The sequence below is a fragment of the Danio aesculapii genome, chromosome 1 (assembly GCF_903798145.1).
Source record: "Danio aesculapii chromosome 1, fDanAes4.1, whole genome shotgun sequence".
Taxonomy (NCBI): domain Eukaryota; kingdom Metazoa; phylum Chordata; class Actinopteri; order Cypriniformes; family Danionidae; genus Danio; species Danio aesculapii.
The window spans coordinates 1106483-1338167 of record NC_079435.1 but is presented as its reverse complement, the minus strand read 5'-3'; the positions used below and the strand labels follow the sequence as shown (position 1 = coordinate 1338167).

At 37.2% G+C, this 231685-nt stretch overlaps 8 protein-coding genes, 2 long non-coding RNA genes and 1 pseudogene across 12 annotated transcripts in view; 6 read left to right on the top strand and 5 right to left on the bottom strand.

The window, feature by feature from the left end:
- The window catches only part of LOC130222217 (glutathione hydrolase 1 proenzyme-like), a 13460-nt gene extending 9032 nt beyond the window's left edge, over positions 1 to 4428 (top strand). Inside the window, exons 9-14 of the mRNA XM_056454854.1 lie at positions 138 to 283; positions 2586 to 2791; positions 3189 to 3289; positions 3381 to 3499; positions 3700 to 3807; positions 3904 to 4428. Coding sequence (XP_056310829.1) covers positions 138 to 283; positions 2586 to 2791; positions 3189 to 3289; positions 3381 to 3499; positions 3700 to 3807; positions 3904 to 4047 — 824 coding nt within the window. The 3' untranslated portion in view covers positions 4048 to 4428. The remainder of the gene's footprint in view (positions 1 to 137; positions 284 to 2585; positions 2792 to 3188; positions 3290 to 3380; positions 3500 to 3699; positions 3808 to 3903) is intronic.
- Positions 4429 to 8022: 3594 nt separating this feature from the next.
- Positions 8023 to 48145, top strand: LOC130229009 (glutathione hydrolase 1 proenzyme-like). Its single transcript, XM_056457981.1, has 24 exons — positions 8023 to 8033; positions 8102 to 8245; positions 8988 to 9118; positions 16053 to 16142; positions 16615 to 16804; positions 17213 to 17373; positions 17472 to 17624; positions 17695 to 17717; positions 18731 to 18838; positions 18926 to 19060; positions 21175 to 21195; positions 22350 to 22381; positions 27313 to 27501; positions 29727 to 29857; positions 32786 to 32875; positions 33008 to 33197; positions 33390 to 33550; positions 34654 to 34809; positions 36308 to 36444; positions 43977 to 44146; positions 47211 to 47314; positions 47406 to 47527; positions 47748 to 47855; positions 47945 to 48145. The coding sequence occupies exons 1-24, from the start codon at positions 8023 to 8025 to the stop codon at positions 48143 to 48145; spliced, it is 2958 nt and encodes a 985-aa protein (XP_056313956.1).
- On the bottom strand, positions 39026 to 42721 carry LOC130222591 (uncharacterized). 2 transcript variants are annotated; one of them, XR_008836515.1, is made up of 6 exons: positions 42557 to 42721; positions 41686 to 41776; positions 41426 to 41472; positions 40095 to 40157; positions 39894 to 39960; positions 39026 to 39365 (listed from the first exon to the last, which is right to left on the bottom strand). It is a non-coding gene; the product is annotated as an uncharacterized LOC130222591 (long non-coding RNA). The 2 variants fall into 2 exon arrangements; XR_008836516.1 differs by having other exon boundaries at positions 41729 to 41776.
- A 4632-nt stretch (positions 48146 to 52777) lies between the features above and the next one.
- On the top strand, positions 52778 to 67715 carry LOC130222215 (glutathione hydrolase 1 proenzyme-like). The gene is given in 16 exon segments (XM_056454851.1): positions 52778 to 52861; positions 53300 to 53407; positions 57243 to 57320; positions 57483 to 57686; positions 59075 to 59205; positions 60707 to 60796; positions 60923 to 61112; positions 61291 to 61451; positions 61535 to 61699; positions 63537 to 63682; positions 65535 to 65704; positions 65984 to 66099; positions 66191 to 66246; positions 66249 to 66305; positions 66475 to 66582; positions 66670 to 67715. Coding segments are annotated over 15 exon segments (1935 nt in total). The 5' UTR covers positions 52778 to 52861; positions 53300 to 53333; the 3' UTR covers positions 66859 to 67715.
- Positions 67716 to 68470: 755 nt separating this feature from the next.
- LOC130222089 (protein NLRC3-like) lies at positions 68471 to 105334 on the top strand. The gene is made up of 9 exons (XM_056454719.1): positions 68471 to 68713; positions 69907 to 70083; positions 96987 to 97100; positions 97306 to 97419; positions 98866 to 100734; positions 100849 to 101022; positions 102970 to 103143; positions 103329 to 103375; positions 103521 to 105334. Exons 2-9 carry the CDS (start codon positions 69932 to 69934, stop codon positions 104048 to 104050), a joined length of 3174 nt encoding a protein of 1057 aa, XP_056310694.1. The 5' UTR covers positions 68471 to 68713; positions 69907 to 69931; the 3' UTR covers positions 104051 to 105334.
- Positions 105335 to 109249: 3915 nt separating this feature from the next.
- On the top strand, positions 109250 to 113238 carry LOC130222192 (protein NLRC3-like; annotated as a pseudogene).
- Positions 113239 to 115264: 2026 nt separating this feature from the next.
- Positions 115265 to 120519, bottom strand: LOC130222602 (uncharacterized). The gene is made up of 4 exons (XR_008836519.1): positions 120446 to 120519; positions 119591 to 119967; positions 118257 to 118538; positions 115265 to 115586 (listed from the first exon to the last, which is right to left on the bottom strand). It is a non-coding gene; the product is annotated as an uncharacterized LOC130222602 (long non-coding RNA).
- A 6418-nt stretch (positions 120520 to 126937) lies between these two features.
- Positions 126938 to 129704, bottom strand: LOC130222353 (uncharacterized). The gene is made up of 2 exons (XM_056454941.1): positions 129620 to 129704; positions 126938 to 128107 (listed from the first exon to the last, which is right to left on the bottom strand). The coding sequence occupies exons 1-2, from the start codon at positions 129629 to 129631 to the stop codon at positions 127139 to 127141; spliced, it is 981 nt and encodes a 326-aa protein (XP_056310916.1). The 5' UTR covers positions 129632 to 129704; the 3' UTR covers positions 126938 to 127138.
- Positions 129705 to 138471: 8767 nt separating this feature from the next.
- Positions 138472 to 147237, bottom strand: LOC130222424 (uncharacterized). Its single transcript, XM_056454999.1, has 2 exons — positions 147149 to 147237; positions 138472 to 139534 (listed from the first exon to the last, which is right to left on the bottom strand). Exons 1-2 carry the CDS (start codon positions 147158 to 147160, stop codon positions 138896 to 138898), a joined length of 651 nt encoding a protein of 216 aa, XP_056310974.1. The 5' UTR covers positions 147161 to 147237; the 3' UTR covers positions 138472 to 138895.
- Positions 147238 to 148976: 1739 nt separating this feature from the next.
- On the bottom strand, positions 148977 to 187160 carry LOC130222024 (uncharacterized). Of its 2 annotated transcripts, none has more exons than XM_056454637.1 (31): positions 187081 to 187160; positions 183481 to 183558; positions 182541 to 182701; positions 179690 to 179805; positions 178513 to 178569; positions 176173 to 176186; positions 175848 to 175994; positions 175676 to 175767; positions 172914 to 173022; positions 171827 to 171918; positions 171644 to 171729; positions 171085 to 171212; positions 169920 to 169982; positions 168344 to 168427; positions 168146 to 168250; positions 167836 to 167986; positions 166549 to 166598; positions 159876 to 160036; positions 158695 to 158810; positions 158375 to 158434; positions 157130 to 157143; positions 155884 to 156015; positions 155698 to 155798; positions 153794 to 153902; positions 152993 to 153084; positions 152808 to 152923; positions 152325 to 152476; positions 151293 to 151373; positions 151095 to 151202; positions 150555 to 150674; positions 148977 to 150397 (listed from the first exon to the last, which is right to left on the bottom strand). In XM_056454637.1, exons 2-31 carry the CDS (start codon positions 183499 to 183501, stop codon positions 149687 to 149689), a joined length of 3549 nt encoding a protein of 1182 aa, XP_056310612.1. In that variant the 5' UTR covers positions 183502 to 183558; positions 187081 to 187160; the 3' UTR covers positions 148977 to 149686. The 2 variants fall into 2 exon arrangements, with proteins under 2 accessions (XP_056310612.1, XP_056310621.1); XM_056454646.1 differs by having other exon boundaries at positions 166549 to 166595.
- A 3453-nt stretch (positions 187161 to 190613) lies between these two features.
- Positions 190614 to 204444, top strand: LOC130222240 (deoxynucleoside triphosphate triphosphohydrolase SAMHD1-like). The gene is made up of 15 exons (XM_056454867.1): positions 190614 to 190830; positions 192503 to 192597; positions 193019 to 193179; positions 193911 to 194026; positions 195686 to 195757; positions 196014 to 196045; positions 196612 to 196752; positions 197050 to 197150; positions 198100 to 198208; positions 199523 to 199614; positions 199750 to 199862; positions 201867 to 202003; positions 202079 to 202171; positions 202844 to 202948; positions 204271 to 204444. Exons 1-15 carry the CDS (start codon positions 190728 to 190730, stop codon positions 204430 to 204432), a joined length of 1632 nt encoding a protein of 543 aa, XP_056310842.1. The 5' UTR covers positions 190614 to 190727; the 3' UTR covers positions 204433 to 204444.
- Positions 204445 to 231685: the final 27241 nt, after the last annotated feature.

Below are 231685 nucleotides of genomic sequence, written 5' to 3'. Positions count from 1 at the left end.
GTACAGTACATTAACTGTATGAGGCTTTGATAAGGGCAAAACTAAGAACAAACAAATCATTGAGACTAAAAGCTTTAGTTTTCTGTTTTAAATATACAAATATGATTCATTTCAGGCAATTGAACATTTGATTTCAGATTCTCCAGGTTTCAACCTCTCCAGTAAAAGTGTGTCCACAATAGAGAATATGACTTTGACCTATCATCGCATGATAGAGGCTTTCCACTTTGCAAATTTTCAGAAGGGTAAACTGGCAGACCCACGCTATGAAGACGTCACTGAGGTGAGTTTAAAGGCTGCCTAGTGTGCCCCTTTTTTAAGATTAGTTTCAGATTAGTTTTAAGTTGCAGAAGATTAGTTTTAAAGAGCACCTATGGTGCAGACAGACATATGTGCATGTATGGTGTATAGACCGTCATATTGAGGTGATATAAACACACCCAGTCCTTTATTTTCAATTTAACAATATAAAAACGGTGCAACTTTATGTAGGAGTGCGGTCCCCCCGCCTACCGAATTGATTGACAGCTGTGTGTATTAACATGTCCCGGCAGTCACGTGTATAATCATATCAACAAGACCAGACGTGCACAAAGCAAGCAGGAATAAAAGGTGTGTTCAGTTCGCTAGGATCATCAATCATCATCAAATGTGATCAAGAGTGAGTTTCACAAGTTTAACATGTTTTAAAACAGAGCATGTGTGTAATGAAGTACAGCGATTTAGCTTAGCTTTACTTCATCAGCACAGCCGCGTGTCAGAACAATTATAAAGGAAGACGCTTCAATTCCGGGTTGTGGACGTTAAATCAGGTTTATTTTGTACATTAATATAAGAGATATTTATACAGCAGTGGAGATTAACCTGTATCCTCTGTGTGTGTGTGTGTGTGTGTGTGTGTGTGTGTGTGTGTGTGTGTGTGTGTGTGCGCGTGCGCGTGCGCGTGTGCGTGTGCGCGCGCGCTTTTGTAACAACATTGTGTGTGACTCATCGATGCAACTGCACAACAAATACTCATTGGTAAAGTTCTTACTGTAGTAATTCTCACAAACGCTACGTGAGCTCTGCTTCCTTTATGTCTGTCTGTTGTCTGACGCAGCCGAGGGAGGAGATTAAGGCACACAGAAAGGCACGTAGAAACGGTGGGCGGGGAGGACTAGCCTTAAAGGCGCAGTACAATAAAACAGCCCCCTAGTGCAAAACTGTATAAAATAGAATCTTGCAAAAGGTATAATAAATAATCTGATGGGTGTTTTGAGCGGAAACTTTACAGACACACTCTGGAGACACAAAACACTTATATTAAATCTGAAAAAAGGGCTAACCTAGGTGCTCTTTAAGTTTGGGTTCAATTCAATACACAGTTCAGATTATTTTATTATAATGTGTTAAAGAGTGTTATGTTGGGGGCGTGTCCACAGCTCACTGTTTTAGGGGTGTGTTGCTTCACATGAAAATTAGTTTCGACATGACAAGGGGGTGGAGCCAAGAGCTCTCCCGCTCTGTGTTTGGCAGCAGACAGAGAGAAGCAACATGAGTGAGAGGATCAGCATTCAGCCGTACATATACAACTCGGACACAGACCAAGCAGAGACTACACAATCATTTGTCTTTGTATAGTTTTACAGCCAACTGTGTGCTAGTTTAAAGTTCTGAGCTTGTACACCGAGACTAATAACCACGCACACTGAATTAACTTTGACTGAGGCTATAACCAAAGGTCTGTCACACTAGATGTGCCGCTCAGTGTCGCAACACAGCACACCAGACACACACATTTGCATGTTATTCAAAATGAAATTATTCAGATGGTGCTCTGTGGCATGGCAGAAATATGAACAATATGAGTCATGGCTGGGCGCTATGGACAGCCGCCGACTTGCGGTGCCAGTGTGTGTACCCTGATAGAAACCTATGTCTCACTCCTACGTCAAGTAGCGGTCGATCTGAAAACCAATTTGTCCACCGTTTTTATGTTGTTAAATTGAAAAAAAGGACTGGGTGTGTTTATATCACCCCAATATGATGGTCTATACACTATACTTACACACATGTCTGTCCAAACAGCTTGAAAAGTAGATTTTTCACCATAGGTGCCCTTTAACTCTACTTCTGGATTCCTTGGACTGGTATAATAACTATCAGGTTCTTTTACTTGCAAAAATTAGGTTGCTGTTGGCAGTGGTGTTAGTGAGGCCAGCAGGGGCTGCTCAACCTGCGGTCTGTATTGGTCCTATGCTATAATGTTAATAGGACTTCCTTTCAGATAAGACGTTAAACCGAGGTCCTGACTCTCTGTGGTCATTAACCATCCCATATCACTTAGTAAAGAGTCGCGATGTAAACCTGGGATCCTGGCCAAATTCCATCCATCGGCCCTTACAGAAATTGGCTGTTTCTAGTTCAAATATGCAAAAAAAAGAAGCATTTTGTAAGCATTTTTTTTTTTTGCTTTAAAGAACAAGACAAAAACTCTAAGAAAAGCATTTATTGCAGTTGAACAGGGGCCCTGCAGACTTTTATTTTCTCAAAGTCTTTCAATGTTCCTAGATTTACATATTTTGCTTATTTTTTTTGTTTTACAGTTGGTCAAAAACATGACTTCAGACAGCTTTGCGGACCACATCAGGAGTAAAATCAAAGATGACATCAAACAGACCAGCTATGATGACCAGGAGGCAGTTGATGAAGGAGGCAGTCATGAGGAAGTTGATGACCAAGGCACATCTCACATCTCTGTCTTCGCTGAGGATGGCAGTGTGGTAGCCGTGACCAGCAGCATCAATGACTAGTGCGTTTATCTTTTAGTTATCTAAAAACACAGAGTTTAATCTGACCTATTGTGCCTATTTACAAGATAAAATAGAATGCGTCTCAGCTGTCTCTAGAGTGTGTAGTGAGTGTGTGTGCGTGCACTTGGGTAGGTTAAATGCAGAGCAAAAATTGGGCACTCTACTTTACCACATGTCATGACTTTCCTTACTTTATTTCCATCAAAAACAGTTAACATGTCTCACCAAATGGTTTCAGGTCTGCTTTAAAATAATAGAGAACTTCCACTAATATTTGTAGATTATATTTCTGAGCAGAGTTCATGTTAAAACCATGGTGAATGTACTTTTGGTGTTTTCCATTATTGTTCTTTTTACATTGTGTGTGTGTGTGTGCGTGTGTGTGTGTTCTCACAGTTTCGGTTCTGGTGTGATGTCAAACACCACAGGCATTCTATTTAATGACCAGATGTCAGATTTCATTGACATGAAAAATAAACATAACAGAATTATACCAGGTAAAGAAAACAAATTGCATTGAATGCTTCATTTGAGCTATAATTCTAAGTACATCTAAATTGTGATGTAATTTTTTTTTTTTTCGACCAGGTAAAAGGCCACTATCATCAATGTGTCCCACAATAATATTTCACAAAGACGACAGCAGACAAGTGAGAATGGTGGTTGGAGCTGAAGGTGCAACAAAAATCACCACATCTGTAGCTCAGGTGATTCAAAACATCTGAAGAGATTTCAATCACTGAAGCATTGCTCAACTTTACACAACACAAAATGGAAAGCAACATTGACCTGTGATTTATAATTCTGAACTTGAAAAACATCTATTTTTTTCCAATGTGCCTTAATAATGTTTTGTTGTGATTTTTAAAAAAATACATTTGTCTTTAACCTGTTTCTCTCATCTCAGGTGATCCTGAACTACCTGATCTTTGGCTATGACCTGAAGAAGGCTGTTGATCAACCCAGAGTTCACATCTCACAAGATCAGACACATGTGGATGATAACTTTAATACGGTAGCGTATCTGCGCTTGAAGTTTGTGATGAAATTTAGGTTCACAATGTTAGAATATTGGTGATTGTATTCATTTCTCTTTGTTTTATGAACGCAGGATGTGATTGATGGTCTGAAGCAGAGGGGACATGTTGTATGTAACAATTTTGAAGATTCAGTGGTTCAAGCGATTGGAAGAGAAGAGAACAAAATCTGTGCTGAATCTGATTTCAGGAAATTTGGCAAACCTGCTGGATACTGACCGCTGCTTCTGTGTTTCTGCATCTGATATAAACCAGGTTTATAAGTGAAATGATCGTCCAGTGACGGCTCCAAAATAGTTTGTTTGGGTGTTTTGGGTATTTTTTTTTCTTTCTTATACTTGTGTTTTTTATTCTTGTTCTTGCACTTTGAATTGCAACTGTGTATGAAATGTGCCTTGCCTTGTTTTATGGATGCTTTTAATGCTCAAATGGCACAGAAAATGGGATTTACTTAAATATGTAATATGTAGGCCCAGCTAATAAGACTGGAGCAGGTAATACATAATTATTATTTCACAAAATATCTACTGTATTTTCACTGTGGTATTCAATCTTCTTTTAGCTTATCTAATGCTGTCACCTTGAGATCTGCTAAAAAATTTCCAGATATTTCTTAGCATGTACTGTATGCTTAAAACGAAAATCCAATAGTTACATTCGGAAAAAACAATCAAGTAAAAAAATAAAGTTTCCTGTTTCCCAAATGATGTTTCACAGATTCAGGAAATGTTGACAGTATGTCTGATAATATTTTTTCTTTTGGACAAAGTCTTATTTGTTTTATTTCGACTAGAATAAAAGCATTTTTTACTTTTTTAAACAACATTTCTAGCTCAATATTATTAGCCCCTTTAAGCTATTTTTTTTCGATAGTCTACAGCAGTGTTTCCCAACCCTGTTCCTGGAGGCACACCAACAGTACATATTTTGTATGTCTCCCTTATCTGACCCATTCGTGTCAGGTATTGGGGTCTTTTCTAATGTTCTGATGAGTTGATTCAGGTGTGTTTGATTAAAGAGAGGTTAAAAATGTGTACTCTTGGTGTGCCTTAGGAACAGGGTTGGGAAACACTGGTCTACAGAATAAACCATCATTATACAATAACTTGCCTAATTACCCTAACCTGCCTAGTTAACCTAATTAACCTAGTTAAGCCTTTAAATGTCACTTAAAGCTGAATACTAGTGTCTTGAAGAATATCTAGTCTAATATTATTTACTGTCATCATGACAGAGAGAAAATAAATCAGTTATTAGAGATGAGTTATTAACACTATTATGATTAGAAATGTGTTGGGGAAATCTGCTCTCTGTTAAACAGAAATTGGGGAAAAAATAAACAGGGGGGCTAATAATTCTGACTTTGACTATATATATTTATACATACACAATTATTAGTGCACTAATGAGTAACCGAGAATCAACTAAAATTACACACACACAAACATATATATGTATTTGTGGCAAAAAGAGAGATAAATAAGAATATTAAGTAAGATTGATAAAACAAAGTCCTATTTAGATTAATTAGATTTTATGCCAAATTCTAATAGCTAATGAAAAGATAAAACTGCTGCGCTATTGAGTGGGCGGGGCTTTCCCCCTCTGATGACACGTACAAAGAGAGAATGTCAATCAAAGTGTTCCTGCAGACTGTTTTAATCAAGTCTGATTAGAACAAACACAATTGATTACTGTTAACCATTAGAGGCTGATATAGACATTCACACACTGCTGACACACACATACTGGGGTTAAACCCGCATAAAAGTCAGTTTTGCATAATAGGTGGCCTTTAAAAAGTGTGCATGTGCACTCACTCAGCAGCCACAAAGTGATGTCACTGTGAGGGGTGTGGTTAGGGGCAGAGTCCACATGTTAAAATGTCTGACAGTCCTAATGGACTATATCCACCAACCAATGACAGACAGACACTGTTGTACATGGTGGTACAAGTAATGTTCCCAAAGGAACAGTTATGCCCCTTAGTAAAAGTTGTACCTTATATGGTCCAGTAAAGACCTCTTATGATACTGTTCTGTACCTTTTATGATGCAATTGAAATGAAGGAACACAATTGCTCTCATACAAACATACATACGTAATCGACAACTCCTTTATTACAATATCTATAAAAATAAATATGACTGTAAATGCAAAGTGATTTTATGAATAATTTCCATATTAAAACATGAATCATAATTTAAAGCATATGTTTAAAAAACTCATAAACATTTATTAAGTTCTATAATACAAAACAACTGGTAAAACTAAACTATCGGTATTGTAAACTAAACATTTAAGGTATTTTTAATAAACATTTGGTAAGCATTTTCTGATAAATACAATTTCATTATTGATATCTGCACTTTTTGGCGTTTGCTTTCCACTACACACGTGAGCTGGCAAAAATCCTGCATATGCAAAGTGTTCATGCAGACATTTTAGTACTGTAAAACTAATCAGACATTGTGCTTCTCGTCACAATACTTTTGCATAATTTATTTTTATTATTTAGTAAATTAAATTAACTTTCAATTGATTATAAAGATACTGTCTGAAAATTGGAGAAAAAAAAGTTTTATATTGTAGATGGGAGAATGTGTTTCTGCAGCATTTCTGTGAAAACTTGTAAAATGTTTTGCAAAAAATAGATCTTTTGATTCATGTTAAAGTATTTTTCGAGCACTTACAAAAAAACATTGTTTAAAAATGTATTTAATGTCTTAAATTTACTGAAAATAAATTGAGGCATTTTGGATGTACACTAGCAAAAAGCCTTTAAATAGTTCTTAAAGGAACACATTTGACACTGTTAAGGTACAAAGTGTCTTGTCGTAGTGGTACCTTCATTGATCAGATTTGTACCTTTCATAAAGCTACAATATAAAAAACGGTGGACCAATTGGAGCAGTTTTCAAACCGACCGCTACTTTACGTAGGAGAGCGGTCCCCCCGCCCACCGAATTGATTGACAGGCGCGTCATCATATCCTCAGTTTGTTGATTCACGTCCGCCATTTTCAGCGTGAGTCGAAGGGATATCACTAAAGGAACACCCTAGCTCTATTTTTAGATGCAAGGCTCATTGGGCTCAACACAAGATCAATATTCTCCACATTATCGCTCTAATCGGAATTATTGGTTGTATCTTTAGGTAGGTTTGCAAACATGTGTACTTCTCATTGAGTCTACCTTATACTTCAGCCGTTTGCAGAAGCTCCCTGTGATCTTAACTAGCATGCGTTTTACAATTCTAAACATAGGTTTCTATCAGGGTACACTCAAGTCGACAGCTGGGCGCCGCGGACCGCTGCAGAAATCTATGTTTAGAATTCTAAAACGTGTGGCGCGACGATTCGGGACACTTCATGTTTCTGCCGCGCCACAGAGAGTGTCTGGTGTGCCGTGTCGCGGCTTCGAGCGGCGCATCCGGTGCCTCAGTCAAAGTTAATTCAGTGTGCGTGGTTATTAGTTTCTGTGTACAAGCTATCAGAAAAAATATATAGCTTAAAGGGGCGAATAATATTGACCTTAAAATGGTGTTTAAAAAATAAAAACTGCTTTTATTCTAGCTGAAATAAAACAAATAAGAAGAAAAAATATTATCAGACATACTGTGAAAATTTCCTGAATCTGTTAATCATTATTTGGGAAATATTAAAAAAAAAAAATTCAAAGGGGGCTAATAACTCTGACTTCAACTGAACATATTTCATTTTGAAAGAAGCTTGTCAAGCTTCTTGTTCACATACCCTTTTAGCAGTGAACTGTTCTTCACAAATGCTGTAATGATTAAAACACAATATATATGTGTGTTTGTTTGTTTGTTTGTTTGCTTGTTTGTTTGTTTTTTGTCAGTTTTTGCAAAAATTTTGAGAACATCATTAAAAACCATATAACTTTGAACAAACATATATTAAAGTTAAAGGAAGAACTTTTATTTATAACCTCAAGAGAACCTTGAGACAATGTTAATGAATTTCTGAAAAAAGCTAGTTGGAGTAATACAGAACCTGCTTGATAGAACACTGGAGACATTGTTGATGTTTTATAATTGCTTTACAGGTTCCTTGAACTGAAGAAAAACAGGTAATGAAGAATGTACACAAACACACGTAGAGGTTCTGAATATAGTATTCAACATCCATGATAACATGAACATAAGACATTTATCAAATTATACCAAGAAACATGTATTTTGAGTAATAAATAAATATCAAATCATATCAAACCAAAAACATAATCACAAACTCTGGTGTTCTTCCTTCAGGTGTGCCTGTATATGCTCCGCTTTGGTGATTGTGATTGCTATGTTTTTGTTAGTGATCAGAAGTCTGAATCCGAAATGCACTGATAATTGCTATCGTAACGCAGCAGTGGCAACAGATGCAGAAACTTGCTCAGATATTGGAAGGTATGATTATAAAGAGCCGCTACATTAATGTTTTCAACATGTGCTGTATGGGATCATTATGTATGGGTGTCTGGCCTTGATGCTAATTTTCCTAACTTATTTCTCATAATCAGAGGTGGATAGTAACTGGGGGCTGAGATTGCTGCAGCACCTCCTTCTGTCTGCTAGTTCAATTAAGAAAATACATGACTAAATTTTAATATATATATATATATATATATATATATATTGTGTGTGTTTTAAATTGTTCACTTTTAGATTGTTTAAAATATTTAGTTTTTTATGATGTCAACTGTGATTTGTAACTTGAAACATTTTTACATTTCTGTCTATATCTTCAAGATGTATTTCAATCATTGTGTTCAAAAACGAGCTTCAAACTAGTTACAGTACAAGTGTCCAAACGGCTATTAAGACACATTATGACACACATTATCTTTGCAGCAGAAATAAAAAAAAGAATGCGTAGATTAGTCTTAAACAGGAGTGAAATGTTACAATTTCTGATTTCCACTGGGCTCAGATGTAACGTTATGAAACAAGGATAATGACAAAAAATATAATTGACAGCTTTTTATTGATCACTAAATTTTTAGGACAACTGGTGTGTCTCTCTGTGTTACAAAGATGAACTAAATGTTAATGTAAATTTGCATCAGCTTTTTGTCATTCTTCCAACCTCTACTTATTGCTAATCTGTGCTAAAGACCCAATTGTTCTCATTCACTTTCTGTGTTTGCAGGGATATCCTGAAGCGTGGAGGTTCAGCAGTGGATGCTGCTATCGCAGCTCTGCTGTGTGTGAGTGTGGTTAACCCACAAAGTATGGGCATTGGAGGTGGAGTGGTGTTCAACATATACAATGCCTCAACAGGTATGAGAGAAACATAACCATAGATTCTTGTTTTAGCTAAAATAAATAAATAACTGAGCATACTATTAATGCTTATCTTTATATGATATGATAAAAGTCTCGAGTTAAAGAAAAATATGACAGCTTCACTGTGTGCAAAGTTGGTTTTCAGTTGATGCTTTTAAAGAAAAGCCATCAATAGTTTCTCTGGAGCACGCTGAGGCATGCTTTATAAAAATTGGTCCAGTGATCCAGTCTGTTGAGATTGGTCGGTTGGGGAAAGAAATACCCATCACAGCTTATTAATATTGTTGAAGCAGCCCAATGCAGGAATGCATTAAAGCAATGCAGTTAAACACCAGCATATACTCTTCTCTTAACCCTAACCCCAAGTAATAACAACGACACACATTCAGTATTAATACACACAGCAGCAAACGTTGAACTATTTTGAAAATTGACTGCCCCACATATTTGTAAGAACAAGAACAACAGGCTTTAGGACTATCAACTGCATTTACTGTAGATTACACCAGCATAAAGCTTACCCAGATATTGATTTTATGATTTTACACAGATTGCCTCCAAGTAGAGAGGCATTGCATACAGTAGTCCAAAAATTCCAGCACAGTAATTGTTGGAGAGGAAAGGAAACTGCTAGGCTCTAGTTCTAATTTTGTTCAGCAAACAATCCTGGGTGTCAGTCAGGACACAATAAATGAGGAGACTGGAGCTTCTTGCCAAAGTGTATTGATATTAGTCTAGAAATAACAACATAAAGAACATTAGGATAAATGAGTACAGTTGAGTAGGTACATGTACACAAAATAATCAGCCTATGCTTAGTTAGGTAAAATAAAGCATACAGGCTGATCCCAAATAACAATTAAAGCTCTAAATAATATAAATCATACAAATAATGATCATACATTAGAGCAGCGATATGTATATACTGAATCCAAGTGTGTTAATAATCAAACAATTTGTCAAACTTTACCACAAATGCAATAATATTGATTAATAATGCAGTATTGAATATTTCAAACATTTATAGGCACTGATGAAGCATTTAACTGTCTCTATAAAGCTTAATGATCACACGATCGGACATGAAGCATGAGGCATTGCATGTCTGGGCATGCCCATAATGATGTAAATGTATACTAATACACTTCAACATGGTTAAAACATACAGAAATAAAGAGAAACTTACTTTATGGTCATGTACTAACACTTGGAAAGCTCAAAACACCAAACGAACATCAGGAGTGACAGGATTAAACTTTAGCTGCATAGCCGTCGATCTCTATGGAAGCCCATTCCCGCCACTGAATAAAAAAAATAAAAATTAAGTGAAAAAAAATACAAATTAAACAATAAATAAAAAATTACAAATTAAAAAACTTAAAAAATAATAATAATAAAGTGAAAAAAAAAACTTAAAAAAATAAATAAATAAATAAAAAATTAAGTCAGAAATCTGAGTTATAAAGTCAGAATTGCCAGTTATAAAGTCAGAATTGTGAGTTATAAAGTCAGAATTGTGAGTTATAAAGTCAGAATTGCGAGTTATAAAGTCAGAATTGTGAGTTATAAAGTCAGAATTGCGAGTTATAAAGTCAGAATTGCGAGTTATTAAGTAAGAATTGCGAGTTATTAAGTCAGAATTGCGAGTTATAAAGTCAGAATTGCGAGTTATTAAGTAAGAATTGCGAGTTATTAAGTCAGAATTGCGAGTTATAAAGTCAGAATTGCGAGTTATTAAGTCAGAATTGTGAGTTATTAAGTCAGAATTCTGAGTTATTAGGTCAGAATTGCGAGTTATAAAGTCAGAATTGCGAGTTATAAAGTCAGAATTGCGAGTTATTAAGTCAGAATTGCGAGTTATAAAGTCAGAATTGCGAGTTATCAAGTAAGAATTGCGAGTTATTAGGTAAGAATTGAGAGTTATAAAGTCAGACATCTGAGTTGTAAAGTCAGAATTGCGAGTTATAAAGTCAGAATTGCCAGTTATAAAGTCAGAATTGGCAGTTATAAAGTCAGCAATTCTGAGTTATAAAGTCAGAAATCTGAGTTATGAAGTCAGAATTGCGAGTTATAAAGTCAGAATTGCGAGTTATAAAGTCAGAATTGCCAGTTATAAAGTCAGAATTGCGAGTTATAAAGTCAGAATTGCCAGTTATAAAGTCAGAATTGGCAGTTATAAAGTCAGAATTGCGAGTTATAAAGTCAGAACTGCGAGTTATAAAGTCAGAACTGCGAGTTATTAAGTCAGAATTGCGAGTTATTAAGTCAGAATTGCGAGTTATAAAGTCAGAATTGCGAGTTATTAAGTCAGAATTGCGAGTTATAAAGTCAGAATTGCGAGTTATCAAGTAAGAATTGCGAGTTATTAGGTAAGAATTGAGAGTTATAAAGTCAGACATCTGAGTTGTAAAGTCAGAATTGCGAGTTATAAAGTCAGAATTGCCAGTTATAAAGTCAGAATTGGCAGTTATAAAGTCAGCAATTCTGAGTTATAAAGTCAGAAATCTGAGTTATGAAGTCAGAATTGCGAGTTATAAAGTCAGAATTGCGAGTTATAAAGTCAGAATTGCCAGTTATAAAGTCAGAATTGGCAGTTATAAAGTCAGAATTGGCAGTTATAAAGTCAGAATTGCGAGTTATAAAGTCAGAACTGCGAGTTATTAAGTCAGAATTGCGAGTTATAAAGTCAGAATTGCGAGTTATTAAGTCAGAATTGCGAGTTATAAAGTCAGAATTGCGAGTTATTAAGTCAGAATTGCGAGTTATAAAGTCAGAATTGCGAGTTATTAAGTCAGAATTGCGAGTTATTAAGTCAGAATTCTTTTTTTTATCTCTGACTCAAATCCATAATGAAAGCAACAGAAAAACAAAACTATAACTATAATATATGAAGGTAAATCAGTTGCAAAACTCGAGAGCTTGCAAATGTAAATGTGAGCACTTGTGATAATAATATTTGTATGTGTATGTTGAAATGTACACTCACAGCTCTGATGTGAACAGCTGAATCCCTCGATTTGCACACACACAACAATCCACACACTTGTGTTTTGAATTGGAAGTTGCAGATTAATAGTTGTGTATTTGTAAAATGTCATTCACAAATACAAAATGACAGACACACGTGTGCACGGCAAATTTGATTGCATCTTTGCTCTACAACCACAGGTCGGCACTCACAACCTCTCAGATTCGTCAGTACAACTACAAATCTCCCGCGCTCTGACTTTTGCTACACATCTCCCGCCATCTCTGTAGCAGAACTCATCTGTCCACTTGCAAATGCAGATGCACGAGCAGCGCGGGGCGGGGGAGGGGCGGGGCAGGTGTAAAGCTGTTTGATTGGCTGATGCCTGACCAATGAACAATGCCAGCAGCCAACAGGACTGAGGTGCAAAATAATAATTTCCCACGATTATTTTATTATTTAGGGTTTATTTCAATTCTTTTCTGAAGAGATTCTTGTTAAAAATCATTAATCTGCGGAAATGTACATACCAGTAAAAGAGCAGCAAAGCCAGTTTATTGGCTAGAGCCAGCCAATGAGATGGGGCGACACAGGGCAGCTCACGTTGTTGGAGGCCTCGAGCAATCAGAGGGTAAGTTATGATTTTTAATAATCATCTATATGTTCAATACTGTTAGCTAAGCTAAGGACTGTGCTAGGTGCTTCTCTAGTTTGTTTTTTATATAAGAAACAGTTATGAGTTATGTAGGAGTTGCTTTCAATCATGTTATATGGTTCTAAAAAAATTCGATTCAACCCACATGAAATAAGAAGTTGTAATAGTATTTATAGTAAATAATATTACATTTTTGAACCATACTAACTATAGTAAACTGTATTATACTGTATATATTGCAGTATCTGCAACTTTGTTAATGAATGCAACAGCACACTAGTATAAACTAGCATGAACTTTAATAAATTGAAGTATATTCACACACACACACACACACACACACACACACACACACACACACACACACACACACACACACACACACACACACACGAACACACACACTCACACACATTAATAGCAATTAAAAATAACACTAGGCGTTTCAGTTTCTCACAGATCATACCGGTTTTTGTTATAATAACCTGCATCATATCTGTCTATCCATCTATCTATTTACATGTTTGTGTAGTGTGTCCTTTATATCACTTTTTTAATTATGAACGTTACTAACTATAGGTTATTTTCAGTTTCCTGTAAGGATGGAGTGACAGGAGAGATGTTTCAAGTCGATGACTAACTCAGAGAAGGTGCATAGCTTGAATAGGATGTTATTTATGCTAAAGATGACATGATGATCTAGCTCATCTACAAACACTTCAAAATGATTCAGATCATTTAAGAGGAAGCCGACCATTTATTTTCTCTTTTTACCTGCCAAGATGACTACAGATTTGAACAAAACACACACTTACCCACACACACACACAACTTTTATTTTGATAATTGTTTATTGTAGTATTTTTACACTTTACTGTAAGGCAGGGGTGTCAAACTCACTTCCTGGAGGGCCGTAACCCTGCATGTTTTTAGTTTCAACCCTGCTTCTACACACTTAAGTGAAAGTTTCAAACAAACCTGAAGGACTCAATTAGTTTGATCAGGTGTGTTTAATTAGGGTTAGAACTAAACTTTGTATAGCTGCAGCCCTCCAGGAACTGAGTTTGACACCTGTGCTGTAAGGGAAATGTTTAACATTAATTTGTCAAATAAAATTTTCAGTGCAAACGTCTAGTTACTTGTATTTAAATATTTCAGGGTTTTTCCTTGTTCATAATGAGATGGAGGTGGTAAATCCAACTTCATCATTACCCATCAAATGTTATCTCCTCTTTAATCCTTTGCTCAAGCCTTTACTAATGGTCAGAATGCAAGCCATTGTGTAAAGCTGGTTGATGCTCGCTGTAATAGAGAGAGATGATGACTGTTCAGCTTATGTTGCTTAACCCTGCAGATGAGATGCTCAAAGTGGACCCTCAGCCGAGCGATGGACACTGTCTCCCTCACCTAGTTGCTCTTCCTTTGAACACACATATCATGTTGAAGGATGCAAGTTGTGGACCTAAATCAGATGTAATGCATGTAGATGTATAAATCAGAAAGAAATGAAACTGCTTTAAAATGTATTAGGTTTTACATATAAATACGTGTTCTTAACAGATTTGTTTCAACTTGATATTTGCATAATAAATGACATTAGAATGTTTAGTTTTAAACAGATAGCTATATTTCAATTTTATCAAATTTAAGCTATATATATATGTTATTTTTTGAAGTATACTTCAATTTATTAAAGTTCATGCTAGTTTATACTAGTGTGCTGTTGCATTCATTAACAAAGTTGCAGATACTGCAATATATACAGTATAATACAGTTTACTATAGTTAGTATGGTTCAAAAATGTAATATTATTTACTATAAATACTATTACAACTTCTTATTTCATGTGGGTTGAATCGAATTTTTTTAGAACCATATAACATGATTGAAAGCAACTCCTACATAACTTATAACTGTTTCTTATATAAAAAACAAACTAGAGAAGCACCTAGCATAGTCCTTAGCTTAGCTAACAGTATTGAACATATAGATGATTATTAAAAATCATAACTTACCCTCTGATTGCTCGAGGCCTCCAACAACGTGAGCTGCCCTGTGTCGCCCCATCTCATTGGCTGGCTCTAGCCAATAAACTGGCTTTGCTGCTCTTTTACTGGTATGTACATTTCCGCAGATTAATGATTTTTAACAAGAATCTCTTCAGAAAAGAATTGAAATAAACCCTAAATAATAAAATAATCGTGGGAAATGATTCTTTTGCACCTCAGTCCTGTTGGCTGCTGGCATTGTTCATTGGTCAGGCATCAGCCAATCAAACAGCTTTACACCTGCCCCGCCCCTCCCCCGCCCCGCGCTGCTCGCGCATCTGCATTTGCAAGTGCACAGATGAGTTCTGCTACAGAGATGGCGGGAGATGTGTAGCAAAAGTCAGAGCGCGGGAGATTTGTAGTTGTACTGACGAATCTGAGAGGTTGTGAGTGCCGACCTGTGGTTGTAGAGCAAAGATGCAATCAAATTTGCCGTGCACACGTGTGTCTGTCATTTTGTATTTGTGAATGACATTTTACAAATACACAACTATTAATCTGCAACTTCCAATTCAAAACACAAGTGTGTGGATTGTTGTGTGTGTGTGCAAATCGAGGGATTCAGCTGTTCACATCAGAGCTGTGAGTGTACATTTCAACATACACATACAAATATTATTATCACAAGTGCTCACATTTACATTTGCAAGCTCTCGAGTTTTGCAACTGATTTACCTTCATAATAATACCTCCTACTGGAAGCATCGGGAAATGCACTCTAAGTTTTCCGAATGCAAGTCTGTTAATAAAATTCTAGCTTTCCTTGGAGCCTTTTCTACAGTAATGGCATATCAAAGCCCCATTTACTGAAGTCATGTAGGCTAGCCATGGCCTCACAGCAAGAACATTGCTGGTTCGCATCCCAGCTGGGTCAGTTGGCATTTCTGTGTGGAGTTTGTACAGTATGTTCTCCCCATGTTGGTGTGGGTTTCAAATTGGCCATAGTGTATGAGTGTGTGTGTGTGTGAATGAGTGTAAATAGTTGTTTCCAAGTACTGGGTTGTAGCTGTGTAAAACATATGCAGGGATAGTTGGCAGTTCATTCTGCTGTGGCGACCTCTGAAATAGAGACTAAGCCGAAGGAAAATGAATGGACAAATGAATCAAAAGAAACCCTTGAATCAAAAGAATAGTCAAAAGTTTTGAAGTCTCATGAAGCAGTGCTTAAAGATCACTAAGCTTGCAACCTATCATTTAATCATCTAATACATCACAGTGTTAAATGAAAATGTAAAGTTTATTGCGTTCATCCACAGGAAAGCTGGAGATAATTAATGCTCGAGAGACTGCCCCAATGAGTGCTACAGCAAACATGCTTGGCAATAAGCCCCAAACAGATTATCCAGGTATGAACCACCATACATAATTACAGATTTAATAAGCACATTAATCCAGACAGAACATGTTGATTATAAAAAGAATCTGTGCATGCAGAAATATGCCAATATTTTAGTCCATCTAATTTACTGTAAATATATATGTAATAATTTGTATATTACTTTCAAAAACATTATGAACTAAGATGCAAATGTTTTATGATTTAATTAATAATACAGTTTGTAAACTAATATTTTCTGTCAATTTGTTGATATATTGTATTAGTTTATGACTCATTTACAAAACAAGTGGATGTAATTGAATTTGCATTATAAACTACAGTCATTCTGGATAAATACACAGATTTTTTAAAAAATTCTGCACAGAAATAACAAAAACATGGCCCTGATGATAATCCAAGTAAACAACAAACTGAATATTTCTTACAATGTATGATGATGAATGATTCGATCTTCTCCTTCGTTTTGTCCTGAATGTCAGGATTATTAATAGCTGTACCAGGAGAACTGCGCGGTTATAAAATGGCACATGACAGGCACGGGAGACTGCCATGGAAAGAGCTGTTTGAGCCCAGTATAGAGCTGGCATGGAAGGGATTTCAGATTGGCGCAGCTCTGGCCAATGCCATCAATGAGACGAAAAAAAAATTTCTGAAAAATACAACATTGTGGTAAGAACAAATATAAATATATATATATGTGTGTGTATATGTATATAAACAAACACAGGGAGAACATGCAATCTCCACACATACCAATTGACCTAGCTGAGGATCGAACTAGCGACCTTCTTGCTGTGAGGCGATAGCACGACCCACTGTGCCACTGCGCCACCCTGTGTGTGTATGTGTGTGCGCGTGTGTGTGTACATGTTTGTACGTGTGTGTGTGTGTGTGTGTATAAAAACGTGTGTGTACCAAGCGAACTAGAGAGTATGGCAGAATAGAAATGGCAAAGATTTTGGCCACAGTTAAACATTACATATGGCCATATGTTTTTGACACTGATACTATCATATGCAAATTATGTCTGCATTTATTACAATCTTTCTTCTGCTTTCATTATTTCTCTTCTTCCAGTGAAGTGTTTTGTGACGCAGACTATAACCTCCCAAAGAAAAATGACTATATAAGATTTTCCCAACTAGCTGCCACCTATAGGAAGATAGCAGAAGAAGGACCGGATGCATTTTACAATGGGTCCCTGACTAAGCACATAGTGGATGATATTAGAGCTGCAGGTTATTTCATCCATACATTTTATTACATATTTGAGATTTTGCTCACATTATTAGTTTAAAGTATGCAATTATGGCTGATGGATTGTTTCTTGAAAAAGGAGGAAATATCACACATAAGGACCTAGAGGATTATGAGGCAGAGTTGACAGAGTATGCACTGAACTTTACAGTGGGGAAATACACATTCTATGCTCCAACTGCTCCATTTGGTGGACCTGTGCTCGCTCTGATAATGAAACTCCTGGGCAACGGTACAAAAGGTAGAAGCAAATTACATTTACTTTGCTATTTTTTTAAGTTCACATTTTTATGTATGTTTAGAGTGTGTTATTGAGTACACAGATGTTACTAAAGACAGTGAGAGACAGCACTCAATCAATGCACTCATTTGAAATGAATATCAGAATGGTTATCAGAGATAGAAACGTTATTTTATGTGTTAGAGATGATGATTTGCTTTTTTTCACACTTAGCTGATGATTGATTATAAGCTTTTTGGCATGCTGTCCAGGGAGAGAGCTGTAGTAGCTAATGAACAGATAGTGATTGCTCTTAAGAGATAACTACTTACTAGGAGCATGTCTATAGTGCTGATTTGGATTAGTCAATTAACTTATGTTGCATGTTTTTGGACGGTGGGAGGAAACCGGGGAACCCGGGGAAAACCCACGTGAGCACGGGGAGAACATGTAAACTCCACACAGACACGTCAGCTGGTTTTGTAAAGCCTGGAACCAGAGAAGTTCTTGCTGTGAGGAAACAGTGCTAACCACTGGGCCACCATGTCACCCATCTCGGAAGAAGGAGGAGGAGTAGGGGTGGATGGGGGATTCTTCAAAACGGCGATGGCGGTGGAATGTAACCCCGGGTATTTGTAGTAGCTTAGGAGTCGTCTGATTGGTGCATTGAGAATTAGATAATGCGGATCCAGCCGCTAGCAATCATAAGCACGTGATCATCTCGAAATTAGTTTATAAATAAACTTCACTTAATGAAAAGAAACAAATTATTTACATTAGCAAAGAAATAGAATAAATGTTGCTTATACAGTGGACACAAACTTGTGTGTGTAATCAAAAAGACTTTATTCAGAATGGTGGTTGGAGCTGAAGGAGGGACGAATATCACCACATCTGTTGTTCAGGTGATACAGATATCTGGAGATTTCAACAATTTCACAACTGATTAACTTTACATGATCAATATATTTACGTTTGATTTATTCTTCAGATAGCTTCAGGAAGCATAATTTTTTGAACAGGCAAATGTGCTTTAACTAAAGAGTTTTTTGTTGTTGTTGTTGTTGTTGTTGTGATTTTTAAATGTATTTGTCTTTAACCTGTTTCTCTCATCTCAGGTGATCCTGAACTACCTGTACTTTGACTATAACCTGACGAAGGCTGTTAATCAACCCAGAGTTCAGATCACAGAAAATGCAACATGTGTGGATGATGACTTCGATGAGGTAGCATTTCTGCACTTCACTACAAGTTTGTGATGCAAATTAGATTCAAATTGTCATAAAATGTTTCTCTTTGTTTTATGAATGCAGGGTGTGATTGATGGTCTAAAGGAGAGGAATCATACTATCATTGTTAGAAATACTGAAGATTCAGTGGTTCAGGCGATTGGACGAGAAGGGGACAAAATCTGTGCTGCATCTGACTTCAGGAAAGATGGCAAACCTGCTGGATACTGACCGCTGCTTCTGTTTATGCTGCAGTTGTCTACCGTGTTTATAAGTGAAACAGCTGTACAGAGACAGCTCCACAATAGTTTGTTTGGGTGTTTTAGGCTGCATTTACACTGCACTGTTCTAGTGACTCAATTCCGATGTTTTTCTCCCATGTGGCACAGATCGGATATGGCCCATGTACGTGTAAGCAGGAACAAATCACAAGGATTCCGATTTACTCAAATCAGATTCAGGCCTTGTTCATATGTGGAAATGTATCCGATATGAATCGGATCTGTCCCCTTGTGTCTGCAGTGTAAGCAGGTAGATCGGATTTTCACCTGTCAATGCGAGTCACGCGTCATTAAAAACCGTAGTAAACGAAGTCAACTCCGATACTTTAACTTCAGAACATTCACGACGACTTAAACAGCTCTAATATTGTCATAAAGCACATGTATTTAAGCATGTTAACGAGAGCGAGAGAGCGCAGTGTCCACCACGTAACCAATATAAACTAATATAAAATATTTTACAGTCTATGATAAAACTAGTGCATACATCACGTGCATAAATCACGCCATTGACATGACATTAAGTTTAAAAAAAGCCTATATATCAAAAAAAAGATGGACAAATAAGAACCTTTCTGTCATAAACTATAGTAAAACAGTTTGTCAAAAGCTACGAACAGATTACATACAGGAATAGAGGAAAAAGCGCTCTTTAATTATCAGCTGTTAGTCAGCGCCCGCTCATTTTTTCGTGGTCATTGTGCCTTTGCCGTGTGCTGTGTAAATGTAGACGATCGCATACGAGTCACTTTTAAAAGATGATGTAAGCAGGTCAGCAAAAAAATCGTATACAGTCACAAAATCGGAATTGACCATCAAGATCTGCAGTGTAAATACAGCCTTAAAAAGGGCCTAAAATGAACACTCGCCAAGTGCCAAATTGCCATGGCAAGCTGGTTAGATATGTTTATATTTTTATTATATCAATTCTGACAGTGCTTAATTAATTAATTAAACTTAAAATGAGCTGAATCAACACAATTCTTGAGATTTCAATGGGACAACTTAATTTTTTTGTGTTAAATCCACATAAATTTGTTAAAGTTGTTGGTAACACTTTATAACAACTACACACTATGAATCATTTACTAAGCATTAGCATCTAGTGAATTCATTATCTGTTAAGCATTAACTCTACATTAATAAACGTCAGTAAGCAGTTTATAACTGCAGCTACACATGCTGTATTCTTGACTTATAACCACATTTATAATGGGCTTAATAATTGTACTTTCATAATTTGGTTGATTTTTCATTACTAAATTAAGTATTGCATTATTTACTAACCATTTGTATTTAAGAGTAGTCAATGGTTTTTAAGATCATTCAGAATGAGTTAATAAATGATTAATAAACTATTGAAATCAATGTTTATATATCTTATTATTCAGATATATATTAATAGTTAACTAATATGTTAATAAATGCTTTATTAACTCAACTTCATGCAGTTTTGTGACCTAATCTAAAGTGAGGACTATTCATGCTTTATAAATCATTTATAAATGACAATTAAAGGTTCAGTGTCAAATGAACAATAATCTTTGCAAACTTATCTAAAAAGTAAAATGACTGTAAAGTTTAAAGATTGCTGAATAACAGGAGTGTCAAAATACGACATCAAATATATAAAACAACAACAATATAATAATTTAACAATATAATAAGATGCAATGTTTAAACTCTACAGTGATTTTATATTAGATCAGGTTGCAAAGGTTTATTTTTTATTTGATGCAGTTTCATTTGTGCATCTTTAAATGAATAGAAATGAATAAAGTCATTTATGTTCTTTTTTCCTGTTTAGAGTTTAACAGAGCCTTTAATTGTCATTTATAAGGGATTTATAAAGCATGAATAGCCCTCATTTTAGATTAGGTCACAAAACTGCATGAAGTTGAGTTAATAAAGCATTTATTAACATATTAGTTAACTATTAGTATATATCTGAATAATAAGATATATAAACGTTAGTTTATAGTTTATTAATCATTTACTAACTCATTCTGAATTATCTTAAAAAACAACCAACTATTCTTAAACTAGTTTGTAAATAATGCAATACCTAATTTAGTAATGAAAAATGAATCATTAACAATGTATGAAAATATGATTATTGAGCACATTATATAGGTGCTTACAAGTCAATAATACAGCAGTAACTGCAGTTACAAAATGCTTACTAACGTTTATTAATGTAGAGTTAATACTTAACAGATAATGAATTCACTTTATACTAATGCTTAACAGATGACTCGTAGTGTGTAGTTATTATAAAGTGTTACCAAAGTGTTAAGGTAACTTAATCGATTTGTGTTGGGTCAACATGAATGAATTGTATTGGAACCCTGCATTTTTTTACAGTGATTATTGTTGATTATTATACAGTGAGTGCACCATGTATTATATCACACACTTTCTATGAATGTTTCTGATTTTCACAGTATTCCAGCTGTTTTCTTTTTTATTTAGCTTTCTAATACAATTTAATCAATTTAAAATCCACTTAAAATGTACAGACCAAGAAAAATACGCTCAAGCCAAAAAGTCTGATAGTTGCACTGCAAAAAAAAAAAAAAAAAATGAATAAAGTTTTCTGTTACCCTAGTCATCAAGTGTTGTTGTTTTTTGTTCAATTTAACATTGACGAACATAGAGAAGTTATCAAATATGCAGTTTTTTACTGCACGTACGAGCAAATGAGAAGAACACAAGAACATAAAAAAGGAGCAATTTCCACAATTATGAGTCTGCATGGAAGGGGAAACTTTTTTTATTGGTTTTATTAAGTGCTCCAGGTGTATTTAAAAATTCTAAAAACAAATAAAGCACATCATATTAACCCTGACAGTACACAAAAATATATATTTCTGGCAACAATCATGCTCTAATCCCTAAATTACATATGATTATTGATGAGTTAATTCATGCATTTGAATTCATAGTTTTTGATCATTAAAGATAAATGTGCTGAAAGTGTTATTCATACTGTTCTATTGTGTGATTAACAATAAGTGTTATCAAGAGTGATTAAACTCAAAGGATGAACCAAAGTAAAATTCATATTTTGAATTGATAAATTACATAAAGCCAGCTAAACTTAGGACTTGGACAGACAAACCTCCTTCAGTAAATGTGATAAAGTTGTTGATGTTGATTATGATGATTGTGATGGTGATTCTAATGATGCACAAGTCACACTAGAGGGAGATGTTTGTTTGAAACAGAAGGCGAACACGATCAGACAGTGTAGGCTACTGTATGTAAAACCTTTATGTTTTATGCTGATTAATTACCTTTATGCACTTTACAGCTACATTTGAATGCTAAAGTGCTGTAAATTGTTTTAGAACTTAATAAGAATAACAAGTAAGGTGCATTAAAACAAAGCACAATATGATGTCAGACCCAACCTCTCAATGGCTATTAAGTAGAAACAATTTGTAATACTCGTTTTAAAAAACATTCATTGACTCTATTCTCATATTTACAGAGTGTTGTGGGAAAGGTGATATATTAGAAATGTTACTTTAAAAAAATAATAAATAAATGTTTTTTGTATAAACCTGTAACGACGCTCAGTGCCACTAGAGGGAGTTTCTGTTTCATTATCTGTTAGTGGAGGTAAAGAAAAGACGCACCTTCAGCAGGTAGAAACGAAACTGAAAGGAGGAAATTAGACTTTTAAATCTTATTTGTTTTCACAGAAACTGTATCAACTGGATTACAGTGGAGAAGCAAAAGTAAGAGAATTAGCATAACTGGCAAGAAATATGTGTGTTTAATGGAGTGCAGAGTCCAGCTGGACAAACTCTACCATCCACACTATAAATTAGATAGACTCAAACGTGTGGGGCAATAAAAGTGTGGGGCTTATTTGGTTTCACTGTAGATCAGTCATATATTTCATCTTAATTTAGTGACATAAATCAAATCGGCGGTGGATCATTTACAGTATACTGCACTTTGCACTTATATATTGCCACACAGTGCATGCTTTAGCTAATCTACAAAGTTTTTCATTTATACAGTTAGCGATTCCCATTTAAATCTACAAAACATATCATGAATTTATTATTTAAAAAATAGCTGACATGCATGCTTTTTCATATAGATTGCCTAGCTGGAGGACACCATTGCTTTTTACACAGGCCATTTATTTATTTTATTTTTGGCTCAGTCGCTTTATTAATCTTGGGTCGCCACAGTGGAATGAACCACCAACTTATCCAGCACATGTTTCATGCAGCCGATGCTCTTCCAGCCGCAACCCATCCCTGGGAAACATCCATACTCTTATTCACACTCATACACTACGGACAATTTAGCCTACCCAAGTCACCTGTACCACATGTGTTTGGACTGTGGGGGAAACCGGAGCACCCGGAGGAAACCCACGTGAACATGGGGAAAACATGCAAACTCCACACAGAAATGACAACTGACCCAGCCGAGGCTCGAACCAGCGACCTTCTTGCTGTGAGGCGACAGCACTCCCTACTACGCCACCGCGTCGCCCCACAGGTCATTTAGAAAAAAAAAACAGCTGTCATGTAAACCCAAGACTACCTGAAGGAGATACAGAGACCACAGAAATATGTCCAGTGTAAAAGCCACTGCTGGATCCCATGTAAACATTTAGTAGATTGTTTAGTGTTATTTTAAATAATCTTAACATCCCCTATTCATGTTTAAGGTTCCGTGCAAAGCTAAAGATGAAACTATTTGTAATTTTCCATTGTATGACCTTATAAATAGTTTTAGCAGATCTGATAATACTAACAGGCTTGAGCAGTCTGTCTTCATCTGATAACTGTCTCATACAAAAACAGATTCACCTCTGGAGAATCACAGAAGTCTAATCATTGTCTTGTTTTTTTTTTTTATCTAGGTTTCAGCTTTGGTTGCAAGATCTCTTGGATTATAGAAACACTGGTAAGTTTGAAGCAATCACTTGTCACTTGCTTATTAACAGGTGTACCTTTAAAATATAATGCAACCTTTAAATGTTGTTAATTATACAGTTACTATTTAGCACAATAAGAGTCAGCAGGGTCAGTTCAGGACAGAGATTAATGTTTCAAAGATACTTAATACAGGATCTAATGATCTAACAAATCCTAAATTTTAGATTATCTTAATGCCTTGTTTTTAAGTATCCATCTGCATTTCCATGTTAATAATATGATTTTTTTTCTTGTTAGAAGGGTGTTGCATTCTGTTATTTATGAATAAATCTCATTTACAATCAGAAATATTGCAGAGAGTTCACTTTTATGTAGAAGAAGAAATACCATTAACATTTTGTGTCTAACAGATTTTATAAGTCCAGTCCAGTCTTGCCTGTAAACATGAGTAGCAGATTTGGATATGAGGCAATTAAGCCTTATGTGAATTTCCCGGGTCCCTTGGATTGCTTTAGAAGGTAACTATCTATCTGCCTGTCTCTCCAATATAATAAAATTAACTGTTTAGAGTTTACAGTGATGTTTAGAATGTTAAACAAATAAATGTTGTGCTGGTCAACTATTTCTTTCTAAAGTAGTTTGCTTGTGTTGTTTCAAATAAATTACTTGTGAATTGATGTGATACTGCAGTCAACTCATGGATCTCTAGTTTTGAATCTTCATCCAGCTGTGTGTCTCTCAGAAATAAATGTACGCAAGCTGTCACTGGAGAGGCAGCCTTTTATAATACTTTTTGGTTTTTAACTAAGTACAGGTTATCCAAAAATGATAATTTACTCACTATTTACATACTTTAAAGAAAGATTAAAAAACTGCAACCATTAAATAATTTTTTTCATACACTCAAAAAAATATACTGTTCAAACTACGTATTTCAAATGAGCTGAAACAACACAATTCTTGAGATTTCATTGGGACAACTTAATTTTTTTATGTTCAATCCACATACAGTTGAAAGCAGAAGTTTCCATACACTTTATAAAAAGGCACATAACCATTTAAAAGAAGTCAGATGTTAATGTGACTAAACTTGTCCTCTTTTAGGGCAGTTAGGATTATCAGATGTGTTTCTGTTCTGCTTAATAGCAGAATAATGAGAGAGATATGTTTTGAGAAATTGTCATAACTTTTCTTGACAGTCAAGTTTACATACAATCAGATTATTCTGCCTCTGAAGAAGCTCAGATGATGATGGTCAAGGTTTTGGAAGTTTCTGATTGGCTAATTGACAACATTTGAGTTAATGTGAGGCACAACTGTAGAATAGTATTGAAGGAAAAGCTCAAACACACTGCTTCATTGTGTGACAACATGGGAAAATCAACAAGCCAGAATCAACAATAAAGCCAGATTATAATTAGCTGAATTACACTGGGAAAAGACTAATGTTTGGAGACATGTCTTGTGGTCTGATGGAGCTAACATTGAACTGTTTGGCCATGATGACCAGTGTTACATTTGGAGGACAAAGGGGAAAGGTTACAAGCCTAGGAACACCATCCCAACTGTGAAGTATGGGGGCGGCAGCATCATGTTGGGGGGCTGTTTTGCTGCAGGAGGGACTGGTCCACTTCACAGCATACATAGATGGCATCATGAAGAAAGAACATCATGTAGAAATACTGAAGCAACATCTCAAGACATCAGCCAGGAAATTAAAACTTGGCCACAAATGGGTCTTCTAAACAGACCACGACCTTAAGCATACTGCCAAATTAGTACAAATGTGCTTTAAGGACAACAGAGTGAATGTTGTGGAGTGGCCAACACAAAGCCCTGAACTCAATCCTATAGAAAATGTGTGGGCAGAGTTGAAAAAGCTTGTGCGAGCAAGAGAACCTACAAATCTGACTCCGTTACACCATTTCTGTCAGGAGGAATGGGCCAAAATTCCTGCAAACTATTGTGAAAAGCCTGTGGAAGGAGACCCAAAACATTTGACCAAAGTTATACAGTTTAAAAGCAAAGCTAAAAAATACCAAGGAAATGTGTGTAAACTTTTGACTGTCTAGAAATGAATAAAACATTCTCTCATTATTCTGGCATTTAGCAAGTGTAAATCATTTAGGTAATCTTAAAAGTTAACGTTTAGTATGATTTACTATCAAAACCATTTTCTTTTATAATGTCTGTTCCTTTTTTAGAGTGTAAATAACTTTTTAAGACTGTAAATATGTTAAAAGCGTTAAGTTAACTTAATCGATTTGTGTTAGGAAAACATGAATGAATTGTGTGGAACCCTGCATTTTTTTTACTGTGTAGAAGAAAACAAACAAACAATAAAGAAGTCAATTGTTTGTAGCTTTCTTCAAAGTATATTGTTTAGTATTCAACAGAATAAAGAAACTCAAACATGTTATAACCACTTGAGGGGGATTAAAGAGTGAGTAAATTAAAATTTTTGGGTGAACTGTCCATAAAGTATTACAAATACTAGTACCCTAAAGTGTATATATCACCTACAAATTACAGTTATATCTTTTAAGAAGAGACGACTCCTGTGACAGCTTTTGTACCTTTATTTCTAAGAGTGTATAACTTCAGATAAGGTAAAAAAAAAACAAGTTTTAACTAAGATTATCATTTTGAGATAATCTTTTCAGAACAATCACAGTTTACATTCCAGTGTAGGAGCAAAGTATTCTCCAAGAATGTTGCTCTGAATGTAATCTTTCATAATTATGAAGAAAACAACAACAACAACAACAAAAAAGTTTACATTTTACTTTTACTTTTATTGTAACTTCTTTTTCTCTTGCTAACAACTTGAGAACATCATTAAATACCACAAAACGTTGAACAAATATTACATTAAAGTTAGCAAAAGAACATTTGTTTGTAATCTCAAGTGGACATTATGTCAGTGGTCTGAGAAATGTTTCTCTGCTAGTTGGAAACTACAGAACCATATTACAGAACCCTGGAGACAGTGTTGATGTTCTATGATTATAAATATTATTAATAAATTAAAGTGTTTTACAGGTTATTTGAACTGGTGGTCATTGGCTGTTCTTTCACCGGTAGTTTCATTTATGAGCTACTAGGAAGCAGACCACAGAGGTAATGAAGATTGTACACAAACACACATAGAGGATTTATTATCCTTAATAACATGATCATATGACATATTTACCAAAAACATTTGAATTTTGTTTGTTTAATAAATCATTATCAAATGACATTACAGATAAAAACATCTCAAACTCTGCTGTTCTTCTTTCAGGTATATATTCATCGCTTTTTTGGTTGCAATGGTTTTGTTTCTCACACCGACTCAAAGATCTGCTGTGATGCACACTCCACGCTCTATACTCATTGGAACACCCACTACACCCAATGTGACAGTCACTGGAAATTGTGACGCTAAAGCAGCAGTGGCAGCAGATTCAGACACTTGCTCAGAGATTGGAAGGTAGGATTCTAGAGAGCCTCTGCGGTAATGTTTTCTAATGGGATTTATTATGTAAGCTTTACAATGCTTCTGCAACCCCAGACTCTGCATATTTAGGAGCTTTATTTTCAGTGTTTTTACAACTGTTGAGTTCCTAATGCTGGTGCAAATGCAAACAGGAAAATGTATTGAGATGGAGTCAGTTCTCTCGGCTGACTGGTCTTGAGGCAAATTTTCTGAACTTCATAAGTTCATAATCGGAGGTGGGTAAAACATAGCCATAGAAACTATGAATGCTGAGATTGCTGCAGCACTGCCTGGTGATAGCTAAAACAGTTAAGATGACACATGACTAAAGTTTTATTTTTTTGTAAATTTTACACCTTTATGAATGAAAGAGTTCATTTCTGTAAAATGTGGTTCATGTCTGTTTGTGTGGTTCGTAATCTGATAATTGTAAAATGTTTTACTTTTCTGTCTATGGGCTCTATTTTAACGATCTAGGCCAGGGATGTCCAAACTCAGTCCTGGAGGGCCGCTGTCCAGGAGAGTTCAGCTCAAACCCTAATTAAACAAACCAGATAATCAAGCTCTTACTACTGTAGATATACTAGAAACTGGCAGGTGTGTTAAAGCAAGTTGGAGATAAACTCTCCAGGACACCGGCCCTCCATGACCGAGTTTGGACTCCCCTGGTCTAGGTGCAAAGTCTGAAGCGCAGGGCACAAAAGCATTAAGGGCATGTCAGAATGCACTTTCGCTATTTTAAAGATGAGAAAACACACTTTGCGCTGTAGAGCATGGTCTAACAGGGTTGAGCTTATTCTCTTAATGAGTTCTGGGTGTGTTGAGAATAAACCAATCAGAGTCTCATCTCCCATTCCCTTTAAGAGTCAGTTGCATCTTGTATAGCGCATTTGCTATTTACATGGCGGACTTTGTAAGTGGAAAAACTGAACACTTCAAGACAGTTAGGAAACATTTAAACAGCATCTACAGCAAGAGGATAATGAGCCTCCTCCATTTGGCCTTTACTTTCACTTTCTCTCTTTCGTGGATAAAGAAACTTTGTTGTACACTCCAATGAAAACATCCATTTGCCTAAACATAATTAATTTCGTTTGTTAAGCGCAAATATTTGTTTCAAAACTTTTTCTAAATTCAGTTCTAAATTCCAGCAAAGGAATAAATGAACAATAATAACGAAGTATGTTACACATATCCAAATTCATATGGTCTAAAACCTGACAGCCGGACAAATCTACTCTTGTTTTTGATAAAACAAATATAAATATGCAGATAATAAATAATACTTATGATTATAATAACATTATACCAAAACAAGTTGTTGTGAATAAACTGAAAAACCCCTGGGATGGAGAAGGCATGGAGGTACTGTTTTTTTATTTATAGAAAAAAATAATTTTTGTAATATTTTTTAATCTTTTTTTTTAAATACTTTAATTCTTTTTTTTTTTTTTTTCTGTAAAGATATTTGTCTATTGCTGCACATCCTGTGTGTAATTAAGTAATGTTTAAGCGAGGTGCACAACTAATGCGCTCTGTGCTGGACTTATATATAATAGCAACGCGCCAACAACACACCACCTTTATAGACCAGAACGCCTATGGGCGCACAAATGAACGCAATTGCATTTGCTATTTAAACAGCGTGGTGCAAAACATCCAAATGACACTTGCTTTAAGCCAAAACTAGCAAATAACATTAACAATAACATTTAAGTCTTGCCTTGCGCCGCATTGCGCTGATATATGATATATCTTCAAGATCTTTATAAGTTATTTTGTTCAAAATGTGTTCAAACTAGTTCCAAATGTCTGCTATTACAGTAAATGGCATGGATGCTATTATTGCTCCACAAACTGAAAATGCACAGTTTAGATTTAAACAGGAAAAGTGAAATGTTATAATTCATCTCATAATCTGGGTTACATTATGATTTACACCAAGGTCACATGTAACATTATGAAATAAGGACAATGATCAAACAAATGGATTTAAAAGCTCTTTATTGGTCACTATCTTTGGGCATAACTAGCATGTGTCTGTGTGTTACAAAGCTGAAAAAATGTAAATGCAAATGTGCATCAGTTTTTTTGGCTTTAAACTTTATTATTATTTTATTATTTATTTTTTATTGGATAACCTACTCTTTCCACCCTTTGTTTATAATTGACCTCTGCAAAAGCCCTAGTTGTTTTCAATCCCTTTTCTATATTTGCAGGGATATCCTTAGCCGCAATGGTTCAGCAGTGGATGCTGCTATCGCTGCTCTGCTGTGTGTGAGTGTGATTAATCCACACAGTATGGGTATCGGAGGTGGAGTGGTGTTCACCATATACAATGCTCTAAACGGTAGGAAGACTTTGAGAAACATAATCAGGCCTCTACTAAACCGGCATCAATTCTTGTTTTAGCTTGTAGAAACAAAAACCTTATCCTATTAAGGCACATGTTTATGGATTACATTTCACATTGATTAAATATTCCTGTGTAACATACGATAATAGAAAAAACTGAGAGAGCTTTGGAGTATGAAGAGTTTTATTCATTTATTCATTTTACTTCGGCTTAGTCCTTTTATTCATCAGCGGTTGCCACAGCGAAATGAACCGCCAACTATTCCAGAATATGTTTTTACACAGTGGATGCCCTTCCAGCCACAACCTATTACTGGAAAACAACCATACACACTCATTCACACTCATACACTACCTCAGTTTATGTCTTTAAAGACACAGCTATTAATCATGCAATCAAGCATTATGGGATGTTGATCTCTGTTCTGTTCACTTCTGATGTTGATAATTCAACTCTACAGTTTAACAAAGTGCCTTTATTGACATGTTAGTAGTTTGAAATAATATAATGAATAAGAAATAATATCTTGAGAAATAAGTGTGTGTAATAGCCTAAAATGTGCTGCAGTATATTACAAGGTTTTTGTAGTGTACAATACAACACCAACCCAGACAATATAACATTGCACACTACTACACATGTGCAGAAAAGACTTTTTAAAATACTTTTTAAGGTTAAAAGTTGTTGGAAGAAAGATCAAGGTCCCATAATGCAATTCAAAAGCAGAAATAAATAATAACATGAATCACAAAATATGGAAAACTTAATTTATGGATATTTTAGAGTGCGATCTTAAACAAGCAAAGCACTTTAGACTAAAAATAAATGTGAATATCACCTCAATTTCTCTGGATAATTTATAATCATAAATCACATTGTAGTGTTAATTTCAGAGCTGAACTAGAACTCTGCATACCAATAGTAATGGTCTAGTTAAGGTGTCCTAACTACACAGCAAGATTCCAGCAACAAACATTTTAATGAGAGCTACATGCAGTTACATGCAGATGGAAAATGTAGTCCTGTGGACGTTTCTGGAGACCACGGAATACGTCCCGGGAGGTATGTATGTTTGCAGTTTTTGTTTCCGCGAATCCACGAGAGGCCCCTGTGTGTGCTTTTTCGCATCTCAAATGTTTCTTGCAAGTGGCGTTTGAGCCCGCGCTGTTCTCGCGTAAACCCACCAGAGGCTGCTGTCGACCGACTAAATGACCATCTCAATGACGATCTAATTTGTACAATTTAGTAGGACTCACCCAATCACCCAATGATGGTTGGGTTTAGGGGTGGGGTTAGGTGCCACGCCTCCTTTTTAAATTCTTACATTTTCATACGACTGAATTTGTACGAATTAGCCACTAAACTGACAAAACGTAAAATACTTATGTTTCCTTGTGAGATCAGGCTGGAATGACTGAATGATTGACTGGGCGACCGGCCAATCAACTGACCCACCCTCCTCCTCCCCTAAACCCAACCAATTTTACCGATTGACCCACTTACTTCCCTAAACCCAACCAACAATTTACAAAAGCCGTGCAGAAAAATAAAAGCCCTTTACCACGTTTACAAATTTTACCACATTATCACCCTGTTATTCACTCGTTCGTTTTATTTTTTGGATTCTGTTTTTGTCTTACCTGATTTCTGGAACTGCTCTTCCTCGGACTCGAACCCGGTCATCATCATCGTGGTCAACTACTAACTGGACAAACTGATTGCGGTGGGAAAGCCCTCCACACGGAGATAAGCAGTCAGCTGGTAAGCGCGAAAAGGAACGCCGTCATACCACCCCGTAGCATTCACTTAAAAAGTTAAATGCAGCCATACGCACCTCCGGCTACATAAATTGAGGTCTCCAGAAACATCCACGAGACTGTTTTCAGAATGAGCCTGGGTTAAGATGGACTGTATTAATTTATAAAATGTGATTTATATTTGTAAAACACAATACACTTATTTGTTAAAAGCACTGGGTTTTTGCTCAAACTGACTATTGCAACCCAGGCTCATTCTGAAAGCGTGCCTCCACGGACGTTTCTGGAGACCGCAAAATACGTCCCGGCGGCACGTTTTTCTGCAGTTTTTGTTTTCGCGAATCCGCCAGAGGTCACTGTGTATGCTTTTCGAGATCTCAAATTTCCCTCGCGAGTGCCATTCACGCCTGCTGTTCTCGCGTAAACCCACCAGAGGCCGCTGTCGACTCACTTTTGGACAGACTTTCTGACTGACTGAGCGAACAATCGGCTGACCCACCCTCCCCCTTCCCCAAACCCAATCAATTTTATCGATTGACCCGCCCACCCGCTTCCCCGAACCCAACCAATCCAAAAAAATAAAAGCCCTCGCCTGACTTTTTTTTTTTCGCTTGTTTGTTTTATATTTTGGATTCTGTTTTTGTCTTGCCTGCTTTCTGGAACCGCTCTTCATCGGACTCAAACCCCCATCTTCATGGTCAACTCCTCTCTGCATCTCAAATCCGCCGATGGACGTGGCGCGCTAACGGGACACACTGGATGCAGTCGGAATGCCGTCCATACGGAGGTCAGCAGTCAGCTGGTAAGCGCGAAAAGGAACGCCATCACACCACCCCGTAGCGCTCATTTAAAGAAATGAAATGCAGCCATACGTACCTCCGCCTATGTAATTCGCTGTCTCCAGAAATGTCCGCAGGGCTACGTTTTCACAATGAGCCTGTGGTGAACTATTGTTTTTGCAAATTTTAAGTTTTAAGTTTAAGCTGTGCGGTAATTTTATTGATGTTACAAGTAGGTTATGGAAAACCTGGGATAAAATAATACTAAGCTGCTTGGACAGCAATGATAGAGGACCGATGGCGATATAATATAGATGGCGATCCAGTAATGATGTAAACCTCACTGTGTTAAATGAAAACGTAACGTTTAATGTCTTTATCCACAGGAACGGTGGAGACAATTAATGCTCGAGAAACTGCCCCAATGAATGCTACAGAGAATATGTTTGTCAATAAAACCTGTAAGAAATATGCAGGTATAAACCACCATAAATGATTACAGCTTTACAACATTTATTAAGCACATTAGTCCACACAGAAGCTGTTGATGAATCCATGTAAACAGCAAACTGAATATTTCTTCCCCTTGTTTTTGTCCTGATCGGCAGGGTTGTACATAGCTGTACCAGGAGAACTGCGTGGTTATGAAATGGCACACGAAAGGCACGGGAAACTGCCATGGAAAGAGCTATTTCAGCCTAGTATAAAGCTGGCATCAGAGGGGTTTAAGATTGGCAAAGCCCTGGCCAGAGCCATCAATGAGAAAAAAGAAAAATATTGTAACTTTACAGCATTGTGGTGAGAATATTGATGTATCACGCAAACATAGAGAAAATAGCAGATAGAAACCACATACATTTTGGCCACAGATAAACATAACAAATGCCCAAAGGTCTTTGGCTCGGATACCATCATAACACTACGTATATGAAAATCATGTCTGCATTTATAATAACATCATCTTGCTTCTGCTCTTTCTCTTCTTTTCAGTGAAGTGTTTTGCGACTCAAACAACACCCTCCTGAAGGAAAATGATACTATAAGATTTCCCAAACTAGCTGAAACCTACAGGAACATATCAGAAGAAGGAGCAGATGCCTTTTACAGTGGGTCCCTGACTGAGGACATAGTGAATACCATCAAAAATAAAGGTTATTTCATGCTTAAATCTTATAACATATTTGAAATTTTGCTGACCTTAAGGGGCACCTATGGTGAAACATCTACTTTTCAAGCTGTTTTTGCAGACATATGTGCATGTATGGTGTATAGACCATCATATTGGGCTTATATAAACACACCCAGTCCTTTTTTTTCAGTTTAACAACATAAAAACGGTGGACCAATTGGAGCGGTTTTCAGATCGACCGCAACTTTATGTAGGAGTGTGGTCCCCCCTCCACCGAATTGATTGACAGCCGCGTATTAACATGTTTCCGTAGTAACGCGTATAATCATATCAACAAGACCAGACGTGCAACCGGGAATAAAAGGTGTGTTCAGTTCGCTAGGATCATCAATCATCATCAAACGTGATCAAGAGTGAGTTTCACATGGTTAAAATGTTTAAAAACAGAGCATGTGTGTAATGAATTACAGCGATTTAGCTTAGCTTTACTTCATCAGCACAGCCGCGTGTCAGAACAATTATCTGATTTATACTGATATCCTGGTTTGTGGACGTTAAATCAGGTTTATTTTGTACATTAACATAACAGATATCCATACAGTAGTGGAGATTAACCTGTATCCTGTCACATATGCGTGCAAAAAGAGTGCAAAGCTAAACTCGTGTGCTGTCACTGTGTGTGCATGTCCGCGCTGTGTGTGTGTGTGCGTGAACTTTGTAACGTCATTGTTTGTGACTCACAACAACTCCACAACAAACACATCAAATACTCATTGGTAAAGTTCTTACTGTAGTATTTGTAGTAGGATCTGCTTCCTTCATGTCTGTCTGTTGTCTGACATAGCCGAGGGCGGAGATTGAGGCATGCTGACAGGCACGTGGAAACTGTGGGCGGGGAGGACTAGCATTAAAGGCACAGTTCACAAAAACAGCAACCAGCTGTTTAGAGCTATAAAATACAAACTACTGAAAGCTCTAATAAATAATCTGATGGGTGTTTTGAGCTGAAACTTTACAGACACCATCAGGAGACACAAAAGACTTATATTAAATCTGGAAAAAGAGGTAAAATAGGTGCTCTTTAAGTATGCAAATCATTCTGACAGTTTGTTTCTGAAAACACAGGAGGAAATATCACACCTGAAGATCTAAAGCATTATAAGGCCGAGCTAAATGAAAGTACATTGAGCTTTAATGTGAGTAATTACACATTTCATGCTCCAACTGCTCCATTTGGTGGACCTGTGCTCGCTCTGATACTCAATATACTCCTGGGAAAGGGCACAGCAGGTAGTTACAAATTACTTTTATTGTATTACATTTTCCTGAGTGATAAAAATATAAGTTTAAATGTTCTTTTACAGTATTTGAAACTGCCCTCACTTTACTCAGTTTTATAAATATAACTTTACTTTTAATACATTCCTGCATTCGTCTTTTCCTGTGAAAAGTGACTCAAAACAGAAACAGGACAGGCTGTGTGTTTATTGATAGGATTGTTGCAATTTGTGCACCTGTGCAGTTCTTTACATAAATACGGTTACATGAAAAATGTCATGGGGTTCAATTGGTTTGGAAAGTTTTCCCTGTGTTTACCCAACACAATCTCACGGCAATTCGTAACTTTTTGAGTTAGTGGCTAATTCGTATGAATTCATAAGATCTAATTCGTACAATTTAGTACGATTTGCTCATCCCCCAATGACGGATGGGGTTAGGGGTGGGGTTAGGTGCCACGCCTCCTTTTTAAAATCGTAGAATTTTGTACGACTGAACTCGTATGAATTCGTACGAATTAGCCACTAAACTGACAAAACGTAAAATACTTTCATTTTCTCGTGAGATCAGGCTGGTTCACCGCAACACACACAGCTGTTGAATTACACTAGTGTAAACAAACACATTATAAAATAATTGTTTTAGAAAATCTTTGATCCTACCAGTCAGGTTTTTTTATGTTATTAAAAATAACATAAAATGAAAATGCTCTACTTTTATCTCGGCACTTAATGATTAATGTTATTATTTTATATATTTTTACTGTTACTTGATACTTTTTAAGTAGTTTGAGGTACATTTTTTGGCTTCTTTGCCCTCCATCTAGATGAGTTTGTGTTTATGTGTTTAAGCGTGTTTCTGCTGCTCATACAGCAACTGAACTCAGTTGTCATCAAGTATTTGAGTCCTAAATGTGGTTGCATTCAAACACATTTTCAGTAATTTACAGAAGTGTCATTCATTTTCCTTCAGCTTAGTCCCTTATTTATCAGAGGTCACCACAGCGGAACGAACCGGCATCTATTCCAGCATATGTTTTATGCAGCGCATACCAATACAGCTGCAATCCAGGACTGGGAAAGACCCATACACACACACACACACTCATACACTTTGGCCAAATTTGCTTATTCAGTTCCATGTGTTTGGACTGTGGGGGAAACCGGAGCACCCAGAGAAAACCCACACCAACACAGAGAGAACATGCGAACTCCATACAGAAACACCAACTGATCCAGCCGGGACTTGAACCAACAACCTTCTTGCTGTGAAGCCACAGTGCTAACCACTGACAAAACAAAAGAAAAAAATTCGGATTAAATCTTATATAAATAACTAATGTAATCACTTTTAAATATGACTGAATGCACTGATACAGTATGTTTAAACTGGGATTTAGATTAAAGGTGTGTGGCTTTGCTACGTGCAAATCATTCAAAAACAAACAAAGCTAGACCTAAAACATTTAATTTCGTTATTTATTTGACTTCAGATTCTCCAGGTTTCAACCTCACAAACAAAAGTATGTCTACCACAGAGAATAAGACTTTGACCTATCATCGCATCATAGAGGCTTTCCGCTTTGCTGATGCCCAGAAAAAAAATCTGTCAGACCCGCTTTCTGGAAACTCCAGTCAGGTAAGTTTCTATTGTTTTCCAATTGATTGTTTCTATGAATATTCATTTTGATTCATTCAATCAACCCACCGGTTCCAGTGTGTTTTTAAAACCTGGCTTGCACTGTGTGATTTCAGCCATAATTTGATAGTTTGAGACCAATTTTGAAATCAATCCTCAAGGATTCCTATAACTGTTGGTTTGGAATATTAAAACAGTGTCAAGAGCTTATATTATATTATATTATATTATATTATATTATATTATATTATATTATATTATATTATTTTATATTATATTATATTATATTATTTTATATTATATTATGGTATTATTATATTATATTATATTATATTATATTATATTATATTATATTATATTATATTATATTATATTATATTATTTTATATTATATTATGGTATTATTATATTATATTATATTATATTATATTATATTATATTATATTATATTATATTATATTATATTATATTACATTATATTACATTATATTATGGTATTATTATATTATATTATATTATATTACATTATATTATATTACATTATATTACATTATATTATATTATATTATGGTATTATTATATTATATTATATTATATTATATTATATTATATTATATTATATTATATTACATTATATTATATTACATTACATTATATTATATTATATTACATTATATTATATTATATTATATTATATTACATTACATTATATTATATTATATTACATTATATTATATTACATTATATTACATTATATTATATTATATTATGGTATTATTATATTATATTATATTATATTATATTATATTATATTACATTATATTATATTATATTATATTATATTATATTATATTATATTACATTACATTATATTATATTATATTATATTACATTATATTATATTATATTATGGTATTATTATATTATATTATATTATATTATATTATATTATATTATATTATATTATATTATATTACATTACATTATATTATATTATATTATATAAAATTATATTTTCTTATATTATATTATATTATATTTTCTTATATTATTTTATATTATATTATTATATTATATTTTATTTTATTATATTATATTATACTGTATTATATTATATTATATTATATTATATTATATTATATTATATTATATTATATTACATTATATTATATTATATTATGGTATTATTATATTATATTATATTATATTATATTATATTATATTACATTACATTATATTATATTATATTATATAAAATTATATTTTCTTATATTATATTATATTATATTTTATTATATTATTTTATATTATATTATTATATTATATTTTATTTTATTATATTATATTATATTATATTATATTATATTACATTACATTACATTACATTATATTATATTATATTTTATTATATTATATTATATTATATTATATTATATTACATTACATTACATTACATTACATTACATTACATTATATTATATTATATTATGGTATTATTATATTATATTATATTATATTATATTATATTATATTATATTATATTACATTATATTATATTATATTATGGTATTATTATATTATATTATATTATATTATATTATATTATATTATATTATATTACATTACATTATATTATATTATATTATATAAAATTATATTTTCTTATATTATATTTTATTATATTATTTTATATTATATTACATTACATTACATTACATTACATTACATTATATTATATTATATTATATTTTATTATATTATATTATATTATATTATATTACATTATATTATATTAAATTATATTTTATTATATTATATTATATTATATTATATTATATTATATTATATTATATTATATTACATGTGCGTTATAGAACTGATCTAGTTCTATCTAGTTCAAGTAGTTCTTAGTTATGGTTTCGGTGCATATCTTCTGTATGTATGCATGCATGGAGCAAGAAATCTCAGAGAAAGAGATAAGAACTTTAACTTTGCCTAATTGTGATGGAAAAAAACAGCAAATTATGACAAGTTGAAAATAATCAGAAAGAAATCAAAATCTTTATAGGAAACAATTGAAAATATGGCTACCCACATCTGAGCACTCTAATAACTCCAGCGAGTTGTGATGTTTGCATTATTGGAGCTGCACATCAAGTGCTTAGAACACTTGATAAACCTGGCAACCCGGGCTGGCCTCTGCACTGTAAACCCGAATTAGTTGACTTTACTAGATTGTTGCGTGGAAACCCGTTGCACGAAATAAGATTAGTTTTTACATTTATTCAACTAAACAGGTTAAGCTGTATTAAAAGAAAATCTTTAGTGGGTGTAGAAGACAAATCAAATTTGGATTAGTAGTCTTTACTAAAAATCATTAGTTCACATTACTAATTTTATAGAGGATATGTTTTGTAAAATGATTATTAAATTGAACGTAACATATATAATAATGTAAAAAAATGCTTTTATGCAATGATAATTGTTATATTTATGTAATCTATTATAATTAAAAATAATGCCACTGAAATTTTACAATTTTAAGCACAAAGAATCAAACAACCTTTCAATTTTTTTTATTTTTGTTAAAGTTTCATTCACATTTCTTTCTGGCATTAGCAATCATTGCTAATAGAACAATTGTGCAAATTTTGCAGTGAATCGAAAAGCAATTTAATTATTTAATGTCTGTAGCTTGGGCTTTAAGTCACTGTAGCCCAACATGAGGAGAAATTTGTTGGATGAAGAGAAAAGTGTTCTTCGTCGACTTGGGGTATAGTAGTCCAAAGAGAATGCACAGCTTTTGACAAGTCTTTGATGCAGTCCATCACAAGTTGTCCCTCAATGATCATCTTAACTGAGGCTTTGTCTGCAATAAGAATAGGATTTCAAGGTGGTGGAATGACTGGATCATCAGAGTCCTACCAACAGAGAGGAACAGTTATGTTTCTCATTACATAATTATCAATAATGTTTAATAAATAACTTTTAATGACAGAGACAAAAGATAATATGTGAATTGGTTTTGACCAATTTACTTTTGCTTCAGTTACACTGCAAAAGGTTTAATGCATTCTACAATGTTAAATTTAGCATTTACTTATTGACCCTCATTCCCAATTTAACTATAAGACTTGTGTATCTTCATCTTTCCCTCAATTTATAGTCACAAAGCCAATTTATCTTTAAATTGAAGTTTGACTTTTAAAACGGGGACACAAAAATCACAGGTATCATTAAAAATAACTTAAACTGTGTTCTGAAGAAACAATCTTGTGGGTTGAATATATTATGACATGTTAGAGAGTTTAACAAGATGTTTTGCTATTCTTAAGTTTCAATGTTTTAAACCAAGTGTGAACGTTTCATAAAATGTAAGGACCATGTATTAATGGAAAGAATGTTTTCAAGGTCCTTTAATAAATCCATTGAGACAATATGTTACTTACAAAGCATGGTTTAAAGAAGTCTGCAGGCTTGTCCTCCAGGAGAATCAAAATCTGTAGGCTCTTGAGTCTGTTAATAAATAAATGAATAAATAAATAAATAATGTTGGACAAACATTGTATTAGACAAACAATATAGTAACACTTGGGAAATTTTCAATAATTTAACTGTTAAAAATAATGCAAATATGGACATGAACCAACCTTGGTTTGCTGTAAAAGCTCTGACAAGAGCTCTCCAACATTCCTCCTCTTTAACTGAAAGATCTCAATTAAACAGACTGTGTTGATCAAACATTTCGGTAACACTTCATAATAACTACACACTATGAATCATTTATTAAGCATTAGCATCTAGTGAATTCATTATCTGTTAAGCATTAACTCTACATTAATAAGCGTTAGTAAGCAGTTTATAACTGCAGCTACAAATAGCGTATTCTTGACTTATAAACACATTTATAATGTGCTTAATAAATGTACTTTCATACTTTGTTAATAATTTATTTTTCATTACTAAATGAAGTATCGCATTATTTACAAACCATTTGTAATTAAGAGTAGTTGAGGGTTTTTAGAATCATTCAGAATGAGTTAGTAATTATTAATAAACTATTGAAATCAATGTTTATATATCGTATCATTCAGGCACGTAGTAATGGTTACTATATATGTTAATAAATGCTTCATTAACTCAACTTCATGCAGTTTTCTGACCAATCTAAAGTGAGGACTATTTATGCTTTATAAATCCCTTATAAATGACAGTTAAAGGCTTAATATCAAATGAACAATAATCTTTGCAATCTTTTCTAAAAAAATAAAATTACTGTAAAGTTTAAACATTGCTGAATAACAGGAGTGTCAAAATACATAAAATTGGATAAAACAACAACAATATAATAATTTAACAATATAATAAGATGCAATGTTTAAACTGTACAGTAATTTCATTTTAGATTAGGTTGCAAAGAATTATTTTTCATTTGATGCAGTTTATATGTGTATCTTCAAATGAATAGGAATGAATAGTGTCATTTATGTTGTTTTTCCTGTTTAGAATATAACTGAGCCTTTAATTGTCATTTATAAGCAATTTATAAAGCATGAATAGTCTTCACTTTTGTTTAGGTCACAAAACTGGATGAAGTTGAGTTAATAAAGCATTTATAAACATACAAAATTAACTAATCGTAAATGCCTGAATAATAAGATATATAAATGTTGATTTCAATAATTTATTAATAATTTACTAACTCATTCTGACTGATCTTAAAAAACAGCCAACTACTCTTAAATAACTGGTTTGTAAATAATGTGATACTTAATTCATCAATGAAAAATGAATAATTAACAAAGTATGAAAAGTACATTTAATAAGCACATTATAAATGTGGTTGTAAGTCAAGAACAAGAAGTTATAAACTGCTTACTAACGTTTATCAACGTAGAGTTAATGCTTGACAAATAAAGAATTCACTATTTGCTAATGCTTAATAAATGATTTATAGTGTGTAGTTATTATAAAGTGTTACCAAATTCCCGCTTGAGGTTCTTTCCCACTGCTGAATTACAAGAACACCTGCAAAACAAGAGAAAAAAACAGAATATTAATATTTCTAAACTAAATCACTAAATACTTCAAATAAATTAAAAATAGGTCAATAATAATAAAGTAAATAATAAGTTGAAGTAATAATAAAGTAAATAATAAAGTGACACAAAATACTGTAAGCAACACTTAACAGTGAGATAAAATAATAATAGAAAAATGTTATTACATTCTTAAACATACCTGATCTACTGTAAAAAGTGCAGGCCAGCGTAGCAGGACCCACCTTATTGCAGGTTAAGACTCCTCCACTTTTTTGCAACGTAAGGTCCATCTTTAAACGGCAAATAAGAAATTTTAGGGAAAAAGTTTAGAAAAAGCTGCAACTATAACTGTAACTGTACTGTGAAAGTAAATCAATTTTGCTAGTGACCTCAACTTCTATACAGTTTAAGCAGTGCTTAATTTGTGATTTGAGAGGTCTCAGAACAGATAGGGGTAACTGATCCGGCATGTTACCCGAGGATGGAGAGGTGTCGCGCATGAAATTGGGGAGCGAGGGGTAATGGTGCAGTGGATGGCGGAGGGGTGTCGCGGACGGCAGTGAAGAGGGTTGGGGAGTCACGGAAGAAAACGAAAGTGAACAGCGGACGGGGGAGAAGGGCGGTTGAGGAGGGGGATCGGTAAAATGACGTGCCGGACCAATGTAAACTCGCCCTTCACAAAAAAAAAATCTGTTTCATGTGAAACTTTTAGCGTTATTAAAGATTTATAATATTTAGCGTTAGCTGCTAGCGTGTGCTCATGCATGGACTCGTGCTACTATTACGAACCAACACGACGTGTAATAATTATCACGTTTTACAGGGAACATGTTTTAAACAGTGAACATACAGAGAAACAGTAGATAACGTTAACGTTATAAACGGTGGCTAGACAGAAAAGGCAAATGTATATAATATTATAACCTAACTGTGAACTGACAGGGAAAATAGCGCTAACTGACATATTCATAGCAGAGACAATATTTTGAGTTCAGCATCAGTGTGGATTTTCAGTTCTCAGTTTTGTCAGAAAAACATATAAACTGATAAAAGCTTCTTTGCACACTTACCGTGTCATGTTGATTTTCAAAAATCCGCGGTAACCCAGCATCCTAAAAGCTCCAGGCACTCACTGAGCGTTTTGCTCACGTCACCTCAGCCAATCAAGGCCCCACCCCTCTCTAACAAACACATAAGGAAGGGAGTTGTCCCTGCTTAACATGATAAGTAAACTAATTTTTTCTTCTGATTAGTGCAAATAGCTAATTTGATTTAGTAATGACACAATTTCTTAAAGAACAATAAATAATTAGTAATGATTGCTTAAAATGTTTTATAAGCACAAAATCCGGGTTTACAGTGTGTTGAGTGTTTCACTCGGTTGTGTTGTCTGTTAAGATTTTTTCCACTTGAGTTCAATGGCTGCCATGTTATTCATGTCCAAGCAGAACCTGCTAATATTGTCGCCACACAAATTAATCATGGATGTTACCACGTAATGAAATAGTGGAATAGTACTTTAGATATGCTAAAGTCATAACCATCGTCAACAGAAATCAAATTAAAGCATATGGAGTATGCCTATTTTAGTTAAAGGACCAGACATGAAGTACACATATCTAAGCGCTTACACACAGTGAACTCCTGGAGACTTGTCAAACACACTGTCACCCTCACCGAAAATCTTTGGTGCATATGCTGTGAAATGTTCGTTTCTTTTTTCGCCATTTGGTATCAAAGTCTAGTGAAACAACTCTCTCCTATCAGTCCTTACTTTATACCCGCATGCAGTAGCTCAGAGGTTGCCTCATGAATGAAATCTTGCTAAATGAAAGTGAAACTTCTGAACCGCAGTTGAAGTAAAAAAACCAAAAAAAAACCCCAACAGTTTCAATTTGTGGAAAGGATTTTGATTCCTCGTGAGAAATTGTACAGGGAAGAAAGCCAGTCAGTAGAGTTTATAGCTACATGTTCAGCAGAGTTTGCACAACCTTTTGTACATAGAATTCCTTAAAATAAAAGTGAAATGACATTTATTACATGTTGATTTCAAAAAGCACCTAAATAATTCATAGTAATAGTAAATAGTTAACCTAAATAGTGCTCAAGCTCCTGGCCTTTTTGTCTATAGTGCTACCCACCCCCACACACGCATCTAACCACCCCACTTCAACTTGATAAATGAAGTCATCACCCTCCCAAACTTAAGGTTGTGCTTAGGCTGTACCAAACTCGTCTTTATTGAATATCAGGCTCTTAAATTAAAATAAACATTTAAAATGATAGTTTACATTCATCAATTTAGAGTGTTGCATGGGCATGTCATTCTTCATTGTATGAAATGCATCTCAATAATACAATTTCTCCATTTTCTTATTTCTGACTAGATTTAATCTTACAGGATGGTGCACAGAGGTTCAGCAGGCTTTAATACTCTCAAAGCCTTTCACTGTTCCTATATTTACATATTTTGTTCAGTTTGTTTCACAGTTTGTCAAAAACATGATCTCAGACAGCTTTGCGGACCACATCAGGAGTCTGATTAAAGATGACCACAAACAAATCAGCTACAGTGTAGAGAAGGACAATGGCACATCTCACCTGTCTGTCCTCGCTGAAGACGGCAGTGCAGTGGCGGTGACCAGCAGCATTAATAACTAGTACGTTATATAAAACTTTTAAAATATTTACACCCAAAACCTTAAAACAGGCTTCAATGTTGATTCTATGATTTTAAGCTATCCGTTTAGTTGTAAGGGTAACACTTTACAATAACAGTACTTAAATATTAATGTACTAATATGCAAATTAGACTCTACTTCATTGTGAACTTTGATGAGTTGAATCATGTGCTAATCAAGAACTTACAGCAGAGTCACGAGTGAATAATGCCTTGCTTAATTACTTCTTACTACATTTTTGTTAATGTTTGTTAATTAATGTAATAGTTAACACTAGTTTAAACCGAATGCAACTAACAAAGACTCATGACGTGTTAACCTATGTTTATGTCATGACTTTACTTGGAGGGGCACATTATCATTAATTTATTCATAACAACTCATAAACATAGAAACTATAGAAAAGTGTTCTGTCTGCATCAAAATGAACAGTTTAAACATAAGTTCATGAGTAGTTACATTTACATTTCTAGAGTTCACACTTAGCTAATGATTGATTATAAAGCGTGTTTGGCATGCTGTCCTGGGAGAGAGCACTGAGCTCATAAGATCCCCGAGACCGGGGCTCCCTCCCATTTGCAAGGCGAGAGGGGAGTTTGAGCTCAGGTAGATCTGGAGAACTCCCCTACTGTAGTAACTAATGAACAGCCAGTGATTGCTCTTAAGAGATAACTACTTACTAGGAGCACGACTATGGTGCTGATTTGGATTAGTCAATTAACTTAACTTGCATGTTTTTGGACGGTGGGAGGAAACCGGGGAACCCGGGGGAAACCCACGTGAGCACGGGGAGAACATGTAAACTCCGCACAGAAACGTCAGCTGGCTTAGTAAGGACTAGAACCAGTGATGTTCTTGCTGTGAGGCAACAGTGCTAACCACTTTGTAAAGCCCACTCACCTGTGTGAGGCACACTCAGTTTGGGCATGTTGTGTGGTGGGGGGAGAAAATAGGGGGTTCTGGTTTTGTTCACAGGGCTTCAGATGATCTCGGAAAGAGACGGGTTTTGAGTTGTGTTTTGAAAGATGCCAGTGGATCTATAGTCTGAGTGGGAACGGGATTGGAAAGATCATTCTACCAGCAAGAAACAGTTAATGTAAAGTATTTGGAAAGTGGCTTATAGCCTCAATGTGGTGGAACCACCATAACTCCTCACTCCTGGGGTGTGTAGACCTTCAGGAGCAGGTGCTGGTAAGAGAGTACAGTGCCAGTGGCTGTCCTGTAAGCAAGCATCAATGATCTGAACTTGATCCGAGCATCGACCGATAACCAAATCAGAGAGATGAAGAGAGGAGTTACATGGGCTCTCATTGAAGACCAGATGAGCTGCAGCATTCTGGAACGTCTGTAGAGGCTTGAGGGTACAGGTAGAAGCAACCCAGGCTCATTCTGAAAACGTACCTCCACGGACGTTTCTGGAGACTGCGAAATACGTCCCGACGGCACGTTTTTCTGCAGTTTTTGTTTTCGCGAATCCGCCAGAGGTCGCTGTGTACGCTTTTTGAGATCTCAAATTTCCCCCGCGAGTGCCATTCGCGCCTGCTGTTCTCACGTAAACCCACCAGAGGTCGCTGTCGACTCACTTTTGGAGAGACTTTCTGACTGACTGAGTGAACGATCGGCTGACCCACCCTCCCCCTTCCCTAAACCCAACCAATTTTATCGATTGACCCGCCCACCCGCTTCCCTAAACCCAACCAACACGTTTCAAAAGCAATCCAAAAAAATAAAAGCCCTCGTCTCAAATCCGCCGACGGACGTGGCGCGCTAACGGGACAAACTGGTTGCAGCCGGAATGCCGTCCATACGCAGGTAAGCGGTCAGCTGGTAAGCGCGAAAAGGAACGGCGTCACACCGCCCCCGTAGCGCTCATTTAAATAAATGAAATACAGCCATACGCATCTCCGCCTACGTAATTCGCTGTCTCCAGAAACATCCGCAGGGCTACGTTTTCACAATGAGCCTGCGTTGGGTAGAAGAGCATTGCAGGAATCTAAAAGTGGTGCAGCATGGGTCAGATGTTTCTGATGTTAAAAAGCACAAACCTGCATGCTTGCGCTGTGAAGTTTAAAATGAGTTAAGGATTATTTTGTGTCTCTCCAAGAAACATGATGGCATACAAATGAACAGGTTATGAGTTCATGTTAGTTACATTTAACTAAAAAAAAAATAATTAATTAACAAGCATGAACAAACAAGTAATTAAGATGGCCATTATTCACACACAAACTCATGTGACTCATGTTGTATTTAAAGTTAATTTTTGATTAGTACCTACTTTAACTCATCATTAGTTCACAATGAGTAATGCTTAATGTACATATTAGTACATCAGTATTATTTATGTGCTGTTATAAAGTGTTTATTCTAAGACATATCTACATAATTGTTGGATAGCCAGAACAGAAGGCTATTCAGTGGGGGAACTTGCCATCTGACACTAATAATGCAAAACGAGTTTAAACTTGTTATGCAGAATCATTTATTGTTGGGTAACTATGTTAACACAGTGTTCCTCTTCTGATTTTCAACAAGCTAAAGTCAGCAGCAGTTTGATTTCAGAATCAAAAACATCTCAGCAAGAACTGTCAGTATGTTTGACATCTGCTACCAAACTCAAATGAAGAGTTTAGATGCAAAAACCTCTTAATGCCATTTAGAATTTTGCATTTTTATCAAGATCCTGTGTATATGTTTAGTAACATCACTTGTATGGCAAAGATTGAGTCATATTTTGGTCTTTAAAGTGAAATATCTCAACATAAATAAAGGAGGCTGAGAAAAAATGTCATTTTTTATGGAAATTTCAGAAGGCACTTAGAGGCTTTTGCATCTGAACTCTTCAAATGGTTTCAGGTCTGCTTTAGAAAATGGAGCATTTCCATTAGAGATTATAGATAATATTTTGAAGTAGAGTTGATGTTAGAACTATGGTAATGTACTTTTTGTTTTTGTTTTATGAAGCATTATTCCTTTGCCATATTTTTCATTGTGTGTGTGTGCGTGCGTGCGTGCGTGCGTGTGTGTGTGTGTGTTTCCACAGTTTTGGCTCTTGTGTGATGTCAGACTCAGGCATTATATTTAATGACCAGATGGCAGATTTTATTGACTCTGACATGAAAAGTGAAGCTAACAAAATTGAACCAGGTGAAGAAAGAACTGCATTTGAGTAGTTTGAGTTACAGTATTACAAGATGGGGCGTGAGTTACTTGATGTTGTTGTTGTTTTCTTGACCAGGTAAAAGGCCACTGTCATCAATGTGTCCAACAATAATATTTGACAAAGACGACAGCAAAAAAAAAGTCAGAATGGTGGTTGGAGGTTCAGGAGGGACGACTATCACCACATCTGTTGCTCAGGTGATACAAATATATCAACAGATGACAACATGCCTATCACCACATTATGAAAAGCAATAACAATGTTGTAATATTTGATTCGTAATTCTAAACATTTTAATAATTTGTGTGTGTGTGTGTGTGTGTGTGTGTGTGTGTGTGTGTGTGTGTGTGTGTGTGTGTGCGTGTAATGTGAAATGTATTAAATGCATTTGTCTTTTATCTGTTTCTTTCATCCCAGGTGATCCTAAACTACCTGATCTTTGGCTATGACCTGCAGAAGGCTGTTGCAGAACCCAGAGTTCAGATTGCAGAAAAGTGGACACATGTGGAGGAGGGATTTGATGAGGTAAACGTTTGTAATGCGAATTAGTTTCACAGTTATGTCAAAAAAATATGATTATACTAATTTTCTTTATGTTGTATTTATGAATGCAGTGTGTGATTGCTGGCTTGGAGAAGAGGAAGCATTGTATTGATTTTGATGCTGCATTATCAAAGGTCCAGGTGGTTGCACGACAAGGAGACAAGATCTGTGCTGTTTCTGACCAGAAGAATGGTGGATTTCAGATGCTGAGCACAGCTTTTGTGTTTCTGCTGTTGTCAACCATATTTTCTCATGAAATAGCAGTCCAATAGCAGCTCCAGAACTGTTTGTTTGGGTGTAGTATAGAGGCTAATAAACAGAGCCTAAAATTAACACTTGCTCAGCACTAAATTACCGGTTGGTTAGTTACACATACACATGATTTATTCTGAGTGTAATAGTCAAATGGCAGAGATTTGTCTGTAATTACAAATATATGTAAAGTGAAGCAAAACATTGTCATATTTTGATGAGTGCAGCTCTTAATAACAGAGTTAATAATTCTTAAAAAATAAAGACAATTAGACGCTTATTTTTATTATTATTAGTAGTAGTAATAGCAATAGTAATAGCAATAGTAATAGCAATAGTAATAGTAGTATTTACTCTCTTTACCCAAATAATCTGCCTCAACTCCAAATCTGTAATGTTTTTTAATGACATATACTTTTGACAATTGAACATGAACCAAAATGCACCAAGCATATCAGAATAGAAGTGAGATAATGCACATAGTGTAATGGCATGTAAAAATATCCACATGGTTCATTTTTACAGATCAAGTCATTGGCAATTGGCAGGTGCGGCAAAATGTTAGTTTTAGGCCCAGCTAAAAAAAGTATGTAGGTAAAACACCATGTATTATATCACAAGTTTTCTATAAAGGTTTCTGCAGTAGTGTTCCAACTGTTTTATTATTATTTAGCTTTTCTATTACTTTCACTTTAAATTTGCTTAAAATTTACAGACCAATAAATATATCCTCAAGGCAAAGTTCATATTTGCGATGCAAAATATATACAGTATATTGCATAACGTTTTCTATAAGCCTTATTGTTGTGTTATTTTGTCAATTTACCATTGGTAAATAAATCCTGAAATGAGTAAATACACTGTTCTTTACTGCAGATTTGAGCAACTAATAACTAAGAAAAAATATAGCAATTTCAGTGATTAAGAGTCTGTGTGGAAGGGGAAACTCTATTTTCATTGGTTTTAACTGTAAATGGTTCATGTGTGTTTAAAAAATTAAATGGTTAATAAAGGATATCATATAAACCCTGACAGTGCTCAAAAATATCTGGCAACAATCATGCTCAGACATTTACTGTATGGTTTATGCTGATTCATTCACTTTACAACTACACGTTAAGACCAAAGTGCTGTAAAAAATAAGAACAAAATAAGCAGAATAACATATAAAGTGCATAAGAGCAAAGCACAATATGATAATAAGTCAGATAATAGCAACCTCTCAAAGGCTAATGAGTAATTAATGGAGAGATTTTTCCAACACATTTCATAGTTCATGATAATAGTTTTAATAACTCATCTCTAATAACTGATTAATTTTCTCTTTGCCATGATGACAGTAAATAATATTAGACTAGATATTCTTCAAGACACTAGTATTCAGCTTAAAGTGACATTTAAAGGCTTAACTAGGGTAATTAGGGTAAAGTTAGGGTAATTAGGCAAGTCATTGTATAACAGTGGTTTGTTCTGGAGACAATCTAAAACTAATATTGTTTAATAATAATATTGACCCAAAAAATGCTTTTTAAAAACAAATAAAACAAATAAGACTTTCCCAAAAGAAAATATATTATTAACAGAAGTACTGCAAATATTCCCTTGCTCCATTAAATATGACGTGGGAAATATTTTAAAAGAATAAATATTGCGCAGGAGGGATAATAATTTTGCCCTCAATTGTATATGTATATATAGTGTTGGGGGGGGGGGGGGGAAGTAATATTAGAACCTTCACTTGTTTAGCGTTATGCATTGAATCCTCTTGGGCGCGAGCACGCGGCGCCTCTCTAACAGACATCTGTAGAGCTGTGGGCTGGGCGACACGTAATACATTTGCAAGGTTTTACAAATTGCGAGTGGAGCCGGTTTCCTCAAGGGCATTAGCTAACCCTTGGTGATTGAGGAAACAACTCGGTTAAGGTGTTGAAACACGCTTGCCGCGCCATTCTCCCGAACACGGAGATACGTGCGCTTATTCACTTTGTCAGTAAAGTTCCCCGCTTAGGTGAGCCCAGCAGAGATTCCTCCGAGGCCCCCAGCACTGACTCAGCGGAGGAGTCACTGGCCCGTTACGTTGTAGGTCTGCCCTCTGGTCAGCCTGCGTTTTGGGTATAGGTGCCTGCTATGGGCAATCCCCACTAGATGATCTCATATGCTTATTCAACCACGTTGCAGTCTTCCCTCTCCGTACATTTATAAGCGTACTCCCCCTTCCCAGGGCTAGTCCATATGCTCTCTTGCCACCATGTCTCCCCACTTGTGTAGCAGGTGGCCTCTGCAGCATCCTCCCTTTCGGGACTGCACGCTTTCGTATTTACATTCTTAGAAATTATCTAGACGCTTTGCGGCTCCCGAAAAATATATCTAAATTTACATTTAGTCATTTAGCAGACGCTTTTATCCAAAGCCACTTACAAATGAGGACAAGGAAGCAATTTATACATCTATAAGAGCAGCAGTGAACAAGTGCTATATACAAGTTTCAGGTGTGTAAAGTCTAAGAAGCAAAGCATTAGTAATGTGTTTTATTTATTTATTTTATTTTATTTTTTGATAGAGTACAGTTAGTGGTATAGCCAGAGAGGCAGTTTCTGATGTTATAGAGTGCGAATCTGCAAGATCGAGCAGTTCTAGAAATGTGCTCAGAGAAGTTTAGTTGGTCATCAATCATTAATCCAAGGCTTTTTACCATTTTGGATGCAGTGATGGTTGCTCCGTCCATCTGGATTGAAAAGTTATGGTGAAGAGTCGGGTTGGCAGAAACTTCAAGCATTTCCGTTTTCGCGAGGTTAAGCTGGAGATGATGATCTTTCATCCAGTGTGAAATGTCTGACAGGCAGGCTGAGATGCAAGCTGGAACCGAGGGATCATCAGGGTGAAAAGAGAGGTATAGCTGGGTGTCATCAGCATAGCAGTGGTAGGAAAATCCATGTTTCTGGATGACTGTTCCTAAAGATGCCGTGTAGATAGAGAAGAGAAGTGGCCCAAGAACAGAGCCCTGAGGTACCCCAGTGTTTAGATGCTGTAGGTTGGACACCTCTCCCCTCCACGACACCCTGAATGACCTGTCAGAGAGGTAAGATCTGAACCATTGAATAACAGTGCCTGCAACGCCCAGTGACTCAAGCGTAGATAGCAGGATCTGGTGGTTTAGAGTGTCAAAAGCAGCTGATAAATCCAGCAAGATCTAAATATCTAAATCTGTAAATCTTCTGTTGACGTGGGAAAAGTAAGTGCCAGGGAATACGTTGGAAGACTGCGCCTCTGGTGATGCAGGTGCGTTCAAGCTTGCCTGGCTAACCTCTCATCAGGGGTGAAGGTAAGGTGCAGTCATTATGGCGTTTTCCAGACATTTCCCCATAGTGGATTCTCCACAACAGCATTGAAGTTCCCCATTCGAAGGGGAATACTCCAGTTACTAAAGTAACCCTCATTCCCTGAGGGGGGGAACGGATATGCTATGTTCCATCGCCATAATGATTACCCCTTAGCTGTGAGTTTAAGTCTCATTAGCTAAAAAAGGATGCTTCAGCTTTGCTCTCACTGTGCTTTTATTGCCAAATTGATTGCAACGAGCATCAGCTGTGCAAGCTGACGCTGCCAACTCATTGGTATTTATTGGCCCGTTTACATACTCTTTCAGATGATTGGCTTTCTGAACGAAATGCCTATAGTGGATCCTCCACAATAGCATTTCCCTTCCCCCTTCAGGGAACGAGGGTTACTTTAGTAACTGGAGTGTTACATGAAGTGAAAAAAAAATCTTCCGCATTTCGTGATGTGTGTGAATGTGTGTTTGCGGTCATTTACTGACAGCCGTGCGTATGGATCTTGTCACAAAATGCGGTGAAAAGTCCTACATGACGGTAATAGTTTGATTGCGGACTTCAATAATGTCACTAATATCTGCATACTCAACATGACTTAATTCCATTTCTGTTTAGTTCAGTTATGACTCGGATTAAGGTGATCAAAAATCACTGTTTACATGGTAGACTCTTAATCAGAGTATTGTTTTAATCATATTAAAATCGTATTAAAGTATTGTTGCCCATGTAAACATGCTCAATGTTCAACTCAACCACACCGTCAGGGCTTGCGAAGCAGCATTTTCTGTATGTTTGTACAACAACAAGTATGCTGTGGCTCACACTTATTGACAGTGGAAGATGATTTATAGTTAGTCGTGTCAGGAATCCGACCACAGATTAGCATGTTGTCCTCACAGAAACAGGCTCTGCCATCACACTGAATCATGTAAGCTGTATATTTAAGTTTCAATGTAATTAATCCTACGCACTTTTGAAAACCCCTGGTTTAGAGGACGTGAGGACACCCTTTACTTTTTACACAGGCCAAAAAAAAAACAACAATATGACAGCTGTCATGTAAACCCAAGACTACATGAAGAAGGTGGTCTAATAGCAGACCACAGAAAACATGTCCAATGTAAAAACCCCTGCTGGATCTTTTATAAACAATGAGTAGATTTAGTTTTATTTAATTTAAAGGATTTTCCTTACTTTGATTCCTGGGTGTTTTCTTGTAAAAACTAAACATGAAACTATTTGTAAAATTGTATGACCTTATAAATAGTTTTAGCAGATCAGACAGTACTAACAGGCTTGGGCAGTTCCTTACAAAAACAGATTCGCCTCTGGAGAATCACAGACGTCTAAAATCCTATTGATTTCAGCTTTGGCTGCAAGATCTCGTGGATTATAAAAACACTGGTAAGTTTGAAGCAATCATTTGTCACTTGCTTATTAACAGGTGCACCTTTAAAATATAATGCAACCTTTAAATGTTAATTACACAGTTACTATTTAGCACAATAAGAGTCAGCAGGGTCAGTTCAGGACAGAGATTAATGTTTCAAAGACACAATGCAGTATCTAATCAAAACAAACAAACAAATCCCAATTTTCAGTTACTCTTAATGTCTTGTTTTTGTAGCCATTTGCATTTTCACATTAATATGACATGTTTTCTTTTTTGTTAGTAGAGTGCTGCATTCTTTTATTTATGAATGGTTCTCCTTTACAATCACAAATAGAGCAGTGAGTAAAATATTATGAGTTTAAAATAGGATGTTTTGTTTTGTGTGTAAGAAATGACAGCCAATATGTTGTTGGTTTAAACATTTACCATTACGTTTTTGTTTCTGACAGATTCTATAAGCCCAGTCCAGTCTTGTCTGTAAACATGAGTAGCAGATTTGGATATCAGGAAATTAAGCCTTATGGGATTTTACCTGGTCTCTTGGATGGTTTTCGAAGGTAAGTCTCTGTCTGTCTGTCTGTCTGTCTGTCTTTCTGTCTGTCTGTCTGTCTGTCTGTCTGTCTTTGTCTCTCTGTCTGTCTGTCTGTCTTTCTGTTTGTCTGTCTGTCTGTCTGTCTGTCTGTCTGTCTGTCTGTCTGTCTGTCTGTCTGTCTGTCTGTGTCTGTCTGTCTGTCTGTCTGTCTGTCTGTCTGTCTTTCTGTCTGTCTGTCTGTCTGTCTGTCTGTCTGTCTTTCTGTCTGTCTGTCTTTCTGTCTGCCTGTCTGTCTGTCTATTTGTTTTTCTGTCTGTCTGTCTGTCTGTCTGTCTGTCTGTCTGTCTGTCTGTCTGTCTCTCTGTCTGTCTGTCTGTCTGTCTGTCTGTCTGTCTGTCTGTCTTTCTGTCTGCCTGTCTATCTGTCTGTCTATTTGTTTTTCTGTCTGTCTGTCTGTCTGTCTGTCTGTCTGTCTGTCTGTCTTTCTGTCTGTCTGTCTTTCTGTCTGCCTGTCTGTCTGTCTATTTGTTTTTTTGTCTGTCTGTCTGTCTGTCTGTCTGTCTGTCTGTCTGTCTTTCTGTCTGTCTGTCTGTCTGTCTGTCTTTGTCTCTCTGTCTGTCTGTCTGTCTGTCTTTCTGTTTGTCTGTCTGTCTGTCTGTCTGTCTGTCTGTCTGTCTGTCTGTCTGTCTTTCTGTCTGTCTGTCTTTCTGTCTGCCTGTCTGTCTGTCTATTTGTTTTTCTGTCTGTCTGTCTGTCTGTCTGTCTGTCTGTCTGTCTGTCTGTCTGTCTCTCTGTCTGTCTGTCTGTCTGTCTGTCTGTCTGTCTGTCTGTCTTTCTGTCTGCCTGTCTATCTGTCTGTCTATTTGTTTTTCTGTCTGTCTGTCTGTCTGTCTGTCTGTCTGTCTTTCTGTCTGTCTGTCTTTCTGTCTGCCGTCTGTCTGTCTATTTGTTTTTTTGTCTGTCTGTCTGTCTGTCTGTCTGTCTGTCTGTCTGTCTTTCTGTCTGTCTGTCTTTCTGTCTGCCTGTCTGTCTGTCTATTTGTTTTTCTGTCTGTCTGTCTGTCTGTCTGTCTGTCTGTCTGTCTGTCTGTCTCTCTGTCTGTCTGTCTTTCTGTCTGTCTTTCTGTCTGTCTGTCTGTCTGTCTCTCTGTCTGTCTTTCTGTCTGTCTGTCTGTCTGTCCGTCCGTCTGTCTGTCCGTCTGTCTGTCTGTTTTTCTGTTTCCACAACAGTTAATGCATTTCTCTCTCTAAACTCTTTTATAACATCATCATTTGCTTATATCATGTCAGTCAAACCTAACTAAACTTGTGAATGCTGAATACTCAGTCTATATAAAGCTAATAGTCCTCATTTCATTACTTGAGTCATTACATTTAAAATTGTTGAACTAGTTGTCAAAATCTGTCAAGAATATATTATTAAAAAAAATTAATCTTTTTTTTTCCTGAAAATGTTTTCTAAATTAAATTCAACAGTGAATCTGTTGAATTATTTACAGACCTGTTTATGTTGTAGGCTCAGTTCCAACATGTGCTGCAATATTGTCTACAGTTGTGCACAGCTCTACACAAAGGAAGTTTATGTTTGTTGTAAATAAGGGTGTGTTTATTCTTTTGCACAATGCTGTGGATACATTAGAATTGCAAAGGGCAAATGCAGTGATGTCTAACTTCACTGTAGTTTTCACATGGTTGTGCTAATAGTATATAGTGCTGTGTTGAGCATTTTCAGGAAGTGTCACCTTTTTTGCATTTGAAAAAAATGTAGAGAGTAAACTGTCATAATGAAAACATGACAAAGCCATTTTAACCATTTCATTGACATCAACACTTGCTTTTGAGGATTGAGCTCTCCATTTTGAGCAACTGATACGCTTTTGCATGTTACCAATCAGGTTTTGCAGTTTATACTAATTGTTTTGAGAAATGCATTACCTGTTGTGCAAATGTAAATAGTGTTGTGAGAAATGCACCAAAGCCACTGAGGAAAACTGTAAACAAATAAAGGTTGTGCTGGTCAACTATTTCTGACCTAAAACAAAAGTAGTTTGTTTTTGTTGTTCCGAAATAAATCATTTGTGAATTCATGTGATACTGCAGTCAACTCATGGATCTCTCTTTTTTTTTATCTTCATCTAGCTGTGTGTCTTTCAGATAGAAATGATAGAAGATAGAATCCAGCTGTCACTGGAGAGGCAGCCTTTTATAAGACACTGTACAGTTTTTAACAAAGGACAGTTCACCCAAAAATTAAAATTAAAATTAATTAAAATCTCCCTCAAGAGGTTATGAACCTATGTGGGTGAAAGCTTTCTTTAGCAGTATCTTCTTTATTGTTTGGCAGAAGGAAGAAACCCACATAGGTTCACAACCACTTGAAGGAGAGTAAATAGTGAGTAAATTTGTATTTTCTGGGTAAACTGTCTCTTTAAGGGTACATACAATATTAGAAAAGTGTACATTTAAGTGAAGTTTCACAAACTAATTTCGAGAGGAGCACGTGATATGATTGAGCACGAGTGGCTTCTCATCTGTATTCAGTAATGATCCAATTAGAGAGATCCTAGTTTACTATAAATGGATCGTTTTCTCCCTACTGCTTTATCTTCGTTTTGGAAGAATCCCACCTTCCACCCCATCTCCTCCTTTTCCAAGGGGGGAGCTCTCGAGACCTACCTGATCTCGGATCTCCTGATATGCTTATTGACCGGGCGGGAGCCCTGGACTCAATTATCTCTGAGCTCGGGGTTCTCTCCTGGGACAGCATGCCAAACCTGCTATAAACGTCAAGCATATCTAAGTGGGAACTCTTGAAACTGTATTTGTTACCTAAAACTTACAGCTATATCTTTTGTGAAGACATGGCCCCCGTAACAGTTTTTGTACCTTAATTTTATTTTTTACTAAGAGTGTATAACTTCAGATGATTAAGATCAAAGAAAAAAAGTTTTAACTAATAATAATAAGAAGAATAACAACATGTGGCATGGTGGCTTAAAGGTTAGCACTCACAGTGGTCACCTCACAGCAGGAAGGTCGCTGGTTCGAGTCCTGGCTGGTTCAGTTGGCATTTCTATGTGGAGTTTGCATGTTCTCCCCGTGTTGGTGTGGGTTTCCTCCGGGTGCTCCGGTTTCCCCCACAGTCCAAACACATGCTCTATAGGGGAATTGATTAACTAAATTGGCTGTAGTGTATGAGTGTGTGTGTGAATGTGAGTGTATATGGGTATTTCCCACTACTGGGTTGCGGCTAGATGGGCAACCGCTGTGTAAAACATATTGGAATAGTTGACGGTTCATTCCGCTGTGGCGACCCCTGATAAATATAAAGACAAAGCTGAAGGAAAATGAATGATAACAACAACTGGTCATCAGAAATTGTAAAACAACAACAACAAAAATAATTTGAGAACAGTAAAGTGAATATCCTTAGTAAAGGACATATATCTGTACTAAATGCTTCACATATTTTGAACATTTTGAGATAATTTTGTCAGAACATTGGCACAAGTTCACATTCCAGTGTACAAGTGAAGTTTTGTCCAAGAACGTTCCTCATGGGATCTTTCATAATTATACAAAAACAAAAAAAAACTTTTACAAATAATGTATAACTTCTTTTTGCTAAAATTTTGAGAACATCATTAAATACCACATAACTTAATATATTAATTTAATAAAAATATTACATTAAAGTTAGCAGAAGAACATTGGTTTATAATCTCAAGTGGACATTATGTCAGTGATCTGAGAAATGTTTCGCTGCTAGTTGGAAACTACAGAACCATATTACAGAACCCTGGAGACAGTGTTGATGTTCTATGATTATAAATATTATTAATAAATTAAAGTGTTTTACAGGTTATTTGAACTGGTGGTCATTGGCTGTTCTTTCACCGGTAGTTTCATTTATGAGCTACTAGGAAGCAGACCACAGAGGTAATGAAGATTGTACACAAACACACATAGAGGATTTATTATCCTTCATAACATGATCATATGACATATTTACCAAAAACTTTTGTATTTTGTTTGTTTAATAAATCATTATCAAATGACATTACAGATAAAACATCTCAAACTCTGCTGTTCTTCTTTCAGGTATATATTCATCGCTTTCTTGGTTGCAATGGTTTTGTTTCTCACACCGACTCAAAGATCTGCTGTGATGCACACTCCACGCTCTATACCTGTTGCGACATCCACTACACGCACTGTGACACCCATTACACCCAATGTCACTGGAAAATGCTATGCTAAAGCAGCAGTGGCAGCAGATTCAGACACTTGCTCAGAGATTGGAAGGTAGGATTCTAGAGAGCCTCTGCAGTAATGTTTTCTAATGGGATTTATTATGTTAGTAGTCTGGGGGTCATCTTCGACAGCACCCTTTCATTCACTGCACATGTTAATAATGTCACCCGATCCGCTTATTTCCACCTTCGAAATATAAATCGTTTACGTCCTTCCCTCACACCTCATTCAGCTGCCATTCTTGTTCATAGTTTAGTCACATCCCTTTTAGATTACTGTAATTCCCTTCTGTTTGGCCTCCCTAAAAAAACTCTTCATAAATTACAGCTGGTACAAAACGCTGCAGCCCGTATTATCACAAAAACCCCCTCTATCTGCCACATCACACCCATTCTACAGCAGCTTCACTGGCTTCCCATATCTTTCAGAATTAATTATAAAATACTTCTTCTCACTTTTAAAGCCATCCACAATCTCGCTCCTCCACACCTTGCTGATCTTGTTCATATCGCCACACCTTCTCGAACACTCAGGTCTTCTTCTTCCATTCACCTCACTGTTCCCTCTGTCCGCCTTTTCACCATGGGAAAGCCTTCAGCCACTCTGCTCCTCAGCTTTGGAATTCACTTCCTCCTGATCTCCGTAATTTAGACTCTCTTTCACAATTTAAATCCAAACTCAAAACACATCTGTTTAGAACGGGTTATTCACTTTAACCCGACAGCATTTAAAAAAAAAAGTTTGTATTGTATTTTATTGATTTTATTGTGTTTTTATTTGAGCTGATTGTTCTAGCTGTTCTGTACGGTGACCTCGAGTGTCATGAAAGGCGCCTTAAATAAAATGCATTATTATTATTATTAATAATAAAGGGACTAAACCGAAAATAAAATAAACGAATGTCCTCATAATCTGGCTCAGCTGTAGATGAAACATTATGATTTCCACCAAAGTCAAGCATAACATTATGAAATAAGGACAATGACCAAACAAATGGATTTAAAAGCTCTTTATTGATCACTATTTTAGGGTATAACCAACACCATCTCACGGCAACTTTTTGATTTGGTAGCTGATTCATACGAATTCGTACGATCTAATTTGTACAATTTAGTATGATTTGCTCATCACCCAATGATGTTTGGGTTTAGGGGTGGGGTTAGGTGCCACGCCTCCTTTTTCAAATCGTACATTTTGTACGACTGAACTCGAATTAGCCACTAAACTGACAATTGTAAAATACTTACGTTTCCTCGTGAGATCAGGCTGGTATACCTGCTGTTTGTTTGTTATAAGGCTGAAAAAATGTAAACGCAAATGTGGATCAGTTTTATTTTGGCTATAAACATTTTTTTGGACAGCCTACTTTTCCAACCCTCTGTTTGTAACTGACCTGTGCAAAAGCCACAGTTGTTTCCAATCACTCTCTGTCTTCACAGGGATATCCTGCAGCGTGGGGGTTCAGCAGTGGATGCTGCTATCGCTGCTCTGCTGTGTGTGAGTGTGGTTAACCCACAGAGTATGGGCATCGGAGGAGGAGTGGTGTTCACCATATACAATGCATCAAACAGTATGAAGACTTTGAGAAACATAATCACTAAACTGGCATCAATTCTTGTTTTAGCTTGAAGAAACAAACACCTAAACACCCTATCAATGCACATGTTTATGGAGCACATTTCACATTGAAAAAATATTATCGTGTAACATATGATAATAGTCTGGGGTTGAAAAAAGTGAGAGAGCTTTAAGGATAAAAAGTTTGTTTCCAGATTATACCTTTGAAGAAAAAGCTATTATTAGTGCACAAAACAGAGAAATCGTTTTTGAATTGCTTTATGGGATGTTGATCTCTGCTCTCTCCAATATTGATGTTGATAATTCAACTCTACTGTTTAACAAAGTGACTTTTATTGACATTTTAGCTGAAATAATAATATTATGTGTAATAAATAATATCTAGAGAAATAAGTCTGTAAAATAACAGCTTACTGTGCTGCAGTTTACTACAAGGTTTCTGTAGTGTAAAATACAACACCAACACACACAATATAGCACTGCAGACTATTACACATGTGCAGAAAATAAATGGGGGGAAATATAAAAATAAAAACATCAATAACAAAATACAGAAAATACCGCTAATTTACCACTATTTTATAAAGTGTGGTCTTGAACAAAGATGATCTCAGTTCAGGTGTTACTAAGTGAGCAACTTGTTCAGAAGCAGCAACATGTTTGATTAAAAGTGAATGTGAATATCTCCTCTGTTTCTCTGGATAATTTGTAATCATAAATCACATTTGAGTGTTAATATAGTGTGAATTAGGACTCTGTATATCATTGTCACCAATAGTAATGGCCTAGTTAACAGATGTCTTAACAACATGGGAGAGATGAGAGATGAACAACATGATGAGAGCTACATGCAGTTACATGCAGATGGACTGTATTTAATGAAATATAATTTAAATTTGTGAAACACAATACGTTTATTGATAAAAGCACTGGGATTTTTTCAAACTGAAATTAGTTTTTTGCTAAGTGGTTTCTGTTTGTTTCCGAGTCAAGTGATAATTTGCAAAGTAGATGTGTTTATGTGCAAAATGCTGGATTTGTTTGTAAAATACTGGCACATTTGTTGTTGTCCTAATCTCTTTACCAAAACATTACAGAGACGGTACCCCCGCTCTCTGAATCTCTGGGCATCATAGTAGGACGTCTACTCTTTCACTATTCTCTTACTCCCATTCCTTTTCATCACACTGTTACTCTTACTATCCATCTACTGTATCTCCATCCCTACAATAGAGACTGCCTCAGAGTGTTGTTTGGTCCATGCTGGTGAACAGCCAGTAGATTTTATACCCTATACAATGCACATTGTATATTACCAATCTTTCATTTTATTGATGTTACGGGTAGGTTATGGATACCCTGGGATAAAATAATACTAAGCTGCTTGGACAGAAATTATCATAGTCTTAGAAAAGATGCTGATCCAGTAAAAGGACCTAAATGACCTCTGTGTGTTAAATGAAAATGAAAAAGTTTAATGTCTTTATCCACAGGAACGGTGGAGACAATTAATGCTCGAGAGACTGCCCCAATGAATGCTTCAGAGAACATGCTTGTCAATAAATACTGTAAGAAATATGCAGGTATAAACCACCATAAATGATTACAGCTTTACAACATTTATTAAGCACATTAGTCCACACAGAAGCTGTTGATGAATCCATGTAAACTGCAAACTGAATATTTCTTGTTTTTGTCCTGATCGGCAGGATTGTTCATAGCTGTGCCAGGAGAACTGCGTGGTTATGAAATGGCACACGAAAGGCACGGGAAACTGCCATGGAAAGAGCTATTTCAGCCTAGTATAAAGCTGGCATCAGAGGGGTTTAAGATTGGCAAAGCCCTGGCCAGAGCCATCAAGGAGAAAAAAGAAGACTACTGTGACTTTACAGCATTGCGGTGAGAATATTGATGTACCACGCAAACATAGAGAAAATGGCAGATAGAAATGGAAAATACTTTAGGCACAGAAAAACATAACAAATGGCCAAAAGTCTTTGGCTCTGATATAACACTACGTGCATATCATGTCTGCTTTATAACATCATCTTGCTTCTGCTCTTTCTCATTTTTTCAGTGAAATGTTTTGCAACTCAAACAATATCTTCTTCAAGAAAAACTATACTATAAGATTTCCTAAACTGGCTGAAACCTACAGGACAATAGCAGAAGATGGAGCAAAAGCTTTTTACAATGGGTCCCTGACTGAGGACATAGTGAATACCATCAGAAATAAAGGTTATTTCATGCTTAAATCTTATAACATATTTGAGATTTTGCTGATTTTGCAAACATTTCTGACAGTTTGTTTCTGAAAACAGGAGGAAATATCACACGTGAAGACCTAAAGAATTATACAGCAGTGTTGACAGAGGATGTATCGAACTTTACAGTGGGGAATTACACATTTTATGCTCCAACTGCTCCATTCGGTGGACCTGTGCTCACTCTGATAATGAAAATACTCCTGGGCAACGGTACAAAAGGTAGTTAGCAAATTTACTTCATTACATTCTCTTGAGTATTGAAAAGAATATGAAAAAAAGTGAAGTTTCATAAACCAAATTTCGAGAGGAGCACGTGATATGATTGAGCACGTCTGGCCACTCATCTGTAATCAGTAACAATCCAATCAGAGCGATCCTAGTTTACTATAAATGGATCATTTTCTCCCTAATGTTTTATCTTCGTTTGGAAGAATCCCCCCTTCCACCCCTTCTCTCCTCCTTTCCTCCCTTTTCAAAAAGGGGGAGCTCTCGAGACCTACCTGATCTCGGATCCCCTGATATGCTTATCGACCGGGCGGGAGCCCTGGGCTCAAAGATCTCCGAGCTCAGGGTTCTCTCCCGGGACAGCATGCCAAACCTGCTTTATACGCCAAGCATATCTAAGTGGGAACTCTTGAAATGTAATTTAAATGTTCTTTTACAGTATTTTAAACTGCCCTTACTTTACTCAGTTTTATATATATTTAACTGTACTTTTAATACATTCAGCTGCATTCAACATTCTTCTCTTCCTGTGAAAAGTGACTGAAAACAGAAACAGGACAGGCTGTGTTTTTATTGATAGCTTGTTGCAATATGTGCAGTTCTTTACATAAATACGGTTACATTAAAAATGTCACAAGGGTTCAATTGGTTTGGAAGGTTTTCCTTGCGTTTACAGCATCACACACACCTGTTGAAATCCTCCAGCAAATCCAAAACAAATTCATTATAAACCATTGTTTCAGAAAATGTTTGATCCTACCAGTCATGTTTTTTTCACTTAAATTGTTACTAAAAATAAATGAAAAATGCAAAATGAAAATTCCTCTGATTTTTCCCCAGCACCTCTTTTTTTAATTATATTTTAACTTTGCCAGCTTTATCTTTAATCTGAGTTCTACATCCTATAAACAAGAGCATACAGACTATCAAGGAGGAGTGAGACTTTATGGAATTTTCATGTAAAATCAATTAGATCAGATGTAAGATGTACTTGAGCAGTCTTCTGTCCAGCAGTGAATAATGTTATTATTTTACTGTTACTTGATCTTTTTTAAGTAGTTTTATTGGGTACATTTTTGGCTTCTCTACCCTTCAACTAGATGTGTTTGTGTGTTTGAACGTGTGTTTGTGCTGCTCATACAGCAACTGAACTCGGTTGTCATCAAGTATTTGAGTTCTTCAAACACATTTTTCAGGGATTTACAGAAGTGACAACCTCATTCATTCATTTATTCATTTTCCTTTAGCTAAGTCTATTATTAATCAGGGGTGGCCACAGCGGAATGACTCGCCAACTTTTCCAGCATATGTTTTACACATCGGATGCCCAGCCAGCTGCAACCCAGTACTGGGAAACACCCATACAGACTCATTCACACACACACACACACACTCATACACTACAGCCAATTTAGTTAATCCAATTCACCTATACTGCACGTGTTTGGACTGTTGGGGAAACAGGAGCACCCGGAGGAAACCCACGCCAACACAGGGAGAATACGCAAACTCCACACAGAAACACCAACTGACCTAGCCGGGACTCGAACCAGTGACCTTATTGCTGTGAGGCAACAGTGCTAACTACTAAGCCATGTGCCGCCCCAGTGACAACCTCATTTTAGCAAGAAAAAACTAAATTCAGATTAAATCTGAAGATTTTTTTTAATTACCAATGTGAAGACTTTTAAATATGACAGAATGCGCTGCAGTATGTTTTTAGTGCAGTATGGAATTTAGATTAAAGATTATTTGGCTTTGCTAAGTGCAATATATTAAAACAAACAAAATTAGACTAAAATATTGAATTTAATAACATATTTGATTTCAGAATCTCCAGGTTTCAATCTCACAAACAAAAGTATGTCCACCACAGAGAATAAGACTTTGACCTATCATCGCATCATAGAGGCTTTCCGATATGCTGATGCCCAGAAAAAAAGTCTGTCAGATCCACTTTATGTAGACATCGCTAAGGTGAGTTCAACTTTACTTATGGATCCTCGGACTGCTATATTAGCTACAGTACCAGGTCACTGTGAGATTAAAGGAGATAGTTTGATCCCTTTAATCACTTTTCCACCAGACTCTGATATTTCAATGCAACCTCACGGCAATTCGCAACTTTTCGACTTAGTGTAGCTAATTTGTATGAATTCATACAATTTAATTCGTGCAATTTAGTATGATTTGCTCATCCCCCAATGACGGTTGGGTTTAGGAGTGGGGTTGGGTGGCACACCTCCTTTTTAAAATCATACTGAACTCGTATGAATTCGTACGAATTAGCCACTAAACTGACAGAACGTAAAATACTTACGTTTCCTCTTGGATATTTACATAGAAATAGTGTTGTTACATACAGTGTATTACAGTTTGAGCCCTTGGCCAATCATGTTTCCTGTCTTTCTCTGATTGTTATTTATTAATAATGTTTACTTATAATGCTTCCTAACACATTTGAACAAAAGATGATACAAACAATGACACACAATATTGACACAATCTGTCAGAGACATCAAACTGACTGAGTCAAATCAGCTTATTGTTGTCACTGTTGGAAAAAATAAACGAATGAATAGAACCCAATCCAGGGACTCAAAACAAGTTTTCCTTTGCTGAGATGTGTTGTTTAATCTTGAGTTATATAGCGCCTTCAAGAAGTCCACGAGTCTGCAAGAGCCTACTGGAGTCTCTAACAGATCTGCAGTCTGCGAGTTTTATCACAAGTCTGAAAGCAAGTGTAAAATGAGTCTGTGATAAAGTGTTTTTAGGAGGAGGGGAGTGACTAGGTGGAGATGGCTAAACAAACCATGTAAATGCCTAGGCTGGTTGGCTGGTTTTAGCTGGTTGACCAGCCTGGTTTTAGGGGAGTTTTGGCCATTTCCAGGCTGGTTTCCAGCTATTTCCAGCCTGGTCTTAGCTGGTCAGGCTGGAAAATGACCAGCTAAATCCAGCTAAAACCAGCTTGACCAGCCTGGTTTAAGCTGGACATAGCTGGTCTAGGCGGGGCTCCCAGCTTGACTAGGCTGGTCAAGCTGGTTTTAGCTGGTCCTCTCCCAGCCTGACCAGCTAAGAACAGGCTGGAAATGGCTGGAAACCAGCCTGGAAGTGGCCAAAACCCCTCTAAAACCAGCCTGGTTGACCAGCTAAAACCAGCCAACCAGCCTAGGCTGGTTTAAGCTGGATTTTTCAGCACGGTAAATTGCCTTTCCCCAGCCCCGATCTCATCAGCATATTAGTAGCATGAAAATAAAGGGTGCAAATGAAGTACTGGAGTCAGAACCTGTCCTGCCACTTGACCAGCTTGGAAGTATCACCCGAAGACAAAGGAAGAGTCGTTAAGACTCTGCCCGTAGCATTTACATCACTTTGGCTCAGCCAGCAGTCAGGAAGACAAAGGTTACAGTTTCGAATGAAGTGATATAATTAAAAACCAACGAAGATAACTTTTCAGTTATATGTAGATTATTGTTCAATTGAAACTAGATTATATACATTTATATTTCCACAACTCAATACTCACATTCTGGGTCCATTGTTATACCAGACATAATATGTCTACATTGTTTTCTCTTGACCAGTTTTAGGCTTTTATATTAAAATAAACATTTAAAATGATAGTTTACATGTATACATTAAGAGTGTTAGGCATGTCATTCTTCATTGTATGAAATTCATCACAATTATACAATTTTTGCATTTTCTTATTTCTGGCTAGATTTGACCTTAGATTTGATCTTGATGCACAGAGGTCCAGCAGGCTTTAATATTCTCAAAGCCTTTCACTGTTCCTATATTTACATATTTTGCTCATTTTGTTTCACAGTTTGTCAAAAACATGATCTCAGACAGCTTTGCAGACCACATCAGGAAATTGATTAAAGATGACATCAAACAAACCAATTACAGTGTAGTGATGGACAAGGGCACATCTCACCTGTCTGTCCTCGCTGAAGACGGCAGTGCAGTGGCGGTGACCAGCAGCATTAACAACTAGTACGTTATATGAAACTCTGAGTTTAAAATATTTACACCCAAAAAAATAAGCTGTCCGCTTAGTTGTAAGGGTGACACTTTAAAATAACAGTACTTAAATATTGATGAACAAATATGTAAGTGAGACGCTACTTCATTGGTTTCAGATTATAGATAATATTTTGAAGTAGAGTTGACGTTAGAACAATGGTAATGTACTTTCTGTTTTTAAAGCATTGTTCCTTTGCAGTTTTTTCAGTGTGTGTGTGTGTGCGTGTGTGTGTGTGTGTGTTTCCACAGTTTTGGTTCTTGTGTGATGTCAGACTCAGGCATTATATTTAATGACCAGATGTCGGATTTCGGTGGCGCTGAGAAAAAAAATGAATCAAAAAACACTAATAACAAAATTGAACCAGGTGAAGAAAGAATTGCATTTTAGTTTCTTTGAGTAACACTATTACAGTATAAGTCACTTGTTTTTTTTGTTTGTTTTGTTTTTTTGACCAGGTAAAAGGCCACTGTCATCAATGTGTCCCACAATAATATTTGAAACAGGCAGCCAAAAGTTAAAATGGTGGTCGGAGGTGCAGGAGGGACCAATATCACCACATCTGTGGCTCAGGTGATACAGATATATCAGCAGATTACTACTATTTAAGCATTACTCAACTTTACACAGAAAGCTTATATCACTGCATAATGAAAAGCAAATCAATATAGTCATATTTGAATCGTTATTCTGAACATTTCAATTATTTCTATGTGTCTATTATCTATTTCTTTCCTCCCAGGTGATCCTAAACTACCTGATCTTTGGCTATGACCTGCTGAAGGCTGTTGCAGAACCCAGAGTTCAGATCCCAGAACATTGTACACAGGTGGAAAAGAGATTTGATAAGGTAAAAGTTTGTAATGCAAATTAGTTTCACAGTGTCAGAAAAGAGACGATTCGACTAATTTTCTTTATGTTGTATTTATGAATGCAGTGTGTGATTGCTGGCTTGAGGAACAAGAATCACTGTATTGATCACAATACTGAATTATCAATGGTCCAGGTGGTTGCACGACAAGGAGACAAGATCTGTGCTGTTTCTGACCCGAGGAATGGTGGATATCAGATGCTGAGCACAGCTTCTGTGTTTCTGCTGCTGTTGTCAACCATATTTTTTTTGTGAAATAGCAGTCCAATAGCAGCTCCAGATCTGTTTGTTTGGGTGTAGTATAGATGCTAATAAACAGGGCCTAAAATTAACACTTGCTAAGCACTAAATTACCGGTTGGTTAGTTACACATACACATGATTTATTCGGAGTGCAATGGTCAAATGGCAGAGATTTGTCTGTAATTACAAATATATGTAAAGCGAAGCAAAACATTGTTATATTTTGATGAGTGCAGCTCTTAATAACAGTTTTCACTAATAATAATACTTAAAAAATAAAGACAAACAATTATGTTTATTATTATTATTATTAGTAGTAGTAGTAGTAGCAGTAGTAGTATTGACTCCAAATCAGTAACGTTTTTCGATGACATATACTTTTGACAATTGAACATGAACCAAAATGCATCAGTCATTTCAAATTAGAAGAAGTGAGATATTGCACATACAGTTTAAAGGCATGTAAAAATATCCACATGGTACATTTTTACAGATCAAATCAGTAGCCATTGGCATGTGCGGCAAAATGTTAGTTTTAGACCCAGCTAATAAAACTGGAGCAGGTAAAACCTTGTGTTACATTGTAAAAAGGTTTTTGATTTTCACAGAAGAATTCCAGCTGTTTTTTCTTTATTATTATTAAGCTGTCTTAATGCTGTTGCTTTAAAATTTGCTTAAAATTTACATACCAATAAATATATACTCAAGGCAAAGTTGATAGGTGCATTGCAAAAAGATATACGGTTGAAGTCAGAGTTATTCGCCCCCTTTGAATTTCTTTTTCTTTTTGAAACTGTATTTCATTGGTTTTAACTGTAAATGGTTCATGTGTGTTAAAATTTAAAGGGTAAATAAAGGATTTCATATAAACCCTGACAGTGCACAAAAATATCTGGCAACAATCATGCTCAAATACAGGAAAACAATTCATTCTCAGACATTTACGTAAAATTTGTTTTTTTTTTATGCTGATTCATTCACTTTACAAATACACATTAAGACCAAAGTGCTGTAAAAAATAAAAACAAAATAAGCAGAATAACAAATAAAGAGCATAACACAAAGCACAATATGAAGAAATGTGTTGGAAAAAATTTATATATATATATATATATATATATATATAATGGAGGTTTAATGGAGAGATTTTTCCAACACATTTCTAATCATATATATGGAGAGGTAATGTCTTTTTCTACTTATTAACCTTTGAGAGGTGGCTATTATCTGACTCATAATAGTTGTATTAACTGATTTATTTTCTCTTTGTCATGATGACAGTAAATAATATTTGACTAGATACTCTTCAAGACACTTCTATACAGCTTAAAGTGACATTTAAAGGCTTAACTAGGTTAATTAGGGTAAAGTTAGGGTAATTAGGCACGTCATTGTATAACAGTGGTTTGTTCTGGAGACAATCCTAAACTAATATTGCAAAATAAACAAAATAAAACAAATAAGACTTTCCCAAAAGAAAATATATTATTAACAGAAAACTGTAAATATTTCATTGCTCCATTGACGTGGGAAATATTTTTAAAACAATAAATATTACGCAGGAGGGATAATAATTTTGCCCTCAATTGTATATGTATATATAGTGTTGGGCAAATAAAGTAATCTATTAGAACCTTCACTTTTTTATCTAAGTTGGTATTTATATGTGTGAGCACTGCAGTGCCGTTGAGCCTGTAATGACGCTCTGCGCCACTAGGGGGAGTTTCTGTTTGTGCTAGTGGAGGTAAAGAAAAGACGGAAAGACGCACCTTCAGCAGGTAGAACCGAAACTGAAAGAAGAAAATAAACAGACGCCATTTCGAGACTTTGGACCTTTCCACTCTGTTTAATCGGTTGTTCATTTTATGGTAAGTTGAAATATATCTGATATACTGTGTGATCATAATAAAGCGCCGTATTAAATATGCCTTTTCTCTTTTTACCCAAAATAATAGCCTGTTAGCCTATATTAGCATGTTTACAAAAAAGCCTCGTTGGCGTTAGCATGTTTAGCCTAACTTATTTTTATATTCAGCTATCTTTGTTGTCTTAATACTGAAAGCAGACCAAAAAGACGTGGTTGTACAAACTTAACAAAAAACTATTCCTTCAGTGTTCACGTCACAAATTTAGGCTTGTCAGACTTGTTTACTGCTTTAGTAAATCGAGTAAACAGAACTGTAGAACAGCAAGTTGAAATGAACTTCAGCTCTAATACCTTAAATAAAAGTAGAGTTTCTGTATAAAAGTTAAGTGTGTTCAATTTAGTTCATGCTATATAGTTTTTAACCCCTTTTTATTAAAAAATGTTTAATCCTTCACCACAGTAATGTGCAGCCTATGTTGACTGAGTGATAGTTTGATAAACCACATCACACTGTTTATCTGTTTGGATTGAGGTAAAACTACTGATAGTCGTTAAAGTAAATGAAGAGCAGAAACATGATGAATGACAGTCGGTGACTCACAATTGTATAAGGAAAGTTCCAATTCTAAACATATGGTTTAAAGATTTTGTGGCTGAACATGTTTATAGATAAATTCACTAATTAGCCAAACTAAGTAGGAAAAATTCAATATTCATGTTATTCACTTGAAGAAGAGGAGAATGTGTGTGTTCAATAAAAGATGTTATGTTAAATACATATATTCAAAGACAAAACAGCAGTATTACTAACATTGAACTGGTTATAAAATTAGTGTAAACTTGATATTTCGGTAGACATTTTCAATTCTAACAATTCTAGGATTTTAAATAAAATGTGTGATGCTTTATAAAACAGTCACTGTACATTATTATTTACACAGAGAAACATTTTTACTTTATTATTTTGGCACTTTGGTCAGTGACAAATGGAAGTTAATTGTGCTTTATACATAGCCTTTACTTACCATTATAATACATGAAAGGTTACTATTATAATGCAATTAAATCCAGATTAAATCTGTACATTGGCTTCATGTATATACTCCCAAACTTAATGTATACTTAATTATGCCTACTACATAATTTATTTGAGTGTTTCTGCTTGGATTGTCTAAAATCAGTGTACTCTTTTAGTAAATGAGAGCAGGTAAACACTAAAATGAGTCTTCAAAATGAGTCCGAAGATGAGGATTCTGCCTGTAAAATGAGTTCAGCATCTCCTGGATCAAGCTATGTGTCTATGAAGAGTGATCGGTCCATGATGATGATGCCTCCTGACCTCAGTGATTCACCAGTGACCTCTGACCTCAGGTAAGACACTGGTCATTTCAACATTGACAGAAGAGTTTGTCTGAAAACTGAAGTCACTTTTCAGAGAGTCAAAAGACCAATTTCAATGAACGCATCTCATGTTCATTTAAATGTTGTTGTTAATAAATATCTGCACTTTTACCTGCTACTTCTTTAAATTCTTAAAAAAAAATTTATTTGAATCCTTTGTCTCTCTATCAGCAGGAAACAGAGACCAGAGTCTCCAGAATACAGCCGTGTGTCTCTGAAAAGTAATCAGTCCAAGGGGAAAAATCCTCCTGACCTCAGTGATGCATTTGAGACCTCTGACCTCAGGTAAGACACTGGAATAAGATATTATTGTGCAGATATGAGATATAAGATATGATTTACAGTGCAATACAGCTGCCTGCACTGAGTGAGGGAAAAATAAAACACATGCACCTCCCTGCATTCATACATACACTACGGACAATTTAGCTCACCCAATTCACATATAGAGCATGTGTTTGGACTTGTGGGGGAAACCGGAGGACCCGGAGGAAACCCACGCCAACACAATGAGAACATGCAAACTCCACACAGAAATGCCAACTGACCCAGCCGAGGCTTAACCAGCGACTTTCTTGCTGTGAGGTGATAGTGCTACCCACTGTGTCACCGTTCTGCCCCTGCAACATTTTGATTGGAACAAATGTATTTTTTCAGGATATTTAATCTTTTAATGGGTACACTTTTTCCTGTTTTCAGTTTTAGCAGTCAAAAGATACCTGAGGTGGTCAGACCTGTCCAGTCTTCTGCATCCAACAATCAGACTCGTATCATTCAGGAAAATACAGAAACACCCCTGCGGAGACAAACACTGGCGACTGGAGACCTGCAGAGAGTTAAAGATCAGCACAAAACCAGCATGAAGAAAAGATATGAGAGTTTATTCGAGGGAATCAAACTCCAAAAGAACCAAACCCTCTTGAACCGGATCTACACCCAGCTGTACATCATAGAGGGAGAGAGTGAAGGAGTGAATGAAGAACATGAGGTTTTACAGATGGAGAAAACAGCCAGAACAAAACACTCACAACACACTCCAATCTACTGCAATGACATCTTTAAAGAGGAGAAAGAGCAAATCAAGACTGTTCTTACTAAAGGCATCGCTGGAATCGGAAAAACCGTCTCTGTGCAGAAGTTCATTCTGGACTGGGCCGAGGGAAAAGCCAATCAGGATGTAGATTTCATGTTTGTGCTTCCATTTCGAGAGCTGAACTTGATCAGAGATCATCAGTACAGTCTTCACAGACTTCTGCTGGACTTTCATCCTGAACTTGAAGATCTGGAGCCCAAGATTTATGAGGAGTGTAAAGTTGTGTTCATCTTTGATGGTCTGGATGAAAGCAGAATCACACTGATGTTTTCAGACGCTCAGAAAGTTTGTGATGTGACTGAGACTTCATCAGTGGCTGTGTTGATGTCAAAGCTGATGAAAGGAGAGCTGCTTCCCTCTGCTCTCATCTGGATCACCTCCAGACCAGCAGCAGCCAATCAGATCCCCTCCAAATACATCAAGCGTCTGACAGAAATTCAGGGATTCACTGAGCCTCAGAAGGAGGAATATTTCAGGAAGAGAATCAGTGAGCAGCATCAAGCCAGCAGAATCATCTCACACATCAGAAGAGCAAGAAGCCTCGACATCATGTGCCACATACCCGTCTTCTGCTGGATCTCATCCACTGTGCTTCAGAATCTCCTGGAAGAAGATCTGAGTGCAGAAATCCCTCAAACTCTGACTGAAATGTACATCCACTTCCTGCTGATTCAGATCAACATGAGGAATCAGAAGTATGAAGAGAGAGATCCAGAGAAACTCCTGCAGTCCAACAGAGAAGTGATTGTCAAACTTGCTGAAGTGGCTTTCAAACAGCTGATGAAGGGCAATGTGATGTTCTATGAGGAGGACCTGATTGAGAGCAGCATAGACGTTTCTGACGCCTCAGTGTATTCTGGGATTTGCACTGAGATCTTTAAGGAGGAATCTGTGATTCATCTGAGGAAAGTCTACAGTTTCATCCATCTGAGCGTTCAGGAGTTTCTCGCTGCTTTTTATGTGTTTTACTACCACATAAGCAACACCACTATAGCATGTTTTGATTCACTGCATAAACTCCATGAAAGAGTAGTTGATGAAGCCTGTGAGAATAAAACTGGCTATCTGGATCTGTTCCTGCGGTTCCTGCTGGGCGTCTCACTGGAGTCCAATCAGAGACTCTTACAGGATCTACTGACACACACAGAGAAGAGCTCAGAGAGCATCAGGAGAAGCACACAGTACATTAAAGAGAAGATCAGAGATGGACATGGACTCTCCACTGAAAGATCCATCAATCTGTTCCTCTGTCTGCTGGAAGTGAAAGATCAGACTCTGTCCAGAGAGATTCAGGAGTTTGTGAAATCAGACAAACAGACAGAGAAGAAACTCTCTCCTGCTCACTGCTCAACAATCGCCTACATGCTTCAGATGTCAGAGGAGAAGCTAGATGAGCTGGAGCTCCAGAAATACAACACATCAGATGAGGGCAGAAGAAGACTGATACCAGCCGTCAGCAACTGCAGAAGAGCTCTGTGAGTGTTAAATCTGACTAACTAAGACTTTTCTGAAAGGAATTTCCGTTGTATTGATAGATCTTGAGTCTTAGGTAAAACTGAATTCTCATATATTTTCTTCTCTTTCAGTCTTGCTGGCTGTAATCTCTCTGTTCAGGATTGTGAAATTGTGTCGTCAGTTCTTCAATCCTCAAACTGTGTCCTGAGAGAGCTGGACCTGAGTAACAATGACCTGCAGGATTCAGGAGTAAAGCTGCTCTCTGATGGACTGAAGAGTCCAAACTGTCAGCTGGAGATACTGAGGTTAATGTTTCATGTTGAGTCATTGTTATTAAAAACTACGGAATCTATACTATATTATAAATTGAACTTTGGTCTGTTTGTGTCTGCAGGTTATCTGGCTGTATGGTGACAGAGGAAGGCTGTGGTTTTGTGTCTTCAGCTCTGAGTTTAAACCCCTCACACCTGAGAGAGCTGGATCTGAGCTACAATCACCCAGGACAATCAGGAGTCCAGCTGCTCCAACACACACTGGAGGATCCACACTACACACTGCAGAAACTCAAGTATGTGGGGCAGTAATGACTCATATGTGTCTGTGTGTGGCTGGGTTTGTGTAAGATTGATCTTATTCAATTCAATTCAAGTTTATTTGCATAGCGCTTTTCACAATAATTGTTGTTCCTAAGCAGCTTTAAAAAAAGTACACATTATTACTACATTAAATCAAAACCTCAAAAGTAAGCAGTTGTGTATAGGGGGACAGTATATAAACATAATTAATCTGCATTTAAATGTTATATAGTGTCCTTCCTAAAAAGTGATGGCCTGTCCACAGCTTTCATTGGCGCTGCATAATTTTTTGAGGCCTCTGGATGGGCTTCATGAGGTGGAAATAGGAAACTAGGGTAGCTGCTGTTCAGAATTTTTCAAGAGTGCGTCTTGAGAGATTATCAGGAAGGATATTCCAGAGTTTAGGGGCCATATATGAGAACGCCAACCTCCTTTAGTAGACTTTACTATTCTGGGCACTGCCAGAAGCTCTGAGTTTTAAGAACTTAAAGGGCTCTTCTTTGATGATCCATGCGCAAAGTCCAAAGCTCAGGGCGCAAGGGCATGTCAGAATCCACTTTTGCTAACAGGGTCACTTGCACTTTGCACTTTTGGTCTAACAGGGTTGAGCTTATTTTTATTATTATTATAGGTGTGTTTTGAGAATAAACCAATCAGAGTCTCATCTCCCATACCCTTTAAGAGTCAGTTGCGTTGCGCCATGGTGCATTTGCTATTTACATGACGGACTTTATAAGTGTAAAAACTGAACGCTTCACTAGTGAGAAATCAGTTAAACAGACCATCTACAGCGCAAGAATGAGAGATAAGCCTCTTCATTCTTTACTTTCACTTTCACTCTTGTGGATAAGGAAACGTGTTGTACGCACAGACATCCATTAGCCTATACATAATTTCGTTTATTAATCTCAAAGATTTGTTTCAAAACTATTTCTAAATTCAGTTCTAATCTCCAGCAAAGGAATAAATGAACAATAATAATGAAGTGTGGTCAAAAAACTGAGTTATATCCAAACACACATGCTATAGGTCTAAAACTTGTTTTTAATTAAACAAATATAAATATATAGATAATAAATAATAATTATGATAATAATAACATACAAAAGCAAATTGTTATGAATAAATTAAAAAAGCCCCCCAAGATAAGGCATGAAAGTATGGTGTTTATATTTATGCAGGCTAGAAAATAATAATTTTTGTAATATTTTAAACCTTTAATTCTTTTTCATATGTAAAGATATTTGTGTATTGCTGTACATCCTGTGTGTATTAAGCAATGTGTAAGTGAGGTGCACAACTGACACGCTCTGCGCTGGATTATAGACCTGCTTTGATCTGGTCTGTTGAACAGTCAATTATAGTTCCTCAAAATAGCAATGCGCCTCAACACGCCTCCTTTTTTAGACCAGAACGCCTATGGGCGCACATATGAGTACAAATGCATTTGCTCTTTAAACCGCATGGTGTAAAATGTCAAAATGACACTTGCTCTGAGCTGAAACTAGCAAACAACAATTGCATTGCGCCTTGCGCCCCATTCCGCTAGGTGTATGATAGAGCCCAAAAAGTGGGTTGGATTGTAGCGAGACGAAGGTTGGTTAGATAAACAGAAGCTAGAGTATTTAGTATATATTATAGAGAATATCTTAATTTAAGTTAATGTACCATCATGACAATGTATGTAAACACTTAGAAGTGTCCTCTGGTGTGAAAACAGTTGCTTACATAGACCTTAACTAACAGGGCTGAGAGCCAAGAATAACAGGACCACCTAAACATATACTTGTCACGTGTAAATAAAGGTACAGAGAAGGATCCAATATGCAAGTGAAAATTTAATAGACACTGTCAAATAAAGCCAACAGGGCTACAAATGGAGGGCGAGGACACTGGGATACTGGGGCAGGAACAGAAGGGCGAAACAAAGTCCAGCAGTCACTCCTCTTAGTCCTGAGCACAGACAGACTCACATAAGCAAACACAACGAACTGACAAGGAGACATAGAAACGTAGCCCAGATATAGGCTCAATAATGAACCTCAGCTGGTGATCAAATCAAACAGCTGAGTGCCGTCATAACATGTGACCAAACAAATACACGTGGACAAACAAACAACACAAACCAACCCAGGCTCATTCTGAGAACGTAGTCCCGGGGACGTTTCTGGAGACCGCGAAATACGTAGCCGGGGGTCCGTGTGGAGGGCTTTCCCGCTGCAACCAGTTTGTCCGGTTAGCTCTTCGTGTACTCGAGGGGCAGAGAGGGGCTGACGACGACGACGACGACGACCGGGTTCGAGTCCGGGGAAGAGCGGTTCCAGGAATCAGGTAAGAAAACAAAGACAAAATCCAAAAAATGAAGCGAACAAGTTCGTCACAGGGTGAGAATGTGGTCAAAATCTGAAAACGAGGTAAAAACCGGACGAGGGCTTCTCTTTTTCTGGACGGCTTTTGTGAACCGTCGTTGGTTGGGTTTGGGGACGGAGGAGGGTGGGTCAGCCGATTGGCCGGTCGCACGGTCAATCATTCCGTCATGAAGACAGGCAGACGGGCGGAAGGTCGTTCGACAGCGGCCTCCAGCGGGTTTACGCGAGAACGGCGCGGGAAAAAGCGCGCACAGCGGCCTCTCGCGGACTCGCGAAAACAAAAACTGCACAAATACGTACCTCCCAGGACGTATTTCGCAGTCTCCAGAAACGTCCCCGGGACTACGTTCTCGGAATGAGCCTGGGTTGACACAAACCCACGTGACAAAACAGATACTCCGGAAAGCGCACAAACCTGCAACCGTGACAATACTTGAAAGTAAAAAAATGTATCCAAGTATGGTCAGAAGTTAAAACAAGAGCACCTAGAGGTGGGGCGGAGAAACTATAAAATGTACACCATAACACAAGACACTTCACAATTGTTCAGGAGAGACTTCAGACTGCTCTGAGGTCTGCTCTGCACTTTCTCAGCTTGATTATGTGTTAATAAAGTCTATTTTCTGGTTTCCAAAACCTCTCGTCTGATTCGTGGTTCATTGATGAAAATGCCAGCAACTATGACAGTCTCAGGTTGTTATTAAATATAAGTAATTAATAACATAATTTAAATGTTTGATTGAACTAATGCTTTAACTTTTATCAATTTTATTTTTGTGTAATTTTCTTTATGTTTGTTTCTGTCTCTGCATAGTTTGGACCAAGGAGGACATTTTAGGATCAAACATGGACTGTCAAAATGTAAATTGGCCTTCACTTTCATACACACACACACACACATTGCATATTAAATGATGCTATAGAAGATGTGATCTGTGCTCTTGTGTGCAGATGCCTGTTTTCTCACTCTGGATCCAAACACAGCACACACTCATCTTGTTCTGTCTAAGGAGAACAGAGAGGCCAGAAATGTGAAAGATTCTCAGCCGTATCCTGATCATCCAGAGAGATTTAAGAACAATGAGCAGGTTCTGTGTAAAGAGACTCTGACTGGACGCTGTTACTGGGAGGTGAAATGGAGCGGCTCTGGTTATACAGCAGTGGCTTATAAAGCGATCGACAGAAAAGGTGGGAGTGACTGTCGGTTTGGACTCAATGAAAAGTCCTGGTGTCTGTACTGCAGTGATAAGAATTACAGTATCTGGCACAATAATAAGAACACTGATGTATCTGGTCCTTCATCTCGTGATAACAGAGTAGGAGTGTATGTGGACGTGCCGTCCGGCTGTCTGTCCTTCTACAGTGTCTCTGACACAAACACACTCACTCACTTACACACATACAACACCACATTCACTGAAGACCTCTATGCTGGATTTGGGATTTATCCTGAATCTTCAGTATCTTTTTGTTAGATTTAACAAACACTTTTGAGGAAAATCTGAGTTTCTATCACGTTTTAAGCTTCTCAGAGCAAAAAAATAAATAAATTAAAAGGTTATTGTTTAACCTGTTATTTATATTTCAATAAAGTTACAATTGTGACACCATTTTGAAGGTTAACATAGCAAAAAGCAGAATTACAAGAGTTACATGATGATCCACTGTGAGATAAAGATTGTCGTATAAATCTGCAGACTGAGATAAAATGCTGCTGTTAAGATTAAGCTGTTACTTTAAGATTAAAGACACAATGCACAGTATGAAGTCACTATTACCATAAATACAATCTAAACTGTTAGATTAGATGTCTCTAAGTGACATTTAATGCATCAACAAGTTTTCCCATTAGAGCACTGAAAGGCAACTTACACAAGTTTAAATAAATGATATGACTGATCAGATTTTATGTTTAACTTGTAATGTTATTTTAAATATTAATTTACTGTGGTTAATTTACTCTTATGTTTATATTTTACTCTATTATATTTTAGTGCTATATTTCTGTCTGAAGGTGAGCACATTGTGAAGCTTTTTCAGGCTTGTTTGTGTTTGTATCAAGAGCGATAATAAAACAGAGATGAATGAAAACCTGCTGCTTGTGTTTGACCAATGACACATCACACTGTCACACTTTTCAGTCTCATGTGTCTTCATAGGAACTGGGTCAACAATCTTAGGGTGCCACAGTATGGATCCCGGGGTATAAACAGAAAGCAAAAGAAAGAGAATTAGCATAGCTGATGTTCATAATAATTGTAATAGGGTATATGAGACATTCAATCATGGGATGTATTATATATACACAACCTGACAAAAGTCCTGTTGTCAATCACAGAAGGTAGATTTCTCTGATAAATCATCTGTTGATCTGCATCCCAATCATCACGCATACTGCAGAAGACCTACTGGAACCCTCATGGAACCAAGATTATCATATAAATCAGTCAAGTTTGGTGAAGGAAACATCATGGTTTGGGGTTACATTCAGTATGGGGGCGTGCGAGAGATTTGTTGAGTGGATGGCAACATCAACAGCCTGATACTTCAGCCTCCACATCAAAGCTCCTAAAAGAAAAGGTGCTCCAAGTTTGGCCAGCCCAGTCACTAGATATGAACATTATTGAGCATGTCTGGGGTAAGATGGAGGAGGCCTTAAAGATAAACACAAAAGATTTTGACACCAAATGATCAACTAGAAGTCAAGTTACTATTTGTTCTTCCTAAAACGTGGATAGGTGACAAGACTTATTTCAGGTTGTGTATGCTTTACTAAAGAGATAAGTCTTTAATCTAGTTTTAAAACAAATATTTTCCAATAAATTAATGACAGATACACACAAACATAACTTGTGCCCTTTAGGGGTGCCTCAGAATATATTTACAATTCATAAATCCCACATTTTGGATTCTGACAAGCTCAAAAAATGGGTAGCAGCAATGCTTTGAAAACAATCTGGTGTGGCTGGCTTCGGCTGCGTCTCTCAGTTTGAAAATAAGAGCCCCACATATGAAGTGCTTCTTCTTGGTAGAGGTTTTATAACTCATAACCTTTATCACAGAATGCTAACAACATGCTGTCGCTAATTCCACCATGCATCTATCAGAGTCCCACTTGTAACCACGATAACCCTGATGTAGTAAAACCTAGCCCCTAGTGGAGATAATATGCAAATGCATTATAAAAGCATTTAACACTACACCACAACATACAGAGTAAGTTAAATATAAACTTGGAAACAATAAGCAAGGAAAATTATCATTTTTGTAATCTCATTTGCAAGCATTGTGGCTTATCAAACTGATCTTGTTTGCAACATATCAGTCTGTATTTTGGCTGTTGATCTCCTTATGATGCGGCAGCTTGTCAGGTTTGGTTAACTTAGAAAGTCACCTAAAGTAAATGCAAATGTTAAAGCAGTGCTAATGAATAGCAGTCTGTTTTGTGTTCTGATTGGCCTGTTATCACCGATGTTTTACATTGACAGAATTCACATGATACAGGAGAATTTCCAGTCATTTCCATATCCTCATCTCTTGTTCAACTATGCGTAGGTATAGGAATATTTCTATATAAGGCACCTTTAAGAATATTTGAAGTATTAAAATGCATTTATAATGCAAATATTGTGAATCTATTATTTGTAATAATTATTTGTAATAATAAATAGACCCCTAAATGGCCAATGTATCCCCTGGGATGCAAGTATTTGGGGACAGATTACAGAAAATGTAGTTATTTTTTATTTGTTTGTAATTTTTATGCATAAACGTTGACTTAAAAAATGAATTCAGATTTTATAAATACTCTACTTTTACCTGAAGTTGAGTAGTTTCTCAGAAAAGGCAGACATACTATTTTAAGCATTGGCTAAACAGAATATATCAACAATGTCACCTGATATAGGCATTCACAACAAATTAGACTCAACCTCTCCTGACAAAATGTAAATATTGACAACAAACTTATCTGCACGTGACACCTTTACTTTGTGTCAGTAGATAATCTCTGTGTTCGTGTATGATCAGTGTATGATCAGTGTATGATCAGTAAAAACTACAAAGCGTGGTGCTTATTTGGTTTTACTGTAGATCATTTTTAATATTTGAAATCGTAGTTAAGGTAAATAAATGGATCCCCAGCTGTGGATTATGCATATAACACTCACATTGCACTTTCATATTGCCAACTAGAGCATACTTGCATAATTTTTCATTGGATATTTTTGTTCTGAACAATAAGAAAAAACTTCAGGTACTAGACTGTCTATTGTATGTATCAGTTTTGAATGCAGCAGTTTCCACTTCAATATACTTCATGTATCAAAAGATTATTATAAATGCAACTGATAAGCATGATCTAGTATGATGCAAATATACAGTGCCCAGCATGATTGAGTTCACCCCGCTTTTAAACTGAATATTTTTCTCCATTTCTCAGTGAATATAGGCGATGTATTAAAACAAAACAGATTTATTAAACAGATATTTTTTTTAAAATAATATTTTACTCGCCAAACATATTGAGAAATTGAAAGATAATACAATTAAATTCAAGCAAAATATAGCAAAAAAACAACCTACGAAAGTTTAACTAAATGTTTCCTTTTTTTCTTTCTTTTTTTTTTTTGTTTCTCTTGATTTTATTGAGTTTTAAATTTGTATTTAATATTTTTCTATAAGATATAAATTTGGCTGTACTAGTTTTTGGACGTTATCGTAAGTAATTTTGTTAGATAAGCTCCAGATTTGGCTTCAGTACTGACTAATCTAATGCACATGCACAAATATAATATTGTAGAGCTTCCTATTAAAATACAAATTTAAAAGAGAGATTTGTGAGGGGTGTACTTATATATGCTGAGCACTGCATGTTAATCATTAGTACAGCCTTTGCTTTTACATAGGCCATTTAGATGAAAACTAGGTGTGGTTCGCATAGAAAACCACGTGACAGACAGCATATAATCAAACAGTACTAACTGGCCAGGGCAGTTTGTCTGCAACTGACCATTATATATTACAGAATACACATCCTCTTGCGGTTCACAGTGCAGAATATGTCTGTGTGATTGTCTCATTTGTTCTTGATCTACAGTAGATGGATTGTTCCAGTACTTTGCATACAGGATCACTTTGGCTATAAAAACACCAGTAAGTATGAGCCTGATTCAGATTATTTCACTTTCTTAATGCCATGTGTACCATTTTGTTAAATAATTAAATATTTAAAAGTTGTTCATGACTCAGTAACTATTCAGTAATAGAAGTGTAATGAGCTGGGTCAGTTCAAGGCAGAGTTTATTGACCCAATGATACTTTATGCAGTATTTAATAATCTAACAAATCATATATATATATATATATATATATATATATATATATATAATAAGGGTGTTGCAGTCTGTTATTTCCATATTACTCTTTTTAACAATCACAATTATGGCATACGTTGTGAAGATGTTGTTCTTTTGTTTAAACATTTACCATTAATAATTGTTTCTGACAGATTCTCTAAACCCAGTCCAGTCTTGTCTGTAAATATGAGGAGCATATTTGCATATGAGGAAATCCAGCCTCATGAAATGTTATCCGGTCCTTTGTACTATGTTATAAGGTATCTATCTGTCCATCTGTTTAACTTTCTGTCTATACAATATATAAACATAAAAATAGTTCTGTGTCTAAAAGTGTAATCGAGAAATATTATCTAAAAGGTGTATCTATTGAGAAGAAACGGCCCCTGTGACAGCTTTCGAACTTTTATTTCTAAAAGTGTACAACTTCAAATGATAAAGGTCAAAGATCAATAAGAATAATAAAAACAACTGGACATCTAAATATGTACAACAACATTAGCAAAAAAAAAGCAAATAGCTGTAAAAGTATGCTTCAATTATTCAGAATATTTTGAGAGATCCTCATCAGAGCATCAGCCAAAGTTCCTATTCCCTTTTGTTTATCAAGAATTATTCTACCGTTAGTATAGACCAGTGTTTCCCAACCTTGTTCCTGAAGGCACACCAGCAGTACACATTTTCAACCTCTCCCTAATCAAACACACCTGAATCCTCTTATCATAACATCAGAAGAGACTCCAACACCTGAAGTTAATGGGTCAGAAAAGGGAGACATCCAAAATATGTACTGTTGGTGTGCCTCCAGGAACAGGGTTGGCAAACACTGGTATAGACCATTTCAATGTGGTGATGTCATTGGCTCATGAACATTTGCTTGTTATCAAACTATTTCATAACTGTAACAAGAGGCAATTCAATCATAAGTTAATGAGCGATCATTAAAAGAACATTTTTTACCAATGCATGGCTCTTTTTAGATTCTCGGAAGCTAAAGAAAATAAAAATGTAAAACGGAAAATACATCGTGACCATTGTTTGTGTTTACATCCCTCAAAATGGTCATTATTCTACCAAATTTTGTCCTGAATGTTATTTTCCACCATCATGAAGACATAAATCTGCAATCAACTTATGACGTTGTTGTTGTTGTTGGTGTTTTTGCAGTGTCTTTGATGCGATATATACAAGCAAGCCAAAAAGGTAATGAAGAATGTAAACAAACACTTCAGAATACATTATATTCAGCATGACGTGGTTTACCATATCATACCTTTTTTTGTGTAATAAATAAATTTCAAATGATATCAAACATCCGAAAATCTTAAACTCAACGTTCTACTTTCAGGTATATATTCATCGGCTTTTTGATTGCAATGGTTGTGTTTCTGACACCAACTCAGAGGTCTGCTGTGACACACACTCCACGCTCTGTAACACCCTCTGGTAAATGTTACGATAAAGCAGCAGTGGCAGCAGATTCAGACACTTGCTCAGATATTGGAAGGTATGATTTTCCACATGTTTCCACATGCAGCCACGTATGGAATTCATAATATGAGCAGTGATACTTCTGCAACCCTCGACTATGGGCTTTATTTTCAGTGTTTTTAGATTTATTTAGAATAGCCGTAGGGAGTATGGGTGAAATTGTTCAAAATATTTATTTTTAATGTGGTCAGATGATCAGATAATTGTATATATTTTTACATTTCTGTCTGTATCTTCAAAATGTGTTCAATGTGTGCTTAAAGTAGTTACAAGTGTTCTGCTATTAAATGATACAGTTTTATAACTGGATGAGTTAAATGTTATAATTCACCTCATAGTCTGGGTTGGCTGTAAGAGATTTAACATTATGATTGCCACTGGGTCAGATGTAACATTACGAAATAAAGATAATTCAGTTCTGGTTGGCACTATGGCCTTGCAGCAAGAAGGTCGCTGGTTTGAGTCCTGGCTGGGTCAGTTGGTGTTTCTGTATGGAGTTTGCATGTTCTCTCCATGTTGGCGTGGGTTTCCTCTGGGTGCTCCGGTTTCCCCCACAGTCCAAACACATGCGCTATAGGGGAATTGATTAACTGAATTGGCCATTGTGGGTGTGTGTGTGTGTGTGTGTGTGAGTGAATGAGTGTGTATGGGTGTTTCCCAGTACTGGTTTGCAGCTGGAAGGGCATCCGCTGCGTAAAACATATGCTGGAATAATTGGCGGTTCATTCCGCTGTTATGAATAAAGGGACTAGGCCGAAGGAAATGAAAGAATGAATAAATGCTGCAGCCAGTGCTACTTTAAACTCCCACTCATCTTTAAAAATCATGATCTCAGTTTTAATATTAATACTAATAATGTTAATAATATTCAAAACATACCAAAGAAATGATCACTACATTATATGGTGCCCCTCATGAGGCTAAAATATCAATAATAATATCAAAACAAATATTCATTCATTCATTTTCTTTTCGGCTTAGTCCCTTTATTAATCAGGGGTCGCCACAGTGGAATGAACCACCAACTTATCCAGCATATGTTTTACAGTCGATGCCCTTCCAGCCGCAACCCATCACTGGGTAATATCCATACACACTCATTCACACACACACACACGCGCACACACACACACACACACACACACACACACACACTCATACACTACAGTCAATTTTAACCTACCCAATTTACCTCTACCATGTTTTTGGACTTGTGGGGGAAAGTGGAGCACCCAAAAGAAACCCACTCCAACACGGGGAGACACACAGGCAAACTCCACACAGAAACACCAACTGACCCAGCTGAGGCTCAAACCAGTGATGTGTCTGTAATATAAGTGCAAATGTGCATCAGTTTCAATGTCTTTGGCTTTTTAAATTCTGATTATAACTTACTTGTGCAAATGCCCCCTCTGTTTTGAATCTGTCTGTCTTTGCAGGGATATCCTGCAGCGTGGAGGTTCAGCAGTGGATGCCGCTATCGCAGCTCTGCTGTGTGTGAGTGTGATTAACCCACAGAGTATGGGCATTGGAGGAGGAGTGGTGTTCACCATATACAGTAATTCATCAGGTATAAAGACTTTGAGAAACCTAAACAGACTTCCACTACAGTGGCATCAACAGCAGTACAAATGATGAAAAGACTTGCACATGTAGAGGTAGACAAAACCTATATATATAATATATATAAAGACAGCCCCCACACCATCACCTCCCAATAGGATTCCCAGTAAACCTCTCTCTGCAAGCAGATGTAATGAGTTTGCTCATTTCTTTACTGACAAGATCAATAACATCAGAAAGGCAATCAGCTCATCCAATCAGCCAAGTTGTGTCGAAGTCAGACTAGCTCAACCACAACTTAAGAAATCAGACATTATGTCAGACATTATGTCCGATTTCAATGCAATGGATCTTCTAAAAGTGGTAAATGCTTCACTTCCCTCAGGGATTTTTTCAAGTTGTTAAACCCCTCTTGAAGAAGAGCAACCTGGATAATACCCTATTGAGCAATTACAGGCCCATCTCAAATCTCCCTTTCATTGGCAAAATCATTGAAGATGATGAAGTTGTTTTTAACCAGGTTAACGAGTTCTTCAACTTCAAGGGGTGTTTAGACAGTTTTCAATCTGGTTTCAGACCACATCACAGTACAGAGAGCGCTCTTATAAAGATAATCAATGACATCCGCCTAAATACAGATTCAGGAAAACTAACAGTGCTGGTACTGCTCGATCTCAGTGCCGCATTTGACACTGTCGATCACAGCATACTTCTGGATAGGCTGGAAAACTGGGTTGGGTTGTCTGGGACGGTCCTCAAATGGTTCAGATCTTACCTTGAAGGGAGAGGTTACTATGTCCGTACAGGTGATCATAGGTGGAGGTGGACACCCATTACATGTGGAGTCCCACAAGGCTCGATTCTGGCACCTCTCCTGTTCAACCTTCACATGCTCCCACTGAGCCAGAACGAACCAAGTCTCTCAAATCAGACTCCAACATTAGGCACATTCAAGTCAAGACTAAAAACACATCTGTTTTGCTGCCTTTACTGAATGAGCACTGTGCTATGTCCAACAGATTGCACTATTATGTCTTTCCTTTCTTTTTCATTTTTTGTAACTTGTTATACATTTTAAAATGTAAATATTTAATATTTAAACACATTTTAATATGTTTTTAATAATATGTTTATGTAAAGCACTTTGAATTACCATTGTGTAATGTAAATGTGCTATATAAATAAACTTGGCTTGCCTTGTATGTCCACATACAGCAATAAATACACACATTTCTGCAGAATGAGCTTAACATGTTATTTTTTCCACTGAATTGTTTTTAATGAAGCAACACAGAAAATTCAGCTGGTTTTAAATTTTAAACAATTCAATCTGATCTGCGTGATCAGCAATGCTCTGAAAGCAGCCATTACTAGTTAGCAACCTAATATTTTATTGATGTTACTGGTAGGCTATGGTTAGGCTACATTAAGTCTAAGCTGCTTTGACAGCAATACTGATGCAGTGCCTGAAAATGATGCTGATTCAGATGCTGACTATGGGTATGACCAAAACCTCACTGTGGTAAATAAAAACGTAAAGTTTATTATGTTCATCCACAGGAAAGGTGGAGACAATTAATGCTCGAGAGACTGCCCCAATGAGTGCTACAGCAGACATGTTTGTCAATGACACTCAAAAAACAAAACCAGGTATGAACCATCATGAGAGCACATTAATCCACACAGAATCTGTTGGATGATAATCCATATAAACAGCAAACTGAATATTTCTTCCAATGTACAGTAAGACCATAAATGACTTGATTTTCTCCTTGTTTTTGTCCTGAATGTCAGGATTATTAATAGCTGTACCAGGAGAACTGCGTGGTTATCAACAGGCACACGACAGGCATGGGAGACTGCCATGGAAAGAGCTGTTTCAGCCCAGTATAAAGCTGGCACGGAAAGGATTTCAGATTGGCAAAGCTCTGGCCAGAGCAATCAATGAGACAGGAGAGAAAATTCTGAACAGTTCAGCATTGTGGTGAGAATATTTATGTACCAAGCAAATGAAAAACAATGACATGGCATAGATTTTGGCCACAGATAATGATGACAAATGGCCAAAAGTCTTTGACTCTGATACTGTAAGGGTCCATCCATTAATGATGGAGCTAACAGCATGGGTGAAGGTTAAATGCATGTAAGCCTTTTAGCGCATGCGAAAAGAAAGATTTGTTTGTTAGAGATTATTTTAATTTGTTTCCAACTCAGAATTTAATCTGACTCCAGTTTCAGGTGATCATTACATTTCAAATGTGTTCCCAATAAGGACCTGCTCACATTCATAAATGAGGAATGAATTTAGAGCATCTCGTATTTTCATATAATGATTCATTGTTTACCCAAAGGTGCTTACAGTCAGTATGCTGGCCAGTTACATCTGCTCACAGACACATCCTCGCCAGTTCTGGTTCTTAGATAGAGGATATAACTGTAAACTAATTTCCTTTAAGTAATATTAGGCCGCCCCATACTTTTGATTTAGCCATTAGATTATATCAAACTAAGCCAGTGATCATACAAATCAAACAATCATTCATTGAGCCTGAATGTATGAACAATCCTGGTCATAGGCTGTGCAAACAGCCTAAACAATCTACTAGATTTAAACTATTTCAGTAGAACATAAAATATATCAAATATAACATTTTATTTGGCGGGTAAAGATTTTCCAGGCCAATTTACATAATTAAACAAAATAAGGCATTTCAGAAATGCACAACATCAATTACCCAAAGATACACTTAACAGTTAGAGATTAATACCTGACCGTGTAGAAGTACGTTGCAGCATACAAGTCCTGATGCAGAGCTCACACACTGCCACAGGGTGTCCTGTCAACAGAGACACTTTTGCACCTTTCCCTTAAATACGCAAATCAAAATAAATCATAAATTCAAGACTATAAAAGCTTCATAAAGACTCTTGCCTGGTCATGAATTGATGTAAAGACCATTTTCCCTTGAGTGGAACTTCTGGCAAAGATCTTATCAAGCCAAAACCCAGATCAACATATACAAGTGAAATTATGAATTATTACAGTAAAAATTGAGACCACTTTATAAATCACGCAGAGACATTTCAAATCACACCAAACATGAATATAGGGCCACAAGATACACCATATTAAAAACTTCAACATTCTGTGTGGAATGTGGGTGAGCTGCTCTGGTGGAGAAGGTAAAGTAAAGGGCAGAGATGATCAAGTTTCCCAGCTGATCTGCTTCTCAGATTAGAAAGTTTATTGTATTATTGTGCATCAATTTTTCTGGAATTACATAGCAGTTCTTGGGGTCTGATATTATAGAGAGATTTAGCCATACTAGCCAATACTACTGTAGCACTATATGCAAATTATGTCTGTGTTTACATTATCTTGTCTTTCTTTTTCCAGTGACGTGTTTTGCGACGTAGACTATAAGCTCCTGAAGGAAAATGACATTATAAGATTTCCCAAACTAGCTGCCACCTATAGGAAGATAGCAGAAGAAGGACCAGATGCGTTTTACAATGGGTCCCTGACTCAGTACATAGTGGATGATATTAGAGCTGCAGGTTATTTCATGCATAAATCTTATTACACATATGAGATTTTGCTGACCTTACTTTAGCAAATCTGTTAACAGTTTGTTTCTGAAAACACAGGAGGAAATATCACACGTGAGGACCTAATTAAATATTATAAGGCAAATTTGACAGAGCCTGCATTGAACTTTACAGTGGGGAAATACACATTCTACGCTCCTACTGCTCCATTCGGTGGACCTGTGCTCACTCTTATAATGAAAACACTCCTGGGCAACGGTACAGAAGGTAGTCACAACTTGTGTTTACTTCATTACATTTTCTTGAGTAAGTATTATTAAGTGGCCTTGCTTGTATACTCGACAAGTATTTGTTTCATAGATTTATCTTGAATTTTTCTGGTAACACTTTCATTTAAGTAAAAATTCAAACCATTTGCTTCTGGCTTATTACCTGCCTAATATTAAGATATGAACTGTTTATTAGCACTTATAAAATATGATCTTATTTTACATTTCTAATTCTATACCCAAAACCTTACTAACTATTAATAAGCAGCTAAAAGCTGAGCTAAAAGTCTTAGTTATTAGGTTGTTGATAGCGTGAATTGCACATTACAATAAAGTTTGGCCTTATCTGCCCTTGCTCAGTTATTTTTTATAGTTACATAAAGTATGTTAATGTTAAATTACTTCTGTACTGTAAAGTTTTCACTGCATTCACCCCTCATCACACCGCAGCGAAGCACATACATAGACCAGAACACCAATAACTAAAGCACCAGCAGCATAGTAGATCTCACCATCATAATCATTGCCATATCCATTTTTATTACCATACTTAATCTCTTAGAGGATTATCATGGCATAAATAGTTTAGAAAACAATCAATAAAACTATAAACAATGTATAAAACACATTTTGATGCAACTATATACCAGCTAATTCTCTATAGAGGATGTTAGGTAAGGGTTACTGCCCTGCATTGTCAGCACCAGCATCTTGAAGGGAGTTTTGGAGCACCTATAACACTTTTATTTAGATTTCCTGGGAATTAAGGAATATAGATTCATGTCACACAGTTGAACATTTGATTTCAGGTTTTTTAGGTTTTGACTTCTCAAGCAAAAGTGTGTCCACAAAAGAAAGCAAGGCTTTGACTTATCATCGCATCATAGAGGCTTTCCGCTTTGCTGATGTTTGGAAGAGTAAACTAGGAGACCCAGTTCATGATGAAAATATCACTAAGGTGAGTTCAAGTCTACTTATGGAGTCCTCTAGCAACTGTTAACTACCTGGTTATTAAAGCTCACCCAAAAATTGACATTTCTTGAGAGGGGTCTGGATGGAGACCTTGTGCAGATGCAAGTTGAGCCGCATCCAATGCTTTTTAGTGCCCACACCTAAGCTCACCCCTAATCCTAACCCTCACAGTGACGTCACTAGCTCCATTGAGTGCATTGTGTCTGAAATTGCATCGCTGAGATATCTCAACTTGCATCATCAGGGCTGCCTCCAGATACTGTTGAATTTCCTCAGCATTTACTTACACCCAAGTTTGTATGGTCTTCTGTTAAAACACGATTTTCTGAAGAATGCTGGGGAAAAACAGCCATTGGCATCTATATGAACAATAAATACATATTCTCCAATTCTCTTCAACAGACTGTCCAAACCATGACCTTGGATGTCTCCGCAGACGAGATCAGGAGTTGGATTAAAGACAACATCAAACAAAACAGCTATGGTGGGAAGGAGGACCTTAACGTAGATTTTGACCACGGCACATCTCACGTATCTGTCATCGATGCAGACGGCAATGCAGTGGCGGTGACCAGCAGCATTAATGATTAGTATGTTATCTGAAAGATCCAGTTAAAACTATTTACAGGCTTCACTGCAGATGACTTTTAGCTGTCCGTTTAGTAATAAAACAAGTCTGCATAGATTTTGGCTAATCAGTATTGAAGAGTGGCCATGTCTTTCAGTAGGGGACTGTTAATACACAAAGCACACAAACACCCTGCCACCTATCACTAATAATATCTAACATGTTGAAAGATGTCAGGCAGAGTAAGTAACTGTTGAGCAACTACTAATGTGGAAATACCTCATAAAGCAAGGTAGAATCTGGCAAGGTAGATTCAGTGGCGATTCTGATAGATTTGCTGATCAATACAACAACTGCATTTTTACAAAACCTGCATGAAATTTGTACTTGATCAGACTGAAGTAGTTAGTGATGCATTGTAGCCAACATACCTTCTGTATGTGTAGATGATCTGCCAAAATGCTAACCAGTTAACGTAATATCTTTGTAACACAGTCCCTCCCCTGCCGTCCAAAGCCATGCCTCCTGAAACATGAACGCGCACCATAAAGACAACAGCAGACAAACCACTAGTTCATGTCATTCACCAGCTAGAAATGTAGTTAGTGTTTGCCCGTCGGTGTGCAGGAATTACACTCATTACTAAGCCATACTTACATGCTATTTCAGAGCGAATATTCAGAGTAGCGATGAACAATATGGAGAGCGCATCACAGGCTGTCATTGTTCAGAAATGACCCATTGTGAATTTAAAACCAACTTGAACTCAGGCTAGGCGAAATAGTGCTATTTACTGATGTTTTGTTGTTAAACTGAATATAAATCTACATTATCGATGCTGTCAAAGGCCCTTATGAAACTGAACTTAGTCACATCAATCTATCGCTGGAAGATTTCCCATGAATAACCCATTCATAACAATTCAATCTACATCAGTTCTGCGTGACTGAAATAGTTTTAAAACAGAACATGACCTGTCTAACAGAAATACTTCAGCCATGGTGTCGTCTTTCCTCCAGCGTGCAAAACTCACTCCAATATTGATTCAGGATTTAAAACGTTTTGATTCAGCGTGATTTTACCGCGACTGTGATTGTCTTGTGTGCACATGAACGTGGGGTGCGCATGTACACATGCATGTGCAAATGGTGGATCTGCGTGAAGAGATGCGCAGTGAATCTACATTTGCTGACAGACAGTTTGGGCTACTTATCGGAATTATGGGAGATGTCGGCTCGACAATATTTAATTGGTTGAGCATTTTTTAGTTTTATGTCTCACCCAGAATATAAAAACACATAAACATATTTAGATCATTTACTTTAATCATTACTATTGGACTGTGAAGAGACTTTCAACCAGCACAACAACACTTCAAGAGTTCACACTTAGCTGATGATTGGTAATAAGCTTGTTTGGCATGTTGTCCCGGGAGAGAGCCCTGAGCTCATGAGATCCTCGAGCCTGGGGCTCCCTTCCATTTGCAGGGGAAAGGGGAGTTTGAGCTCAGGTAGATCTCAAGACCCCCCGCCCCCTCTGCTGCTTAAGGATTGCTAAGGTGGTGTGTTGCTGGAGGAATTTGAATATGGTGCTTATTTGGTTTAGTCAATTTACTTAAGTCTCATGTTTTTGAACTGTGGGAGGAAACCGGGGAAACCCGGAGAAAACCCACGCAAGCACGAGGAGAACATGAACTCCACACGGAAATGCTGTCCGGCCGGGTAGAGATCCGAGCCAGAGGCATTCTTGCTGTGGGGCCACAGTGTTAGCCATTGGGCCGCCGTGCTGCCGTATAGAGGAAAAGAGGAGGAGAGGGGGTGGAAGGGGGGATTGGTCGAGACGAAGATGACCAAAGGTGAGATGCTTGGTTATTTATACCGAGTTAGGAATCATCTGATTGTTAGTTTGTACATTAGCTTGACTCAGGGCCAGCCGTGTCAATCATAAGCACGTGATCCTCTCAAAATTAGTTTATAAATAAACTTCACATGTGTCTGAAGACCATCACCTATCGCAGCTTTACCAACTGCATGGAGCAAGACATAACGAGGAAAGAGAGGTACGAATCTTGTTGTCCGATCTTTGGTGGAAAAAACAGAAAACAAGAACGTCCATTATACACAGAGAAAAATCCAAATACTTTACATGGAAAATAGAATGTTTTTATAGACTGATGAAGAAATGGAGCTATATATAGATATAAGATTGTGGCGGGTTAGAGGGAAAACATTCACACAGAGGGTTGTTGTACAGACTTTTCCCCGGAGGGTGATTTATTTACAGGTAGAGTGTAAGGTGAATAGGGGTGTGAAGGTGCTCTTCTGGCCAGGAAGTGTGCAGGTGCTCGGGGGATAGAGAGTGGGGCCGTGATGGGTTGGGCGGTGGTTCAACAGGTTAGCTGCTTGAGTCCGCTGGGAGAAAGAGAGAGACACAGAGGTTAGCGCTGGAGTCATTGGGAGAAATGAAGCTCACCCTTGGTTGTTCCGACGCTGATGACTCCCAGCTGTGGTTGATCTGCTGTGATGAGAAGGCAGCTGGGATGAATTTGGGACCATGGCGATATTGCATCAGTATACTCGCCACAAAGATATATAGGACTTTTAAACTAGAGTTAAAGTTGTAGTTTTTTGTTTTGTTTTTGTATATATATAAAGCATTGTTTCTTTGTGGTTCTTTTTCATTTTGTCATCTGTATATATATATATATATATATATATATGTGTGTGTGTGTGTGTGTGTGTGTGTTTTCTCACAGTTTTGGTTCTGCTGTGATGTCAGAATGTACAGGCATTATATTTAATAACCAGATGTCGGATTACACTTATATGAAATCTGAAATTAACAAAATTAAACCAGGTAAAGAAAAATTGGCTTCAATGTATTTAAATGAGTTACAGTATTAAGCTAAATCACCTAATGCAAATGTTGTGACATGCTCTTTGTTTTTGGACCAGGTAAAAGGCCACTTTCATCAATGTGTCCCACAATAATACTGGACAAAACAGACAGCAAGAAAGTGAGAATGGTGGTTGGAGGTGCCGGAGGGACCAATATCACCACATCTGTGGCTCAGGTGAGACAGATAAATCAACAGATCACTACTATTTAAGCATTACTCAACTTTACACAGCATGCCTACATCAGCACCAAATGGAAAGCATATTAATATAGTCAAATTTGATTTATTATTCTCTACATGTCGTTAAAATATTATTATATATATTTTTTGGTGGGGGAGATTTTAAAAAGTATTCGTCTATTATCGATTTCTCTCATACCAGGTGATCCTAAACTACCTGTATTTTGACTATGACCTGCTGTGGGCTGTCGCAGAACCCAGAGTTCAGATCACACAAAATTGGACACATGTGGAGGAGGGATTTGATTCGGTAGGATTTTCCACACTTCATGACCAACGCTTGCCATGCAAATTATTCAGTAAATAATTTATTAAAAAATTATTAATATCAGAAAGGTGATGATACTAACAGTCTTTATGCTGTATTTATGAATGCAGTGTGTGATTTCTGGCTTGGAGAAGAGGAATCATACTATTGTTTATGACACCGAATTATCAATGGTCCAGGTGGTTGCACGACAAGGAGACAAGATCTGTGCTGTTTCTGACCCGAGGAATGGTGGATATCAGATGCTGAGCACAGCTTCTGTGTTTCTGCTGCTGTTGTCAGCCATATTTTCTCGTGAAATAGCAGTCCAATAGCAGCTCCAGAATGATTTGTTTGGATTTTGTATAGACACTACTAAACAGGGCCTAAATTTAACACTTGCTAAGCTGCAAAATTGCCATGGCAGGTTGGTTAGTTACAAGTATTTTTTTATTATTATTGTTCACTCCGAATGCAATGGTCAAATGGCACGAATTTCTTTGTACTTACAAATATATGCAAAGCGACGCACAACACTGTTATGTTTCCTAATAACACTGTTTCTAGTAATAATAATTCTTTAAAAATAAAGACAATCAAATAATAATAATATGTACTCTCTTTACCCAAATAATGTGCCTCAACTCCAAATCAGTAATGGTTTTCAATGACATATACTTTTGACAATTGAACAAGAACCAAAAAAAAATTGCGCTAGTCATTTCAAACCAGAACTGAGATAATGCACGTACAGTATAATGGCATGTACAAATATCCACATGGTTCATTTTTACCGATCAAATCAGTGGTCATTGGCATGTACAGCAAAATGTTAGTTTTAGGCCCAGCTAATGAAACTGGAGCAGGTAAAAATAATTTGTTATTGTCATTTTTTTTCAGCTTAGTCCCTTTATTAATCTGGTGTCACCACCGCGGAATGAACCGCCAACTTATCCAGCACATTTTTAAGCAGCGGATGCCCTTCCAGCCGCAACCCATCCCTGGGAAACATCCACACACACTCACTCTCATACACTACGGACAATTTAGATTACCCAATTCACCTGTACTGCATGTGTTTGGACTGTGGGGTAAACGGGAGCACTTGGAGGAAACCCACGTGAACGCAGGGAGAACATGCAAACTCCACACAGAAACACCCACTGACCCAGCCGAGGCTCGAACCAGCGACCTTCTTGCTGTGAGGGTCTACTGTGCCACTGCGTCGCCTATATCACAAAATGTATTTCTAAAAATGTTTCTGATTTTCACAGTAGTATTCCAGCAGTTTTTTATTATTATTATTATTATTTTTATTTAGCTTTCTTAATGCTGTTGCTTTAAAATTTGCTTAAAATTTACAGACCAATTAAAATATCCTCAAGGCAAAGTTGATATGTGTATTGCAATATATATATATATATATATATATATATATATATATATATATATAATAAGTGTTTTGTAATCGTTATCATTGTTTTGTTTTGTCAATTTGCCATTGGTGAATAAATACTGAAATGAGTAAATGCACTGTTCTTTACTGCAGATTTGAGTAACTGATAACCAAGAACATAAAAAAGAGCAATTTCAGTGATTATGAGTCTGAGTGGAAGGGGAAACTCTATTTTCACTGGTTTTAAATGTAAATGGTTCATGTATTAAAAGGTAAATAAAGGATATCATATAAACCCTGACAGTGCACAAAAATATCTGGCAACAATCATGCTCAAATACAAGACATATAAAACAAATCATGCTCAATCAGTGTATTGTATGTAAAATCTGTATGCTTTATGCTAATTCATTCACTTTACAACTACACGTTTGGACCAAAGGGCTGTAAATAAAAAGAACAACACAAGAATAACAGATGAATCGCATAAAACAAAGCACAATATGATAATAAATCAGATAATAGCAACCTCTCAAAGGCTAATAAGTAGAAAAAGACGTTATCTCTCCAAATATATCCCGATTTCATTTAATAGAAAGAAGATTTTTTTTCAACACATTTCTAAACATAATAGTTTTAATATCTCATCTCTAATAACTGATTTATTTTCTCTTTGTCATGATGACAGTAAATAATATTAGACTAGATATTCTTCAAGACACTTCTGTACAGCTTAAAGTGACATTTAAAGGTTTAACTAGGTTAATTGGGGTAAAGTTAGGGTGATTAGGCAAGTCAATGTATAACAGTGGTTTGTTCTGGAGACAGTCTAAAACTAATATTGCTTAATAATAATATTGACCAAAAATGCTTTTTAAAAATAAACAAAGTGAAACAAATAAGACTTTCCCAAAAGAAAATATATTATTAACAGAGATACTGCAAATATTCCCTTGCTCATTAAATATGACGTGGTAAATGTTTTAAAAAGAATAAATATTGCGCAGGAGGGCTAATAATTTTGTCCTCAATTGAATAAGCATATATAGTGTTGGAGAAATAAAGTAATCTTTTAGAACCTTCACTTTAGCCTGTAATGACGCTCTGCGCCACTAGGGGGAGTTTCTGTTTGTGCTAGTGGAGGTAAAGAAAAGACGGAAAGACGCACCTTCAGCAGGTAAAACCGAAACTGATAGAAGGAAATAAACAGACGCCATTTCGAGACTTTAGACCTTTCCACTCTGTTTAATCGGTTGTTCATTTTATGGTAAGTTCAAATATATCTGATATACTGTGTGATCATAATAAAGCGCCGTATTAAATATGCCTATTCTCTTTTTACCCAAATAATAGCCTGTTAGCCTATATTAGCATGTTTACAAAAAAGCCTCGTTGGCGTTAGCATGTTTAGCCTAACTTATTTTTATATTCAGCTATCTTTGTTGTCTTAATACTGAAAGCAGACCAAAAAGACGTGGTTGTACAAACTTAACAAAAAACTATTCCTTCAGTGTTCACGTCACAAATTTAGGCTTGTCAGACTTGTTTACTGCTTTAGTAAATCGAGTAAACAGAACTGTAGAACAGCTAGTTGAGTTGAACTTCAGCTCTAATACCTTAAATAAAAGTAGAGTTTCTGTATAAATGTTAAGTGTGTTCAATTTAGTTCATGCTATATAGTTTTTAGCCCCTTTTTATTAAAAAGTTTTAATCCTTCACCACAGTAATGTGTAGCCTATGTTGACTGAGTGATAGTTTGATAAACCACATCACACTGTTTATCTGTTTGGATTGAGGTAAAACTACTGATAGTCGTTAAAGTAAATGAAGAGCAGAAACATGATGAATGACAGTCGGTGACTCACAATTGTATAAGGAAAGTTCCAATTCTAAACATATGGTTTAAAGATTTTGTGGCTGAACATGTTTATAGATAAATTCACTAATTAGCCAAACTAAGTAGGAAAAATTCAATATTCATGTTATTCACTTGAAGAAGAGGAGAATGTGTGTGTTCAATAAAAGATGTTATGTTAAATACATATATTCAAAGACAAAACTGCAGTATTACTAACATTGAACTGGTTATAAAATTAATGTAAACTTGATATTTCTGTAGACATTTTCAATTCTAACAATTCTAGGATTTTAAATAAAATGTGTGATGCTTTAATAGCTTTACAAAACAGTCACTGTACATTAATATTTACACAGAGAAACATTTTTACTTTATTATTTTGGCACTGTGGTCAGTGCCAAACGGAAGTTAATTGTGCTTTATACAAAAACTTGACTTACTATTATACTACATGAAATGTTACTATTATAATGCAATTAAATCCAGATTAAATCTGTACATTGGCTTCATGTATATACTCCCAAACTTAATTAATACTTAATTATGCCTACTACATAATTTATTTAAGTGTTTCTGCATGGATTGTCTAAAATCAGTGTACTCTTTTAGTAAATGAGAGCAGGTGAACACTAAAATGAGTCTTCAAAATGAGTCCGAAGATGAGGATTCAGCATCTCCTGGATCAAGCTGTGTGTCTATGAAGAGTGATCGGTCCATGATGATGATGCCTCCTGAACTCAGTGATGCACCAGTGACCTCTGACCTCAGGTAAGACACTGGTCATTTCAACATTGACAGAGGAGTTTGTCTGAAAACTAAAGTCACTTTTCACAGAGATTTAAAAGACCAATTTCAATGAACACATCTCATGTTCATTTAAATGTTATTATTAATAAATATCTGCACTTTTACCTGCTACTTCTTTAAATTCTTTAAAAAAAATTTTATTTGAATCCTTTGTCTCTCTATCAGCAGGAGACAGAGATCAGAGTCTCCAGAATACAGCCGTGTGTCTCTGAAAAGTGATCAATCCAAGGAGGGAAATCCTCCTGACCTCAGTGATGCACAAGTGACCTCTGACCTCAGGTAAGACACTGGTCATATCAACATTGACAAAGGAGTTTGTCTAAAAACTAAAGTCACCTTTCACAGAGTCAAAAGACCAATTTCTAATAATGCTAATCTCATGTTTTTTTTAATGTTATTGTTAATAAATATCTGCACTTTTACCTGCTACTTCTTTAAATTCTTTTAAGATTCTTTATATTTTAATCTCTTGTCTCTCTATCAGCAGGAGACAGAGATCAGAGTCTCCAGAATACAGCCGTGTGTCTCTGAAAAGAGATCGATCCAAGGAGAAAAATCCTCCTGACCTCAGTGATGCATTAGGGACCTCTGACCTCAGGTAAGACACTGGGATAAGATATTATTGTGCAGATATGAGATATAAGATATGATTTACAGTGCAGTCCAGCTGCCTGCACTGAGTGAGGGAAAAAGAAAACACATGCACCTCCCTGCATTCATACAGATTACATAAACTCAGAATATTTGTTTTACAGGTGACAAGCCTCATTTAAAAGCAAACGTTCTCATGTCTAAAGTTTGTGTGAGAATTATTTGCTAAGTTACAGTTCGTTTTCTGATGCATTTCATATTGGACTTCACTGAGAGACACCAGAAAGCACAACCTCAACATTTCAGTTTTATTGTGGGTCCACAAACTTAAAAATAAACACTAAACGGTTTATAAAGACGTATAACATCTGAATGACTACATTTGACAGTATATTTGGTTTATTTTTCACTGGCTTGACAAAAAAGACTTCTATCATATGTCATCGAGTAGTGAAGTGAAGAGAGTATTGTCAAGTATAGTTAACCACATGAAAACTATTAGCTTTTGTACAGCAGTGGCACAGTGGTTAGCACTGTGGCCTCCCAGCAAGAAGGTTGCTTGTTCAAGTCCCGGCTGGGTCAGTTGGCATTTCTATGTGGAGTTTGCGTGTTGGCGTGGGTTTCCTCCAGATGCTCCGGTTTCCCCCACAGTCCAAACACATGAGCTATAGGGAAATTGAGTAAGCTAAATTGGCCGTAGATTAAAATGGCTTGGGATTAATCCACTTTATAAATGAATTCTTTGGTGCCTTTAATTTATACAGCAAGTGCTCCAATTATTTTTCTTTTTCACCTAGTGGTGTGTCTGTAAAGGGCAGCAGATCCATGGAGAAACGTTTTAGATTTAATGAACTAGGGGCCTGTGACTACATTAAAATAAACATGTGATTGCTGATATGCTGTAGTGTATGCTGGAATTGCCAGTTCGGGTCCCCATCAGAAAAGTTTGTGGTGCCATGTAAACCCTAATCCCCTGACATAAAAAAAAGAGTACGCAACATGTCATTCATTCATTCATTCATTCATTCATTCATTCATTCATTCATTTTCTGTTCAGCTTTGTTCCTTTCTTAATCTGGGGTCGCACATGTTTTACACAGCGGATGCCCTTTCAGCCACAACCCATCACTGGGCAACACATATACACAATCATTCACACACACACACTATGGACAATTTAGCTTACCCAATTCACCTGTACCGCATGTTTTTGGACTTGTGGGGGAAACCGGAACACCTAGAGGAAACCCGGGGTGACAACGGGGAGAACATGCAAACTCCACACAGAAACACCAACTGACCCAGCCGAGACTCGAACCAGCAACTTTCTTACTGTGAATCGATTGTGCTACCTACTGTGCCACCGTTCTGCCCCTGCAACATTTCTATGGGAACAAATGTATTTTTTCAGGATATTTAACCTTATAATTGGTACAATTTTTCCTGTTTTAAGTTTTAGCAGTCAAAAGATACCTGAGGTGGTCAGATCTGTCCAGTCTTCTGCATCCAACAATCAGACTTGTATAATTCAGGAAAATACAGAAACACCCCTGCAGATACAAACACTGGTGACTGGAGATCTGCAGAGTGTTAAAGATCAGCACAAAACCAGCATGAAGAATAAATATGAGAGATTACTTGAGGGAAACAAACTAAATCAGAATAAAACTCGCCTGAACCGGATCTACACCCAGCTGTACATCATAGAGGGAGAGAGTGAAGGAGTGAATGAAGAACATGAGGTTTTACAGATGGAGAAAACAGCCAGAACAAAACACTCACAACACACTCCAATCTACTGCAATGACATCTTTAAAGAGGAGAAAGAGCAAATCAAGACTGTTCTTACTAAAGGCATCGCTGGAATCGGAAAAACCGTCTCTGTGCAGAAGTTCATTCTGGACTGGGCCGAGGGAAAAGCCAATCAGGATGTAGATTTCATGTTTGTGCTTCCATTTAGAGAGCTGAACTTGATTAGAGATCATCAGTACAGTCTTCACAGACTTCTGCTGGACTTTCATCCTGAACTTGAAGATCTGGAGCCCAAGATTTATGAGGAGTGTAAAGTTGTGTTCATCTTTGATGGTCTGGATGAAAGCAGAATCACACTGATGTTTTCAGACGCTCAGAAAGTTTGTGCTGTGACTGAGACTTCATCAGTGGCTGTGTTGATGTCAAAGCTGATGAAAGGAGAGCTGCTTCCCTCTGCTCTTATCTGGATCACCTCCAGACCAGCAGCAGCCAATCAGATCCCCTCCAAATACATCAAGCGTCTGACAGAAATTCAGGGATTCACTGAGCCTCAGAAGGAGGAATATTTCAGGAAGAGAATCAGTGAGCAGCATCAAGCCAGCAGAATCATCTCACACATCAGAAGAGCAAGAAGCCTCGACATCATGTGCCACATACCCGTCTTCTGCTGGATCTCATCCACTGTGCTTCAGAATCTCCTGGAAGAAGATCTGAGTGCAGAAATCCCTCAAACTCTGACTGAAATGTACATCCACTTCCTGCTGATTCAGATCAACATGAGGAATCAGAAGTATGAAGAGAGAGATCCAGAGAAACTCCTGCAGTCCAACAGAGAAGTGATTGTCAAACTTGCTGAAGTGGCTTTCAAACAGCTGATGAAGGGAAATGTGATGTTCTATGAGGAGGACCTGATTGAGAGCAGCATAGACGTTTCTGACGCCTCAGTGTATTCTGGGATTTGCACTGAGATCTTCAAGGAGGAATCTGTGATTCATCAGAGGAAAGTCTACAGTTTCATCCATCTGAGCATTCAGGAGTTTTTGGCTGCTTTTTATGTGTTTTACTACCACATAAGCAACACCACTATAGCATGTTTTGATTCACTGCATAAACTCCATGAAAGAGTAGTTGATGAAGCCTGTGAGAATAAAACTGGCTATCTGGATCTGTTCCTGCGGTTCCTGCTGGGCGTCTCACTGGAGTCCAATCAGAGACTCTTACAGGATCTACTGACACGCAGAGAGAAGAGCTCAGAGAGCATCAGGAGAAGCACACAGTACATTAAAGAGAAGATCAGAGATGGACATGGACTCTCCACTGAAAGATCCATCAATCTGTTCCTCTGTCTGCTGGAAGTGAAAGATCAGACTCTGTCCAGAGAGATTCAGGAGTTTGTGAAATCAGACAAACAGTCAGAGAAGAAACTCTCTCCTGCTCACTGCTCAACAATCGCCTACATGCTTCAGATGTCAGAGGAGGTGCTGGATGAGCTGGAGCTCCAGAAATACAACACATCAGATGAGGGCAGAAGAAGACTGATACCAGCCGTCAGCAACTGCACAAGAGCTCTGTGAGTGTTTAATCATATATACATTTTATGTGAATGTCAATTACAAAAAAATGCACATATTTTGAAAAAAGAGTCGGAAATAAATGAATTTTCATTTGTTTTGCCCTCTTTCAGTCTTGCTGGCTGTAATCTCACTGCTCAGGATTGTGAAATTGTGTCGTCAGTTCTTCAATCCTCAAACTGTGTCCTGAGAGAGCTGGACCTGAGTAACAATGACCTGCAGGATTCAGGAGTGAAGCTGCTCTCTGATGGACTGAAGAGTCCAAACTGTCAGCTGGAGATACTGAGGTATTACATTTACATTTTGTCGTTTAGCAGACACATTTATCAAGCAATACCCTAATTGACTAATACAAATCGGCAACATAGACATGCTCCTAGTAAGTAGTATTTCTTAGGAGCAATCACTATCTGTTCATTAGCTACTACAGCAGGGCAGTTCTCGAGATCTACCTGAGCTCAATCTCCCCTCTCTCCTTGCAAATAGAAGAGAACCCCAGGCTCAAGGATCTTATGAGCTTAGGGCTCTCTCCCAGGACAGCATGCTAAACAAGCTTTATAATCAATCATCAGCTATGTGTGAATTCTTGAATCAAGTGCTCAAGAAGATCCCAGCCGTTTGAACGAAACCAGTGAGTTAGCATTCCGTTTGGGATTGGGAAGATTGTTCCACCAGTTAGGAACAGTGAATGAAAATGTTTTGGAAAGTGATTTAGAGCCTCTCTGTGATGGTACCATGAGACAATGTTCACTTACTGAAGGAAATATCAGATCTTTTTGATGTCATAAAGTGCAAAACTGTGTGATTGAGCTGTGTTTTGTAATGTACTCTTTAATGGACAGATGGTCATCAAAGATCACCCCAAGATTCCTTAGTGAATTAGATGGGATAATAGTAGATGATCCCAGCTGGATAGAGAAATTATGGGAAGACGAAGTTCAGGTTTCAGGGGGGCAAGAACAGATCAGGGATTAGAGGAAAGAGTGCATGCTGGCCTAGTTGAAAGAAGACAGATCTCTTCTAGGCAGGAGGTTAAAGTATAGCAGAAGGTTTTCACTGCACTCATAATGCCAGGAATCAGAATTGGTCAACCCAGACTCATTCTGAAAATGTAGTCCCGCGGATGTTTCTGGAGACCGCAAATTATGTATCCGGAGGTATGTATGGCTGCATTTTATTTTTTAAGCAAACGCTACAGGGCGGTATGACGCTGTTCCTTTTGGCACTTACCGACTAACCGCTTACCTCCATGTGGAGGGCTTTCCCGCTGCAACCAGTTTGTCCAGTTAGCTTGTCGTGTACGTCAGCGGACTTTAGACGCAGAGAGGAGTTGACCATGACGACAACTGTGTTCGAGTCCAGGGAAGAGCAGTTCCAGAAATCAGGTAAGACAAAAACAGAATCCAAAAAATAAAACGAATGAGTGAATAACAGGTAAAATCCGAAAACGTGAAAATCAGACGAGGGCTTTTCTTTTTCTGGACGCCTTTTGTTAAACGTCGGTTGGGTTTAGGGAAGTAAGCAGGCTTCAGTAAAATCAGTAAAATTGGTTGGGTTTAGGGAAGGAGGAGGGCGAGTCAGTCGATTGGCCGGTCGCTCAATCAATCATTCAGTCATTCAATCGGTCGATAGCGGCCTCTGGTGGGTTTACGCGAAAACACCACGGGCCTGAACGGCACTCGTGAGAGACATTTGAGATGCGTAAAAAAGCGTATACTGTGGCCACTCACGGATTCGCGAAAACAAAAACTGCAAAAATACACACCTCCCGGGACGTATTTTGCAGTCTCCAGAAACGTCCAAGGGACTACATTTTCAGAATGAGCCTGGGTTGGAATTGGTTGTGAACGGAAAGAGACAGTGTAACTCTGGTGTGTTGATGACAGAGAATGCGATTGCATCTAGACTAATTAGGAGGTTGGTGGTGTGATTGTGGGAAGCAGTAAGTCAAAAGTAATGGTAAATTGATCTGAAATGTGCAACAACTGTGACATTTTATGGAGTGCAACATCTTGTGTGTGTATATATAAGATCCAGGTGATTGCCAGATTCATTAGTACCTGTGGTGGTAATCCATCTGAGGTTGAGTGATGTATTGAGAGAATGGAAGTTAATACAATAAGGTTTCTCAAGATGAAGTTTGTATTATTTATAATATATAGATAAAAGATAACGTACAGTCAGCTGTTGATTCTGTGTGTCTGTAGATTATCTGTTTGTCTGTGTTTCTGTAGGTTGTCTGGCTGTATGGTGACAGAGGAAGGCTGTGGTTTTGTGTCTTCAGCTCTGAGTTCAAACCCCTCACACCTGAGAGAGCTGGATCTGAGCTACAATCACCCAGGACAATCAGGAGTCCAGCTGCTCCAACACACACTGGAGGATCCACACTACACACTGCAGAAACTCAAGTAAGTGGGGCAGTAATGACTCATGTGTCTCTGTGTGTATGTGAGTGGGGTTGCCTAAGAAGGACCTTATGGCACTGCCATATCACACAGAGGCTTAAATATAAATGGATAACAATATTAACTTATCAAATATGTTCTGCTAATTTTTATTGTTACATTTTTTACATGTTGTTGCCTCTGTATAGTTTGGACCATGGAGGACTTTCATGTATCACACCTGGACTGAGAAAATGCAAGTTCCCTCTCTCTCTCTCTCGCACACACACACACACACACACACACACACACACACACACACACACACACACACACACACACACACACCTGTGCATATTTAATGATACCATAGATGATGTGGTCTGTGCTCTTGTGTTCAGATGCCCGTTTTCTCACACTGGATCCAAACACAACACACACTCAACTCATCCTGTCTGATGAAAACAAAACAGCAAGATGTGTGACAGATCCTCAGCCGTATCCTGATCATCCAGACAGATTTAAGACCAATGAGCAGGTTCTGTGTAAAGAGACTCTGTCTGGACGCTGTTACTGGGAGGTGAAATGGACCGGCTCTGGTCATATAGGGGTGGCCTATTATGGCATTGACAGGAAAAGTGGGCTTGACTCTTGGTTTGGACTCAATGAAAACTCCTGGAGCCTCTACTGCAGTGATACAAATTACACAGTCTGGTACAATAATAAGAGCACAGATATTATTGCTCCTTCATCTTGTATTAATAGAGTAGGAGTGTATGTGGACGTGCCGTCCGACTGTCTGTCCTTCTACAGTGTCTCTGACACAAACACACTCACACACATACACACATACAACACCACGTTCACTGAACCCCTCTATACAGGATTTAGCATTTATCCTGAATCTTCAGTGACTCTTTGTCAGATTTAACAATAATGGAAGCACATCTCCACCATCTCAAAGGTCATTGTATTATGTTATTTATAGTTCAATAACAAGTTTACAATTGTGACGTTTTAAAAGTTGCAGAATTATAAGTGTGAGCTAATAATAGTTGCGTAATAGTATGTGATGATGCACTGTGAGATATAGTCAGATTGTAATGTATATCTGGAATTTGAAATATAAAGTTGCAGTTAAGAAATAGCTGCAATTTTCAGATTAAATGCACAACATAAAGTGACAACTGCCAGAAATAAATCCACTTATAAAAGTACTTCAAGAGTTCACACGTAGCTGATGATTGATTATAAAGGGTGTTTGGCATGCTGTCCCGGGAGAGAGCCCTGAGCTCAGGAGATCCTCAAGCCTGGGGCTCCCACCCATTTGAGGGGAGTTTGAGCTCAGGTAGGCCTTGAGAACTCCCCCACTTATTATGGTTATTGATGAGTTAGGAATTGCTGCACTGTAAAAAATGTTCCACACAATTCGTTCATGTTGTCTCAACACAAATTAAGTTAACACTTTTAACATATTTATGTGGATTCAACATAAAAAAAATTAAGTTGCCCCAATGAAACCTCAGGAGTTGTGTTGTTTCAGCTGATTTTAAATAAGTAGTTTGAACGAGCACAAAAATTATTATTTTTTGAATGCAGAAATGCCGGCTGGCCCGGTAAGGGCTTGAACCAGTGTCATTCTTGCTGTGAGGCAACAGTGCTAACCACTGGGCTGCCATGCCCCCCTATGTGATGAAAAGCTCTGGTTATTTATAGTGAGTTAGGATTCGTCTGATTGGCGCGATATGTGTAGCTAATGCGGGACCTGCCGTGGTCAATCATAAACATGTGATCCTTTTGAAAATTATACATTTATAAATAAACCTCACAATGTCGTTATTACAAGAACAGACATCATCAAAATCTTACAAGCAATTTGTAAGGATATTAATAGTTATAAACTGAACATAAAGTATTTACATATGAATTTTCAGTTTTAAGACTTTCTGTGCTATGTTTAATAAATGTTCCTATGGAGTAATGAACGTCAGCTCACACAAGTGCAGATAAAAGATGTGACCGGTACTGACTGATTTTCTGTTTTAACTCAGGTATATAATATTACTTTAACTACCTGTTTTTTTGTGAGTCTATTCAAGTAATATGCTTTTGCTATATAATACTTTCTGTTGAGCACATAGCTAGCACATGGAGAGGCTGTTTCAAACTTGTTTGTGTTTATATCAAAAGCAAGAATAAAACAGATCAATGAAAACCTGCTGCTTGTGTAATGACACACATGCATAGAAGAGAGAGAGGACTTCACACAAACACACACACACACACACACACACACACACACACTCTCTCTCTCTGCTCTGCTCAATCCCATGTCTTTCTGATTTCTCCTATCATCAATCAGTCTGTTTTCATTCTCTGCATATTTTTTCTAGTTTCTGCATTGAGTTTTATTTTTTATCCATATATTAGAGGACCGAATTTGTGAAGGAAAGTCCTTATGGAGGAAGGTCCTTACCCCAGGTGGAGGAGTTCAAGTATCTTGGGGTTTTGTTCACGAGTGAGGGAAGGATGGAGAGTGAGATTGACAGGTGGATTGGTGCAGCAGCAGCAGTAATGCAGCCGATGTACCGGTCCGCTGTGGTAAAGAAGGAGCTGAGCCGAAAGGCAAAGCTCTCGATTTACTGGTCAATCTACGTTCCTATTCTAACCTATGGTCATGAGCTGTGGGAGGAGCTCGGAGTAGAACCGCTGATCCTCCACATTAAGAGAGGTGGCTCAGGCATCTGTTCCGGATGCATCCTGGATGACTACCTAGAAAGATGTTCCAGGCATGTCCCACAGGGAGGAGCCCTCTGGGAAGACCCAGGACATGCTGGAGGGTCTATGTCTCTTGGCTGGTCTGGGGGCGCCTCGTGATCCCCCAGAGGAGCTGGAGGAAGTGTCTGGGGAGTAGGAATCTGGGGTTCACTCCAGAGACTGATGCCCCCATGACCTGGCCCTGGGAAAGCGGATGAAAATGAATGAATCAATGAAAGAATGTATGCTAAAGGTCACCTAATGAATTTTAAAGTGCAACTGCTCCCAAGAAATGCACCATTTTTACAACTGTAGATAGAGCGACTGATAGAAAGTAAGATTGAGATATAATAATTGAGAAAGCTTGCTCACTGCAGAGCCAATGGGTGGAGATTGACATCACAGTTGCCGAACATAACTCCACCCATTAGTTCAACAGAAGAATTGATCAGCTCAGGCTCCACCCACAGAGTAGGAACTGGGTATTATTTGATTCTACGATGAGCTGCTTTTGAAGGGTGAAATCATTAAACCTGTGTGTCAATCCTGGGGTCTATTTTAAACACCGTTTTATTTAAACAGCAGGTTTTGGGGTAAGTTCTTTACCTTTTCTTGATTTAACCATGTGGTCATATAAAATGAGTTGCAGGTTGAGTCTTTGGTCATTGTTCTTATTTTGACAGACTTTTTTTGTGTGTGCTAGATTGTGAATTCCTATTTAGCTAACCTTTCTGAATATTCTAATATTCCAGCAGTTTTTACAATAATTTTTGCTATGTTTGATGTTTATTTTGTCAACTTTTCCCCCTCTCCCCCACCTCCTCCAGGTAATATCCCAGACGCTTTTACATTAAGCAGATTCTTTCAAAGCACAATGACTTACAGTGTGATTCTGTCACAAAGGCAACAGAAAAAACAACTTCCCTTAGCATTCACTGTTCCTCTATGTTGACTAAATACTGTTAACTATGGTACAAAGAAATGTCTGTTCACATCAGGAGCTGTATCTATAATTATTATAGCTAATAATCTTATGGTACTTCCTAATTCTTTGAGAATAGTGAAGTCCACACCACAGCTACATTGAATTAACTATAGTTCCCCACTGAGCTTAAACATTTGGAGAATACCAAGCACAAGCACATGCTCAGAATAAACCTTATTGTTTGCTGATGATCTCTAATGTTGTTGTTAATATAGTGTTTCAGTGAGCAGGATTTAAATGGACCGTTTACTTAAATTTAACGTCTCATCATTTACTCACCTTCAAATTGGTCAGAATCAATGAAAGTTTTGTTCATAATTAGAAAGGTTTGAAGTTTCTGTTCCTCAGTTGGAAGTTTAGTTAAGTGTTATAAAAGCGTTGTTAAACTAACCTTGAGAAGAGATATGATTGCTTTATTTGATGGGGATATTTTATTTATTGGTTTAAAGATAATGGATCTTCACAAATTCGATAATGTGGACTTTAACAAGAAGGCAAGCCATTCTGTTCAGGTTGAGCACCATGGCTTCAGACTTGGAGATTGCTCATTCTTTTCTATGCTGCTTCACACTTGACTGCAAACCATCCCAGTGCTCACAGAAAGTCCAAGACCAATGAAGCTGATAGGGCAATTTTATCTGCAAATAGCAGAGATTAAGTCCTGTAATTCTCTCCAGCCCGAAGCGGTGCTTGGAAATGCTGTTCATAAAAATACTGAACAGAACCATTGACAAAGGGCGGCCCTGTCTTACTACAACATGCACTTTGAACAAGTCAGACTTAATGCCGGCAACCCATAACAAGCACCTGCTCTAGTCATAGAGAGACAGGACACCCTTTAGCAAAGCATCCCCAAACTCCTAGTACACTGCCCACAGAACGCCACATGGGACACAACCAAATGCCCTTTCCAGGTCCATAAGGCACATGTAGACTGTTTGGGTGAACTCACACAAAACTTTGAGCACCATAGTAAGGGGATAAAAGTGGTCTGGTGTTTTCTGTGATCCAGACTAATTTTACATTGATTCTCCTGATTCTGAGGCTCTGCTATCAGTCAGACTCTCCTCTCCAGTCCCATGACATAGACTTTCATGTAGAGGCTAATAGGCATGTTGAGGCTTATGAGGCTGATCCCCCTGTGGTTGGAACACACCATTAGGACCCCCTTCTTAAAAAGGGGAACCACTACCTCAGTTGCCCCTCCAGAGGCATTGTATGTGAAATTCAAGACAACCCTACAACATCCAGAGACGTGAGGTTCTCGTGGTAGATCTCATTCACCCCAACGCCTGGCCACTGCTACACTTGCAAACATTAGTGACTTCAGCTTAGGTGATAAGTGAGTCAACCCCAGAAGAAAATTTTCAGTAGGATTGAGGAGAACATATTCCTTCCACCATTTTACATCCCCAATCAAGGTAACAGCCATCCACCTCTACAATAAACAGTGTTGGTGAAGAACTGCTTCTCCATCCTAAGACAGTCCTCTTCCATGGTCTCGTGGACCTCATTCTAGGTCAGCATAGTAAGTAGCCAGCAAGTAGCCACAGCATACTTGGTCTGCCTCTATTCATAAACTGTCTAGGGAGCCCCTTTTGCCAACCACTATAGGACTCCTTCTTCAGCTTGACAGCAACTCTTACTTCCTGTGTCCTTCACTAGGATCATGGGTTGCTGCCATGACAAGTATAAGAGGCCTTAGAGTGGCATATCCTAATGGCCACATTGGAAATGAAGGAAGAAAACATGGTCCTCTCGGACTCAGTGCCTCCCTCCAGATCCAACCAAAGCTCTCCCAGAAGTTGTTGAAAATCCCTCTTAAATATGGTACACCAAGACATGCCTAAACCAGCCTGCCATTTCTCAGCGTGGCAACTCTAGAGTAGGTGAGAGTCCAGCCCTTTTTGAGAACTTGAGTACCAGAGCCCATGGAGGTGCAGCCTACTTCTGCTCCACCTCCTCCGTGGCCTTCAAACACTGACAAATCTGCATTTCGCCATCCCCATACAACTCCTCCTGCAGGTGGAGGGTCAAATGAAAGACGGCCCTCACATTTAAAGCCAAACATTCGCATTGAAGCCCTGACCACAGGTCTGGCTCTAGTGTCCCTGGTTGCACCATAAAGTGCATCGCTTTACTTATAAAGGTTTTTTAGAGAAACAAAAAAATCCCATTGTTTTTAAAACTCATGAGCAATAAAATAAACCTTTCTAACGATCAGTAAATGTGGTCAGTTATCGCTTAAAAGTTTACTGGCATTTAGTACAGTCTCCGAATTCCAGAGGTATGTCTATGAAGAGCATATCAGTTTAATTATAAAGAATCTAAGTGACCTACTAACAAATACACTTTACAAAATGTACAGATGCTCAGGTCAATGGATTTCTGATGCTCTTTATTTGAAATTGTTTATGCAGCAGTGGACTGATCAGACCTGTCATCTATTTCCCACTACATTGGGCAAGAGAACACAGTAACTGTCCAGCAAACACAAACACGAGATTGAAGACATGCAGACAGTCAAAGACAAGCACAAAGCCAGTATGAGGAACAAGTATGATAGATTATATGAAGGAATCAAACTACAAGAGACCGAAACCCAACTGAGCAGAATCTACACACAGCTGTACATCATAGAGGGAGAGAGTGAAGGAGTGAATGAAGAACATGAGGTTTTACAGATGGAGAAAACAGCCAGAACAAAACACTCACAACACACTCCAATCTACTGCAATGACATCTTTAAAGAGGAGAAAGAGCAAATCAAGACTGTTCTTACTAAAGGCATCGCTGGAATCGGAAAAACCATCTCTGTGCAGAAGTTCATTCTGGACTGGGCCGAGGGAAAAGCCAATCAGGATGTAGATTTCATGTTTGTGCTTCCATTTCGAGAGCTGAACTTGATCAGAGATCATCAGTACAGTCTTCACAGACTTCTGCTGGACTTTCATCCTGAACTTGAAGATCTGGAGCCCAAGATTTATGAGGAGTGTAAAGTTGTGTTCATCTTTGATGGTCTGGATGAAAGCAGAATCACACTGATGTTTTCAGACGCTCAGAAAGTTTGTGATGTGACTGAGACTTCATCAGTGGCTGTGTTGATGTCAAAGCTGATGAAAGGAGAGCTGCTTCCCTCTGCTCTCATCTGGATCATGTCCAGACCAGCAGCAGCCAATCAGATCCCCTCCAAATACATCAAGCGTCTGACAGAAATTCAGGGATTCACTGAGCCTCAGAAGGAGGAATATTTCAGGAAGAGAATCAGTGAGCAGCATCAAGCCAGCAGAATCATCTCACACATCAGAAGAGCAAGAAGCCTCCACATCATGTGCCACATACCCGTCTTCTGCTGGATCTCATCCACTGTGCTTCAGAAGCTCCTGGAAGAAGATCTGAGTGCAGAAATCCCTCAAACTCTGACTGAAATGTACATCCACTTCCTGCTGATTCAGATCAACATGAGGAATCAGAAGTATGAAGAGAGAGATCCAGAGAAACTCCTGCAGTCCAACAGAGAAGTGATATTCAAACTTGCTGAAGTGGCTTTCAAACAGCTGATGAAGGGCAATGTGATGTTCTATGAGGAGGACCTGATTGAGAGCGGCATAGATGCAACTCACACCTTAACTTCTGGGATTTGCACTGAAATCTTTAAGGAGGAATCTGTGATTCATCAGAGCAAAGTCTACAGCTTCATCCATCTGAGCGTTCAAGAGTTTCTCGCTGCATTGTTTGCCTTTTACTGTTATTTATGTACAATTATGGAAGAACTAAAAAACTTACTTTTAGTACAATGTTTGCTTGAAGGTGCAGTTGATAAAGCCATTGAGAGTGAGAATGGGCATCTGGATCTGTTCCTGCGGTTCCTGCTGGGCGTCTCACTGGAGTCCAATCAGAGACTCTTACAGGATCTACTGACACACACAGAGAAGAGCTCAGAGAGCATCAGGAGAAGCACACAGTACATTAAAGAGAAGATCAGAGATGGACATGGACTCTCCACTGAAAGATCCATCAATCTGTTCCTCTGTCTGCTGGAAGTGAAAGATCAGACTCTGTCCAGAGAGATTCAGGAGTTTGTGAAATCAGACAAACAGTCAGAGAAGAAACTCTCTCCTGCTCACTGCTCAACAATCGCCTACATGCTTCAGATGTCAGAGGAGGTGCTGGATGAGCTGGAGCTCCAGAAATACCACACATCAGATGAGGGCAGAAGAAGACTGATACCAGCCATCAGCAACTGCAAAAGAGCTTTGTGAGTGTTAACCTTTAGTGTTAAAAATAGTTTGTGAATGAAACTTAATTATGGTTTTTCTCTTTTAGTCTTGCTGGCTGTAATCTCTCTGCTCAGGATTGTGAAATTGTGTCGTCAGTTCTTCAATCCTCAAACTGTGTCCTGAGAGAGCTGGACCTGAGTAACAATGACCTGCAGGATTCAGGAGTGAAGCTGCTCTCTGATGGACTGAAGAGTCCAAACTGTCAACTGGAGATACTCAGGTTTTAAGAAAATATCAAGGATAATGTACAGATGGTCATTATGTTGATGTGTTTCTAGATGATCTGTGTTTGTGTTTCTGCAGGTTGTCTGGCTGTATGGTGACAGAGGAAGGCTGTGGTTTTGTGTCTTCAGCTCTGAGTTTAAATCCCTCACACCTGAGAGAGCTGGATCTGAGCTACAATCACCCAGGACAATCAGGAGTCCAGCTGCTCCAACACAAACAGGAGGATCCACACTATACACTGCAGAAACTCAAGTAAGTGGGGCAGTATGTGCATTATAAGGTTTTACACTACTTTTCAAATACCAGTACTCTTAGTTTTAATCTTAGTTGAATGAAACACACTGCACATGTTGAATATGTTAATTTATCATTACAGTTTAAAGTTACATGTAGCTCATAGTTAGCATAAGAGCAAAATACTTGCTGATTTCTCATTTTAATAATCTTTTGTAAAATTATATCTATTTTATACAATTGTAAAACTATTTTATTGCACATTAAACTTTAGATTAAAAAAAACTGCCTGCATTGCTTGTGTTTTGGTTTTGTTCAGTTTGGACCATGGAGGACATTTCAGGATCACACCTGGACTGAGGAAATGTATGGCCATACACACACACACACACACACACACACACACACACACACACACACACACACACACACACACACACACACACACACAAACACACACTTGTGTATATTTAATGATTTGACTTTTGATGCGATTATTTCTTGTGATCAGATGCAGTTAATCTCACACTGGACTCAAACACAGCACACAATCATCTAATCCTGTCTGATGGAAACAAAACAGCAACACATGTGACAGACCCTCAGCCGTATCCTGATCATCCAGAGAGATTTGAGCAACAGGAGCAGGTTCTGTGTAAAGAGACTCTGACTGGACGCTGTTACTGGGAGGTGAAATGGAGCGGTTCTGGTCATATAGGGGTGGCTAATAAAGCGATCGACAGGAAATGTGGGAGTAACTGTCGGTTTGGACGCAATGAAAATTCTTGGAGTCTGTACTGTTATAACAAGGTTTTCTCTTCCTGGCACGATAACAAGAGCGATGATATTATAGGTCCTTCATTTCATATCAACAGAGTAGGAGTGTATGTGGACGTGCCGTCCGGCTCTCTGTCCTTCTACAGCGTCTCTGACACACACACACTCACACACTTACACACATTCAACACCACATTCACTGAAGACCTCTATGCTGGATTTGTGGTTTATCCTAAATCTTCAATGTCTCTTTTGGAGATTTAACAACCTTTTTGGGGACACCACCTCACAGGGAAACAAATGTCAGCAACTTTCCTAATAGATTATTAATTAACTAATTAACCTGTTAATTAACTTTCTCAAAACTGCAGCTAAAAGCAGATTTAAGCTAAGGCACATTTTAACACATGACTGTGCATAGTGACAATAATGCAGAGTGTAATTTTGTATTTGCGTTGTGACAATATTGAGCGATATGCTTTATATATACTGTAGGAAATGTAAGAATGAGGCTTTGGTCAAGCTACTGGATGTGGAAATGCGACCTCGTCAAACAAACCTTTAAATCCGCTGATAAACATGTGCCAAACCGCTCCCAGATCAGTCCATACACTTGTTTATCCCTTCATTACTAATCAAAATGAAAAGAGTCTGATGGATAAGAGCAACCAAACATGAAAACTTATGATGATGGTTTTCATCATGTATAAGAAAATGAAGGATTTTCTGAATGAATACACACTCACAGGCCACTTTATTAGGTACACCTTTCCAACTGCTCATTAATGCCAATCCAGCCAATCACACTGAAGCAACTCAATGCAGGCATGTAGACATGGTCAAGACGATCTGCTGCAGTTCAAAGCGAGCATCAGAATGGGGAAGAAAGGGGATTTAAGAGACTTTGAACGTGGCATGGTTGTTGCTGCTCTGAGTATTTCAGAAACTGCTGATCTACTGGGATTTTCACGCACAACCATCTCTAGGGTTTACAGAGAATGGTCCGACAAAGAGGAAATATCCAGTGAGCGGCAGTTCTGTGGGCGCAAATGCCTTGTTGATGCCAGAGGTCAGAGGAGAATGGCCAGACCGGTTCCAGCTGATAGAAAGGCAACAGTAACTCAAATAAGCACTCGTTACAACCGAGGTCTGCAGAAGAGCATCTCTGAACACACAACACGTCCAACCTTGAGGCGGATGGGCTACAGCAGCAGAACACCACACCGGGTGCCGCTCCTGTCAGCTAAGAACAGTAAACTGTGGCTACAATTCACACAGGCTCACCAAAACTGGACAATAGAAGATTGGAGAAACGTTGCCTGGTCTGATGAGTCTCCATTTCTGCTGCCACATTCGGATGGTTGGGTCACAATTTGGCCTCAACAACATGAAAGCATGGATCAATCCTGCCTTGTGTCAGCGGTTCAGGCTGCTGGTGGTGGTGTAATGGTGTGGGGGAGATTTTCTTGGCACACTTTGGGCACATTAGTGCCAATTGAGCATCGTGTCAACGCCACAGCCTACCTGAGTATTGTTGCTGACCATGTCCATCCCTTTATGAGCACAGTGTCTCCATCTTCTGATGGCTACTTCCAGCAGGATAACGCACCATGTCATAAAGCGCCAATCATCTCAGACTGGTTTCTTGAACAAGACAATGAGTTCACTGTACTCAAATGGCCTCCAGTCACCAGATTCCAATCCAATAGAGCACCTTTGGGATGTGGTGGAACAGGAGATCATGGATGTGCAGCCAACAAATCTGCAGCAACTGCGTGATGCTATCATGTCAATATGGAGCAAAATCTCTGAGGAATATTTCCAGTACCTTGCTGAATCTATGCCACGAAGGATTCTTTGCCTCTGAAGGCAAAAGGGGGTCCAATGCGGTACTAGTAAGGTGTACCTAATAAAGTGGCCAGTAAGTGTAGATGTCACATATTAATTCTTTTAACCAAACAAGAAACCTTTCAGAAGTAGATAGTTGTGTTTTAATATTATTAGAGAGAACTGAATTGTGTTGAAGATCATCATATTCAGGACAGGATTAACCAACACAATCTCATGGCAATTCGTAACTTTTTGATTTAGTCGCTAATCCGGATGAATTTGTACGATCTAATTCATACAATGTAGTATGATTTGCTCATCACCCAATGACGGTTGGGTTTAGGGGTGGGGTTGAATGCCACGCCTCTTTTTAAAATCGTACAATTTCATACGACTAAAGTTGTACGAATTTGTACAAATTAGCGACTAAACTGACAAAACGTCAAATAATTACATTTTCTTGTGAGATCAGGCTGGATTAAGAGTACATTGGGCTTTTGGCCAAAATCCAACACAAGGGCCCAATAAAGTTCTTTTTTTTTAAGTAAAAAATACTACAAGTTTTCCTATATTACTTTTTGATGTGCTAATTAATTTTATTATTATATGTTAATTATTTATTTCTCACTTTCTACTATTTGGTTTATATTTGATTATTATGTTGTATAAAAGTACTCCTTTAAACATGTAGCACAGTAATCTTCAATGATCTCTTACGAAATCCTGCTTTACAACATTTTCTGTTGTAGTGATGTGGAATTATAGTATTTTCGCCTATTATTTTAAAGGGTTAGAGTTCTCAAAGCATTTATACTGTATAATAGCAAATAACATTGAAACAACACATGTATTTGTACCTTTATCAAGTAAATTGTACAGAAAGCACTACAACTGCTAAAATAAAAAAGTAAAAAATATATAAATATACTTGTGTGCATCCAGCAAGAGAAATCTGAATTATATCCAGCTATATGTAAATGGATTACTAAAGTATCTAATCGTATTAATAAAATTCTCATCAAGTGGGACTTAATAGGTTGCCTTAAATGATTGTTTTAATAGCTGAATGAAGATAGATGTTATTTTAGTTCATCATTGCTGTTTTTATTGTCATTTTTATTGAGGTTAAACCATTTAGAGTAGCTGCCAAACCATTTTAATAAAAGCAAAGAGATGCAGAATTAAAAACACACATCACTGCAGCTGATAATTAAACCATTTACTATTATGATTTAACGTCTTTCTTTAGAGATGCTGAAGATGAATGGATCAGCCGCTTCCATACGCCACTGAACGTCTTGCAGGATCGGATCAGTTTTATATAGCAGAGACTCAAAGAGAGACCAATCTCTTCTGCTAATCTCTGCATTACTGTTTTGCTAAAAGGAGGAGAAATAAAAGAAAAGAGTCAACAATCAGTAATCACAAATTATTATCCTTACCGCTCTGTAAATAATCTTCATTCATATAATCAAATTAGCTGTACAAGTAGAGCTAGTGGATTACTTATGAACTGTAATCAGTGTACAAAATGTCCAGTAATAAAATCTCTTAGATTACACATTTGTGGTGATGTCATCTGACTACTTTTGCATTACATTTAATTTACTTTATTGCACATTTATGGTAATGTAATCGGACTAAATTTGGATTACATTTAGATTACATTTGTTACAAGTTTATGATAATGTAATATTTCCACTTTTTGCATTACATTTTTTATTGTTTATTGTACTTTTATTGCAAGTGTATCGTAATGAATCTGGACAATTTTAGGATTACTTTTAGATTTATTTTATCGCAAATTTATGGTTACGTAATATGACTACTTTGGATTACATTTAGATTACTTGTTACACTTTACTATTACTGTACCTTTGGATTACATTTAGATTACTTGTTACACTTTACTATTACTGTACCTTTGGATTACATTTAGATTACTTTCATTACCAATTTATGGCAACAAATTCTGACAATTTTGGATTACATTTAGATTACTTTTATTGCACATTTATAGTAATGTAATCTGACTTCTTTTGGATTACATTTATTGCAACGTAATCTACTTTTGGATTACATTTAGATTATGTTTGTTTAACATTCATGGTAACATAATATGACTACTTTTTGGATTACATTTAGATTACTTGCCACACTTTCATATTAATGTACATTTGGATTACATTTAGATTACTTTTATTACAAATATACAGTAACAAATTCTGACAGTTTTTGGACTACTTTTAGATGACATTTGTTACACATTTATAGTAATGTAATCTGACTATGTTTGGATTACATTTATTGCAACGTTATATATTTTTGGATTACATTTAGATTATGTTTGTTTAACATTCATGGTAACATAATATGACTACTTTGGATTTCATTTAGATTACTTTTTTGCACATTTATGATAATGTAATATTACTACTTTTTTATCACATTTAGATTACTTGCCACACTTTCATATTAATGTACATTTGGATTACATTTAGATTACTTTTATTACAAATATACAGTAACAAATTCTGACAGTTTTTGGACTACCTTTAGATGACATTTGTTACACATTTATAGTAATGTAATCTGACTACGTTTGGATTACATTTATTGCAACGTAATATATTTTTGGATTACATTTAGATTGCCTTTGTTACACATTTATAGTAATGTAATCTGACTACTTTTGTATTACATTTATTGCAACGTAACCTACTTTTGGATTACATTTAGATTATGTTTGTTACACATTAAGGTAACATAATATGACTACTTTGAATTTCATTTAGATTACTTTTTTGCACATTTATGATTATTTAATATTACTACTTTTTGGATTACATTTAGATTACTTGTTACACTTTCATATTACTCTACATTTGGATTACATTTAGATTACTTCCATTGAAAATTTATGGTAACAAATTCTGACAATTTTTGGACTACATTTAGATTGCTTTTGTAACACATTTAAAGTAATGTAATCTGTCTACTTTTTGACTACATTTGGATTACTTTTGTTACACATTTATGGCACCGTAATCGGACTACTTTTGGATTGCATTTATGGCAACGTAATCTACTTTTGGATTACATTTAGATTATGTTTGTTACACATTCATGGCAAAGTAATATGTCTACTTTGGATTACATTTAAATTATGTTTGTTGCACATTCATGGTAACATAACATGAATACTTTGGATCACATTTAGATAATAGTTTTTGCACTTTTATGGTAACATAATCTGACTACTTTTGGATTACATTTATGGCAACGCAATCTACTTTTGTATTACATTTAGATTATGTTTGTTACACATTTATGGTAATGTAATCTGACTACTTTTATATTACATTTAGATTACGTTTGTTAAACAAATATGGAAACATAATCTGGCTGCATTTTGATTACATTTAGATTACTGTTGTTACACATTCGTGGTAATGTAATCTGACTACTTTTGCATTACATTTGTTTCATATTTATATTAATGTACTTTTGGATTCATTTAGATTACATTTTGTTACACATTTATATTAATGAACTTTTGGATTACATTTAGATTACTGATGTTACACATTCATGGTAATGCAATCTGACTACTTTTGGATTACATATTTATATTAATGTACTTTTGGATTACATTTAGATTACATTTGTTACACGTTTATATTAATGTACTTTTGGATTACATTTAGATTACTTTTGTTACATATTTATATTAATGTACTTTTGGATTACATTTAGATTACATTTGTTACACATTTATATTAATGTACTTTTGGATTACATTTAGATTAATTTTGTTACATATTTATATTAATGTACTTTTGGATTACACTTAGATTACTTTTGTTATATGTTTAGAGTAACATAATCTGACTACTTTTGGATTGCATTTAATATGTTTAACATAAAAATATGTTAAACAGCATTTCAGCACTTGATATATATTTTTTAAATAATAAATATTACTGGGGCCAATAATTCTGATTTCAACTGCACATATAAATGTTATACAATGTTTTGTTTTTCATTACCCTGCTGAAGTTTAAGGTTGAGTCTCTTTGCCAGGGTGTTCTGGTTGATGTTGCACAGCACTTGCACCGCCACAATTCCAGCTTCAATGCTGTATCTCTGAACCATACAGTCCACCACGTCCTGCCGGTCTGCGTTCTCCAGCAACGCTCAAGGAACCGGGGCGATATCTTCCCCCACGCCGTTCCACAGGTGCCACATAAAACGCTTAAAATCTGCACTCACAAGCTGCTCAAGAGCATCCATCAGCAGTTTCTTGGTGTTGTCCATGTTGTGGCGTTAGACTGTAAAATAAATGTAAAATCGTTTGGAAAGGATCAAGTTGAATCAAATTAAATCACAAAGCAGTTTACATAAACTAAACTTTTCAAAATTGGTCACTTTATATTTATTTTTTTGCTGTGTGTGTGTGTGTTTGTGTGTGTTTACAGTGAGCAACACTGTAAATAAATGGCTGATTTTTGTCTTAAATTGCTCATTTGAATCAAATTAACTCACAAAGCAATTCACATAAATACAACTTTTCAACATTTTTTTCTCCCTGTGAATTATCCATTTAGTTTTGTATTTGTTTGTTTGTTTTCTGGTTTTGTTGTAAATACATAGGCAACATAATTAATTACTAAGGGGGAAAAACAGGCCAACATTTAGACAACTGGCTCAGTGGTTAAATAAAAAATATATTTGCAAACCAATTAATTATTGCTTATGATTATAACATTATAATTATACAATGTAAAGGAATTGTTTGTTTGTTTGTTTGTTTGTTTGTTTGTTTCTAATAAAAGTGATGGTAAGTTTCATTTTCACTAAAGTAAAGCAGTAGGAAAATATGTATAGTTTGGAAGTAAAAATAATCTTTTACACAACTGCTTTTTAATTAGGATTATCATTTCCACAACATTTTAATTAATTAATTAATTAATTAATTTAGTTAGTTAGTTAGTTAGTTATGTATTTATTTATTTATTGTTTGTTTGTTTTTTTTATTTGCATTAAATATGTATCTACATGTGCCTCCCTGGTCAAAGCAAAAGTGTTCCCTCACAGAAAAAGGCAAATAATTTTCAATTATTAAACAAGACAAATGTTCAAGAAAGAGAGTTTAATGTCTAGATAGATGTGTGGTGTCGTAAAGCTACAATAAACAAAAAACATCTACATTTAAAAGTGAAAGAAAATTTGGCTTGCAATACTTGATTGAACTGATTTGACTGTTTAGGCATGCAGTGTTATCTTATAAACATGTTATCTGATTATATTTTCCTAACAACTATATGTAGATATGACTGATATTGTATTTTGAATTAATTTGCAAATGAAATAGTTACCTCACCTGTCTGAGTGTCGAGTAGCGTCTGCGCTTCCTTGGAGGTTTAGCTTTCTCTTGTTGTATTTCCAGAAATACTTATTTTTTGTTCTGTTGTCGTTGATGCCCTGAAGGTGTGCACAAATGTCTGTAGAGCTTGCCACAAACAGTAAATACGACTGTCGATTATGTTTCATCAATTATCCTACATCATATTATATGATTACACGAAATCATGGTAACAATTATTTTGAAGTTCATGCAAATAATAAATGTTGAGAAGTATTCAACTAAGTTTGCCAGTTTAAAGGTGATGATCACAGTGGTGCATCGATTAGAATGCATGAGACGAGGTAAATAAATAATGTTGCTTTATTCCACACTGGTGAATAAAGATGTGGTTTCTACAAAAAAGGAATAACAATAAACGATATTAAATCAAAGTTACATTTGTAATACAACATTAAACATAGTACAGTTGGATCAAATATTATACAGGTAAGTAGTTAGGTGCAAATGGATAATTGTATTAAGATACTGACAGCAGCATAATATGGAGTCCAAATTGCTGCTAACTGGGTGTTTATGACACAAACTGGGTCACATGTTGCATAAAAATATAGACAAAGGCTGAAATAATCATACATACTGCCTAACATAATGTAAACAGGTTGAAATCGAACAATATACACACAGCTGGTAACTTATTAACTTCAATAACGACGTGAGTATCAAATTAGCGGCAGCTAATTATTGCTGCGTCATCTCAAATCACGGCGATCACAGAACACCGAATTAATGCTGGTAAACAGCATAAAAACTCTTCTAACATACTCCTTAAGTCTCAGTAAACATACAGTACGTGAACATTTATGTACTCACGGTTTAAAACAGACACAAATCCACCAAACAACGCTGATTAGCAACACACAACTTCTCTGCCCGTGGCTTCACTCCGACTGCATTGTTCTCTCGTGTGCTCGCGTGCACGTCTTTCAAAGGCACATAGGATAAGTAGTCCAGTAGCGACCTCTACAGGACAGGTTGGTGTAATGCTTTATAACAATAAATTATAACTCTGTTTATTGTTATTTATAATCAGTCGTAATAATTTTGTAAATATATCTATAAAAACCCAACAACCTCATACTATATTATAATTAGATAATTATAATAGTGTTATTAATATTTAATTACCTAATTACAAGACACCGTCCCCCAGTATCGACAGCAATAAACATATTGCAAACGAGCTGAATATGTTCTACTGTAGGTTTGACACCTATGACCAGACACCTCACACCCACCCGGACCATCTCCCTACACAGCCATCAACACCACATCAACACAGCCCGGACCATCGCCCTACACAGCCATCAACACCTCCAGCCATCTTCCTCTCCCCCCCTGCTCTTCAGATCAGTGAGGAAAATGTGCGTCAGATCTTCAGTAAACAGAAGAGAAGGAAAGCACCAGGGCCAGATGGTGTCTCACCAGCCTGTCTGAGAACCTGCGCTGACCAGCTGGCTCCCATTTTCTCCCATATCTTCAATAGATCACTGGAACAGCGCAAAGTTCCATCCTGCTTTAAGCGCTCCACCATCATCCCAATCCCGAAGAAGCCAAAGATCACAGGACTCAATGACTACAGACCTGTGGCCTTAACATCTGTGGCCATGAAGTCATTCGAAAGACTGGTGCTAGCATATCTGAAGGACATCACTGGACCCCTGCTGGACCCCCTGCAGTTTGCCTATAGAGCAAACCGGTCTGTGGATGATGCAGTCAACATGGGACTGCATTATACCCTACAACATCTGGACAAACCAGGGAACTACGCAAGGATTCTGTTTGTGGACTTCAGTTCTGCCTTTAACACCATCGTCCCATCACTGCTTGAGTACAAACTGGCCCAGCTCTCTGTTCCTAGCTCTGTCTGTCAATGGATCACCAGCTTTCTGACAGATAGACAGCAGCTAGTCAGAATGGGCAAAATCACATCCGACAGTCGCACCATCAGCACTGGTGCCCCCCAGGGATGTGTTCTTTCTCCACTGCTCTTCTCCCTGTACACCAACGACTGCACTGCAAAAGACCCCTCCATCAAACTCATTAAGTTTGCAGACGACACTACTGTTATCGGCCTCATCCAGAACGGTGACGAGTCTGCATACAGACAGGAGGTGGAGCGGCTGGCGTTATGGTGCAGATACAACAACCTGGAGCTGAACACGCTCAAAACAGTGGAGATGATAGTGGACTTCAGGAGAAACCCCCCTGCACTCCCCCCACTCACCATCATGAACAGCACTGTGGCTGCAGTAGAGTCATTCAGGTTCCTGGGCACCACCATCTCTCAGGATCTGAAGTGGGACATTCATATAGACTCTATTGTGAAGAAAGCCCAGCAGAGACTGTACTTCCTTCGTCAGCTGAGAAAGTTCAACCTGCCACAGGAGCTGCTCGTACAGTTCTACTCAGCTGTCATCCAATCCATCCTCTGCACTTCAATCACCGTCTGGTTCGGCTCAGCTGCCAAAACTGACCTCCGTAGACTACAGCGAATAGTCCGGACTGCTGAACGAATCACTGGCACTACCCTTCCTACACTTCAAGAACTGTACTCTTCCAGAGTGAGTAAAAGGGCTCGCAAAATCACTCTGGACGCCTCACACCCAGCACACTACCTGTTCGAACTGTTACCCTCTGGTCGGCGCTTCAGAGCACCAAGCACAAAAACAGCCAGACACAGGAAAAGTTTCTTTCCTCAGGCTGTCTACCTTATGAACAGTTAAATATTCCCCTACTGTGCAATAAATATGTGCAATACTTTCTCATACGCACTTGTACACAGCACCTTATATCAATATACAATGCAATACTCTCTACATTCGCACTTGTACACAGCACCTTATAACCTGTATATTTATAACAATCTGTACATACAACTCAACATCCAGGTTTCTTCACTAACCGCATCTGTTTAATGTTCATCATTTTTTATTATTATTATTTTATTTTTTTCAGATTATTTTGTGTTGTCACATGTCACTTTATGTACACTGGAAGCTTCTGTAGCCAAAACAAATTCCTTGTGTGTGTAAAGCACACTTGGCAATAAAACCGATTCTGATTCTGATTCTGATTCTGATTCTGAATATGTATTAGTGATGCATTTCGTTTTTCAGTGCACATATTCATATCACATTATACACTGATTTATAAGCATTAATTATGACTGTATTTATAAAGATGCAACATTATGCAATATTTAAAGACTGATTAATAAGTCATCAACTTTCTTCGGTCAAATATATGAATGGTTTTATATTGTTGATAAGAGCCTTATAAATATTTATTGTGGGTCATAATACAGTTACTAACCTTTAGAAATGTACCATTAATGGCTTTACGTAGTACATATTAACACACTATTATAATAATCATTATGTAGCTATAACTGTAATAATAAGGGAGTCTGGTTCGGGGACCACAGGACTTCATCTCTGTTATTCACAGACGATGTTGTTTTGTTGGCTTCATCAAACACGCGGACGTTTCTGGAGACCGCGAAATACGTCCCGGGAGGTACATATTTGTACAGTATTTGTTTAGCGAATCCGCGAGAGGCCGCTGTGTGTGCTTTTTCGCATCTTGAACGCCCCTCGCGAGCGCCGTTTGTGCCCGCGCTGTTCTCACGTAAAGCTGCTGGAAGCCACTATCGAGTGACCGTCTGACCGACTGACTGAATGGTTGACTGGGTGACCGGCCAATCAGCCGACTCCTTCTCCTCCTTCTCTAAACCCAACCGGTTTTACCGATTGACCCGCCCACCTGCTTGCTTCCCTAAACCCAAGCAACGATTTACCAAAGCCATCCAGAAAAAGAAAAGCCCTCATCTGATTTTGACAACGTTTTCGAATTTCACCACATTCTCATCCTGTCATTCACTCATTCACTTTATTTTTTGGATTCTGTTTTTGTCTTACCCCAGATGGAGGAGTTCAAGTAACTTAGGGTTTTGTTTACGAGTGAGGAAAGGATGGAGCGTGAGATTGACTGGCAGATTGGTGCAGCGGCAGCAGTAATGCGGATGATGTATTGGTGCGTTGTGGTAAAGAAGGAGCTGAGTCGAAAGGCAAAGCTCTCGATTTACCGGTCAATCCTACTCTCACCTATGGTCATGAGCTTTGTGTCTGACTGAAAGGACAAGATCTCAGATACAAGCAGCCGAAATGAGTTTCCTTCGCAGGGTGGCAGGGTGCACTCTTATAGATAGGGTGAGGAGCTCTGACACCCAGGAGGAGTTCAGAGTAGAGCCGCTGCTCCTCCACATCGAGAGAAGTCAGCTGTTTCGGATGCCTCCTGGACGCCCACATAGGGAGGTGTTCCAGGCATGTCCCACTGGGAGGAGGCCTCAGGGAAGACCCAGGACATGCTGGAGGGACTATGTCTCTTGGCTGGCCTGTGAACACCTCGGGATCCCTCGAGATCTAGAGGAAGTGTCTGGGGAGAGGGAAGTCTGGAGTTCTCTCCTAAGACTGCTTGCCCCGCGAACCGGCCCTGGAAAAGTGGTAGAAAATTAATTATTGAATGAGTTACATAATAAATATAATATATAATACATAAAAACATATAATAATGTAACTTATATAAAATAATATAGATAATTAATAATAAATTAAAAAAAACATATTATAAAAATTCCTGTATAAGCATGAGCTTCATAGAAAGTGTTACCGAAATCATACATGAATAACAAATTGCTAAAATTGTGTGTAGCTTTAGTGAAAATTACCTTAAGTGAAGTTTCACAAACTAATTTCGAGAGGAGCACGTGATATGATTGACCGCAGCTGGTCTCTCATCTACAATCATTAGTTGGCCAATCAGATTAATTCAAACTCACTAAAACCCAGAAAGCCGACGCCCCATGGCACGTCCTTGGTGACATGCCACGCTCAATAACAGAGAGGGAGGTGCCGGCGCGAACAGTAGCCTATCAAAAACTACTCTCTTATCTTCGTTTTCCGAAGAAGGCCCCCATCCACCCCTTCTCCCACTTTCCTCCTTTACCACAGGGAGCTCTCGAGAACAACCTGATCTCGTACTCCCCTTACATGCTCTGTTGACCAGGCAGGAGCCCTGGACTCAATTATCTCCGAGCTCAGGGTTCTCTCCTGGGACAGCATGCCAAACCTGCTAATAGCATCAAGCAATATCTAAGTGTGAAATCTTGAAAGGGTTTTGTCACAGATTAAAACAGAAGGAAGTGAATGACATGGGAAGCAACGTAAATACCAATTAAAAACTTAGAGAAAAGAAGCATCAATTTTCCTGGGAAGAATACTTATAAGTTATGTTTTTAATAAAGTGTTTATGGCTAGGGGTAAAGGACTTTAAGGCAGCATCCATTTGATAAATGTTATATGCTTTTCCCTCCATTTTTATTTGTAGGATTAGATGTGATGTTTGTGATTTGTTCAGTATGAGCGCACAGAGAAAACAATGCCAAACTCCAATATGTTAAGCAGATCAGATTTATTGCCTCTATCAACACATTACACATACAGAAGTCAAACCTAGGTAAATTACAGCCAAGTACAATGAAAGAAAAAACTTTATTTTAATCTGTGCAAGAGGCTAAAGCATAGAGCTAATCAGTAACAGACGAACAGAAATAATGGTTATTCACTACATTTTACAATAAAACCAAGACCTGTAAAACATCCTACAAAATTAGCTCACAATGGGTCTCATTCACGAATAATTGTGTATGATTTTTGTATTTATACACATAATTGAAATTCTCACGAAAACTTTCTCTACCTAATTCACAACACGTGCGTAGGTATATGAGTTAGATTGAAATTAAATTGAGTTCTGTTTGTGAACTTGGAGTGTTGCACAAAGTTAGTAATTTACATAATACACGCCCAGCTCCATATAAGGGCTTTCTGCAAATTGCCACTTGTCCAAGGAAATATATAAGACGACAAAACATTCTTGTTTACTGTTCATTCCGCCTGTAAATAACATGTCCAATTATATGTAGGGTGTTATGTAAGTATTTTGTACGTGTAGTTGCTTAATTTGCTCTTAATTTTTTTTTGTAGATTTAAAATAAATTTTAGTAGGAAAATTTTGATGAATCATGATTTACTCATACGTACGCACATTTTATGCATAAATTCGACATAGATTAATTCTGAAAATGTACCCCATATACATTTCTGAATATTGCAAATTATGTAGCCAGAGGTACTTATGGCTGCATTTCGTCTGTAAAATGAACTCTACGGGGCAGTACATTCCTTTTCGTGTTTACCAGCTGATCGCTTACCTATATGTGGATAGCTTTCCCGCTGGAACCAGTTTGCCACATACATCGGCGGACATGAGACGTGGAGCAGAGTTGACCCAACGACAGGGTTTGAGTCTGACTCCAGAGAGCAGGTAAAACAAAACAGGAGCCAAAAAATAAAATAAACAATTAAATACAACCCAGGCTCATTCTGAAAATGTAATCCTGTGGACATTTCTGGAGGCCGCAGAATACGTCTCGGGAGGTACGTATTTTTGCAGTTTTTGTTTTCGCGAATCAGTGAGAGGCCGCTTCGTGTGCTTTTTCGTATCTCAAATGTCTCTCCCGAGTGCTGTTCACGCTCACGCTGTTCTCGCAAAAACCCACCAGAGGCCGCTGTTGACCGACTGAATTATTGAATGTTTGACTGGGCGACCGGCCAATCGACTGACCCACCCTCCTCCTCCTTTCCTAAACTCAACCACTTTTAACAATTTTACCAATTGCCTGCCCACTTCCCTTAACCCAACCAACGATTTACAAAGTTGTCCAAAAAAAGAAAAGCCCTCGTCTGATTTTTACCACATTTTCGGATTTTCCCACATTCTCACCCTGTTATTCATTTGTTCACTTTATTTTTTGCATTCTGTTTTTGTCTTACCTGATTTCTGGAATCAATTTTCCATCATACACGACGAGCTAACTGAACAAGCTTGTTGCAGTGGGAAAACCCTCCACACGGAGGTAAGCGACAGCCAGTAAGCGCGAAAAGGAACACTGTCATACTGCCCCGTAGAGTTCGCTTAAAAAATTAAATGCAATTGTGTACCTCCGGATACATAATATGCAGTCTCCAGAAACATCCACGGCACTACGTTTTCAGAATGACGGTATGATTTAAACAATGGTATGAATGTGGTAAAATCTGAAAATGTGGTAAAAATCAGGTGAGGGCGTTTCTTTATCTGGATTGCTTTTGAAAGCATTGTAGGTTGGGTTTAGGGGGGTCAGTCAAACGATCGGTCAGTCAGTCAGTCGGTCAACAACAACCTCTAGTGGATTATGCAAGAACAGCATGTGTGAATGGTGCTCGCAAGAGAAATTTGAGAGCTTTAAAAGCGTTCACAGCGCCCTCTGGTGGATTTACAAAAACTGCAAAAAAAGTAGCTCCTGGGAGGTATTTGGCGCTCTCCAGAAATGTATATAGCGATGCATTTTTAGAATGAGCTTGGGTTGCATAAATTAGTGCGTGGTTAGTAAATGAGAGGCAGTCAGTCCTTTTCCAATTTTATTTCCTCAGATTTGTGTTCCTCTTTTTCACCATCATTCAGACTCTCAGCGACTCTCTCAGCATCTTTAACAGAAGAGCAGTTTTTTCCAAGTGAAAGATCAATTTTTGAATCATGTTCACAACATCTGAGGCTTGCTTTAAGCTTTGTTTTAGGGAAGATCAGGACCTCGTTGGTGTGAAAGGCAAAGCTGACCTGATCCCACACGTAAAACTGATAAAACATAGGTTTTGCCACCAGTATGTCACCGAGTTGTAAGTCCAGTTCTAAGTTGTGTGTTTCACAAATGGCTTGAGCTTTCCAGATAATTCGATGACCATCATAGTCAACAATTGGGCTAGATGTTAGCAATGGGAAATTCTTGAATTTCTCATTAAACTGAGGGCTGTGAACAAGAACAACATACTCAATCTCCTGCCTGAAAATCTTAGTCCCATATACTCTGAGAACAGGCTCTTCACCCTCACATTTCTGCTTCTTGTAGGTCTCCATCAGTTCAGACAGAGGAAACGTGAACCTGAAGTTTCCGTAGCGTGAGATTTCGTTGTTGAACAAAGGAGATGTAGTGAACTGTTTTAAAACTGGCTGCTGAGCTGATTTCGCTTCTTTACTTCTGTTTGGGAATAATCTCTCAAGGTAACGCTCTTCAGCTTCTTGAATATCACAATTATTAATCTTCTGGCTCCACCATGAAAACTGATTTTCATTGTGACCTTTGAATCCCTCAGAGTCCCAGATCTTGTGAAGACTAGTCAAGTTGGTGACATGAGCCACTTCTGTGATGTGGAATTCAACAGAAGTTGGGTAGCCTATGATTTCTTTATTAATGTAACGGGAAATGGGTCTTTCTACTATTTCTTTTCTCGTCCTCAGATCATTTATTAAAATGTGTTCTCCTTCAAAGATCGATTCATACTTGTTTCGAGCGTTTCTTCCTTCTCTGAAGTTTGTCTATGAAGATGATAAACATTTAGTTTAGGTATGTTTTATTTAATTTTCAACAACAACAACAAAAAACAGACAACAATACCACAAATAATTAAAAAAACTACAGGTCATGACGCCATCCCGGACGAGCCCCCACCTCTTCATGAACTGTTATGAACTCTAGGGTAAGCCATAACAGAAAGAAATATTTGGTACAAAATAAAATGAAACAATTAAATGTAAAGTAATAGGTCAATCAACCCCCCCCCCCCCCCCCCCAAAATGAATGTTTGTTTGTTTTTTCGTATGAATAACTTCAGGGATTGACTAGGCCAAAATAACAAACAAACCACATATATTTCTATATAACTAAATAACCATTGCTTTTTTTTTTTGTTTTGTTTTTTCAAATTCTATGAACAATAAGTAATTCAGAGGACAAAAGTTAAAGCACATTTAATGAAAACGATACTGATAATGTCAGTAATAATGACAATATAATCATGCAATAAAGTTCATAGGGCACTTGACATGGTTATGCATTACAGTAAACTGTTTGATCATCTACCAAGATTATAGATATCATTTTGGTAATTCTGCTTGTTCCAATAAACATGTTGAGGTGAATTCTCCAAATCAAAATGAGGTTAAATCAACCAAAAAGATCTTATTTATATATATTAACTAGTTGAAGTCAGAATTATTAGCCCCCCTGTTTATATTTTTCCCCAATTTCTGTTTAACGGAGAGCAGATTTTTTTCAACACATTTTTTTAATCATAATAGTTTTAATAACTCATTTCTAATAACATTTAAAGACTTAACTAGGTTAATTAGTTTAACTGGGCAGGTTATTTTAATTAGGCAAGTTATTGTATAACGATGGTTTGTTTTGTAGACTATCAGGGAAAAAATATATAGCTTAAAGGGGATAATAATGTTGACCTTAAAATGGTGTTTAAAAAATTAAAACAAATAAGACTTTCTCCAGAAGAAAAAATATTAGCAGTCATACTGTGAAAATTTTCTTGCATCATTTTGGGAAATATTTAAAAAATTTAAAAAAAATCTAAAGGGGGGGGCTAATAATTCTGACTTTAACAGTATATACAGTATTAGCAAATTTAAAGCTTATCATCATATTCACAGTTTAAAGGTATAGTCAACCCAAAACAGCATTCTACCATCCATTCACTTGTTTTAAACCATTATGAGTTTCCTTTTTTCTGTTGAACACAAAATAACCATTTACTAATAACTACTGACTTCCATATTATTTGTTTTTATTCAGTTGAAAGTCAATGGTTACAGGGTTTATAACATTCTCAAAATATCATCTCTGGTGTTTAACAGAAAAAAAAAAAGGATTAAACTACTTGAGGGAAAGTAACAGTGAGTATTTTTTAAATTTTGGGTAAACTATCCTTTTAACAGCTTAAAACACAGAAATAATATTCAATAACAGCCAAGAGCAATAAACATAATAAATTCAGCACATTTAGTTTCTATGTCAAATGGAAAGAAATGCCTACTTACTTTTGCTGCCATTTTGTGAGGCTTATGTTACCAAGTAAATGTTTCTGTCTCGTGAGGACTGTGAGTTTACCTGCTGCTTTCTCTCTTTCTGTCCACCACCACACCCATGATCCTTTTCTAGACTAACGAAACTTTGATTACTCAAGCTTATCTTACAGGAAATAATTTAACGAATGACTATTTACTATTCCTGATGAGCAGTAAATGAACAAATGGATTACCAACTAAATGCACAGCTCAGTTCAAAATGAAAATGCTGTTATTATTTACTCACCCTTCACTTGTTCCAAACATTTATGAGTTTGTTGTACACAAATATTGTGAAGTCAGCTGGAAACTGGTAACCATTGACTTCCATAGTAGGAAAAACAAATGCTGTAGAAGTCAGTTGTTACAGGTTTCCAGCATTCTTCAAAATATCTTCTTTAGTGTTCAAGAAAAGAAAGAAACTCATTAAGGTTTGGAACAAGTGTAGTGTGAATAAATGATGGCAGTATTTTTATTTTTTGGTGAACTGTGCTTTTAATTGAAGAAAGAAACTCAAATGTTTAACCATTTGAAGGTGAGTAAAGTTCCATTTTAAAGCGAAATATCCTTTTCTGTAATTTGTTTTAGAACTATGTGGAAATCAAATGACTAAGAATAATTAATGACTTAGTCTGTGAACAAATGTGTTCATGACAATACATAGAAATAAAAATAATATAGTTAACAAATTTAAAGTTTGCAACATCAATCAACAATACAAGCAAATTTTACAGCCATAAATGAGAGCAGACGTTCAATTGCTTCTAGGAATGAGTGTGCTTTTTTAAATAATTGTATGTAATCTATTATATTTGATTATCAATGTATTTTAAGTAGTCTAATTGTCGTTAAAATAAAATTCTTTTTTAGATTTTTATCCTTCGAAACAGGCAACGCAGTGGCGCAGTAGGGAGTGCTGTCGCCTCGCAGCAAAAAAAGTCGCTGGTTTGAGCTTTGGCTGGGTCAGTTGGCATTTCTGTGTGGAGTCTGCATGTTCTCCCTGCGTTCGTGTGGGTTTCCTCCGGGTGCTCCGGTTTCCCCCACAGTCCAAACACATGCGGTACAGCTGAATAGGGTAGGCTAAATTGTCCGGTGTATGAGTGTGAATGAGTGTGTATGGATGTTTCCCAGAGATGGGTTGCAGCTGGAAGAGCATCCGCTGCGTAGAACATGTGCTGGATAAGTTGGTGGTTCATTCCGCTGTGGCGACCCCAGATTAATAAAGGGACTAAGCCGAAAAGAAAATGAATGAATAAATGAATCCTTCGAAACACCCCCCTCGCTCTAAATAATAATTCTCACTCCAACGTGCTCATATGCTGGCAGTGCTGTTGTATGATTGCCAAGTTACTGTCACAACTCTGGATATTTCCAGTATTCAGAGGACTGCTTAACCCTTTAACTACCCAACCAAGAATAAAATGTTTGGATTGCATTTCTTAACTCCTAATGTTGCTAGTTAACGATGCCTTTTTTTCCAAAACATCCGTTAATTTCTAAAATATCAGCCCCTACCAAATGGATATGTTGATATGTCTGTTTATGGTAAACGTACCACATTTAATGCATATACTACAAATAAAAATCTGAATATATGAAGTGTAAGACCAATTTAATTAAAAATATATATTTAAAATAAAACATTTTTGAATACTAAATACTCTTTATTTTTTTAAAGTATGCCATAAATTATTTCAGATTCTCATTTAACACGCTTTTTTTTGTTTTGTTATTTTTTGTAAACCAACAATGCTGTGAACGCCATTTTTTTAAACAGTCATTGTTTAAATTACTTTAACAGTCTTTATTTAAAACAGTAAAAACATGGTCAACTGTTTGGTGGAGCAGCAGTAAAGGGATTTTTTTTCTGCTTACAGTCTATGAGAGTATTCACTGTTTTTATTTCAAACACACTACTTTTGTTTTTGGGGTTGTTTGCGACACTGGATTTGGGTGGGCTGTGGTTTATTGTGCACATGAGAGTAAAGTAATAGTTTTTACGGATAACTTCCTTCATTGTGCTTTTTGTTTCAGTGTGTATTAAGCTTAAGTTTATTCTATGGTTTTTCATTCTCATCTGATTTGAGAATGTAATAATGCTCTGCGCCTCTAGAGGGAGACTGAACCGCTGTTATTTCTAGAACTGAAAGTGAAAGTAAAAGAGGTGCAAAAGTAAGCAACACCAAACATTAAACTCTGGATCTTCTGTAGATAGAATAGTTGCAGCTTTTTTAGACATTTCAGATTAATCTTAAAGTATCTATGTAGTCAAATAAAACTGAACATATTTTTGGTTTTAACTAGGCATCAGTATCCAGAACTGCAAACCATGCTAACAGAAAGCACTTCACCAGTCTGGCAGACAAGTGTCAGGGTTGCTATCATAAGATTTTGTTTTTTAGTAGTTTTGTCGATGCCCTGCTATGTGCATCTGGGGTGTTCAGTAACACTGAAATCATTCAGCAGAGTGATATGAAGCTGTAATGTGTCCAGAAAACCTGCTGGAACTACTTTAGCTGTGCGTTTATCTGACAATAACTGCACGCCTGAGAATGATCATCAGCCAAACAGAATCAAGCATTCAACACTACAAAAGTTGAGAATTTGCATATTTTATATCCAAACATGAACTTGTATGTTCATATATATTGCCATTTATCAGATCTCTTTATGGGATGGCCTTGTGTGAGTTATGGGTATTTGTGTAAAATGAATCTAGCATGCTGAAACCGCTTGTGACAAAATTGACATGTTGGCAGAATTGTACTATTTAAGTTTATTAATTTAAGGCACCACAAAAAACCATGAATTTCCTTCAGCTTAGTCCCTTTATTTATCAGGGGTCACCACAGCAGAACGAACAGCCAACGTGTTTTACAGCCAACTGTGTTTTACACAGTGGATGCCCTTCCAGCCGCAACCCAGTTCTGGTAAACACCCACACACACTCACTCATACACTACGGCCAATTTACTTCATCAGTTCTCCTATAGCGCATGTGTTTGGACTGTGGTGGAAACCGGAGCACCCGGAGGAAACCCACGCCAACATGGGGAAAACCCAGCCGGGACTCAAACCGGTGACCCTCTTGCTGTGAGGGGACAGTGTTATCGACTGAGCCACCATGTGGCCTTTATGAACATACTATAACCATATAAATGTACACACACTACCTACACTTCATAAATTGTAAAAGTACAAATAACAACAGTCCATCATAAAAACATTCAATACTTTAAATTAGAAACACAAATGGATTTTCATACAAACGTGAACATATGAAACATGGTCAAATATTTAATACTTCTAAGTTGTCTACCAGAAGGCCTTGCATATTTAGCAATTTTCAGATTTGCATGGGTAAAATCCTTAGCAGCAATGATATTGCATCATGTGGTAAATATGAGACAAGTAATGTTCGTGCTGCTTTCTGATTGGCTGACACTCTTCTGCCTCCCCTTAGCAACAATAGATTTAAATGGCAACCATAAAAAAAAGTTTCCAAGAAGATAGCTGAGACAGGTTTGTGGTGTGTGTGTGTGGGTGAGAGGGTGAAAGAGAGATGGAGAAAATGCTTATGCTTTGCATTTATTAAAGTGCACCGTTTTATGAACTTTGATTGTCGAATCTCTATTCTGATTCATGTGCTAGTCATTTTTGTTTTTTAAACACTTCTACAATAACCATACCAGTATTGGGTTAACTCTAGAAACTCAGGATTACAAATGACCCTTAGTGAAAATAATATCAGAGTTTTAATAAAAAGAGTTGGAAGTGAATGACACAGAAGGCCTGATAAATCTTTGATCAGGTCAAATAAACAGGGGTTTTCTACTTTACTGTGAAGTTCAGCATACAGGTTAAATGTTATAGTTCAGCCAATGATGAACATTCTGAACAATAATGAACAATAATGTCATTATATCCTCATCCTCCACTTTTTATTCCTACTATAGATCTCAATTGAGCTGTTTTTTCAGCATTCATTCGAAAATCTTGTTCTGTGTGCAACAGAAGAAAGAAGCTTGAGTAAATGAGGAGGCCATTTTCATTTTTGGGTGGATCTTGGCCCAGGTTCAAGCCCACCCTTTGACAAACACTATTTTTTTACTATAGAAGTTATTTAAATATTCAAAAATAGTATGTATGGTGTATAGTGTGTATAGTATAGTGTGTGTGGTAAGTGGCAGAAATCCTTGTTGTTACATATTGGTCAGGACCAGTGGTGTAGTCCTAAAAAAAATAGGTGGTGTACTATTGCACCCCACCCAAATTTCAAATGAAAGCAGGCAAATAAATGACGAAAGTCAATGTTTCTTTGATTCATTAGCTATATATATATATAACTATTAACTTCCATGAAAGGAAAAACAAATACTATGCCAATGTAATTCAATGGTTACAGGTTTCCAGCTTTCTTCAAAATATCTTCTTTTGACAAATCAGTTTAGAATAAGTCAAGGTTGAGTAAATGATGAAAATTTTCATTTTTGGGGGAAAACTATCCATTTAAAAAGAAAAAAAATAATTTGTTTGTTTTAAAGGGCGATGCTAATAGTCTAATCCAATTCAATGATTTATGTTTAGCTAATAGTGCCCCCAGCAGACCCAGAGATTGGCTGAATATATAACGCTGTGGTAAAACCCAACTGTTTAACTCTAAAGGGACTTGTAAAAATAATTAAATACTGTACAAAAAAATCATGTTTCAAGACCGCTATATCAAGAACTGTATGTTGTTAACATAAACTGTACATTTAAAATAAAATTAAATAAATCAGGAAAACAAAAGCAAAGCACACGTTCAAATAAGATTCAAATAAGATACAGTATGTAGCTTATTTATTCATTTTAATATTGAAACTTACTTTCTTTATTGGCTTATTACTTTACATTTAAGAGGTTTCTTTAAACATCAATCAGCCATTATGTTTGATTGTCACATTTGTGCATGCTTGTTTTAAACCAAACTATTAGGAGTCTGTCTTCTGCTGTCACTATTATATACTAGTAGTTTCCCTTTTAAATCGCATATTGTTACGCGTTTAAGTAAGAATTTAAAATAATACACTTAAAAATGTTTGGCTAATATGGTAGGGTTGTAAACTAGCAGTATTCCACTGTATTTCATAGACAGGCACAGGCATTTGAGCTCTGAATGAGACAAATAGGCTCAACGTACCGGTTTACTGTAGTACAAATCATTTTCTATATTCAATAAATTTTTTTTCCATATATTATATAAATAAAACAGCCACTTTATTAATTCAAAACAGCATAAATATGAACATATAAAAATGTACAGGCTATTTTACATATTTCACAATCATAATATAAGTCATAATAGGAAAAGTAAATAATATGATACAACACGTGATGTTTCACTCTGATATGCAGTTAAAATAAGTACGCTGAGTAGTTCTGTCACTGTGATTAATCCTGAGCATGAATGTATGCTATAGTTAATGCCACATGCACTGTAATGTGTTTTATTTTCATAGTTAATTTTGAAATAAACATAGCGAAATGTTCGTTAAGAGCTGCATTTTTGCTGGAGGAAACAGCTGTGATGATGAGGGGAGCGCAGAGGAAACAGTAGATGGGGAAGTGTTTCTGTATATGCAGATATTATAACAATCTTTCGATAAACACACACACCTTGTGCTCTCGCACTGCACAGCTGTGGTTTGCTGATTCAATGTAAATCTAGCTGAAAACGGAGCAGCGGAAGTCTGTCGCCGGTTTCATATCAAAATCAAAGGGGACTGAGGTGATAATATAGTAGTGTGCAGTTCATGAGCTAATCGCAAAACCTTTAGGGGGCTGAATAGAAATATATAGGAGGGCTAAAGCGACGCCCATGCTGTTTTATAATTTTACCTGAGCGTTTCAGCGAGACATCGCTGGGTGGGGGGGGGGGGGGGGGGGGGGGGCGGGGGGGTGGAGCGATTTATACAAAATGCATCAATTGTAACAAATTAAGATGCGAGATAAAAACACATTTGGTATACAGTAAAGGGGACGTGAATACATGTAAATTAGGAAGTCTAATCTGCAAAACAAGTGAGTATACCAAGGGTATTATTATTGATTAATTGAACAATTATTGATCCTCAGAAGTCGTAATACCCAAACAGCTCGTGGAAAAAAGTAGGCATACGGAGTATATGTGCGTATAGCAAGGACTACACCACTGGTCAGGACAACAGAGATGAGGATCTACGTGCAGTTTAATAATCAAGAGTAGTCAGGCAGGCAATGGTCAAACAGGTGCAAACTGGAGCATTAGGGTAATCCAAAGAATGCAACCCAGGCTCATTCTGAAAACATGGTGCAATGGACGTTTCTGGAGACCGCAAAATACGTCCCAGGAGGTACTTTCTTGCAGTTTTTGTTTTCCCGAATCAGTGAGAGGCCGCTGTGTGTGCTTTTTCGTATGTCAAATGTCTCTTGCGAGTGCCGTTCAGGCCCGCGATGTTCTCGCTAAAACCCACCAGAGGTCGCTGTCGACCAACTGAATTACTGAATGATTGATTGGGCGACCGGCCAATCGACTGACCCACCCTCCTCCTTCCCTAAATCCATCCAATTTTACTGGTTGACCCGCCCGCCCACTTATCTCCCTAAACCCAACCGATGGTTCACAAAAGCCGTCCAGAAAAAGAAAAGCCCTCATCTGATTTTTACCACGTTTTCAGATTTTACCACATTCTCACCCTGTTGTTCACTCGTTCATAGTATTTGGATTCTGTTTTTGTCTTACCTGATTTCTGGAACCGCGATTCCCTGGACTCGAACACCGCCGACGTACACAACGAGCTGACTGGACAAACTGGTTGAGGTGGGAAAGCCCTCCACATGGTGCTAAGTGGTCAGCTGGTGAGCACCAAAAGGAACAGCATCATACCATCCCATAATGTTCGCTTAAAAAAATGAAATGCAGCCATACATACCTCCGGCTACATAATTCATAATCCCTAGAAACGTCTACAGGACTACGTTTTTAGAATGAGCCTGTGTTGCAAGAATGTGGTCAAAATAACAGGCAAATGTTTAGGACAGGTGGCATAACATCATAAACAATAAAACAAAGCAAAGGTAAAAAAAGCTAGAGATGGCTGATGAGAAACTGACACCTAGGTCACATGACTATAGTGTTTCAAAGCACCATGTGACTAAAGCAATTCAAAGCAAAGCAAGGTCATTTCAGAAGTGTTTCGAGACCTGGCGAATCTGCGTTTAACTGACAGGGTTGGAAAATCTCAAGTAGCCTATACCATGCATGTCCACAGAGTAACTGTGCTGCAAATGGCCGAGTTTGAATCCCGACTTGTACAAATACTTTTTATAGCTTGATGTATTTTAAATAATGTTACTTTTTATGACCAAAACAAGACACATTTATTCACAAAGTGTTCATTTGGATGTTAGACTAATGTTAAAACCAAACACTTTACAAGAACTGAGCTTTTAAAAACTAACAACTATAGCCGTATCACTCTGGATTCGAACCCACGATAACTAAATCACTTGAAACCTCAACTCTTCAATGTAGAGTTTAATACCTCAATTTAGAGATCTGCTCAGGACTGAAATTTTAATCTCACTCCCGCTCTCGCCAGGTTTTATACCGCACCCGACCGCTCCCGCCGTATATTCAGTCTTTGTTTACCCGCTGACCGACCCAACCCGTTTTCAACCCGACCCAACCATTCCCACTAAATTTAGATCTGGTTTTCAAAATCTCACATAAAAATTAGACACTACCAAGAGAGCGATAACAGATAAAAGTGTAGGTTGTGCAAGGATTGTTGGCTAAATGTCAGTGTGGTTTGCCCCTTTGTGATGAGACATGAGTGCCGCGTGACGTGCAGTGAGGTTTGTGGCTGATGAGGCACTGACTCTTTCAAAGTCAGATTTACAAACATATGCACTCAATATATTTGCCAACTACCGATTGTGTTTCATATATCATAACAGCTTTATTTCTACACACATAGCAGGTACATACTGGGCCATGGAAGAATGAATAGTGATTAAATAGGTTTCCCAAAAACACCCAGCTGGATGTTACAGAGTCCAGTCAGCCTATTACAAGCGACACACAGAGCCCCACTATGGATGTGCGTGCTCTCAAATTCACATTTATGTGTTTTATTGGCATGAAAATTAACTGTACATTCGTATTGCCAAAGTAGTGCAGTGTTGCTGCATACAAACAAGATGGGCAGTAGAGCAAAGCAGTAGTGCTCTCTGTCATTCTCTTTCACACACACACACATACAGCACTACAGCGGATTCGCTTTTTCTCTCGGGAGCGCTATATAGTTAGGCCACCCACTCCCTTTAAATTACACCAGAGTTCCCGACTGCTACCTCATTTTATTTGGAAACTTATTCCCGCGCTGCAAGAAAACTGGTCGGGTCCCGCTGAACAGCCGCGAAAATGCAGACCTCTACCTCAAAATTGTGTAATTTAGTTTTGTTCTGAAGCCGTTGCAGAGCAATACATAAAAAAATATCACTAGGTGTCACTGTAGAGACAAGTTTTAAAATGTTAATGCATCTATTTGCATCTCGAAATGCAGATTTTTTCATCAATTCACAAAGTTGTTTATGTTAATTTTTATTTGTAAGATGAGGTGTGATTTTATGATTGAGAAAATAATGTAAGACACAAAGCTCTCTAAGCAGATCTGATTTATTAAGAATTATCAAAACATCACACAAAAGGTGCTTAGTAAATGACAGCTCAATACAAAGAGAAATCTTTATCTGTGTACATGTATAAAATGCAGACAAATCAATAACAGAAGAACAGAAATAATGCAATTACTCTTAATAACGTAATAATGCAATAATGCAAGCCATGTGTCAGGAAAGCTAAAGCAAAACCTGTTAAACCTCCTGCAAACTTCAGTCCTCTTCCATTTTTATCTCCTCAGATTTTTCTTCTTCTTTTTCTGCTTTATGAACTTCCAAACTCGCGAGGACACTCTTAGCATGTTTGATGGAATAGCAGTTTTCTCCACGTGAAAGTTTAATGTTTGGATCCAGCATACAGCAGCTGAGGCTCTCTTTAAGCTTGCTTTTAGGGAAGGTAAGGCCTTCAGGAGTGTGAAAGACAAAACTTACGTGATCCCACACATAATACTGATGTGAATGCAAAGGTTTTGTCACTGCTGTCTTTCCACTGGTTTCCAGTTTAAGTTTGTGTGTTTCACAAATGGCTTGAGCTTTCCATATGATTCAATGCCCATCATAGTCAACAAATGGGCTGTATCTAAGCGGAAAGAAATCTTTGAATTTCTCATTAAACTGAGGGCTGTGAACAAGAACAACATACTCAATCTCCTGCTTGAAGACTTTGGTCTGATAAACTCTGAGCACCGGCTCTTCACCCTCACAACTCTGCTGCTTGTAGGCCTCCATCAGTTCAGACAGAGGAAACGTGAAGCAGAAGTTTCCGTAACGAGAGAGGTGGCCCTTGAACAAAGGAGATGTGGTAAACCGGTTCAGGAAGGGCAGCTGAACATCTTTCTCATCGTTGCTTCTGTTTGGGAATAATCTCTCAAGGTAACGCTCTTCAGCTTCTCGAATATCCATGTAATTAATCTTCAGGCTCCACCATGAAAACGAATGTTCAAGATCTTTGAATCCCTCAGAGTCCCAGATCTTGAGGAGACTAGTCTTGTTGGTGACGTGAGCCACTTCTGTGATGTGGAATTCTACAGGATTTGGATAAAGTGGGATGTTTTTGTGAATGTAACTGGACATGGGTTTTCCTTCTTTGTCAATCCTCATTTTCAGACTATATATGGGAACATGTTCTCCTTCAAAGATGGATTCATACTTGTTTCGAGCATTCAATCCTTCCCTGAAGTTTGCCTATGAAGATAATGCACATTTAGTTGGAGGTACACTTCTACTCGTTACTCTAAAATAGTAAATTCAAGAGTTCACACTTAGCTAATGATTGATTATAAAGCTTGTTTGGCATGCTGTCCCGGGAGAGAGCATAAGAGCCTCGAGCCCGGGGCTCCCTCCCGTTTGCAAGACGAGAGGGGAGTTTGAGCTCAGGTAGATCTGGAGAACTCCTCTGCTGTAGTAGCTAATGAACAGATAGTGATCGCTCTTAAGAGATAACTACTTACTAGGAGCATGTCTATGTTGCCGATTTGGATTAGTCAATTCACTTAAGTTGCATGTTTTTGGACGGTGGGAGGAAACCGGAGAACCCGCAAACAATAATAGGCACGTAATCCTCTCGACATTAGTTTATAAATAAACTTTACTTAGCTGCTACTATCTAAACCATTGAGACTTAGTAATTGGAGGAGGGTGCAAACCTTTCACAGCAAATCTGGTAACAGTCATTCATTCATTTTTCTTCGGCTTAGTCCCTTATTTATCAGGGGTTGCCACAGCAGAATGAGCCGCCAACTATTCTGGCATATGTTTTATGTAGCTGATGTCCTTCCAGCTGCAACCCAGTACTGGGAAATACCCTATAGCACATGTGTTTGGACTGTGGGGGAAACCGGAGCACCCAGAGGAAACCCACGCCAACACGGGGAGAACATGCAAACTCCACATAGAAAATTCAGCTGACCCAGCCGAGGATTGAACCAGTGACCTTCTTGCTGTGAGGCGATTGTGCTAACCACTGAGCCACCATGTCGCCCCTGGTAACATTCCTGTGGCACTAATCGACTCTCTCTGAGATCATTTCCTCTTTATTACATTTTTATTACACAGTCAGAATGCAAAGACACTGGTTTACAGAGGTTGAAATGAGCATTAAAATATTCTACTCAAGTAAAAGTATTATTGCTTTTATGAAATTTCACTTGCAGTACACACAGGTATAATTATAAGTCTCGAAATATACTCAAGTAAAAGTAAAATTTGCAATTGTGTTAACATGTATAATGTATAATTTAGACTGGCTCATAAAACCTTTATAAACAATACATCCGCTGAAGACAGTTCAGTTTTTTTCACCATTAAACACCAACCACAACCATATTTAAAATGTATAAATCAAAACGGTTCAGTGATCTGTCCTTTCCTAACTAACCACAGGAAAATCTGAGGGGGTTTCTCTTTTATTCTGTTTGCACTACTCACGTCTAGCTTAGCCTGCGATTCTCCGTTTGTTGTCACTATGACAATTTGATCAGCAGTTAATTATACTGCAGTAGTTTCTGAGTTGCTTAATGTTCCTGAAATGTTTCTAGCGTGTTCCTAAAGTTATTTGTTTATTTTATTTGTTTTACTCTGTACGAAATGTTTTACTAGTGATGGGTTGCGGCTGGAAGGGCATCCGCTGCATAAGTTGGCGGTTCATTCCGCTGTGGCGACCCCAGTTTAATAAAGGGACTAAGCCGAAAAGAAAATGAACAAATGATTGTACGGAATATGATTTAAAATGTAACAAAGCACAATACCTTAAGCAAAACAAATTAAAGTAAAAGTAAAATTGCAAATGATGAATCCTTTTCACAACCGTTTAACGGTCATTAGCATCTGAATTCCTTGAAAGTTTTTAATGTTTAAAAAAACACATGAACATCTCTATATATATTTCCGTATATATATATATATATCATCTTTGCTTCAAATTACAAAAAACAAATAATCGCTTGTGCAAGGTGTTTCTAATGCAGCTTCTATGGAGCTGTTATGAAGCGGACAGGAGACAGAGGTAAGGAAACGTTAGGGTGTTTATTAAATGACAACAAGGAGCACATGAAGGATAGCCAGGAGGATCAGGAATGATGTTGGGGTCTTTTCCTCCGTGGCTGGGTAACAGGAATACACGAGGATGGACAGCACACACCAGATACAGCTGACAGAGGATGACACAGACTTGGAAGGACTGGAAGACAGGACGATTCGGGAGGACCAGGAAGACTAGGAGGAATACAAAGAGAACAGGTAAGTAAATCGTTTGTTTTAGCTGAGGATGACTACGCTGAGTGGTCGCTCAGTTGTCCGCTTTCGTCGAGACGAGCCCGGACAATGAGCGACTGGAGTGCTGTGCTTTTATCTGGTGCTCGTGAATGTGATGCAGCTGTGTGCTCATTAGAAGTCAGGTGATGGTGATCTTCGTGAGTGGGGGTCGTGAGAGCCTGACCAATCCATGACAGTACCCCCCTCCCCAGGGCCCGCTCCTGAGGGCCGACACCTCCGACGCCGTGGTGGTCTCCCTCTGCCTCTAGGCGCTGGGAACTCAGGGTGGCTCTCATGAAACTCCACCATGAGACTAGGATCGAGAATATCAGCTCTGGGAACCCATGTCCTTTCTTCGGGGCCGTACCCTTCCCAGTCCACCAGGTACTCCAACTGGCCACCACGACGTCGGGAACGCAAGATCTCCTTCACTGCGTAGACGGCTCCTTCTTCTAGGAGCAGTGGAGGAGGGGGTTCCTCTTCGTGGTCAGGCTCTGTGGAGGGAAGAACAGGATCGTGATAGGGTTTCAGGAGTGATACGTGGAATGTAGGGTGAATACGGTAGTGAGAGGGTAATTGTAGTTTGTAGGTGACGGGGTTAACCTGTTCCACGATGGTGAAGGGACCAACAAATCGGGGACTTAACTTGCGAGAGGGCAGTCGCATGCGTATGTCCCGGGTGGATAGCCACACCTTTTGTCCGGGTGTGTATCTGGGTTCTTCAGACCTTCTCCTATCGGCGGTTACCTTGCTTCGACGGACTGCCCTCTGCAGATGTTGATGAGCCTCGTCCCAGACTCTCTCGCTCTCCCGGAACCAGTGATCCACTGCGGGGACATCAGATGGTTCGCCATCCCAGGGAAAGAGCGGTGGTTGGAAGCCCAGGACGCACTGGAATGGCGTGAGTCCGGTGGAGGGTTGCCGCAGTGAATTTTGGGCATATTCTGCCCAGCCCAAATACTGGCTCCAGGAGTTCTGGTGACCACTGCAGAAGGTCCTCAGGAACCGTCCCACCTCCTGAATCTTCCTCTCTGTCTGCCCGTTGGTTTGGGGATGATATCCAGAAGAGAGGCTGACGGCCACACCTAGGAGCTTGAAGAAGGCTTTCCATAGACGTGAGATGAACTGTGGACCTCTGTCCGACACAATATCTTCTGGAATACCAAATGACCTGAAGACTTGATTAAAGATATTGTCGGCAGTTTCAAAGGCTGTGGGAAGACCTTTCAGAGGGATTAGTTTGACAAACTTTGAGAATCTATCTACTATGACTAGAATACAGGTATTACCTTCTGACGAAGGGAGGTCAGTGATAAAGTCCACTCCTAGGTGTGACCAGGGACGGTTCGGAATCGGCAAGGGATGGAGCTTTCCAGCGGGTAGATGACGTGGGCTCTTGGATTGGGCACAGTCCTTACAGCCCTGAACATATTGCCTCACATCCCTTGCCATGTTTGGCCACCAGAATCGTTGGGATACTAGCGAGAGAGTATTGTTGATCCCTGGATGTCCAGTGCCTAGCGAGGTATGTAAGGAGTGGATCAGATCTACCCGGTGTTCAGGTGGTATGAACTGCCGATGAGGAGGGCATCCCGGCGGAGCAGGGGCTTCCGGAGTGGCAACGACTGGAGGAGCGTTCCAGGTGATCGGACAAATGGAGATGTGTTCGGGAAGAATCTTCGTTGGGAGTTCTTCATGATCGTGATGCTCGTGTAAACGAGAGAGAGCGTCTGCTCTTAGATTCTTGGGTCCTGGACGATAGGAAATGGAGAAATCAAAACGTGAGAAGAAAAGTGACCATCTGGCTTGACGTGGACATAGTCTCTTGGCCTCTTTGATGTATTGGAGGTTTTTGTGGTCTGTGATCACCTGGAACGGATGTTTGGCTCCCTCCAACCAGTGACGCCACTCCTCCAAGGCTAGCTTGATTGCTAGAAGCTCCCTGTCTCCTATGCTGTAATTCTGCTCCGCCGGGCTCAACTTCCGAGAGAAATAGGCACAGGGATGCAGTCGGGGCGGTGTATCATGATGTTGAGATAATACTGCCCCGACGCCGGTGGTGGATGCGTCCACTTCCACCACGAAAGGAAGATTTGGGTCAGGATGAGTCAGGAGTGGGGCCCTTGTGAACTCCTTCTTAAGAAGGCGGAAGGCTGCGGCTGCTTCTTTGGTCCACTCCAGTCCTTTGGGTTTACCCTTGAGGAGATTAGTGAGAGGTGATGTAATCCTGCTGTAGTCCTTGATAAACCGTCTATAAAAGTTAGCAAACCCAAGAAACCTCTGGAGCTCCTTAATGGAAGTGGGTTCTGACCAGGATAGAACAGCCTCAATTTTCTTCCCATCCATACGTATACCGGTTTGGTCAATGATGTATCCCAAGAAATGAATCGACTTCTGGTGGAATGAGCATTTCTCCGCTTTGAGGTAGAGGTGATGTTCTCTCAATGTGTGTAGGACCTCCGCAACGTGTTGGCGATGTTCGGCCTCACTCCGGGAGTAAATGAGGATGTCATCTATGTACACTATTACACAGTGGTGAAGAAACTCCCGGAGGACTTCATGAATGAAGTTTTGGAATACGGAGGGGGCGTTGACCAGACCGTAAGGCATGACCTCATATTCATAGTGGCCAGTAGGGGTCACGAATGCTGTCTTCCATTGGTCCCCCTCACGTATTCTTATCAGATTATACGCGCTGCGGAGGTCCAATTTAGTGAAGACTTTAGCTTCTCGGAGCTGTTCCAAAGCGGCTGGTACCAGAGGAAGGGGATATCGGTATTTTACTGTACCGTTATTTAGGACCCTGTAGTCGATGCATGGACGCAGCCCTCCGTCCTTCTTGGCCACAAAGAAGAAGCTTGAGGCGGCTGGTGATTTTGAGTGACGTATGTACCCCTGACTCAGAGCCTCCCTTATGTAATCTTCCATTGCCTGATTCTCTGGAAGCGAGAGCGGGTAGATCCTACCTCTTGGCAACTGGGCATCTGGAACTAGGTCGATCGCGCAGTCCCATGGCCGATGCGGCGGTAGCTGGGAAGCTCTCTTGGGGCAGAAGACATCATGAAAGGAGCTGTACTCCTTAGGAATGTGGATAGACTGCTTCTCAGGAGGGCTCTCGACCGATGTTGCAAACAAAGAAATGGGGTTCCGACCTTGAAGAGGGAGATTTGGAAAACAGGCAGGTGTACATCCAGATCCCCATTTCTTTATCTCTCCTGTGCCCCAAGAGATGATGGGATCGTGCTTCACCAGCCACGGGCGCCCTAGAATGATGTCCATATTTGCACCCTCCAGAACCAGAAATTGAATCCTCTCTTGATGTAACAACCCCACTTGAAGAAGGATGTCTTCGCATTGTCGATGGATACGGGTCGAAGATCGAGTGCACTGGGTTATCGGTTGTATCTGGTATATATGCGAGGACGCCTCAGTACGGAGGTGGAGTTGACGACAGAGGGATTGGGAGATGAAGTTCCCTGCTGACCCGGAGTCGATGAGGGCTGTGACAAGGAGAGAAATAGAGGCAGTAGTTATTTGTACGGTGGTAGTAAGTGGTTTACATTGTTCAATATTCGTACTGAATACACTCACTGAAGTCCGAATGGGACGAAGGGGACACTCCATACGGGTGTGTCCACTGACACCGCAGTATAGACACAGACCCCGGGTCAGCCTCCTCTGTCGTTCCGCTGATGTCAGTCTTCCAGACTCTATTATCATGGGTTCTGGTTCTGGAGAGGCTGTTGACTCAGGCGATTGGAGGAGTGCAGACGAGGGGGTGATGGTGTCCTGTTGATAGGAACGGAGACGATCGGAACATCGGAGAGAATGTTGGATGAATCTCTCCAGACCCATTGTATCATCTAATGTGGCCAGTTGGATTCGGAGAGTGGGTTCCAAGCCGAGCCGGTACGTGGTCAACAACGATCTCTCATTCCATCCACTTGCAGCTGCTAGAGTGCGAAACCGGAGAGCATATTCCTGTGTAGATAGAGTACCTTGCTTTAGATGATACAGCTGCTCTCCAGCGGCTACTTCCCCATCAGAACGTCCAAACACCTCTTTGAAATACTCCGTGAAGGTAGTGATGGAATTCATGACCGGCCCGGCTTGGTTCCAGATCGTCTCAGCCCATTTAAGTGCAGGTCCAGAGAGTAGAGATACGATGTAGGCGATCTTCGACTTATCTGTGGGATATAGAGAAGGTTGCATTTCGAATATGAGGGAACATTGTAACAGAAAACCATTGCACTCCCCCGCTCCGCCTGAGTAGGGCGCTGGTCGGGCCATGGGACTGGAAGGAAGGGCCGAAGAAGAAACTGTGGAGGCGGAAGTGCTCGGTGCTGGTGGTGCGTTGGAAAGTGGAGCTGGTGGCTGTAGAATCCGCTTCAACTGGTCCACCAGCTCTTGAAGGTGATCGGGGGTGCTCATGTTGTCGTCGTTATGGGTCCGGGCTTCTGTTATGAAGCGGACAGGAGACAGAGGTAAGGAAACGTTAGGGTGTTTATTAAATGACAACAAGGAGCACATGAAGGATAGCCAGGAGGATCAGGAATGATGTTGGGGTCTTTTCCTCCGTGGCTGGGTAACAGGAATACACGAGGATGGACAGCACACACCAGATACAGCTGACAGAGGATGACACAGACTTGGAAGGACTGGAAGACAGGACGATTCGGGAGGACCAGGAAGACTAGGAGGAATACAAAGAGAACAGGTAAGTAAATCGTTTGTTTTAGCTGAGGATGACTACGCTGAGTGGTCGCTCAGTTGTCCGCTTTCGTCGAGACGAGCCCGGACAATGAGCGACTGGAGTGCTGTGCTTTTATCTGGTGCTCGTGAATGTGATGCAGCTGTGTGCTCATTAGAAGTCAGGTGATGGTGATCTTCGTGAGTGGGGGTCGTGAGAGCCTGACCAATCCATGACAGGAGCAGGACAGTAAATAGGACATTACTCTCTCCTCTGGCTGCCGTTATCAGTCTCACACTATTGTTTTCCTTTATCTGAAAGTCATGATACCATCGTGGTGTTTTTCTTTTATTATTTCAGCAAAAAAGATTATAAAAATTCACATTCACTGTGCTCTAAGTTTTTCCCAACTATAACCATTTCCGCAACTGAGAAACCCGGAAATGTGAAAAGAGTCTATACAGAATTAAAGAAACTCTAGTCTAAAAGTGAAAAAACTTACAATATTGTGAGTAGAAGCAATTTACTTTCCACATATCCAGCATTTATCATCTACACAGATGCTTTAAGTCATACCTAAAATGTTAATTGGAATTCTTTAAATATGAATGACTTCTAAACCACCTGAAATCTGACATTTGTGTACATACAGTAAAGCAGTCTAAAGAACAAGAATGAATGCAATACAGTACAAGTATATCCCATTTTCTGGCAACTAAAGCTAATTAAGCAATGATCATATTCACACTATGATTAAACAAGTTTTAAGCAAGTAAATTTTATTAGATACTGACTACATTGTCTCGATTTTTGCCTGGTGGGAGTTTGGTGTCCAATTGTAAGAATTGCCTACTTACTTTAGCTGCCATTGCTTGAGGTTTATGTTATTAAGCAGAGAGAGATGCTCTTCTGTCTTGTGAAGACAAGTCTTCTCTAATTTATTACCAATGTAAACAACAAGAAAGTTCACTGAAGCTCCTTTCGAAAAGTCAGAAAGCAGTTTTATGAGTTTATTCTTGCAGAATATCAGAGTCCAACTGAGTGACTACCAGCAACAGAACTGGGGTTTTATAAGCCACAGGAAGCAGGATATATTCAATAACCAATCAACAAGTCTGTCAGTAGTTTCACTAAAATAGTTCACCATTGTGCAGACAGGATGTTGCATATTAATGAGCTCAATGAAGTGGGTTTTCTAAGCCACAATTTTCAATTTTGTTTCACTGTTTTCTTAGGCCCATGAATACGTCTCATTTTTAAAGGCAGAATGAGATCTAGAAGGAAGTTTTCCATAACAATGCAGACTCATGGTTAAGATCCACTTGGTGCAAAATCCTTGAAGCATGTTTTAGATAGTTGTAACTCATATTTTAATTTCATTTTTTTTTTTGCCTGTTTAAAGGTGATATATAATGAACATTGGGATATAGCTGAATAATAAGAGCTCAGTACATGAAAATTGACATACCGTGAGCTTCAAACACCATTGTTTCCTTGTGCTCATGTCGAATTCTGTAAAAATCTGATTATTGGGATCATTCGGTTACATTGCACAAACGAGCTGCATTTGATTGGCCACAATATTTATTTATTTTCTTTTCGGCTTAGTCCCTTGTTAATCTGGGGTCGCCACAGCGGAATGAACCACCAACTTATCCAGCATATGTTTTACTCAGCAGATGCCTTTCCAGCTGCAACCCATCACTAGGAAACATCTACACACACTCATTCACACTCATACACTACAGACAATTTAGCCTACCCAATTCCCCTATAGCGCATGTCTTTGGACTGTGGGGGAAACCAGAGCACCAGGACGTAACCTAAGACAACACGGGGAGAACATGCAAACTACACACAGAAACACCAACTGACCCAGCCAAGGCTCTTGTGCTACCCACTGCGCCACCGGGCAGCTCTGGCCACAATATGGCCCTGTAAAAATACAATTATATATATATATTAATTTTTTTACATTATTTTCTACATTTTGCACTTCGTATATTTTCTATGTATGCAGGACTCTTATTTTGAAAAGAAGCCTGGCAGTATAGGGCTCTCAGGTAATGCAACAAAACATGGAGCATCTCCTCTCATCTCGTCATGAGAATGCAAAATTACACAGATTATAAATTTATTCTCTGCCACACAAAGAGGCATAAGATCTGTTTAACGGGATCTTTTGTTAGTTTAACATGTATATTGTGAAATTTACCACATATGTTTATAATGGGCGGTTCATTATACTGTTGCAACCTGTGATTAACAAGAGACTAAGCTGAAGAAAAAAATTAATGAATGTTTGAAATAAGTCCAATACATTTTATAAAACCTATCTGTTAATTAAGTTTAATAACAATTTCTGCCTCTGATGTCATGTTAAACCCTCAAAATACAGCAGCATTAGAGCAGAGCTCATTAATATTCATGACCCTTCTAAATAAGGTAAAATTAGTCCTTTCCATTCCAGGGCCAATTGCTTGAGTTATACAGTAAATGGGCCTGTAAACATTTTATGGAGATTTTTTACAATTACATAAGCCACATACCTTCAATGTAGATATCAGAGATATCATTCAATGTAGATATCAGAGTTTAACACTGTTAAACACAAAAAAAAATACTTGCTGGGATGTATGAAGCAAGGAAACACACAAAAATAATTGCTGTTGATGCAATACTCTTTATTTTTGGCTAATTTATGAGAATAACAAACAGAAAATCAATCCTATTTCCCTAAAATGCTAATATTACTAAAATGACATAAGGATGATATAACTAAACTCCCACTTCCAATAGGAAAAGTTCAAAGTGTTCAATAAACTTAATCTCTAAATCACATAGTAATCACTCAGCAAATGCCCACAAAATAAACAAACATTAAATGATACCTCATTCACCTGTATCTATCAATGACCAAACATAAAAACTAAACCCTTCACCACATAAGTCAATCACTAACTGGTGCGCTAAGTACATGCTCAGTACCCAACACTACATTGCTGCTCAGGCAATATCATAAATCCACTATTATGCCCAGATATCCCACTGTTTTTGAGAAGAGCTAAAATATCACATCAGACAAGCTTTGATATTACCAACTCTAAATCAAAAAACATGTATGTCAACATGTATGTTATATATGTAGCATGTCAAGGCTTCCCTTAAATAATTGCATGATATGCCACGTAATTAAGTAAATAACAAGTAAATCTACTAAAATTTCTAAAGAAATCCCTTAAAATGCAAAAGACATTACTTGATTGCAGAGTAAAGCACTCATTAGACATTTTTTTTAATTATAATTAAACATTAGGTTAATGTTTGTGTACACAGCCCTAATTTAAAATGAACAAGGGCAACAGATGGATGGACTTTGAGGCAAGGTTTTACTTTTAAACACGTTTAACAGATTGAGCAGCAGAGTTGTTTCCGCCCCAGGATTGAGGATTTGGATACTCTCTTCCAGACTTTAGTGGGTACATCGATTCTTTGTACTGATTACCCTTAAAGAGTTTCCAGCCACCACTGAGCACCTTACAGGAGCGGACCTCTTTTAAACCACACCTCTCAACAGATGGAATATCCACTGTTGTCTCATACATTGGCTCTTCGAAATTTTCCTTTGCATAAAGCTGGATCTTGAATGGCACACAATGAACAGAATGAGCAGGAAGAGGGGATCCGCCAGAACTGCACACCACAGGACTATGTTGGGATTCAGGCTGTTCGAAGTCATCATCCCAACTGAGTTTACATGACCGGATTGATTTTAAACCCAACAATTTCTTCAAAAATGGAGACTCATGTGGTAGCTCAAAAACTAGGCCTTCAAAATTGTCCTCTTCGTAGAGCTGGATCTTAAGTGATGTCACACGTTTCAGAGAGAGATGAGGACTTTTGTCATCCAATTTACCATACTGCCCTTGACTCAGCTGGCAATATGGTTTTTTGTAGTCATTATCCTGACAGAATTCCCAGACACCATTATGCACCTTACAGGAGCGGACCTCTGTTATACTGCTGCATTTAAAAGAAGGACAGTCTTCTGTGAACACTTGTTTGGTGCCTTCAAAATTTGGCTTGCTGTAAAGCTCAATCACAGGCTTAAAGAGAAGCAGAAGAAAAAGAGTGCATGAGATACAAATTCTTTAAGCAAGTAAAAAAAAGGTGACTTGTGCTTCGCCATTATGCTAACTTATTATTTGGACACATTTGTCATAATCCTGCAGTTACAGTATAATAAATATACCATAAGCTCACCTTGCCATGGCACAACCAAGTAAAGCACTTCTTAGCATCCTGCTCCTCTTCGTCAGAATTCTCTTTGTAGTAAACCCTACCAACATACTCTGTGAATTCATCCGGCAGGAGACTGGATACCTGCAGATACAAATGAAAACAAACATATATTTAGATACTTGTACATTTTACCAGATGTTTCCTTCTACAAGGTTTGCATTGCATTATGCAACAAGCATAACAATGTTTTCAGCACAATGTTTGCTTTCATTTTTATATGAATTTTTAAACAGCATGACACCACTGTTTTATCTTCAGAAAATAGTTGGTGGAATAAATTTGATGTTCAATCACAACTAATGAAAAATGTTTTTAATTCTAACCAGCTATAATCTTCTGAAAATAAACTGCTTTAAATAGTTTTTTATTATTGTATTATTAATTTCGGGCTTGACTATATGTGTGTGTGTGTGTGTGTGCGCGTGTGTGCGTGTGATAAAAAGTACAAATAAACAAGCATAAAATGAAAACGTTATTTAAGCAGAACAGTGGCACAAGTACCTCATATGTCTTCATTTTGAAGGCTTTGTTTAGGTTCCTCTTACTATAGAAATAGACATTCTTGAGGGGGTTTTCAGCTTCCTTGTTACTACTGTCCAGCTGAATCGTCTGTCAGAGATGTACAATATCACAGCAATGTTTTAATACTGATATACAAACATCAATAATGGACAGTAAACTGTTTTAAACGTGACGTACATCAATCCTGAAATCGTTCTTATCCAAGAACACGGTGGGCTGCAGTTTGTTCCATTCGTCAACTGCTTTGTTCCACTTCTCCTAAAGTTTTATTGGGTATTAAAGTCAAACAGCAATAAATTATATGAGAATGAACTGGTTTATTTATAGTGTCATTTATTGTATATTCAGAAAATCTCTTGTTTTGTTTGTTTGCTCTCACAATAATTTTTCATTCCATAACTGTACAATTTAGCCTTTATGGTCTCAATATAAAATAATACCTAAAGTTTAGTCCCAAATTATTTTAATTAGCTTACCACTTCTAAAATAAATCTGTTCAAACTTATGTATTATTCACAGTGATGAATGCTGCATTTCAGAGAAGGGCAGGGAAACGGAGGACAACAATGATATTAAACACAGCATGTTGACAACAAAACGATATGTACAATTTGTATGTTCATAATGATATGTTTTTGTTTGTTTTTTTTTTTTTGTTTTTTTTTACCAACTCAGTTTTATTAATGATTGGTAATATTAATGGCATGTGCTCATCCTACAGAAAGACAGTACTCAGATATAAACATACTGCTAAAGGAACAATATATACACTATATAGATAAATACTCTATATGCTCAATGAACCTGAGGGGAAGAATACAATGAACATCAGCTGAAGTTACTGCACTACTGACAGAGCACTACTAAATGAGACAAAGCAATTTTAAGAAAAACATCAGATGAGAGTTTCTGAGCTCAGTAAACTGAAAGTCTAAGATATGGAATAGCAGCCTGTGAATTTCAAAATAAATTAAATATATGACAAGCATGATTAACAGACTCCGGGGTTTCCTTGGTGTTACCCTAATGCCAAGCAAACAGCTTGGTGCAGTCCAAACATAATGAGTTTTGCACTTTACTGTAGCTAAATTATGTGCACATCTTACAATAATGTCACTAATTTCTAGTCTAATATCTGTTAATTAATGTTACATTATGTCATATCAGCATTTTTTGTTCATTGATAGATCGTGTTTTTTTTTTTTTTACCTTGAATAGTTGTTTGTTTTCATGTTCCGCTTTTGTTATTCTCATCTCTCCAACCCATTTTGGCAGTCGTCGTCTCACAATATCCTGAAGTTTCATCCTGGCATCTTTCATACCATCATCAGTGGAGTACATGATCTCCTCAAAGATGTGATCTGTTAAAATAAGTGATTTTATTGTCTCTCCTCATCTACATGAATGTATCTTTTTATTTTGAACATTCAACCAAGCAGAAATTACAGGAATGTACACTGAGGAAGGTGTTGCATGCAAAACTGTTGCAAACAATTTAATTGTGTTGAATTTAAACAAAAAAAAATAAATGTAATAATGTTCAACTTAATTTGTTTGTTTAAATTCAGCCCAAATAAATTGTTTACAACCACTAAACGTAAAAAAAATTGAGTAAATCCAAGGAATCATCTTTGAATAATTTTTTTCAGTGTAAGAATACTGTATTTACACCATCTGATGTTAAAATCTGACCTGTCAGTTTAGCCAGCTTTGCAGCCATTTCCTCATAAGAAGCCCGTGAAGAGGTTTCAGTTAATGGTGAGATCTTGGTGAGCTTTTTGGCAGCCGCGGAGAGGACTTCTGTGAATCTAATGCACCAATAAAATGTAATTAATCAATTACAAACTTCAGCAATATGGAATAACACAAAAACTCACTTTTCTTCGATAATGTAGACAATCTTGTGCTTGTAGGCATCACTGTACAACGTGTACTTGGTCCTAAACATGTCATAAACATTATCTGCCACCTGTAAGAGAAACAGAAAATCATGAACTAATATGAATAACTCTGAATGACCCATAAAGCAAAATTATAGCAAAATCTTCTTTAAAATCCCTTTTTGACTATTTAGAATATTGTGAAATTTGGAAAAAGTCTGTGTGAAATCAAAATTTACAATGTTTATTTTGTTTGAACACATTGTAATTATTTAGATCAGTGGCTCCCAACGTGGGGGTGATTTCCCAAACCAAGTACAGATTTTTAAACTATTATTCACTCATTTTCCTGAATTATCAGGGCTTTCCACAGCAGACTGAATCGCCAATTATTCTGGCCAATTATTCCAGCCACAAACCAGTACTGGGAAACACCCATACACATTCATTCACACACACACTCATACACTACGGCCAATTTAGTTTATCCAGTTCACCTATAGCGCATGTGTTTGGACTGAGGGGGAAACTGGAGCACACGAAAGAGAAAGACACACACACACACACACACACACACACACACACACACACACACACACACACACACACACACACACACAGACACATACACAGGGAGAACATGCAAACTCCAACAGATATGCCAACTGGCCCAGCCGGGATATGAATCAGCGACCATCTTGCTGTGAGCCCACAGTGCTAACCACTGAGCTACAGTGACGTGTAATAAACTAATAATTCATCAAATAGCTTATTGTGTATAGTAGTAAGAAATGACACCTTGTCTCTGAAGCAGATATGATTTCTCTCGTTCACTTTACAGACTCGAGCAGATTTCAGCAGACGCATATGGTCAAAGCTGTTTGGGATGCCGAGGTGATGACAGTCTCTGAAAAATAATAGGATTCAAGAAGTCAGGCTATCCTAGTCAAACAGCCACTAGTTCAACTCCTGGAGAATAGGGCTACTAGGCGAATCAATCTACCAACAGTGGTACTGAAATTGTATTGATTTTATTCAGATGATAATGGTACTTAAAGCAAAAATTTCTAATGTACGCTAACGTACATTGCTCCCTTTTTCATTAAACTGTAGACGTAACTGGAAACCCTCGTGTTGCTCCTCCGCGGCTTTTCCATCTAAACGCACAGGTTTTTGTGAGCATGTTTGTTGTCTGTGCAACATTTTATAAGTGAAACCCCTGGACCGAACTATGGGAAGTCAAGATGACAACCTGATTATAGAACTAAGGATGATTTAATTATACTGAGGATACTGAGACCATCAGTAGTCCAACATTGTTATTTATCACTATTAATTATACAGTTTGTGGCATCACCAATATCCCACTTGACTGGTTCAAATATTATCTCTCTGGCCGCACTCAGTTCATTCAACTCAAATCATTCACTACTCAGCATTTTACAGTTTCTTCAGGTGTACCCCAGGGCTCAATCTTGGGGCCCTTGCTTTTTCTCATCTATCTTCTTTCACTTGGTAATATTCTCCGTAAAAATAACATACAGTTCCACTGCTATGCGGATGCCCAGCTCTACCTCTCTGGCAAACCCCTTCTTGTTTTCCACCTTCATCCCTTTACAGTCTGCTTAGCAGAAATCAAATCTTGGCTTTCTCTTAACTTCCTCAAATCAACTAGTTAAAAAACTGAGGTTATATATCTTTTGATTTTCACATCAACAACATCACCCAGTCTGCTTACTTCCACCTACGCAGCATTAATCGTCTCCGCCCTTCTCTTACCCCTCATGCCACTGATGTTCTTGTCCATAGCCTTGTCACATCTCGTTTAGATTACTGCAACTCCCTTTTCTTTGGTCTCACTCATAAATCCCTCCGTAAGCTTCAATTGGTCCAGAACTCAGCTGCCCGTATCATCACCAGAAACCCCTCTTCTCATCACATCACCCCTGTCCTGCAGCAGCTTCACTGGTTACCCGTTCATTTTCCAATTGATTTTAAAATCTTGCTGTTAACATTCAAAGCCATCCACAATCTCGCCTCTCCATATTTGTCTGCCCTCATCCACATTTCTGTTCCTTCTCGCACCCTGCAATCTTCCTCCTCCCTCCACTTGTCTGTTCCCTCTACTCGTCTATTGTCTATGGGCAACAGAGCATTTAGCCACTCTGCTCCCCGGCTTTGGAACTCACTACCACCTGCCATCAAAAACATTGACTCCCTCACACTAATCAAATCAAGACTCAAAACCCACTTATTTAAGATGGCTTTTAATACTTAATTAATTTTATCTGCACTATTACTGTGTATATTTTTTATTTCTCTTGTTATTTTATTGCTTTTGTTTATTGTACGGTGTCCTGGAGTTGCCAGAAAGGTGCCTTTAAATAAAATGTATTATTATTAGTTTTTGTTCAGTATAAACAGAAATGTAATTAATAAAAAAAAAAACGTAACTACCAAAAGCTGAGAGTTTTAAGACTTTGAGGAAGAGCATACAGTAGCACAAAGGAGTTTTCTGATCAAGCTGTAATTAATAATTTAGGCCAGACTTGGTTAGGTAATGGTGTTAGGATGAAGGTACACTCAAATTATTTGAATTGTATTGTGTCATTTTAAAATGGACAGTGTAATAAATGTAATCAGTGTAAATGTAATCATGCAAATTAACAAAGTTAATATTCATTTCAAAAAGAAATCCTTACCGTGCAAAATAGTCCCATGTGTGCACGTCAATGCCATTCCATTTGTTTATCACAATCTCATACAGGAAAGCTTTGTCCTCAGTCCTGCACCCACTTGACCACTGGATGAATGAAAATACATTCAGGATCAAATTGCTTGCAACTTGCTGGAAATAGTATGACATGGTAGTTTACAAGATGGTTTACCTCTTGAGCTTCTGTATCAACCCCAACGATTAACTCCTTAATAAAATCGGGATCTATTTCACCACTCAGATTTACATTCTTTAAAATATCCTGTAGTATCAATTTTGATATCTCCGGGGCACAATATAAATCCTGTAAATAACATAAATTAAAAGCATGGTTTGACAAGTGGTAATCTGTATTTCTGAGCAATAATAAAGATGGTTATAGGGACATGAGATGAAAGTGACTCTAACATGCTAACATAATAACATTCATTCATTTTCCTTTACCTTAGTCCCTTTATTCATCAGGGGTCGCCACAGCGGAATGAACCATTACAATTTAAACATGTATTACAAATTTATTATGAAATAAAAAAAATATTAACTACGGACCTGGTACTCGTGTTATTCTATGAACTAAATGTAAGCCAGGTGTTTTCAAATCTGTGCTAGTTTTGCATTGGGCTTACAATAGGTCCACAAATGTTTTCTGCTATTTTCAGACTAATGCAGTTTTGGTTTCAGGTCATGCAATAATGTTTAAATATCAAATGCATTTGTGCTAATATCTTCACTCGTTGGCTGCTGGTTTATAAACAAGGTGACCAGGTGCAATTATGGTGCATTGCTATTTTATGGCACCTGAAATACACTGTGCCGTTGACCAATCAAAACCTGGATTAACATCAATAGTATAATATATATATATATATATATATATATATATATATATATATATATATATATATATATATATAGTTATTTAAAGAGAGTAATATAAGCCTTAAACTGGTACAGAACACCTGCACACTCTGTTTATTACACACAAAGCAACATGTAGCAGCAGACAAGCCTTCCAAAATTTCAAAAGGAAAGGAAAACATTGCTTGTCCTGTAAATGGTCTACTTTAACTTCAATTTTCTTTGCTTGCTAATTCCACTAAACAGCAAATCTGCTATGGTACGAGGAGTGCAACTGGATCTTAAAGGGAATGGGAGATGAGATTCTGATTGTTTTATAGCAAGTTACACACCAAACGCACCCATTACTCAGTAAGAGAACAGAGATAGCTCTTTAAGACAATTCACCAGGCATGCTGACCATTTTTCCCATTGTTAAAGTAACAAAAGTGGATTTAAATAGACCATAATTGCACCTGTGCCATGTGCTTTAACCTTTACCCTACATATAGATTTAAGAGTCACAAAATATATAACATTGTTAAACATGTATATTTGTAGAGAAGCATTTTGGTGCTTACCTGAGCATTTTCACCTAATAAAGGAAACAAATGGGTTTCATGTGAACTTTTATTAATGATCTCATGAAAAAATGTGAAATAAAAGGTACAGTCTGACAGAATCTATTTTCTTTAACACATAGTCAGTTTATTTACTTTCTCATCTTATTGACAGATTCGAATATTTTTCCTTTACATGAACATTAAGATCATATGTGACTCTTGACTACAAAACTAGTCATAAGTGTCAATTTTTGAAAACTGAGATTTATTTATCACATATAATAGCTGAATAATTACGCTTTCCATTGATGTATGGTTTGTAAAGTTTGGACAATATTTGACCAAGATACCAAAATATATATTAAATAGTGAGAAAATCACTTTTTAATGTTGTTCAGATTCCGAAATCACAAATATTTAGCATAGGCTTTACCCTTATAAATAAACTGCATAGTTGCAATCTAAACAACTACATTCTCATCTAAAAAGCCCCAAAAGTACATTATGTTATTTAACAGCAGCAATATTTGTAATGAGTGTATTGATCTGCTGTCACTCTATGTGGGCAGGGTAATACAGAAGGGTGAGGCAGCTGTATGAGTGCTGATATTGCAGAATATCGTATTGCTATCAGCCCGACGGATTTGAGAACCAGACAGAACTGTTGTATAAATATATGTCTTGCAACAATGCAAATGCAACATGATCTAATATCCTAATGAATTTTGGCATAATAGAAAAATCAATGATTTTTCCTTAAACAATGGATTATTTTGCTATTGGCAAAATGTACCCTTACAACACAAAACTTGTCATCCAGGGTCACATATATTCTGTCTAACGAAACCAATGAAATGCAGTAAATGCAATATTACGTTTGGATTTAAAGTTCTTTAAGGCTAAATATGACAGTAATGATGAATAATGGCTGTCAAGGTCACCACGTTTGATTTTCATCATATCTCACAGATCTTCATTCTGATTAGAAAATACAATACAGCCTATAATTTTACCAATCAAACTACAAACATCAGCTTATAATAATAAAATATATTTATATATATATATACACATATATACACATATATATATATACACATATATACACATATATATATACACATATATATATACACATATATACACATATATATATACACATATATACACATATATATATATATATATATATATATATATATATATATATATATATATATATATATATATATAGTTAATTTAATGAGAAGCTGAGGCACTCACCCTGTTCTTCCTGTGCTTTGCGGCAGTATCGCTCATACAGATGAGAGAATGGACCGTGGCCTTAAAGATAAAAAAAAAACTAATCTAAATATCTCGTCATATTTTACCTTACATTGGAGTGTCACTGCAGATTATTTCACATATATAGAAATGTCACAACATTTGTCAAGTAAAGTAAGGTAAATGTGTCTTTATATTCTCACCCCTCCACTAAATTCTTTGGAATATTGCAACATAAAAAAGTAGACTTCTACAGAAATAGTATGTATTATAGTAATGTGTACATTCTCTGCTCAGGTTTGCACATTAACACAGCTCACCTAAATTGTAGCACAATGCAGCAATTTTGACAGACAGGATGTCTTTGTCATCAATGCAGAGATCCGGCTGGTTTTCTTTCAGAAATGTGATCATTAGTCCTGCTAAATGCGCCATCCTTCAACAAACAGATCAATATCCTTTTAAATGAGATCTTTCTCAGAAATGCATGTTATGTTTTCTCATTTAACATTTTTATAATTTGTACTTCATGAAAATGCGTTTATTAGTCTAACAAAGAAGGAACATATTAATCACAACCAGCCAATATTGGGGGAATGTTTGTGCAGATGTTGTTGTTAAAATTTATAGAAACTCTGCCTCACAGAGGTGTAAAAAAGCTGATTTCAGCAAGTTAGCTTGGTCTTTTAAAAAAAAAAAAATTGGGCATGTCAGTAAATTTAAGAGTATTTCATAAACAGTTTCAATGCTAAAACTTGCTCCCAAACATGTGAAACTTTAAAGGTGCCATATAATGAAAATCTGGATATACCTAGGCACAGCTGAAAATAATTTTAAATTCCCAATAAATAATTCATTTTCTTTTCAGCTTAGTCCCTTTATTAATCTGGGGTCGCCATAGCGGAATGAACCGCCAACTTATCCAGCACAAGTTTTACACAGCGGATGCCCTTACAGCTGCAACCCATCTCCGGGAAGCATCCATACACACTCATCCACACACATACACTATGGTCAATTTAGCTTACCCAATTCCCCAATAGTGCATATGTTTGGACTGTGAGGGAAACCAGAGCACTCGGAGAAAACCCACACCAACACGAGGAGAACATGCAAACTCCACAAAGAAATGCCAATTGACCCAGTCGAGACTCGAATCAGCGACTTTCTTGCTGTGAGGCAAAAGCGCTACTCACTGCGCCACCGTGCCGCCCCATAATTAGAAATATAATATTATATCATAACATAATTCTAAATACATTTTAGTCCTTTTTTTTCAAGTATAATTAAAATTTAGCTTGTACTTTATCCACAACACACCTCAGGAGCAGTAATGCAGAAGCAGACTTGCCTACACAGACTTTTTTTAATAAGAAATCTACTATTTGTAATATATCAAGTCATTTTACAAGCGCTCTAAATAGTTTTGCCAGAGAAAGTAAAATGGTTTAAGAGTAAATATTACTATGTACATTAAAAGTAGACAAGACTTTTACCCTACCCAAGTGAGTGTTCGAAGCGTGTATGAGTGGCTCCGGGGTAGACCCGATCTGCTCCTCCAAGCTGTTTGATGTGTCTGAGTCTCTGAAACTGAGGAGTGTCAATGATCTTCACCAGATCACTATCCAGCTCTATCTGACCATAAATGGGATCATTGAAAATCTACAGCACACAAATAAGACATATATTAGTGAACAGAATGGGAATTGGGGTCATTGTGTCCATATGAATGCACAAGTGTACAGAAATATATAGTATTGGCATAGTTTGCACTTGCTTATTATTTAAATTTAGATTAATAATTTTTCCAGTACAACTCTCAGGGAGATTTCGCATTGTAAAAAATATGTAATAATTAAAATGGTGATGCTGCTTTGATTATTGTTAGAAAGCAAGTAGAATATAACTGAGAATATAACATCCTGCTGCTGACCAACAGTGAATATATACTGCTCAAAAAATAAAAATAAAGGGAACACTTAAACAACACAATGTCCAAGTCAATCACACTTCTGTGAACTCAAATGCTGCATCCCAATCAGCATAATATCTGTCCTAAATAGTATTTGAAGATAGAATTAGTGTATACCAAATCATAGTATGCTGAAAAGAGTATGTCTAAGGTTCCCGGATAGTTTATTATTTCTGGTAAAAATTGTAAGAAGCGTCCATACTCTAGCCGCTAATATTGTCCACGGTACATTACGTGCTGGATGTAATTTAGAATGCAGAATTATCCAAAGATCTGAGGAGATTTCTGTGCATGAAAGATTTGTGAATGACAGATTAATCCGCTGCTGTTTCTCCAATAAGGTAGGCAATTAAGTTCAACAGAAATGTGGATCATGTGTGGATGATTGACAGGGCTCAGAACAACATAACGATCTGTTAATGAGGGAGTAGTGTGTCCCAAAGCCTGCATACTCTTCTGTTATACACTCAAAAGTATATACTTTTCAACCACAAAAAAGTACATACATTTAGGGCGCAGTATAAGTATACAAATTGGGATGCAACAAAACTACCCACTTTGGAAGTAACACTGATTGACAATTAATTTTACACGCTGCTGTGCAAATGGAATAGACAACAGGTGGAAATTATAGGCAATTACCAAGACACCCCCAATAAAGGAGTGGTTCTGCAGGTGATGACCACAGACGACTTCTCAGTTCTTATGCGTTGTGGCTGATGTTTTGGTCATTTCTGAATGTTGGTGGTGCTTTTACTCTAGTGGTAGCATGAGACGAACTTTACAACCCATACAAGCGGCTCAGGTAAAAAGATTTGTTCTAACATAGAGTAAATATATATATAGGTCCAACATTAAAAGTCATTTTGAATCTGCAATAACAAATAAATACTAATTTAATTAATTTAAAGAGGGTTTTCACCACAATCCTTTTCCAAACATATTTGACAGATGAGCTGTGATTTAATACCTGATACACTTTACACCTGGTGGCTTTGTCGGGCTGATCTGGAAATTCGTGGTAGCATGAGATGGACTCTACAACCCACACAATCAGTTCAGGTAAATCAAAACTCAGACAAATATGCATGTGTCTAGTCAAACTGTCGGAAACAGACTCCGTGAGGGTGATATGAGGGCCAGATGTCCTCAAGTAGGGTTATGCTTACAGCCTGACACCATGTGTGACATTTGGCATTTGCCAGAGAACACCAAGATTGGCAAATTTGTGTGGGGTGGCATTTCTTTGGAGGGCCACACAGCCCTCCATGTGCTTGCCTAAGGTAGCCTGACCGCCATTAGATACCGAGATGAGATCCTTAGACCCTTTGTGAGACCATACTGCATGCCGGTGTAGTTGACCCTTGGTTCCTACTAATGCAAGACAATGCTAGACCTCAGGTGGCTAGAGTGTGTCAGCAGTTCCTGCAAGATGAAGACATTGATGCTATAAACTGGCCCGCCCGTTCCCCAGAGGTAAATCCAATTGAGCACATCTTGGACATAATGTCATGCTCCATTCACCAAGTCCAGGAGTTGGTTGCTTTACTCCAGGTCTAGAAGGAGATCCCTCAGGAGACCATCTGCCACCTCATGCCCAGGCATTGTAGGAAGGTCAGACAGGCACATAGAGGCCACACACACATCTGCGCTTCATTTTGACTTGTCTTAAGGACATTACATCAAAGTTGGATCAGATTAAATATTGAGTGCGACTCCAAATCCAGACCTCCATGGGTTAATAAATTTGATTTCCATTGATAATTTTTGTGTGATTTTGTTGTCAGCACACTCAACTATGTAAAGGAACAAAGTATTTATTAAAAATATTTAATTCATTCAGATCTTGGATGTGGTGTTTTAGTGTTCCCATTTTTTAAACAGTTTATATATATCAGAATCAGAATCAGAATCGGTTTTATTGCCAAGTGTGCTTCACACACACAAGGAATTGTTTTGGCTACAGAAGCTTCCAGTGTACATAAAGTGACATGTGACAACACAAAATAATCTGAAAAAATAAAATAATAATAATAAAAAATGATGAACATTAAACAGATGCGGTTAGTGAAGAAACCTGGATGTTGAATTGTATGTACAGATTGTTATAAATATACAGGTTACAAGGTGCTGTGTACAAGTGCGAATGTAGAAAGTATTGCATTGTATATTGATATAAGGTGCTGTGTACAAGTGCGTATGAGAAAGTATTGCACATATTTATTGCACAGTAGGGGAATATTTAACTGTTCATAAGGTAGACAGCCTGAGGAAAGAAACTTTTCCTGTGTCTGGCTGTTTTTGTGCTTGGTGCTCTGAAGCGCCGACCAGACGGTAACAGTTCAAACAGGTAGTGTGCTGGGTGTGAGGCGTCCAGAGTGATTTTGCGAGCCCTTTTACTCACTCTGGAAGAGTACAGTTCTTGAAGTGTAGGAAGGGTAGTGCCAGTGATTCGTTCAGCAGTCCGGACTATTCGCTGTAGTCTACGGAGGTCGGTTTTGGCAGCTGAGCCGAACCAGACGGTGATTGAAGTGCAGAGGATGGATTGGATGACAGCTGAGTAGAACTGTACGAGCAGCTCCTGTGGCAGGTTGAACTTCCTCAGCTGACGAAGGAAGTACAGTCTCTGCTGGGCTTTCTTCACAATAGAGTCTATATGAGTGTCCCACTTCAGATCCTGAGAGATGGTGGTGCCCAGGAACCTGAATGACTCTACTGCAGCCACAGTGCTGTTCATGATGGTGAGTGGGGGGAGTGCAGGGGGGTTTCTCCTGAAGTCCACTATCATCTCCACTGTTTTGAGCGTGTTCAGCTCCAGGTTGTTGTATCTGCACCATAACGCCAGCCGCTCCACCTCCTGTCTGTATGCAGACTCGTCACCGTTCTGGATGAGGCCGATAACAGTAGTGTCGTCTGCAAACTTAATGAGTTTGATGGAGGGGTCTTTTGCAGTGCAGTCGTTGGTGTACAGGGAGAAGAGCAGTGGAGAAAGAACACATCCCTGGGGGGCACCAGTGCTGATGGTGCGGCTGTCGGATGTGATTTTGCCCATTCTGACTAGCTGCTGTCTATCTGTCAGAAAGCTGGTGATCCATTGACAGACAGAGCTAGGAACAGAGAGCTGGGCCAGTTTGTACTCAAGCAGTGATGGGACGATGGTGTTAAAGGCAGAACTGAAGTCCACAAACAGAATCCTTGCGTAGTTCCCTGGTTTGTCCAGATGTTGTAGGGTATAATGCAGTCCCATGTTGACTGCATCATCCACAGACCGGTTTGCTCTATAGGCGAACTGCAGGGGGTCCAGCAGGGGTCCAGTGATGTCCTTCAGATATGCTAGCACCAGTCTTTCGAATGACTTCATGGCCACAGATGTTAAGGCCACAGGTCTGTAGTCATTGAGTCCTGTGATCTTTGGCTTCTTTGGGATTGGGATGATGGTGGAGCGCTTAAAGCAGGATGGAACTTTGCGCTGTTCCAGTGATCTATTGAAGATATGGGAGAAAATGGGAGCCAGCTGGTCAGCGCAGGTTCTCAGACAGGCTGGTGAGACACCATCTGGCCCTGGTGCTTTCCTTCTCTTCTGTTTACTGAAGATCTGACGCACATTTTCCTCACTGATCTGAAGAGCAGGGGGGGAGAGGAAGATGGCTGGAGGTGTTGATGGCTGTGTAGGGCGATGGTCCGGGCTGTGTTGATGTGGTGTTGATGGCTGTGTAGGGCGATGGTCCGGGCTGTGTTGATGTGGTATTGATGGCCGTGTAGGGCGATGGTCCGGGCTGTGTTGATGTGGTGTTGATGGCTGTGTAGGGAGATGGTCCGGGTGGGTGTGAGGTGTCTGGTCATAGGTGTCAAACCTACAGTAGAACATATTCAGCTCGTTTGCAATATGTTTATTGCTGTCGATACTGGGGGACGGTGTCTTGTAATTAGTGAAATCTTTTAAGCCTCTCCACACTGATGCAGGGTCGTTAGCTGAAAACTGGTTTTGCAGCTTTTTGGCATAGCTTTTCTTAGCCACACCAATCTCCTTTGTCAATGTGTTCCTGGCCCGATTGTACAGGATCCTGTCACCACTCCTGTAAGCATCCTCTTTGGCCTGACGAAGCTGTCTGAGTTTTGGTGTGAACCATGGTTTATCATTGTTAAATGACAAGTAGGTCCTGGTAGGGATGCATAACTCCTCACAGAAACTGATGTATGATGTTACAGTCTCTGTGAGCTCGTCCAGATCTGTGGCTGCAGCTTCAAAAACATCCCAGTCAGTGCATTCAAAACAGGCTTGTAAGACCTGCTCTGTGTCGTTGGTCCATCTCTTGACAGTCCTTAATACTGGCTTAGTAGTTTTAAGTTTTTGCCTGTAAGTTGGTATAAGATGAACCAGGCAGTGATCGGAGAGTCCTAGAGCTGCTCTGGCGACGGAGCGATATGCATCCTTTATTGTGGTGTAGCAATGGTCCAAAATTTTATTGCCTCTGGTGGGGCATGTAATGTGCTGTTTGAATTTAGGCAGCTCATGTGTGAGTTTTGCCTGATTAAAGTCCCCAAGTATGATAAAAGCAGAGTCCGGGTGTTGTTGTTCTGTCTCTGTGATCAGATCAGCCAGCTGTTGCAGTGCAGTACTCACGTGTGCTTGCGGTGGAATGTAAACACAGACGAGAATGAACGAGGAAAACTCTCTTGGTGAATAAAACGGCTTACAGTTAATGAAAAGCACTTCCACATCAGGACAGCACATCTTCTTTAACACAGTTACATCCGTACACCACCTTCTGTTGATGTATATATATATATTACAACAATTCTGGCTTTTTTTTTGCCATTCCAGAGGCAATCAAGACGCTTTCTCACACACACTCATACACTACAGCCAATTTTGGCCAATTCCCCTATATCGCATGTGTTTGGACTGTGGGGGAAACCAGAGCACTCGGAGGAAACCCACGGCAACATGGGGAGAACATACAACTCCTCACAGAAATGCCAACTGACCCAGCCAGGACTCTAACCAGCGACCTTCTTGCTGTGAAGCTGTGAATGGCTTCTTGCTAACCACTGAGTCACCGCGCCACCCTATATACAGTTGAATTCAAAATTGTTCCCCGTTCTGTAAATTTAACTTATTTATTTTTTTAAATACTGTATACCCAAATTATGAATTTACTCAGTATTTCCTCTAATATTTGTTCTTCTGGAGAAAGTCTTTTTGTTTTATTTCGGCTAGAATAAAAGCAGTTTTTAATTTTTAAAACCTTTTTACGATACATTTTATTAGCCCTCTTAAGCATTATTAGTTTGGATTTTCTACAGAATATTCATTCATTCATTTTCCTTCGGCTTAGTCTCTATTTCAGGGGTCGCCACAGCAGAATGAACCGCCAATTATTCTAGCATATGTTTTACGCAACGAATGCCCTTCCAGCTGCAACCCAAGATCTGGGAAACACCCAAACACAATAATTTACCCACATACAGTACACTACAGCCAATTTAATTCATCTATGTGAATGTGTCTCAACTGTGAGGGAAACCGGAGCACCCGGAGGAAACCCATGCTAACACAGGGAGAACATGCAAACTCCACACAGAAACGCCCAGCCGGTACTCAAACCCCGACCTTCTTGCTGTGAGGCCAAAGTGCGACACCACTGAGCTACTGTGTCGACCCTGTCAAATAAAGGTATGAGAGCTGTCACTCGGGGTGATAAATTTTCTAAAGGTACACATTTGTACCTTAAATGTCCATATTAATACCTCAAGGGTATATATTACTACCTAAAAACTACAAAAGTGTTCTTCTCAATTTTATGTACCAATATATAATTTTGAGGCACCAATATGGACCCTTCAAGTACAAATGTGTACCTTTTGAAAAGGTACCACCCCAGTGACAGCTCACGTACCTTTATTTCTGAGAACAAACCACTGTAATACAATAACTTGCCTAAGTAGCCTAACTAGCCCTATTAACCTATTTAAGCCTTTAAATGTCACTTTAAGCTGTCTTAATGTCATCAAGATAAACAAAATCAGTTAATAGAACTGAGTTAGTAAAACTATTATGTTTAGAATGTGTTGAAAAAAATCTTCTTTCCATTAAACAAAAATGGGGGGGGGGGGGGGGGGTAATAATTACACACACACACACACACACACACACACACACACACACACACACACAAAAATCTCCAATTTTTTTGTTTACCTTTTTTGGTTTTTCTGAGGTTGACTGCTCTGCTGGAGTATCCTTTTCTTCTGAAAAAAAAAATATTTAAGATCTTGCAGAGGAATATTTAATTTGGTTTCAGTTTATCTGTCATAAATTTAATCATTGTCTTTTTCGATACTATACGATAAAGTTCATTTTGTGGTTTCTATGAGAACTGCATGTAAAATAACAATATTAATACATCATTCTAAAATAATAACAAGTACAGTGTTTATATTAAAGTACTTAGACATGTGATCACTTGTTTATTACAATTTTCAGTGAACTAATGTGCTTAAATTTGCGAGAACAGCTTGGAGAGGTTGTGGATAAGTGAGCGGGTCACACAACATATACTCAAAAAATAAAATTTTTTACTTTATCAAAGTACTTATTTAAAATGAGCTGAAACAACACAATTCTTGAGATTTCATTGGGACAACTTAATTTTGTTATGTTATCCACATAAATTTGTTAAAAGTGTTAAGTTAACTTAATCGATTTGTGTTGGGACAACATAAATGAATTATGTGGAACCCTGCATGTTTTTACAGTGTACATTTACAGTACATAGGTCAATCTGCTATTTGTGCTATTTGTTTATGTTTTTATTTTGGTTGGTGTAGTTAAGACGTTTTGTATGCCGAAGAGGTTCATTTCATGATTCATTGATTCATTATTGATTGATCATTTGTTTAGTTGGTTTAATAAAAGTGGGTTTTTGTTACATATTTTTTTATTATTTAAGCTACTCATTTTGATGCTTCTTGTCCTCCAGGTAAACTGTTATTTCTTTCATGCATATTGTAAATGTATCTTCTTTGTACATATATATTTCACTTATCTCACTGGTATTGATTGGCATTAGATATTGTGATTTAAAGCTATATTCAGCTGTTGTCTAGCTTTTTTTTCTCCACCTTATTGTTTATATTATATGAAGTGGACTTAACTTCTATGCATTTAAAAAAAAAAACTTCTGCTGCTCTTGAGGTGGCATATGGGTCATGGTAGGAACAGGTTTTGTGGCATGAGTAGGTTAAAGGGTGATAAGGTGTAAGGGATGGTCAACAGTGTAATTATAAATGTAATTAAAGAAATTAATAACAGATGTGATGTGATTACAGATTATGTCACATTAAAATCCATAGAGCCTAATAATAGCAACAACAACATACTCTGGGGCATACAGTAGGACTTCTGCAAATTATAAACGCAAATATAAAAGGACGAAGACAACATTTATACACAAATATGACAGAAATCATACAACACGACAGTTACCTAGATCAGAATCAATGAATTGATTTTCCCTGCACCACCGATAAAAGAAGTTCTGAGCTTCTTGCTGAATGCTCTGATAGCTGCCATCAGAATTGTTGTAGTACACCCTCACAAGATATTCGTGAAACTTTGTTGGCTTGAGACTGGACACCTGCAGTAATGAGAAACAAACCAAACATGTTTATCAGCCTCTCTCAATGCAAGAGCAAAAACTGACCTAATTTAAAGAAGAACAACAGTCATGCCAACTGATTGAATGTAACTGCGAGGCAATTACAATAAAATGGTTGAGATGAATCACATTTTGTACCTGGTATTTCTCCATCTTAAAAGCATTATCTTGGTCGTTCTTTTTGTAGAAATGAACGTTTTCAATGGGCTCTTTTCCCACTTCACCAAAACCCATGTCAAGAACCTGAAAGTAAAGAGTGTTCAGGCTGAATATAAAGATAGGAAGAAGGTGTAGATATGGAAAATGAGCTGTTTTATTTTTATTATTGAAACATACATAAATGTCAAATTCCTTTTTGTGTTCTGGTTGTAGAGATGTTTCGACTTCTATCATATTGTTCCAGTGTTCCTTTAGTTTTCTCTGAGGATTTGGAAGAATAAATCAGTCAAATGATGCACTGATTAGAAATGAACCTAGTCAAAATATATTTGAGGATTGTGTCCGTTTTTGAGTAAGTCACGTCAGGCAAAAAATGAACTAATTATAAAAAACTTAATCTGGAAATAAGATGCATATTTTCCCCCTAAAAAATGTAATTAGAAATATGAAAGTATTAATTCAAATAAAGATGTTTGTTCTAATGTAGAGTAAATACATATATATACAGTTGAAACCATAAGTTGACATACACTGTATAAAAAGGCACATAACCATTAAAAAAAAATAAGTCAGATGTTAATGTGACTAAACTTTTTCTCTTTTAGGGCAGTTAGGATTATCAGATGTGTTTCTGTTCTGCTTAATAGCAGAATAATGAGAGAGATGTTTTGAGAAATTGTTATAACTTTTCTTGACAGTCAAGTTTACAGACAATCAGATTATTCTGCCTCTGAAGAAGCTCAGATGATGATGGTCAAGGTTTTGGAAGTTTCTGATTGGCTAATTGACAACATTTGAGTTAATGTGAGGCACAACTGTAGAATAGTATTGAAGGAAAAGCTCAAACACACTGCTTCCTTGTGTGACAACATGTGAAAATCAACAAGCCAGAATCAACAATAAAGCCAGATTACAATTAGCTGAATTACACTGGGAAAAGACTAATGTTTGGAGACATGTGCTGTGCTCTGATGGAGCTAAGATTGAACTGTTTGGCCATAATGACCAGTGTTACATTTGGAGGACAAAGGGGAAAGGTTACAAGCCTAGGAACACCATCCCAACTGTGAAGTATGGGGGCGGCAGCATCATGTTGGGGGGCTGTTTTGCAGCAGGATGGACTGGTCCACTTCACAGCATAGATGGCATCATGAAGAAAGAACATTATGTAGAAATACTGAAGCAACATCTCAATATATTAGCCAGGAAATTAAAACTTGGGCACAGATGGGTCTTCTAAACAGACCGCGACCTTAAGCATACTGCCAAATTAGTTCAAATGTGCTTTAAGGACAACAGAGGGAATGTTTTAGAGTGGCCATAACAAAGTCCTGATCTCAATCCTATAGAAAATGTGTGTTGAAAAAATGGGCCAAAAGTCCTGCAAACTATAGTGAGGGGCTTGTGGAAGGAGACCCAAAACATCTGACCAAAGTTATAGAGAAATGTGTGTAAACTTTTGACTGTCTAGAAATGAATAAAACATTCTCTCATTATTCTGGCATTTAGCAAATGTAAATCACTTAGGTAATCCTAACAGACCTAAAATAGTAAATGTTTAGTCTGATTTACCATCAGACATTTTTTTTTAAATGGTTATGTTCATTTTTGAGAATATGTAAACTTCTGGTCAAACATTAAAAGCCATTTTGAATTTGCAATAACAAATAAATACTAATTAAATTAATTTAAAGAGGATTTACTTCACATTCCTTTTCCAAACATGTTTGCCAGATGAGCTGTGATTGAATACCTGATACACTTTACACCTGGTGGCTTTGTCGGGCTGATCTGGAAGTTTGTCCTGCAGTTCTCCCTAAAGGATTCGAAGAGTAACTAGACTCTTATACATGCAAACAAAGTCACAAGATAGAAGTTGAACGGTTTTATCTTCAGCAATATATCATGGATCAAAATGTTTGTTTCAAATGTTGCTGGTGTTAAACTCAGCACTGAATAGACAACTAGGTGTGATCTGCTGATCAAATTTAATGATGAAGCTAGAAGTGACAATACACATTAACAGATTAAATAAAGCAAAAACACATGTATACTTACATGTAATTTTAAATCTGTGTGTTTAACACAATATTTCCACCCAGGCTCATTGGAGATCCCTTTCTAATGGGCTACATTTATGACAAATATTTACCCTGCATCATGTGATTTTAGTTCTTGTGTTGACAAATCCATTTACATTTTTGACAATCTGAAATATGTCACTGAGCCACGTTTTCTCATTTCTCATAAATCCACCAGAGGACACTGCATTTGTACATTTCTGCCAATTTTAATATTATCCTTCTCACACAGAAGTCAGTCAGCTTATTGTGCAGAATATATCAGCTTGATATCAACTGACCTACATATCCTTCCCTAAACCCAACCAATAGTGTTTTCAAAAGCAAACTAGAAAAGAAAAGCCACCATGGCCATGTGCTTTTTCCACAATCAAAAACTACTTTTTTGAGGTTTCATTGTAAGAGGTTTTTGGAATCGCCCTTTGCTGGACTCGAACTCTGGTCTGCTTCACCTCCCAAATTCGTCGCCATACTTGCTGAGCTACTGAGCAAACCAGTCACATTGGAAAAGTTATCCACACTGAGGTAAGTGGCCATCAGTTGCGCCCTGTAGAATTTGTTTTAAACAAAATGCAGCCATGTGTATCTGCAAGCACATTTTTTCGCCTCTCAAAAATGTAGCCCTGGGCACATATTCCCAATGAGCCTGTGTTGGAATTTATATTTTATGTGTATTTATTTATTTGCTTAAACACATTATATTTACTTGAACATTGTACTTTAACATATTATTTTAAAGAATGCAGCTGAATTACCTCTGATCAAACCTCTGATTGTCTAATAACATACACGTTAACTTTAAGCATGAAGTAAATTTGTTATATTGGACATAGCTACATTTAATGTGACATCATTCAGTCGGGCCTCTCCCACAAACTTGGGCAGACATCTGTTGACGACGTCCTCCAGAATGCGTCGAGCTTCATTCAGATCTGCGTGGTTCAGGATCTGATCAAAGAGGTGATCTGTGGAAAGACAGAAATGGAAATATTCACAGAGTTTTAGTTTGTACTTAACAAATTACTTTCCATCTCTATTCTCTATACCAGTGTTTCCCAACCTTGTTCCTGAAGGCACACCAACAGTACAGATTTTCAACCTCTCCCTAATCAAACACACCTGAATCAACTCATCAGAAGATTAGAAGAGACTCCAACACCTGAAGTTAATGGGTCAGATAACGGAGACATCCAAAATATGTACTGTTGATGTGCCTCCAGGAACAGGGTTGGGAAACACTGCTCTATACACTCAATTCAAAATACCCAAGTCTAGTTTCACAGTCTAGTACACAGATCTACTCAATTTAATCATTTTTATGTTTATTTTATACTTAGACATTTCTAAATAATCTTTTTATGAGTCATTTGTCTTGATTTCTACCCAGTTTTCTAACCTGTCAGTTTGGTGTAGTCCAGGATGTTGTCTATGGCATTAGCGATTCTCAGATTATCATTAGCTTTTATGAGTGCATCTGTAATCCTAGAGTAAAAAAGAGACACACAAATATGTCTGAATACCAAACATCAGAAGATAAACCACAATGCATGCAGATAAATGCATGAAATATAAAACCCACTTGATGTCAATGATGTAGCCAATCTTGTGCTGAAGGACCTGACGATGAAGAGTGTATCTGGTGTGAAACATGCCATAAATATTCTCAGCCACCTGTCAGGGAAATAGAGCATCATGAAGCAGAGCTCCAAGCTAAAGTATAGGAACTACACTGTTCCTATTTACTGTGACCTTTTATGTGAAGCTGCTTTGACACAATCTACATTGTATAAGCGCTATACAAATAAAGGGGAATTGAATTGAATTGAATTAAAGAAAGCTTACTTAAAGCTAAAGAAATGCGAGCTTCTTTCAAACAATAGTGGTAAATTGCTGGAAGGAATTGCGTGCAGGACACAGAATTCCTGCAGTTTACTGGTAATGTTAGAACTTGTCATATTAAAAAAGGATCTGTTCACATAAGGGCGTAGAATTAGCATGGATTTGTTGCTTTACAGTATATCCAACACAATCTCACGGCAATTCGTAACTTTTTGATTTAGTGGCTAATTCGTATGAATTCGTGCAATTAAGTACGATTTGCTCATCACCCAATGACGGTTGGGTTTAGGGGTGGGGTTAGGTGCCACGCCTCCTTTTTAAAATCGTACAATTTTGTACGACTGAACACCGACTGAATTAGCCACTAAACTGACAAAACGTAAAATACTTACGTTTCCTCGTGAGATCAGGCTGATATATCACATTTTAATTACTGCAATTTTTTAAAAAATATTTCCTTTATATTAAAAACAAATGCATTTCCAATCTGATATGTAATGGGGAGGAAAAAGATGAATGAGTTTATATGAAATTGGTTGATGATCGATCACATCAAAACATGTTGTCATTGTTAGTTGCACTCTTTAGTTATGTTGTCTATGTCGATCAGACATTCAGGTAATTAGCTTATTCCAATAAGATGCACTATTTGCGCTTAACCTAATGGACACAAGCCGCATCATTAGGCCTCATTAGAGTAGGACCTTAGTCTTGTTTTTGAATCTGCCACTATGCTGACACATAGGCATTTGTAGCTCAAAAAAAGTTCAAAGCTTACAGAAAGTTTACAAAGTTTACAAAGAGGTGTAGGTGAAAAAGTGATGTACCTTGTCCCTGAAGCAGATGTGATTTTCCCCATCCACCTTACAGACGCGTGCAGATTTCAGCAAGCGCTGCTGGTCAAACCCATTTGGGATTCCAACATAATGACAGTCTCTGAACAAAAAAAAAAGGATATAAACTAATGCAGAAATAGATGAAGCAATAATGGTCAAATTTATTTCGTGGCATTGCTGGCGCGTTCCTATTTTGAGAAACTAGAATAGTCTGTTCTATAGACCAGAACAAAGACGGTCTAAAGTCCAGCGCAGAGCGTATTAGTTATGTGTCTCGCTTACACACTGCTTAATACACACAAGATGTAGAGCAATATGCAAATATTTTTACAAATGAAAAATAATTAAAATATTAAGGATATATATAGGATATAAATATAAAGGATTAAAGGATTTTCTAGCCTACTGTTTCGGCTCAGTATCTGTGCCTGTGTTCGTTTTTTTTTTTTCTCTCTCTCTCTCTTTCCATCTTTCTCTGCCCAGTTCATCTCCCCATTGGCTAAGCTAGATGCCAGTCATCATTACCACTACGATGACATCATCAATGACCAATCACAAGCGGACTTCCCCCCTTTAAAAGGAAGCCGGCGCGGCTGAAAGCTAGCTTGCTTTTTGCTTTTTCAGTTTATTCATAACAATTTACTTTTGTATAATGTTGTTATTATTGGCAGTATTATTTATTATATGCATAATTATATTTGTTTTATTGAAAACAAGCTTAGATTTGTCCACCTGTCAGGTTTTAGACCGTATGGGGCACAGCATGTGTATTTGGATAGAACTCAGTTGTTTGAACACACTTTGTTATTATTGTTCATTTATTCGTTTGCTGAAAATTAGAACTGAATTTAGAAATTGTTTTCAATGAAATATTTGTGCTTTACAAAGGCTAATGGATGTCTGTGCATACAAGAAGTTTCCCTATCCACGAGAGCTAAAGTGAAAACAAATAATGAGGCTCATCTGTCATTATCACGCTGTAGATGCTCTATTTAACTGTTTTCTTGCTAGTGAAGCGTTCAGTTTTTCCACTTACAAAGTCTGCCATGTGAATAGTAAATTTGCTATGGCGTGACGCAACTGATTCTTAAAGGAAATGGGAGATGAGACTCTGATTGGTTTATTCTCAAAACACACCTATAACTCATTAAGAGAATAAGTTCAACTCTTTAAGACCATGATCCACGGCGCAAAGCGGATTTTTCCGTCCTTAAAATAGCAAAGTGGATTCGGACATGCCCTTAATGCTTTTGCGCCCTGCGCTTTGCACTTTGAGCATGGATCGTGAAAAAATGGAGCCCCAAGAGTGAGCCTGACTGTCGAGCCTACACTGTATGCTAACTACCCACGGTGACATGAGACGAAAGAAATATTTCCATGTTAAAGGAGTTTATGTCCAAACCATCACCTAGAAATTTGATTTTAGAAACAGTTTCAATTTCTTGCAGCTGAACAACAGCATACACGTGTTTCAGCAAGGCAACCTGGAGTGCTGAATTTGAGTAAACTTGCAGTGGACAGGTTATAGATATAGGTTATACTGACATTAGCATTGTTTGTCAGATAAACAAGAATGTTCACTGGGCATGTTTCTGAAATATCTGCAAACATATTAAGTTTTTTTATGCTTTAGAAGTCAAAAACTGACATACAGCACCTTTAACTCTACTTTGTTGCAAGAATAATAAGTGAAGTTTATATATAAATTAATTTCAAGAGGATCACATGCTTATGATTGCTTGCAGCTGTTCCCGCATTATTCAACTTATGATTCACCAATCAGACGATTCCTAAGCCACTATAAATACCCTCAGTTCCATATAACAGCCATCTTTGTTTTGAAGAACCCCCCCTTCCACCCCTACTCCTCCTCCGTTTATAGATTGGTGGCATGGTGGCCCAGTGGTTAGCACTGTTGCCTCACAGCAAGAACGTCATTGGTTCTAGTCCTTACCAAGCCAGCCAACGTTTCTGTGTTTACACGTTCTCCCCATGCTCACGTGGGTTTCCCCCAGGTTCCCCGGTTTCCTCCCACAGTTCAAAAACCTGCAACTTAAGTGAATTGACTAATCCAAATCGGCAACATAGACGTGCTCCTAGTAAGTAGTTATCACTATCTGTTCATTAGCTACTACAGCAGGGGAGTTCTCCAGATCTACCTGAGCTCAAACTCCCCTCTCGCCCTGCTAAACGGGAGTGAGCCCCAGGCTCGAGGATCTTGTGAGCTCAGGGCTCTCTCCCAGGACAGCATGTCAAACAAGCTTATAATTAATCATCAGCTAAGTGTGGAATTTTGAAACTATGTTAAGACTGATCTTCTCACTTATCTGAGGCCTAATGCCACTTGTAAATGTCTACATTTTTAGATCACATTGTGTTCACAGAAGCTGCTGAACATGATTTAATATCCAGCGCAATGGTTCAGCTAATGGGCTTGAACAAGGAATAAAATCTATTCTTATTCTATTATTTAAATACAGGATTAATTTAACATGTTATTGCAATCAAGAACACAAACACAGAGGTTGAACATGTTGCTGTATCAGTATTTTTGTGCACTCAGGACCAAAATGATAAAGCCCTGAATATGATTATGTCTGGACCACTACATGCAGGAACAAATTAGCAAAGTTGCTGATTCTGATCAGTTATATTCAGATAACTGGACCAAGCAAAAAAAGCATCTTTGTTACAAAGACAGCTAGCTCCAGTGAGCGCTAAACTCATTTTAAGAAACATGTACGAGTGCTTACCGTGCCAAATAGTCCCATTTATCCACATCAATGCCATTCTTTTTATTAGCAACAATCTCATAGAGGAAAGATTTATCTTCAGGTCTTCCCGTCTTTGTTCAGGGTAAGAAAGAAAACATTTTCAGTACCTTTAAATTATATCCTGACCAAGGCTGGAAGAATTCAATAATACCTGGCCAACTGTAGTTTTACATCCTTTAATTAACTCCTTAATAAAGGCAATATCTTCATCAAGTTTCAATCCATAGTACTCCATCACTTCTTTCAGTCCATTTTTCTTTCTCATGCAGTCAAACATCTGAACAGACGCATCCTCATGCTACACAGTACAAAGAAATGTTGTGTTTAATCAAAGAATTGAATTATTTTGGGTAGCAAGAACAAGTTTAAATTAATTTGTGCCCAAAGACAAGTATTTGTATATACTATGTAGCTCTCTAATGTAAACATGTATCAAACATGCAATAACATTCTTATAACATCATTGTGAAGCTTACCTGCCACCTGCAGTCTGAGGAAAAGATGTAAAAACACAGATTTTAGGGATTATGTCATGCAGATACTATAAATGCATTACTCATGAATGAACACATTATTTTACTGCTAATTACAGGTTACTTGACTGCATTTAAACCAAGAATATATAGCCCAAAACACCTTCTTTTCCCACATACCCACATGACAAAAATACTAAAGTACTTTATACTATATTTCTTTTGCACCATATTATAGTAAAAAGTAATAAATTGATCTGTTGTGGTGATTCTAAACATGCTATAACACGCCAATTAATGCTTTTGTATTGTATAGTAAATGATTGGTAACACTTTACAATAACAGTACATGAATAATGATGTGTAAATATGTAAAGTAAACATTACTTTATTATGAATTATTGATGAGATAAGGCGCGCACTAATCATGAGTCACATGAGTTCATGTGTGAATAATCACTACCTTAATTACTTGTTAGTACATGCTTGTTTGTTAATAAATGTATACATTACCACATTCATTTATGCTTAATTTAACCATCATGAACTCATTATAGGTTAATGTTTAATTAAATCATGATATCATGATTTATCATGATCAGGAGAGATGCATCATCATTAACCCATTCTTAACTCATGAACTCCTTATGCACATCCGTCTAGTGCATTTACACTGAATAACAATAGAAGTGTTCAGTCAACATCAACATGAACAGATTAAACACAGGAGTTCATGATGGGGTTAAGGATGAGTTAATAGTGATGTTCCCTCTCCAAGTAAAGTCATGACATAACTATACATTAACAGATCATGAGTTCATGATGGTTTCATTTAGCTTAAACTGAAATGCTAATTGATACATTACCTAACAACATGCACTAACAAGTAATTATAGGGCCCATAGTTTACCTCTTTTTTATGATTTAATATTAATATTATGGTTCTTCTGAGTGTGTCAGTTTAGCTTCAGTTTAAAACACAATTCAGATTGTTTTATTATAATGTGTTAAAAAGTGTCATGTTGGGGGCGTGTCCACAGCTCGCTGATTTAGGGGTGTGTTGCTTCACATGTAAATTAGTTTCGGCTTCCCGCCACCGTAACAAGGGGGCAGGGCCATGAGCTTACCCGCTCTGTGTTTGCAACAGAGGCAGACTGAGAGAAGGAGCAGGGGTGAGAGGATCAGCATTCACGGACACAGACCAAGCGTGCACAGTCCGTGGCGCACAGCCGTCGACTTGAAGCGCCGTTGTGTGTACCCTGATAGAAACCTATGTTTAGAATTCTAAAATGCATGGCGCTGCGTCAGGTACAGCAGCGCCTAGTTAAGATCACAGGGAGCTTCTGGGATCGCGAGAAATGCAAACGACTTAAGTATAAGGTAGACTCAATGAGAAGTACACATGTTTGCAAACCTACCTAAAGACACAACCAATAATTCTGATTAGAGCGATAATGTGGAGAATATTGATCTTGTGTTGAGCCCAATGAGCCTTGCATCTAAAAATAGAGCTAGCGTGTTCCTTTAGTGATATCGCTTCGACTCACGCTGAAAATGGCGGACGTGAATCAACAAACCGAGGATATGATGACGCGCCTGTCAATCAATATTGGTGGGGGGGGGGACCGCTCTCCTACGTAAAGTTGCAGTCGATTTGAAAACCGCTCCAATTGGTCCACCGTTTTTTATGTTGTTAAATTGAAAAAAAAGCACTGGGTGTGTTTATATCACCGCAATATGACGGTCTATACACCATACATGCACATATGTCTGTCCAAACAGCTTGAAAAGTAGATTTTTTACCATAGGTGCCCTTTAAGAACTCATGTTGTCAATAAAGTTAGTTCATGATTAGTTTGCACCTTAACTCATCATTAATGCATAATAAAGTAATGTTTAGTTTACATATTAACACATCATTATTTATGTACTGTTATTGTAAAGTGTTCCTCAATTTACTATAGTATAGTTACTATACAATAGTATTTACTGTAAATTACTACCATTTTTTTCATGTGAGTTTTCAGATCTGTTGTTTACAGTAGGGGAGTGGTGTAATCAGAAAAGTGTGACATGTAAAAACTTTGGTACACATATTATATATTGTACAGAAAAGTTTATATTGTCTAATAATACTTTTGTTTCTTAATCAGGTCACAATAAACAAGTTTTAGTGTGTACATAATATAAAGATCCCTGTACACTATATATATATTTTTTTTTCTTTATAGCGAAGATGTGATTTAGAATATAATGGAATTTGTGCAGTGGAAACTTTCAGCAACATCTGCAATAAAATAACTAAAATTACACATAAAATAAACTAATTGTGAAAACTCTTACCAGGCCGGACTTCAGGGATGAACATGCCATCAAACAAATGAGAGAACGGCCCATGACCTAACAGATCAAAAACACAACATCCCTGAATCATTCACTGATTATTTTTTGTATGATCAATTTTAGTTTTTGTTGTTTTCTGGCTCAAGCTCCCATGCATGATGATTAAAATTCAACTTGATTTTTACCCTAATATTTTATGCCACATGTCTTAATGTCTGTCGGAATTAAGACTTTTTTTTTTTTACATGCATTTGGTTGACAGATAAACAGCATGCTCTAATTCAGTGTTGTTGACTTAGTTTATTCAGCCTTGGCCCTGCTTACAAGATAAACACAATCCTGAATTTGTCACTAATTCACTAATATGTTAAATGCCAAATAGTTAATCTTTATAATTTTTAAAGTACACCCTTAATGCAGAAATGCTTTTTATGCAGGGTTTAGCCCTAGCAGTGTGTGTCAGCAGTGTGTGAGTATCTCCGGCAGCCTCTAATGGTGAACATGTTTGAATTGTGTTTGTTATAATCAGACTTGATGAATGAAACACTTTGATTGACATTCTGCCTTTGTACGTGTCATCAGAGGGGGAAAGCCCTGCCCACTAGTGCCCATCTCTCCCTCATTAGCATAAACAGCAGCCCTGAGTGAGAAGCAGTCGTCTGTCCATTAGCCATTAGAGTGTTTGAGCTGCTGAAGATAATGTCAGCATAGACTAAGAGGATTCTAGATGTGGAGTTTTAGATGAAGCAGCGACAGGAGCGACATAGACTGACAGAAGCATGAAGCACACATGCAGACCTGGGGTTAGTAAGCCATATGTACTTCAGGCTACATAATTCGCTATCTCCAGAAACGTATATAAGACTACGTTTTCAGAATGAGCCTATGTTGTACAAAATATAAAAGGGGGGGGGGGGGGGGTCCCGAGGACTGGGCTTGGGAAGATCACCTAGGTTGTGCACCCTTGAGGATTTAAAAATAGATAAACTCTCTAACATAAGGACTACAGCAGAGACTGCAGGACTGTTTTTATTGATCGACTTAGAAATTTGAGGGCCATTTTGACACTGAGAAATGTTTATTCCATTGAATGTGGCCCTAAATATGTACAGTGCAGAGAAGCCTTTTCACAAAACACCTAGCGCAGAGTTCAAGGGTGAATGTTTGTGCTACTCACCCATATCATGACACAGAGCAGCGATCTGAACACACAGGGAATCTCTTGCGTCAATGTTGAGTTCTGGCTGATTCTCTTGTAGATGCTTGAGGAGACATTCAGCTAAATACGCCACCCTTGCACACAATACACACAACTAATAAATTAAATTCATTTCATGGCATGGAAAATACATGTTTAGCACTTACCCAAGGGTTCAACAGACTTTGTTTTCAGAAGGTTAACCGTCTACATAATTTTAACACAGTTTACATCACATATCCGTAACAAATACTCTCTGTCCTGATCTAGGTACAGTACAGATGTCAGTTTAATTAAAAAATGTGCTTCAAAAGGTTTCTTTAATTGGTACTTTTCCTTGCATTATCAAATAACATGATTTAGTTTTTAATGAATGGAACTTGTCACAGAATTGGGTAACCATTTCACTCTAATTGAAGAGATGTTCATAAGACTGTCATGAAACCTTTTTAATCAATACATAAAACATGTCATAGTGAATCCAATTTAAAATTGTTATTACGTGTCATTTGCTTAGTTGTGTCATTTTAAATGCAGAGATGACATTGTGTGTTATGAAAATTTGACATAAATACATCATTACCAGTCTTCATCTTTGTCATGACACCTTCCAAGACAACAACATTTGTCATAAATCTGTCATAAACATGATTGTCATTACAACTGTCATAAATATTTTTCTGATCATGTTTTGAGTGGAACAAACTGTTTATCACTAAAATGTCTCATTAAAAGTGTCATCATTCTGTCAAATTATTTTAAGACCATTGGTCATATTTATTAACATTTTAATTCAGCTTGTACCACTGTATAGAGGTCAAATAAAATATCAATGACAGTTTTATAATGGCTTCATGACAGTGATGACAGATTTATGACGAGTTTTGTTGTAATGGAAACATCAAGTTGTCACAACAAAGACAAAAACAGGTTGTGATGTATTTGTTTATGTCAAGTTGTCATAACAATGTCATCTTTGCATTTAAAATCTCATAACTGAGTGAATGACAATAACAGTTGCTATACTGTATGCATGCATAAAATCTCATTCACATTAATCATGTCATGATTACAAAGTTTAATGACAGTGTTATGAACACCCCTTCAAGTAAAGTCTTGCCTAGAATAGAAACTGGGGGATGAAACATGTAATGACGTGTTCACAGATGCGGCATGTGCGAATAAATCTTGCTATTCACGCAAAAATAGAAGCATGAACATTTTAGTTTTCTTACTTTATTCATATGTCAAATTCGCTTCATTCACGCGTCAAAGTCACTCATTCTGCGTTCACACCAGACATGTAAATCAGGTGCGAGTGATTTACATGTTTAGTCAATGCAAAGACGCGAATAGACATCCTTCAGCATGATTCGCGTCATGGGCTGGGCATCTGTCTGCCTGGTGACTCTGGCTTTGTTTATATTTTTATTGAGATAGTAGCTGTACTTTATGTGCTTTATGAAGGCTGATGAACAGCGTAGATTCATTCAGTGCTAAGTCTGAGTCAGTTAGATCCTTTTGGAGGTGCACCCAGCTCTGTGAGTTCATCAACTCCTCCAGAAACCATACCTGGATGATGGAGGCTTTTAGCGGTAGTTTAGACTGAGCCGAGCACAGTTTGATCAACTATTGTTCAGTGTCAGCAGCAGGATTTTCCTTCCGGACACCAAAAACAGGCGCTACGTCATAATAACTCCCCTACAAGAGCAAGCTCATTATTGGTTAACGCGAAGCAAATGTCTGCCGTAGTTCAGATTTGAGTGAAACTTGAGCGAAACACGTATTATGCATGTCAAACAGGCAAACGCTCAATTTGCACCACTTCATTTGCATAAATAGCGTCACTCACGCTGCCTCATTCACGCGAATCATGTGCAGTTTGTCTATTTGCATCTTTGCATTGACTTAACATATACATCACTCACAGTTGAAGCTTCATCCGCGCCTGGTGTGAACGCACCATAACTCATTTGCACATGAAAATGAGTGAGCATTCGTAACTTAACATTTAAAGCATAATTCAAATCAGTTTAACAATACTATGTTGTAGACAAGTATGATCTGATGTATAGATTTAATTATTAAACTTTGTAGTCATTGTGCAAAGTACATTACAGAGCCAATGTAAAAATGCAGTTATATAACCAGAAGTGCTTATAACAAGACTATAAATAATATAAATGTAAAAAAATATGTATATACAACTTAACTTAAGGTTAAGGGTAGGTGGGGGGGTCATACATACAATGAGTGTAAGGTGCATTATACACTGTAAAAATATATGTAAACGAACATTTTCAGTAGTTTGTGATTTTACAATTTTATTTTTTCCTGTTTATTTATGAATTTGAATTGCATTATAGGATCTTGATCTTTCTTCCAACAACATTTAACCTTGAAAAGAACTTTAAATATTTTAATAGTTTAAAGTGCAGTATTGTCTGGGTTGGTGTAGTATATTAAGCTATTAAAACTTTGAAATAAACTGAATCCCAAAATACAGGAGCGATTAATTAACATTTTTTACAGTATACAGTGAGGTACAGTATGTAGTGGCTGTAAGTTACAGGATTTAAGTAGATTTAGAAAGTGTTCCACACGGTCATATATTTTTTCTTCTTTTTATATTGCAGTTACTAGTAACTTCTTCGTAATAAACCTTCATAATAAATCTAACATAATGTTAGAAAACATTGTTCTCTAAACAACATAGAAAATAAGTAATATTCATTTATTTCTATTTGGGGAAAACAAAATAAGATAAAATACGTTACAGATCATCATTTTTTACTTTCAAATAAAATATAGCCTGTGGATGAGGAATTACCCAATGGAGTGTGCGAATCGAGTATGAGTGGCACCGGGAAACACCAGATATTTGGTCCCGAGCTGTTTGATGTGTTTGAGTCTTTGAAACTCAGGAGTGTCGATCATCTTCACCAGCAGGGGGTGCAGCTCAATGTAACCATGAACAGGGTCTTTGAAAATCTAATTCAAACACAATAAAAACAGTTTTGTATGTAAATGCATTGTTAAATGTCATTCTTACAATACAAAGATAAATTATCAGCTATATGTTAACCTAAAATCTGTATATTATAACTAAGCTATATTATGTATATCAAACATATGTCTATTTAAAAATTAGCATTCTTCTGAATATATATATATGGTTTAATTTAATCTGTGTAAACTTCATCTAGCACACAAACAGAGCATAAGCAGTGTGTAATAATGTTGGTGTTTTAGAGTCATAATCAGCAGCACTGAGGAAAAACTAATTAGTTTGTTGATTATTTGCCAAAACTTCCAAATCCTATAAAAACTACTGGGATATCCTAACTTTAAACGGGACATATTATGCCTCACTTTGCAAGATGTAATGGAAATCTGTGTTGTCTCAGAAGTGTGTAGTAAAGTTGAGCTCAAAATATCACACAGATAAGGTTCTTTAGCTCTCTGAAACTGACCCTTTCTAATTGTGGCGTTTTGGTGACTGTCACTTTAAATCAATTGAGATTGTGCTCCATTCAGAAGATGGTGGAGCTACAGACAGCTGTGCATCACATAGTGACAGATTCAAAAACATGCTGGTGAGGGAGAGATGGACACTAGTGGGCGGGGCTTTCCCTCTCTGATGACACGTACAAATGAAGAATGCCACAGTGTGTTTCTGCAGACTGTTTTTAACAAGTCTGATTATAAACAAATGCTATTATATGTGCCAATAACATTGGTCATGCTACACAATATAATGCTTTACTTGCCTTTCTGATGTCCTTTGGCATTTTCGATGAGTCTTTTTGTGTTTTGCAGATCTGCAACTGCTGTTATTGGTCTTTTCTCTGAAGAGAAATTTAAAACAAATAATAGAATTTATCATTTTGATAAGCATATTAAATCAAAACAGATAAACATGTTCAATAGATTGCTCACTCATATAATTTCTTTATGATTTATGATATAAATCATAAATATTCTGATATAATTTCCTTCTGTTATGTTTTGGTTTTTAAAAAAAAAAGATATCAAAATGGAAACAAAAAACATTAAGTGATTGTTATATGTTTTTTATTATCAAATCAAATCATTTTTTATTGTCACATCAGCAGCAGCAAGTGTGATGTGACAATAAAAAATGATTTGATTTGATAATAAAAACATATAACAATCACTTAATGTTTTTGTTCCCATGTTGATATCTTTTTCTTAATAACCAAAGCATAACAGAATGGAAGCATTCTTTTTAGGTTGCATGTTTGGCAAAAACAAAATATTGTTCCCAGAGTGTTGCAGGATTGTTATTTTACAAATACCAAGAAATAACCTCGAAGGAATGTTCTATTACTGTATATTAAGTTATCTTTTAAATAACCATCCTGCAACATTCTGGCAATGTTTTTTTTTTTTTTTTGGTTGCATAAAAACTAACAAAAAAATAACCATGAGAGAACATTCTATATAGGTCAAATCAAAAATCAAAATCAAATGTGGAATAGAAACATTTATGATTTCTGTACATGCTATGATTATTCAATAAAGGGACCATTAACAATAGTCTATTTTATGGTTGAAAAAAATAATAATTAACAAGTTTTACATAAAATGTTGTATTTTTAATGAAGTCCAGTTATATGCCAACTGTGGCTCATTCAAATTACAAGCAACACAAATCACCAAGATTTGTGACACAAATCATGACAAGAGCTACCTGACAAAGGTAAAAACATATTAGCATGTGAAAAGAACATCTCAGAAAATCTCAGATGTCTGGAACTCTAGACATACACTACTGGTCAAAAGTTTGGGGTCAGTGTGATTTTTAAATGTTTTAAAACAAGCTTCTCCTGCTCATCAAGGCTGCATTTATTTCATCAAAAATACAGTACAGATTGTAAAATTGTGAAATGTTATTGCACTATAAAATAACTGTCAAAATGTAGATTTTGATTTAATTGAATCATTTATTCCAGGGATTTTAAAGATTATTTTCCAGCTTCATTACTCCAGTCTTCAGAGCCACATGATGTTTTTGAGTCACATATGATTTGGGAAATTTTAAGGATCTCAAAAAATAATGACAATATGTTATTTTGTTTTTAGTATTTAGTATAACTATTTTCGGTTTTAGTATTGTGTAATGTGATCATGGATTATTATTTGTAAAAGTGCAAAAAAATGTTATTAATTTATGCCTGACGGGGATTTACGTCTAGCTTAAAAACGATAACTACATATGCTATTCTTGTTATGTGCATCACGTTGTGGGGGCGCTGCAGTGCAAAGTCTGGATGCAGCCTTGATTAATCAAGCTGAAACGGCAAGTGACAGAGACAATGAACTCACAGAGCTAGTGACGTAACCGTAAGGAAGGGCCGGCCCTGTACATTTGAGGGCCCTATAAGCAGAATAATTTGGGGCCCTACCTTGCTCTACATAGTCGAGTATTGCCATTGCAATTCTGGCCACAATATTGTACTCATTTTATTCCTTATTAAATACAATCAATGAAACAGAAAAGTAAAGCCTGATTTCTTCTACTTACCTGTCTGAATGGTTTGTACATTTTAAAACAGCACTGTTTGACTGTTTTTGTCAACTAGCAGCTTCAAAAATAAAGAATAAACAATCTTTAATAAAGGGACCAGTGATTCCATACTTTGCGTCCTTTTTGAAGTTTTAAAACATATTTTGTTAATTTAGCAAACAGATTAAAGATTCTATAAACGATTCTAGGTTGAGTTTTTTTATTTATATATAAATCCCAAAAGCAAAAACTCTGCAATAAAACGACACTAAACAATATGTATAATTTATAAATATTTCAGAACTAAAGCACTGTCAATGAAGTTAAATGTAAAATGCAAATAAAAATGATTTCAGCAAGGAAACACCTTGCACCGCTAGCGGGTTGTAGGGCCCCCCTAGCCGCTCAGTTCGCTTATAGGAAGAGCCGGCTATGCCGTGTGGGGGTAGGCTGGGGGTGGGATTAGGTGCCCGCACCTACAACCAGATAGACTGACAGCCAGATACTTTTGTTTATTTGGACGCCGAGACACTGTATATTGATTTCCCGAAGCAAAATAATGTGTCCTTTTTTTAAAGACCGTAACCTTGCTGTAAACATGTTGGACAATTAAGCTGAAAACCTGACAAAACGGAACACCTTTAAATGCTTTCGTTTCACTTTCGAATTCTCGATTATGCTTTACCGGAGTGAAAAGTGGCATCTACGGGCCTATGTAAAAGTTAAAGAGCATTTACTGTCCTTAATGTCATCATCTTGAAATTAAAGAGCGCATCGCAAAAATGATATAGCTGCATGCCGGTGTTATTTATTTACTTTTGATGTTAGGTGAAACATATTCGTGTTTGTTTATTTTATATGAATGTGTTTCTCTTACAGAATCGCTGCAAGTAAAATTACGATGTTCTGTTGTTTAAGCTTTTCCCAGTGATGGGTTGCAGCTGGAAGGGCATCCACTGCGTAAAAACATGCTGGATAAGTTGGCGGTTCATCCCGCTGTGACGACCCCGGATTAATAAAGGGACTAAGCCGAAAAGAAAAGGAATGGATGTTGTTTAAGCGGCTGTTGTTTGTGCAAGTAAAAATAAATACCTCAAAATATATTTTGCAGGGTCAAAAAAAATTATTGATGGGAGAACAAGCGCTTTATAGCGAGAAAGTGAACCAAAACAATCTGAGGAGCTTTGTTCACTTAGCCTATCTAGTAATATTAGTTACAATAATATGAATATTTGTTTAATATTTGTATTTTTTAAGTTTATATTTTTTCTGTTTTTGGACAGGGATCCTGTAAGTGTGTCACAGCCTACATTATTGTGGCAAGATCAAAGGCTGCCTTTATTTCGCAGTGTAGGCTATAGTAGACTGCTTAATATTATATTCCTATTTTTTTATTTAAAATATATGTATATATTTACCATTTTGCGGTTTTCCAAAATTAATTACGACATATGTCGTAATTATATATATAACATGGGTTGCTATTGGAAAAAATATATCAACAGTTTTACTTTCTTTCAGTATCACCTTTGCTTGAAGAGACACGATCTAATCATATTTAAATAGAAATATGATTAATTAAAATATGTGTTTAATCTCTGTTGTCATGTTTGTTTAACAGCTTGAGCTATTAATTTATTAAATTTAGTTTAGTCAGACAATGCATCTTCCTGTTCATAAAGATAAAAATGTATATAAATATTAACTATTCATAATACTATTATTATAATTAACAGACCTGTTCTCCTATTGCAATGCAAAATATTTTGGTGCATTTTTATTTTAAATATTCGCCTTGAAATTTCTAACACCATTTTTTTACATGACAAAATTTTCTCACCTGTCGTCGGTGCAGAACTAGGTTTTGTTAAAAATCTGTCGTCTTTTTTTCTTTTCTTGTGTCGTTGCAAATGAGGATGGTGTTAATGATGAGCTGAAGAAGTGTGCAGAGGTTTTATAGATCCAGAGACTCAACCCACTATATGTTATTAGGACATTTTTTTCTCTCTCTCTCCTTCCAAGCGATGTCACCAGCACTTAAAAAATGAAAGCACTTTATACCACTTTATTTTTTTTTCTCCCGTGTTTGTTTTAATATAAAAATTATAACTATTATTAAATAACTGAATTATTTCATTAATATTGATTGTAAATGTGACACACATGAACTGAGGAGGGAAATAATATCAGGTGCTGTCTAATACGGTGCTTAAAAGGAACTATTGGCTAAAGAATGGGCTATAATATATAATTTAACAGGAAAAAAGCCATGCTCTATTATTTCATAATTGTAGGCCTAGATCATTCATAATGCCTTAAGCTATATTTTATCCGTTAAATCTACTGTTTGAGGAGCATACAATACGCTTAACATGTATACTTGTGATAACTGGCAAAAATAAATTGTATGAGTCTAAATTATTGTATGCAAAAATAATAAACAATAATAAATAGATTATTATCATGTTCCATGAAGATTTTCCTTCCGAAAATATATTGAAACTTTAAAGTATGCTTTGTCAAGAGGATAATTTGAACAACTTTAAAGACAATTTTCTCAATATTAATAACAGATCTTGTGCTCCAGGATCACATACGAATTAAAATTAAAATGCTTAATCTAAATTAAGAGTTAGAGTCTACAGACATTGCTTAATTAAATCATGAATAACTACTGATTTTTATTTATTTATTATTTTCGCTTTGAGCTCGACACGTTTAAATGGAACGCGGGTTATTATAAAGAGAGAGAGATGTTAAGGGCGGACGTATCAATGTCTGATAGAATAATGCACAAGAATCAAGCTCTTGTTTAACAAAGGAACAGAAGCTCTGTAGCCTACTTTTATTAACATTTGTGCAAACTTTAATATTCATAACCTACGGATTTGTGTTTCGTGTTTTGTGAGTTTACTTGATCTAAATTGTTATTTGGTTATTTTTATTTTACCTAATAAGATTTAAATACACTGTGCAAAATATCCTTGCCTCTGTTTATTTTCATTTCCAAGAATCGCGTGTGTTTGCATTTTGTCGTATCCGTTAAAACAAACGGGTCAGTTAATAAGTGCAATCATAGATGTAAACGTAAACAAGTGTTTTAGTATTATTAATAATGGTCTCCATAAATTATGTTGTCACGCAAAATAGATCATTTGAATCATTTGCAAATAAATAGCTACAACAAAGCCAAGGTTCATAATGGACATTTACACTGAACCTGTTTGACATACAGTAATCAACGGAGTTATTTCGTTGATCCCCACTTTAGAAACTGAACCTGCTCAGGTGCGTATTTTTGATAGGTGTTGTTTTGTTGTATTCAGGACTTCATATGTCACATCAAACACACCTATAATGAACAGTGAAGTTTCATAGTTTTCCTTTTACGGATCTGTTGTGTGTTCACGACAGCTGACTTTGTTCATTGTTGTGGGACATGCTGTTCTGAAAAACAGCAACACCTATATAAAACACGCAGCTGAGCTGGTTATAAAAAAGATATGGAATGTTTGACAGAAGTAATTAATACTGTGGCTTAATTAAGTGAGGACAAGAACATGATGAACCAACCGCGGATTCCATTGTGAGCGTTTCCTATTCAGGTCACTTTTATTTCTATAGCGCTTTAATCAATATACATTATGCCAAAGCCACTTTACATGAAGAAAAATAGCATTCGTAGAATTTATTCAGTATCTCAAGCTGGTGTAGATCTATATTAGATCTGATTCAGTTTAGTTTAATATGTCACCGAAATACACTATTGCTATAAACCTTTTTTAATTAATCACTTTAGAAACACTCAGTCTGCACTCTATAAATGCTGGGTTGTCGTAACCCATTGTTGGGTCTAATCGCCAACCTGATTTCACCATGTAAGACATGTTCTTGGATTAACACCTATGTTGATCCTGGAACAACATTCAAGTCAGAATTAAGGGATAAATTTACCGTTTATGTTAAGTTTAGGCTTAGTGTATGTGGTTCTGAACGAGCGTTATGCAACTATCCCTGTGATTTTGGGAACAGTTTACAGTTATGGTTGGGTTTAAGGGAATATGTATGGATTATATTTTCCAACAAAACGATAGATAGTTAATATAGACGTTAACAGAGATGTTAATGCAGGATTGCATCGTATACTTGGCAAAATCATGACGTGCTGGGTTAAATATGTACAAACCCAGCATTGTTTAGTGCAGCATGAAGCACGTCATCATTGTTTAGATACATGATTTTTGATGTCTGTGTGTTTAAAGATGTTCAAAATGTTTAGTGTATGGTGTGTTTGTTACTAATCCATATTAAAGGTCTGCTAATATCATCTATTTTAGTCTCACTATATATATATTTTTTTTTGTCATAGCACACAGTTGAAGCATCATTTTAAGTCAGTGTAATGATGGAAAAAAGGTTTGAGAAATGTTAGTGGTTATAAAACTAGAAAAATATACTAAAAATATAATATATATATATATATATATATATATATATATATATATATATATATATACAGTTGAAATCAGAATTATTCTCCCCCCTTTGATTTTTTTTTTCTTTGTTAAATATTTCCCAAATTATGTTTAACAGAGCAAGGAAATGTTCACAGTATGTCTGATAATATTTTTTCTTCTGGAAAAAGTCTTATTTGTTTTATTTTGGCTAGAATAAAAGCAGTTTAAATTTTTTTATGAACCATTTTAAGGTCAATATTATTAGCCCCTTAAAGCTATTTTTTTCCGACTGTCTACAGAACAAACCACTGTTATACAATAACTTGCCTAATTCCCCTAACCTGCCTAGTTAACCTAATTAACCTAGTTAAGCCTTTAAATGTCACTTTAAGCTGTATAGAAGTGTCTTGAAGAATATCTAGTCTAATATTATTTACTGTCATCATGACAAAGAGAAAATAAATCAGTTATTAGAGATGAGTTATTAAAACTATTATGATTAGACATGTGTTGAAAAAATCTGCTCTCCGTTAAACAGAAATTGTGGAAAAAAATAAACAGGGGGTTCAATAATTCAGGGGGTCTAACAATTCTGACTTTAACTGTATATATATAGTTTTTTTGTTTATATATATATATATATATGTAGTTTTTTTACACACATGCATGAGGAAAGTAAAAGCTGACTTGAATGTTGATTTTTGCATGTACAACCTTTTAACATTTACATTGCATCTAGTAGTATTTGCATTGCATTTTAATATACCTTTACTTACCAAACAGGCTCGCCTAACTAAGGTGGTTGATTGACAAATCCATTTACCAGAACCATTCAGTAAATGTGGGTGTGTGATCAGCTGCTCCTCATGCAGTGTTTGCAGCTGCAGCATCTCTGAGTCTGAAACACACCCTTTTATGTGAAAGGCGAGACTTTCCTCAAGTGTTTCAGTGACTAGAGCTGTGAATCTGTCAAATCTGTAAGCAGTTCTACACATCTCCATTCTCTCCATTTTTAACAACTCACAGAAACATGCCAAAAGAGAGGATCCCCCATGCTGAACCAAGCAGAAAGCTCTATGAGCACAGGAAAAGTCTCCTGCAGGAACTGAAAAGGTCATATGATGCAAGTGAAGGTAAGGAAACATATATAGATTTACAAACCATACAAAAATAAGTTTATTTTATAAGTTTGAATTGCTGATCAAGGGTTAGATTTTCTAACATCAATGTAAACATTCTTTTAGCTTAAAAAAGAAAAGGCTGTCAGGATGTATTGCAGACTGAATGCACTGAAACCTTAGAGCTGAAATAACTTGGGCGTATTGAACTGACTGAATATGTGTATTATTTGTAGGAGTTTTCATTTCAAACGCATACATTATGGGAGGAGAGTAATTGAATGAATCACAAAAGGTGATTTAAAGTTTGCTGTAGTCTATTTACATGCTGTTTGTGGTATAAATAAACTCTCGTGCACTTTTATTTAAATCTTTCTGAAGTCTAAGGCATTTCATTAGCATAATGTATAGAAATTAGTTTTTGGTTCTTTGATCTACTATTTGATGTAAAAACTACAAACAATGTCAAGTTAGAATAAGACAGTGTTTTTGTTTTGTTTTTTAAATACAGTGCATTAGATGCGTTAAAAATGAAACAGCAAATTACTCTAGTCATTACATTAGCTGTCAAGCCAGAAATCCTCATAGATTTAAGAACACTGAAAAAAGTGTTGCATGCAAAACTGTTGCAAACAATTTATTTGTGTTGAATTTAAACAAACAAATTAAATTTAATAATGTTCAACTTAATTTGTTTGTTTAAATTCAGCCCAAATAAATTGTTTACAACCACTTAACTTAAAAAAATTTAGTAAATCCAAGGATTCATCTTTGAATAATTTTTTTCAGTGTATGACAAAAGGGCCTAGCCAAAACTTCATCTTCCAAAACTACTGCTTTAAAACTATGTCCACCAATAAAACATCAAATTATTTAACCCTTACGGCTTGATTATTGTAGAGTTGATTTATTAGTATTAAAACACACACTGATGTAATCTGATTGTCTTGTCCGATACATACACATCTACTATAAGTTCATTATTTGCTTGTGCAAATGCAAGTGTTTACTTGGTTTACAAACTGAGGAAATGGAAAAAATTACAATATATTTCACACAAAGTGAAGCTTATTTATAAATTGCGCTTATGATTGTTTGCGGCCGGTTCTGCATTATCCAACTTATGATTCACCAATCAGACGATTCCTAAGCCACTATAAATACCCTCAGTTCCATATGACAGCCATCTTTGTTTTGAAGAACCCCCCTTCCACCCCTACTCCTCCTCCTTTCCTAGATGGGTGGCACGGTGGCCCAGTGGTTAGCACTGTTGCCTCACAGCAAGAACATCACTGGTTCTAGTCCTTACCAAGCCAGCCAACATTTCTGTGTGGAGTTGACACGTTCTCCCCGTGCTCCCGTGGGTTTCCCCTGGGTTCCCCGGTTTCCTCCCACCGTCCAAAAACATGCAACTTTAATTAATTGACTAATCCAAATCGGCAATATAGACATGCTCCTAGTAAGTAGTTATCTCTTAAGAGCAATCACTATCTGTTCATTAGTTACTACAGCAGGGGAGTTCTCCAGATCTACCTGAGCTCAAACTCCCCTCTCGCCTTGCAAACGGGAGGGAGCCCCAGGCTCGAGGATCTTATGAGCTCAGGGCTCTCTCCCGGGACAGCATGCCAAACAAGCTTTATAATCAAGTGTGAACTCTTGAAGGATACAAAATGTGATGCTTTTTCAGAGCCTGATAAACAGCAGTTGTGGGAAATGATCACGGATGAACTGCAAGACATCCTGAAGAAATACACCTTAGACTTCTCAAAAGAACAAATGAAGGTAAAGCACACAAAGTGGATCATTTGTTTTTAGCTTAAACATAATCACACATTCTCTGTGCTGTTTTCATGCATTATGAGAAAACTATGACTCTACTTTTGATTTTGGACAATAAACAAAATGTCATAGGGAAACTGCTTGAACTTGGCAGCAAAATAAACTCATGTAAAATAACACTGCTGAACGAGTCAACAAGTCATTGCTCTAACTGAATCGGTTGAGTAAATGATTCAGTTGCTCACATGCTGCTACTATAGAACTCATATAGTTTATATATTGTATATCGTACTCGTTTACATTTCACAAATTAAATGCTTTGTGAGTTCATCCCCAAAAGACATTTTTGGAGTCAGACGATGGCTGGGTCCCAAATAATCCTGTATGTTTGTGTGATGAGCCGGTGTGTTTTGTGTTTTTGTAGATCTTCAATGACCCTATTCATGGTCACATTGCTCTGCACCCCCTGCTGGTGAAAATCACAGACACTCCTCAGTTTCAGAGACTCAGACACCTCAAACAGCTCGGAGGAACATATCTGGTGTATCCCGGAGCTTCCCACAACCGATTCGAGCACTCCATTGGGTGAGACAGATATACAATGCTACCTTTTTAGGCATTTTAAGAAAAATAAACAATGTTAAAGGAACACTTCACTTTATTTAGTAGTATAGGCTCATTTTCCAGCCATGCAGATGAGTTTGACCATTTTTTCAATTTTTGGCGGGAGCACTTTTAGCTTAGCTTAGCATAAATTATTGAATCAGATTAGACCATTAGCATCTCACAAAAAAATGCACTTTGCTGCTGTACCAGTGGCTGCAGCAACAGAATAATAAGCACCGCTGTTACCTAGATGTCTAGCTGTGGACTATCCTCAGGCGCTGCATAATATCATTGTTTTTACTACAGCAAATAGTGCGGCAGCATAAAACTATTACGCCAAAATAAGAGTAAAGTCCCTCTAGCCATATCAGCCTAGAAAATAGCAACTCTCATTTTTTTATTAAGCTTAGTACACAATGTAAGTACATAAGAGTCAAGCTTTAAATAGGAAAATTATCCAAACTTTTTTTTTTTGAACGAGATGCTAATGGTCTAACCCGATTCAATGATCTATGCTAAGCTAAGCTAAAAGTGCTCTGCCAGACCTGGAGATTGGCTGAATGAGTTAAAAAAATGGCAAAACTCACCTGGTTAACTTAAAAATGAAGCTATTTAAGAGTAGAAGTGGAGTGTTTCTTTATGAATCATTTTAGTAGTTTGCGATTTGGGTAATTCTGATCATGAACTGACGTCTTGTTTGTGTATTTCAGCGTGGCGCATTTAGCCGGGCGCTTGGTCAAGAGTCTTTATGACAATCAGCCGGAGCTCAAAATCACCAAACAGGATTTTCTGTGTGTTCAGATCGCTGGTCTGTGCCATGATTTAGGTGAGGAGTAATAATTTAAAAGTGAAAATCATGCAAATTTATGCAAACGATGCCTGGAAGATTTAAACTGCTAAAGTAAACTCACTTGAGGCACTCACACGCTCAGAAATAAAGGTACGTGAGCTGTCACTGGGGTGGAACCTTTTTTAAAAGATGCACATTTGCACTTACAGGGTCCATACTGGTATCTCAAAAGAATATTAGTGACTAAAAATTATAAGAGGAACACTTTTGTACTTTTTAGGTAGTAAAATGTACCCTTGAGGTATTAATATGGACCTTTTAGGTACAAATTTGTACCATTTCAGTGACAGCTTGCGTACCTTTAATTCTGAGAGCGCAGATTCTAGTTACCTGTTTAATATTGGGAGACTGTTACATGCATACAATTAGCTCACAGAAATGTTTTTATTTAATTTTTTTTATATTTTTCCTTGTCATTTTATATAGTTAAATCAAACCACAACTTTGATGTTTAGCTGCTGTTTTGTACTTGAATGTGCATTGAACAAATTTTGTAATGGAGCTAAATCAAACCAGTGAGTGTTCTTTTAAATTATATGTTTGTGTTGTGTTTGCCTTTATCACATAGTAACAGCAAAAATAGATAAATGGGGAAGAGAAAAGGCCACATGTTGGACCCAAACCTGGGCAGCTGCAACAAGGACCCATTAAAGGAAATTGGGTTCTTTAATTTAAGTGAACTTGAAAAATGAGTGAGCAGAACTGAAAGTGTTAAGTTGTAGGTATTTAGTCATTCTAAGTGGGGTTAAATTTATATCAAGCAATCCACACAAAATGAAAAAATTAAGTTAACACTAAGCATGGCTATTAAGTTACATGAACATAAAACAACTGTGTTAGTGGTACTACTTGATTTAGTACTGCACACTTAAAAAAAACAAGCTTTTCTAAGTCACTAATCTTAAGTTTACTTTGCTTAATTTTTTTGAGGCAACGAGTTTGCATACTTTTTTTAAGTAAGGTCAACTAATTACATTTTACAGTGTAGATATACCAAAGATTTTGCTGTAAATATTTTGTTTTTTTATATTGTTGTTCATTATGATGCCATAAATGTGATTGAATCAGATATATTGGCCAAAAGCCATGTTTACCAAAACCAGAATAACATTTATTTATGTATATAAATGAGAAAAAAATAGGTTACTGTAGTATTAAATCTATAATCTCTCTAACCCAGTTGGCACCCTGATGTCAAAAAGACAGAAAAAAAAAAACATGTCTGAATGCAAATTAAATTAAACACTTGCATCAAAAACACGTCAAAAAATGATCACAGGACAGTCCAGTAATTGAGTTTTGAAGATAAAGTTTGATGTCAATATGATCAAGGTAGTTAATATACATTGTATGGAACAAAATCCAGTCTAAACCTGTTATTTGTAATCAAAGATTTTAAATAAATACTTTATAGCAATAATAATAGACTTTTTTGTGTCGTTACTTTGGTGGTCAAATAAGCATCGATGTGTGGATGCCAAATAGACTGAAATGATTTGCATTTTTAACAAGTTTTTTTCATTTGACATCAAGGTGCATGCTAGATAGTTGTAATGTACATGATCAAAAATATATACATGAAATGACTTTCTAATGGTGTAAATATTTTACAAAAATGGTGTGTGTATTTTGTAGGTCATGGCCCACTTTCACATGTATTTGACGCCCTGGTTATTCCTGAAGCCAAAAAAATAAAGAAATTAAAAGGTAATGGCAACTTTATAGGTGAATCAAGGTTCTTATGTTATACAAAATTTAACTTAATATTTTAAGTCCGTTTGGTTGATGTAAGTTGAGGTGACTAGAAAAGTTTATTCAATTCAACTAAAAAAAATGAAGGCAAGATTTTTTTAGTGTTGATACATTCAGACCTGCAGAACTTATAAATGTATATCTGGTAAACTAACCTAAAAGATAAGTGCATGATAGAGTGCTTTACAAACCACCTGCTTCTGCTTCTCAGGTTTGCCTGAGGATATCCCTGAAAGCTGGAAGGTGAGAGTGAACACCTAGTTAGTTCAGGCACTGTTAAAAATGTGCAATTTTCTGTGTTTTGAGCTTGATGTTTTTATCTCTCCTCATTTATTTCTGCTTTTGAATGTCATTATGGGATCTTGATCTTTCTTTCCAACAACTTTTAACCTTGAATAGTTGTAAAAAAGTGACTTTTCTGAATATGTGATAGTTTACAGTGTTATATTGTCTGGGTTGGTGTTGTATATTATATTATTATATTATATTAGTATTGTAATAAACTGTCAGCACATTTTCTGTTATTTTACGGACTTATTTCTCTAGATTTTATCATTTCTTGGACACAATATTGTTTCAAACTACTAAAAAAGTCAATAAAAGTCACTTTGATAAACTGTAGAGTTGAATTTTCAACATCAAAAGTGGACAGAGCAGAGATCAACATCCCATAATTATAAACACAAAGCACTTGTGAACCACATAATACGAAAACTGCTCATTAACAGATATTGTTCACAGTTTAACCGATGTCTGTCATATATAATATGTCTGTATGCTATATGATTTGTCTTTCGGTCTCCTTTCAGCATGAGCAGATGTCAGTGCAGATGTTTGACAGCATTGTGAAGAGTCTAAATGAGGAGGTGTTGAGGGAACATGGACTCACTGATATTGACGTCATCTTCATTAAAGAGTTAATCGAAGGGGCAAAAGCCTCAGATGATGAGGTATATAATGATATCATTAAAACTGGTAGCACTTTAGTAACTATTCACGCCATTTACCACTGGCTTATTATTAAGATATTAACTGTTTATTAGCATTTATAAAGTATAATCTCATTTTACATTCTTAATCCAGGCCAATACCTAAACCCAACTACTACCTTAACTGGTAATAAGCAGCTAATTAGTAGTTTATTAAGCTAAAAGTCTTAGTTAATGGTTTGTTAATAGTGTACATTCAGATAAAATGTGACCATAAAAATGAATCAGACTTTAGTTTTGGGTTTGTTTTCTTTTCAGTGGCCGTACAAGGGCAGAAATGTAGAGAAATCCTTCCTCTACGAGATTGTGGCAAATAAACAAAACGGCATTGATGTGGACAAATGGGACTATTTTGCACGGTAAACAGAATAATTTAACCCAGGCTCATTCTGAAAAAACGTAGTCCCGAGGACGTTTCTGGAGACCGCGAAATACGTCCCGGGAGGTACGTATTTTTGCAGTGTTTGGTTTTTGCGAATCCGCGAGAGGCCGCTGTGTGCGCCTTTTTGGCTTCTCAGATGTCTCTCACGAGTGCCGTTCGCATCCGCGCTGTTCTCGCGTAAACCCACCAGAGGCCGCTGTCGAACAAACGTCTGTCTGTGCGACTGGATGAATGATTGACTGGGCGATCGGCCAATCGGCCGGCCGACCCACCCTACTCCTTCCCCGAACCCAACCATTTTTACCGATTGACCCACCCAACAATTTACAAAAGCCGTCCAGAAAAAGAAAAGCCCTCGTCTGATTTTTTTTTACCACGTTTTCAGATTTTACCACATTCTCACCCTGTTATGAACCTCTTCGTTTTATTTCTTGGATTCTGTTTTAGTCTTATCTGATTTTTGGAACCGCTCTTCCCCAGACTCGAACCCAGTCGTCGTCATCGTGGTCAGCTCCTCTCTGCGTCTCAAGTCCGCCGACGTACAGGACGAGCTAACCAGACAAACTGGTTGCGGCGGGAAAGCCCTCCACACGAAGGTAAGCAGTCAGCCGGCAAGCGCTAAAAGGAACGGCGTAATACCGCCCCGCAGCGTTCGCTTAAAAAATGAAATGCAGCCATACGTACCTCCGGCTACATAATTCGCGGTCTCCAGAAACATCCTCGGGACTACGTTTTCAGAATGAGCCTGGGTTGGAATAATTATAATAGTAACTCTATTACTAGCAAGAAAGCAAGAAAATATATAATATAATAAATTCATTCTAATGTTTTAGATAGCTTTTTCTCATTTTGTTACGTTAATTAAGACAGCCATAAACAGATGTAGTCAGAGCCAAATAGTCATCCATAATAATCACATTTTTCAGAGACTGTCATCACCTTGGCATTCGAAACAGCTTCGACCATCTCCGACTGCTGAAATTTGCTCGAGTTTGTGTAGTGAATGGAAGAAAGCACATCTGCTTCAGAGACAAGGTACAGGATACATTGCTTTCCTTAATAATGTAAATTAACATGCTTTCTAGCTACAGTTCATTTCAAAGTATTATTTTACCCTATGTTATTTCTGCTTTTGAATTGCATTATGGGATTTTCATCTGTCTTCCTACAACATTTAACCTTGAAAAGTTCTAAAAAGAGACTTTTCTGCACAGGTGTAATAGTGTGCAGTGCTGTATTGTGTGTGTTGGTGTTGTATATTACGCTACAGAAACCTTGTAATAAACTGCAGCACATTTTCTGTCATTTTACAGACTTATTTCTCTAGATATCATTTATTATACATTATTTTATACATTACCCTCACCACATATCAGCCACAAAACATTACGCAATTCTGTGTGTGCCTCACACTGGATAGAGGGCTTAACAAACCACCTGTAGAACATACTTTCTCACCTATCTGACACTTTAACCAACACGGGTTCTGCACATTTGCACCAGACACTTTCTTTCAAATCACTGCATATAAAAAGCATTTCACATTTGTGAAGTTTATTCATAATCTAATTTCGAGAGGATCACATGCTTATGATTGACCACGGCATGTCCTGCATTATACGGTTTATGATTCACCAGAGGATTCATCAGACAATGCCTAAGTCTCCATAAATACCCTAAGTTCCATATTACAGTCATCATCATTTTGAAGAATCCCCCCTTCCACCCCTACTCCTCCTCCTTTCCTAGATGTGTGGCATGGCAGCCCAGTGGTTAGCACTGTTGCCTCACTGCAAGAACGTCTCTGGATCTAGTCCTTACTAAGTCAACCAACTTTTCTGTGGGGAGTTTACACGTTCTCCCCGTGCTCACGTGGGTTTCCCTCGGGTCCCCGAGTTCCTCCCACCGTCCAAAAACATGCAACTTACCTGAGCTACCATGAGCTACCTAAGCTACCTGAGCTCAAACTCCCATCTCACCCTGCAAACGGGAGGGAGCCCCTGTCTCGAGGATCTTATGATCTCAGGGCTCTCTCCTGGGACAACATGCCAAACACGCTTTATAATCAATCATCAGCTAATTGTGAACTCTTGAAATGTAGTGAGCTTGACAAACCACCTGAAACACTCCTATCTCTCTAAAAACACCCCCCTAACTCAAGCATTAATTTCTCTGAGCACATTTTCATTGTATAATAGTCTCATCTTGTGCGTCTTCTTGTTGGATCGCTGAATGCCTCCACAATTGGACAAAAGTGCCTGCTCAATGACAAAATATAAATCTATTATATCAGATATTCCTGAATTCGGCTTTATAAAATCTGGAGCTTTGTGTTTTTATGTCTGACAGGAGGCTGATAATGTCTACGACATGTTTCGCACCCGATACACACTCCATCGCCAGGCCTATCAACACAAGATCGGGAATATCATTGAAGACATGTGAGTTTCTCTGTCTGTACTTTAGGCTTTAACGTCATACCTCCACCCTTCCTCACTATTTTTTACAGAGTGTTTACTGGCATTTGAATAAAGTCATTCAGTTCAGTTATAACAATGCTCTTTTTTATGCATCAGGTTTGCTAAAGCACTCCTGCTTGCTGATCGTGACCTTCATGAAGATAGACCTGCAGATATGCTGAAAATTTCTGAAGCCATAAAGTCAGTGGAGGATTACTACAAACTTACAGGTCAGCTCAAAACACCGATGAGCATATAAAGCTATATATTGTGTTTAAACTACACTCTCAGAAATAAAGGTAGGAGAGCTGTCACTGGGGTGGTACCTTTTCAAAAGGTACACATTTGTACTTGAAGGGTCCATATTGGTGCCTCAAAAGTATATATGTGCCTAAAAATGTTAAGAGGAACTCCTTTGTACTTTTTAGATACTAATATGTACACTTGAGGTATTTATATGGACCTTTTAGGTTCATATATGTACCTTTTAAAAAGGTATCACCCCAGTTACAGCTCGCGTACCTTTATTTCTGAGAGTGTACACTATAGAAGCAGATATGGTACAAATTAGTCACTTGCAAATACCCTAATAAAATATTACCACAATATTACCCCAGTAGAAGTATAAAGTCATCCTTATGAATACTTCTGAGTCAATATACTTTATTTTGAATTACTGAAATTTGTCATAGTCAAATAACCACACTGATAATTCATGAAAATCTAAGTGAAAACATGTGAATCCACATTCACAATATGAACCCCATTTAGCTCTGTAAAATCAGTGATTCTTTTACTGCAGAATCAATCTGAACAGATCATTTGAATCAGTAAATCATTTACCGAAGACTCCCTCTGAACAGATCATTTGAATCAGTGAATCATTTAGTGGAGCCTCAGTCTGAACAGATCATTTAAAACAGTGAATCATTTAGTGGAGCCCCATTCTGAACAGATCATTTGAATCAGTGAATCATTTAATAGAGATTCACTCCGAACAGATCGTTTAAATCAGTGAATCATTTACTGGAGCTTCACTCAGTCTAAACAAATCATTTGAAACAGTGAGTTGTTCACAGATGTCAGTGCAATTCACAAATTTATTGCTCAGCATAATTTGTAAACCTATTAAATTAAGCTTGTTCATGAATTTAATATCACTATTTTCAATCAGAAAATGTGGAGTAAAAAGTACAATAAAGGTACCATGTATTGTTTTGGGATTTATTGAAGTAAAAGTGTACTAAAATAAAAAATAAAAGCTATGATAAAGTACAGATACTCAAAATATGTATGTGGGTAAAGTGGTGAAGTAAAAACATATTAATTTGCAGTAAAAATGTATTAATTTGAAGTAAAAATGTATTAATTTGCAGTAAAAACGTATTAATTTGAAGTAAAACGTATTCATTTGGAGTAAAAACGTATTAATTTGAAGTAAAAACATTAATTTGAAGTAAAAACGTATTAATTTAAAGTAAAAACATTAATTTGAAGTAAAAACGTATTAATTTAAAGTAAAAACATTAATTTGAAGTAAAAACTTATTAATTTGGAGTAAAAACGTATTCATTTGAAGTAAAAGCGTATTTGTTGTAAAAACGTATTAATTTGATGTAAAAACTTATTAATTTGAAGTAAAAACATTAATTTGGAGTGAAAAAAATCTGTCCACCATTGAGGAACAGTGTTTTACAGAATAACCAAGGCACTTTACAACAAAAAAAACTCATTTTGTGATTTTCACATATAAATCAGAGGACAGCGAAGACTGTAGCACAAAAAAATTGACAATAAAAACTACAAAAGGGAGTATGAGTGGGAAATGTACAGGACATTACTCTGAATAACCTGCTACGCTGGTGATCGATGTCTCCTTTTTGGCACTTTTGTAATATTTTTCCCACCTTCATTTACCCCCACACTTGTTTCTTTATTGCAATTCACTCCCCTGTGCATTTAAACTTTGTTATTAATAACTCACCCTAATGTTGTTCGATCCCCAGAGACTTGTGTTCATCTTCAAATCACAAATTCAGATATTTTAGATGAAATCCTGGAGCTCTCTCATCCTCTATAGACAGCAAGGGTCCCGCGATGCTCAAATACAAATGAAAAAGACCAAGAACAATTGTCAAAACTGTCAAACTTAGCCGAGTATTATTGCCCATAGTAAATGCACACACTGATCTGTTATTGTTATAAAAATATTTACATTTCCATTATTTTGCCAGATGAGATCTTTGAGCAGATCTTGTCCTCCACCTCTCCTAATCTGAAGGAATCCAGAGACATCCTGGACAAGATCATGAGAAGAAAACTGCCAAAGTTTATCGGAGAAGCTCGTCTGACTGAGAAGATCATGTCAAAGGTTGGACAGGAACTGAAAATCAGACATTATATAGTTTCATTAAACTTCTAAAACTGAGTGAAATCTTTAATTCAGGAAGAGCTACAAATGACCTGGAAGGCAGCAGTAGAGACGTACACACCAACAGACCCTACTGTTTCCCTGAACGCTGAAGAGCTACCGGTTTATGTGAGTTATTCAGTTAAAGACAAAATTATTCACCCTCCTGTTCATTTTTTTAATCAAAATATATTACAAGTGTTTTTGAGATAGAGCAGATTTTGTTCAACACATTTCTAATCATGATAGTTTTAATAACTCATCTCTAATAACTGATTATTTTCTCTTTGCCATGACGACAGTAAATAATATTAGACTAGATATTCTTCAAGACACTTCTATTCAGCTTAAAGGGACATTTAAAGGCTTAACTAGGGTAATTAGGGTAAAATTATGGTAATTAGGCAAGTTATTGTATAACAGGGGTTTGTTCTGGAGACAATCCAAAACTAATATTGCTGAGGGGGGCTAATAATATTGACCACACATACATTACAATTTGTAAGATTAATAAAATAATAATTCCAGCCAAACTAAAAGAAATGAAACTTTTCCAGGAGAAAAATATAATAGGGAATAGTTGTAAGTGCTCTGTTAAACTGCACTTGGAATATTAACAAACATATAAGTGTATAATATATTAGAAAATTTATAAGTAATATATTACAAAACTAATTATGATTTCACACAACTAAACTCTAAATATTATATCTATAAATAATGTCTATACCAAACACTTAATCTCTACCTTCATACCTTTAAATCTTTACAAACAAAGTATTTAATCTCCTATTATGGTAGGTGGTTGATCTGGATCACGGCATGAAGGACAAAAACCCCATTGAACATGTTTATTTCTACAGCAAGAGAAAACCCAATGAAGCTTCGACCATTAAGGATTATCAGGTAACTTTAACACTTTTTGGCCGATTTATATCCAGGGAACTACAGAAATGTATACATGGTTACTCATTAGTTACATGTATTAGTCACATATTTGAATATTATGAATACTATATATACACACCATATATATATATGGAAAGTACACTGTATAAAATGATTTGATATCATCTTATGAACTTATTTCTGCTTCTGAATTGCATGATGGGATTTTGATCTTTCTTCCAACAACTTTTAACCTTGAAAAGCTCTAAACAGTGACTTTAATGCACTTGTGTAATAGTCTGCAGTGTCATTTGTCTGGGTTGGTGTTGTATATTACACTCCAAACGCCTTGTAATAAACTGCAGCACATTTACTGTTATTTTACACTCTTATTTCTGTAGATATCATTTATTATACATTATATTATTTTAAACTACTAAACTGTCAATAAATGTCACTTTGTTAAACTGGAGAGTTGAATTTTCAACATCCCATAATGCAATTCACGACCGCAAATAAACACAACACACACAAAATACAGAAACTGTTCATTAACCTATTTTTACAGTGTAATAATCAGCATAATGTACATCCAGCTGGTTCTTACAGCAGAATTAAAATGAATAACTCATCTTTTATTAGCGACTACTTTTACATGAATAATTGATTATTGATTCAGATCAATGTTTTGGGTCTGATTAGTTTAGTTTTGTGAAGAGTAGTCATGTAATAATCAGCATAATGTACATCCAGCCGGTTATAAACAGAGAATGCGAGGCACACCACACTGCCTTTTGTTGACAAGAAAAAATTAAATGCGCTGCGATTTTTATTTTGCTAGGCAGCCACTGAATCAGCTGCGTGAGCTGCATGTGCGGGAGCTCTGCTGTTGATATTGCTATAATTGTAATATTTAATAATATTGTGATATGCAGGATTTGTGAAGTCATAAAGCTCTGGATAATTTAAAACAGCAACCACTAGTCTCTCCTCCAGCTTTAAAAATCTGCATAGTCATCTTGACAACACAAACACTGCTGTTCGTCAGTGGAAACTCCGCCTCTGCTTACATTTGATTGGAAAACTAAAAAAAAAACACTTTTTACACTCAACTGCGGACGCACAGAATGCAACGGTAAGGACTCAAGGCTCATAAGCAATACAACAGTTGCTGATCAATCGGTCAGGCTTTATTCTGCGATAACAACCGACTGGATGTACTTTATCTCTTAGTCTTTTGGTAAACAAAGGCTTGATACCTTGCCTTGGTCGATCATTTGGTCATTCACTTCAGGACAAAATGGGGAGAAAAAATCATTGCGTTTGTCTTGTATTGACAGCTGTCCAGTTTCCTGCCCAGGAGGTTTAATGAAGAGCTGGTCAGAGTTTATTACGGAGGATCTGGTGCTGTCAAAGAGGAGGAGAAGAGGAAGATTGAGGAGGCAGATAAGTGCTTCCAGACCTGGTGTAGATCCAGTCTAAGCCTCCAAGCAGCACAGTAACTGACACGTGTGTGTGTGTTTATATATATATTTATATATATATATATATATATATATATATATATATATATATATATATATATATATATATATATATATATATATATATATATATATATATATATATATATATATATATATTGTTACAACCTTTTCAGGTCTAGGGATGTGACCGCAACAGAAAATGAATGATTCGTGGTAGGTGATGTGCAATGGCTGGAAAAAGAGAAATTGATAACTCATTTATTTACATATCAAAATATAACAAAGAAAACAGGGTATTAATTCAGAAGGGGGCAAGGCCAAAACAATAATAAACAAAAACAGGCTAACTCCTAATGTGAACTTTTGCTACTCTGAAATAAAAAGAAACCAAAATACATAAACTAACTCCTTCTACTAACATAAACAGGAGAAAACTGATTCAAAACAAAATGGCACCCACCTTCCTACTTAACCCTCAAAATAAACAAACAAACAAATCAACCAGACTCACTTCTCTTTGGGTGAATTATTAGTTGTTAACAAGAAGATCACTGAAAGTAGAAGTCTGACTTAAATAGTTTCACCACACTGTAGATATTAAAGTCAAATCAAATTTTGAAAGCTCTAACAAACACAAGGTCTGTATGTGGAGAAAAGTTCAGCCACTGCACGATCTAGCCACCACCAACAGTTGAAGTGTAGATTAGGTTAAATACTCTCTCTCCTCTCCCAACAGCCAATCACTGGAAAGATCCAATGATCACTACCAGGTGGACACAGTTGTACACGCCAAAATATACGTCTCAGGACGTAACAATATATATATATACACACACTGTTAACGATTTTTGTAAATGACACAGTATTTAACTGTAACATGAACTGTATTTTACTGTAGGACAGTTTTGCAGTATGTCACTGTATTTTAAAGTTGCAGTGTAAAAATTACTGTATATTTTACAGTAAAAATGTACAATACTGTACATACATATACAGCCAGATAAATGGTGCAGTAAATGTTAATACAATATTTTTGCTGTAATCAATTTACAGTAAGTTACTGGCGAACTGCTGCTAGTAAGTTACTGTAGTTTCTACAGGACATTGTTTACAGTGTGTATATATATATGAATATAAATCAGTTAATTATGCAAATGTAACGATTTTATCAGCATATTTATGTCACATATTATAAAGTGTATCCCTTATATCAAGGAGAGAGAAAAAAAAGTTTTCTTTATGCCTGTCTCAGCTATAAAATATGCATTATATCATGCACTGCAAAAAAAAAAGACTAGTGAATAAACCCATTGGAACTGTTAAGTTGACTTTGCTGGCTTTGCTGTTAAGTTTTGTTAAGTTTTGGCTTCGTTATAATCAAACACAGTTCATTTACTTACTAATTTTAACCAGATTGAGATTAATTACAAATGAGAATAAGCAGTTTATATGAGGGGTTTCCAAACTTTTCAGCCCATGACCCCCAAAATAACAATGCCATTGACTCACAACCCCCATTACTTTCAGAGGTGGTTATAAACACACATGTTGAATGCAACGGCTCACACACACGCCACTAGGCCCATATAAACATGAGCATATTGACAACTCAAACAAAGTGCAGCAGTCTAACAATGATATAATTTTTATAGTCATTTATTCATTTGTTTAATTGAATATTAACCTCAGCTAATGAGACTGATCGGCACAATGTTCACAGCACAATTCTATTCTTGGGTTAATTTTGGAGACCTCCACGTGGAGATCATCCTCCATGTCTCCTGTATTTGGTTTTAATGTAATTGAGTGCCATAAAGATGTCAGAAAGTTTTGGCTGGTGCCGTAAAATCAATCTGGTGCAAGTAACGCTATTGCTGTGGGGATAATCTAAAACCCCAGGAGTTGCAATCCAGTGAAAAAAAAGAAAACAGATGGCTTTTTATGTGCATGTTGTATTTTTAAGGTAACTATTTTTATCTTCTGTATGTTATGGATAAAATACAGTCATTTTAATAGTTTATTAAATAAAATACATTTTTGGAAATCACCAAGCGACCCCCTCTTATTGTCCTGTGCCCCTCACTTTGGGAAGCACTGGTTTAGATGTTGTTTATTCACCATCAGTGTTTGCTTTAGTTCAGTTTCTGCTTTTGTAGTTTTACTTCTTAATACATTTCTGCATTATTCGTCCTGTGGTTTGACCTCAGATTTTTATTTTGGTCAAGATTTGGCAAGTCTAGTGTTTCTTGCGATAAATAAAAATTAGATTTGTCAAGATTCTTGTGTATTTTCAAAGTGAACCTCAAAAGTTGAAGCAAAAGTCATTTAGGCTGCAACAAATTGTCCCTGCAAAATCCCAGAGAGACTGTTTTGCATAATTAGTTTCAGAGTAAAAATTTAAGTAAGCTATTATAGTGTTTCTAATTGTTCAAATTCATTTATTCATTTTCTCTTCGACTTAGTCCCTTTATTAACCTGAGGTCGCCACAGCAGAATGAACTGCCAACTATTCCAGCATAGGTTTTACGCAGCGGATGCCCTTCCAGCTGCAACCGAGTTAAAGTCAGAAATGAAGCATCTCATGTGTGTTTTTTCTTATATCTCAACAGATCTAAACATATGACCTTAACTAACCTCTCTCTGCTCCACTTCAAATATTCACTTTGTCCATCATTATTACTTGTTTTTTTATTTGCATTGGTCTTCATTTGTAAGTAAAATGCGGCTCGTGCCTTACATGTGTGCGCAGTGTCCTACTGAGGGGTCAAAACTTTGTCAGTCAAATGTATGATAGTATGCAATGCAAAAATGATGCTTTAAACTAATCTCTATGATGTAAAAATAACTGGACTGGTTTAACAGATGCCTAGACTAAGCCAGAATTAGACCATAATTCAATTACAATCTCTAAAGAGCCCCTATTTTGCATTAAAAATGCCATATTTTGGTTTTAGGAGTCTCCAACAACATGCTGATATGAGTGTAGAGTCAAAAAACACTTTCATGGTCTTATAATCTGCATTTATTTTCTCCTATATGTCCGAGCGACTCCCATATGAGTCCTTCAGCCATTCATTTGCTCCCAAACCCCTCCTTAGCGCGAGGCTAATCTGCGCTGATTGGTCCGATGACGCAGTCTGTTGTGATTGGTTGACTGTGTTCAGAGCGAGACAGAAAAGAAACGCCGATCATGGCTATAGTATGATGTAGCAGACAGTATGTGAGAGCCCAATGCAGGAATGCATAAAGTAATGCAGTTAAACACCAGCACATACTCTACTCTTCAACACCAAGTAATACACACTCAGTATTAATACACACAGTGGCAAAAGTTGAACTATTTCGAAAACTCGCCGTGCGTGTGAGGAACAGCTGATGGTGGCCATAGCGGAGGCAAACAGCAGAGGATCACGAATTCGGAAATGCATTTAAATCGGTAAAGGAGGAAGCACAATATGTGAACAGACCCATACAGATTTAACCTGAGAGATACAGTACAAGCACTGATCTATAATAGATACGTGATTTCAAGCCACTTATACAACTTATAACACACAATTAAACACATATTTTACAAACTACACAAAACAAAGCAACAATCACACTTACATGTTCTGATCCAGAGGAAGAAGAAACTGGTCCATTTGAACTGTAACAGTTACTGACAAAGTCCCTGTCAATGTCTGACAAAGTTCCAGTCTCTGCTGCTCTTTCAATGGCAAACGGCCGGCGAATCCCGCGCTGCTGTGTAGGTTATTGTATCAATCCTCAGTAAAATGACAGGAACACACTCAGCACACAGTTGGTGTTGTTTTGAAAATGAACTTGAACCCTTTATTCCCCTCAGCCGAATCTCCATCTGTCAGTGATCGTCATCTTCAGTCATGATCAGTCCTGTGATCCACTGCACCTCCGCTAGTGTCTGAAGTGAAAGTGCGTTCACATTTTACCGGAACTGGAACTACATATTTGGTGATGTACTGTATCGACGTTGATGTGATCAAACAAAGGATCTGAACCCAACTCGATTCGTTTATTCAACTCTGAGTCGACTATTTCGCTAAAGAATCAATCGTTTTAAACACTTTCAGATTTAATAAAGTTTAAATTATGTTTAATAATTATCCTAATTTTTTTTAAAGAATGTTTTTGATTTCTACTCATGCTTTGTCTGACCTGTCAGTCTTCAGCTTTTACAGCTCGTGCCTTAATCCTTCAGTAATATACTCTAGTTTAACACAACTGTTGGCTTCATTATACTACTCCACAGTTTACTCTTCTAAAATCTAAAGTATTCATTCATTTTCTTTCTTTAGTTTAGTCCCTTTATTAATCAGGGGTCACCACAGCGGAATGAACCACCAACTTATCCAGCATATGTTATACACAGCGGATGCCCTTACAGCCGCAACCCATCACTGGGAAACACCCATACACACTCATTCACACTCACACACTACGAACAATTTTAGCTTACCCAATTCACCTGTACCACATGTGTTTGGACTGTGAGGGAAACCGGAGCACCCGGAGGAAACCCACGCCAACACGGGGAGAACATGCAAACTCCACACACAGAAACATCAACTGACCCAGCTGAGGCTCGAACCGGAGACCTTCTTGTTGTGAGGCGATCATGCTACCCACAGCACCACGTGACACCCTAAAATAAAGTATACTACAGGGTTTATTATGGTTTATCAGTCAATATGCAGCATGCTGGAGCATTCATTAACAAAAGAGTTATAATATATACAGCATAATTATGGTGGCTTGAAAAGCCAGCATACTGTTATCTATCTTAAACTTATTATTATTAGGCTGGCTTGTCAAAGCCAACCTACTGTTATCCTATTTAAACTTATTATTTTTTTTTTTTTATTATTATTCTTCTTCTTCTGAGACTAAAAATTAAACTCTATCTCCTCCTAGAGCTTTCGAGCTATGACCACCAAACTCGCACCAGACCTCCGAACTATTCGGACTCGGATTGCTATATCTTTTCCGACTGATCCGACTTTCGGTTTTCCGAAAACACCCCCGGGACCACCGGAAAAATCCCATAGACTTAACATGGGATCAAACTTTGTGAGCTCATAACTCTGGGTCAGACTGTCGCACAGACTTCTAACTGGGCTCATTTAACTCAGACTATCAATCTGCCAATGACTGATCACCTTTAAACTTTCTAGCCACGCCCTAGCAACCACTTTTGGACCCTAGAAACTGTCCCATAGACTTCCATTGCAAAAGACTGTCATTGACTTAACATTGAATCAAACTCTGTGAGCTCATAACTCTGCATCAGAGTGTCACACTTACTTCTAACTGGGCTCATTTAACTCAGACTACCAAACTGCCAATCACTGATGAGCTTTTAACTTTCTAGCCACACCCTAACAACTAGATACTGCACCCTAGCAACAACTGTCCCATAGACTTCCATTGCAAAAGACTGTCATTGACTTAACATTAGATCAAACTTTGTGACCTCATAGCTTTCCATCAGACTGTCATACTTATGGGTGAGCTTTATCTATCTATCTATCTATCTATCTATCTATCTATCTATCTATCTATCTATCTATCTATCTATCTATCTATCTATCTATCTATCTATCTATCTATCTATCTATCTATCTATCTATCCTTTTTCAAACTGTTTTTATCTATCTATCTAACTATCCATCCATCCATCTATCCATCCATCCATCCATCCATCCATCCATCCATCTTCAAACTGTTTTGATCTATCTATCTATCTATCTATCTATCTATCTATCTATCTATCTATCTATCTATCTATCTATCTATCTATCTATCTATCAACTGGTTTTATCTATCTATCTATCTATCTATCTATCTATCTATCTATCTATCTATCTATCTATCTATCTATCTATCTATCTATCTATCTATCTATCCTTTTTCAAACTATTTTTATCTATCTATCTAACTATCCATCCATCCATCTATCCATCCATCCATCCATCCATCCATCCATCCATCCATCCATCCATCCATCCATCCATCCATCCATCCATCCATCCATCTTCAAACTGTTTTGATCTATCTATCTATCTATCTATCTATCTATCTATCTATCTATCTATCTATCTATCTATCTATCTATCTATCTATCTATCTATCAACTGGTTTTATCTATCTATCTATCTATCTATCTATCTATCTATCTATCTATCTATCTATCTATCTATCTATCTATCTATCTATCTATCTATCTATCTATCTATCTATCTATCTATCTATCCTTTTTCAAACTGTTTTTATCTATCTATCTATCTATCTATCCATCCATCCATCCATCCATCCATCCATCCATCCATCAATCCATCCATCCATCCATCCATCTTCAAACTGTTTTGATCTATCTATCTATCTATCTATCTATCTATCTATCTATCTATCTATCTATCTATCTATCTATCTATCTATCTATCTATCTATCAACTGTTTTTATCTATCTATCTATCTATCTATCTATCTATCTATCTATCTATCTATCTATCTATCTATCTATCTATCTATCTATCTATCTATCTATCTATCTAAGAACATGCTAATTCATGCTAGAATCATGCTAGTAACATGCTAATTCATGCTAGAATCATGCTAGTAACATGCTAATTCATGCTAGAATCATGCTAGTAACATGCTAATTCATGCTAAAACGATGCTAATTTATGCTAGAATCATGCTAGTAACATGCTAATTCATGCTAGAATCATGCTAGTAACATGCTAATTCATGCTAGAATCATGCTAGTAACATGCTAATTCATGCTAGAATCATGCTAGTTACATGCTAATTCGTGCTAGAACGATGCTAATTCATGCTAGAATCATGCTAGTAACATGCTAATTCATGCTAGAATCATGCTAGTAACATGCTAGTTCATGCTAGAATCATGCTAGAACGATGCTAATTCATGCTAGAATCATGCTAGTAACATGCTAATTCATGTTAGAATCATGCTAGTAACATGCTAATTCATGCTAGAATCATGCTAGTAACATGCTAATTCATGCTAGAATCATGCTAATTCATGCTAGAATCATGCTAGTAACATGCTAATTCATGCTAGAATCATGCTAGTAACATGCTAATTCATACTAAAACGATGCTAATTTATGCTAGAATCATGCTAGTAACATGCTAATTCATGCTAGAATCATGCTAGTAACATGCTAATTCATGCTAGAATCATGCTAGTAACATGCTAATTCATGGTAGAATCATGCTAGTAACATTCTAATTCATGCTAGAATGATGCTAATAACATGCTAATTCATGCTAAAATCATGCTTATAACATGCTAATTCACGCTAGAATCATGCTAGTAATATGCTAATTCATGCTAGAATCATGCTAGTAACATGCTAATTCATGCTAGAATCATGCTAGTAACATGCTAATTCATGCTAGAATCATGCTAGTAACATGCTAATTCATGCTAGAATCATGGTAATAACATGCTAGTTCATGCTAGAATCATGCTAGTAACATGCTAATTCATGCTAGAATCATGCTAATAACATGCTAATTCATGGTAGAATCATGCTAATGACATGCTAATCGTTCTATCTATCTATCTATCTATCTATCTATCTATCTATCTATCTATCTATCTATCTATCTATCTATCTATCTATCTATCTATCTATCTATTCACACTTTTTAAAACGGTTTTAAACTAAATAAACTATTACCGACAGACTTTCACAAGCCAGCCTCAAAGTTTGTCCTCAAACTTTAATAATCTAGTTCTTCTTCTTCTTCTTCTGAGACTAATTTCTAAGTGTATCTCCTCCTAGGCCTTTCAAGCTACATACTTCAAACTTTTGTCAAACCTTCGAACTGGTCTGACTCGGGTTGCTATATCTTTTCTAACTGATCCAACCTTGGGTTTTCCGAAAAACGACCCAGAAAAATCCCAAAAGTCCCATTGACTTAACATTGGGTCAAACTTTGTGAGCTCATAACTCTGCATCAGACTGTCCTACAGACTTCTAACTGGACTCATTTAACTCAGTCTAGCCAGCAGCCAATAACTGATGACTTTTTAACTTACTAGCCACTCCCTAGCAACCACTTACAGCACCCTAGCAACTGTCCCATAGACTTCCATTGTAAAAGACTCCCATTTACTTAACATTGGATCAACCTTTGTGAGCTCATAACTCTGCATCAGACTGTCCTACAGACTAGAGTCTGGCCTCATTCAACTCAGTCTAGCCAGCAGCCAATCACTGATTACCTTTAAACTTACTAGCCACTCCCTAGCAACCAATTTCAGCACCCTAGCAACTGTCCCAGAGACTGTGACTAGCTTTTCTAACACATGCTAACAGTTTAAACTTCCTACTGACATGCTAATCTTGCTAGAAAGGTGCTAGCAACACGATAGTGACATGCTAGTCATGCTAGTAACATGCTAATTCATGCTAGAATCATGCTAACAACATGCTAATTCATGCTAGAAACAAGCTGATTCATGCTAGAATCATGCTAGTAACATTTTAGTTACATGCTAATTAATGCTAGAATCATGCTAGATACATGCTAATTCATGCTAGAAACATGCTAGTAACATGCTAATTCATGCTAGAATCATGCTAGTAACATGCTAATCCATGCTAGAATCATGCTAGTAACATGCTAATTCATGCTAGAATCATGGTAGTAACATGCTAATCCATGCTAGAATCATGCTAGTAACATGCTAATTCATGCTAGAATGATGCTAAAAACATGCTAATTCATGCTAGTAACATGCTAATTCATGCTAGAATCATGCTAGTTACATGCTAATTCATGCTAGAATCTTGCTAGTAACATGCTAGTTACATGCTAATTCATGCTAGAATCATGCTAGTAACATGCTAATTCATGCTAGAATCATGCTAGTTACATGCTAATCCATGCTAGAATCATGCTAGTAACATGCTAATTCATGCTAGAATCATGCTAATAACATGCTAATTCATGCTAGAAACATGCTAGTAACATGCTAATTCATGCTAGAATCATGCTAGTTACATGCTAATTCATGCTAGAATCATGCTAGTAACATGCTAATTCATGCTAGAAACATGCTAGTAACATGCTAATTCATGCTAGAATCATGCTAGTAACATGCTAGATCATGCTAGAAACATGCTAGAAACATGCTAATTCATGCTAGAATCATGCTAGTAACATGCTAATTCATGCTAGAATCATGCTAGTAACATGCTAGTAACATGCTAATTCATGCTAATTCATGCTAGAATCATGCTAGTTACATGCTAACCCATGCTAGAATCATGCTAGTAACATGCTAATTCATGCTAGAATCATGCTAGTAACATGCTAATTCATGCTAGAATCATGCTAGTAACATGCTAATTCATGCTAGAATCATGCTAATAACATGCTAATTCATGCTAGAATCATGCTAGTAACATGCTAATTCATGCTAGAATCATGTTAGTAACATGCTAATTCATGCTAGAAACATGCTAGTAACATGCTAATTCATGCTAGAATCATGCTAGTAACATGCTAATTCATGCTAGAATCATGCTAGTAACATGCTAATTCATGCTAGAAACATGCTAATTCATGCTAGAAGCATGCTAATAACATGCTAACTCATGCTAGAAACATGCTAGTAACATGCTAATTCATGCTAGAATCATGCTAATTCATGCTAGAAACATGCTAGTAACATGCTAATTCATGCTAGAATCATGCTAGTTACATGCTAATTTATGTTAGAATCATGCTAGTTACTTGCTAATTCATGCTAGTAACATGCTAATTCAGACTCGGCTTTTCAAGCCACCATAAAGTTTGTCCTCAAACTTTAATATCTAGTTCATTTTCATATAGTTAAGATTTATAAACACTAATGAATGACTGTAGTGTTTTGTCATGAGGGTGTGTGTGTCTGTGTGACTTGTTTTATGTGCACAGCAGTGCTCTGACTGCAGATTTACATTGGCTGTGTACACTTACTGTACATGTTGCGTATTTGTCTGTGTATTTTTGCATTACGAGTGATGTTTTTGACCATGTTCTTGTGTCCATATGGCTTTGTTTTGTATGCTATAGTCTGTTGTCTAAACGCACAAAGCCTATGTACTTAATGGTTCATTTGCCAGTTCCGTTTCCCTTCAGTATCTGCTCTGTTTGCTCTCTGTATTTATCCTCCCTGCGCTGCTCGATTGTAAAGTGTATTCATATAGCGCACTTATCATGTATGGTCATACACCCAAAGTGCTTCACAATCATGAGGGGGGGGGGGGTCTCTCCACTTCACCACCAGTGTGCAGGATCCACTTGGATGATGCGACGGCAGCCACAGGACATCGGCGCCAGTGCTTCACCACACACCAGCTATAGGGGGAGTGAAGAGACAGTGATAGAGCCAATTCAGTGGATGGGGATGATTGGGAGGCCCTAATCGGTAAGGACTGATGGAGGGAATTTGGTCAGGACACCGTGGTTTACACCTCTCCATACGAGAAGTGCCAAGGGATTATTAGAGACAAGACCTCTGTTTAACATCTCTTCCGAAAGACGGTGTACCCTTAAAAGTGTTCCCTTCACTATACTGGGGCGTTAGGACTCACACAGACCACAAATTGAGCGCCCCCTGCTGGCTTCACTAACACCACATCCAACAGCATCCTAGTTTTCCCATGTGGTCTCCCAGTCAGATACTGACCGGGCTCAGCCCTGCTTAGCTTCAGTGAGTAACCGCTCTTGAGCTGCAGGGTGATATGGCTGTGGTTTTGATTTGTTTAGACTAAATTTTAGTATGAAAGTTTTAATAAATCATGATTTATGCCTGAAATCATGTGTGTGATCGCATGTTTAGTGAATAAGTTGCACTGTTCTGTGCCAAAGACTAAAGTATGGTCGTCTTTTGTCCTGGGGTCACTCACAGGTTCATCTTTGTATCAGGTCTAGATATAAAGTCAAAGTTTTGCATGCTGTTTTTAATTTAAAATGTGTATATATTTTTTGCAAATGATGTTTGATCACGAGCTACCACAGCTCTTAATAATAATGCAGAAAAAGAAACATGAAATAGCAAGGACAAGTCTAGGATTTTTATCTCAGATGGGCGACTATGATGACTTCTGCTGCTGAGAAACGTGCAAAAGAGTCTATGGTAGCCCGAATGTTGACTATGATGGACAACGATTCATCTGGAAAGCTCAAGCCATTGTGAAACAGATATAGGGGAGAGCGGGGCATTAAGGAATGCTTTTTGGTATGGGTCAAGTAATGAACAGAGTAATGGGGTTGGACAAACCATATTTTTTTACCAGCAACACACAAGTATCTACTACAAATGAGCACTGGTTGTAAGATCCCCAGACTTATGGTTTCTGTGCAGTATTGCCAAGAATGCCAAGAGTATAATTGTTATTATTTACTCCACCTGCGGGGCAAGATGTAACAGGTAGAGCAGGGGTGGGCAAGCTCGGTCCTGGAGGGCCGGTGTCCTGCATAGTTTAGCTTCAACTCTAATCAAACACACCTGAACAAGCTAATCAGTGTCTTCAAGATCACTAATTATCTATAAGCAGGTGTGTTTGATCAGAGTTGGAGCTAAACTGTGCAGGACACCGGCCCTCCAGGACCGACTTTGCCCACCCCTGTGGTAGAGGGTTAGTCGTAGCACATGCTTATAACATAAGTAATATAGTACATTTCTTCATTACTTAATTAATTCTTTTATTCCACATAGCACAGTATGTTTATTTATTTATCTACTGGATAAACACATTTTGATTTATTTACATTATTATCCATTATAATACAATGCATTTATTTGAACTATTAGAAATAATAAAAAAAAATCTATTAAAAAAATATTTTCTATTAAAAAACTTTATGTAAAAAGTTCTCAACATTACACTCAAAAGTAAAAAGTTATTTTGTTGGGTTAATTGGTGTCCAACAGTGTGTGGCTTAATAGTAACACCCTATTGCAACTAACCCGGCTGTGTCGTGTTTTCCTCAAAACTGGCTAGCAGCCACTGCACCTTTCAAAATGGTTCCATTTTTTAGCCTAGAAGACAGTGATCACAACAATATAAGATTTCACTAATATACTTTCACAGATTTTTAAAAAACTAAAAAATATGAAGTATAATAAAAATACTTTTACGCGTCAAAAATGGTTTCTCCTGTGTTTCTCATCCAAATTTCGTCAAACTTTTTCAATAATTGGCAGGAAGACATCTGGCGACACTGATGAAAACCTTGGAAGTGTAAGAGGCTAAATTATTATATGCTTTTGTTTATTTGACAAAACATGTTTTTTTTTTTGTCTAAAGAAGGTCCATACTGACTCCAAAGGCAGATACTGATCAGATCAGGGCCTGGTGTGTGGACTTTGGGGGTTTTACGATGTGGTCACATGTTGATTGGTCAGTTTGAATGTCTTAGCATTTGGGTTTTAGTCACATGGTCAAGAAAGATACAAAATAGGTGGTAAAACGCTGCTCTGCCTCTTTTCTTTTCCTGGCCCGTCTTTTCCTGGTCTGCTTTCCTGCTCTGTTCCTCTCCTCCTCTGGAGTCTATCTTCTCTGACTCTACTGCAATCAGACTAACTTCTGGGCCTGCTCTCTTTGTCTCTCTCTCCCTCCCCCTGTGTCTCTCCTTCTACCTCTGGTAACTTTAATTATACATTTAAGCTGGGTACAATTTATATCATATGTTTTATCATTTCATATTTGATCATTTTATACAGTTATTTTGTAATAAATTTAGTTGTAACCATAGCAAGTTATTGTCATTAAATCATTTCATTTTCAAGTATTTGTGAATTCCTTTTGATTTAACATCAACACTTAACTGTTCCATGTTGCATACAATACAATCACATAATATCAACGCTCCCACATTTACAGCTATTAATACTGCCCTTATTTCTGTTTTAGGTATAAGATTGCAGAAGAATGGTTTGACTAGAATGTACAGTTTTCACCATCAATACTGATAATTTTTTTGTCATTCAGCAGAACTACAGTTGTTTAAAACCAATTCCTACAGAAACATGCCGATTGTGACCGTGTATATAGGATAAGTGGTAGTGACTGACACTTGTAACAGCCAATCAGGGGCAAGTGTTGCCTATTTTAGAGCCGGTTGGCTGTGCTAACTTTGTTTTTCTATAGTGAAACCGCGGGAGCTGTATTTAGTTTCTTTTTTTGCTTGTTTTAATATTATTTTGGTTTGTTTGTTGTTTGTTTTTCTCTTGTATAATCTATCACATATGTTGACTAGATTTGATATTTCTTGCAGGAGCTGAGGTCCCACGGGTGCAGGATCTTGAGGTGGAGGTGTCAATACACTTGTCATTTGCTGTGGACCTTTTGGGAGTGTGTGGATCTAGTGTGTGTGTGTGTGTGGGTGTGGAAGTGTGTTTGTTTTTGGACACAATTGAGCACTGGTGATCCCTCCTAAGTGTGACCTCAGCCATGCAAGTTAGTTTATCTTTTATTTTTCTTTGGTTTAATTTTCATGTTTACTTTGTTGTAATCTTTGTTTTGATTTACTGCGGTTACGTTGGAGGGTGGTGCCGGCAAAATGTTCTGAGAATTCTATGTGACTATTTTATCTGGCACTAATTATTGTGAAAATAAATGTTGTATTTTTTAAATACTTTATTGACGTCTCTTGCCTATATGAGAACTGAACCTGTGTGGCCTAACTGTGCGGTGTAATATTTGAGCCAGTTTTTATTTCCTGGGAAAAATTTCCCAGGTGGCGTAGTCGGAATTGCTATATGTGGAGGATTTGTTAAAATCTGAGGGGTTTTAGTTCCTCCTTCTCTTCCCCCATATTCTCTCTTGCCACACATGGTTAACCCTGAGCAAATACCTGTGTTACATTTGACCCCGCATTACTTTGTGCCCCGCACTCCGCTACACTGTAAAACCCAAAAAGTTAAGCTAACTTAAACCATTTGAATAAATCGATTACAACAAACCATTTAAGTTCAAAAACTAATCCTAATGAGTAGATTAAGAGAACTCAAACCAACTGTAAAACTCAATAAGTTAAGGCAACTCAAACCGTTTGAGGAAACCGATTGCTACAAACCATTTGAGTTAAACTAATCCTAATGAGTAGTGTGAACTTACTCCATTTAAGTTGAAGTAAGCTGAGTTCAAGACTCTTTTCGAATGAGTAGAATTAACTTTCAGTCAATTTTGAGTTAACTACACTCATTTCGGTAGATAAAGTCGACTGCTGGGTTTTACAGTGTAGTATAAATCACATTTAATGAGATAATATCAGATTTCAGAATGATATCCTCGACTCCAGCTGGAAAGACACCATGTCTGTGTGTGCTGCTGAACCAGGAATTCACTCCACTATTTACAAAGAAAGTAATCATGACACAGAGTAAACATGGCAGTATGCAGATCTACATCCACTTCTGTCATACTGAACACTCCCAGATGCATACAGCAGGACATCTACAAAAACACATCTCATGATAGCAACCCATGACACCTCATTCCCAGAGTGGTGAAATTATTTCTCTAAGCATGGTTTGCAGTTCTGGATACAGCTGAGGATGCTTAAATTAAAACCCAGTTTTATTTGGCTAAATGGATACCTTAAGATCAATCAGAAATTTCCAGAAAATCTGCCACTATTCTATCTACAGTAGATCTAGAGTTTAATGTTTGGTGTTGCTTTCTTTTGCACCTCTTTTACTTTCACTTTCAGTTCTGGAAAAATCCGTCGTTCTGTCTCCCTCTAGTGGCACAAAGCAGTATTACATTCTCAAATCAGATGAGAATGATAAACTGTAGAATGAACTTAAGCTAAAAACACACTAAAACAAAAAACATAATGAATGGAGTTGTCTATAAAAATGTATTATACTCTTTATATGTTTAGATGTTATATAATATATGTTTTAAATAATGTTTTTTGTTTTGTGTTTTATTGTTCACCGAAAAGTGTAAATCATTTTGATTTGAGAGCAGTGCTTGATTTGTTTTGAGGCACAAGTTTAATTTTGTAAATAGGGCTTGAAGATGAGCTCTTTAATGATTTAAGAAAATGGAGCAAGGGTTCAGAAATTCAGTTTGAACTATTGAGAAAAACTGTAACGCGTCATCTGTGTTTGCATGCAATGTTTCTCTGCAAGTCTTGACACATTTCACACCACATGCTCACAGTACAGATGGGTGAAACCGTTATAGAGAATCAGGAAGAAGAATCGTGAGAAAGGGGAAGTGTAAATGTGAAGCTGACCAATGGATGATGTGCGTATTTGACTGATGCTTCCATCTTGGCATTGCTTTCAAAGAACACTTTTCATCCATTCTTGGATCTGTTTTTTTCTCTAAATATCTGCAAGACTGGAGTGAATCTAGAATGAGGTCTGCATTCAGCATCTTCATCACTCTCTGTCTGATCTCAGGTCAGTTTTTCAATGGTTAGTCTGATAAACTAATATATATAACATAATATATTATTTTCTATGAGCTGATCGATTGTATACAATAGCCCTGAGTTATTAGACTTGTGTTTGGCAGGTCAGGGACTTTGCTTTAAAGTGCACGGATGCACTGGAGGGAGTTTACTCTTCAAGTGCATGTACTCGAACCAGAAGTCGTCTGATGTGGAAAATAATGGGGCATACTTTAGCAGAGATAACCCCAATAAGATGGTGATCAATACAAAGATTCAGAGTTGCTGGAGTCATAATTACAGATTTGCTCTGTATGATGATGAAATCAGCAGATTCATTATGGTGCTCATCAAGAACCTCAGCAGAGAGGATGATGGCAAATATACATGTGGACACAATCATAAATGGAATCATAATGTAGAATTAGTGGTGAAGAGCGGTATGTACTGTACTTTTCTTACAACAATTATATTTTATATCATTAAATATTTATTATATCATTATAATAAATTATATCATTATATTTATTATGGCATATTTGGGTATCCCTTTATTTAGATGGTCCCTTTAACAAATTTAGTTTATTATCAGTTACATTGCAGCTAATGGTTGGAATGATTAATGACTCTCATTGGACTATTATCAAACTGTCTGCTTATCTGCTTTTTGGAATAAGTGTACTTATTGTTTAAATTATGTAAATTGTCAAGTTTTTAATTTGTATATATTTCTGTATATGTATATATATATATATATATGTGTGTGTGTGTGTGTGTGTGTGTGTGTGTGTGTGTGTGTGTGTGTGTGTGTGTGTGTATACTTTTTGTCTACATACTAGATTAAGATCTTATGCTTCAATGAAAAGAAAAAAGAAAAACATTAATTTTAACATATTTTACATTGTTGGAGCATTTTTTTTTTTTTGCCAGTCTGTCAGTTATGTGCTTTTTAAGTTTCCTCCTCCAGAATAGTGCAATGAGCTGTGATTGGGCAGATGGAACAGTGTGCTGCGACTGATATAATGTGATTGGTTGAGCACTTTGACACAATCAGTGTTGATAGGGTTGTGTTTTTCCCGCACAATTGCATACAATTAATGGACATTTATTATATATATATATATATATATATTCTTTTGTATAAAACAAAATACAAATTACTGAGCATAAATTAGCCCCTTTAAACCATGTTGAATTAGTTTTCATTTTACTTTTTCCATTCAAAAAACATTCAGAAATATTTGGAAAAACTCTCTACCTTTATCCAGTTCATAATTATAAGCTAATAAAAATATAATTCAAAGTTATTAGATCAAATTACACATTACAGTGCGAGCTATATGTAATTTTTCTTTGCATGCTTATCACTTCATGTGTGTTTTTGCATCAGGATGTCTTGATTGCAGAGTTGCAGCTCTAACTACTGTATAACCCTAAAAAGCCTGAACAGACAAAAATAAATCCATCATTCTCCAAAGAGAATCTGTAATGATGTTTCAATATTCTGTGCACATTCTAACATTTTGTTGAAACTAATTTTAGAGTCTAGTTGTGGGACATCTGTTATCCAGGCTGCATATCCAGGACAAGAGACTACTATCATCTGTAAATATCAAGACAAGCTTAAAAAAAAACACCAAAGTCTTCTACACGCTGAATGGAGATCCAGTCCTCATACTGAACAGCAGCTCATCTGTGAAGAGGTTCAGTCTGTCTGACAGTCATAAAGATCATTTTAATGTCACCATTAGCAGCGTTTCTGCAGCAGATGATGGAGATTATTTATGTGGAGTGGAGAAATCAGATGATCAGCGTTTATCAATTACTCACATTACCTTCATTCAAAAGATTCATCTGAAGGTTACTAGTGAGTTTACCTTATTATAATGTGACCCTGGAGCACAAAACCAGTCTTGTATTGCATATACATATATATATATATATATATATATATATATATATATATATATATATATATATATATATATAAGATCGAACTGGCAACTTTCCGCATGGGAGTCGGTTGTTCTAAGACCATGGCCTCTAGCATCTGTCGCTAGAGCACCTTTGGAGGTCAGAGGAGTGAGGTTTACCTGCACAGCACTTCACTAGCTGGCCTCAGTTACATATTCATATATATATATTCATATATATATATATATATATATATATATATATATATATATACATAAGAAAAAATGGGTGAGTAAAACAAGAAACACAAACAGGACATGAAGTAGAGACACGGAGCAAGTTTCAAAGGAAAGTGCAAATAAGCAACAGATAGCGATGATTAAGCTAATAAGTGAAAACAGATAAAAACTGATGATGGGTAGGGAGCTGTAACTCAAAGTTAGAGGGAAACAGAAGGTGAGTCTAGTGTGGTGACAGTTCCCCCTCCCTCAGGAATGCTGCCTGAATGTCCTAGAAGACTCACCATGACCTTGGTGAAAATGATTAATGAAAGAGAAGTCCAGAATGTCAAAAGCCATAATCCACCATCTCTCCTCCGGACCATAGCCCTTCCAGTCTACCAGGTATTGATTACCTCTACCCCACCTCTTAACATCCAGGGGTTTTTGCACAGTGTACGTGACAGACCCCTCAATGAGTCTTGGAGTCAAAGGAGCAGAGGTCTAGGGTTCAAGACAAGGGCAAATGGCAAGTTTGATTTTAGAAACACGGAAAACAGAGTAGATGTTCTTAAACTGGGAACTTAATTTGAGTCGAACCAACATCGAGCTGAGCAATGTGATGGAAAACAATCCAATAAATGTGGGCCCCGATTTGCATGAGGGAAGTCTGACAGGAATGTCCTGGGTAGACAACCAAACCTACGAACCACACACACATAAATATAGAGGTGGCCGAGAACAGTCATCATCCGCAGATGCCTTGTTCCGATCGCCAGTAACTCTTGAAGTGTGGAGACATCTCTGAACAAACAAATGTGCGGATAGGTTTGCAGTTGCCCCCAGCTGACCAAAATAGACCAATTTCTATAGAATATAAACTGTGCACCCTGCTCTGAAACCATGTCAATTGGGAGGCCATGGATATGGAAGACATGGTCCAGAACAATTAGTATCTGTCATCATCGCTGTAACTTTTGGAGGGTGAATTAAATGTGCCACCTTTGAGAATCTGTCCACCACAGTGAGGACAACAGTACTGTCACCAGACGGGGGTAGTCCAGTCACAAAGTCTGTCGCTATATGGGATCAGAGTTGCATAGGCACAGACAGCGGCTGGACGAGCCCTGCAGGGGTTTGATTGAAGTCCTTAGCCACTGCACAGATCAAACAAGCCAACACAAATTTAGGAGTGTCCTACACCATGGATGGCCACCAGAACCATTGCCTGTTTAACTCATAGGCACACAGAGTGACAGGCTAGTTTACATGAGTGACACCACTGAAGTACCTTAGTTCGGACCACTTCGGGCACAAATAGCAGACTCCTAGGGCACTTGACATGCATGAGTACAGTATGAAGAGCCCTACGGACTTCAGATTCCACTCCCCAGGTAACCACTACCACCACACATTCAGGTGAGAGAATGATGGCTGGAGGTGTGGATCTGGGCAGACACGTGAGAGGATGTCAGCCTAACCAATCTTGGACACCGGGTCATAAAAAATGTGAAAATCGAAATGCCAATGGGTCTGTTGAGAATTTAGACATTTGGCGAACAGAATATATTGTAAGTTCTTATGATCGGTCTAAACTATGAAGGGAATGCTTCATTTTCCAAAAATATACACTTATGGTGAGTTTTGTGGTCCAGGGTTATACATGAAAAATCATTCTTTAAAAAGTAATTGAAAATCTTCTAATAAAGTAATAAATTAACAAATAAAATCTCTGCAGGTAAAATAACTTCAGTCCAGATTCAAGCCTACATCGGTAGATCAGTCTTCATCAAGTGTAAATTTCCCCAAAAATTCAAAGAAAACAAGAAATTCTTCCAGAGAGCTGATTTACTGAAGATCATGTTGGATGAACAGAATCAGTGGATCCGTCATGGTAAAGTGCACATGTATGACAACACCACTGAAGGACATCTGAGGGTTTTTATCAGCGATTTATCAGCGGCAGATGAAGGGACGTACAGATGTGGCGTAAACATTGATCAGGATGATCTGTACACTGAGGTCAAGCTGAATGTGAATCAAGGTAGAACACAGGTCATCCAAAAACATATATTTCCTCAGCTCAACTGGTTCCAAACTTCAATTCCAAAACTCAATTCTAAGAGTCAATGGCTATCATTTCTAAACATTCTTAAAAATATACCTTCTTTTGTGTTCAACAGAAGAAAGAAACTTGTAAATGTTTGAAACCACGTGAGGGAGAGTAAATGACGAGTAAACTTTCACTTTTGTGTCAACTGTGCCTTTAAAGATATTCATCCTCCGTTTGCTGTACTTGAGTCAGGCAGGCCATTAAACTGCTCATAGGACAGTTATGAAATTTGACACACATATAACAGGCATACTGAACATTAACCACACCAAAGTTGGTGTCAGTAATACAGTTTCTTTAGCGCCATCAAGTGTTAAACTGAATCAAACTGCATTTTTAATTTATAAACAACTGAGACTCATACTACTCTAACCCTAAACCCTCATGAAATGGCACAAGATCATTAAATTTGACAACTTACAAAGTTTATTCAATTCTCAAAGTATGAAATTTTCTTAAAATGTTTTTTATTGCATATTCGTTCATTGTTTTTGTGTACAGCTGGTGATTTTGCTCCATCAAGCAAAGCAGCTTTTATTGGCGAAAGTGTGAAATTCACCTGTATTCACCATGAAAAGAACACCGCCAACCACATCTGCAAAGAGAACCGTGACAAGATATGTCAGAACGTTGTTTCATCTAACAAGAGACAGGTTCAGCGTTCTGACAGCACAGAGAGAGTTTTTACAGTGACCATCAGTAATGTGAGTGTCGGAGATGCTGGAGTGTACTGGTGTGGAGCAAAAACCAGAGACACACATCTGACCTTCATCTCCCTGACCGCTAAACTGGAGCTAACCTTAACTAGTAAGCAGAGAATGCATAAACCATTTAAAAGAACAATGCATGCACATAGCATTTTAATAGTTTCCATTCATCATTAGTGCCGCCAGTGGTCGGACGTGAAGGAGGTTCAGCTGAGATCAGATGCCCTTACGAAGATCACAACTTAAGTGAAATAAAATATTTCTACAAAGGAAACTGCTTCACTCAAGGAGCACCCATTATTCGATCAGATGAAGGTCATATTAAAAGACCAAATATTTCAATGAAGGACAACACTGAACTCAACGTCTTCACTGTGAGCATCACCAACCTGAGAGCAGAGGATGCTGGGATTTACTGCTGTGTGGTGAGAGACATGTTTATCATTTCAACTGAGCTGATGATCATCATGAAAGAAGGTGAGCTTGATTTGTGGGGATAATCTCAATGTTTGTGATTGTCCTGTAATCATATTTAAAGCATTCGTTCACTTCCAGAATATGCATTTTCTGATAATTTACTAGCCTCCTTGTCATTCAATGTATTACTTTCTTTCTTCAGTCACAAAGAAGGAATGAGTTAAAAGTCTTATCTAAAGGAACTAGAGAAGATGATGTACTTTTCCAACCACAAAGCATCCTAAACTTAGTTCAAGATGAATAGCTGTGGTTATTTAGAGTCTTTTGGTGCAGTAGGTGATCGTCTTCAGAAACATGTTCTGTTATGCTGGTTGAAAGTCTCTTCACATTCCAATAATGATGATTAAAGCAAATGATCTAAATGTGTTTATATGTATTTTTATATTCTGGGTGAGGCATAAGGCTAAAAAATGTTCAACCAAATAAAATTTGTTGGGCCAACAATTCCCATAATTCTGATAAAGTTGCCCAAACTGTCTGTCAACAAATGCAGATTTGGACTTTTGCGCACCTCTGTTCATGCAACCAATTTGCCACCCCGACCAACCAATCTGCCATCCCCACCAACCAATCTGCCACCTCGACCGACCAATCTGCCACCCGACCGACCAATCTGCCACCCCGACCAATCAATCTGCCACCCGACCAACCAATCTGCCACCCTGACCAACCAATCACCCCGACCAACCAATCTGCCACCCCGACCAACCAATCTGCCATTCTGACCAACCAATCTGACACCCGACCAACCAATCTGCCACCCGACCGACCAATCTGCCACCTCGACCGACCAATCTGCCACCTCGACCGACCAATCTGCCACCTCGACCAACTAATTTGCCACCCCAACCGACCAATCTGCCACCTTGACCGACCAATCTGCCATCCCCACCAACTAATCTGCCACCCCGACCAACCAATCGGCCGCCCCGACCAACCAATCGGCCGCCCCGACCAACCAATCTGCCACCCCGACCAACCAATCTGCCACCTCGACCAACCAATCTGCCACCCCGACCAACCAATCTGCCACCCCAACCAATAAATCTGACATTTGACCAACCAATCTGCCACCCTGACCAACCAATCTGCCATTCCGACCGACCAATCTGCCATTCCGACCGACCAATCTGCCATTTCGACCGACCAATCTTCCACCTTGACCGACCAATCTGCCATCCCCACCAACCAATCTGCCACCCCGACCAACCAATCTGCCATTCCGATCAACCAATCTGCCATTCCGACCAACCAATCTGCCATTCGACCAACCAATCTGCCATTCCGACCAACCAATCTGCCATTCTGACGAACCAATCTGCCACCCCGACCAACCAATCTGCAATCCCACCAACCAATCTGCCGCCCCGACCAACCAATCTGCCACCCCGACCAACCAATCTGCCACCCGACCAACCAATCTGCCATTCCGATCAACCAATCTGCCATTCCGACCAACCAATCTGCCATTCGACCAACCAATCTGCCATTCCGACCAACCAATCTGCCATTCTGACGAACCAATCTGCCACCCCGACCAACCAATCTGCAATCCCACCAACCAATCTGCCACCCCGACCAACCAATCTGCCGCCCCGACCAACCAATCTGCCGCCCCGACCAACCAATCTGCCACCCCGACCAACCAATCTGCCACCTCGACCAACCAATCTGCCACCCCGACCAACCAATCTGCCACCCCGACCAATAAATCTGCCATTTGACCAACCAATCTGCCACCCTGACCAACCAATCTGCCATTCCGACCGACCAATCTGCCATCCGACCAACCAATCTGCCATCCTGACCAACCAATCTGCCATTCCGACCGACCAATCTGCCATCTGACCAACCAATCTGCCATTCCGACCAACCAATCTGCCATTCTGACGAACCAATCTGCCACCCCGACCAACCAATCTGCAATCCCACCAACCAATCTGCCGCCCCGACCAACCAATCTGCCGCCCCGACCAACCAATCTGCCTCCCGACCAACCAATCTGCCATTCCGATCAACCAATCTGCCATTCCGACCAACCAATCTGCCATTCGACCAACCAATCTGCCATTCCGACCAACCAATCTGCCATTCTGACGAACCAATCTGCCATTCTGACGAACCAATCTGCCACCCCGACCAACCAATCTGCAATCCCACCAACCAATCTGCCGCCCCGACCAACCAATCTGCCGCCCCGACCAACCAATCTGCCACCCCGACCAACCAATCTGCCACCTCGACCAACCAATCTGACACCCCGACCAACCAATCTGCCACCCCAACCAATAAATCTGCCATTTGACCAACCAATCTGCCACCCTGACCAACCAATCTGCCATTCCGACCAACCAATCTGCCACCCTGACCAACCAATCTGCCATTCCGACCGACCAATCTGCCATTCCGACCAACCAATCTGCCACCTCGACCAACCAATCTGACACCCCGACCAACCAATCTGCCACCCCAACCAATAAATCTGCCATTTGACCAACCAATCTGCCACCCTGACCAACCAATCTGCCATTCCGACCAACCAATCTGCCACCCTGACCAACCAATCTGCCACCCTGACCAACCAATCTGCCATTCCGACCAACCAATCTGCCACCCTGACCAACCAATCTGCCATTCCGACCGACCAATCTGCCATTCCGACCGACCAATCTGCCATTCCGACCGACCAATCTGCCATTCTGACCGACCAATCTGCCATCCGACCAACCAATCTGCCACCCCGACCAACCTATCTGCCATTCCGACCGACCAATCTGCTGTTCCGACAGCATAGGATACACAAGACATGGCAGTCGTATGGTTTTAAAAGGGGAGGAACTGTGATTTCAGGAGGCATGGCTTCGGATGGCAGGGGAGGAACTGTGTTTCAAAGATATTATACAACCGGTTAGCATTTAGGCAGATCACCTACTGCAACTTGAAAGAAAAATCCTGCATGTTTTCCTACAAAAACATGCATTTCTTTATGAGTGAATGAGGAAATTCATGAATATCTTGGATAACAAGAGTGTGAGTAAATGATCAGGAAATACTCATTCTTAAAATGTTTTATTTTTCTGCTCCTCAGTGCCTGTCATTCATAAAGCATCCATCGGAGAATCTGCATCCATCCGCTGTAAATGCATCAGGAAACACACACAACACCAGAGGTTTTTCTGCAAGGGAAACCAGCTGAACATCTGTATCCATGCTGGAGTTCTTGTTTCATTTAATAAGCCAGCAAATAACCGATTCTCTCTGACTGACGAATGCTCTGCTGGAGTTTTCACAGTGAACATCAGCCAGCTGACAGAGGAGGATTCAGGGAAATACTGGTGTGGAGAGGAAAGTTCTGGCTCATTCCTGTTCACTGAAGTCCATCTAAATGTCAACACAGGTAAAACACATTTCAATTTAACTACTGAGGTGGTCATTTGTGTGTTGACCCTCGTGTGCTGTTTTCATTCACTCTGGGGTGATTTTGAGCCCTAATTTGGCCATAACTTTGTCTGTGTTTCAGCTAGCAGAATGATTTCTGGTGACAAATCTTATTTTGACACATATTTTGAGAATATGCTTTAATTTTTTTTTTAAACTCAACAATACGCTCAAATTTACTACCCTTTGGTCATGTTCGGACTGTATTAAACTGCAGTAAAAATGCATCAGATACATTTCTTTTTTGTATAAATCTGTTAATCGTCCTCATTCCTGATGAAAACTACTAAATGTTTTTAAAAATTACAGGGTTTTAACTCTTTAATTGCCAAATTCATAAATGATGTCACTGATATGGTGGAAAAAACATACAAAATGACGTATTTTCAATATAAAAAGTAGTTGTGGACTGAATTTTTAAAAAAATTGATTTTTTTTTTTTTTTTTTGGACATGTGAAACAACATTGGCTTTGATGCATTGTTAGATTTTCATTTGTTTCCCCCTTAATTTACTGTTGGCTGTTTTTGCCCCATTGACTTCCCCATTGACCAGTTGGCACCATTAACCATTTAGAGAGCCCTGTGCAAAAAAAAAAAAAGCTTTGTTTCTAGATTTTATATGGAGCATAATTGCAAATTAAAGTATGTGTCTGATTGTGTGAGAGTGACCTTTATGCACTTATCTTGATGTGTCTGAGAAAATCAAAATATGCATCTCAGCTATCAGAACTACATGGAGTAAACAAAAACAAAGACTGTGTATTTGTGCACCATCAAATGTGCTTATAATGGAAGTCAATGGGGCAGAAACAGCCACCAACAGTAAATTTGGGAGAAAAAAAATGAAAATCTCACAATGCATCAGAGACGATGTTGATACTAGTCGTTCACATGTCCAGGACTGTGATAAAAGGTTAAAAATTCAGACCACAATAAATTTTTATGTTGAAAATACGTCCTTTTGTGTGTGTTTTGTCAACAAATCATTTGTGAATTTAGCAATTAAAGAGTTAATATCCTGTTAATTTTCTAAACAAGGACTGAGGTTGATTTACAGATTTATGCAAAAAAAAAAATATATATATATATATATATAAATATATATAAATAAAGTATATATATAATATAAAGTATATATATATAATATAAAGTATATATATATAATATAAAGTATATATATATATATATATATAATATAAAGTATATATATAATATAAAGTATATATATATATAATATAAAGTATATATATATATATATATAATATAAAGTATATATATAATATAAAGTATATATATAATATAAAGTATATATATAATATAAAGTATATATATAATATAAAGTATATATATAATATAAAGTATATATATAATATAAAGTATATATATAATATAAAGTATATATATATAATATAAAGTATATATATATATATATATATATATAATATAAAGTATATATATAATATAAAGTATATATATAATATAAAGTATATATATAATATAAAGTATATATATATATATATATAATATAAAGTATATATATAATATAAAGTATATATATATATATATATAATATAAAGTATATATATAATATAAAGTATATATATAATATAAAGTATATATATAATATAAAGTATATATATATAATATAAAGTATATATATATATAATATAAAGTATATATATAATATAAAGTATATATATAATATAAAGTATATATATATAATATAAAGTATATATATATAATATAAAGTATATATATATATATAATATAAAGTATATATATAATATAAAGTATATATATAATATAAAGTATATATATAATATAAAGTATATATATAATATAAAGTATATATATATATATATATAATATAAAGTATATATATAATATAAAGTATATATATATATATATATATAATATAAAGTATATATATAATATAAAGTATATATATAATATAAAGTATATATATAATATAAAGTATATATATATAATATAAAGTATATATATATATATAATATAAAGTATATATATAATATAAAGTATATATATAATATAAAGTATATATATAATATAAAGTATATATATAATATAAAGTATATATATAATATAAAGTATATATATATATATAATATAAAGTATATATATAATATAAAGTATATATATAATATAAAGTATATATATAATATAAAGTATATATTTTAAAAATTATTATGAAAAAAATATTTATCTGATGCACTTTACAGCAGTTCAATTCAGTGGATGTTTTCATCCCGAACATAAGGGTGCACAAGGGTTAAAATAAAACCCATTTAACTTTAGCACCCTGTTATCATATCCTGTGACCAAATTGTTTAAACTCTCTTGAAACTCTCACACAGTCATGGGCATTAAAACACATTCATTCATTCATTGATTGTCCTTCAGCTTAGCACCTTTATTCATTAGCGGTTGCCACAGTGGAATGAACCGCCAACTACTCCAGCATATGTTTTACACACAGCCGCAACCCAGTACTGGGAAACACCCATACACACTAATTCACACACACACTGATTATGGGCAGTTTAGTTCATCCATTCCCCTATAGCGCATGTGTTTGGACTGTGGGGGAAACCGGAGCACCTGGAGGAAACCCACGCCAACACGGGGAGAACATGCAAACTTCACACAGAAATGCCAACTGACCCAGCCGGGACTCGAACCAGCGACCTTCTTGCTGTGAGGTGACAGTGTTACAGCCACCGTGTCGCCCATTAAAACACATGCAAATATTAATTTATTCTCCAAACTAAACTCTGCCATTAATCCACAAGTCACATGATGCTCAACTATGATCTTTTATTAATTCACATTGCGGTGCTGCTCAGATGTGTGCATTACTACTAATAATGTGCAGTACTGTATGCTTATATACCTGGAAAGCTGTTTTGAAACCACAAAAAAAGTC

Bases quoted from the DNA above. Each gene is read 5' to 3' on its own strand.
- LOC130229009 (XM_056457981.1), top strand. The intron at 16,143-16,614 runs GTATGAACCACC...CCTGAATGTCAG, and splicing joins GCCCCAAACAGATTATCCAG to GATTATTAATAGCTGTACCA. The intron at 34,810-36,307 runs GCACAGCAGGTA...CAGATTCTCCAG, and splicing joins CAATATACTCCTGGGAAAGG to GTTTCAACCTCACAAACAAA.
- LOC130222089 (XM_056454719.1), top strand. From the start codon at position 69,932: ATGAGTCTTCAAAATGAGTCCGAAGATGAGGATTCTGCCTGTAAAATG. The intron at 100,735-100,848 runs GTGAGTGTTTAA...GCCCTCTTTCAG, and splicing joins AGCAACTGCACAAGAGCTCT to TCTTGCTGGCTGTAATCTCA. The intron at 103,376-103,520 runs GCAAGTTCCCTC...TCTTGTGTTCAG, and splicing joins CACACCTGGACTGAGAAAAT to ATGCCCGTTTTCTCACACTG.
- LOC130222024 (XM_056454637.1), bottom strand. From the start codon at position 183,501: ATGCCAAAGGACATCAGAAAG. The intron at 152,924-152,992 runs GTGAGTTTTTGT...TTGGTGCATTAG, and splicing joins GTCTACATTATCGAAGAAAA to ATTCACAGAAGTCCTCTCCG. The intron at 151,203-151,292 runs GTACGTCACGTT...CATCTCTGACAG, and splicing joins AGAACGATTTCAGGATTGAT to ACGATTCAGCTGGACAGTAG.
- LOC130222240 (XM_056454867.1), top strand. From the start codon at position 190,728: ATGCCAAAAGAGAGGATCCCCCATGCTGAACCAAGCAGAAAGCTCTAT. The intron at 202,004-202,078 runs GTTGGACAGGAA...TCTTTAATTCAG, and splicing joins CTGAGAAGATCATGTCAAAG to GAAGAGCTACAAATGACCTG. The intron at 202,172-202,843 runs GTGAGTTATTCA...CTATTATGGTAG, and splicing joins CTGAAGAGCTACCGGTTTAT to GTGGTTGATCTGGATCACGG.